Source organism: Tachyglossus aculeatus, chromosome 6 (genome assembly GCF_015852505.1).
Source record: "Tachyglossus aculeatus isolate mTacAcu1 chromosome 6, mTacAcu1.pri, whole genome shotgun sequence".
NCBI lineage: Eukaryota > Metazoa > Chordata > Mammalia > Monotremata > Tachyglossidae > Tachyglossus > Tachyglossus aculeatus.
The window spans coordinates 37,403,703-37,655,393 of record NC_052071.1 but is presented as its reverse complement, the minus strand read 5'-3'; the positions used below and the strand labels follow the sequence as shown (position 1 = coordinate 37,655,393).

At 45.3% G+C, this 251,691-nt stretch overlaps 6 protein-coding genes, 1 long non-coding RNA gene and 1 other non-coding gene across 14 annotated transcripts; 4 read left to right on the top strand and 4 right to left on the bottom strand.

The window, feature by feature from the left end:
- Positions 1-10,222: 10,222 nt before the first annotated feature.
- On the bottom strand, positions 10,223-10,295 carry TRNAF-GAA. Its single transcript has one exon. It is a non-coding gene; the product is annotated as a tRNA-Phe (tRNA).
- Positions 10,296-16,075: 5,780 nt separating this feature from the next.
- ALAS2 (5'-aminolevulinate synthase 2) lies at positions 16,076-41,529 on the top strand. The gene is made up of 11 exons (XM_038748297.1): positions 16,076-16,162; positions 23,394-23,585; positions 25,418-25,543; positions 25,718-25,837; positions 26,319-26,541; positions 29,232-29,416; positions 30,469-30,648; positions 32,280-32,444; positions 37,110-37,378; positions 38,281-38,443; positions 40,470-41,529. Exons 2-11 carry the CDS (start codon positions 23,411-23,413, stop codon positions 40,631-40,633), a joined length of 1,770 nt encoding a protein of 589 aa, XP_038604225.1. The 5' UTR covers positions 16,076-16,162; positions 23,394-23,410; the 3' UTR covers positions 40,634-41,529.
- An 8,699-nt stretch (positions 41,530-50,228) lies between these two features.
- APEX2 (apurinic/apyrimidinic endodeoxyribonuclease 2) lies at positions 50,229-61,318 on the bottom strand. The gene is made up of 6 exons (XM_038748299.1): positions 61,137-61,318; positions 57,350-57,433; positions 53,752-53,932; positions 52,953-53,099; positions 52,760-52,829; positions 50,229-51,629 (listed from the first exon to the last, which is right to left on the bottom strand). Exons 1-6 carry the CDS (start codon positions 61,249-61,251, stop codon positions 50,643-50,645), a joined length of 1,584 nt encoding a protein of 527 aa, XP_038604227.1. The 5' UTR covers positions 61,252-61,318; the 3' UTR covers positions 50,229-50,642.
- Positions 61,319-73,596: 12,278 nt separating this feature from the next.
- PFKFB1 (6-phosphofructo-2-kinase/fructose-2,6-biphosphatase 1) lies at positions 73,597-104,801 on the top strand. Of its 4 annotated transcripts, none has more exons than XR_005451585.1 (15): positions 73,597-73,665; positions 79,281-79,406; positions 81,923-82,019; positions 82,410-82,476; positions 84,973-85,047; positions 85,133-85,189; positions 86,715-86,836; positions 88,893-89,100; positions 91,743-91,889; positions 93,175-93,279; positions 95,828-95,957; positions 97,425-97,487; positions 100,092-100,156; positions 101,316-101,471; positions 103,426-103,507. XR_005451585.1 is itself a non-coding variant. In XM_038747965.1 (14 exons), the coding sequence occupies exons 1-14, from the start codon at positions 77,511-77,513 to the stop codon at positions 103,483-103,485; spliced, it is 1,413 nt and encodes a 470-aa protein (XP_038603893.1). In that variant the 5' UTR covers positions 77,446-77,510; the 3' UTR covers positions 103,486-103,946. The 4 variants fall into 4 exon arrangements, 1 of the variants encoding a protein (XP_038603893.1); XR_005451584.1 differs by lacking the exon at positions 73,597-73,665 and adding an exon at positions 77,201-77,601; XR_005451583.1 differs by lacking the exons at positions 73,597-73,665; positions 101,316-101,471 and adding exons at positions 77,446-77,601; positions 104,470-104,801 and having other exon boundaries at positions 103,426-103,571.
- Positions 104,802-108,123: 3,322 nt separating this feature from the next.
- On the bottom strand, positions 108,124-121,644 carry LOC119930095 (non-structural maintenance of chromosomes element 3 homolog). Of its 3 annotated transcripts, none has more exons than XM_038748555.1 (11): positions 121,479-121,644; positions 119,257-119,343; positions 117,176-117,283; positions 116,607-116,670; positions 113,353-113,432; positions 112,672-112,766; positions 111,572-111,651; positions 111,428-111,470; positions 110,926-110,988; positions 109,614-109,728; positions 108,124-108,651 (listed from the first exon to the last, which is right to left on the bottom strand). In XM_038748555.1, exons 2-11 carry the CDS (start codon positions 119,317-119,319, stop codon positions 108,562-108,564), a joined length of 801 nt encoding a protein of 266 aa, XP_038604483.1. In that variant the 5' UTR covers positions 119,320-119,343; positions 121,479-121,644; the 3' UTR covers positions 108,124-108,561. The 3 variants fall into 3 exon arrangements, with proteins under 3 accessions (XP_038604483.1, XP_038604485.1, XP_038604484.1); XM_038748557.1 differs by having other exon boundaries at positions 121,487-121,644; XM_038748556.1 differs by having other exon boundaries at positions 121,532-121,644.
- A 15,197-nt stretch (positions 121,645-136,841) lies between these two features.
- Positions 136,842-182,459, top strand: ITIH6 (inter-alpha-trypsin inhibitor heavy chain family member 6). Of its 2 annotated transcripts, XM_038748505.1 has the most exons (15): positions 136,843-137,026; positions 141,853-141,888; positions 148,066-148,220; positions 154,335-154,445; positions 156,070-156,317; positions 158,692-158,861; positions 162,707-162,823; positions 163,373-163,544; positions 164,637-165,998; positions 166,047-166,718; positions 169,273-169,296; positions 171,591-171,644; positions 171,738-171,851; positions 175,565-175,945; positions 181,356-182,459. In XM_038748505.1, exons 1-15 carry the CDS (start codon positions 136,934-136,936, stop codon positions 181,589-181,591), a joined length of 3,945 nt encoding a protein of 1,314 aa, XP_038604433.1. In that variant the 5' UTR covers positions 136,843-136,933; the 3' UTR covers positions 181,592-182,459. The 2 variants fall into 2 exon arrangements, with proteins under 2 accessions (XP_038604432.1, XP_038604433.1); XM_038748504.1 differs by having other exon boundaries at positions 136,842-137,026; positions 164,637-166,718.
- Positions 182,460-213,102: 30,643 nt separating this feature from the next.
- On the top strand, positions 213,103-243,059 carry LOC119929772. Its single transcript, XR_005451587.1, has 3 exons — positions 213,103-213,238; positions 214,981-215,096; positions 243,008-243,059. It is a non-coding gene; the product is annotated as an uncharacterized LOC119929772 (long non-coding RNA).
- GNL3L (G protein nucleolar 3 like) lies at positions 217,888-239,626 on the bottom strand. The gene is made up of 16 exons (XM_038748050.1): positions 239,593-239,626; positions 233,990-234,090; positions 233,860-233,897; positions 231,627-231,728; positions 229,123-229,239; positions 227,167-227,250; positions 226,114-226,249; positions 225,860-225,963; positions 225,006-225,150; positions 223,740-223,827; positions 223,403-223,580; positions 223,164-223,306; positions 221,205-221,341; positions 220,246-220,388; positions 219,567-219,738; positions 217,888-218,357 (listed from the first exon to the last, which is right to left on the bottom strand). Exons 2-16 carry the CDS (start codon positions 234,000-234,002, stop codon positions 218,290-218,292), a joined length of 1,668 nt encoding a protein of 555 aa, XP_038603978.1. The 5' UTR covers positions 234,003-234,090; positions 239,593-239,626; the 3' UTR covers positions 217,888-218,289.
- Positions 243,060-251,691: the final 8,632 nt, after the last annotated feature.

Sequence of the window (251,691 nt, the reverse complement as noted above, 5' to 3'; positions counted from 1 at the left end):
ATGCAATAATAATCAATCAATCAATCAATTGTATTTATTGAGCGCTTACTATGTGCAAAGCACTGTTCTAAGCGCTAGGGAGGTTACAAGGTGATCAGGTTGCCCCACAGGGGGCTCACAGTCTTAATCTCGATTTTACAGATGAAGTAACTGAGGCACAGAGAAGTTAAGTGACTTGCCCAGAGTCACACATCTGACAATTGGTGGAGCCGGGATTTGAACCCATGACCTCTGACTCCAAAGCCCATGCTCTTTCCATTGAGCCACGCTGCTTCTCTAATAACAATTACTAGTCATCGTCAGGCACTGGTCCCTGATTTTAGGGAAGTTAAAGAGAGGAAGGGGATTCCCTCCCTACGCTCGATTCCACTCCCACGGCGCTAAACTGGGTTGAGGCAGCCAGTTGGCCAAACAGGTGAAGGTAAAGCAGGATCTCATATTTTTGTTGGGAGCCTTCCGGGGCTCGATGGGGTGGGCTCGCGTCTGGACGTCAACGTGGGGCTCGTGTGGGCCGCTCGGCATGGGGGCCTAGAAGAAATCAGGCTGGGGGAAGATTGGAGTATTCACTGAAGTCGAAACTACGACCCCCGTCCTCGGCCAAATTCCGGTCCTGTTTCCTGTTAGGGTTCGGCCGTTCCCAGCCCTCGGGGCCGGAAAGGCCGGTTGGAATTTTGTAGGCTGGCGATGTCCTAATGCGGTCTGCAAGGATGGCCCATTTCTCTTTGGAGCTCCGCAGCCCCCTGCCCCACGACAACTGGTTCTCGTTTGCTTCCGGAAATACCGTCCTGCTCTAAGTGGGGTCCATTCAGCCGTCCTCTCTCCCATCCACCTCCCGTTCATTCATTCAATCGTATTTATTGAGCGCTGACTGTGTGCAGAGCACTGGACTGGACTGGACATTGGTTTTGTTCTCTGTCTCCCCCTTTTAGACTGTGAGCCCACTGTTGGGTAGGGACTGTCTCTAGATGTTGCCAATTTGTACTTCCCAAGCGCTTAGTACAGTGCTCTGCACATAGTAAGCGCTCAATAAATACGATTGATGATGATGATGATGGACTAAGCGCTTGGGAAGTCCAAGTTGGCAACATATAGAGACGGTCCCTACCCAACAGCGGGCTCACAGTCTAGAACCCATGTGGTCACGTATCCATCCAACTTGTACTTCCCCCTTCTAGACTGTGAGCCCACTGTTGGGTAGGGACTGTCTCTATATGTTGCCAGCTTGGACTTCCAATGCGCTTAGTACAGCGCTCTGCACACAGTAAGCGCTCAATAAATACGATTGATTGATTGATTGTACTTCCCAAGCGCTTAGTACAGCGCTCTGCACACAGTAAGTGCTCAATAAATACGATTGAATGAATGAATGAATGAGATCGGTGGGAGAGGAGAGTTTAGAAGGCCTCAGAAGCAGCGTGGCCCTGAGAGGCAGCATGGCCTAGTAGATAGAGCCAGGCCTGGGGGTCAGAAGGATCTGGGTTCTAATCCTGGCTCTACCATTCGTCTGCTGTGGGACCTTGGACAAGTCACTTCTCTGTGCTTCAGTTACCTCATTGGCAGAAAATCAGGATTAAGACTGTGAGCCCCATGTGGGACATGGACTGTGTCCAACCTGATTAGCCTGTATCTACCCCCAGTACTTAGTACAGTGCCTGGAACATAGTAAGTGCTTAACAAATACCATAAAATTTAAAAAAAAAAAAGAAGAAGCCTTCAAAGTCCCACTGCAGGAGCTGAGAAGTGTCTACCATTCTTGGAGAGCCAGAATTCCCCAACATGATTCAGAGCTATGGCAGTTACAATTCATACTAATAATAATAATAATAATGGCATTTATTAAGCGCTTACTGTGTGCAAATCAATCAATCAATCAGTCGTATTTATTGAGAGGAAAGGGCGGATCTTGGCAATGTTGCGAAGCTGAGACCGGCAGGTTTTGGTGATGGCTTGGATGTGAGAGGTGAATGAGTGAGTCGAGGATGACACCAAGGTTGCGGGCTTGTGAGACGGGAAGGATGGTAGTGCCGTCAACAGAGATGGGACAGTCAGGGAGAGGGCAGGGTTTGGGAGGGAATACAAGGAGTTCAGTCTTGGACATGTAAACAAAGCACTGTTCTAAGCACTGGGGAGGTTACAAGGCGATCAGGTTGTCCCAAGGGGGGCTCACAGTCTTAATTCCCATTTTACAGATGAGGGAACTGAGGCCCAGAGAAGTGAAGTGGCTTGCCCAAAGTCACACAGCTGACAAGTGGTGGAGCCGAGATTTGAACCCATGAGCTCTGACTCCAAAGCCCGGGCTCTTTCCATTGAGCCACGCTGCTTCTCTTCAACTCTTCCCCACAAAGTCTCCCTTCCCCTTGGATCTCCCTTTAGCCTCCCCAACAGGGCCAACTTGTACTTCCCAAGTGTTTAGTACAGTGCTCTGCACACAGTAAGCGCTCAATAAATATGATTGATTGATTGATTGATTGACTCCTAGACAACTCCAACCCCTGGGACAGTTGCGGTCCACGTATCCAATCACCTCATGCCCGACATCACATGCCTGTCCTTCAGCTTTCATAACATACATAGCCTAAGCCCATTCCCATGTTCACCTCAATGGGAAACGGAGGCTCACCTGGTACAATCTCTGCTTCAACACTTCAGAGTCTCGAAGACTCCTTCTAAGTCACCTGTCTTCAATCTTCTCCAGTATAGAGAATCTTAGATCCCCCTGTTTTTCTGACCCATTCATCCTTTGCTGATCTGAAAAGGAGGCTTCTGGGATTCCAAATATGCATGGATATGATTTAATGCTTAATTTATGCTAAGGCTCAGGCCCGGGGCTCCTGGCTACCAATCACTCTGCGCATCAGGCAGAAACTCCTCACCCTGGGCTTCAAGGCTGTCCTCCACCTCGCCCCCTCCTACCTCACCTCCCTTCTCTCCTTCTCCAGCCCAGCCCGCACCCTCCGCTCCTCTGCCGCTAATCTCCTCACCGTACCTCCTTCTCTCCTGTCCCGCTGTCGACCCCCGGCCCATGTCATCCCCCGGGCCTGGAATGCTGCCCATCCGCCAAGCTAGCTCTCTTCCTCCCTTCAGGGCCCTACTGAGAGCTCACCTCCTCCAGGAGGCCTTCCCAGACTGAGCCCCTTCCTTCCTCTCCCCCTCATCCCCCTCTCCAACCCCCCATCTTACCTCCTTCCCTTCCCCACAGCACCTGTATATATGTTTGTACATATTTATTACTCTATTTATTTTACTTGTACATATCTATTCCATTTATTTTATTTTGTTAGTATGTTTGGTTTTGTTCTCTGTCTCCCCCTTTTAGACTATGAGCCCACTGTTGGGTAGGGACTGTCTCTATATGTTGCCAACTTGTACTTCCCAAGCACTTAGTACAGCGCTCTGCACACAGTAAGCGCTCAATAAATACGATTGATGATGATGATGATGATGATAGGGTAAGTAGCAAGAAATTGCTGGCAGGGTCTGTAGTGGGCACGGGCGGTGCCAGAGATTTCAGTAAGGAGAGATGAGTAGAAGCAGGGCTGCTATTCCTCAACCAACCTTCTTTCATCTTCCTCCTCTCTCAAGCATTCCTGACTGAGGGGGAATTTTTTCAGCTGCCAGACCCCTCTCCCAGGACTACGATGTCTCACCCTCGCCTGGAAGCTTCCTATGGGCAGGAAACATGTCTCCCTACTCTGTTGTATTGCGCTTTCCTAAGTGAATAGTAAGTGTTCTGCACGCAGGAAGCTCTCGGTAATTATCACTGATTGAATTCATTCATTCAATCATTTATTGAGCGCTTACTGTGTGCAGAGCACCGGACTAAGCGCTTGGGAAGTACAAGTTGGCAACATAGAAAGACGGTCCTTACCCAACAACGGGCTCACAGTGAGAGTTCAGACACACATTTCCACTCTCTTTTTTTCTGTCTTACCATCTTTCATCCAAGGACCTCAAAGATCTTGTCAAAGAATCACAAACATCTCAGTTACCATCGTGAATCTTAGCTTCAACTCCCCATGGTACAACCAACCCAGTGATACCGCTTAAGTTACTGTACTTCGACGCCAACATTCAGGCCTAGGGCTACCAAAAAGTAAGCCCGCTTCCTCTCCTACTTTGTTTTATGGTATTTATTAAGTGCTTACTATGTGTCAACCACTATATTAAACGCTGGGGTAGATAAAGATACTTCAGTTGGACACAGTGGCTATCCCACATGGAGCTCATAGTCAAAGTAGGAGGGAGTAGGATTTAATCTCCAGTTTACAGATGAGAAAACCGAGGCCCAGAGAAGTGATTTATCGAAGGTCACACAGCAGGCAATTGGTGGAGTGGGATTCGAACCCAGGTTCTCTTGCTCGCAAGCCTATGCTCTTTCCACTAGGTCATTCATTCATTCATTCATTCATTGAGCGCTTACTGTGTGCACAGCACTATACTACGCGCTTGGGAGGTACAAGAAGGCAACATATAGAGACGGTCCCTACCCGACAACGGGCTTACAGTCTAGAAGGGGGAGACACACGACAAAACAAAGCAAGTAGACAGGTATCAATATCGTCAGAATAAATAGAATTATAGCTTTATACACATTAATCAGGCTGCTTCCTCCCTGACATTATGTAATGTACTTAATTAAGCACTGTCCTCCCTGACATTAATCCACAAATGAACTGATCTTGGGAGAACCTTACCCACAATTTGTATCGAGTTTCATGATGTTGAGGAGATCCCTAATGGATAACCAAAGATGTTGAACTGGAGAAGCAGCTTAATTTAGAAATGGAATGATATGGGTATATGGAGATAATTACATCTCATTCAGAGAAATCAATCAATCAATTGTATTGAGCACTTACTGTGTGCACAGCACTATACTAAGCGCTTGGGAGGTACAAGACGGCAACATATAGAGACGGTCCCTACCCAACAACGGGCTCACAGCCTAGAAGGGGGAGACAGACAACGAAACAAAACAAGTAGACAGGTATCAATATCGTCAGAATAAATAGAATTATAGCTATATACACATTAATCAGGCTGCTTCCTCCCTGACATTATGTAATGTGCTTAATTAAGCACTGTCCTCCCTGACATTAAGTAATCCACAGATGAATTGATCTTGGGAGAACCTTACCCACAATTTGTGTCGAGTTTCAGGACGTTGAGGAGATCCCTAACGGATAACCAAAGATGTTGAACTGGAGAGCAGCTTAATTTAGAAATGGAATGATATGGGTATATGGAGATAATTACATCTCATTCAGAGAATCAATCAATTGTATTTATTGAGCACTTACTGTGTGCACAGCACTATACTAAGCGCTTGGGAGGTACAAGACGGCAACATATAGAGACGGTCCCTACCCGACAACGGGCTCACAGTCTAGAAGGGGGAGACACACGACGAAACAAAACAAGTAGGCAGGTAACAATATCGTCAGAATAAATAGAATTATAGCTTTATACACTTTAATCAGGCTGCTTCCTCCCTGCCATTATGTAATGTACTTAATTAAGCACTGTCCTCCCTGACATTAATCCACAAATAAACTGATCTTGGGAGAACCTTACCCACAATTTGTGTCGAGTTTCATGATGTTGAGGAGATCCCTAATGGATAACCAAAGATGTTGAACTGGAGAAGCAGCTTAATTTAGAAATGGAATGATATGGGTATATGGAGATAATTACATCTCATTCAGAGAAATGGTCCAAAGAGGACCTCATCACACTTCAACAGTACAAGTGCATCACTGAAAGATATCAAATCAAATCAGAGAAGCAGCAAGGCCTAGTTAATGGGGCTTGGAAGACAGAAGCTGTGTGACTGTGTGGTTACTTGTCAGCTGTGTGACTTTGGGCAAGTCACTTAACTTTTCTGTGCCTCCATTACCTCATCTGTAAAATGGAGATTAAGACTGTGAGCCCTAAGTGGGACAATCTGATTACCTTGTATCCCCCCAATGCTTAGAACAGTGCTTTGCACATAGTAAGCGCTTAACAAATGCCATTATTATTATTATTAGAAGGACCTGGTTTCTAATCCCGGTTTTGCCATTTTTCTGCTGCGTGACCTTGGTTGAGTAACTTCACTTCTCTGTGCCTCAGTTACTTCATCTGTAAAACGGGGGTGAATACAGTGAGCCCCACGTGGGACAGGGACTGTGTCCAACCTGATTAGCTTGGATTTACCCCAGTGCTTTGTACAGGGCCTAGCATATAGTAAGCACTTAACAAATACCAGAAAAAAAAATCTTTTTTTAGACTGTGAGCCCACTGTTGGGTAGGGACTGTCTGTATATGTTGCCAACTTGTACTTCCCAAGCGCTTAGTACAGTGCTGTGCACACAGTAAGTGCTCAATAAATACGATTGATTGATTGATTGATAAATCAAATGCAAAAATGAAGTTTCTTCACCAGTTCCATGAAGGAAGACCGTCTTTATGGACAATGATCCTGCTATTTGGCCGAGTCCTCCAAGAATCATTCATAGGTTAACAATGATATCCATTTACAGCATAGCGTAAATGGATAGAGCATGGGCCTTTTAGACTGTGAGCCCACTGTTGGGTAGGGACTGTCTCTATATACTTCCCAAGCGCTTAGTACAGTGCTCTGCACATAGTAAGCGCTCAATAAATACGATTGATGATGATGATGGGCCTGGGACTCTTAGAACAGTGCTCAGTGCTTAGAACAGTGCTTTGTACATAGTAAGCGCTTAATAAATGCCATTATTATTATTATTATTATTATTATTATTATTATTATGAGTTCTAATCCCGGCTCTACCACTCATCTGCTATGTTACCTGGGGCAAACCACTTCACTTCTCTGAGCCTCAGTTGCCTCATCTGTACAATGGGGAGTGAGACTGTGAGCCCCACGTGGGACAGGGACTGTGTCCAACCCGATTTGCTTGTATCCACTCCAATGCTTAGTACAGTGCCGGGCACATAGTAAGCGCTTAACAAATACCATTATTATTATTATTATTATTATCATGTATCTGTTTGGAGAGAGTTTCCCTGCTACAAAGTGCTTTCGGAAGAAAAGAAGAAGGCTGCTGTTGAACCTAAGTTGAACAAATCTTCACTAAGATTGAAAAATCCCAGCTACCACGGTCAGCAGATCAAACCTCTATTTCAGTTGCCTCATACAAAAATTCATAATCATATTATGACTAATTTATGTACTATGATAAGCTTTGAATGATTTTAATAAAGATTAAATAACAACCATTATTATTACTGTGTTATAGAGTGTGTAAAGGAATTTCAGAAGGTCTGGAACAGATCTTAACTTCTTAAGAGCCTCCTTGAGGAGAACCTTCAGCATCAGATGACTTTGAAGCCACCGTGGATAAAGAAAAATGCATGTTTCGGTGATAAAGAAGAACTTAGTGATTGAAGCTGATATTTATTTTATACCTATTTTTGAAATTAAATGAGGCTGAAGCATGGACTTTTTATTGGAACTTAAAACTGCTACTGGAACTCACAACCTGCAGAACTGAACGGAAATATTTCGGTAACGTTAAAACCAAAGTAAAAACACTGTGTAAAAGAAAATTTTATTAAAGCAGTTTTGACTCATTCCGCAAACTACATTTATCTGTATTGAATGTGCACTGTATGCTGAGCACTTGTCACAGGCACTTGGAGAAAAAATTAGGATAGAAGACACAGACTTTGCCCTTGAGTTTACATTCTAAAAGCGTTCATTGAGCTGTAGAGTTCAGAAGAGCGCTGTTGCAATTGATTACGTTCGGGAAATAATAATAATAATAATAATAATGGCATTTATTAAGTGCTTACCATGTGCAAAGCACTGTTCTAAGCGCTGAACAAATATTACATAGAACTGTGATATAACTACATTATTTGGAAACATACATTTCTTGGTTCTTAAATGCAATATGTATTTCTAAGTGATTTTTTAAAAATAAGTATTGAAAACTATGTCTCTCCAAACTTTTAGTGTTGGAGTTACATTTAGGTTAAGTGGTCTTTACACTATTAAACCAAGTCGCCCTTCTTACTTAATTTTTATAGTCCATCAGTAAATGTGTTAAAAAAATACCCTTTAACCTATCTAGGTAGGTGAATTTCCTCAAAACTTTTCCGATTCTCATAAACCTTCCCTGTTCTTACCTCTGTCTCCAAACAGAATCCAAGGAAAGGTTTTTGTAAATACAACCATGCGATAAAATGAACAGTCTTTCATCATACTTATGACTGCATCTATAAAGTTTATATAAATTATTTATTCATATTAATATCTTCCTCCCCATCTAGACTATAAGCTCGTTGTGGGCAGAGAACCTACCAACTTTGATGTTCTCTCCCAAGTGCCCAATATAGTGCTCTGCACACAGCATTCAACTGATTGATTAATATATATTACATTAAGCTGATGGGAAAATGTACCCCAGGACATAACCATGCATGTTAAAACAACTTTTTCAAGGAAATAGTAATAATAATAATGGCATTTGTTAAGCGCTTACTATGTGCAAAGCACTGTTCTAAGCACTGGGGAGGTTACAAGGTGATCAGGTTGTCCCACGGGGGGCTCACAGTCTTTCTTAATCCCCATTTTACAGATGAGGGAACTGAGGCAAATGAGGTAAATGAAATAACTTGGTTGTATTGTGGGAGTCCTCTCCCCCTCGTCCCCCTCTCCATCCCCCCCATCTTACCTCCTTCCCTTCCCCACAGCACCTGGATATATGTATATATGTTTGTACATATTTATTGCTCTATTTATTTATTTTACTTGTACGTATCTATTCTATTTATTTTATTTTGTTAGTATGTTTGGTTTTGTTCTCTGTCTCCCCCCTTTTAGACTGTGAGCCCACTGTTGGGTAGGGACTGTCTCTATATGTTGCCAATTTGTACTTCCCAAGCACTTAGTACAGTGCTCTGCACATAGTAAGCGCTCAATAAATACGACTGATGATGATGATGATGATGATGATTTGCTTGTTTGCTCCTTCCTTATCTGGTAGGGAGTGGGGTTCTGCCTGACTTTACAGAGAAGCGGTGTGCCCTAGTGAATAGCGCATAGGACCTGGATTCTAATCCTGGCTCCGCTACGTGACTTCTCTGTGCCTCAGTTACCTCATAAGTAAAAATGGGGATTTAGAGCGTGAGCCCCATGTGGGACATGGACTGTGTCCAACCCGATTAGCTCGTATCTACCCCGGTGCTTAGGACAGTGCCTGGCACGGGACCGTCTCTGTATGTTGCCAACTTGTACTTCCCAAGCGCTTAGTCCAGTGCTCTGCACACAGTAAGCGCTCAATAAATACGATTGAGTGATTGATTGATATTAGGTCGACTATAAGAACTTTTTCAGGTTTGTGTTCTCCCATATTCAGCGCTCCTTCTAGAAGTGGGATATAGTCTACTATCAATCAGTGCCATCAGGCATAAACTTCCCTAAGTTTCCCCATCACCCCCTCACCACACTTTTCCTGTTACCTCATCTCATCTTTCTCCTGCTTCTCAGCTGCCTGCTAAAATATTTCTCACCTGCTCTATAAATCCACTTCTGATATTACTGTATTCATATTACTTGTACACTTCTAGACTGTGAGCCCACTGTTGGGTAGGGACCGTCTCTATATGTTGCCAACTTGGACTTCCCAAGCGCTTAGTACAGTGCTCTGCACACAGTAAGCGCTCAATAAATGCGATTGATTGATTGATTGATTAAAAAGGTGGGTGGGGTGGGCGCTTCAGAGCGGGGAGAGGAGGGAAGGGCTTGTGGGGATCATTTAACTCTGAATCCTGCAAGGAAGTGGTGCAAGGGAAGACTTTAAAGTCTTTTAACACTTCTCCAAAAGAATCATGATGGTATTCAAAAAGCATCATTCGATGTCAAATCTGAGGTCTAAATCTGAGAATTGTGACCATTCTCTTGGGAAAGGAGTGTTTGGAACTTCACATTTCCTCAAAGTCTTTAAAATGAGAGGAAAATTATAAAAGTATTTAGGAAACAGACCAGTCCTTTTCCCCACTATTAAGTGACGTGAGAGTTTTCAATCATCATCATCATCAATCGTATTTATTGAGCGCTTACTGTGTGCAGAGCACTGTACTAAGCGCTTGGGAAGTACAAATTGGCAACATAAAGAGACAGTCCCTACCCAATAGTGGGCTCACAGTCTAAAAGGGGGAGAGGATATGCTGAGAAGTATGATACAATACGTGCCGAAACCCGGGATCGAACCAGGGGCCTTTAGATCTTCAGTCTAACGCTCTCCCAACTGAGCTATTTCGGCGCCGAAATGAATGAAAAAATTCATTTTCAATGAAATTACAGCTTTCTTTCAAGGAATTCAAAACCCTTTATATTTTCTCCTTTTCCCCAATATTAAGTGACGTGAGAGTTTTCATTGAAATTACAGCTTGCTTTCAAGGAATTCAAAACCCTTTATATTTTCTCCTCAGTGCTCATAGGTCTCCCTCTATTCCCCTCACCTCTTCTCCTTTAGCCTCCTGGAGTTTCCAAATATCATCTCATTTTAGAAATGCGAAAACTCAAACCTTACTTGTGAGGCTGGCCGGCCCAATCCAGTGAAATTCCCTCATGGTGGGGACTGGCAATAAGATCCAGTGACTATCAAAGCAGCGTGGCTCAATGGAAAGAACACGGGCTTTGGAGTCCGAGGTCATGGGTTCAAATCCCGGCTCGTTCAACTGTCAGCTGTGTGACTTTGGTCAAGTCACTTAACTTCTCCGTGCCTCAGTTACCTCATCTGTAAAATGGGGATTAAGACTGTGAGCCCCCGGTGGGACAACCTGATCACCTTGTAACCTCCCCAGTGCTTAGAACAGTGCTTTGCACATAGCAAGTGCTTAATAAATGCTATCATCATCAAAGGCAAAACTATCATCCTTGGTCTATTTCTGGATGGCCTGGTGGATAGGGCATTCATTCATTCAATCAATCGTATTTATTGAGCGCTTACTGTGTGCAGAGCACTGTACTAAGCGCTTGGGAAGTCCAAGTTGGCAACATATAGAGACGGTCCCTACCCAACAGCGGGCTCACAGTCTAGAAGGGGGAGACAGACAACAAAATAAAACAAATAACGAAATAAAATAAATAGAATAAATATGTACAAGTAAAATAAATAAATAGAGTAATAAATCTGAACAAACATATATACAGGTGCTGTGGGGAGGGGAAGGAGGTAAGGCTGGGGGGATGGGGAGGGGGAGAAGGGGATGTCACTTGACTTCTCCGTGCCCCAGTTCCCTCATCTGTAAAATGGGGATTAAGGCTCCGAGCCCTCTGTGGGACAGGGACTGTGTCTCACCCAATTATCTTATATCTACCCCAGCACTTGGCATATAGTAAGCGTTTAAACAATACCACAATTAGTAACTGTTATTATTATTATTTCTGCTTGAGGACTCCTAGCTTCTGCTTCAGTTTCCTGCTTTTCTCATCCTGTTCCTTAGGTGCTTGTGCCCCGTTCCAAAGCCGAGGAGCGTTTCCTGCTTGTCAAGGATTCAAGTTATACGGCTTTATCATGATGCGGAAGACTTGTCATCATTGCCAGGGTGGCCCTCTCCTCGGCTCAGGGGAGGCCCCAGGGGAAATGAGGAAAGCCTCGTAGGGCTTCAAGAAGAATTGCTTACTCTGAGGAAGGGTTGCTCACTCTGAGGAAGGGTGTCAGCTCAGAAAACGGAAGAAAATGGCAGGGAAGCAGAACCTGTCTTCGGGAATGCTGTTCCTTCCCACGACTGAGGCTGAGTGGTAGAAGGTGGTCCTTTCTTTGGAATAGTTGGAGCCATGGAGCTACTTCAGTTATGCCGTGAGTGAGGCAAGAAGATCTTTTCTCACACAGTCTCAGGTGAGGTAACCTGGGACAGCACCTCTATATCCCCACAGCACCTGTATATATGTATATATGGTTGTACATATTTATTACTCTATTTATTTATTTATTTTACTTGTACATAACTATCCTATTTATTTTATTTTGTTAATATGTTTGGTTTTGTTCTCTGTCTCCCCCTTTTAGACTGTGAGCCCACTGTTGGGTAGGGACTGTCTCTATATGTTGCCAACTTGTACTTCCCAAGCACTTAGTACAGTGCTCTGCACATAGTAAGCGCTCAATAAATACGATTGATGATGATGATGATGATGATGGGACCTCCCAGGCCATGTCATACCTGGACCTTAATTAGCCCACTTTTTGGCAGGAAAGGTCAAGGATTAAGTGTCCCACGGGTCAGAACTTTTGCTTTATTAGAATCAGACATATTTACTGAGCATCTTCTCTGTATTAAGCAAAGTCTCCTCTCAGGAACAGTGGACGAGGCTGGGTGCTGACACTTCAGAACTGAGAACGTGCACGGAGACTGCGAGCGCACTGTTGGGTAGGGACCGTCTCTCTGTGTTGCCAACCTGGACTTCCCAAGCGCTTAGTCCAGTGCTCTGCACACAGTAAGCGCTCAGTAAATACGATTGAATGAATGAATGAACTGATTCTAGTGCCAGTGGCTTGCCCAGCAGCTCTAGCACTCTCTTGGCCCGGTCAGTCACATTCCCGCTGGGGTGCAGAGTGCACTGAATCTTCAGTAGGCAGCCAGGAGGGCAACTGGTTACACATGGTAACCAACTACGGGCAGAACTGAGGCTAGACCCCAGGTTTCCTGATTCCCAGAGCAATGCTTGTACCACTAAATCAATCAATCAATCAATCAATCGTATTTATTGAGCGCTTACTGTGTGCGGAGCACTGTACTAAGCGCTTGGGAAGTACAAGCTGGCAACATATAGAGAAAGTCCCTACCCAACAGTGGGCTCACAGTCTAGAAGGGGGAGACAGAGAACAAAACCAAACCTACTAACAAAATAAAATAAATAAAATAGATAGGTACAAGTAAAATAAATAAATGAATAAATAGGGTAATAAGTATGTACAAACATATATACATATATACAGGTGCTGTGGGGAAGGGAAGGAGGTAAGATGGGGGGGTGGAGAGGGGGACGAGGGGGAGAGGAAGGAAGGGGCTCAGTGTGGGAAGGCCTCCTGGAGGAGGTGAGCTCTCAGTAGGACCTTGAAGGGAGGAAGAGAGCTAGCTTGGCGGATGTGCGGAGGGAGGGCATTCCAGGCCCAGGAGAGGATGTGGGCCGGGGGTCGACGGCGGGACAGGCGAGAACGAGGCCTAACGGTGAGGAGATTAGCGGCAGAGGAGCAGAGGGTGCATGCTGGGCTGGAGAAGGAGAGAAGGGAGGGGAGGTAGGAGGGGGCGAGGTGATGGACAGCCTTGAAGCCAAGGGTAGGAGGGAATGTACAAAAAAATACCAATTAAAAATATGATAGGGATAGTGTTTGTTAAGCGCTTACTATGTGCCATGCACTGTTCTAAGCGCTGGGGTAAATATGGGGTAATCAGGTTATCCCATGTGGGGCTCACACTTTTAATCCCCATTTTACAGATAATGTAACTGAGGCCCAGAGATGTCAAGTGACTTGCCCAAATTCATTCATTCATTCATTCAATCGTATTTATTGAGCGCTTACTGTGTGCAGAGCACTGTACTAAGCACTTGGGAATTACAAGTTGGCAACATATAGAGACGGTCCCTACCCAACAGTGGGCTCACAGTCTAGAAGGGGGAGACAGGGAACAAAAGAAAACATATTAACAAAATAAAATAAATGGAATAAATATGTACAAGTAAAATAGCAGACAAGTGGCAGAGGCGGGATTAGAACTTGAGCGGGATTGAGCCCACTGTTGGGTAGGGACTGTCTCTATGTGTTGCCAATTTGTACTTCCCAAGCGCTTAGTACAGTGCTCTGCACATAGTAAGCGCTCAATAAATACGATTGATTGATTGATTGATTGATAGAACCCACATCCTCTGACTCCCAAGCCTGTGCTGTTTCCACTAAGCCATGCTGCTTCTCTATGATGCCTGCTCCTTGTGGGCAGGGATTGTATCTCCCAACTCTGTTGTATTGTACTCTCCCAAGCTCATGAAGCAGCGTGGCTCAGTGGAAAGAGCCCGGGCTTTGGAGTCAGAGGTCATGGGTTCAAATTCCGGCTCTGCCAATTGCCAGCTGTGTGACTTTGGACAAGTCACTTCACTTCTCTGTGCCTCAGCTACCTCATCTGTAAAATGGGGATTAAGACTGTGAACCCTACGAGGGACAACCTGATCACCTTGTATTCCCTCAGCGCTTAGAACAGTGCTTTGCACATAGTAAGTGCTTAATAAATACCATCATCATTATTATTATTACTATAGTACAGTCACTGTACACAGTAAGGACCCAGCAAATACCATTGATTTAGTGAGAGCTTTCAGTTCATTCATTCATTCATTCAATCGTATTTATTGAGCACTTACTGTGTGCAGAGCACTGTACTAAGCACTTGGGAAGGACAAGTTGGCAACATATAGAGATGGTCCCTACCCAACAGTGGGCTCACAGTCTAGAAGGGGGAGACAGAGAACAAAACAAAACATATTAACAAAATAAAATAAATAGAATAAATATGTACAGATAAAATAAATCAATAAATAGAGCAATAAATCCGTACAAACATATATACATATATACAGGTGCTGTGGGGAGGGGAAGGAGGTAAGGCAGGCGGGAGGGGGAGGAGGGGGAGAGGAAGGAGGGGATTAAGACTGTGAGCCCCACGAGGACAACCTGATCACCTTGTATCCCCCCAGTGCTTAGAACAGTGCTTTGCACATAGTAAGTGCTTAATAAATACCATCATCATTATTATTATTATTGTAGTACAGTCACTGTACACAGTAAAGACCCAATAAATACAATTGATTTAGTGAGAGCTTTCAATCTTTGGGGGAAGGCAGTAGCTATAAATGGCTGAACATGCTGTAGTTAATTATGGCACTTAAGTGCCAAGCACTGTTCTAAATGCTGGGGTAGATACAAATTAATCAGGTTGGACACAGTCCCTGACCCACATGGGGCTCACACTCTCAATCTCCATTTTACAGATGGGGTAACTGAGGCCCAGAGAAGTGAAGTGACTAGCCCAGGGTCACACAGCAGACACGTGGCAGAGTCAGGATTAGAAAACAGATCCTTCTGATTCTCAGGCCCTCGCTCTATCCACTAAGCCATGTAGTTAAGAATAAATACCGATGATTGATTGTAAACTCCTCATTCATTCAATCATTCATTCATTCAATCATATTTATTGGGTGCTTACTGTGTGTAGAGCACTGTACTAAGCACTTGGGAAAGTATGATACAACAATAAAACATTTCTAGCAACTCTGTTGTACTGTACCCTCCCAAGTGCTTAGGACTTCTAGACTGTGAGCCCACTGTTGGGCTATATATGTTGCCAACTTGTACTTCCCAAGCGCTTAGTACAGTGCTCTGCACACAGTAAGCGCTCAATAAATATGATTGAATAAATGAATGACAGTGTTAAGCACACAGTAAGGGCTTGGTGAATACCCGTTGTGGGCAGGGATTGTTGCTCTTTATTGCTGAATTATACTTTCCAAGCACTGAGTACAGTGCTCTGCACACAGCGCTCAATAAATATGAATGAATTAATTAATGCCATTGATCAATCAATCAATCAATCGTATTTATTGAGCGCTTACTGTATGCAGAGCACTGTACTAAGCGCTTGGGAAGTACAAGTTGGCAACATATAGAGACGGTCCCTACCCAACGATAATGATCATTGATAATGATGATGATTTTAATCTAAGGCGAGGCAATAGCTATAAAGGACTGAATATGCGGTAATTAAGAATGCACCCTAGGCTAGATCTCCAGAAACAGCCGCCCCAGTTGATTTCCCTAGAGGAGAAAACTTTATCCTTTGTAGGCTAATTGAAGGAACTGGAGTAAGCGCTCAATAAATACGATTGAATTGAAATGAATTGAGTCTTCTCCCCAGACTCTGGGGTCACTTGAAGCCAGCTATATCCCACATTTTGGTGGGCGGAGAAGAGGGGCGGGACACCCCAAGCTAACAAATGTTTTTGTTTTATCTCTCCTTCTGACATGCCAAACTTTCAGGGCCAATTGAAACCGACCAAGTGGGTGGAGCTGAAGGGGCTATATTAGCTTTTGGCGATTAGTAGTGAGCGTTCGTCCTCAGTGCAGGGCAACAGGTACGTACTTTATCGGATTTCACCGCCACCCGGAGAGGTGTGGGTTGGGAGGTTTTCTTGTTGCGGCCTTCTTGCGTGCCTGTCTGTTGCTCAGCTGCTCTTTTAAAGTTTTTCTTATGCCAATTAACTGCATATCTTTCTAACTTTCATTTATAAGCATCCTTTCCTAGGGTCCTAGGGAGGTCTGGAAGCTCTAGGGTGACTCGGTTTAATTTAATGTCAACCTGGCTGTTAGGGCGTCTGTCCGACAAATTGAACGCCTACCGTCCGTTTCCTTCCGTCAACTGCCCAAATGACAGGCTGACCGTTTTTGAACTGGAGGGTTGTCTGGAAACTCTCCGGCTTGAAGGGGTTTAAATGGGATGGCATGGGCTCTGAAAGTAAATTTGGGGTACAGAACTGCCCGGGTTCTTCTTAGATGGCTTGAGGTCAACATCCCAAACCGAAGCCAAAGGGATAGAGGGGGAAGGAGGTGAAACTTCATTGCAGAGAAGCAGTGACCACTTCCCCTTTAGCAGCTAACTGACTATTGCAAATAAGGGACAGCACACTTGGTTTAGGCAATGTGTGACATTTAAAGCATTTCTTAGCCCGTTGTATATTTGAGATACAGTGGTCTTTAAGTGGGGATATTTTGGTATATATCACTGTGTTTCCATTAGACCTTCTGGGGAGATTTAGGAGCCCCATGCAGAAAGGTTTTAGTAAGGTGACTCTCAATAGCATCAGTTTTCTTCTTTTCCGCAGAAATTCCAATATCATGGAGCTAAAGGTGCCCCAAGCCAGAAAAGACCTTTCCAAATTCAGTCTCCATCCAGAGAGAAACATTAATCGTTAAGTGATATTCATTAAGTCCCCTCATGCTCCTGGCACTTTTCCAGACTCTCCAGAGTTGTTTGTTATTAGTTTGTCATAAGAGGCAGTGTTAAAATTAAAAGAATACGAAGATGAGCTAGGAACTCTGCAGCAAGAAATAGTCTGTCCTGCTTTTTCCGCACTGTACTTCCCCTTGTTCTTCTCATGACCAAAATGAGACCGGGGAGAAGAAAAAAGAGAAGGAAATAGCTATTAAATAATATTCTGCAATGGGATGAATTGAATATGCGGGAAAATTCTCTGGATGGGGCTTGAAACCTAAATCGTTTAAACAGGATGTTGACTATAAGTTCGTTGTGGGCAGGGAGTGTGTTGGTTTATTGTTAAAGTATACTCTCCCAAGTGCTTAGTACAATGTTCTGTGCACAGTAAGCGCTCAATAAATGCGATTGATTGTGTTGCTCCTAAGTTCAAGGAGTTGGTGGTTGTCCAGATACAGGTCAGCGCACAGAAGGGTTGTACAGGTGGAGTAGGGGCGTAATGAGGTAGTGTGAAGGATCTAAAAATTGCTTTTTTCTCACCCAGGTAAACTTTACAGGTTCCAAAAATGCTCATTGCCCTCCGGTTGCCAGCACCGGACAGTTAAGTCATTCAGCTTCTTTTTTGAAATTTCAGCCATTTCCCGCAGTTTCTCCCTCTCTTCAGAATATAGTATTGGCACAGATCGAGTCCCAGTCAGCTGAGTAGCTGCCTCACCCAGCTTCCAGGGAATGCTTCACAGCTGTATTTCCAGGAAAGGGGGTCCCCTCCCCTTTACCAACCCCAACTCTATCCCATCGATCCAACTTGAAAATAGATCTTGGTGACTTCTGCACTAATCATCCCACAGACCACGAAAGGACCCAGATTCTGGTGGGTGTGTACAGAGAGAGATGATTCAGAAAGGGCTTATCTAGTGCAGACACACGGGCTCCCATGTCAGCTAGAGCCCCTGGAAATACCCCTGGGATATTGACGCCCCAGTTAGGGACTTCTTTTCAATCAATCAATCATATTTATTGAGCGCTTACTATGTGCAGAACACTGTACTAAGCGCTTCGCTTTTCAGCCATCATTCCAACCCTAGAGACCTTCCCTTCACTCAGAAAAAAATGTGCCAAGGGCTAGAGAGAAAGAAAAGAACTAGTTTCTCCCCTTCCAATCTGTCTTTCCCCTCCTCCTAACTCCTCTAACCACCCCCCGCCCCGGGCACAGTGTTGACTGTGGCTTTTGATGAGAGGAAAACTTTCTAGGGAACTTTTGGACTTAATAATTATAATAATAATGGTATTAAGCGCTTACCATGTGCAAAGCACTGTTCTAAGCACTGGGGAGATACAAGGTGATCAGGTTGTCCCGCGTGGGCCTCAGAGTCGTAATCCCCATTTTACAGGTGCGGGAACTGAGGCGCAGAGAAGTGAAGTGACTTGCCCAAAGTCACACAGCTGACAATTGGTGGAGTCGGGATTTGATATATGATACTTGATATTTGGTACCTGTATATATGTTTGTACATATTTATTACTCTATTTATTTTACTTGTACATATCTATTCTATTTATTTTATTTTGTTAGTATGTTTGGTTTTGTCCTCTGTCTCCCCCTTTTAGACTGCGAGCCCGCTGTTGGGTAGGGACTGTCTCTAGATGTTGCCAACTTGTACTTCCCAAGCGCTTAGTACAGTGCTCTGCACACAGTAAGTGCTCAATAAATACGATTGATCGATTGATTGATTTGAACCCATGACCTCTGACTCCAAAGCCCGGGCTCTTTCCACTGAGCCACGCTGCTTCTCTGACTTTGTCGGAATATCCAGGATGCACGAAATATGATATTTGCTTGTGGCGGGCAGAGAATGTGTCTACCAATTTCATATTGTACTCGCCTAACCACTTACTACAGTGCTCCGTATACAGTCAGGGCTCAATAAGTATGATTGATTTTTGTTCGTTGGTGACAACCTCCGATATAGGGAAAACCCAGACCTTGTTTCAGTTTTGAACTCAGGATTGCTAGAGAGCGAATAGGCATAATGGATTTAGCTCCGATTAGTTGAAACTGGACTGCAAGAGGACGGTAAAATTATCGCCCCACGACTTTCTGCTCTATGTGATCTAGACACACAGTCATAAAATGTCATCCAATCAATCAATCAATCAATCAATCAATCGTATTTATTGAGCGCTTACTATGTGCAGAGCACTGTACTAAGCGCTTGGGAAGTACAAATTGGCAACACATAGAGACAGTCCCTACCCAACAGTGGGCTCACAGTCTAAAAGGGGGAGACAGAGAACAGAACCAAACATACCAACAAAATAAAATAAATAGGATAGAAATGTACAAGTAAAATAAATAAATAAATAAATAAACAGAGTAATCCAGATGAGAGCCGAATCCCCAGCTGCTTTTCTGAGAGAATCACTACATTGTGGAGTCACACCTGGAGTCAGTAAAAGGTGGAAAAGATGCTGTTACCTTACAGGGAAAGACATCGCTTAGCAAAATCCCAAGCTTGTAGCTAGGAAGATTGGACAAAGATTTTTATTTTTGCATGGTATTTAAGTGCCTACTATGTGCCAGGCACTGTACTAAGTGCTGAGGTAATAATAATAATAATAATAATAGCATTTATTAAGCTCTTATTATGTGCAAGGACTGTTCTAAGCGCTAGGGAAGTTACAAGGTGATCAGTTTGTCCCACGGGGGGCTCACAGTCTTCATCCCCATTTTACAGATGAGGGAACTCAGGCCCAGAGAAGTGAAATGACTTGCCCAAAGTCACACAGCTGACAAGTGGTGGAGTCGGGACTTGAACCCATGACCTCTGACTCCAAAGCCCGTGCTCTTTCCACTGAGCCACGCTGCTTCTCCCAAGCTAACCAGGTTGGGGATTGTCCATGTCCCACATGGGGCTTACAGTCCATTTTACCCCATTTTACAGATGAGGTAACTGAGGGACAGAAAAGTTAAGTGACTTGCCCGAGGTCACACAGCAGACAAGTGGCAGAGCTGGGATTAGAATCCAGGTCTTTCTGACTCCCAGGCGTCCGCTCTACCCGCTAGACCACGCTGCTTCTCATCTGAATGAATCTGAGGGAACATCCGATCTGAGTGAATGTCCAGAAGAAACTTGATCATAGTGCGATCTCCCTGTAAGAGCTGTAAGGAAATAGGAAATTATGGTCACACTCTGAGCAGTGCCATTGTTGGGTCAGGCCAATTAACTGTTCGTCCTTGTATTCTGTTTCCTGTAATAATGATGTTATTTGTTAAGCGCTTACTATATGCCAAGCACTGTTCTAAGCGCTGGGGTAGATACAAGGTAATCAGGTTGCCCCACGTGGGGCTCACAGTCTTCATCCCCATTTTACAGATGAGGGAACTGAGGCACAGAGAAGTGAAGTGACTTGTCAAAAGTCACACAGCTGACAAATCCCGGCTCCGCCAATGGTCAGCTGTGTGACTTTGGGCAAGTCACTTCACTTCTCTGTGCTTCAGTTACTCCATCTGTAAAATAGGGATGAAGACTGTGAGCCCCCATGGGACAACCTGTTCACCTTGTAACCTGCCCAGCCCTTAGAACAGTGCTTTGCACATAGTAAGGGCTTAATAAATGTCATTATTATTATTAAATGGTGGAGCCAGGATTAGAACCCACGACCTCTGACTCCCAAGCCCGGGCTCTTTCCACTGAGCCACGCTGCTTCTCAATAGTAGCAAAAGGGTCTTTTGAGGAATCCTATGATGGTTGCTCTTCTTGACCGTATGTGTGAAGACGATCATCTCACCTCCTTCACTTTTCCCTATAGATTTCCCTTTCGGTAGTCCATTTATTTATCCAAACTCTTTCCTATTTTTAGCCCCCAAAGCTCCCTTTGGGAGTAAATTCTATAGGATGGCCACCTGCTGTCTCAGCCCTCAAAGTTTGTAAATCCTAATGGATCCGTTGATCAGCTGGGTCCATCCAAAGCAATGCAGTATTCTGGCAGTGGCAGCAAAGAATTTGGGGGAGAACAGTGTTATTAAACTGTTATTAAACTATTTGATTGGACTTGTGGGACGTAACCATACCAACTCACTGGGCTATTTGATCATTTTAGTTAAGTCCCATGAGCCTTGTGTCCAGGTTCAGCATGTTTCATCTCTTTTGCTTGTCTAAAGTGACCCAACTGCACAGTTAATAATGAATAATGTTAATAGAAAATGTTTAGGGACAATGCCCCTCCTAGGATCCTGTGTCCTGGGTTCCTGACTTCTAGAAGTCTATCAGTCCTTTTAAATCAGGGATGGGGATCCTTAAAGAGGGTGGGCTGAGTCCTGTTCTTCAGAAGATTGGCTGATTCCAACTGTATATATTGAACCAATTCGCGCTTGAGAAAATATAACTGAGGCATCATATAAGAGGGGATGGAGGAGAAATTATTATTATTATCATTGGAAAATGATATTTCATTGCAAGCAAATCTCAGAAACGCTGATGCTCAGGGAAGGTCAGGGAGTATTATCTGAGGACAGCTTCTTACTTACAAACTCTTGGGTAGCATTAATTTTAGAAAGATGATCCAGGCAGTATGGACTGGAGAAGGAAAAGAGACCAGAGGCAGGGAGACCAAAGAAGAGGTTGATGCAGTAATCTAGCCGGGATATGATAAGCACATGAACCGGGGTGATGGCTGTTTTAGACGGAGATGAAAAGATGGATCCAGTAAACATTGAGGATGGAAGACTGACAAGAATTAGCAACAATCTGAACAAGAAAGTTGAAAGAGGGAGAAGAGTCAAGGATAACGCAAAAAATTCAGGCTTTTGGGTTAGGTAGGCTCGTAGCATTGTCTACTGTTCTGAAAATGATGGAGGAGTGGATTGGGGAGGGAAGATGAGGAGTTCAGCTTTAGACATATTGAGTTTAAGGCGCCAGCAGGACATTCATGTTGAGGTTCCTTGGAGGCAAGATAGCAGGGGACCTGAGAGAGGGGAGCCAGCGAAATAGATAGTAGTGGTAGTTTTCTGCGTAGAGGTGATAGTTGAAGTTTTGGATTTTTTAATGATATTTCTTAAGTGCTTACTATGTGCCAGGCACTGTACTAAGCAATAGGATAGATACAAGCTAATCAGGTTGGACATAGCCAATGTTTTATGTGGGGCTCACAGTCTTAGTCCCCATTTTACAGAAGAAGTAACTTGGGCATGGAGAAATTGAGTAACTTGCCTAAGACCACACGGCATAGAAGTGGCAGAGTGGGATTTGAACCCAGGCCCTCTGACTCCCATGAGTCAGAAGTTCATGGGAGCAGATGAACTCTGAGAGGGAGTAAGTGTAAAGGAGAGTAGGGGACCCACAGTAAGGGAGTGAGAGGCATAAGATGACCCAGTGACAGAGGCTGAGAAAGAAGCCGGAGAGATAAGAGGAGAATCAGGAGTGAACTATGTCAGTGAAAAAAAGGTTTGGTGGTTATCATTATCTCTTCATTGACAATGCCCCTTTTGGACATGAAAGATCAAAACTACTGTGCTAAGCTGAGACTCCAACTTGATTTTATTTCCAGTAAGAATAGCAAAGGGAGCTGGGACATTGAGAAATTTCATTCATTCAAGTTTATGCTGCCCTATTTCTCCTCTCCCTTCCCCACCCTTACCCCGGCTCTTGATTTTTTTTTTTTAAGTGACCTTGGAGGAGCACCTCTCAATAGCTTTCTGCGTAAGAGCAGCCCAATCAGTCAGTCAGTTGTATTTATTGAGTGCTTACGGTGAGCAGAGCACTGAATAAAAATAACAGTGGAATTTATTAAGCACATACTATGTGCCGGGCACTGTACAGCACCGGTATCGATACAAACAAATTGGGTGGACACAGTCCCTGACCCACACGAGGCTCACAGTTTTAATCCCCATTTTACAGATGAGGTAACTGAGGCACAGAGAAGTGAAGGGCCTTGTCCAAGGTCACACAGCAGACAAGTGGCGGAGTCATGGACAGGGAATGTGTCTGTTGTTGTATTGTACTTTCCCAAGCCCTTAGAACAGCGCTTTCCGCCCAGTAAGCACTCAATAAGTACAGTTGAGTGAGTGAATGAATGGTTGGAGTCGGGATTAGAAGCACTGAACCGCTTGGGAGAGTGTCCCAAGGGAGTTGGGAGACCTGTTCCCTGCCCACACGGAGCTTAAAATTAAGATTCTTGTTCTAATTAACTTGCTTTTCTCATCTGAGAAGGTACAGGGAGTTAATTTCTGGGGCTTTGGGAAGGGCCAGTCTCCTCACCGACATCCCCGGTGTCTAGGATTGATTGGTTAATGACTCGTCTGGGAAGGTAGGAATCATCGCTAATGGCAATACCCTTACTTGGATTTTTCTCTTTTCTCCCTGCTCACCCAGGAGCCAAACTTGACGGCATGGCTACATTTCTTCAACGCTGCCCGGCAGTAGCCCGGGATCACCCAGCCTTCATGCATAAGGCCCGGGCCATACTGGTCAATAGTGCCCAGCGCTGTCCAGTCATGGTGGCCAGGAGCTTGTCTGGTTCTGATGTGGATCTCAAGGAGATGAAGGCGGCTTCCCAAAATCCTGGTGAGAAGAGAGGGGAAGGCCCGCATCCTACACCCCTCTTCATTGTTTCCCTATTTGCAGAGCTGTCTTTGAATGTTTTGCCATTGGGGAGGGAGGTGCAGACACAAAAGAGGCTGAGATGAATAATAGGTCATTGGTGACAGTGCTTGGCAAGAATGCTTGCTCAGTATTTAATAATAATAATGATGATGGTATTTGTTAAGCGCTTACTATGTGCAAAGCACTGTTCTAAGCGCTGGGGGATACAGGTTGTCCCACGTGGGGCTCACAGTCTTAATCCCCATTTTACAGATAAGGGAGGGAACTGAGGCCCAGAGAAGTGACTTGACTTGCCCCAAGTCACACAGCTGACAATTGGTGGAGCCGGGATTGGAACCCATGACCTCTGACTCCAAAGCCCGGGCTCTTTCCACTGAGCCACGCTGCTATTTGGAGAATGGCAATGAGGGGATGAGTTTCTTCAACCTTCCAAAGACACCTAGACACCTCAGGAGAGTGGGAAAAGAGTTACTGTCCCGGCCCTCAACCTTGAGGTGTTTGGTCCTGATCTATTCATTCATTCATTTTCATTCAGTTGTATTTATTGAGCACTTACTGTGTGCAGAGCACTGTACTAAGCTCTTGGGAAGTACAAATTGGCAACATATAGAGACGGTCCCTACCCAACAGCGGGCTCACAGTCTAGATGGGGGAGACAGACAACAAAATAAAACATATTAACAAAATAAAATAAATAGAATAGTAAATATGTACAAGTAAAATAGAGTAATAAATCTGTACAAAAATATATACAGGTGCTGTGGGGAGGGGAAGGAGGTAGGGTGGGGGGAATGGGAAGGGGGAGAGGAAGGAGGGGGCTCAGTCTGGGAAGGCCTCCAGACTGAGGAGGCCTTAACTGTACCCCAGTTAATCTGAATCTAGGATTCCAAGTGTGTAGGAGGTTGGACTCCCTTTCATATTGAGAATGTGCCTGACTTCAAAGCTGTCAGTCATTCTCTCCGCAATGCTGAATGGAACAGACTGAATCGAGGCAAATTTGGAGGATGGTAGAGCTGACCAGGGTCTAGACTAGACCAATTGCAGGTCAAGAGACTTTCAGGGCTATGGGTTCAAAACCTCTTGCCAAAACTAACATATTTTTAAAGCTTAATAGTAAGCAGCGTGGCTCAGTGGAAAGAGCACGGGCTTTGGAGTCAGAGGTCACGGGTTCAAATCCCGGCTCTGCCACTTGTCAGCTGTGTGACTTCGGGCAAGTCACTTAACTTCTCTGGACCTCAGTTCCCTCATCTGTAAAATGGGGACTAAGACTGGGAGCCCCCCCTCCGTGGGACAACCTCATCACCTTGTAACCTCCCCAGCGCTTAGAACAGTGCTTTGCACATAGTAAGTGCTTAATAAATGCTGTCATTATTATTATTATTATCCAAAAAGCCCAACTCAGTATTTTCCCATTTTTCCAGCCTGCCTGGGTTTCTGTCTTCTCGGTTACTTCCATTTATTCACTCTGAGAAAAGCCTAATGGAATTATCCAACACCAACAAAGGATGGCTTTACCTCTGTCTCAAATTGGAGGGGTATTACGGGGAAGAGGTTGACCAGTTGTTCTCCCTGTATTCATAATCAAATAATAGGAAATAAATTGAAAATAAAGCAGGAGAAATTTTGGTTGAATATAAGGAATGATTTCCTGACCCAAAGGTGATGAAAACCTGGACAGAGGTTGTGGAATCTTCACTTCTGGGTAACTTTTAAGAAAAGGAAAAAGCCACCATCTGCCCTGGATGCCCTGCAAAGGACAGATTCTATGATGTTGTAATGTTGCTCTGGTTTAGGGACTCCTTCCCAGGCCAAGGTAGGTCATTGCCCCTTCATGGAGTCGGAACTGCAGCATGGGAAGAGCAAGATAGTACAGAAGGCACGCCTGGAGGTTCAGGAGGATGTAAAGACGTTCAAATCAGGTATAAAGTAATTTAGTTCCTCTGTGTCTGTTTTTCTGTGTACGACATGAGAATAATACCTGTGGGTGGCTCCAGGTGATTGTGATTTATTTACTACCTTACTCTTCTCTCCACACCAAACGTCTCTACCAACCTCCGTCACCAATAAACACCCTTCTCTGTTCTGTACCTCAGATCCTCTCAGTTCCCTCCTGCTGGAAGTCCAGTCCAGCCTGAAGAAAAAGTTCCTTGGATCTGCCGTGTCAAAGGTCATGCCTGATCAGGTCACCCACCTGATCCAGGACAATATGCCAGGTGAGCTAGCTAGGTGTTCTCCACGTTGGGGAGAGGCAGGGGTAGAGAAGAGAGGTAGAGGAGAGGAAGGTCAGAATAGACCTAGGAGAAGAAGGCTACTTAGGCACATGGTATCTCTTGGATTTTCCCAGTCCCAGGTTCTAAGATGTTAGCTTCACATTCTGACGCTGATTATTTTAATTAATCCATATTTGGTATTTATGGAACACCTACTATAAGGAGCTATGTGCTAAGCATTTGGGGGCATACACGAGAAGCAGAAAGCATGGTCCCTGCCCTTTACGGAAGTACAGTCTAATGGTTGTTATTGAAATTGCTCGCATCTGCAGCAGTCAGGCCCAAGCAGTTGGATTTTTGCCCACTCTCAGGGCCTCAAGGGTCTTGGGGTCTTTGGCCTTTGGAATGGCAGCGATAGGGTTGATGGAAGACTGACCCAGTGGGAAGTGTCTCGCTTCATCCAACTCCTCTCTGCTATTCCCAGGAGGCAAAACTTTCAGTTATGATAAGTTCTTCGATGCTAAGATCATGGAGAAGAAGGATGATCACACGTACCGAGTGTTCAAGACCGTGAATCGCAAAGCTGATGCCTATCCCTTTGCCGAGGACTTCTCCGAATCTCTCGCAGACAAGAAAGAGGTGTCCGTCTGGTGCAGTAATGATTACCTGGGCATGAGCCGGCATCCCCGGGTTCTGGAAGCCACCTCGTGAGTATCTGGGGTCCGGTTCCTTGAACGGATCTGCCAGAACTGACCCCCTTTCCCCTCCCCTGTAGCCCCACCCCTGCCAAAGATCTCCTTCTGCCATCGACACGGGCATATGCCTTTGATTGTGGGTTAGAAAAGGTGCCGCAATTGATGGTTCAAATTTCACAAGGCAATGTGAGAGGCTTCTGTAGTCTAGGAAACGGTAGCGACCAAGTGAGATTATTGTAAAACAGATTTTCTGGTACATTTTGACCAAGAATGATTCCGATCGTGGAGAATATGAATAATCAGATGAAATTGGGTTTTGTTCTGGGTCCACTTTGGGAGCAGGGGTGTGGAGGGACTGTATTAGTTAGTTTAGTTAGTTGGATGGCAATATTACGTTCCCACCATTTTTCTAAAAGAAGAGTAAGCTGACTTTCCTCCCCCAGAATACAAAAAGGAAGGAGAGTAGTCAAGCACAAATTTAGAAACCTTTATTTATGTATCTCTATAGTATTTGTTAAGCACTTACTGTGTGCCAGGAGCTGTGCTGGAGTACATAATATAATGGCATTTATTAAGCGCTTACTATGTGCAAAGTACTGTTCTAAGTGCTGGGGAGGTTACAAGGTGATCAGGTTGTCCCACGGGGGGCTCACAGTCTTAATCCCCATTTTACAGATGAGGTAACTGAGGCCCAGAGAAGTTAAGTGACTTGCCCAAAGTCACACAGCTGACAATTGGCAGAGCCGGGATTTGAACCCATGACCTCTGACTCCAAAGCCCGTGCTCTTTCCCACTGAGCCACGCTGCTTCTCTATAATAATAATATAATAATAATATAATAATAGTGATGGCGTTCGTTAAGCGCTTATGATGTGCAGAGCACTGGTCATACGAGGCAGACAGGTTAGACACAGCCAGTGTCCCACTTGGGGCTCACATTCTCAGTCCCCATTCTACAGATGCACAGAAGTCAAGTGACTTGCCCAGGGCCACACAAGAGACAAGTGGTGGAGCCGGAATTAGAACCCAGGTCCTTCTGACTCCCAGCGCCGTGCTCTACCCACTAGGCAACACTGCTTCTGTCACTCCTTTAAACACTGCTGCCCTGGTCAGCCTCGACCTGAACTTCCCACTCCTTCCTGGGAACTTCTCTGGTATTAATAACTCTTCCATGCTGGGGCCTCCTTTTTTCTCCCTCTGGAGGGAGACGGACACATCCGCCCGTTTCAAGACCCACCCCTCTCATTCTGTGACTTTCCACTTGTCTCTTGTGTGACCTTGGGCAAGTCACTTGACTTCTGTGCATCTGCAGAATGGGGATTAAGAATGTGAGCCCCAAGTGGGACACTGGCTGTGCCTAACCTGTTTGCCTTGTATGAACAGTGCTTTGCACATTGTAAGCGCTTAACGAATGCCATCACTATTATTACATACTCCAGCACAGCTCCTGGCACATAGTAAGTGCTTAACAAATGCTGTGATAGTGGCACAGATGGCCACTATCCTCCAAGAACTTACTTTTCCATATCTTTCCCTAGCCAAACCCAGCACTTGCAGCCACCTGAGGCCAGGGTTAACTTCAGCTTCCCGGGAGAACAGTTGCCCCCTCCATCCCATCAGCCTCTTCAGATCCCATGTGTGTAAACTCTGGTTTTGCCGGTTTATTCAACTGGCTTTGTGTATTTGGAATTTTGTGTCCAGAGACTGGTTTTTACAGTGCTTCTCTTATCATTTCCCAAATGCCTAGGACAGAGCGCTCTCCACACACAGCAGCCATTTAGCAGATGCCGCTACTGCTGCTGATGTCGTTCATAGCTAACCTCTTCTTACTTCTTCCTTCTGAATCTTCCGTCATGCCCTTCCTACCTTTAGGAGAAACACACTCTGATATAAACGCTTAGTAAATATGATTAAGTGACTGACCAATGGTATTATCCTTTTCCTCTTAGCTAGTTGATACCTGGGTTCTCCTCTCAGCACCTCAGTAGCTTAATAATTGTGTGTAAGTGCTTGCTATGTACTAAATACTGTACTAAATTAGTACATTAGTAAAATTAGTACTACTGTACTAATACTGTACTAAGCTCTGTACTAAATACTGGGGTAGATACAAGATAATAAGGCTCCACATGGAGCTCAGAGTCTAAGTAGGAGGGAGAGCGGGTATTGAATCCCCATTTTACAGATGAAGGAACTGAGGCACAAGAAGTGACTTGCCCAAGGTCACACAGTAGAGCCAGGAGTAGAATCCAGGTCCTCTGACTGTCAGGCCCATGCACTTTCCACTAAGCTATAGTGCTTCTTCTTCTTTGTTCTTTATGTGGCACTTTCCTGCTTAAGGTAACCCATTTTCTAAAGTCCCCAGAAAAGTTCTAATGTTGTGTCTTTCCTTTAAAGATGCTCAAAATGTTTCTCAGGTGTAATCTTATTTACCCCTACACTATCTCTGGGAGACAGTGTAGGGGTAAATAAGATTATATATGAGAAACATCTCTGGGAGACAAATGGCCCAGAAGGGGAACTAAGGCACTAAAAAGTTGTGACGCCCTGGGCCAGTCGGTAAGTTGTCAGCTGCCTAAAACCCCCTGACCTCTGGACAATCCCTCTGCCCCTTAGACCAACATTGTCCCAAGATTAATCAGTGGAGGAGGGCTAGACGTGGGCATCTTAAAGCCTGAGAGAACACCTCTCACTTTCTCCAGGGAGACCCTACAGCAGCATGGGGCTGGAGCTGGCGGTACCCGGAACATCTCTGGTACCAGCAAGTTCCACGTGGACCTGGAGATTGAGCTGGCCGACCTGCACAAGAAGGACGCAGCCCTACTCTTCTCCTCCTGCTTCGTGGCCAATGATTCCACCCTCTTCACCCTCGCCAGGATGTTGCCAGGTAAACAGTCGCCCCTCCGGTGAGAGGATGGGTCTGCCCTGAACTACAAATCAAGGTTACTAGAAAGAGTACACACCCGGGTGGGTTAAACCAAATCAGACTGGATGTGGGAGGATTTTACCCTCTCCAAGTGGCTTGAAATAATGATGGGGTTGTTTCTCATGGCATGAACGCAATCCCTGTTGGCTCCACAGTTTCTCCCCTGCAGGATAGGGGGTGGGGTGCCTTATGCAGCCTTCCCCAAGAGCGCGAAACCCTCCATATCAGAACGTGGCATAATGCCAAGGATGACCAGAGAGAAAAGAAGTAACGAGAGTTATTAGATTGTGAACCCTGTGTAGGACAGGGACTGTATCCAACCTACTTAACTTGTACCTACCCCGGTGTTTATAAAAGTGTTTGACAAATAGTAAGCACTCAAGAAATGCCATGAAAAGAAAAAGGAAGCAGATGAGGTTCCCTGCTTCTGGCGTCTGGGAGCTCTTGCCATTCCTGAGCGGAGTGGGATGGGGGTGGGAAGTCTTCCTTTGGCTCTATCCAAGAAAGAAGGAAAAGCTGTCAGATTGTGTGCTTTGTCCAACCACTGCCTGTCCTATTCTGTGTGCCTGACCTGTGTATTTTACCTTGTGAATGTTAGGAAAGCTGCAGGCCTAGTGGAAGGAGCCCAGAGCTGGGCATTAGGAGATCTGGGTTCTAATCCCATCTCCACTACTTGCTTGCTGTGTGATTTAGGGGAAGCCACTTAACTTCTTTTTGGCTCAGTTTCCTCATCTGTAAAATGGGGATGAAATACCTGTTCTCCCTCCCATTTATACAATGAGCCCCAAGTGGGACAGGGGTTGTGTCCTACCTATCTTGTGTCTACCCCAATGCTTTGTACAGTGCTTCACCTACTGTAAGTGCTTTGCAAATATCATTATTATTATTATCACCTCTCTGTCCAGAGAAAGGGCAGTGGGAGAAGGCTAGTGTCAGTGCAGGACTCTGAAAAGCCAAGGTGGAGTTGGGAGGGCAATCTTAACCCAGGCTGGTTATCTGTTGCCTCTCTGCAGGGTGTGAGATTTACTCCGATTCCGGGAACCACGCGTCCATGATCCAGGGCATCCGCAACAGTGGCGTTCCCAAGTTTGTCTTCCGGCACAATGACCCAGCCCACCTGGAGGAACTGCTGAGGAACTCCAACCCTCAGACTCCCAAGATCGTGGCCTTTGAGACTGTCCACTCCATGGATGGTATGTGCGGGGCCCTGCAGGGTGCTTGGTATTACTCAGCCCCTTCCAGCCGTGCCACGTCTACCAGCTGTGGGCAAAGAGCCTGGTTTCTTCCAGCTTCATCGAGAGGGAAGCCAGAGAAGAGCGCGAGCCTCCTACCTAGAATCCCGGCATGCAATCTTCAATCCTTGGGGTCCTGAATAGGGAGGGTCCCCAACCTCAGAGAGAGGAGGGAGACCTAATGGGGATGGCAGTACTAGTAGTAGTAACAGTATATATTAAAGAACTCTCTGTGTGCAAAGCACTGTTGGGGAAAACTGCAAGCAGTGTTGGGGAAAAGTACACAGTCTTTGGCTTTTAAGGGGCTAAAATAATAATAGTAATAATTGTGGTATTTAATAATAAGCGCTTACTATGTGCAAAGCACTGTTCTAAGCGCTGGGGAGGATGCAAGGTGATCAGGTTGTCCCACGTGGGGCTCACAACATTAATCCCCATTTTACAGATGAGGTAACTGAGGCACAGAGAAGTGAAGGGACTTGTCCAAAGTCACGCAGCTGACAATTCGCAGAGCTGGGATTTGAACCCATGACCCCTGACTCCCAAACCCGTGCTCTTTCCACTGAGCCAGACTGCTTCTCAAGTGTTTCTTCTAAAGTGCTTCTTATAAGCACTGCTTACAAGCTTATTTGTTAATTGCATACTGTAGTAAGTGCTGGGGTGGTTACAAGAAAATTGGGTAGGATACAGTCCCCGTCCCACAGGGGGGCTCACGGTTTTAATCCCCATTTTACGGATGAAGTAACTGAGGTCCGGATAAGTGGTGACTTGCCCAAGGTCACACAGCAAATAAGTGGCAGAACCGGAATTAGAACCCAGGTCCTTCTGACTCCAAGGCCCGTGCTCTATCCACTGGGCCATGCTGCTCATGATCAAAGAATAAGTCAGGGAGGGTTGGTGATGGACACACAAAGAAAGATGAAGCAATAATAGAAAAACCACATCAAAAGACAAAGCCAAGAATAAATTCCATTAGCAGCAACAGAGCATTGTGGGTAAAGGGGAAGTTTCCTGTTCTTTCCTGCCCAGGCAGGGTTCTTCAGGGACCAAGAGTCCCAACAATCAATCAGTCAATCAGTCATATTTATTGAGTGCCAACAGCCATGACCACATCCACCCCAGCCCCAAGAGCACAGGCTTGGGAGCCAGAGGTCATGGGTTCTAATCCCGGCTCTGCCACTTATCAGCTGGGTGACCTTGGGCGAGCCACTTGACTTCTCTGCGCCTCAGTTACCTCATCTGGAAAATGGGGATTAGGTCTGTAAGCCCCTTGAGGGACTACCTGATGACCTCGTATCTACCCCAGCGCTTAGAACGGTGCTTGGCACATAGTAAGCGCTTACCAAATACCATCATCAGCGGTCCACAGGCTGTGCGCTGGTGCCTCGTCCTCAGGATGGGGGAACGGTGGCCGAGGTGAACTTCCGGGTGGCGGGTCTTTTGCTCCCTATGGGAGGAATGGCTGGGTCTTGCACTGCCGTTGTCCTCATCCCCTTATCCTGTCGCTCACCGGAGCTCTGAGGGTGGAGAGGAGCTCTCTTTGGAACAGCAGGTCGGCCGCCCTCCCTTTCTCTCCCACCTTGCCCCCTCAGGTGCCATCTGTCCCCTGGAGGAGATGTGCGACGTGGCCCACAAGTACGGTGCTCTCACCTTTGTGGATGAGGTCCATGCCGTCGGCCTCTACGGGGCACGGGGCGCCGGAGTCGGGGAGCGTGACGGCATCATGAACAAAATGGACATCATATCCGGAACGCTGGGTGAGTGGGACGATAGCCGGGATCTGTTTGGCTTGATTCTTCCTGACTCTGCTGGAAAATCAGGGGAGGTGCTAGTAAGCGTGTGACATGGGTCTCCTGGTCATTTTGGGGTGGGGGGCGTGGGCCCCTGATCAGAGGCGTGGGGCTAGGGGGCCACCAATTCTGTGGAGGTGAAGGGAGCCCCTCACCACAGCCTTTATGGCAGGGTGACCAACCCCTGAAGTCAGAATGGGCGATCAAATGCCAGTTCCTCTTTTTGCCCGTGGCTCCTCAGTCTGGCCGGGGAACTAGGCAAGATTTTTCTTGTCTTCGCTGGATTCTAGGCTCCTTCTCACCCCCATCCCATCCAGACAACCGGAGGCCACCCCTTGAGGCCGGTGATGCCCAGCCACTGAGCCTCTCCTAGGGCCTAAGGACTGTCCTCAGCCTCCAGAACCCAAGCAGCAGCGGCCTGAATTCAGCCAGCCTATCTGGGCTGGGCTCGGTTGCCGCTGCCATGTGGCTGGTAACAACAGAGGATTAACAGCATCATCATCATCATCATCAATCGTATTTATTGAGCGCTTACTATGTGCAGAGCACTGTACTAAGCACTTGGGAAGTACAAATTGGCAATATATAGAGACAGTCCCTACCCAACAGTGGGCTCACAGCAGTAAGAACGGTACTAATAATGATATTTAGTAAGCGCTTACTATCTACAAAGCACTGTGTGGTACCCTGGGGACGTTTCCAAATAAACTGAGTTCTTCAGATTAGGTCCTTCCCTCCTATGGCTCACCATTGCAATGGGGATAAGCAGAATGTAAGATAGCCGTGAAATACAAAACAACATAAATGATGAATTGTGCAGTCCATGATAAAAATGTCAAGTACTCTTTGGTTTTTCTTCTTGTTAGCGGCGGCCGAAGGGTGTTTGATGGGAGCGGCGGGATGGTAGAGGAAGGTTTTCTGATTCTCTGAGGATTCTGTCAATGTAATGCTGTCCCAGTTTCCCACAGCATGGGTAGTAGCCCTTGGGGACAACTCCAGGTGGAATTCCAAGTAAAGTCTCCCCCTCTCTCTCTCCTCTCCCCCTTCCCTTTTCCACTCTTTCTGCTATCTTCCCCTTTATTTCCCTTCCTTTCTGTCCTCTTTTCCTTCTTCTCCTCCTGTACTCCCCTCCCCGGCCCCCCACCTTCCCAGCTCCTCTTCCATTTTTCCCTTTCTTTTTTCTCCTTTCTCCCCACAGGGCATCCCCTTACCCTTTCATGACCTGGGTTCCCAAAGCCATTTAGGATTGAGGAATCTCTACTATCGGAAAGGCCTGATTCACAGCCAGGCCAGGTGAGGAAATGTCAGGGGAGCAAAGTTCCCTCCCAACGTATCACCCACCGAAGCTACTTCTGCCTTCAGCTGGTAGCTGGGGGATGGATGTCACAAGCCCCTGCTCTCTTGAGCTCCTCCTGCCCACCCCAGTCACCGAAAATTCAGAGGAGGGTGAGGACTGGGCCCTGAAGTATGGTTGTGTCATATGCACAAACAGGGTCAGACCCACCCCTGTCATTCCAACATCATCCATGTATACTGTTTTCCGTGGGGTAGTCCACCAGTGGAAATTGTCAGTGATGGTGGGAGGCAGAGTAGAAAACCTGGGTAATCCACACCTGGCCTCAAAACAACCATGACCCCTGGCAGATACGGGTCAGTGGACTAGAGAGAGCTTTGCATTGTGGCTGTTAATCAGCCAACTACATTCTGGAAAAGCAGTGTGGCCTATTGGAAAGAGCACGAGCCTGGGACTTGTCTGCTGGGTGACCTTGGACAAGTCATTTAACTTCTCTGTGCCTCTGTTTCCTCGTCTGTAAAATGAGGCTTCTACAGCTGTTCTCCCTCCTCCTATAAACCCCATTTGGTACAGGGATTTCATCCAACCTGATTAACTTGTAGCTACCCCAGAACTTTTAGAACATAAGCTCTGTAGAATATAGTAGGCCCTTAACAAATGCCATAGTCATCATCGTCATCATCAGTGATTTTTTTTTTTTTACTTTTGTTGTGGTATTTTCCACATAGGGGCTGGTCACACACACTCATACACACTCTCCCTGAGATACCACAAAGGAACTATCTGGGAGGGGGTGCTCCAGTGTTAATAATAATAATAATAATAATAATTTTGGTGTTTAAGCGCTTACTATGTGCCAAGAACTGTTCTAAGCACTAGGGAGGATACAAAGTAATCAGGTTGTCCCATGTGGGGCTCACAGTCTTAATCCCCATTTTACAGGTGAGGTAACTGAGGCACAGAGAAGTTAAGTGACTTAATAATAATGGCATTTATTAAGCGCTTACTTTGTGTATATATGTATATATGTTTGTACATATTTATTACTCTATTTTATTTGTGCATATCTATTCTATTTTATTTTGTTAGTATGTTTGGTTTTGTTCTCTGTCTCCCCCTTTTAGACTGTGAGCCCACTGTTGGGTAGGGACTGTCTCTATATGTTGCCAACTTGTACTTCCCAAGCGCTTAGTACAGCGCTCAGCACACAGTAAGCGCTCAATAAATACGACTGATTGATTGATTGATTGCAAAGCACTGTTCTAAGCACTGGGGAGTTTACAAAGTGATCAGGTTGTCCCACGTGGGGCTCACAGTCTTAATTCCCATTTTACAAATGAGGCACAGAGAAGTGAAGTGCCTTGCCCAAAGTCACACAGCTGACAAGTGGAGGAGCCGGGATTTGAACTGATGACCTCTGACTCCAAAGCCTGGGCTCTTTCCACTGAGCCACGCTGCTTCCCTGTGACTTGCCCAAAGTCCCACAGCTGACGAGCGGCGGAGCCGAGATTTGAACCCATGACCTCTGACTCCCAAGCCTGTGCTCTTTCCGCTGAGCCATGCTGCTTCTCTAAATGTTAGCATTTTGGTTGAGGTCTTCTAGACTGTGAGCCCACTGTTGGGTAGGGACCGTCTCTATATGTTGCCAACTTGTACTTGTAGAGAAGCAGCGTGGCTCAGTGGAAAGAGCCCGGGCTTTGGAATCAGTGGCCATGGGTTCAAATCCCGGCTCCAATTGTCAGCTGTGTGACTTTGGGCAAGTCACTTCACTTCTCTGGGCCCCAGTTACCTCATCTGGAAAATGGGGATTGACTGCGAGCCCCCCGTGGGAAAACGTGATCACCTTGTAACCTCCCCAGTGCTTAGAACAGTGCTTTGCACATAGTAAGCACTTAATAAATGCCATTATTATTATTATTATTATTGTACTTCCCAAGCACTTAATACAGTGCTCTGCACACAGTAAACACTCAATAAATACGATTGATTGATTGATTGGAAAGCCCCGCTGATAATAAGAGACATGGAAGAGAAAGGTGAACTATTAAACCAGCAGGTAAAATCAAAGTCCAGTCCTTGCCCCTTCCCAGAGCACCGACAGGGTGGTCAGAGCAGTACTTATTGTTCAGAGTCGAGGCATTAGTGACCCAAATTTGATTCCCAGCCTGCAGCCCGCTAGAGAGACACTAATGGAACACGTATATCTGAGCATTTGGCCAGAGCAATTGAAAGGGATCTGCTCCCGGCAGAGCGGCCTTCCTAACCCCCAAATCGTCATCCTCGTCTGGCCAGGCGGCGTTGTCTCAGAGACCCCACCCGGCCCCCTCCCTCCTATCTGGCCCTGCAGAGGCCAAACCTGGCAGGGGAGCTCTCTCCGAACTTCCTAATCTCGCGGAGCATCCGCTCTTCTCTGGGCTATGGTGTTATCAGCCTCGTCTGCCCAGCCTCCTTGTCACAGGAGGGTTTCAGAGTGTGAAGGAAAGAGTCACAAGCTTTCCCCAAATCCCTCTGTGGAGAACTCCCTGAGCATGCTCCGAGCAGCCGCGCCCAGCAGCAATCCAGGAGAGCGTTCCCCCCTTGGAGCAAGAGGGATAGGATTCTGGCATGGTTTCCTCCGGGCAGCCCTGCTATGAAAGACTCAGGCCACCCTCAATCAATCGATCGTATTTATTGAATACTTACTGTGCGCAGAGCACTGGACTAAATGCTTGGGAGAACACATTCCCTGCCCACCTTCCAAATGAAGACTCACTCCTCACGCTCCCAAGCAGAACCGGGTCTGTCCACCCTCAGTGTCCGGCTGGTGGTTCCCAACCTTGCCCTGTGGGGAGGGATCAGACAGCTTTTATTGAGTGGCTGTCAAGGAGGAAATGCAAGGACAAGATCCGGCTGTGCAGGGGCTAACCGTTGAATAGGAGAAGTGAGAAACACTCAGTCTCCGGGTTGGTTTTCGAAAGAATGCACTCTCTGGTCTGTTCTTCTATCAACCCTTTTCCTATCTTAAATAACCCCTGCTCTCCCAGGTCTGGAGAGGCCCGATTAGGTCATACCTAGTCCCAACCTCTCCCGCCCCAGAGAGCCTTAACCACCACCTGTGGCAGCCCCAAGTGCTTGCTCAAGAAACTAACCCTTAGTCACGGCCCAGCCAGTCTTTCCTGATTCTCCCCGAACTGCCAGAAACCGACTAGTTCTTTCATCTCAGCCCCCGCAAGTCCTCCGTGAGCATCGTGTCCCACTGGTTGGTGGTGTAAAAATGATCAACCTTGGGTTTTCGGGTTTGGAGACCCTCTCTCCCCTCCACACTAACCGCCCCCACCGTCCCCTTGTCTCCTGAACAGGCAAGGCCTTCGGCTGCGTGGGTGGCTATGTGGCCAGCACCCGGGATCTGATCGATATGGTGCGCTCCTACGCCGCCGGGTTCATCTTCACCACCTCCCTGCCCCCCATGGTGCTGGCGGGGGCTCTGGAGTCCGTGAAGATCCTGAAGAGCGAGGAGGGGCAGGCCTTGCGTCGGGCCCACCAACGCAACGTCAAGCACATGCGCCAGTTGCTGATGGATAAGGGGCTTCCCGTGGTCAGCTGCCCCAGCCACATCATCCCCATTCGGGTAAGAGCTCTGGCCCTCCTGAGGCTTCCCGGCTTCCCAGCGGGCTCTCCGGAGGGTCGGGCCTCTTAATAACTCACCCCGGCCAATTTCGGAGTTATGGGGTGAGGGTGATTAAAATCACACAGGGGGATTACTGGAAAGGCCAACGTGAACTCAGGGTGTTATTATGGTTTGTTACCAGAACAAGAGATCTCCAGGAAAATGCCTCTGAGCCTCGGACAGTTGTGGGGATGATTCAGGGGTGGAGACTTTTTTAAAACTCTGGGTCTGCAGAGTCAGTGCGGGACGCGTTCCGTAGGGATCACAAAGGCCCCACGGAAAGGAATTCTTGGTGCTTTTTAAGCACTTGTCTCCTGATCTCTAAAGTTCAGGGAACGAATCGCGATAGAGTCTTTTAGACTGTGAGCCCACTGTTGGGTAGGGACTGTCTCTATATGTTGCCAGTTTGGACTTCCCAAGCGCTTAGTACAGTGCTCTGCACATAGTAAGTGCTCAATAAATACGATTGATGATGATGATGATAGAGGTTGTAGGGGAAGCCTGCAGACCGTAAGCTCTTTATGAGCAGAGATCGCATCCACCAACTCGGTTACTTTCCCAAACTCTTAGTACAGCGTTCTGCACACAGCAAACGATCAATTAATAATGATCAGCTAAAACCACTGATTTATTGCCAGTCAATCAGTGGTATTCACTGAGTGCTTATTGTACACTAAGCACAATAGAGTAAGTAGACCGTATCCCTGCCCTGTTTAGAGGGCAGCCAGTGAGTATAAAGATAAGCACATGAGTGCTGTGGGGGTGGGAGGAAAGATGAGTACCTAAGTGCTTAGGGCGTGCAGGCATAAGTGCACAGGCGGAGTAGGGAGGGAAAAAGGATTGTCTTCCATTAAATATTTTAGGTGGGTGACGCCGAGCTGAACAGCAAGGTGTGCGACATCCTGCTCTCCAAGCACAACATCTACGTGCAGGCCATCAACTACCCAACCGTACCTCGAGGGGAGGAACTGCTGCGCCTCGCCCCTTCTCCGCACCACACCCCACCGATGATGGATTATTTTGTGGGTGAGCACTTCGCTTGTCCCCCTGTTCGGCAGTTGCCAGGGACTTAGTACGTGCCGGGTGGACAGGACTATTAAGTGAAGTGGTAACTTGGGCTTACTGGAGTTCAGCCCGGCCCCGCTCTGTATTTTTTTATGGTATTTGTTAAGCACGTACTATGTGCCAAGTGCTGTCCATTCATTCATTCACTCAATCGTATTTATTGAGCTCTTACTGTGTGCACAGCACTGTACTAAGCGCTTGGGAAGTACAAGTTGGCAACATCTAGAGACCCAACAGTGGGCTCACAGTCTAGAAGGAGGAGACAGAGAACAAACATATTAACAAAATAAATAGAATAAATATGTACAAATAAAATAAATAAATAGAGCAATGAATCTGTACAAACATATTCATTCATTCACTCAATCGTATTTATTGAGCGCTTACTGTGTGCAAAGCAGTATACTAAGCGCTTGGGAAGTACAAGTTGGCAACATCTAGAGACGGTCCCTACCCAACAGTGGGCCCACAGTTTAGAAGGGGGAGACAGACAACAAAACAAAACATATTAACAAAATAAAATAGAATCAATATGTACAAATAAAATAGGGCAATAAATACATACAAACATATATTCATTCATTCATTCAATCGTATTTATTGAGCGCTTACTGTGTGCAGAGCACTGTACTAAGCACTTGGGAAGTCCAAGTTGGCAACATCTAGAGATGGTCCCTACCCAACAGTGGGCTCACAGTCTAGAAGCGGGAGACAGACAACAAAAAAAAACATATTAACAAAATAAAATAAATAAGCAGTAGGGTTGAGGTAAGCTAGTCAAGTTGGACACAATCCATGTCCCACATGGGGCTCACAGTCTTAATCCCCATTGTACAGATGAGGTCACTGAGGCCCAGTGAAGTTAAGTGAGTTGCCCAAGGTCACATAGCAGACAAGTGGCAGAACTGGGATTAGAACCCAGGCCCTTTGATTCCCAGTCCCGTGCTGTAGCCACTACACTGTACTGCTTCTCTAAACAGTGCTTTGCACATAGTAAGCACTTAATAAATGCCATTATTATTATTATTATTCTCTAGTATTCATTCATTCAGTCAGTCATATTTATTGAGCGCTTACTGTGTGCAGAGCACTGGACTAAGCGCTTGGGAAGTACAAGTTGGCAACATATAGAGACAGTCCCTACCCAACAGTGGGCTCACAGTCTAGAAGGGGGAGGCAGAGAACAAAACAAAACATATTAACAAAATAAAATAAATAGAACATGTACAAATAAAATAAATAGAGTAATAAATACGTACAAACATATATACAAATATACAGGTGCTGTGGGGCGGGGAAGGAAGTAAGGCGGGCGGATGGGGAGGGGAAAAAGGGGAGAGGAAGGAGGGGGCTCAGTCTGGGAAGGCCTCCTGGAGGAGGTGAGCTCTCAGTAGGGCTTTGAAGGGAGGAAAACAGGCGGAAGCTAGGCAAAATTCGCAGGGAAGGAGCCCTGAGGACCCTGCTTAGTACAGTAAGTGCTCAATAAATACCATTGATTGATTGACCCCTCCATTAGCCCCCTCACTGTCTTTTCCTCCTTCTCTTTTCAGCAGATGTTTTTATGTGTTTGGGGGATGATGATGGGGGCGTGTGTGTCTGCCTGTCTGTCTGTCTCTCCTACCTGGATCTATTTCTCTGGTCACAGATCTCTCTCTGGGCCTGGCTTTCACTGTCTCTGTCTCGCTTTCCTGCCTTTTTCTCTCCCCGAATCCCAGATCCCCAGTCCCACTTGGAGTTCCCCCAAATACCATCATTTTATCCAACCAACACCCAGAGTATGTCACCCGGGTCTGTGTCTCCAAATCCTGGAGAAAAGGGTCAGGGTGAAGTCATCTCTCTAGGGAGACATCTAAAAGCGTGGGTCGATGGATCAGCTGAAGATGATTCAAATAGACTTGGTTGGCGGGAGGGGAGTTTAGGGGGAAGGTCAAGTCCGGAACATAGCCATACGTTCAATGATCCCTTCTCTGTCTCTGGCTTCCCCTAGAGAAACTCCTGGAGGCCTGGGAAGAAGTGGGGCTGCCCCTGAAAGAGCCTTCCTCTGCCGAGTGCAACTTCTGCCGCCGACCCGTGCATTTTGACCTCATGAGTGAATGGGAGCGCTCCTACTTCGGGAACATGGGGCCCCAATACGTCACCATGTATGCCTGAGACCAGATTCCTGCCTGGTCAAAACCCTCCCGCCGGTATCCTTCGTTCAATCGTATTTTTTGAGCGCCTACTGTGTGCACAGCACTGTACTAAGCGCTTAGTATCAATCAGTTGGTACCCAACCCACTGAGTCCTGTTTTCCTTGCAGCAGCCGAGTGTCCTGATATTTAACGAGTGCCTCCCTAGGGTTCTAAACTCTGAGGGATGATCTCACTGGGGTTTCTAAGAGTTTCCGATAATAAAGTGCATTGTCCTGGCCCAAGGCCTCTTGTTTTCCCAAAATGGATGATCAAAGGAAGATGGGGTTCTAGCATGGTCCCCACTACGATCAGACCCCCTAATTATCACTCTCCGGATAGTCTCTTGCCTACTGCGCTAGAGTACATTTATTTGCAGGTAAGGCAGGGGGTTAGTCACAGAAATTGAAAGGAAAGATTCAGCTATAAAATTCCATAAGCCACCTGACATACTTCCCGGAGCTCTTTCATTCCCAGAAGACTTATGTGCTAAATGAGAATTGCTTCTGGGTAGTTCTGCTCTCTGAATTTTTACTTCTTCGGCCATCGTTTACTGGTTCCTATGTTTCTTTCTTCCGCCCAGTCACCTCCGAGATTTTCCTCCCTCCATTATTCCTCTTCACATTTCACCAAGCCCTTGTTAGAAATCCTTGTCATGCAAATTTCTATATAGTTCCCATTAACATATCCCCTCCTCCACTACCTTCACTGGTAATCTGTATTTAAATTTTACATTTACCTTTTGATTTTAAAAGTAACCCAAAGAACTTTCTTTGATATAGTCTCCAGGTATATCCACTTCCTGTTTCCTTTGTCTGTTTGAATCAAATGTCCTAGAAGCACTGTTTCTGAAATAATCTGCAACTATTTCTGCAAGTAGAGCAGCATTTGGAGACTTTTTATCCCATCCAGAATGATCTTTCTAAAGTGCAGGGGTCTGTTCATTATGCCCATATGGGATTATATCAATTATTGATTGTATATTATAGATTGATTATATCAATATTGCAAAAGCCAAACCGTACCATAGGAAATTCTTCTCCTCAAATTATACCGCTTTCGAGAATCACTTACCTTGTGCTTTCTGACTTGCTTTAATAAAATATATGCTTGCATGAGTCATGTTATGCTGGGATGCGAAGCAAGATGGTCCAGTCGCCAATCAGTTTATCTCCCTCCTAGTGTAAAACAACCTAAATTAATTTCAATTTAATTTAATTGTCTCCTCTACCCTGAGTCATCAAACCCACAGCTCCCACTTCAGTCTGCTTTTTGCCAGGGGAATGGGTCGTACCCGGAAGGTACCGTTACACAAACAAAGCCTAAGGTGGTGAGGAGGGTTTGTGGGGGTACCAGTTTCTGGCCCCAGCACTGGGGATGTTTAGGAGGTCCAAAGTAATCCGGGGCCTGTGGCCTGTGGATCACACTATGCCACACGGTCAGTCCACCTTTGGGAAAATTGTGGTCCAAATTTGCATTTGAAGCCCCGTTATTTAAAGGTTTTGTACCCTCCGTTTCTTCCAGGCACCCTGCCTTCCTCACTTTGGGCAGGAGGGAGCACGTAAACCCGGGGTTTGTGAAGATCAGGAGAGGTGGCTTTGGAGGTAGTATATCAATCAATCGTATTTATTGAGCGCTTACTGTGTGCGCTTTAACAAACTGGGTTGGACAATCTCTGTCCCGCATGGGGCTCGTATCTTAATCCCCATTTTACAGATGAAGGAAGAGAGACCCAGAGAAGTGATTTGCCCAAGGTCAAACAGCAGACGAGCAGCGGAGCTGGGATTTGAACCCATGACCTTGTGAATCTCAGGCCCGTGCTCTATCCACTAAGCCATGCTGTTTCTTCAACAGTATATGAAGAATATAGTATATGAAGTTCTCTTTTATGCTTGAATGTGATGCTACGAATGGGGAGGTTATCTCTGACAGTGGAAGGCTGACATTTTCAACCAAACCACACCCATGTTAAGATCGTCCTCCGCTGGGCTATAGCATTTTGGCTGTTGGCAGCACTTGGTGCTGCTGTGTGTTGTTCTGTTTTTTCCTTTGGGGCCGGGTCAATTCAAGCCCTGCATTCCCAGGTTACCTTCCTTAAGCACGCATCACCTGCCAACAAAGCATGCCCTGAAACGGAGGGGGCAAGGCCTGATTTTTCAGAGATCAGTCTACTCCCCCGTGATGAATCTTTCCCCACATCTCCTTGGTTTGGGGGGAGCTTTTCATTATGTCCTCATGTGATAGCCTGTGATTTTCAGCTCCCTGTGAGGGAGGGACTGCCTGCCCAATGCACCTGGGGCTCTCCGGTCTTGTCAGAGCGTTCTCTCTCTAGCCAGGATCCAGGCCTAGCTTCTGGGACAACGGCTAGCTTTGCAGGGCAGTGTTCCCAGAGAGGTTAGGCAAGATGGTTGTTTTCTTGCTTTGGTTGTTACCTGAAATCCCCAAAACTAAATTTTGTTAGAAAATGTTGGTCAGAAAAAGAAAGTATGGAAAGTGAATCACTGATCATTCCAATTGTCTTGTTTTTCTAAATTCACGGTAGTGAACTGCACTTCTCCTTCCTTTCTTTCCATTAGTAATGATATTCAGTGAGAACTTCACTTCATAGGTAACTGTCTTATTGATATTTCTCCTGATATCCCAATTCCCACTTTTCCCCAAGGACCATCACGTTCACGAGGACTATAGTATTTAGACTCCTTCTGACCCCTAATCCTGCCTCACCCCACCTCCTTCTCTCCTACAACTCCTGCCCCTTTAAGCTGCTCTTAGAAGAAACATTTAAAAGTAATTGTCTCTATTCCAACTCATCATTCAGTAATTTTAGAGGGACTAACCATTACCTCCCCTTTCAGTGTCACACCTGGAGAGTTTCCCGACCTCTACCAATCTCGACTACGGGAGGGAGAGTCAAGCAGAGGCATTCCCATTCTTTTCCTAGCTTGGGCAGTGGCTAGCGAGTGGAAGGCAATCTGCTACAAGTCGAACCTCACCGGTGCTGGCCAGCAGCAGCGGGGGAGATAGTCGAGAGCGGAGACTTTAGTTGACTGCATGGAAGGAGGCAATGGTAAACACTTGTGTATTTTTACCAAGAAAACTCTATGGATCCACTACCAGAACGACCGCGGATGGAGGTGGGGCGTTCTGGGAGAGAGAGATGTGTCTATGGCGTCGCTATGAGTCAGAGATGACGGCATAAGACAAGACAAAAACCATTACCAGCATCTGAATGACTTCTTGTGGAACCCTGTAAGCTTTCATTGATATTTAATTTCACAACTTCTCCTCTTAATGTGATGTACGTAATCCAGACCGATCCCAGATGATGTGAGGAGCTGATTCATGGATAATGTAAAGAAGTTTTCTGGCAGCCTTGTTTTTCAATCCATCATTGCCAAGAACAGAGTTAGCCTAGCTAGAGTGGGTGTTCCTCTTGCTGTCATCAAATCCACGGGGAAATTCCCATCCCAGTTACTTCCAAAGGTACTTTCCCTCCTGAGTTTGTTCTGGTCTCTCCCTAGTTGCGATCTACGCCCCAGGGCCAATACTGGAACCAGTCAAGTCTCTGGGATAAGAAAAGCAGGGCTGCTCCCCTGGGCTTTTACCCCAGTGCATGCAATTCTTTGTCCATGAAATGTTTTCAGTGCTTAATAGGAAGTAATAATAATAATAATGACATTTGTTAAGCACTTACTATGTGCAAAGCACTGTTCTAAGCGCTGGGGGGATACAAGGTGATCAGGTTGTCCCAGGTGGGACTCACAGTCTTAATCCCCATTTTACAGATGAGGGAACTGAGGCTCAGAGAAGTTAAGTGACTTGCCCAAGGTCACACAGCAAACGTAGCGGAGCCGGAATTAGAATCCATGATCTCTGACTCCCAAGCCCAAGCTCTTTCCACTGAGCCACGCTGCTTAGTGTTGAACATCAAAGCCCTTTTTTAATGGTATTTGTTAAGTGTTTACTACGTGCCAGGCACTGTACTGAGTGCTGGGGTAGATACAAGCTAATCAGGTTGGGCACAGTCCATGTTCCACATTGGGCTCTTCATCCCCATTTTACAGATGAGGTAACTGAGGCACTGACTTGCCCAAGGTCACACAGCAGACGTGATAAAACTGGCATTAGAAGTCAGGTCCTCCAACTCCCTGGCCCATGCTCTTTTCATTCATTCAATTGTATTTATTGAGTGATTACTGCGTGCAGTGCACTGTACTAAGCAGTTGAGAGAGTAAAATACAAAAGTGAACAGTCACATTCCCTGCCCACAGTGAGGCTACAGTCTAGAGGGGAGACAGACATCACTACAAATAAATAAAAGTACAGATATGTAAGTAAGTGCTTTGGGGATGGGAAGGGGGAAGAGAAACGGGAGCAAGTCAGGTTGACGCAGAAGGGAGCAGATGAGGAAAAGTAGGGCTTAGTCTGGGAAGGCCTTCTGGAGGAGGTGTGCCCTCAATAAGACTTTGAAGTGGGGGACATAAATCGTCTTTTGGATCTGAAGAAGGAGGGCATTCAGGCCAGGATGTGGGCTAGGGGTCGGCGGCAAGACAGGTGAGATGGAGGCACAGCGAGAGGAGTGAAGTGTGTGGGCTGGGTTGTAGAAGGAGAGAAACAAAGTGAGGTAGGAGGGGGCGAGGTGGCGGAGTGCTTTAAAGTCACTGGTGAGGAGTTTTTGGTTTGATGTGGAGGTGGATGGGCAACCACTGGAGTTTTTTGAGGAGCAGGGTGATGTGCCCTGAACGTTTTTGTATGGACTGGAGTGGGGAGAGACAAGAGGCTGGAAGGTCAGCAAGGAGGCTGATGCAGTAATCCAGGTGGGATAGGATGAGCAAATATTAACATGGTAGTAGTTTGGGTGGAGAAGAAAGGGCGGATTTTAGCAATGTTGTGAAGGTGGGACTGACAGGATTTAGTGATGGACTGAATATGTGGGTTGAAGGAGAGAGAGGAGTCAAGGATAACACCAAGGTTTCAGACTTGTGAGATGGGAGGGATGGTGGTGCCATCTACAGTAATGGGAAAGTCAGGGGGAGGACAGGGTTTAGGTGGGAAGATAAGGAGTTCTGCTTTGGACATGTTAAGTTTGAGGTGATGGGAGGCCATCCAAGTAGAGATGTCTTGAAGGCAGGAGGAGGTGCAAGACTGGAAAAGAGGGGAGAGATCGGGGCTGGAGATGTAGATTTGGGTATCATCTGTGTAGAGGTGGTAGTTGAAGCCAAGGGAGCGAATGAGTTCTCCAAGGGAGTGGATGGAGATGGAGAATAGAAGGGGACCCAGAACTGAAGCTTGAGGGACACCCCCCACCCCCGCCCAGTTAGGGGGTGGGAGGCAGAGGAGGGGCCCGCTTAGGAGACTGAGAATGAACAGCCAGAGAGATAGGAGGAGAACCAGGAGAGGACAGAGTCAATGACGCCAAGGTTGGATAACCTTTCCAGGAGAAAGGGGTGGTTGACAGCCTCAAAGGCAGCTGAGAGGTCAATCAATCGTATTTATTGAGCGCTTACTGTGTGCAGAGCACTGTACTAAGCGCTTGGGAAGTACAAGTTGGCAACATATAGAGACGGTCCCTACCAACAGTGGGCTCACAGTCTAGAAGGGGGAGACAGAGAACAAAACCAAACATATTAACAAAATAAAATAAATAGAATAGATATGTACAAGTAAAATAAAGGTCGAGAGGAAGATTTGGATGGAGTAGACACCGTTGGATTTGGCAAGAAGGAGATCATTGGTGACCTTTGAGAGGGTTGTTTTTGTGGATTGAAGGGGACGGAAGCCAGACTGGAGGGGGTCAAGGAGAGAATTGGAGGAGAGGAATTTGAGGCATCGGATGTAGACAACTCACTCAAGGAGTTTGGAGAGGAATGGTAGGCCACAATGCTTCTCCTTTGAAATAGGTCTCTTGTTTCAGGCAGTGTCTGCCAGTTTCATAAAATAATCATTGCTACTAAATAACCATCATCTCCTGTCAAAATCAATGAGAAATATTTCAGTAGGATTCACAATAATCCTTCCTTGTATCGATAAACAGCCACATCATTAGGACCGCCTTTCTTCCCCTTACTAAAAGTAAAAATGAAGTATAGCCAAACCAATGTTAAAAGTAGGAAGTGTTTGGAAAGCTTTTACTGCCAGAGTGGGAGTCCTCACAATTCCCCAGATGCCGGGTCTCTGAGCAATTCTCAAGACAAGCCTTCAAACTTACTGTTAATATGGAAAGGCAGTCATGGAGCGAAACATCCAGACAATTCAGAAAAGGAAAAAAAAAATCCTTTAAGGGGTTTGATTCACTGGCCAGAACAACTGCCTTCTCCAGGACTGACTTAGGAACGATACTAATCAACATTGTCCCTTGGAGAGCACTGCTTTTCATACTCACCTGCCCATTACTTTTAAAAATGTACACCAAAATATGGTACAAGTCCAAATGATAATGGCAAATAGAAGAACAACAATTGGGACGTAACATTAGCTAAACCTTATCTGATGGGAGAGTTTCCCCCTTCAGGTTCTCCCACCAGGTATTTGCCATCTTCTCTCCAGACTCAATAAATTATCCTGGGTGACACCACGGACAACTTTCTGCAGGTTATTTTGAGGAACAGGCAGAAACGACCTAATTTACTTTCCTCCTTTCAGACTTAACAGTCTCAGTGAGTTCTATAAAAAATATGCTCATATATGAAAAGTTGTAAATATAAAAAGATCTTATCCCCAACCATATAGGCTTATCAGCATTAACGCACTTCTCTTCTGATCATTTCTTGTTCTGACAGTCCAGAATGGCAGTTTATCCTTGAGATGGACATTTGCGGAATTAGAAAAGGGAGGAATGGTCTGTGGGCTCTGGACTTTCTTAAACTATCACTTTGACTCCTTTTTCTATCTTCCATAAAGAAGTCTTTGAAATCACACAGTGACCATTTAACTTATGGACCCTAGTGAACCCAATCTAATGCTGTTGCCAACCGCTATCATCAGAGGCTCTCCCTTTATACAACTGCTGTCACAGAGATAGAGTGATCAATGGCTGTGGTACTCTGGATTTTCTAGGACTGCACATTCCTCCAGCCTGCCCTGAGATGTCCCAGCCATTACTTGTGACATATGTCACCCACAGCTTTAAGCACCCATCCTTGCAATACTTTGTGAATGGCTCAAAACCCCTTTCAAGGATACACTTCTTTCCCCAAGCATGGATTCTGCCCTTGAAGTGATTTGAAGATCTTGCCCATTAGGATATACCCAAGTCTTTCTCCTAATCACAGGCACCCCTTGGGAATTACTCAGATGCTTAAGACCTAAAGGACTCAGGTCCCCTTTTATGATCGAGTTTCCCGAATTGCCGTTTCCAGTTTCATGATTTACCAACTCCCAAGCCCTTTTTACAGTCTCTAGACTGTAAGCTCTCGGTGGGCAGGGAATGTGTCTACCAACTCTGTTTATTGTACTCTGCCAAGCACTTAGTACAGTGCTTGGCAACAGTAAGCGCTCAGTAAATACGATTGATGAAGACCAACTTTCAATACAACTAAGACCATTGTCTGGAGGATCCGAGTTTCATCTACCAGATGTACGTACCTTTAAATCACAGGGTTCCTGAATGGGTCATCAGTTACACAAAATGGGGCTCTAATGTATTGCCCACCTTTATATGATTTCCTTATTTTCAGGCTTTGTATTCTCTTAGGCAGGCCAGGCTCCTAGCTAAAAGACACTGAATGCGACAAACAGCCTCCATGAACCCCATTAGCTCCAATGTGACTAGAGGAGAAAGAGGAGTCCCTTGTTGGCAGAATTTTTTAAGTCCCAACATTTCATTTTTTTCCACTGAATGCGACAAACAGCCTCCATGAACCCCATTAGCTCCAATGTGACTAGAAGAGAATGAAGAGTCCCTTGTTGGCAGAATTTTTAAAAGTCCCAACATTTCATTTTTTTCCTCTTTCCATAAGTAGTTCATTCAATCGTTCAATTGTATTTATTGAGCACTGACCGTGTGCAAAGCCCTATACTAAGCACTTGAAAGCAGTTCTTTTGACTGCCTCATTGGGTCACTTTCTGATCAAACATAAATGCATCACAACCTGTATTTCAACTAAAGCGTCTTTGCCTTAAAAATAAGATTAGAACAGCCTAATGGAGTCTCACTTTCAACACACAGTATGTTCATTCAGAGAAGCAGCATGGCTCAGTGGAAAGAGCACAGGCGTTGAAGTCAGAGGTCATGGGTTCAAATCCCAGCTCTGCCAAAGCCAGCTGTGTGACTTTGGGCAAGTCACTTCTCTGGGCCTCAGTTATCTCATCTGTAAAATGGGGATTAAGACTGTGAGCCCCCGTGGGACAACCTGATCACCTTGTTAACCTCCCCAGCGCTTAGAACAGTGCTTTGCACATAGTAAGCGCTTAATAAATGCTACCATTTTTATTATTATTATTTGGCAAATTAGGCAGTTCTTCCCAGAGCCAGCTTCTCTGAATATCTCTAGGTTGACATATTTGAATCACTCAGAACTGCCCTCACAGGAGATGAGAGGTTGGTCTAGGCTACGAGAATCAATCAATCAATCAATCAATCGTATTTATTCAGCGCTTACTATGTGCAGAGCACTGTACTAAGCGCTTGGGAAGTACAAATTGGCAACATCTAGAGACAGTCCCTACCCAACAGTGGGCTCACAGTCTAAAAAGGGGGAGGCAGAGAACAAAACCAAACATACTAACATAAAATAAATAGAATAGATAGGTACAAGTAAAATAGAGTAATAAATCTGTACAAACATCTATACAGGTGCTGTGGGGAGGGGAAGGAGGTAAGATGGAGGGGGAGAGGGGGACGAGGGGGAGAGGAAGGAAGGGGCTCAATCAATCAATCAATCAATCGTATTTATTGAGCGCTTACCATGTGCGGAGCACTGTACTAAGCGCTTGGGAAGTACAAATTGGCAACACATAGAGAAGAAGTGTGGCTCAGTGGAAAGAGCATGGGCTCGGGAGTCAGAGGTCATGGGTTCTAATCCCGGCTCCACCACTTATCGGCTGTGACTTTGGGCAAGTCACTTAACTTCTCTGTGCCTCAGTTACCTCATCTGTAAAATGGGGATTAAGATTCTGAGCCCCCCGTGGGACAACCTGATCACCCTGTGTTCCCCCAGCGCTTAGAACAGTGCTTTGCACATAATAAGCGCTTAACATATTATTATTACATCGGGTGGGAGACTCAACCCAGGCCACTATTCTTTTGTACAGCACCAGTAGGGAATGCAGCTGCTTTCCCCCTCTAGACTGTAAGCTTGTTGTGGGCAGCCAACATGTCTACCAACCATTATATTATACTCTCCCAAGTGCTTAAGACAGTGCTCTGCACACAGTAAGCACTCAATAAATCAATCAGTAGTATCTGAGTGCTTATTCTGTTCAGAGCACTGTACCAAGTGCTTGGGAGAGTACAATAAATGACTTGACTGATTCTGAATGGGGATGGAATGTCCAAAGTTTTTATCTGGCTGCAGGGTGCTGGCTCTTCCCAGAGGGAAGGAAAAAAACCCCAAAAATACAGAGCTGAAAGGTTTTGATTTAAAAAAAAAAAACTATAGCTTTATTGATGTTCCTTGTAAAAAAATAAACAGGATTTAAGGGATAACATTCTTACCAGCAACCTCAAGAGTTCAGTCCAGGCCCTGGGCTAAAATGACAGTACTCACTGTAGTCTGAAAAACCACAGATGTACCTAAGGAAAGGGATCTATTTTCCTCCAGTTATTAGCCTGGGTTGAATAACACCACTCAGCCCCGGAGAAGCCTGTTCCGGGCAACATACTGGCCATTTCAAATCACCCTCAAGAAGCTCTTCTGTATAGCCATATTCTGTCCCCTGGAGGGAAAGGACCAGGTTTCTCTCGGATTGTTCGGAAGGGTTGGATTTCCCACGACTATGCAGCATGCAACCTACCGGTGGTTTGAGTTCCAACCCAGGCTACTCGCCCGTCATCACCGGGGAGCCGCCTGCTTCTTGGGGACCCAGAGAAAGAAGTCACAACGGGCGGCAGGGTTGGTGGCGTGGCCCACGGGCCGGGCACACACGTAGAACTGCCTGCCATAGTTGGGTCCGGCCTTCTTCACGGTCCGCATCACACAGGGCTCGCTGTGACCTTTGCAGTGTGGAGGCGGAGGGGGGCCCTTAAAAACGGACTTCCAAAATGCTGCCTGGCCCTCTTTGGGCTCAGCTGGTGCTGTCTCCACTTCGTGCTGAGCATGCTCCGGTGCCTGGGAGACACTAATCACAGCCTGTTGAGCTTGCACAGCTTGGTGTGGCCCCATCTTTTCGGACGGATTTACCTCTTCTTCTCCTCTATTATCACCCGGCTTGAAAAACCTCAGCAGGGTGCCCTGGCCTTTGCTAGAACTTGTTCTGTTCTTCTTTACCGCAACCTTGGGCTTCTCGGCACTGTTTCTTTTCTCCTGCCTACCGAGTGGTGCCGTATCCTCCGTCGCCTCCGCGGACCCCTGGGAATCCGGCAGAGAGCTGTGAGTCCCACCCCTGCGATCCAACTTCACCAAGAACTGGGACAGCTTCTGCTGTTTCCCTGCAAACTCGGGGAGATACTTGGTGCAAAACGGGGGGCACTTGGGGGCGGCCATTAAAGTGCTTTTCAGAACGGCTTCGACGGGACAATGGTCCGAGCCCTCCACCTCTGGTAACAGGAAAGAGTCCTCGAACTCCTTAGTCACCAGGATCCGGTCCCCAAAGATGTAGTCTATCCTGGTGCCGTAATTGGTGTGCCGAGCTCCTTGGGCGACAGACCAGCAGGTGAAGGCATTGGTTTGGGTTGGATGGAAGTAGCGGAAGCTGTCCACAAATGCCCCGCCATCTCCTCCAGAGGGAGGGTCTGCAACGTCTCCTTCGCCGGGGGCCTTGCCGGGTTGCCACAGGAACTCATTTAACCACTTGCGTCCTGGGTTCTCATCAAAGTGTTCCTGGGTAGAGGGATGGGGGAGAGACAGACGCAAAACAGCCGGTCATTCTTCATTCAATCGTATTCACTGAGCCCTGTGTGCAGAGCACTGTACTAAGCGCTTCAACCATAGAAGGCAGGTCTTTGCCCACACCTGATGGAAATAACCTCTTTCATGCTGAGGTAATCTCTCTCCCGGGCCCCTAGGTCATATTCCCAGCTGACTGTTGGCTGTACGTATACATGGGATGCATTCCATGGCTCTACGGAAGAAAATGCTCTGAGCCAAAAAAGACTGACAAATTGCTGAAGAGGCAGTGATTTGAGGCTGAACTACTGATCGCTCGGCACGCCACTTGGGCTCCTTAATAATAATAATGATGGCATTTATTAAGCGCTTATTATGTGCAAAGCACTGTTCTAAGCGCTGGGGGGGTTACAAGGTGATAATAATAATAATGATGGCATTTATTAAGGGCTTACTATGTGCAGAGCACTGTTCTAAGCGCTGGGGAGGTGACAAAGTGATCAGGTTGTCCCATGGGGGGCTCATAGTCTTCATCCCCATTTTACAGATGAGGTCACTGAGGCCCAGAGAAGTGAAGTAGACTTGCCCAAAGTCACACAGCTGACGATTGGCGGAGCCGGGATTTGAACCCATGACCTCCGACTCCAAAGCCCAGGCTCTTGCCACTGAGCCACGCTGCTTCTCCAAGGAAGCAGGTTGTCCCACGGGGGGCTCACAGTCTTAATCCCCATTTTACAGATGAGGCCCAGAGAAGGTAAGTGACTTGCCCAAAGTCACACAGCTGACAGTTGGCGGAGCCGGGATTTGAACCCATGACCTCTGACTCCAAAGCCCGGGCTCTCTCCACTGAGCCACGCTGACAGTCGCAGCCCTCTGGCTCTAAAGCAGGCACTGGTTTTATTACCTCCCTCTATCTTCCCAACCTATGCCGAACGCTCGCAAACCTCTATCTGTCATCCCTCCAGGAAACCACCGGCACACCTTGAAAAAGCAGGGGACTTGAGGACCAGAGGCTGCAGAGTGCAAGAAGACCCACTATTGATTCGGTGGCCCCACAGAAAAGATAGCGATTCTTCACTAAGATGATACAGAAATAGGCCCCGATGCGGCCACGTGATCCTCACCGGGTCGCAAGGGTCGCAGTGGTCTATAGGTCGATGCGACGTGTTCACATCACCCAAGATGATCACGTGGCTAGAAAACAGGAGAGTGCTTGCTGATTAGCACCCGAACCGTCAGGAACGGAGGAAGTGAAACGCAGTTTGGATGAAAGCCCAGGGCCGAGCAGGGAGGAAGCGTCCGCGGACCGACACGTACCTGCCGGCACGCAGGATGGCTTCGGCCCTCAGCTTCAAGAGATGATAGAAGCGCAGCTTAAAGGTTTTGCGTTCGGGCTTTTCGGGATCGGCGCGGGGGCAGTAAACGTTGATCACGGTCAGGGCCTTCTCCTGCTTATCCGATGTGCTACAGGGGAAGAAAACCATCAACATCTTTCCTCCAACATTAGGAACTAGCTTCCTACTCCTCAGAACCAGGGCCTCCTAGGACAGCCAGAGGAATCGATCAATGGTATCTACCGAGCTCTTACTGTGTGCACAGCACTGTACTAAGTGACTGGGAGAATACGCTACAGCAGAGTTGGTATTGTTGTCAGTTACCCACATACTACAAAGGCGTGTACTATGCGGTAACTGACCGAGCGGCTAACTGGGCTACCCAGAAGTTTCCGGTACTAGGTTTGAAAGGAGTAGGTGAACACCTTCTCCAAGAATTAATGAGGTGAGACGACCAATCTACATTATCTAAAGGCGTCCTCTCTAGCCAGCCTATAACTAGGGAAATGTACACCAATATACTCTCTAACCCAGAAAAGCACGGTCTCATTCATTCAGTCGTATTTATTGAGCGCTTACTGTGTGCAGGTCTCCTGCACAATCCAGATGTGTCTGCAGCTGGAACTGTCCACAATTCTTTCCTTGCCCACGGGACTTGTCTCTCCAACCAAAGCCCCTGAGTTAGAGAGCGGCTTTAAGTCCATTTCTCCCAATTTCTGATTGTCCCTAAGCACTGCTGCTTGTGGGATCCAGTGAAAGCATCTTACTGGCTGCTACTTTACCGTATCCTGTGCTGTGTGATGACTGCTCGGCCTTCACCGTCCAAGGCCCTCAATTCATCTTCTGTAAACTCTTGTGTGTTTCCGTAACAACCGATCGCTCCCTGGTTATTGGCCAGCAGACCCGAGAGGCCTTCTTCAGCAGCGACTGGAGTGGCACTGTCCTTACAGAAGGTTGCCACGCCTATGGGAAAAATTAATGCATCAGTGACGGCAAGGCTGGTAATAAGTATAAAATACAGATTAGCTCATCCCTGCCTCATTCCTTTCCCTACAGAATCCCAATCAGTCAACTGATCGGCGGTATTTACTGAGCACGGACAGTGTGCAGAGCACTGTACTAAGCGCTTGGGAAAGTACAATACAGCCCACAAGGAATTTAGTCTACAACTAGACCTACCTTTTGGAATAACTTGGAAATAACCAGGTTGTGCTCGGCAGGTCACCAGTGTCTTTTTCACTAACCAGACACTAATAATAGTAATATTTAAGCCAGCACTATGCTAAGCGGTGAGGTACAGTCATTCATTCATTTATTATATTTATTGAGCGTTTACTGTTCTAAGCACTTGGGAAGTACAAGTTGGCAATATATAGAGACGGTCCCTACCCAACAACGGGCTCACAGTCTAGAAGGGGGAGACAGACAACCAAACAAAACATGTGGACAGGTGTCAAGTCACCAGAATAAATAAACATAAAGCTAGATCATCAACATCATCATCATCAATCGTATTTATTGAGCGCTTACTGTGTGCAGAGCACTGTACTAAGCGCTTGGGAAGTACAAGTTGGTAACATATAGAGACAGTCCCTACCCAGCAGTGGGCTCACAGTCTAAAAGGGGGAGACAGAGAACAAAACCAAACATACTAACAAAATAAAATAAATAGAATAGATATGTACAAGTAAAATAAATAGAGTAATAAATATGTACAAATAGATACACATCATTAACAAAATAAATAGAATAGTAAATATGTACAAGTAAGATAAATAGAGTAATAAATCTGTACGAACATATATACAGGTGCTGTGGGGAGGGGAAGGAGGTAGGGCAGAGGGGATGGGGAGGAGGAAAGGAAAAAGGGGGCTCAGTCTGGGAAGGCCTCCTGGAGGAGGTGACCTCTCAGTAGGGTTTTGAAGGGAGGAAGAGAGCTAGCTTGGCGGATGGGCAGAGGGAGGGCATTCCAGGCCCGGGGGAGGACGTGGGCCGGGGGTCGATGGCGGGACAGGCGGGAGCGAGGCCCAGTGAGGAGGTGAGCGGCGGCAAAGGAGCGGAGGGGGCAGGCTGGGCTGTAGAAGGAGAGAAGGGAGGTGAGGTAGGAGGGGGCGAGGGGATGGACAGCCTTGAAGCCCAGGGTGAGGAGTTTTGGGATAAGACTGAGGTATAGACAGTAGGCTGGAATTGAAGGATGGAGTTTGTAGACTGGGTTGTAGTGGGAGTTCAGTGAGGTTACAGGCTTGTAAGACAGGTGAACTTTCATTAGGGCCCTAAACCTCTATTTCAATCACTCAATCAATAAAGGTATTTATGGAGCTTTTGCTGAGTGAAGACCACTGTTCTAAGCACTTAGGAGAGTACAATACCACAGAGTTGGTAGACATGTTTCCTGCCCACAGCGAGTTTACGGTCTAGGAAGGGAGACAGGCACTGGAATAGTAGCAGCAACCGCAGCACATGCTAAGAGATTAGTTTACACCTGACAAGGCAATGTCTGGGCAAAAAATACACGGCACTTAATAAATGTAACTGAGAGAGGATACTTGGCCACGAAAGGTGCTAATCAGAAAGTCAGTCTTTCCCTACTCTGGTTCAAATCAACTAGAAAAGAGTCTTGTTAGCATGTCTGCTAATAAGTGGCTGGGGAATTCATTTCCGTGATTGGGAGATTTAGCAAATTGCCCCAGGAAGTTGAGGTCCTTGTGGGTAGGGAACAGGCCCGCCAACTCTGTTACATTGTACTCTCCTAAGCACTTAATACAGTGCTCTGCACACGGTAAGCGCTCAATAAATATAATTGATTGGTTCATCCTTTAACATCCATGTCATTCTGATGGAGGGTCACACTCCCTCCCACTTAGACTGAGGAGGGCAGGAACCTGATCCAACCTGCTTATCTCACACCTACCCCAGCAACTGGCACACACTGAGGGCTTGAACAAACACTATTATTAGTATTACTACATTTCAGCGATAGGGCTTATTTTGTGGTTTAAAACCATTTTAGCCAAAAACTCCTGGATTTCAGAAGAAGGGCCTAGAGTGCTGCAGTGAAAACTGGAAAAAATACAAACTACATTTTGTTAAATGGAATTTGAGGTGAAAATTGACAGCACTTTCCCTCCCCCATGCCACCTCCACAGTCTTTTAGACTGTGAGCCCACTGCTGGGTAGGGACTATCTCCATATGTTGCCAACTTGTACTTCCCAAGCGTTTAGTACAGTGCTCTGCACACAGTAAGCGCTCAATAAATACGATTGATGATGATGATGGGGCGAACATTGGCAGACTTTTCTACCGTCTCCCATTTGCAAATCTTTGGGGGGGTCCACGGGGCCCCCAACCTAGAGGAAGCTTCAAGATACCACTGCCTCGGCTTGTTCCCCTGCTACCCATATAGATGCCAGAGAGAGATGGGCCACAGAGAAAGGGGTGAGAGGGAGAAAAACAGATCAAGCCACCCTGCCCAATTTCCTGCACAACTAGCTTTGGCTGCAGGTGCAGTGGGAACAGGGAACTTGAACCGATGCACAAGGAATGACTTTCAAAGGGAAGCAGCCTGGCCTAATGGATGAAGCACGGGCCCGGTTCTAATCCCAGCTCGGCCTGCTGTGTGCCCTGAGGCAACCCCTTAACCTCTCTGTGCCTCAGTTTCCTCAATCACAAAATGGGGATAAAAACCTGTTCTCCTTCCAACTTAGACTGTGAGTCCAATGTAGGACAGAGACTGTGCCCGACCTGATTAGCTTGTATTCATTCAATCGTATTTATTAAGTGCTTATTCGGTGCAGAGCACTTTACTAAGCGCTTGGGAAAGTACAATACAATAATAAGGAGCGACGTTCCCTGTCCACAACGAGCTTACATGCTAGAGAAGCAGCGTGGCTCAGTGGAAAGAGCATGGGCTTTGGAGTCGGAGGTCATGGGTTCAAATCCCGGCTCTGCCAACTGTCAGCTGTATGACTTTTGGCAAGTCACTTCACTTCTCTGTGCCTCAGTTCCCGCATCTGTAAAACGGGGATTAAGACTGTGAGCCCCCCGTGGGACAACGTGATCACCTTGTAACCCCCTCAGCGCTTAGAACAGTGCTTTGCACATAGTAAGCGCTTAATAAATGCTATCATTATTATTATTATTAGAGGGAGGGGGGAGACAGACATCATATCTATCCCAGCACTTCGAGAGTGCATGTATAATCTCTTGGGAGAGTACAACACAACGGCAAACACATATTCCGTTGGACACATAGTAAGCGTTTAACAAATACGGTAAAAAAAAAAAACTCCTATGTGGAACCTCACAAAGGTGGTAGCTCATTCATTCAATCATATTTATGGCAAAGTGATGGATGGGGCAGGTCAGGGCTAGTTCCTTACCTGAGTAGCCACTTCGGGAGCGGCTGAAGCTAAAGTAGGAATTGTAGCCCTCGACGATCGCAGTGGGTTCATCCAGCAGGTCTCCTGGGGGCAAACGAGGATATCTACCATTAAAACCGACTCGGAAGACACGCTGTTTAAGACCTCCATTGTGAAGAGAAGTGGCCCAGGGCTGCTACTTTTAGGGTTTGGTTAATACTGGAAAAGGAAAGGGAAGCAGCATGGCGGAGTGAATAGAGCACGGGACTGGGGATCAGAAGGTCATGGGTTCTAATCCCACTCTGTCACGTCTGCTGGGTGGCCTTGGGCAAGTCGCTTGACTTCTCTGTGCTTGTTACCTCATCTGTAAAATGAGGATTAAGACTGTGAGCCCTCTGCGGGACAGGGACTATGTCCAACCTGATTTGCTTGAATCATGCCAGAGCTCAGTACAGTGTCTGGCCCATAGGAAACGCTTAACAAATACCATTATTATCATTAAACTCGATAAGGGCAGGGAACGTTTTGGCTAATTCTGTTGTACTCCCCCAAGCGCTTAGTACAGTGCTCTGCACTTAATAACAATAATTGTGGTATTTGTTAAGCGCTTACTATGTGCCAGGCACTGCACTAAGTGCTAGGGTGGATACAAGCAAATTAGGTTGGACACAGTCCCACGTGGGGCTCACAATCTTAAGTCCCCATTTTAAAGATAATAATAATAATAATAGTGGCATTTATTACGCGCTTACTATGTGCAAAGCACTGTTCTAAGCGCTGGGGAGGTTACAAGGTGATCAGGTTGTCCCATGGGGGGCTCACAGTCTTAATCCCCATTTTACAGATGAGGGAACTGAGGCACAGAGAAGTAAAGTGACTTGCCCAAAGTCACAGAGCTTACAAGTGCCAGAGCCGGGACTTGAACCCATGACCTCTGACTCCAAAGCCCACGCTCTTTCCACTGAGCCACGCTGCTTCTCTAAGTAATAATAACAATAATGGCATTTATTAAGCGCTTCCTATGTGCAAAGCACTGTTCTAAGCACTGGGGAAGTTACAAGGTGATCAGGTTGTCCCACAGGGGGCTCACAGTCTTAGTCCCCATTTTACAGATGAGGTAACTGAGGCCCAGAGAAGTGACTTGCCCAAAGTCACACAGCTAACAATTGGTGGAACCGGGATTTGAACCCATGACCTGAGGCAGAGAGAAGTGAAATGACTTGCCCAAGGTCACCCAGCAGACATGTAGTGGCGCCGTGTGTGACCGAGAAGCAGCTGAAGATGTCTGGGGGAGGGGAGTGGGAGCTGGGGAGAGTGAGGGCCGGAGAAACAGCAAATGGAGGAAGGAGGCAGACCGAGAAGCAGCGTGGCTCAGTGGGAAGCGCACGAGTTTGGGAGTCAGAGGTCATGGGTTCTAATCCCGCCTCCACCGCTTATCGGCTGTGTGACTTTGGGCAAATCACTTAACTTCTCTGTGCCTCTGTTACCTCATCTGCAAAATGGGGATTAAGATTGTGAGCCCGAGGTGGGACAACCTGATCATTGGGCAAACCACTTAACTTCTCTGTGCCTCAGTTCCCTCATCTGTAAAATGGGGATTAAGATTGAGCCCCAGGTGGGACAACCTGATCATTGGGCAAATCACTTCTCTGTGCCTCAATTACCTCATCTGTAAAATGGGGATTAAGACTGTGAGCCCCAGGTGGGACAACCTGATCACCTTGTATCCCCCCCAAGCGCTTAGAACAGTGCTTTGCACATAGTGCTTAATACCATTATTACTGTTATTCATTCAGTTGTATTTATTGAGCGCTTACTGTGTACAGGGCACTGTACTAAGCGCTTGGGAAGTACAAATTTGCAACACATAGAGCCGGTCCCTACCCAACAGCGGGCTCAGAGTCTAGAAGGGGGAGACATTATTAGGGATTGTCTCTATCTGTTGCCGAATTGTATTCACTCATTCAATCGTATTTATTGAGCGCTTACTGTGTGCAGAGCACTGTACTATGCGCTTGGGAAGTTTAAGTTGGCAACATATAGAGACGGTCCCTACCCAACAGCGGGTTCACAGCCTAAAAGGGGGAGACATTATTAGGGATTGTCTCTATCTGTTGCCGAATTGTATTCATTCAACCGTATTTATTGAGCGCTTACTGTGTGCAGAGCACTGTACTAAGCGCTTGGGAAGTCTAAATTGGCAACATACAGAGCGGGTCCCTACCCAACAGCGGGCTCACAGTCTAGAAGGGGGAGGCATTATTAGGGATTGTCTCTATCTGTTGCCGAATTGTATTCATTCACTCAATCGTATTTATTGAGCGCTTACTCTGTGCAGAGCACTGTACTAAGCGCTTGGGAAGTCCAAGTTGGCAACATATAGAGCCGGTCCCTACCCAACAGCGGGCTCACAGTCTAGAAGGTGGAGACATTATTAGGGCCTGTCTCTATCTGTTGCCGAATTGTATTCATTTATTCAATCGTATTTACTGGGCGCTTACTGTGTGCAGAGCACTGTACTAAGCGCTTGGGAAGTACAAGTTGACAACATATAGAGCCGGTCCCTACCCAACAGTGGGCTCACAGTCTAGAAGGGGGAGACATTATTAGGGCCTGTCTCTATCTGTTGCCGAATTGTATTCATTTATTCGATTGTATTTACTGGGCGCTTACTGTGTGCAGAGCACTGTATTAAGCGCTTGGGAAGTCCAAGTTGACAACATATAGAGCCGGTCCCTACCCAACAGCGGGCTCACAGTCTAGAAGGGGGAGACATTATTAGGGCCTGTCTCTATCTGTTGCCGAATTGCATTCATTTATTCAATCGTATTTATTGGGCGCTTACTGTGTGCAGAGCACTGTACTAAGCGCTTGGGAAGTCCAAGTTGGCAACATATAGAGCCGGTCCCTACCCAACAGCGGGCTCACAGTCTAGAAGGGGGAGACATTATTAGGAATTGTCTCTGTTGCCGAATTGTATTCATTCATTCAAATTTATTGAGCGCTTACTGTGTGCAGAGGGACTGTCTCTATAGGTTGCCAATTTGTACTTCCCAAGCGCTTAGTACAGTGCTCTGCAGATAGTAAGTGCTCAATAAATACGATTGATGATGATGATGCAGAGCACTGTACTAAGCGCTTGGGAAGAACTAGTTGGCAACATATAGAGCCGGTCCCTACCCAACAGCGGGTTCACAGTCTAGAAGGGGGAGACATTATTAGGGATTGTCTCTATCTGCTGCCGAATTGTATTCAGTCAATCATACTTATTGAGCGCTAACTTTGCAGTGCACTATACTAAGCGCTTGGGAAGAACTAGTTGGCAACATATAGAGACGGTCCCTACCCAACTGCGGGCTCACAGCCTAAAAGGGGGAGACATTATTAGGGATTGTCTCTGTTGCCGAATTGTATTCATTCAAACGTATTTATTGAGCGCTAACTGTGTGCAGAGCACTGTACTAAGCGCTTGGGAAGAACTAGTTGGCAACATATAGAGCCGGTCCCTACCCAACAGCGGGCTCACAGTCTAGAAGGGGGAGACATTATTAGGAATTGTCTCTGTTGGCGAATTGTATTCATTCATTCAAATTTATTGAGCGCTTACTGTGGGCAGAGCACTGGACTAAGCGCTTGGGAAGAACTAGTTGGCAACATAGAGAGACGGTCCCTATCCAACAGCGGGCTCACAGTACTTTCCAAGCGCTCACTCCAGTGCTCTGCACACAGTGGGCGCTCAGTAAATACGACTGAAAGAGGGCAGGAGAGGTGGGAGCAGGGGTCAGAGGTCAGGGGGCGGGCCGCTCACGGGTGACTCTGGTCTCCTGCAGGCAGACCACATCGGCCCCGAGCGCCTCCAGGACGCGGCCCATGGCGGCTGCGGGGCTCCGGATGCCGTTGATGTTCCAGCTGACGACCCGCATGGCGGCGGGGCGGGGTCCGGGAGCCGGCCCGAAGCGTGGCCGGGGAGGATGGCGACGGATGGTGACGGATGGCGATGGCGAGGATGTCAGGGATGGCGGCGATGGCCGACCGGAAGTGACGTAACCCGAGCGAAGGGCGGGGAAGGAGAAGGCCTCCTCCCCTCCATTAGGCCCAAACATCATCATCATCAATCGTATTTATTGAGCCCTTACTATGTGCAGAGCACTGTACTAAGCGCTTGGGAAGTACAAATTGGCAACCTATAGAGACAGTCCCTAACCAACAGTGGGCTCACAGTCTAAAAGGGGGAGACAGAGAACAAAACCAAACATACTAACAAAATAACATCTTTGAGGATAGATTTCCTTCAGAGGAAGGAATAATAATAATAATAATGTTGGCATTGGTTAAGCGCTTACTATGTGCAAAGCACTGTTCTAAGCGCTGGGGGGGGCTACAAAGTGATCAGGTTGTCCCACGTGGGGCTCACAGTCTTAATCCCCATTTGACAGATGAGGGAACTGAGGCTCAGAGAAGTTAAGTGACTTGCCCAAGCTCACACAGCAGACATGTGGCGGAGCCAGGATTCGAACTCATGACCTCTGACTCCAAAGCCCGGGCTCTTTCCACTGAGCCACGCTGCTTGGCACGCAGTAAGTGCTTGTACATATTCTATTTATTTTGTTAATACGTTTTGTTTTGTTCTCTGTCTCCCCCTTCTAGACTGTGAGCCCACTTTTGGGTAGGGACCGTCTCTAGATGTTGCCAACTTGTACTTCCCAAGCGCTTAGTCCAGTGCTCTGCACACAGTAAGTGCTCAATAAATACGACTGAATGAATGAATGAATGAATACGGTTTGGAGAAGTTTCCTAGTCATGGCACCTTCCTGCCCCGTGTGGGCCCCAGTTCCCTCATCTGCAAAATGGGGATTAAGAGTGTGAGCCCCATGTGGGACAACCTGATTACCTTGTATAATAATAGTGGTGGCATTTATTAAGCGCTTACTATGTGCAAAGCAGTGTCCTAAGCACTGGGGAGGTTACAAGGTGATCAGGTTGTCCCACGGAGGGCTCACAGTCGTAATCCCCGTTTTACAGATGAGGTCACTGAGGCACAGAGAAGTTAAATGACTTACCCAAAGTCACACAGCTGACAATTGGCGGAGCTGGTATTTGAACCCATGACCCCGACTCCAAAGCCCGGGCTCCTTCCACTGAGTCACAGTGCTTCTCGGTAACCCCCAGCGCTTAGAACAGTGCTTGGCACATAGTAAGCGCTTAACAAATAACCATGATTATCATTATTATTATTCCCACTTCACCCGACTTCCTAGTCAGTCCTCTGTGTGGCTTACTAGTAAGAGCCCGGGTTTGGGAGTCAGAGGACGTGGGTTCTAATCCCAGCTCCACCACTTGTCAGCTGTGTGACCTTGGGCAAGCCACTTAACTTCTCGGTGCCTCAGTTACCTAATCTGTAAAATGGGGATTAAAAGTGTGCCCCATGTGGGACAACCTGATTACTCTGATCTACATATATATATATGTTGGTACATATTTATTACTCTATTTATTTATTTATTTTATTTGTACATATCTATTCTATTTATTTTATTTTGTTAATATGTTTGGTTTGTTTTCTGTCTCCCCCTTGTAGACTGTGAGCCCACTGTTGGGTAGGGACTGTCTGTATATGTTGCCAACTTGTACTTCCCAAGTGCTTAGTACAGTGCTCTGCACATAGTAAGCGCTCAATAAATACGATTGATGATGATGATGATGATCTACCCCAGCGGGTAGAACAGTGCTTGGCACATAGTAAGTGCTTAATAAATACCGTTATTATTATTATTATTTAAATGGTACTTGCTTTAATTAACAATAATAATAATAATAATAGCACTAATAATTATGGTGTTTGTCAATTGCCTATGTTCCAGGCATTGTACTAAACTCTGGGGTGGATTCAGAAGCAGCGTGGCTCTGAGGAAAGAGTACGGGCTTGGGAGTCAGAGGTCATGGGTTCAAATTCTGACTCCGCCACTTGTCAGCTGTGTGACTTTGGGCAAGTCACTTCACTTCTCTGTACCTCAGTTACCTCATCTGTAAAACGGGGACTAAGACTGTGAGCCCCACATGGGACAACCTGATCACCTTGTATCCTCCCCAGCACTTAGTACAGTGCTCTGCACATAGTAAGCGCTTAACAAATTCCATTATCATTATTGTTATACAGGCAGGACGAGTTGGACACAGTCCTTGACCCGTATGGGGGCTCACAGTCTCAATCCCCATTTTCCAGATGAGGAAACTGAGGTGCAGAGAAGTGAAGTGACTTGCCCAAAGCCACACAGCTGACAAGTGGCGGAGTCGGAATTTGAACCCATAACTCCCAGGCCTATTCTCTATCCAAAACACCATGCTGCTTCATGTGCCTGGCACTGTATTAAACCCAAGGGTAGATACAAGCCATTCAAGTCAGACCCAGTCCCTTTCCTGCAAAGGGCTCACAGCCTTAATCCCCCTTTTACAGATGAGGTAACTGAGGCACAGAGAAGTGACTCGCCCGAGGTCATCCTTGCAGGCAAGTGGCAGAGCTGGGGTTAGAACTCAGGTTTCCTGACTCCCAGCCCCTGCTCTTTCCATTAGGCCATGCTGCTTCTCGAGTTGTGTCACTTTGAGCTATAAATTCATCTTTAAAAAAGATTGCATCAGAAATGAAGCCTCCCAGTGGAGGGAGCTACAGCCCATTTGTTTCAACCAGAGAGAAATCAATTGGAAAGAAAAGCAAATCTACCTCTCTCTTTCTCTGCAGTCTCGCCTTTCCTCCTGTCTTTAGGACATCACTGTCCGGATGTCCGACCGACACCTCAAACTAAACATGTCCAAAACAGGTCATATTCCCAGCAAAACCCCCTCCTTTCCCTGTCTTTCCCATCACTGTAAGCAGCACCACTAACCTCCCTGTTTTACAAGCCCACAATCTTGGTATTATCCTCAAATCATCTCTCTTGGTCAACCCACGTATTCAATCTGTCACCAAATCCTGTTGGTTCTGCCTTCACACCACTGCTAAAATCCACCCTTTCCTCTCCCTCCCAGCTGTTACTAAGCAGTTCAAAGCGCTTATCCTATTGCACCTTGACTGTTGCATCAGCCTCCTCGCTGAGCTCCCTGCCTTCTGTGTCTCCCCACTCCAGTCCATATGTCAATCTGCTGCAGATCATTTTTCTGAAAAAACTTCAGCTCACATCTGAATCCTCATAAACCCCCAATGGTTGCCCATCCACCTCCTCATCAAACAGAAACTCCTTACTATTAGCTTTAAAGGACTCAGTCAGTTTTGTACCATCCTACCTCAGCTCCCTGATTTCGTACCACAACCCAGCCCTCTCACTTCTCTCCTCTTACACCAACCTAAGCACTGTACCTTGGCCTCATTTATTTCACTTCCAACCCCTTGCTCAAGTCCTCTCTAAATCCTAGTCCTTCTATATATAACAGATTGCCGCTCTTCCTTCAAAGCCTTATTCAAATCACAACTCCAAGAGGGCTTCCCCAACTAAGCCCTCATTTCCCTTACTTGCTCTCCCTTCTGCATCACCTCCGCACTTGAATCTTTGCCCTTTAAGCATTTGCTGTTTATCCCACCCTCAGCCCCACGGTACTTAGGTATAGATCCATAATTTATTTTAATGTCTGTCTCCCCCCTCTAGACAGACAGGGAACGTGTCCACCAGCTCTGTTGTTCTCTCCCAAGCACTTAGTACAGTGCTCTGCATGTAGTAAGTGCTCAAAAAATATGATTGATTGATTGAAAAGAGGGTTCTTACAGTCTCTGATCATTCAGGACAACTTTCTGTTCAGGGTGTCTCTGGTTAGGTTCAATATGCTCTTACTGGCAGAAAGGGCTGTGGTGAATAGGTTTTGTCCAACAACTTGTCCAACCCAATTTTTTTGTAATAATAATAGTAACTGTGGTATTTGTTACGTGCTACTATGTGCCAAGCACTGTTCTAAGGACTGGAGTAGATACAAGGTAATCAGGTTGTCCCACGTGGGGCTCACAGTCTTAATCTCCATTTTTATGATGGAACTGAGGCCCAGAGAAGTTAAGTGGCCTGCCCAAGGTCACACAGCAGACAAGTGGCAGAGCTGGGATTAGAACCCAGGTCTTCTGACTCCCAAGCCCATGCTCTGTCCATTAAGCCACGCTGCTTCTCTACTGTGGTATTTCATTCATTCATTCAATCGTATTTATTGAGCGCTTACTGTCTATAATCTTGGGTTATTGTTTTTTGGGAGGTTTGTCTGGTATTTGTTAAATGTTTACTCTGTATCAAGCACTGTTCTAAGTGCTGTGGTAGATCTATCTATCATATATATATATACTTTATATATCTATATATCTATATATGTATCTATATATCTATATATATATCTATTATAATATAATATATATTATATATATATTATATATATATATCATAGTCATATATATTGAGTGCTTACTCTGTGCAGCACACTGTACTAAGCTCTTGGAAACATGCAATACAACAGAATTAGTCCTCTAAGCTGTGAGCTCACTGTGGGCAGGGATCGTGTCTGTTATATTGTAATAATAATAATAATAATAATGGCATTTATTAAGCGCTTACTATGTGCAAAGCACTGTTCTAAGCACTGGGGGATGCAAGGTGATCTGGTTGTCCCACGTGGGGCTCACAGTCTTAATCCCATTTTACAAATGAGGTGACTGAGGCACAGAGAAGTTAAGTGGCTTGCCCAAGGCCCCACAGCTGACAAGTGGCGGAGCTGGCATTCGAACCCGTGACCTCTGACTCCAAAGCCCGTGCTCTTTCCACTGAGCCACGCTTTGTACTCTCCCAGGCACGTCGTACAGTGCTCTGCATACAGTAGGTGCTCACTAAATACGATTGATTGATTGATTAGCAGACACATTCCCCGAGCTTACAGTCTAGAGATACAAGTTTACCAGGTTGGGCACGGTCTGCGTCCTACTTGGGACTCACAGACTAAGCCGGAGGGAGGAGGATTTCATCCCCATTTTACAAACTGAGGCACAAAGAAGTGAAGCGACTTGCCCACGGTCACACAGCAAGCAAGTGGGAGAGCTGAGTGTTAGAACCCAGGTCTTCTGACTCTCAGGCGAATGCTTTCTCCTCTAGGCCATGGTCGGTTCTTTGAGTGGTATTCAGGGCCAGAGCCCCAAACTCCAGCTTGGCTAGATTATGTCAAAATTGCCTGCCAAAGTTAGTCGTAATAGTGTTCCCTCCACTGCTACTTCAGAAGGGGTAGTTGTACATGAGGCTGAGAAGATAGTGCCTTACCCACGACTCAGAAATAGCCCTCCTACGCACAGGCTGCAGAACCCTCCCCAATTCAGCCAGGCAGCTAGAAAGTGGGAAGGTTGGAACAGTGAGACCTCGTTAATTAACTCTGGTATTGCTGCCTATTTGGAAAGACCGTTTTTTTATCAGGATACAAAGCTGGAAAATGGGTACCCATCCCGAAAAAATTGATTTGTTCCTTTATTGTGTCCTGTCATCTTTCTTAGATTTGAGTTTTGGATAAATCATTTATCCTCCTAAGTGATATCATTTGGTTCCATTACCCCAAGCATCCTTTGGTGCCAGGAGGATGGGAGACAACAATGGACTGGGGTTCTAATCCCAGCCCTGCCACTTGTCTGCTGTGTGACCTTGGGCAAGGCAGTTCACTTCTCTGGGCCTCAATTACCTCAGCTGTAAAATGGGGATTGAGACTGTGAGCCCTTCAAGGGGCAAGGACTGTGTCCAACCGGATTTGCTTGTATCCAGTTTAGTACAGAGCCTAGAACATAGAAAGTGCTTAACAAATACCATAATTATTATTAATTACTCATAGTTATTACCATTGATCTGCACTCCTGTTTTCACCCCAGAGAATCAATCAATCAATCGTATTTATTGAGCGCTTACTGTGTGCAGAGCACTATACTAAGCGCTTGGGAAGTACCAGTTGAAAAAAAGAGAAAGAGTACAAGAGAGTACAAGAGTACACGAGTAAAAGAGAAAGAGTACAAGAGAAAAAAAGGAAGGGGTAGAAACATTTATAGTTGCATCTGTTGGCCAATTTCACAGAAACCTCAAGGACGGGAATTTGCAGATTGTTCTGTTTCTTGCTTGGAATTTTGGTGGGAGGGGTTGTTCGGCAGGTTTTTGCTTAGAATGGTTTGATGTAAAGAGTAATCATTGACTACAAAATGGTTTTTTTTCTGAATTATTAGGTTGAAAAGAATCTGCAATAACATTGGCTCGTAAAAGGTCAACGAAGTTCATTTGTGAAGTGATTATTTTTGTCATCTAGAACCTTGTTTACCTGTGCCTAAAATAGCGTTCTATTTCAAAACATCGCACTTCACTGCAGAAGCGTCTTCATAGACGATCAACCTTTTTTTAATCTTTCAGCAAATCATCTCTCCGCCGTGAAATCATTTTCGGTAGCACCACATCTATTTTGGGCTCTTAATGAGAAAGTGTAGCTTCGCCCTGCCTCACTTCCCTTCGGTGTTATTATAGAAATTCCGCAGAAATTCTCTTGTCCTCCTCAGCCCCAAAGGGCAGTGGTTTCAACCCAACCCTAGACGTACGAGAGTGGATAGGAGAAACCCGAGGACACGGCCCGGACTCCAGCCATCCCTAGAGCAGAGGATTTTCAGGAGGCTGAGTTGGTTCCAGGATTAATTGAGGGCTTCAATCTGCTCTAGGGTGAGCCCAGACCAAACAGGATTCCTTAGTCCGCTTGGAAATGGCCCTGAAATCCCATATGAGTCCCCAACCTGAGGCGGCCTCCCGGGGATGATGACTGGCATTGGGATCACTTGGAAGGACGCTGGGACAAGCCTCCTCGGGATAGTGCTGAACCAGGGCTCCCCGTGGATTATATTTATAACCCAGGAATGAGGCTGAGAGGCTAGAACCAGACTAATCTCAGGGGGTTTGGGGTGGGGGGTACCATAGTACCTCTTTAACAACTTTAAAGAGAACGTGTAAATTTGTGTACATGTACTGTATATGTAATAATAATAATAATGATGGCACTTGTTAAGCGCTTACTATGTGCAAAGCACTGTTCTAAGCGCTGGGGGGGGATACAAAGTGATCAGGTTGTCCCATGTGGGGTTCACAGTCAGTCCCCATTTTACAGATGAGGGAACTGAGGCTCAGAGAAGTTAAGTGACTTGCCCAAGGTCACACAGCAGACGTGGCGGAGTTGGGATTCGAACCCATGACCTCTGACTCCAAAGCCCGTGCTCTTTCCACTGAGCCACGCTGCATATATATAAATATATATATATATATATATATACATACATATATATATACACACACACATATATATATATATATACACACACACACGTATATATATACACACACATATACATACACACATACACACACACATATATACACACATACACACACATACACACACACACACACACACACACACACACACACACACACACACACACACACATATAAGAACTTGTAACTTGTAACTCATCCCTAATGCCCCACCACAGCGCTAGACGGTACTAAGCTTTTGGAAGTGGTATTAATCCGTGGCATTTATTGAACACTTACTACATGCAGACCACTGTACTAAGCGCTCTGGAGACTAAAGCAGAGTTGGTAGACACGTTCCCTGCCCGCAACAGAAGTGATATGGGGGGCTTAGCTTGAAATTTGTCCCTCTAGGTTCAATTTGAACCCAGAATCCCAAATGTATTTGGTAATTGAGAAGATCCTATCTAACAGAGGAAAATAAAAGCCAAATTCAGGTATTAATTCCATCTCACCTACTGGGTGTTTAAAGATCCCCAAGTACTTTGTGAATGGATGTGTAACTTGCTTAGAGAAGCAGCGTGGCTCAGTGGGAAAGAGCCCGGGCTTTGGAGGCAGAGGTTGTGGGTTCGAATCCTGGTTCCGCCACTTGTCAGCTGTGTGACTTTGGGCAAGTCACTTCACTTCTCTGGGCCTCACTTCCCTCATCTGGAAAACGGGGATGAAGACTGTGGGCCCCATGTGGAACAACCTCATCACTTTGTATTCCCCCCCAGTGCTTAGAACAGTGTTTTGCACATAGTAAGCGCTTAATAAATGCCATTCATTCATTCAATCGTACTTATTGAGCACTTACTGTGTGCAGAGCACTGTACTAAGCGCTTGGGAAGTACAAGTTGGCAATGTATAGAGACGGTCCTCATCATCATATGCATCTACTATGTATAGAATGCATACATGTGGTTATCTTTTTAGGCCCAAAGGAAGCATCACTGAGGTAAGCGCAGTTGTGACTGAGAAAAATCAATGAAAGGCCCTCAGTCCTGACCACACAATTTTCCCACAAAGACTGTCCTTGGTTGTGCTCTCGTGTTTGTCATTCGCAGTGCCGAAAGCTGTTTTTCCTTTTTCCATCCTTGTCTCAAAATTCATACTAAGCTGCTCAGAATGTGCAACCCTTTTCTTGATGGCAGCATGCCGTACTGCTCTGTCTGTGGAGACTGAGTTTTTAAGTGAAATTAATGGTCAGAAGCTTTGGGTTTTTTATATCCTTAAGTGTTCTTTCTGTTCTCCTTGCTTTCGATTCCCCGATTTCAGCTCATCGTGTAGCATTTGTTTGGGTATCCTGCTGCCATCTGTTCTTCTCCTAGGTCCCACTCTCTGCAGCTGTGTTGCAGCGAACAAAATTTCAGTGCTAGGAGACTGACCTCAGTGTAGGACTGTGTGGTCTTGTCTACGCCATGCAATCAATCAATCAATCAATCGTATTTATTGAGCGCTTCCTGTGTGCAGAGCACTGTACTAAGCGCTTGGGAAGTACAAGTTGGCAACATATAGAGACAGTCCCTACCCAACAGTGGGCTCACAGTCTAGAAGGGGGAGACAGAGAACAAAACCAAACATACTAACAAAATAAAATAAATAGAATAGATATGTACAGGTAAAATAAATAGAGTAATAAATATGTACAAACATATATACATATATACAGGTGCTGTGGGGAAGGGAAGGAGGTAAGATGGGGGGATGGAGGGGGGACGCAGGGGAGACGAAGGAAGGGGCTCAGTCTGGGAAGGCCTCCTGGAGGAGGTGAGCTCTCAGTAGGGCTCACCTACTGAGCATGCAGCATGGCTTAGTGGATAGAGCGCCTGCCTGGGAGTCAGAAGGTCATGGGTTCCAATCCCAGCTCCGGTACTTGTCTGCTGTGTGACCTTGGGCAAGTCATTTCACTTCTCTGGGTCTCAGTTACCTCATCTGTAAAATGGAGATTGAGACTGTGAGCCCCATGTGAGATAAGGACTGTGTCCAACCCAATTTTTTTGTAATAATAATAGTAACTGTGGTCTTTGTTACGTGCTACTATGTGCCAAGCACTGTTCTAAGCACTGGAGTAGATACAAGGTAATCAGGTTGTCCCACATGGGGCTCACAGTCTTAATCTCCATTTTTATGATGAAACTGAGGCCCAGAGAAGTTAAGTGGCCTGCCCAAGGTCACACAGCAGACAAGTGGCAGAGCTGGGATTAGAACCCAGGTCCTCTGACTTCCAAGCCCATGCTCAGTCCATTAAGCCACGCTTCTTCTCTACTGTAGTATTTCATTCATTCATTCATTCATTGTCGTATTTATTGAGCGCTTACTGTGTGCAGAGCACTGTACTAAGCGCTTGGGAAGTACAAGTTGGTAACATAGAGATGGTGCCTACCCAACAGTGGGCTCACAGTCTAGAAGGGGGAGACAGAGAACAAAACAAAACATATTAACAAAATAAATAGAATAAATATGTACAAATAAAATAAATAAATAAATAGAGTAATAAATACATACAAACATATATACATATATGCAGGTGCTGTGGGGAGGGGAAGGAGGGGGAGAGGAAGGAGGGGACTCAGTCTGGGAAGGCCTCCTGGAGGAGGTGTTTTGTTAAGTGCTTACTATGTACCTGACACTGTATTAAGTGCTGGGGTGGATACAAGCAAATCAGGTTGGACACTGTCCCTGTCTCACGTGGGGCTCACACTCTCAGTCCCCATTTTACAGATGAGATAACTGAGGCACAGAGAAGTGAAGTGACTTGCCCAAGGTCACCCTGAAGACAAGCGGTGGGGCCGGGATTAGAACCCATGATCCACTTAGTACAGTGCTTGACACACAATAAACACTCAGCAAATGCCATTAGAAAAAAAAAGAGCTATTTCCAGGTAGGTGATGCAGGAGTACTCCAGCTAGGATCTTGTCAAGAAAGGAGAGTCGAGTGATGATCACAATCTGGTCTTTCTCTGTATATATGTATATATGTTTGTACATATTCATTACTTTATTTATTTATTTATTTATTTATTTATTTATTTATTTATTTTGCTTGTACATATCTATTCTATGTATTTTATTTTGTTGGTATGTTTGGTTTTGTTCTCTGTCTCCCCCTTTTAGACTGTGAGCCCACCGTTGGGTAGGGACTGTCTCTATGTGTTGCCAATTTGTACTTCCCAAGCGCTTAGTGCAGTGCTCTGCACACGGTAAGCGCTCAATAAATACGATTGATTGATTGATTGATTGATTGATTGATTCTAGAAGATGAGGATGCTCATGTCTTCTTAGCTGCTCATGGCTTCTCCATATGTTGGAGAAGAGCTTTAGCAGATGACCCATCCATGCTTGGCGATCTCAATGAGTAAGGGCCATTGCGGCCCAGGTGCTTTGTCGTGCCTCTTGATTGCGACTCATGTGGTGACGTACTTAGTCATTGTTCCAAATTCCAAGTTTTGCCCGTTGAAAGGTTTTCTGTGTTTTAAGGGGCCTCATTGTCGATACTAGCAGGCGTGTTGCGGAGAATATTAAAATGTTGTTGCCATCGCTTTAGGGCTATCCTGAACTGCCCTCTTAGTTCTCTCCCTTTAGTAATAATAATAATTACTAATAATTATGGTACTTGTTAAGCACTTATTATATGCCCAGGACTGTTTTAATCGCTGGGATAGATACAAGTTAATCAGGTTGGACACATTCGCTGTCCCACATGGGGCTCACAGTCTTAATCCTGATTTTACAGATGAGGTAACTGAGGCCCGGAATAGTGAAATGACTTGCCCTCGGTGGTAACTGAGGCCCGGAATAGTGAAATGACTTGCCCTCGGTCTCACAGCAGACATGCGGTGGTCCTTCTGACTCCCAAGTCCCTGCTCTCTCCACTAAGCCACGCCGCTTCTCTAGTAATGGTATTTATGGAGCAAATCTCCAGTGGTTGGCTGTCAACCTACGAATCAAGCAAAAACTCCTCCCTTTCGGCTTCAAGGCTGTCCATCCCCTCGCCCCCTCCTACCTCACCTGCCTTCTCTCCTTCTCCAGCCCAGCCCGCAACCTCCGCTCCTCTGCCGCTAATCTCCTCACTGTGCCTCGTTCTCACCTGTCCCGCCGTCGACCCCCGGCCCACGTCCTCCCCCTGGCCCGGAACGCCCTCCCTCTGCACATCCGCCAAGCTAGCTCTCTTCCTCCCTTCAAAGCCCTACTGAGAGCTCACCTCCTCCAGGAGGCCTTCCCACACTGAGCCCCCTTTTTCCTCTCCTCCTCCCCATCCCCCCTCTGCCCTACCTCCTTCCCCTCCCTACAGCACTTGTATATATTTGTACAGATTTACTCCTCTATTTATTTTACTTGTACATATTTATTATTCTATTTATTTTGTTAATGATGTGCATATAGCTATAATTCTATTTGTTCTGATGACTTTGACACCTGTCTACATGTTTTGTTGTGTTGTCTGTCTCCCCCTTCTAGACTGTGAGCCCGTTGTTGGGTAGGGACCGTCTCTATCTGTTGCTGACTTCCCAAGCGCTTAGTACAGTGCTCTGCACACAGTAAGCGCTCAATATGTACGATTGAATGAATGAATAAATGCAGGGCACCATACTAAGAACCTGGAATGTACAACAGAAACAGAAGACACAATCTCGGCCCACCAGGAGCCTTACACTCTCATGGAGGAGTCACACTTAAAAATATTTACGTTAAATGTCTGATCCTAATTTACATGGGCAGAGAGAAGATTCCTGTGAATTTTTATATACGTCATTTGACAATACAAAGACATTCCTTTGAAATGACCTAGATCTGCCACTCCACAATATGTTTTATAGGAATATGTCTCTGGAGCGACCTCTGCTTCGATTTCTGGCATTCAAGCATTTGTTCCCACTGTGGCCGCTGCAACAAGAGTGAACTAAAAATTCTGTTGGGTCTGGCATGTCTCACTTGAATTTCAATTATCCTGTTGCAGAAATTGGGGCCATCAGTGGTGATTCGTGAAGCAGAAAGAGCCTTTTCGCAGTGTTCAAATGCCGGGTAAGAGCCCACTTGCTGACACTTTGAAACTTTGAAAAACCAGGAGCCCAAGAAACAGCGTGAATAAGAAAACCCCTGGTGATTCAGCATAGCATCGCAACAAGGAAAGGCAGAGAGTAAAGGGAGGGCCCTATATAGAGCCCCAGAAACTCATTCATCAGGACCTGGCTTCAAGCCTATTAATAACAGAGAGATGTTGGAAAATCCAGATCCAAGAACCTCAGTCCCAAATAAGCTTCTGGGAACGCCCGACATTGCATCTGGTTTTTTGTTTGTTTTTCCTTTCTTTCTTTCTTACTTCGTTGACATGTTTAATATTAGTTTTGACCTTTAGCGCAGAGCACATGGGTTGCTAGGAATGGTCCCTGGGATGGTTTTAGGAAGCAATTTAGCAATAGCGACAGCTGATCGCAGGCTGAGCACAGCCCCAATGGGAGCTTTCGCGTCCTTGCAGGAAACTCTACCAACTTCCTAACACCATCCACAGTCTGGCTTTTTGGTTGCTTTAAAAGCAGGAGAGAGGGATATTGGATAATTAGCAATGGACAAGAAAGCGTCTAAGATAGCAGGTAGGTGAGCTGGGAGGGAGAGAGTTATTTGGGGAAAGTGGGCATCCTTTCTTAGGGACGGTTGTAGTTTTCTTGAAGGGGTTTTTAGTTTGGGTATCATAACTCTGTAGAATTTGGAAACCTGGAAAAGCCCCATTTATGTGTATTCATTTCCTCCACCTAGTTCAACCTGCTTTAGGCCTTGGCATAGTTCCATGTGATGTTTTGATTACTCCTATGTGATGGCCGATCCAATCTGAAGCGACCTACTTTGCACCACCTGCCTCAGGGAAGCTAAATCCAAAGTCTAAAAAAAATCTCTCCATTGGGATAGTTCCTAATAACAGGGTTGACATTTTTCTGCTCTGGACATTTTCATCACATGATTCCTGGTTCTACCGCAGGCCCTGACTCCACTGAACTTCCTCCGTGGAGTTGAGCTGTTTTGATTATTTGTAGATTCGGGGTTTTGGATTTGATCATGGGTTTTCTGACGGGGGCCGGAGGGGTGTAGGAATCTGTGGTCGTAGCGAGCAGCTTTCTGGATTCATTCTGTGATTTGCACATGAATGTATTTATCTTTCCCTCTGGGGTGACTCTGCTCTTTCTTTCATCTCACTTACATTGCTTTGTGAATGAATCGTGTCAGAGTTGCCAGTTTCTAATTATGGGATTTTTTCAGTTCTTTGATTTCAGGACATAGTGTCCTCTGAGTATTCCTGTATCCTCTTGTTCTTCTTTTGGGAGGAAATCAGGGTTTTAATTAGTAGCGGTCAGACTGCCTCTTTGACATCCCACAGAGCTAAACTCACAGGACCTGATGTGGCCAGCTCTGTATGCTGAGCCCTGACTAGGATTTGTCTCAATGACCTTGAGCAAACCAGCTAGTCCCCTCGGTCTCAGGTTTCCCATTTGTAAATTGAACTACTAGCCTCTCCGGGACTTGGTTGGGAGCAAGTAATTAATATTTATCTGTCACAGATTCCTGGTAACATGCCAGGAAACTAGGGGTAAGAAGGCCTATTACAGTTGAATCCTTTCCAAAATCTAATTTTGAATATAAAAATCTCGATGTGTCTGATTAGGTTACCAAACCGTATTTGAATGATCCATTCTAGGGTTTATTTGAATTTTTTAGAGAGATTTGGTTCTTGCCAAAACGAAACCAAATTCAGTTCCTTATCAGTTTTGTTTCTAATTTGAGGAATCCCAGGATAGAGAAACTTGAGCTGATATGCAAATTTTACATATTCTGGGGTAGATTCTGGAAAAAACTACCTATGTGACGGTGTACAGGGTCTAATCTGATTACTTTGTACCTTCCCTGGGACTTAGCACATAGTAAGCACTTAAAAAATGCCATCGTTATTACCCTATAACAGCTTAAGAGCAGGTATTGAGAATTTGTGCTAAATAGAATCTGTATGGAGTTTAACTCAAGCCAAACTGTTTATTCACTTGTGGATAAGTGCCAGGGGATCTTTAAGCACCAAGTAGGTGAGATGGAATTAATACCTGAATTTGGCTTTTATTTTCCTCTGATAGTATCTTCTCAATTACCAAATACATTTGGGATTCTGGGTTCAAATTGAACCTAGAAGGACAGATTTCAAGCTAAGTCCCCCATATCACTTCTGTTGTGGGCAGGGAACGTGTCTACCAACTCTGCTTTACTCTCCGGAGCGCTTAGTACAGTGGTCTGCATGTAGTAAGTGCTCAATAAATACCACTGATTAATACCACTTCAGGAAGCTTAGTATCATCTAGTGCTGTGATGGGGCATTAGGGATGAGAGTGAAGCACTATGGTAGAGTTCCCTTTTCAAGTGGTAATACCACTTCCTCTCGGCCAGATTTCTCAGCCCAACTATCATCCCTAGACTCAAACATAGATTCAGGTCAGAGGGGCCTCTTATAAAGCATTTGAACACCTGAATCCTAGTCCCTGAGAATAGAGATATACACTTTTCAGCAGATCCAGAGAGAGAAAGGGAACCGGCGCTGAGCGTTGAAAAGGGAGCTGGATATTTTTAAATCCAAGAAAATGTATCATCACTATGGCAGAAGCAAAGGGAAGTTCTCACCAATTTTAGGCGATTTCCATTTATGGACCAGTCTGAAGGGAATTTCAAGTTTAAGGCAAGAACTGAATGTTTTGAGGCAAGATGCTGCCTGTGAAATGTACAGATGACTCTTTTAGTACTTAAAACATGCTCATGGGACTCTGGTGGCCTCTCTGGAAACGAGGGGCCAGCAGAGAGAGGGCACCAGACTCATGAACCTAGTTATCTGACTGTCCTTTCTACCGAACGGACTTCTGGCCTTCAGTCCAGGGTCTGTACAAAAGAAATGAAAGGGAGGTATACATCCTCTGCAGATGGGTTGAGATGAATAAACTTGGAGAGCTGTAGGGAACTGGATTGGTGCTTAGGCCCTCTGAGGCACTGATTGAAATCTGGATTTACTGTACTCTGCCACCACTTAGTCCAGTATTCTGCATACAGAAAGCGCTCATTAAATGCGATTGATTGATTGGATCAAGCCAAGTTGGGTCCTGATGGCCCTTCCCCACTAGCAGTTGGAAGCTCCTCCTTGTTGCCATCATCTCTCTAACTTGGGTCAGATTTCATTTTTACTTATCTAACTTTAGCGGGAAGGATATAAAATTGTCGAGATACATGCCTGCTCCCCATGGGGGCCTTTGGTAGATCGACTCGGGAGAGAGTCTGTGAGCTTACTGCAAGAAAAATGGAATCGAAAAACCATTTTGTCGATACAAATAGCTGTACGAATGCTTATTAATAAGAGTAAGAGGGATAGTAAAAGGCACCTCTCCCTCAGTTGTTTCGTGTGCCACAAAGCTCACTTTGGAACAGCCTTGAAGAAGAAGCCAAACAACATTTTCTCATTTATTTGCATATTCCACTAATCATCCCTTCATTGGGTGCCCCAGAGGAGGGAGGTGGCTAAAACTGAGCGCAGAGCTGCCCTGGCTGGCTCTGTACTGAGCTAAGTTATCTCATGTGTACACAGTCCTCCGAGTTCAGGGGCCCCCTGACCTCCGTTGAACCTCTTCTCTTTCTCCTTTTCTCTCTCTCTCTGTCCCCACGCCCCCAATTCATGTACCCAGAGGGAGGCGGGTGCTAGAGCAGAGAGCAAAGTGTCTGTGACCAGGTCAGTCAGTGAAGCCAGGACAGCTTGGGCACCCTTGGAGCTCCAGTTTTATCCATCAGTCCCAGCAGGAGCCAGGGAGCAGAGAGAGCGAGGGAGGGAGGAAGCGGCAGCTCGGAAGCACAAGATGTCCCGTGAGCTGGGAGAGCTCACCCAAACCCCACTGCAGAAGATCTGGATCCCACATACGAGTAATCGATTGCCGCAGCGGAGGGGCTGTAAGTTGGGTTTTGTTCTTTGGGTTCACGGGGAGGAGCGGGGCAGAGGAGTTGGAGGCATTCAGCCTGCGGTAAGTGTAAAGCGGTCATTGGACTAGCCAAGGGAAGACAAGAGGTCAGGTTTGAAAGAAGCTGGAAATGCGGAGGGTTTGAGGTGGGGGCGTTAGCTTCAGAGGGCAAAGCGAGATTCACCATTTTCTGTGGCCTCCTGAGATTCCTACTTGAATGTCCAGTGGCCACTGTATAAAGAGAGGTGATGAGTCTCGGGTCAGTCCCTTGAGGGCAGGTTTGTAGCACACAAAACTATCACCATCATCATCATCGTCATCAATCGTATTTATTGAGCGCTTACTGTGTGCAGAGCACTGTACTAAGCGCTTGGGAAGTACAAGTTGGCAGCATATAGAGACAGTCCCTACCCAACAGTGGGCTCACAGTCTATAAGGGGGAGACAGAGAACAAAACCAAACATACTAACAAAATAAAATAAATAGAATAGATATGTACAAGTAAAATAAATAAATAAAGAGTAATAAATATGTACAAACATATATACAGGTGCTGTGGGGAAGGGAAGGAGGTAAGATGGGGGGATGGAGAGGGGGACAAGGTGCTTGATTCTTTTTCTTGGCAGTGACTGCAGGGAAGCACACAATTAGCTGAGCTCGGGGGGCGGTGAGTGCCCTCTTTCTTGAAAGGGAGGGCACTTTGGCAAGGAGATATGTATGTGTGTATGCCTGTGAGCCCAATGTTGGGTAGGGACTGTCTCTATATGTTGCCAATTTGTACTTCCCAAGCGCTTAGTACAGTGCTCGGCACATAGTAAGCGCTCAATAAATACGATTGATGATGATGATGATGATGCCTGAATATGAATATGTGTATTTGCATGCAAGGTGCTGGGAGTGAACACTAGTATTGTCCAGGTAACGAATGCTTTGTGGATAGTGAGGAGACCCTGGTTCTTGGGCTGCCAGTCAAGGTAAACATCCCTGAAAAATTAAGAAAAGGAGAAAAAAAAAAGAACTCTCAATATTATTGACAAACTAGAAGGCAGTTTTCCCAAGATAAGGTAGAACTGATGGGGACGTGGTGTTTCTAGCCCCGAACTCATGGGTTGGCCCCACAAGGTAGGGTGAGATAAAGCAGCTTGGGACCAGGAACCGGCAAAGCTGTGGCTGGCGGGGACCCAGAAATCAAGCTGTGCAGGAGACCTACTTGCAGGCGGTTGCAGATTTGAGGCCGAAGAGTATTCGTGGGGAGAGAATGGGAGGCATCAACTCAGAGGTTCTGACACTTCATGACGGCCGTTAGAATGCAGGACAGGAGGGTGAGGAGATTCACCAGGGCAATCTGATCTGAGCTCTATCGGGAATCAGGCACCTGCCTTTTTCTTGGAACACTATCATCTCCTTTAATTTGGTAATTCCACCCTGGACCCTTTGGAAATACAGACTGGTTCAAGGAATGTTCTACAGGTGGATCTCAATCCTACTGAAAGCATTCCTCCAAGGGCTTCACCCGACGCCTCAAAAAGGTGCCAGAGGCCTAAACCTTGGTATTTTAGGTGCCTGTCTAACCCCGGAGCTGGGTGAAATGTTTTCAGCTGAAAGCAATGTCTCCCTTCCTAGAAACTGTTTAATTGGGTTAACAACCAGAACTGTTCTTTCTAATTGCAGCCTCCATCCCCCAGTTCACCAATTCCCCAACAGTGGTTATTATGGTGGGGTTGCCAGCCCGAGGCAAGACCTACATCTCCACAAAGCTAACTCGATATCTGAATTGGATTGGAACCCCCACAAAAGGTAAGAGCTGCTGGGTCAGGGTTCCCTTTCCCGCTAGGGACTCAATTTCCAGGACCCCAAAAGTACCCCAAGGTGCTGGGAGTTTCAAGGAATCAGTGAAGCATCCCGACTGGTCCCTCTTGAGTTAGCCCTGGGATGATTTTTCACTAGCAAAGGCAGGAGGCCCAGGATCCATAACAGTATTTATCGAGTACCTCCTTGGGCATACCACTGAACTAGGTGCTGAGGGGATATACAGCAGAAAGCTTAGACATGAACCCTACCTTCAAGGAGCTTTCAGTCTAATGGGGAAGACAAGGAGTTATAAATTGAAGATGATGGAGTAGTCAAAAGATCAGGGAAAGTAAATAATATATAGAAGGTAATAAGTTGAAAGCAGTTAGTAAACAGACTGGTTCATAGGAGTATTGAGAGAGCTAAGGGAATGACATGACCAGTACGGTTGGGGGAAAGGTCAAGGAATTCCTCTAGGAGGAGGTGGCCAATTAGAAAAGCACTGAAAGGGCCAGGGGGTTGGGTTTTAATATAGCTAAGGGCAGGGAAGATGTTCCAGGAGAGGGAGAATGGAATGCAAAAGGGATCGGAAGCAGGAGAGTTATGAGTTAGGGACAGGTAGAACATTTGCAGAGGAGCAAAAGAGTAGTAGTAGGAGAAAAGAGAAAGATAGAAAAGAGGGGAAGCCAGCTGATAGAGAAACTTAAAGATGATGGTCAAAAATTGTGCTCTATATGAAAAGAAATGGGAAATCACTGGAGATTTTTGAGGAGAGTAATGTTCTCTGATCCATATTTTGGGGAACCGTAAGTGGGTAAGGACTGTAAGTGTGGGAGACTGAGGAGAAAATGGGGGAATTCACTCCAAGGCTCTGATACTTCGTGGCCTTTAGGGTACAGGACAAGGAGGTGGAGGAGGGAGAGGACATCAAGACTGACCTGGGCTCCATCAGGAATCAGGAATCAATCACCTGCCTTCCTTTTTGAGACTGGCTACTTTAGTTGTTCAGTGCCACTCTAGCCCATGCTGGGGAAATGCTGAGTGGTTCAGGTGGATCTCATTTCTATTGAAAGTATCCTTCAAAAGCTTAACCTGGTGCCTCAAAAATGTGCCAGGGTTAGTAGTGGCAGGGTGGTCATTAGGCCAGCCAGGAACTGATGAAAGCATTCACCAAATTGATAGTCATAAGGGTAGAGAAGAAAGGGTGAATACGAGAAATCTTACTCAGGAAGACATGGCACAGCAAAGAATAAGATAGAAGGAGAATCATAGAGGAGTGTCCCAAGATGACACCAAGGTTACCAGCTTTTGGTTCTAGGAGGATTGCAATGGGCTGCTGGGATGGGAAAATTGGAATAAGGAGAATGTTGAGGAGGGAAGATGAGTTCAGTTCAGTGTTGATGGTGTTAAGTGGATTAAGTCGCTGGGGCTGGTCAGCCAGGGATTGATGCCCCAAAGGGAATCAAAGGACCTGGGTTCTAATTCCGGTTCCACCACTTGTCTGCTGTGTGACCTTGGGCTAGTCATTTAATTTCTCTGTACCTCAATTACCTCATCTGTAGAAAGGGGAGTAAGACTGTGAACCCTTTGCAGGACAGGGACTCTGTCCTACCCAATTGTCTTGTAACTGTCCCAGGGTTTAGTACAGTGCCTGGCACATAGTAAGTGCTTAACAAATACCGTAAAAAGTGAGGTAATAGTCAAAGCAGAATTTGTAACCGAAGTTGGAAGCAAGAGCCCTGATAAACTGTGGTTAAAATCTGAGCCACCAAGTGATTAGCAGAAGCAGCACTTCTACCCATGAAGGCTCCTATCTAGCTTTGAGCCTGCCAGAGATGCAGTTAGATCTCAGTGCTGTAGGCTATGTGGGCAGACTCCATGGCAGGCTGGAAGCCAGGTAGGAGCCGTAGAAGTTCAGGTGCTTATACATCTTTACATCTTCCCCCTCCTCCGTTCAGCTCTTCATCGTCAATCCTAACAGGGCCTACCTACTGGAGTTCGTGGCCCGTGACCAAAATAATTATCCACCCCGATCTAAGAGAAGAGGCTGGTCAACTCTCTTGAAAGCCGCAGAAAGATCAAGGAGCCAGAGGAGGCCATTCCATTTCCCTAGGAGAGTTTCACTGGAGACTTCTGTGAGCGTGATCACAGTAGGATAAAAAAGAGACAACTCCAGACTGGAGGGGGTTTGGAAGAGAGTTGGAAGGGAAGAAATGGAGATGATAGGTGAATAGTCCTTTTGAGGGTTTTAAAATTCCCAGCATAATTTAGGGGTTTTCCTGACCACTGTCATCTGCCCTCCTGGATGGCAATGAAAGGAATGGTTAAAGTCTGACTAGTGCTGTAGAGCCTGTTTGTTCCCTCTGGAGATTTGAGTGTATCAGTGGATTTCTGTAAATACTGCTATCAGTAGCTTGACCATTGCCGCTAACTGTCGTAATCCGCTGTCTAATGTCCAGTTGGCTGCAGATGTTTCACGATTTAGTTAACTGAACCTACTCACAGTGGTATGTTTTGGTCAGTGTTCAATTTAGGGCAGTATCGCCGAAAAGCTGTGCAGTCATATAAGAACTACGAATTCTTCCGCCCTGACAACAGAGAGGCTATGACGATAAGGAAGTGAGTATTTTCCCAGCCCTTTGACTCTCTGCCCTGCCTTTGAATAAATACCTTATAAAAGCTAGGATACTCAGGTCGGTCTTGCAATTAATTCACTCAATCAGTCATATTTATTGAGCGCTTACTGTGTGCAGAAAACTGTATAAGAGCTTGGGAGATTACAACAATAAACAGTCACATTCCCTGTCCACAACTAACTAAAAGTAGAAAAGTTGAAGTCAGAAACAAGTTAACGTAGTTAAGGAGCTCTTCCTTGGCTAAATCATTTCTTGTTAGTGATCAGGACTGTGCTGTGAGAATGGACCCAATCATGTCTTTCACAGGAAAAATTCAAGAGAAGAGGAGGGAAGGCCATACAGAAAGCTAAGTCCTCTGTCCTTCCCTTTGCAGGCAATGTGCACTGGCAGCTCTGAATGATGTCCATGAATATCTTAGTCATGAAGAAGGCCATGTAGCGGTAAAGAGTCCTACATCTTTATTTTCCCTACTGACTTTTGTGATGGCTTTGTGGATTTTTTTCCTTCAAAAAATGCAAACTGGGAGGGATGCAGTTAGTGACTTAGTGGATTGAGTCATAAATAAGAGCTTCCACTACTGTAGTGTCTCCCAGCAAGAATACTAGGATCTGGCATTTCTGCAGACCAACGTAATTGGAAGTGCGAGTCTGGGTTGGGGGGAGAAAAGGGACCCCAGCCATCATCCATTCTATCCCTTCTCCCTCCACCTCCACACTCGGCTGCCTCCTCCCACCCCCAAAGCAAATCCAAACTTAGCCCTGGAGTTGATCTGTCTTCTAGAGACATTAAAACAGACCAGGACAGGTTCAGGACGGGATCTTCCAGAGCTACAGAGTAGTTCCTCCCCGAGCCTGTCTTAGCTTGAACCCGCACTCCTAGGGTGAAACTGGTAGCCCCAGATCTGAAGATCTTGGGGATGCAGAGCAAAGGGAACACTAATTTCCAGTTTGCATAGACTACTGAAAATACTGGGAAGTAGTTTGCCCTTTTGGCCTGATTCCACTCTGTTCTGTTACCCTCCGCTCCATTACCCCCTGTGAGATATTGCAATATTATGCAGCGCTCTTACTGATGATAAAGGAATTGAAGTCCCTAGGGATGTAAGGTTTGCTGGAAATCTCTCCCTGAAAGCCACTTGGAGTGGAATTGATGGAAGGGAATACTTCTTTGGAATTTGCTTTATATAGTACCAAGGAGAGCATCATCAAAATGGCAAAAATCCATCAAGATGAGCAAGGACAATGGAGAAGCTTCTGAATGAGGATAAACTTAAGGCAAGGATGGAGTGAGAGTATGGCTGAAATTTCCAAAGTCGTGGAGGGGCAGGACAGGTTGAATCCGGAATTCTTGTTTACTAAATCCCATAACCAGCTTAGGGAGCAACCTTTGAATCAGTCAATCGATGGTATTTATTGACCATTTACTGTGTGCAGAGCACTTTACTCAGCGCTTGGGAAAGTACAGCACAACGGAGTTGGTAGGCGTGATGGTTGCTCACAAGGAGCTTGCAGTCCACTGGGTTAGACAGACATTAAAATAAATTAGAGAGAGAGGAAGCTTGAGGCTTGAAGGTGGTAGATTTAAAACCAACAAAAGGAAACACTTCCTCACGTATATGGAATTGGTTCACTCAGGAAGTTGCATAGACTAAATACATCAGTAGGTTCAAGAGGGGTTTGGATAAATTCATCGCCGAGAGGTCCAAAAAGGGCTACTAGGAAGTAAATTAGGGTCGTAGAGGTTAAAGTCAGGAAGGACATAAAGGCAGATAACAATTTGTTCCTCTAAGCACCCTGTTGCCACAATTGGAGACAGAATATGGGACCAGATTGTCTAAGCCAATACTGGCATTTCTAATGTTCTTATGTTATAGCAATCAAGTCCGATTCTTGAGCTGTAGCCGGCTGCTCCATAGACAAAATCATGTTATCAATAAAGATAGAAAAAACCAAGACTCGCACAGGGATGGGTAAATTGGAATGGAGCATGCCTTCACCTTCTGGAGAAATGTTGGAATAATTCTGTGGTAATCCTCCCCCTACATTCAGCTTTGGTCAGACCTTTGTTAGAACACATAAACAGCGCTTCTGTTCATATCCATAATTTATTTCAAAGCCTGTCTCCCCCTCTAGACGGTAAACTCCTGGTGGGCAGGGAGAGTGTCTGCCAACTCTGTTGTATTGTACTCTCCCATGTGCTTAGTATATGCTTTGAGCCTCACAGATGACAAATTAATGGAGAATTTAGGCCAAAAGATGAGCCCTTTTTTCACTCTGCCCACCCTCAAAAGGATTAATATAGAAACTAATTCCTGTGACGTAAGCTAGAAGTGGGTTTATCTAGCCTAGAGAAGAGAGTGCTATAGGAAGATTTAAATAATACTCTTCAACGTGATAGTGAGTAGCTGTTTTGTGATCTCACGAAGACTAGAGAAGAGAAAAGGGTACTAAATTGCAACCAAAGGGGTGTAGTTTAAACAATAGGAAGAACTTCTAGCTATAAAAGTTTGTAAACACTGGACTGTGGATTCCCTTCTGTAGTTTCAGAAGGGGAGGAAAGGTATGTTCCTGAAATGGTTTGCGAGCAGTTCAGCTTGAAGGCACAGGGCAGAGACTGTTATGTTACTGAGCACCTTGTGGGTTCATGGAGAAATGTTGGTGTTACAGCATGCCTTAACCTATCTGGACTGGACTCCATCAAAAGTCCATTAAACCATAAGGCTGAAACACCCTGAACAATGCCCAACTCTTGAAAAAGTAGACTTAAAACAATAAAATATAGCTCGGGGCAGAGAGTACGATGTTTGTGTTGGCTGAATACAAAGTAACTTGATTAACTTGTATGACTCCAGCCCTTAGAGCAGTGCTTGGCATACAATATGTGCTTAACAAACACAATAAATAAATAAATAACTTACACTCAATCCTTCATTCCAGGTTTTTGATGCCACCAACACTACCAGGGAACGACGGTCACTTATTCTTCAGTTTGCCAAGGATCATGGATACAAGGTAATAAGAAGCCCTGTTGCCTTTGATGAGGGCGCCTGCTTTACCATGGAAACTTGTGCCAAATATTTCTGTCCCCTCTCTGCAGGTCTTCTTCATTGAGTCCATTTGCAATGACCCCGATATCATTGAACAGAATATCACAGTAAGAAACAAGACATCTTTCTCTCTTCCACCCAAACACCAGCCTGGTACTGAGTGCCAAATGACAGTCCCTGGGAGTAAGAAAAGTCTAAATAGTTTGAGTCCCCACAGGCCAGTAGCTGAGTGAGGAGTAGTACCCCAAAGCCCTGACTCCCAGCACCTCTGCCATTCCTCATTTCACATTAGCCATGAGATTAGGGGAGGGACAATCATGCTCACAAGCTATTTGCGGTTTTTTGAAAGTCAGTATTGTCTCTCTGGCAGATCCTGGAGAACACAAAGTTTTGCTGAGATCGGCTCACCAACTGACATTCGTGGCTATTTTTTGCCCCTTCCCATGATCACAAATGGCTTTATGGACCCATTCCATTCCTATTCACCATTAATAAATTCCTGCACCTCCTTATTTGTTTGTAAACCTGCTGTCGATCCAGCACTGCTCTGGGAATGGGGAGACTGGGGTTTTGTTCCCGATTCTGCCTGTGGCTGGCTCAAGTTGGCAAAGACCATACATAATAATAATAATGATGGCATTTGTTAAGTGCCCCTACCCACTTACTCGCTCACTGCCCTTTGTGCCTCAATGGGGACACAACTGGCAGAGGCCCAGAGAATGCAAGTGCTGCCCTAGTAATAGTAATAACAATAATAATAATGGTATTTGTTAAGTGCTTACTATGTGCAAGGCACTGTATTAAGCCCTACAGACCACTACCACAAAAATCAATTCTTCTATGCAGTTTCTCATTCCTGAGGTAGCAGGACTGACGCTCATCTGTTGTTCCGGCTGGGAGATTCCATCCATTTGTATTTTGAAGTCCTTCCAGCTTTTCCCACTAAGCTCCTCTCTCTGACTCCTTTCATCAATCAATCAATCAATCAGTGATCTTTATTGAGCACTTACTGGGTGCAGAGCAGTAAATCGATCAATGGTATTTATTGAGTGCTTACTGTATGCAGAACAGAGAGGATAGAATTAAAGCAGGAGCAGATGAATTTGAGCACTATACTAAGTGGTTGGGAGACCACAGTACAATAGTTCCTATCCCCCATACTCCTCCCAACCTGTCACTTATGTTTAGGGCTTTTTTGAAGATAATTCCTTGCACCTCTGCACTAGACATTCTGCTCCTGATGTCCCAGTTATAGTTTTTTAAAACTAGAGATATTTTTAATATGGGTATATAAGCCATATTGAGCCTCCCCCAACCCCAGTTTTAAGAAGCAGAGATTTGGGATTGAGTTCAAAGGGCATCTCACTGTGAACCTGACCACCCAGGGCCCTGCAGAGAAAATAAGGCTATAGTAAACTAGCAGGAGGTCACAAGGAAGAATCTATCTTGGGCTGTCAATGATACATAATTGCCAACAGAGGTTCGCAAACTTTTGGGATATATCTGGGGGCGCGATCGTAAGTCCCTGAACACTGAGGAGTTCGGTGGAAGCAAGACTTTGCTCACAGGTTAGTTTTTTTCTGAAATGAACATAACTTGGTGATCTTGGGAATTACCTCTCTCCGAACACAGCAAGTGAAGCTGACCAGCCCCGATTATAAAGACTGCGATCGGGACAAAGTGGTGGAAGATTTCCTGAAGAGAATCGAGTGTTACCAGATCACTTACCAGCCCCTAGATGATGAGCTGGACAGGTAATAAACACTAATCGTGGACTATGTTTGTAAAGTAATAAATTTGCTTTTGTTTTTTTCACAAGAAGACAAACTAAGTTTCTGGAAATAGCCTTTTCTTGAACAGGTTGCCAGCGTGGCTCCTGCCCACCAAGAGCTAGGCTCATAAATAACCTTTTTTGTCCCAATTTCTGAGCTCTTTGGGAGAGAGGCAATGAAGAAATCCAAAAAGATGTTATTACCTACCTCTGGTGGAATTGGCCTTGAGCGTATCAGCCCATTAGAGGGAATTTTATGAACTTGAAATTACATTAATAGATCCATCAGTGGTATTTATTGAGTAGTTACTACGTACAAAGTACTGGGAGAACACAGTACAACAAAGATGGTAGACACATTCCCTGCCCACAGTGAGGTCACACTGATTATTAAATGATAATCCAAGGTGGTGATACTGTTGAAATACCGAGTTCCAGCCTTGTTTACAGTATGGGAGGGTCACACGGCCAAGTGTCCTCATGAAAATGGCTGAAACTCAACTGATCCAACCGTAAATACCGGTCAGTGATAGTCTGTGTATTTGCTCTAGGGAAGGTACCTGGATGCTTTCTTACTTTACCAGAATCTTTCTTCGATCCCTACTATCCTTTAGAGGTCTATTCCTATATGTCACATTTTTGACAGGCTTTGGAGAAAGTAGAGTTGGTTTCAGAATCCCCTCGGAAGCTTTGCTAGCACCTTGGACTGGTGGAAAGAGCATTCATTTAATCGTATTTAAAGAGCATAGATCTGAGTGTCAAATGACCTGGGTTCTAATCACAGGTCTGTCACTTGCCTGCTGCGTGAGTTTGGGTGAATCACTTCATTACTCTTTGCTCCAATTTCATATCTGTAAAATGGGGATTAAATCCTGTTCCCTCCTACCTAGATTGCAAACCCCATATGAGAGTCTGTGTCCAACTTGATGATCTGCAATTAGTACAGGGCTTGGTACATAGTAAGCACTTAATAAATACCATTATTATGATTATTTTGATAGGAAAAGTAACAGATGGTTTTGAGCTTCCTCAGTCATAACACCCCTGGCAAATTAAGGCACACATTTCATTTGAATAGAGCTATTGATGAAAATAACAGTAATGATACTTGGTACATTCTCAGCATCTTACAAGGGACTCAAAGAATTTTATACATTTTAACTCATTAAGTGTCACAACACTCTTGAGAAAGGTAATAATTAAACTTTATTTCACGGGTAGATAAATTAAGCATGTGAGAATGGGTTAAGGTCCATATTTCTGTGTGTTGGGAATGGGGTTTTTTTCTACATTTTTTCTGGTTCTGACACCCAGAAGTACCCTGTTGGTACTTCTTCCACTGGGTCATTTATATTAACTTCCTTTTATAATAATAATAATGATGGCATTTATTAAGCGCTTGCCATGTGCCAAGCACTGTTCTAAGCGCTGGGGAGGTTACAAGGTGATCAGGTTGTCCCACGGGGAGCTCACAGTCTTAATCCCCATTTTACAGATGAGGGAACTGAGGCCCAGAGAAGTTAAGTGGCTTGCCCAAAGTCACACAGCTGACAAGTGGCAGAGCCGGGATTTGAACCCACAACCTCTGACTCCAAAGCCCGTGCTCTTTCCACTGAGCCATGCTGCTTCTCTTTTATGATTTTGTGATACCTGTATATATGTATATATGTTTGTACATATTTATTACTCTATTTATTTATTTATTTATTTTACTTGTACATATCTATTCTATTTATTTTATTTTGTTAGTATGTTTGGTTTTGTTCTCTGTCTTCCCCTTTTAGACTGTGAGCCCACTGTTGGATAGGGACTGTCTCTATATGTTGCCAATTTGTACTTCCCAAGCGCTTAGTACAGTGCTCTGCACATAGTAAGCGCTCAATAAATATGATGATGATGATGATGATGATTCCCTGATACAAGGGTCCCCCCTGAATCTTATGCCAAGGACATTAATTAGCAGGACGTGGTCTTCTCCGGTCACGAGCGTATCTTCTGTTCAGTCTTCTGACCTTCCTTTCCTACCTGTCTCTCTCCAGCAATCTCTCTTACATTAAAATTTTCGACGTGGGCAACCGCTACCTTGTGAACCGGGTGCAGGATCACATCCAGAGCCGAACCGTGTATTACCTCATGAATATCCACATCACACCACGCTCCATCTATCTTTGCCGGCACGGAGAAAGTGAACTCAACCTAAAGGGCAGGATCGGGGGGGACTCCGGGCTCTCCTTTCGAGGCAAGCAGGTAGGTGAAATGGTGAGATGGTCAAGAGTGGGAGAAACTAAGACTCTTGCTCGGTGTAGCTCAAGGGGGAAATCGAGCCGCCTTTTAATCGCTAGAGTTCAAAAAACCTCAGTGGGAAAGACAAATGATTAAATCCATTGAGTTCTATTAGAAAGAATGTGAGAACAATTATATTCATGTGAGCATCAGGAATAGGGACTTAATAACTATTATGGTATTTGTTAATCAATCAACCAATCAATCAGTCGTATTTATTGAACGCTTACTGTGTGCAGAGCACTGTACTAAGCGCTTGGGAAATACAAGTTGGCAACATATAGAGACTGTCCCTACCCAACAGTGGGCTCACAGTCTAAAAGCGGGAGACAGAGAACAAAACCAAACATACTAACAAAATAAAATAAATAGAATAGATATGTACAAGTAAAATAAATAAATAAATAGAGTAATAAATATGTACAAACATATATACATATATATGTATTATATACATATACATATATAATACTGGTATTTGTTAAGCACTTAGTATGTGTCAAGCACTGTTCAAAGCACTTGGGTAGATACAAGTTAATCAGTTTGGACACAGTCCGTGTCCCATGTGAGGCTCACCGTCTCAATCCCCATTTTACAGGAGGTAACTGAGGCACAGAGAAGTGAAGTGACTTGCCCAAGGTCACCCAGCAGACAACTGGCAAGCGCTATGTGCCAAGCACCTAGTAGATACAAGCTAATCAGGTTGTCCCACATGGGGCTCACAGTCTTAATCCTCATTTTCCAGATGAGGGAGCTGAGGCACAGAGAAGTTAAGTGCCTTACCCAAGGTCACACAGCAGACAAGTGGCAGAGTCGGGATTAGAACCCATATCCTCTGACTCCCAAGTCCGTGCTCTTGTCCCTAAGCCACACTGCTCCCCAGTTGAAGCAGACTTGATTTTCAATTACAGATCTTCCCCTTTTGTAAACATTAAGACAATAATAACATCTGACTTCCCAATTGAGATGGTCCAGCTGGCCACAACCTGATCATCTTGTAACCTCCCCAGTGCTTAACTTCTCTGTGCCTCAGTGACCTCATCTGTAAAATGGGGATTAAGACCGTGAGCCCCCCGTGGGACAACCTGATCACCTTGTAACCTCCCTAGTACTTAGAACAGTGCCTTGCACATAGTAAGCGCTTAATAAATGCCATTATTATTATTATTATTATTATCCCCACACATAATGATAATTTTGGTATTAAGCGCTTACTATGTGCCAAGCACTGTTCTAAGCGCTGGGGTAGATACAAGGTATTCAGGTTGTCCCACGTGGGGCTCACACTCTTAATCCTCATTTTACAGATGAGGTAACTGAGGCACAGAGAAGTGAAGTGACTTGCCCAAAGTCACACAGCTGATAAGTGGCGGAGTCGGGATTAGAACCCATAACCTCTGACTCCCAAGCCCGGGCTCTTTCCACTGAGCCATGCTGCTTCTCTAAGGTGGAAAGGCTCAGAGGGGGAAAGGCCCAGAAGTTTCTAGAAAAGGGAATCTGCTCACTCCTCCACACCCCTCCCAGAGGGACAATTATTTTACATAGGGTCAGCTGTAGCATGGATTCTCTATCAGTACTTTGCGGTACCACTGCTGTTGAAATCTTTAACCAAGTAAATACTGCTTATCTTCTATTAACCAAACAGCGTGCTGGAGTGATATGTGCGTGTATGCGCACGCATGCGCAGGTAAACTATTATTTTAGAGACTCACTGTCACAGGGAGGAAGTGGGGCTTTTTGTGTTATCTCCAACCTTCAGCAGTCACCCGCTAGACTTCACTATTGACGAGTTGAACCTGAAAATTGCCCATTTCTTTGGAGGGTCCTAAATCTAAGAGTCATGAGATGGTGGCAGTGAAGCAGTATGACCTTGTGGATGGGAATTTTCGGGTGGTCAATTCTATTTATTTAAAAGCTGTAACTCTCACTCAGGGGCCTAAAGTTCAATCGAAAGCCCTCCCTCTGCCCATCCGCCAAGCTCTTCCTCCCTTCAAGGCCCTGCTGAGAGCTCACCTCCTCCAGGAGGCCTTCCCACACTGAGCCCCTTCTTTCCTCTCCCCCTCGTCCCCCCTCCATCCCCCCGTCTTACCTCCTTCCCTTCCCCACAGCACCTGTATATATGTATATATGGTTGTACATATTTATTACTCTATTTATTTATTTATTTATTTATTTTACTTGTACATTTCTATCCTACTTATTTTATTTTGTTGGTATGTTTGGTTCAGTTCTCTGTCTCCCCCTTTTAGACTGTGAGCCCACTGTTGGGTAGGGACTGTCTCTATGTGATGCCAATTTGTACTTCCCAAGCGCTTAGTACAGTGCTCTGCACATAGTAAGCGCTCAATAAATACAATTGATTGATTGATTGATTGAAAGCTCAACACTGTGTAAGTGAAGCACTTCCAATCACCAGAGAAGCAATATAGCCTAGTGGAAGCAGCCCGGGTCTGGGACTCCAAAAGACCTGGGTTCTAATCCCACCACTTGTCTGCTGTGTGACCTTGGGGAAGTCACTTCTCTGTGCCTCAGTTCCCTCATCCGTAATCAGTCCTCCTGTTTCTGAAGCCTCTCTTCATCTCCTCTCTCTTTCTGTTGTCTTTCAGTATGCGTATGCCTTGGCCAACTTCATCCAGTTCCAGAATATCGCTGCCCTGAAAGTTTGGACCAGTCACATGAAGAGGACTATCCAGACCGCAGAGGCCCTCCATGTCCCCTATGAACAGTGGAAGGCCTTAAATGAAATTGATGCCGTGAGTCACTCATTTGCTCAAAGTTGTCCCATGTGGGGCTCACACTCTTAATCCTCATTTTACAGATGAGGTAACTGAGGCACAGAGAGCAACTCTGAGCAACATTCCACTCTCAGGACTTCCACTTCAGTTCGGCGTTGTAGATAGGTGCCCACCGTTAGAAATTTTCCTTCCACCTCGTTGAAATTTGCCCCATCTGGGGAGGCAAGTGGTAGCGGTTGTCTGTGCTCTAAGGTGGTGTTACTGATGGGGTTCATTTCCTGGTCCACACTCTACAAGATTTAGTAAATTAAGGTTTGGGATGTTTAACCTTTGCCATCCAGTCGTTCGAGTTCACGCCTCTGTGGTCGAAGTGTCCGGGCTACCCAGCCATTGGTAAGATTTAGGGTGCAATCTGTGGGCACGAAAAATGGTCACTGAAAACAGTGGGCAGAAGGAATATTAGACTCTAAAATTGCTTTGAAAAACAGGGAGCGTGTCTGATCTTATTACCCCAGTGCTTAGGACAGAGCAAGGACTTAATAAATTCCATAATTATAATTAAATCCTCTTCCTCCAATCCCAGGTACAGAGAATTTAAGTGACTTGCCCAAAGTCACATAGCTGACAGTTGGCAGAGCCAGGATTTGAACTCATGACCTCTGACTCCAAAGCCCATGCTCTTTCCACTGACCTACGCTGCACATGTCAGCTGTGTGACCTTGGGGAAGTCACTTAACTTCTCCATGCCTCAGTTCCCTCATCTGTAAAATGGGGGTTAAGACTGTGAGCCCCACGTGGGACAACCTGATCACCTTGTATCTACCCCCGCGCTTAGAACAGTAATTGGCACATAGTAAGCACTTAACAAATACCATTATTATTATTATCATTATTATTGTTATCATTATTAAATTTAATGGGATTTATCCTGGTATCTTTTCGTAAACCTCCTCCCACCCTTGAGTACAAAGAACTCACAGGAATATTTTTATGGCATTTGTTAAGTGCTTACTATGCAACAAGCACTGTTCTAAGCACTAGGGTTGATACAAGATAATCAGGTTGGACGCGGTCCCTGTCCCACAAAGGGCTCACAGTCTAGATCAGAGTGAGGAGGATTGAATTTCTATTATACAGATGAGGAAACTGAGGCACAGGCAAGTTAAGTGACTTATCCAGAGTCACAGAGCGAGTCAAGTGGTGGAACTAGTATGAGCATCTAGACCTCTGATTCCCAAGCCCGTGGCTCTTTCCACTAGGCGACTCCGATTCTAGTTTGTGAAGTCTTCTGTGATGATTTCAGGGCGTCTGTGAAGAGATGACGTATGAGGAGATTCAAAAACATTATCCAGAGGAATTTGCACTACGAGATCAGGATAAATACCGTTATCGTTATCCCAAAGGAGAGGTAAGAGACAAACTGGGACTAGCTTTTAGTGCTCTGTACCGTGTCTGGCTCAGGGCCCTCAGTTAATATTCCCTGTTATTTGGATTCCTAGTCATTGTTTCGAATCACCCACTAAACTCGAAACTTCCTGGGCATACCTCATTCATTCATTCATTCAGTCGTATTTATTGAGCGCTTCCTGTGTGCAGAGCACTGTACTAAGAGCTTGGGAAGTACAAGTCGGCAACAGATAGCGACGGTCCCTACCCAACAACGGGCTCACAGTCTAGAAGGGGGAGACAAACAAAACAAAATAGTACCTATACAAAAGGTACCCCAGTGCTTTAGTACAGTGCTTGACACATAGTAAGCATGTAACAAATACCGCAATCATTATTAAGTAGTGGCTGCTAGGTTCTATGGCAGCCCAAGTGGCTCAATGTTGAGTTCCCTTTTGCTTAGCATCTTTGGACTCCCTAATTTTCAAAAGTGACGGCTCTTGAAATTTCCTGCACCCAGGACAATCAATCAGTCAGTGTCAGCCCACTGTTGGGTAGACTGTCTCTATATGTTGCCAACTTGTACTTTCCAAGCGCTTAGTACAGTGCTCTGCACACAGTAAGCGCTCAATAAATACGATTGATTGATTGATTGGTATTCATTGAGCGCTTACTATGCGCAGAACACCATGCTAAGCATTTGGGGGAACATTATTAGCAGACACGTTTCCTGCCAATAGTGAGCTTAATGAGCGTACAACTATGGGCTTTTCAGTGGGCTTCTAATTCTGAGCAGATTGGGTTTATGGGACCTGCTACAAGGCTCATCATCATTTATCTGTCTTTGGTGGATTTGGGGCTGAAAAGATTGAGGAAAAGAATGAGAAATTAATTTTTTTGTTTCCCCCACCTCACCTTAATGGACTTGCACCACGAAGCTTGTCGTGGACAGGGAATGTGTCTGTTATGTTGTTATACTGTAGTCTCCCAAGCCCTTAGTACAGTGTTCTGCACACAGTAAGTGCTCAATGAATAGGATTGACTGACTTAAAAGTCCAAACTGCATCCACATGTGAATAGCCTTATAGTGATTCTGTAAGGATAATACCCTGAGTAGACCTCCTAATACACTGGGTTTTTAGGGCCCCAGCTGATAGCCCAGGGCAAAGCCTCAGTCCCTTAGGCTATGAGAAATTTGGAGGCCAGTCTGACCAAGCCTCAGTTTGAAAACATTTATCTGGATGACAGGACTGAAGTATAAAGGAGGGGCTGCCCTCTCCAAAGGCCATTAAGTGCTAAGGCCATATGTTTTGACCAGTGAAGGTGCCCACTCAGATGGCCCCTGGGAGCAAAATCTAATAAATACAAGTTGAAATGTCTTCCATTTTTTTTGTTTCATCACCTGCTAAACTCAGGGAGAGGTGAAGCCAAATCTAAAAAGATATTTAAGTATCTTTAATAAGAATATTGAGGGTAAGGGTTAACATTTAAGGGTTAACATTGACTCCCCTTTCTCCTCCCGTTTGCTAAAGGACACTTGCAGCAGGAAAGGGATAGATCTCCAGGCCTCCAAGAACACTTTTGGGGGGGGGTTCCATGCCAGCTCAGCCCAGGTCTGAGGGTTGGAGGCTTCTGTAATGATAATAATTATAACAATAATAATACTATAATAATATATGTTAAGTGCTTACTATGTTACAGGTACTATACTAATCTCTGAGATAGATACAAGATATTCAGGTCCCACATGGAGCTCACAGTCTGAGTAGGAGGTAGAACGGGTATTGAATACCCATTTTGCAGATGAGGAAACTGAGGCCAGAGAAGTTAAGTGACTAGGCCGAGGTCACACAGCAGGTAAGTTACACAGCAGACGTGACCTATAGGCTCATGTGGCTGTTCTTGTTGTATTGTACTCTCCCAAGTGTTTAGTACATTCATTCATTCAATCGGATTTATTGAGCGCTTACTGTGTGCAGAGCACTGGACTAAGTGCTTGGGAAGTACAAGTTGGCAACATATAGAGATGGTCCCAACACGTAAGCGCTCAATCAATCAATCGTATTTATTGAGCGCTTACTGTGTGCAGAGCACTGTACTAAGCGCTTGGGAAGTACAAGTTGGCAACATATAGAGACAGTCCCCTAGCCAACAGTGGGCTCACAGTCTAGAAGGGGGAGACAGAGAACAAAACCAAACATACTAACAAAATAAAGTAAATAGAATAGATATGTACAAGTAAAATAAATAGAGTAATAAATATGTACAAACATTTATACATATATACAGGTGCTGTGGGGAAGGGAAGGAGGTAAGATGGGAGGGATGGAGAGGGGGATGAGGGGGAGAGGAAGGAAGGGGCTCAGTCTGGGAAGGCCTCCTGGAGGAGGTGAGCTCTCAGTAGGGCCTTGAAGGGAATATGATTTGAAATAAATATGATTTGAGTGACTGTTTTAGTAGAAGTCACTTTAGGTCCTAATGTTCCAAGCTGTTTAACTGAAATTCCCACTGAATTCATTTTTCCAGCTCTTCTGTCTGTAATTCATCTTGGTTTCTTGTTATCATTTTAGTCCTATGAGGATCTGGTGCAGCGACTTGAACCCGTGATTATGGAGCTGGAGCGGCAGGAGAATGTGTTGGTTATTTGCCATCAAGCTGTGATGAGATGCCTCTTGGCCTACTTCTTGGATAAGAGCGCAGGTATCAACAGCGTCTATGTTTAAGGGCTGGCAGCAGGACTGAATTCATATTGGGAGAGGTGCTGGGTCCCTGAAAAAAGCAGTGTCCTCAATATCGGGTCAGGCTTTTCTCGGCCAAGTGGGAGGGAACAGTGAGGGATTTGGAGAGGTGGAAGCATCTTTCTTCCAGGCCAAGAAGCCACCATTCCCTTACAGGTTGGCTTTCAGGCTCCTGCTGTATAATAATAATAATAATAATGACATTTATAATGTCATTATATGACATTATAAATGACATTATTATAAATTGCAAATTATAAATTTGCAAATTATAAATTATAAATTAATTTGCAAATTTGCAAGTTATAAATTATAAATTGCAAATTATAAATGACATTATTGTCATTATGTTATTATTTATAATGACAATAATAATGACATTAAGCGCTTACTTTGTGCAAAGCACTGTTCTAAGCGCTGGGGAGTTTACAAGGTGATCAGGCTGTCCCACGCGGGGCTCACAGTCTTAATCCCCATTTTACAGATGAGGGAACTGAGGCCCAGAGAAGTTAAGTGACTTGCCCAAAGTCACACAGCCGACAAGTGGCGGAGCCGGGATTTGGACCCATGACCTCTGACTCCAAAGCCCGGGCTCTTTCCACTGAGCCACGCTGCTTCATGGCTCTATCTCCCAACTTGTCCCCCATGGCCCCAGCCATCATCACTGGCAAGAGCCACCATGGCTGTGCCCAAAGAGGGTGCCTGTCTGTCACCAAATAATCCATGATGAGCGGCGATTGAAGAGTATCAAATTCAGGATCAAAGGAATACATCCCCGTCTCCTAAAGACATTAATGCTGAGGGTTATTCCATAGGAGTAGTGGCTGTTTCAGGATCCTTATTCATTCAGTCGTATTTATTGAGCGCTTACTGTGTGCAGAGCACTGTACTAAGCGCTTGGGAAGTACAAGTTGGCCACATATAGAGACGGTCCCTACCCAACAACGGGCTCACAGTCTAGAATACATTGAAAAGAGCTCTCCTAATAATTAATGATGGCATTTATTAAGCGCTTACTATGTGCAAAGCACCGTTCTAGGCACTGGGGAAGTTGCAAGGTGATCAGGTTGTCCCACAGGGGGCTCACAGTCTTAATCCCCATTTACCCGATGAGGGAACTGAGGCCCAGAGAAGTTAAGTGACTTGCCCAAAGTCACACAGCTGACAGTTGGCGGAGCTGGGATTAGAACCCATGACCTCTGACTCCCAAGCCCGGGCTCTTTCCACTGAGCCACGCTGCTTCTCTAATTCTCTAAGTAGAGAATTATATAATTCTGCATATATAATTATTCTATAATTCTGCATTTGATAAACAAGAAAAAATATTAACCAATATTTCCACGGTGGTCATGGCATTATTGGCTGCTGCTTTTTCTTTCTACCCCGCAGTGTGAAGTCTCTTCTGACGGAACTTTCTTTTCCCTTTCAGAGGAGCTGCCATACCTCAAGTGTCCCCTGCACACAGTGCTGAAACTCACCCCTGTGGCTTACGGTGAGTGATTCGCACCTGACCTCAATGGTTCCTTGAAGTTTAGAGTTAGCCTGGCACTGTCCTGATTTCCCGATAGCTCATCTTTCATTCATTCAGTCGTATTTATTGAGCGCTTTCTGTGTGCAGAGCACTGGACTAAGCGCTTGGGAAGTCCAAGTTGGCAACATAGAGAGACGGTCCCTACCCAACAGCGGGCTCACAGTCTAGAAGGGGGAGACGGACAACAAAACAAAACACGGAGACAGGTGATCTTCCCACCTTAAGATGTCTTTATCCCGAGAACACCACTTTGCCGTAATAAAAACAACAGGTATGATGAAAACTACCCGGAAGACCCTCTGCCCAAGACATACAAGTCAATCAATCAGTAGTATTAATTGAGCGCTTACTCTGTGCAGAGCACGTTATGCACTTGAGAGAGTCCAAAGAGATATAATCACAGTGATCGTTAAGCTCTTACTATTTGCCAAGCACGGTAACTAGGCACTGAAGTAGATAGAAGATTATCGGGTCAGATACAGTCTCGGTCCCACATGGGGCTCCCAGTCTAAGAAAGAGGGAGAATAATTATTGAACACTAGTTCTCTAATTCTGGGGTCTGTGCTCTTTCCACTATGCCACACTGTTTTTCTACAATCTATAGTCTAACTGGACGGGCCCTGATAATAATAATGATGATGGTATTTGTTAAGCGCTTAATATTTGCCAAGCACTCTTCTAAGCACTGAGGGGGATACGAGGTAATCAGGTTGTCCCTCATGGGACTCACATTCTTAATCTCCATTTTACAGATGAGGTAACTGAGGCACAGAGAAGTTAAGTGGCATGTCCAAAGTCACACAGCTGACAAGTGATGGAGCCGGGATTAGAACCCTTGACCTCAGACTCCCAAACCCGTGCTCTTTCCACTGAGCCACGCTGCTTCTCATGATGTACAGGAGGCTCTAAGGGGTAGTCAAAGGGGAAGGGAGAACAGGTATTTAATCCCCATTTTATACAGATGAAACAAAAAGGTTAAGTAACTTGCCCAAGGCCCAGAACAGGAGCGTGGCGGAGTATGTAGGCATAATCCCTGCCCTCAAGGAACTAATAGTCTATCGGGGGGAGACAAACAGTAAAAGGTAAGGGGAAGCAACAGAGTTTAAAAGTACATACATAAGTGCTGTGATGAGGGAGAGAATGGATGCCCAATGCTTAGAGAGTGAGGATTCAAGTGCATAGGTGACCTGAAAGTGTTGAAGTGGCAGGAGGGGGTGAAATAGGGTAGGAATATGAGAGCTCAAGGAAGAGGCCTCCTGGAGGAGTTGTGATTTCAGAAGGGCTTTGAACATGGGGACTCCATTAATCAATCACTGGGATTTATTGGACACTTTCTGTGTGTAGAGCACTGTACTAAGCACTTGGGCGAGTATTATACGAGTTGGTAGATATGTTCCCTGCCCACAGAGAGCTTACAGTCTAAAATCAGGAGACAGACGTTAAAATAAATTACAGATATAATGATAATGATGGCATTTGTTAAGTGCTTACTATGTGCGGAGCACTGTTCTAAGCGCTGGGGGGGATACAAGGTGATCAGGTTGTCCCACGTGGGGCGCACAGTCTTAATCCCCATTTTACAGATGAGGTCACTGAGGCTCAGAGAAGTGAAGTGACTTGCCCAAGGTCACACAGCAGACATGTGGCAGAGTCAGGATTCGAACCCATGACCCCTGACTCCAAATCCTGTGCTCTTTCCACTGAGCCATGCTGCTTCTCTCTATATATAAGATGTATCTATATCTATCTATCTATCTATATATATATATATATATGCTGTGGAGCAGAGGGTGGAGTGAATATTAAGTGCTTAGAGGGTACACATCCAAGTGCAAGGGCAACATAGAAGGGAAAGGGAGAAGGGAAAAGGTACTTCCCAAGCGTTTAGTACAGTGCTCTGCACACAGTAAGTGCTCAATAAATATGAATGAATGAATGAATAAGGGCTTAGGTAAGGCCTACTTGGAGATAATAACAATAATAATAATAATAATAATAATAATAGCATTTACTAAGTGCTTACTATGTGCAAAGCACTGTTCTAAGCACTGGGGGAGATACATGGTGATCAGGTTGTCCCACAGATGTGCTGTTAATAGGCCTTTGAAGTTGGGTAGAGTGGTGGTCTATCGGACATGAAGGGGGAGGGATTCCAGGCCAGAGGGAGCACGTGGGTGAGGGGTCAATGGTGAGATAAACGAGATATATGTCAAGTGAGTCAGTTGATGTTAGAAGAGCAAAGTAGTGGGCTGGGTTGTAGTGGAAGATGAGCAAGGTAAGTGAAAAATGTTGGTGACCTGTGGGATGTGAAGAGGGAGGGAGTTCCAGATTGAAGAGAGAGCGTGAATGAAAGGTCAGTAGAGAGAGGGAGTAGGTTGGCTTTAGAAGAGTGAAGTGTGCTCCTGGAGAGTCCAGCCGTCTTAGCAAACTATTTTCTGTCCGCCCCCATCACTTACTTTTTAGCTATCACTGTCACTTGGCTATTGTCTGGAGTTGAACCAAATGTAGTTTTTTTTACAAAAGCCTCAGCATTTGAGCAATAATTATATGGCATTTGCTTTTCAGGTTGCAAAGTAGAATCAATCTACTTAAACGTGGAAGCAGTAAACACCCATCGGGAGAAGCCAGAAGTAAGTGGCGCCCCACGTGCTACACGTACCCTGCTTTAGGAAGGGTTGGTGTCACGCCTGCAGCCAGTGCGTCTTCGTGGTCTGGAATCTCCCAAATTGGACATCCAGTGTTTTTGCAGCCAGTTTGACTAATCACCGTCTCAGGGCAGTAGGAGACAAGCTGGAGGACCCCAGACTTCCACAGCCAGAGCGAAATGGTTGAAACAAACAGGATCTAATCCAGTTTAGAATCCTTTCCTGGAAGAGCAAGGGCTGAGGTAACAGGCATCATCATCATCGTCATCATCAATGGTATTTATGGAGCACTTACTGTGTGGAGAGCATTGTACTAAGCGCTTGGGAGAGCACAGCACAACAGAGTTGGTAGACATGTTCCCAGCCCACACTACCTTATAATTCACAAAGATGGGAGGTTAAGGAATTCAAAAGGGAGAGAGGTGTTTAGGATATACCTAAGACAAGGCCTGGGGCTCACAGAAATTTCATTTAACAAGGATTTCTGAGAAAACAAAAATTTAAAGTTGGCTCTGCCTCTGCAACTCACCAACCACTTGGGCGGCCGTCAGAGCTCAGTCAATTGCGTAACCAAGGTTCAGTTGTTTTTGAACCTTTTGATTTGCACCCTCCACTAGCATGGGGAGAAGAAATCTTGATGATAAAATTTCTTCATTAAATCCCTAATTAAAACTTTGAGTTAGGAGGGAAAGGCCCAGAGTGAAAGGTCTGGAATGGAAGATTGATGGGTGAACTAAAAAGGAGGTCTGAGTACCTTAGAAATTTTGGGGTCTCCACAAATGAATGATGGAGAGGAAGGTGGCCTGGCCATGGAACTCTGGAAATCTAATATAATACTGAAAGCACCAAGACAATCAGTGAGCCTTTTTCACAGATCCCTCAAGAGTTCATCTAACGTGCATCCAGAGTTGCCCATATTCACAGGATTCCGCCCCCCACTATTTTTACCCCCGGGGTGTGGGGATGTGAATGCGTATTCCAGGTGCCAGCCAACCCATGGCCAGAATAAACCACAGCCTTTTCCTACATGTCAACCTTCCCTCTAAGGGATCACCGTGCTTTAAACATCTTACAGAAAGATAGAATAATTCTACAGCACTACTGGATTGTAATTTTCTCTCTTCCCTACCTCCCTGTTTTTTAGCACCTTGTCCACCAGGCTAGCCAGCTAGCCCGTGTATCGGCACTGCCACGCTGTGCCCCAGGCTAAACTCCCAACCAACCCAAAAGCCCTGCTTGGAAGACCTGGGTCTAGCCATTTCTTCCTGTGGCCCTTTCTGCTTGATCCCTTGGCCCTCAGGTAATTTGGTTTCTCCTTTTCCCTTCTTCCTGATGGCTTCTTTCACTTCCCCTCTCCTTCCCCCACTAATCTGTTTTGGATTATCTCACCCAGTTCCATTCTGATCAGTTCAACCTCTAACCACTCTCCTAAAACATCCCAGCATTGGAGACTAATAACTTACTCCCAGCATGATCTCAGGAAAGGAAATGCCCCTCAGATTTCAGGAGACGGCCAGTTGATCTTTGGGACAAGAAACTATTACACCTGTATCTGAACTAAAAATCTATATACTCCCCCTATTTTAACCTCCAACGGGCTGTGCTTTTTCTTCCTGAGAACATGGCTGGTCTGATGTCATTCCCCTCAATTTACCTGTAAATGTGGTAGAGGCTATTCTACTGAGAAGGCTTAACCCCTAATTAGAACCCTGGATTAAATCAAATCCATAAAGTGAAATGGCTCAAGAATATGAAGGGAAGCAAGGTCTGTGAGAAAGAAAGAAGAATGCTTTTCATACAGAAGAATCTACCACAGTTGGGACTCAAGGGTTTTGCCAGAGGCAAGTTAATTCAGATCTGTAGGCCTTCTCAGCCAACTGAGAACAAATTAGGGTCTTCCTCAGGAATGTTCATTGACCTGTAAAAATGGGAAACCTCACCCTTCCATCATACATCTTTACAAGTGGCTTTTTCCAATGCAGTTCTGCCTGAACATCTGGTTTCCAGTGTCCTGTGGAATGTCTCAAGTTAATATGCTGCCTACAAAAAATGAAGTAGATGACTGTGGTTTCAAACAGAGTGGTTGGGGGAATAAAAATGCGGGGCTGTAGTGTTGATTCCAGCATGTTGGGCATCATTGCTTTCAAGCCTCTGCTGTCATTAAGCAGGAACGGGCTCCTCCCTGAAAATGCCACCTCACTGTTTTCCTCATTCTGTGCTTCAAGAAAGGCAGAGAAAATGTTTTAAAAAGCTGCCTCAGATTGCCAACCTTCAAAGAGGTATTTTTTCATCTCTATCACAGAAAAAGGTATCACAGATAGAACCTCTCTGTTCCAAGATTTGGCTGGCCAGATAATCAGTGGGCTGTTTTAAAATACTGCCTAGAAAACAGCCACCTTTAATGGTTTTAACCTTTTCTAACTTTAACATTTTTTCAAGATGGCTTTTAACAGTTCAGTTTGGAAATTATTGGGGGAAGATAAGGTGCTTAGGTGCAATACCATTATTCAGGACAACTTGCAGGTGTCAGGAGGCTGAGTCTTGCTAATATCTACCTGGAAAATACAAGCGCTCACATAACTTTGGCTTTAAGAAAATACCAGGCAATACTTGCCCCCTTTTCCCTTTCCCAAGTCCTCTCATTTGGTAAGGCATTCGTTCATTCAATCGTATTTATTGAGTGCTTACTGTGTGCAAAACCCTGTACTAAGGAATGGCAGACTTGGTGGTCAACTTTTAGCTCTTTAGTGTGTGCAGTCCTCAGCCCCTTCTGCAAATGCCATTTTCCCCAAACTGCTTCTTTTCTGCTCCTTAATAGAAAAAAACCTTTCAGCCCTTTCTAATACGCCTGCCATTGTCGTCTTTGACAGAACAACATAGAGGGCATGTGGGCCTTGCACTGATAGCACTAGCTGAACAGTTCGGGCTAGCCTGAAGCCTCAGCAGAGAGCAAAAGAACGCAGTGATTTAAGTTCTAGGAAGTGATTGTGAATCCCGAGGCTTTTAACTGAGCTCATTTTGGGTCGGGCTACTCAGGAATAACCCCTAAACTAGAAACTGCTAGTTGTGTTTCACATACCTGTTTTATGCTGGAGCAGAAAGGTAACAACCCGTGCCTAGTCCCATCACGGAAAGCCCAAGCAACTCCCATGCTCATACAGGCCTGTGATAACTGGGAATAACTCTTTTTCTTTGGCTCACCACGTGAAATTAATCCCCTGTCCTGTCTGCTCTCTCCTGGTTTGTTTTGTTAGAATGTGGACATCACCCGAGAAACTGAAGAAGCCTTGGACACAGTTCCAGCCCATTATTAAGTATACCTGGACCAAGCTGCTCTGAAATTTCTCTTCTGCTTTTGGTTCCCCTTTTGATGAACCGATTACTCCCAAACATCACCTCAGTAAGTCTCGCTCATGGTTAATGAGTACTGAGAATCGTTTAGCCACCAGCAGTGTGGCTCAACTCTGCGGGAAGAAGAAACTAGGTTATCAATGCCAGAAATCCTTCTCTACTCAGGACAGTGTCCTCAGGGGAGGTAAAGGGATGACCCCCAGCAACACTGGAGAGGCTTCTGCAGGAAACAGCGGGAGTCTTTACGTATTCAGATACCCGGCATGGTTCAGATCGGTTCCTGGACCAGTGTTACCGTTATTAAGTTTCCTCCTTCTCAAAGATGACGACTGTAGTAAGAATGTAGTTTTTTCATAATATTTGTTAAGTGCTTACCATGTCCTAGGCACTGTATTACGTCCTGGGATAGATACAAGCTAAACAGCTGGGCAGTCCACATCCCAAGTGGGGCTCACAGTCATAACCCCCATTTTACAGTTAAGGTAACTGGGGCACAGAGGAGCTGTGACTTGCCCAAGGTCACTCAGCAGACAAATGGCGGAGTCAGGCTGCCAGGCCCATGTCCTGGCCATGAAACCACGTTGTTTCTCAGGTTTTTGAAACCCACCTCCTCCTACACTTCATGTATGAAACAGAAACGGTTGGTCCACTACGTGTAGAAGAAAATCAGATCATACCTCTCCTAAGCAATAAAGCTTCCTGTTCCATCAAGGCAGATTTTAAGACTGAAGGGAACCTTTGTGTACTGTTTTTCTTAAAAAGGGATTATGAGGAAACGATCAATACGGAGTTGGCCCTTTTGCCCCTGATCAGTTCACTGACTCTGCCACGGAAAAGACGGTAGTTTTCCGGATTTATTACACTAGTTTCACATTTGCAAGCAGGCCCCTTTTAATTAAGTGAAACGAGAATGCACACTATGCCTTTGTCATTTGAAATTTCTCCAGAAAGAAGAATGTAACCCATCTTTGGGCTGTTTCACCAGCACAAGAGGAGACATAACTCTTAGCTATAGCCAATTCATCAGGCATCAAGGGAGAGTCTGGCCTCATCTCACCCTAAATCCCCAAAACCCCTTGTGACAAGGACATCACATTGCCTCTGCACCACAATTTCAGGATAATCTGAGACACACTTGCCCAACTGTGACTGGCTTATATACTTGAACATCTTATGACAACTGACTGTTCCATTGTACGGATGCTGTTGCTGCCTGAAAGAAGGCAGCAAATGAGAGGGCAAAATCATTCAGATTTAAAAATAAAATACGCCTGCTGAACTCTCTCTCAATTTGGTCACGTCCTATTACCTCCTGAATCCACTACCCAGCAGCCCAGACCAGAATAGCGTTTCAAACCAATAATACCTTGTTTGGGATATAGCGCTTTGGTAAAACACTTTCATATCAGTTTTCACATTTTATCCTTACAATATCCCTGTGAGGGAGGGAGAGGCAGTTATTCCCCACTTTACAGATGAGGAAGCTGAGGTCCGATAGTTTAAGTGACTTGCCCAAGGTCACACAGCAGACCAGGGCAGAGGTAACATGGGAACTCAAGACTCTTGCCAAATCTCATGTCCTTCCCACTAGAACATGTTAGCTCCCCAACTAATGGCAGTTGTTCAGTAGCCCTTGGCCCAAGGAGTATAGTCAATCAATGTTATCAATCAAGTGTTACTGTGTGCAAGTTATAGTAACCACAGTTACTGTGTGCAAAGCACGATACTCGGCACTTTGGCAAGTCCAGTATGGGTTGATAGAAGTAACGTCTGCCCAAAGACAGCTTACAGTCTACAAGTGAAGAAACACTAAAATAAATTACAGAGAGGGGAAGTAGTAGAGTGTAAGGATATATATGCATAAATGCCATGGGGCTGGGGTATCAAAATGCTTAAAGGGGAGACAGCCAAGTGCACAGATGACACACAGAGTGAATAGGAGAAATGAGGCCTTATTCGGAGAAAGCCTCTTGGAGATGGGATTTTAGGAGGGTTTTGAAATGGGGCGAATGATAGACTGTCAGACTTGAAGGGGGATGAATTTCCAGGCCAGAGGGAGGATGAGGATGAGGGGCTGATGACACAATAGACGAGATAAGAGTAGATTAGCATTAAAGGAGGGAAGTCGAGGCAGTGAGTGTAAACAACTCCCGCAAGGAGTTTAGAAATGGTAGCAGGGAGATGGGGTCAAAGTGGGTGCTCAAATCTTCAGGGGAGGATTTTTTTTAGGACAGCGAATATATGGGAATGTTTAAAAGCAGTGGGGGAGGAGCCATTGGAAAGTGAGCAGTTGAAGACTGGTCAAGGAGGAAAGAAGGAAGCAATTGTTTTGATGAGGGAATGGGATTGGAGGTCCAGGTGGAGGGAATAGAAATTGAGGAGCCTGGAGATCCCTTCTTGACATAGTACTGGGAAGGCTGGGAGACTCAAAGGCAGGGCAGGAGGAAGGGACTGGAGAAGAGCAGGGAAATCTTAGGAAAGAAACCATGCTTAGTAGTTTCAATTTTATGATGTGGCAAGGTCATTAGGGACAAGAGGTGGTGGGGCGGGGATGAGTTTGAGGAGGGAGTTTCAAGTCAAACAGTTGTCACAGGCAACTACTGTTGCCAGGTGGAGGAGAGCAGGGTTAAAGCAGCAGCATGACTTAGTACCAAGATCATGGGCTTGGGAGTCAAAGGATGTAGGTTCTAATGCCAGCTCTGCCACTTGTCTGCTGTGTGACTTTGGGCAAACCACCCAACTTCTCTGTGCCTCAGTTACCTCATCTGGAAAGTGGGGATTAAAAGTGAGCCCCATGTGGGACAACCTGATTGCCCTGTATCTACCCAGGTGCTTAGAACACTGCTTGGCACATAGTAAGTGCTTAACAAATACCGTAATTATTATTATTACAGCAGATGAGGATGACTATCAGATGGATGAGATGGCCTGGTGTCTGGATTTACACCAGCAGCGCTTGGGAGCCAGAGGTCATGGGTTCTAATACCGGCTCCGCCACTTGTCAGCTGTGTGACTTTGGGCAAGTCACTTCACTTCTCTGAGCCTCAGTTCCCTCATCTGTAAAATGGGGATTAAGACTGTGAGCCCCACATGGGACAACCTGATCACCTTGTATCCTCCCCCCAGTGCTTAGAACAGTGCTTTGCACATAGTCAGTGATTAACAAATGCTATCATTATTATTATTATTAATATTATTACAGCTCATGCATAGGTCTAGGCACATTTCTCACTTGCCTTAGTAGCCTAAGGGATGGATCTAGGCTGAGTTACTTAAGAAGTTTCCACCTCACAGGCCAGTTCACCACAGCTTAGCAGGAGAGGGATGGCAGTCCCTAACACTAAATAAGTTGCGATCCTCCCTACCTATTTTCAGCCATGGCCTTAAAATATTGACAGGTGCCCCTTATTTATAAATCACCCATACATCCATCCATACATTAGTTATCTTCCCTTCTAGTAGGCTTGTAAGAGATGTAGGTTCTTCACAGGGAACGTTCTGAGTTTTTGCCTGCTAGCTGGAACTTTCTTTTCATCTTCACCCTTTGAAAGGAAATCCACAAGCAAAGCGGAGCTACAGCCACACCAGGCGGAGGCATAAAGGTTGGAAATCTTTATTAATTTTTTGTGAAAAAGACTACTGCTGGAATGAACTTAAGCAGTTGGATACTCATCCCAGCCCCACGGTACTTTGGTACTTATTCTTAAACTCTATTTCCCCCATCCCTAATTCATTCATTCATTCATTCAATCGTATTTATTGAGCGCTTACTGTGTGCAGAGCACTGTACTAAGCGCTTGAAAGGTACAAGTTGGCAACATATAGAGATGGTCCCTACCCAACAGTGGGCTCACAGTCTAGAAGGGGGAGACACAGGGGGAGATTAGAACCCATAACCTCTGACTCCCAAGCCCGGGCTCTTTCCACTGAGCCACGCTGCCTCTCCAATCAGAGAAGTGAAGTGACTTGCCCAAGGTAACACAGCTGACAATGGGTGGAGCTGGGATTTGAACCCATGACCTCTGACTCCCAAGCCCGGGCTCTTTCCACTGAGCCACACTGCTTCCAAGGAGATGAGGATGAAAGGACACGTCTGGCTTCCTGGGGAATCGCCGCCCGTCCCTTCATTTATTTTAATGTCTGTCTTCCCCTGTAGGCTACAAACTCTGTGGGCAGGGATCACGTCAACCAACTTCGTTGCGTTGTACTTTATTAAACGCTTAGAACAGTGCTCTGCACACAGTAAGTGCTCAATAAACACCACTGAGCGACTGACCGATTGAGCCTTCGCATCATCCATATAACTTGGATATAACACCAATATCTAACTGGCTTTCCCCTGCCCCACTGAGCACCATACCCACTTCTCAAGAGCCTTTTGACATAAAGTCTTCTAGACTGTGAGCCCACTGTTGGGTAGGGACGGTCTCTATATGTTGCCAACTTGTACTTCCCAAGCGCTTAATACAGTGCTCTGCACACAGTAGGCGCTCAATACGATTGAATGAACGAATGAATAAAACCAAACTACCCGAGGAGTTGAACCCGGTAAAGCTGGTGACGGACTGTTCAACTAGAAAAGATTTAAACGGCAAAAGCAGTTCTGTGGACAAAAATTCAATTTTAAAATGGCCCCACCTCCATTCCGTACGCACAATCGACCATTCTGTGACTTATCAGAGTCACCGAAAAGACGGTTCATCTTCCTTGATCTTGCGGCGTTGCACTTTAGTTGGCCCGAGATGCCCCAAAGAGCCCTGGGCAAACCACCGGAGGTCGGAAACTGAGCCGGTTCCTTTAGAGGAAGTTGGGGGCAACTGCCCCATTCCTCTTGCTCGCTCCGAATCAGAGAGGCCTCGATGTTTCTGGAACTGCATCAGCCTCAGTTCTACAGCTCACCTCATCACGATGAGTCCATGGGTTGGACCTTCCCTGCAGGTGGGCATCCCTCCAGGGGCTCCTGTTCACAGGGCATCACCAGTGGACGAAGCAATGGACACCCACCCCTTTTTCCCAAACTGGCCCAGACGGCAGCGTGGCTAATGCCTAACCGGCGCTCTGCTTGCCGAAGCCCCCTTTGCGGCTTCGCTATATTGCGACGCCCACGATTTGGGGTCCTTCTTCTGGATCTGAAACCAAAAAAACACTTCCGTTAGCAACACGTTGCGTTTCTAGTAGGTTCTTCTGATTGCAGAACGGTGGGCCACACACTAGTTTCATTCACTTTAATGTTTTGCTAGTAGTAGTACTGGTATTATTGAGCTCCCAATGGGTGCAATACAAAGAACTGATGTGCTTCCCTGACCACAAAAAGCTTACATTCTTATGGGGGGAACCATATATAAAGAGATTTATATCAGCGTGGCTCACTGGAAAGAGCCCAGGCTTGGGAGTCAGAGGTCATGGGTTCTAATCCCGGCTCTGCCGCTTGTCAGCTGTGTGACTTGGAGCAAGTCACTTACCTTCCCTGTGCCTCAGTTACCTCATCTGGAAAATGGGCATTAAGACTGTGAGCCCCATGTGGGACAACCTGATCACCTTGCATCCACCCCAGCGCTTACAACAGTGCTTCGCACAGAGTAAGCGCTTAACAAATGCCATCATCATTATTATTACTATTATTATATGTACAACTGCTAGTAAACAACTTGAGGGCTGAGGTCATATGTTAACCACCTGTGCACTCACCCAAGTGCTTAGTGCAGTGCTCTGCACACTGCAGGCGCTCAATAAATATTACTGATTAATTATGCCCTATTCTTCTGCTTATAGAGAAGCAGCATGGCTCAGTGGAAAGAGCTCGGGCTTTGGAGTCAGAGGTCAGGGGTTCAAGTCCCAGCTCCACCAATTGTCATCTGTGGGACTTTGGGCAAGTCACTTCATTTCTCTGTGCCTCAGTTCCCTCATCTGTCAAATGGGGATAAAGTCTGTGAGCCCCCCGGGGGACAACCTGATCACCTTGTAACCTCCCCAACACTTAGAACAGTGCTTTGCACATAGTAAGCGCTTAATAAATGCCATCATTATTATTATTACACAACCTTCTGAAAAGAGAGCAGCTGTTTAATGGGGAATGCTATTTTTTAATTACCTTGGCAACAAAATTCAGGACTTGCATTTTGGTAGTTTCTTTAGTAGCTCTGGCTCCCCACTGGAATTCAAATTCAACAGGGTCGGTGTGAGGGATCCGATTGTACTCCAAGTACCTAAGACGGAGAGAGCAAGCCCTAGTCCAGCCCTTGTCCAAACTTCCTTGGCCACTTCTAGGCTCTGAGTGGAAGCAAGCTAGTGTGTCCGAGCCCAATTCAACTAACAGGAGATTGAACCAAAAGGAAATACGCAGCCGGGCGACGGCAGGCTACTGTTTGCTTGTTATAGCCTTTCGCGCTCTTTTCAACTCTCTCTCTCTGTATTACCTGGGAGTCAGGCCTCTTGGCCACAAACACGATTGATGATTGATGATAGTGGCCATCAGGGCAAAAGTTCCCAAAGCCGCATGGGCTAAGAAGCCCAAAGATGGGTTCAGAGTCAGGAATCCTAATCCGAGCACTCACCACTGCATTTGACACATTGCTTGCTATATGTCAAAACAATATTCTAGGAGGTTTGAAGTCTGAAAATCTGGGAAAAAACCCCACAATAACTCATCCACCCGTCCTCAGGGGCCAGTGGGAATCTGAGCCATCGATCTTTGTGCTGCACTGATTCGCTCACTGCACTCCAGGCCCGCACGGGAACGTGACTGGCAGGGACAAGGAGAGGAGTGGCCCTTTGCAAAGCACTGGCATGCTCATCAGTTCTTCTGCGCAGGTCCTGGGTCCCAGACTCTCAAGACTGAGACTCTCCTCCGGTGTTCCTGACGAGAGACTTCGTTCATTAGCCAACCAGCCAATATTATACATCACTAAGGCAGTAGGTTCTGAAGATTTGGGCACCTAAGTTCCCACGGGCGCTTTCCACCAAAGCTCGGGGATCTAGTCGGTGCCCCGGGGCGACAGTGCCGGGTTCACGCAAATCCGGGAAAAGAGAAAGGCGAGAAGTTGTTCGGTGTCACTAGTAACAGACAGGCCAATTTTCCCAACCGTCTGTATGACTGGGACAACGCATTTCCTCTGTGGTGTGCTGTAAACAGCCCAGCAATGGTCTCCCTGAAGGGTGCTCTGATCACACCACGATTTGGGAAATGGTGGGGAGGAGGGACTTAAACCCACAGAGCAAAAAATAACTAAACGGTACGGAGGTCACACAGTCATCAGAGAATGCTACTCGAAGCAACTTCAGAAGATACTGCCGCACTTAGTGCTTGGCACATAGTAAGCGCTTAATAAATGCCATTATTACTTAAACAGCAAAATAGGAGATGTGATGTCAAGACTAAGCTTATTCAGCAGGTACCAACTTACTTCTGCCTGACAAACTCTTCCGTAACTAACTTCTTCACATCCCCAAAGATCTCGTGTCTCTCCCTGAAACAATAGAATAAAATGATATTACAACTGAAGGGCAGTTTCACCAATTCCTGGAACAAGAGGAGCCAACAGGAGGCAAGAGTAAAAACTAGTTTTGTTCACAGACTTCCCAAGTCACCATTACCAACTATTCCCCGCAATACAGCAGCAGCCAATATTCCTCTGAATCTTTTCTCCCCAGAAGCCACTTCTTCTAGCTCCCTATTTCTCAAGCCCTTAAATACGGTACCATTATTCCTCACGTCGAAAAGGAAGCCGATCCATAAAAGGACGGCTCGAAACCACAGGAAGATTCCTGTCGCTCTTGCAGATTGCCTTGGAGGGACTAGAAGCGATATTTTTCATCCTCAATGTTCCCAATGCAGAAACACAAAGAGCATTTAAGGAGACGCTGGCAGAAGAACAAAATTTAAAAATGAATAAAGCCACAGCATACCTAGTGTCGACTCGTAGCTTCCTCAAAGTCTCCCAGATGACAGCTGGACAGCAAAAATAAAGGAGAAAAAGAATGAATAGAGAGATTTTCATGACAAATTGAGTGGCAAGCCACTTGGGTGGCATATGCCCGGGGACTACTCACATTCATTGGTGGCACTGCCTTTCATGAAGATGAGGCTGAGGATCACCATCAGAAGCCCCATCTTGGCAGTATTATCATCCCTGTAATACATTCAGAAAAAAACATTCTTACCAATAACCATTGCAGGGGGATAAGTCACAGATATAACAGAGCCTAATGAATGAGTTCCCTTGAATCAGTTCTTTCCTTTCTTCTCTGAGCAGGGATAAACATTCCCTGCCTGGGAACTGTAGCTGATCCTTGTTATCTACTCCAGCGCTTAAGCACATAGTAAGGGCTTGGTAAATGCCACCATTATTATTGCCATTATCACCACCAACGGTGTGAAAAAGACATTCATTTTATAAAATGTCTGCAAGTGACTCCATTTTGAATGCTTTCCCCTGGTGCTTTCAAACTGGAATTTCAGAGGGCCACACGTGTGTGCGTGTTTGTGTGTGTGCATATACTTGAAGGTGCTGCTCCTGAGTTTAAGTAAAAGAAACCTCGAAGTCTAAAAGGGCTCCCAGTCCAAGATTTGGCTTATCCCAAACACCACAGAAAGGCCATTTAAGGTGATCAGGGAGAGACTGCTACCTTTTAAACATTCCTGAAAACTTTTAATTCCTCCCTTAATTGAAAACCCTACTGCCCAGGCCTCAGGGTGGATGTGGGATTGCAGTCTGCGTCCTATACAAAGCTATCTTGGGTCTGGATTTGCTCTAAAGCCAAAAAGTTCAAGCCCAAGGCAGAAAGCTTAGCTTGGAATTCCAGCCCCTTAAAATCCCGTTGTAACAAGGGGCAGGGTATGCTGGAAAGAAGATTCTGCACCCAAACGAAGTTACTGAGCAGCCTTTGAGCCCCTACGCTGTTATGAAAACATTATGGGACGATGCTTGAACAAAGCTATTTGGCCAAATCTAAACTGATGCTAAACTGTTTAGCTTTCATTTGCATTGCAAACTTTCCTTAAGCAAACTCTCCCGGCTCAAGTTTGGGTCTTGAACAAAAATGCAAGAGGTGAGAGGAGTTCAGAGTCAAACAGCATCTCCTTTAGAAAGAGAAATGCTCTTTTCTCTAATTCAATCCTATACTCAAAGCAGTCAGACCATCTCCCTTACACTCTCATATTATCCCCCTCCACTCGCTCCAGCGTATTGACAATTATGTAGACGTGGTTCTTTGGATCGATTTCCTTCAAATGGAGACCAAAGACCTGTTGGGTGAGAGAACATACACAATCAGAATTCAAAAAGCTTACCAATTTCAGACAGGAAAGAAAGATACAAAGCTAAACATCTTATAAAGACAGTGTCTCAGAAACAGGGAGTGGGAAACTGGAGAAACGGACACGTCTTCGATTCAAAATGGCTTTCTGTAATTACTTTAATTTCCCTGATGAGTCCCTCAAACCTTCTCAGTCATGGCACCTATGTTTTCATATCCATTTTCTCACCTTCAACCACTGTAGAGGCTTCAATTTATTACGATCTCCCCTATTAGACTGTAAAATGCTTGAAGGCACAGATCATGGTTTGGTTAAGTTCCCCAAGCACCTAGTAGACTGCTCTGCGCTCGATTCATACTGACACTGAACATACATCACGGATGCAAAATACCACCCGACATCTCAAATATACAGGTAGACTGTAAGTAGGGTCGTCACAAGCCTGTAAGCTCACTGTGGGCAGGGAACGTGCCCACCAATTCTGTGATATTGTACTCTCCCAGCACTTGGTACAGTGTACACAGCACCCAAAAAAATATCACTGATTGATAAAGATATATAGTTATATACCTACTTGTTCCAAAACTTGACCAGCTCTTTTCACGATCTCTGAAGACAACCCCTTGTAGTCTTTGATAACATTTCTCAGTATATCTACAGGGAAGCAATGGGACCGTCAGTTAAGAAGACTGCAAGCGACGGACCATGACCCCCACATCTACCAAGGGAAGCAAGCACTACTACTTAGAAGCAGAAAACAAGGGCTACTGCTCTGAGGAGGTATTCAAGCTGTTAGCTGAATTTTGAAAATTAAACAAGAGGACCATTCTTTTCCTTTTCCGCCACCTCCGAGAGAAGAAGGGTAGCTAGGCATCTGCAGGGGGGGGAAGGTCTACATTGCTTTTACAGGACTGAGATGAAATATTCTCAAGGAAGGTGCTGGCGACTGGTCTTTGGTGCCTCCAGTTAGAGAATGGGCATTAGGGAACACAGGGCTGCCAGCTCACCTCCTCCAGGAGGCCTTCCCAGACTGAGCCCCTTCCTTCCTCTCCCCCCTCTCCATCCCCCCCTTCTTACCTCCTTCCCTTCCCCACAGCACCTGTATATATGTTTGTACATATTTATTACTCTATTTATTTATTTTACTTGTACATATCTGTTCTATTCATTTTATTTGTTAGTATGTTTGGTTTTGTTCTCTGTCTTCCCCTTTTAGACTGTGAGCCCACTGTTGGGTAGGGACTGTCTCTATAAGTTGCCAATTTGTCCTTCCCAAGCGCTTAGTACAGTGCTCTGCACATAGTAAGCGCTCAAGAAATACGATTGATGATGATGGTGACTCTTCCATACTGGTGGCTCTTCTGGACAAGTTCATGAGAAGCAGCATGGCCTAATGGATAGAACACAGGCCTAGGAGTCGGAAGGTCCTGGGTTCTAGTCCCGGCTCGGCCACGTCCTGCTGTGTGACCTTGGGCAAATCACTGAACTTCTCTGTGCCTCAGTTTCCTCCTCTGTAAAATGGGAATGAAGACTGGGGAGCCCTCTGTGGGACTGTGGGACAACCTGATCACCTTGTAACTTCCCCAGCGCTTAGAACAGTGCTTTGCACAAAGTAAGGACTTAGTAAATGCCATCATCATTATTATTATTATTACTGCCAGAGTAGCCAAAAAGGAACTGTGACCAACCTGATTACCTTGTACCTATGCCAGCACTTAGAACAGTGTTTGACACACAGAGCTAAACAAATACCGTGAAAAAAAAAATTCATCCAGAACCCAGCCAGTGCGCTTATATATGCAACTCTGCGGCCCCAGTAACTAAAAGCCCGTTAGGAGAAGTGGTTTACTAGAGTCCCCTCTGCTTACCTCATCTGTAAAATGGGGATTAATCAATCAATCATATTTATTGAGCGCTTACTATGTGCAGAGCACTGTACTAAGCGCTTGGGAAGTACAAATTGGGAACATATAGAGACAGTCCCTACCCAACATTGGGCTCACAGTATAAAAGGGGGAGACAGAGAAAAAAAAAAACAAAAAAAACCAAACATACTAACAAAATAAAATAAATAGAATAGATATGTACAAGTAAAATAAATAAATAAATAAATAGAGTAATAAATGTGTACAAACATATATACATATATACAGGTGCTGTGGAGAAGGGAAGGAGGTAAGTCACATTAAGACTGTGAGCCCTATGAGGGACAACCTGATCACCTTGTATCCCCCCAGCGCTTAGAACAGTGCTTTGCACATAGTAAGCGCTTAACAAATACCATTATTAGTATTACTATTATTATTACTAACCCCCATAAGGATGTTAACTTGACTGCCCACTGTCACTCATCTATCTGCAGCGTGGCTCAGTGGAAAGAGAACGGGCTTTGGAGTCCTTTTAGACTGTGAGCCCACTGTTGGGTAGGGACTGTCTATCTATTCTATTTATTTTATTTTGTTAGTATGTTTGGTTTTGTTCTCCGTCTCCCCCTTTTAGACTGTGAGCCCACTTTTGGGTAGGGACTGTCTCTATATGATGCCAATTTGTACTTCCCAAGTGCTTAGTACAGTGCTCTGCACATAGTAAGCGCTCAATAAATACGATTGATGATGATGATCTATTCTACTTATTTTATTTATTTTATTTTGTTAGTATGTTTGGTTTTGTTCTCCGTCTCCCCGTTTTAGACTGTGAGCCCACTTTTGGGTAGGGACTGTCTCTATATGATGCCAATTTGTACTTCCCAAGCGCTTAGTACAGTGCTCTGCACATAGTAAGCGCTCAATAAATACGATTGATGATGATGATGATGATGAGTCAGAGGTCATGGGTGTGAATTCCGCTCTGCCAATTGTCAGCTGTGTGGCTTTGGGCAAGTCACTTAACTTCTCTGTGCCTCAGTTACCTCATCTGTAAAATGAGGATTGAGACTGTGAGCCCTCTGTGGGACAACCTGATCACCTTGTAGCCTCCCCAGCGCTTAGAACAGTGCTTTGCACATAGTAAGCGCTTAATAAATGCCATCATTATTATTATTATTATTACTGCCAGAGTAGCCAAAAAGGGACAATTAGAACTTGGAAAAAAGGGAGATGCCTGACTGCGTAATTAAAAAACAGACCATCTCCACTTCCGAGAAAATGTCCACTACCATATAAAGATCACCCAAGTCATTAAATAGGAAACATGAACAAGCCCGTGGCACTGTGGCAACGATGACCTTGATCTCTGATCTAATCAATCAAATTTATTGAGCGCTTACTGTGTGCAGAGCACTGTACTAAGTGCTTGGGAAGTACAAGTTGGCAACATATAGAGACAGTCCCTACCCAACAGTGGGCTCACAGTCTAAAAGGGGGAGACAGAGAACAAAACCAAACATACTAACAAAATAGAATAGATATGTACAAGTAAAATAAATAAAAAAAATACAAACATATATACATACATATGTATTATATATATGCATATATAATACTGGTATTTGTTAAGCACTTAGTATGTGTCAAGCACTGTTCAAAGCACTGGGGTAGATACAAGTTAATCAGGTTGGACACAGTCCGTGTCCCACGTGAGGCTCACTGTCTTAATCCCCATTTTACAGGAGGTAACTGAGGCACAGAGAAGCAAAGTGACTTGCCCAAGGCCACCCAGCAGACAAGTGGCGGAGCCGGAATTAGAACCCAGGTCCTTCTGACTCCCAGGCCGAAGCTCTCTCCACTGGGCCCCGTTTACGAAATTCCCTGTTAAGGAGAAAGGTTTGGGAAAGGGGGAGAGCAGATTGGACAAAAGAGGAAAACCGGGAAAAGTGATCTTTCATCATACCTGCCCGTTTGATGGGCAATTTCTTCTGATCCTTAACAAGCAGGTATTGCACCAGTTCATTCACCTAGGAGAAATACATGTGGTCAGACACTTAGAAGCTGCACCGCCAGCTGAAAGAACGGACAGTCAAGCACACAAATACCATTATTATTAGTAGTAATATTATATTAGTAATAATAATAATAATAATGGCATTTATTAAGCGCTTACTATGTGCCAAGCACTGTTCTAAGCACCGGGGGGGGGGGGGGGGGTACAAGGTGATCAGGTTGTCCCACGTGGGGCTCACAGTCTTCACCCCCATTTTACAGATGAGGTAACTGAGACACAGAGAAGTTAAGTGACTTGCCCAAAGTCACACAGCTGACAAGTGGCGGAGCTGGGATTTGAACCCATGACCTCTGACTCCAAAGCCAGGGCTCTTTCCACTGAGCCACGCTGCTTCTATAATAATAATAATAATAATAAATACGATGGAATGAATGACGTTTGGAGGGCCGGGTCGGAGTTGGGGCCCGCCAGGCACACAGAGGTGACAGAAGAGGAGGAGCGGGTTGCATAATTCACACCTTCTGATCCACCTGGGCCGTAGATGGTTTCTCCAGGTTTGGCCGCATCTGGCTTGCTGTCTGGGTTTGAGTCGGACAGTGGTCTTCTTCCACATCCACGTCTTCTCCCTGAGTAAGGGGGAAAAGAAGAAGCCCAGATGCAAAAGGTGATTTATTGGCAGACACAATTTACAATTCATCTGGAGTTGGGAAAAACTGCAAAACGGGAGGAGCTGGAGAACTCAGGACGAGCCAGAGGTACAACTCTGATGCTGTCCCACCTGGCTTCCACTGATGGTTTACCCGTGTCACGTCTCCTCCGCGTGAGCTTGAGATCAACTTGATTCGTCCTAGTTTCTAAAAAAAAAAGCCACTGTTTCGAACGCCGCCTGCTTTCCCACGTTTGAAATGGAAGACTTATTTGCTACCCTCCCTTGGAACCTGCCAGTAGTTTAAGACAGAACAATTTTTGTATTCAATTTAGTATTCAATTCAATTTAGTATTCAATTTAGTATTTTAGTACAGCACCTTCATAGTAAGGGGCTTGCACATGGGAATTTGGTGCCTGTGGCTGGAGTTCTGCGTGGGTCCTGATCCGCTTGTGGAACCCGCGTTTCCAAGGCCGGACCAGAACTGAAGTCTTGTCAAGTCCGGATGAGATTGGACAGGGACTCTCTTTTTGTGGTGTAAACCCGAAGAGGGGGATGGAGCAGGAAGGGAACTAATTATAGATTTAAATTGTAGTAACGGCAGTCACTGGCACCCATTAAGTGCAGTGCACTGAACTCTGTGCTTGCGAAAATAATAATAATAATAATAATAATGGCATTTATTAAGCGCTTACTATGTGCAAAGCACTTCTAAGCGCTGGGGAGGTTCAAGGTGATCAGGATACATACAGTTGATCACCTGGGATACATACAAACAGTTCATTTACAATCCCCGTCCTATAAGGTGCTCACAATCTAATAATAGTTCATAGCAATGCTTCTAAGAAAAACTTAAAGATCTACATTTTAAATCTACAATTAACATCTCCCAAACAGCTCAGCCTAAATAGGAACCACACAAGAGAAGAGGCCCAGCCCGAGCAACGTGAACAAAAAGCAGGCAATTAAAAGGAATGAATCTCCTTTAAAATGTCAACTCTAACATACACTCAAATTTAAAAATAAAAAGTACTGAGGGTTCAGGCAGATTGGACCACTGAATTTTTCCTTGCCAACCAGGCTCGCCCACTGTTGGGTAGGGACCGTCTCTATACGTTGCCAACTTGTACTTCCCAAGCGCTTAGCACACAGTAAGCGCTCAATAAATGCGATTGATTGATTGATTGAAGGGCCTGGGTCTCTTTGTGAGACGCAGCCTGGCTTAGTGGAAAGAGCCCGGGCTTGGGAGCCAGAGGCCATGGGTTCTAATCCCAGCTCTGCCCCTTGTCAGCTGGGTGACTCTGGGCAAGTCACTTCACTTCTCTGGGCCTCAGTTACCCCATCTGTAAAATGGGGATTAAGACTGTGAGCCCCACGTGGGACAACCTGATGACCTTGTATCTCCCCCAGCGCTTGGAACAGTGCTTGGCACATAGTAAGCGCTTAACAAATACCAACATTATTATTATTATTCTCTGGGCCTCAGTACCCTCATCTGTAAAATGGGGATGACGACTGTGAGCCCCAAATGGGACAACCTAATAACCTTGTATCTATCCCAGCGCTTTGACAGTGCTTGGCACATAGTAAGCGCTTAACAAACACCAACATTATTATTATTTAGGCTGGGCCCCCCAATCTTGCCGGGGTATCACCACTTGTATTATACTTAGAGCAGTGATTCACTGAACTGAATCACGGAAAACCACATTAATTCTGCACCGGGGCTCATTTTACCATTTTGTTGTTTCTTTCTGCAAGGAGACCAAGCCTGATTTAAAACCCCGACAACCTTTCCACCCTTATTTCTCCTTTATTGGTCTCTCTACCACACTGCCCCACTGTGTGCTCTGAGTTTTTCTGTTTACACAGTAAAATCCTTGACCTCCGGGAAGTCTCCTGAAAGCAGCACATTCCACTCCTGAAGCCACAGCAAATTATGTACAACCCACCTGGGTCCGGTGGAGTTCACTCGGTGTTCCGGGTCGCTTCTTACTTCTCCTTTTCTGAGACATCTTTCCGACTGACTTCAGGATTCACTATGGCAAAAGAATTCCGATAGGATGGGTATCAGAAGCAGCAACATTTTCTCCCTCTACACTATAAGCTTTCTGGGCAGGGAATAATAATAATAATTTTGGTATTTGTTAAGCGCTTACTATGTGCAAAGCACTGTTCTAAGAGCTGGGGAGGATGCAAGGTGATCAGGTTGTCCCATGTGGGGCTCACAATCTTAATCCCCATTTTACAGATGAGGTAACTGAGGCACAGAGAATATGTCTACCAACTCTTCAATCAGTTCATTCATTCATTCAATCGCATTTATTGAGCGCTTTTACTGTGTGCAGAGCACTGTACTAAGCGCTTGGGAGTACAAGTTGGCAACATATAGAGACAGTCTCTACCCAACAGTGGGCTCACAGTCTAAAAGGGGGAGACAGAGAACAATACCAAACATACTAACAAAATAAAATAAATAGAATAGATAGGTACAAGATAAATAGAGTAATAAATATGCACAAACATATATACAGGTGCTGTGGGGAAGGAAAGGAGGTAAGATGGGGGGGAGGGAGAGGGGGACGAGGGGGAGAGGAAGCAAGGGGCTCAGTGTGGGAAGGCCTCCTGGAGGAGGTGAGCTCTCAGTAGGGCCTTGAAGGGAGGAAGAGAGCTAGCTTGGCAGATGGGCAGAGGGATTGGGGGCATTCCAGGCCCGGGGGTCGATGGCAGGAAAGGCGAGAACGAACGAGGCCCGGTGAGGAGATTAGCGGCGGAGGAGCGGAGGGTGCGGGCTGGGCTGGAGAAGGACAGAAGGGAGGGGAGGTAGGAGGGGGCCAGGGGATGGAGAGCACTGGACTAAGTGCTTGGGAAGTACAAATCGGCAACATAATAATAATAATGCTGACGGCATTTGTTAAGTGCTTACTATGTGCAAGGCACTGTTCTAAGCGCTGGGGAGGATACCAGGTGATCAGCTTGTCCCACATGGGGCTTACAGTCTTAATCCCCATTCTACAGATGAGGTAACTGAGGCACAGAGAAGCTAAGTGACTTGCCCAAAGTCATATAGCAGACGAGCGGCGGAGTCGGGATTAGAACCCATGACCTCTGACTCCCAAGTCCGGGCTCTTTCCGCTGAGCCATGCTGCCACACATATAGAGACGGTGCCTACCCCACAACAGGCTCACAGTCTAGAAGGGGGAGACAGACAACAAAACAACACGTATTAGAGAAGCAGCGTGGCTCAGTGGAAAAAGCCCGGGCTTTGGAGTCAGAGGTCATGGGTTCAAATGCCGGTTCTGCCACTTGTCAGCTGTGTGACTTTGGGCAAGTCACTTGACTTCTCTGGGCCTCAGTTACCTCATCTGGAAAATAGGCCTTCCCAGACTGAGCCCCCTCTCCCCCTCCCCCTTACCTCCTTCCCCTCCCCACAGCACCTGTATATATGTTTGTACGGATTTATTACTCTATTGATTTATTTTATTTGTACATATTTATTCTATTTATTTTATTTTGTTAGTATGTTTGGTTTTGTTCTCTGTCTCCCCCTTCTAGACTGTGAGCCCACTGTTGGGTAGGCACTGTCTCTATGTTGCCAACTTGTACTTCCCAAGCGCTTAGTCCAGTGCTCTGCACACAGTAAGCGCTCAATAAATACGACTGACTGAATGAATGGGGATGAGGCCTGTGAGCCCCACGTGGAACAACCTTTGGAGTCAGAGGTCACGGGTTCGAATCCTGACTCCACCGATTGTCAGCTGTGTGACTTTGGGCAAGTCACTTAACTTCTCTGGGTCTCAGTTACCTCATCTGTAAAATGGGGATGAAGACTGTGAGCCCCACGTGGGACCACCTGATCACCTTGTAGCCTCCCCAGCGCTTAGAACAGTGCTTTGCACATAGTAAGCGCTTACTAAATGCCATTATTATTATTATTATTATCACCTTGTATCCCCCCAGTGCTTAGAACAGTGCTTTGCACACAGTAAGCGCTTAACAAATACCATCATTATAGTAACAAAATTCATTCATTCATTCATTCGTATTTAATGAGCGCTTACTGTGTGCAGAGCACTGGGCTAAGCGCTTGGGAAGGACAACTTGGCAAAATAAAATCAATAGAATAGTAAATAAGTACAAGTAAAATAAATGGAATAATAAATCTGTACAAACATATACACAGGTGCTGTGGGGAGGGATGTACAACGTCCCACGTCCAATCCTACCGCACTAGCTCCCCAGCTGGGCCCTCCTTTTCGCGCGAGAACGGACACGACGAGGAGTGGGAGCAAAGCGGCCAAGGCGGCTCTTCACCGAGATGCGAATCCAGATGTCCCTCCGCCCGCCGGTCCTGTTTGCGCGGGAACAACGGGTGACCCCACCTCGCGCGCATGCGCGAAGGCGCCCCGCCGGACCTTTTTCCGGGCCGGCGCCGCCCAGTGCGCGTGCGCCGCAACCGCTTCCCTGGGCCCCTGCCGCCTTCCGCGCATGCGCTGCATGCCCCCTTCCGTCTTCCGCGCATGCGCCGCTGTGCCCGCCCTCTGCCCGCCCCCTGACGAGGCAGTGGGCCTGGCCTGTGTGGTAATCATCATCATCATCATAATAATAATAATAATAACAATAGTAATAATAATAATAATAATAATATCATATATTAAGCGCTTACTATGTGCCAAGCACTGTTCTAAGCGCTGGGGAGGTTACAAGGTGATCAGGTTGTCCCACAGGGGGGCTCACAGTCTTCATCCCCATTTGACAGATGAGGTAACTGAGGCACAGAGAATAATAACGATGATGGTATTTGTTAGCGCTTGCTATGTGCAGGGCACTGTCCTAAGAGGGAGACAGGCGTCAATAGCAATTACTGGATGCAGTAATCCAACTGGGGTACGTTAAGTGACTATGCAGCGTTGCTTAGTGGAAAGAGCACAGAGAAGTGAAGTGACTTGACCCGGGTCACACAGCAGACAAGTGGCAAAGTCAGAATTAGAACCCAGGTCCTTTGACTCCGAGGCCCGTGCTTTGGGAACTCGGGTTGTTTCACCTCAGCGAGGTCGTGGTAATAATTGCGGTATATGTTACGTGCTTATGTGCTAAGCGTTGCATTTAGTGCTTGGGTAGAGACAAGATAATCAGGTTCCACATGGGGCTTACGGTCTAAGTACGAAGGAAAACCGGTATTGAATCCCCATTTTGCAGTTGAGAGAATAGGCTCAGAGAAGTTAGGTGACTTTCCCGAGGTCACACCGCAGACAAATGGTAGAGCCGGTGATGTCCCAGAAGTGGTGTAAATGTCTAGGTCCCTGCCTCAGTTACAAGTGAGGCACTGTGAGGAAAATAACAAATTTTGGACCAATTTGCTGTAGGGCGCCCGTGGCCTTTTTATTTTCGACTTTGTTCTCCACCTTTCCCCACCCCACTTTACAACTGGCTTCTTTCTCCTCTTCTTCCACACTTAAGACTCAGGCAGAAGCCCTCACTGTCAGATTCACATAGTTTCATCAGCTATCTGTCCTACACGGTTTACCTATTATCGTATTAATGCACAGGGAGAGGAGGAGGGCGGACCAAGTGAGATCTAGAGTCCATGACTGTCACATAATAAAAACAGTAGAATTTAAGCACATACTATGTCAAGCATTTTAGAAGATACAAGTTACAATCCGTGCCCAATACAGGGCTCACAATCCAAGTAGGGGAGAGAATCCCCATTTTGCAGATGAGGTAACAGACAAATAGAAATGAAGTGATATGGCCAAGGTCATGCAGCGACCATATGGTGGGCTGGGATTAGAACTCAGGTCCCGTGTCTCTCAGGCCAGTGCTCTTTCCACTAGACCACACTGCTCCTCATCCAACATTAGACACACATCTTCACAGTAGTGACAATCTCAGGCGGCAGTAAGGGCTGGGAGTAAGGGTTTGAAAAATGTATTTGTCAAAAATCATCTCAGCGATCCATCGCTGCCAATAAGTACAAGTTGGCAACATATAGAGACGGTCCCTACCCAACAACGGGCTCACAGTCTAGAAGGGGGAGACAGACAACAAAACAAAACGTGTGGACGGGTGTCGAGTCATCAGAATAAATAGAAGTAAAGCTAGATGCACATCCTTAACAAAATTATGTACAAGTAAAATAAATAGAGTAATAAATCTGTATAAACTATCTTGATGGAATTGAGGCCTTGGAGAATGCTGAGGTGGATACTAACGTCAAAGCAGTTGGTCACTACTTGGGGAAGAAGTTACTTTGGGAAGTAGTGTGCGATATAGAGGAGAAAATGAAGTAGGAATGGCAGGAGTTGGTTCAATCAATCATTGGTATTTATTGAGTGCTTACTGTGTGCAGAGTACTGTACTAAGTGCTTTGGAGAGTACAGCACAACGGAGTTGGTAGGGTACGTTCCCTGTCCACAAGGAGCTGACAGTAAAATAAATTCTAGATATGGGAAATGGAGAGTATTAGGATAGGTTCATAAGTGCTGTGGGGCTGGGGTGATTATCGTTCGTTCATTCACTCATTCAATTGTATTTATTGAGCACTGTACTAAGTGCAAGTTGGCAACATATAGAGACGGTCCCTACCCAACAATGGGCTCACAGTCTAGAAGGGGGAGACAGACAACAAAACAAAACATGTGGACGGGTGTCAAGTCATCAGAATAAATAGAAATAAAGCTAGATTGGCATCATTAACAAAATAAATAGAATAGTAAATATGTACAAGTAAAATAAATAGAGTAATAAATCTGTACAAACATATATACAGATGCTGTGGGGAGGGGGGGAGGAAAGAGGGGGCTCAGTCTGGGAAACCCACGTACATAGGCAATGCAGAAGCTGGAGCTATAAAAGTTTTCTTTTAGACTCTCTTAAAAACCATTTAACTATTCCTTACGCACAATGCCCTGCATTTTCACACTACATAACATAAACCCTGGGATTAACTGGGTCAACTGAACCTTCGCTTTGCTCCTTAATGAAAAAGGAAAAAAAATCAGGTATGTGTGGGAAGAGGGTGAGTGTGATTAATTTGTGTTGGATTAAAGTGAGGAAACTTGGCAAGCAAATAAAGAAGGACAATAGAGGTGACGAGGTGTCCATCTGGATTCATCAAAATATTTGTCTCAGGGTTTTAGAAGCAGGAGTCGTGATCTGGAAAAGGCTTTGGAAATGGCAAGAAAGGTCCAGAAAAGAGCTTTAGAGAAAGAAATAAGTAAATGAAAACAAAAGGTAGCAAAATGCCTAATTCTGAAGAGTAATGATCCACATTAACCAGTTATTCGACAGCCAACCCTAGCACTTATGAATCTATCCCCATCCTTAGTACTTATGTATATATGTATGTTCAATTTTACAACAATCAATTATTCTAATTCTGATATTTTATCCTGGCATATTCACTCAATCACTCAGTGTTATTAAGTTAGCTCTTTGTGTTTGTGGAGCACTGTACTAAGTGCTTGGGAAAGTTCACTACAATAGAGTTGGTAGACACGATTTTTGCCTGCAAGAGCTTAGAGTCTCTGGGGCGGACAGACATTAAAATCAATTATGGATGGGGAAATGTAGAGAATATGATCTTAGCTTTTCCTACTGCACCCCCTTAGTGTAAATAATTGTGTGTGTCTGTTTCCTCCATTAGGTTATAAGCTCTTTGATGTTAGAATCTGTGTGTTTTGGCTCCTGTCATACTTTCTTAGCTTTTAGTATAGTATGTGGCACTCAGTAGGTCCTCAGGAAATGTCACCACTACTACTACTAATAATAATAATGATGTTTGTTCAACGCTTAACTATGTGCCAGGCACTGTACTAAGCACTGGGGTTGATACCAGCAAATCGAGTTGGACACATTCCCTGTCCCTTGTGGGGCTCACAGTCTCAATCCCCATTTTACAGACAAGGTAACTGAGGCCTAGAGAAGTGAAGTGACTTGCCCCAGGTCACCCAGCAGACAAGTGGCTAAGCCAGGATTAGAACCCATGACCTTCAGGCTCCCAGGACCATGCTCTACTACGCCATTTTCGAGTAAATTATGGTAAGATCATGCAAATTCTGTGAAAATATAGGGTCTGATTCCACATTCAAGCTATTTTTAGGACTGGATTTAGGACTACTTCAGGCTGCCTCAGTGGTCATTGTGAGCAGGGAACGTGTCTACCAACTCTGTTGAATTATACTCTCCAAGCATATAGTACAGTGCTCTCGGCACAAAGTAAGCAGGTCAATAAATACCATTGATTGATGTAGTGTTGCTTAAATGAACTGATAATAATAATTGTTACTGCAGCTGTTAAGCGCTTACTCTGTCTCAAGCACTGTTCGAAGTGCTGTGGTAGCGTGTTAATCGGGATGGATGTCGTCCCGGTCCCACCTGGGGCTCACAGTCTAAGACGGAGGGACAAGAATTTAATCCCCATTTTACAGATGAGGTAACTGAGGCCCAGAGAAGTTAAGTGACTTGCCTAAGGTCACACAGCGGCCACGTGGTAGAGCGGGGATTAGAATCCAGGTCCTCGGACTTCGAGGCCCATCCTCTTTCCATTAGGCCACACTGCTTCTCTAGTTAATATAATAGTTAATGTCTTTTGGGCTGTCACTGGCTGTATGTGGCTTTTTTCCAGAAATCCAAAAGAATCAGAGAGAGAACAATGAAAGCTCTACCTCTTAAAAAGCACTAATATAAAATAAAATAAAATAAATGATGGCATTTGTTAAGCGCTTACTATGTGCAAAGCACTGTTCTAAGCGCTGGATATAGTCCCACCTTCCCTTTCATTCATTCACTCATCCATTCAATCATATTTATTGAGCACTTACTGTGTGCAGAGCACTGTACTAAGTGCTTGGGAAGTGCAAGTTGGCAACATACACACGACGGGCTCACAGTCTAGAAGGGGGAGACGGACAACAAAACAAACCATGTAGACAGGTGTCAAAACTGTCAGAATAAATAGAATTACAGCTATATGCATATCATTAATAAAATAGAGTAGTAAATATGTACAAGTAAAATAAATAGAGTAATAAATATGTACAAATATAGACAAGTGCTGTGGGGAGGGGAAGGAGGTAGGGCGGGGGGCGATGGGGAGGAGGAGAGGAAAAAGGGGGCTCAATCTGGGAAGGCCTCCTGGAGGAGGTGAGCTTTCAGTAGGGCTTTGAAGGGAGGAAGAGGGCTAGTTTGGCGGATGTGAGGAGGGAGGGCATTCCGGGCCAGGGGATGGACGTGGGCCGGGGGTTGACGACGGGACAGGTGAGAACGAGGTACGGTGGCATGGGAGTGGAGGGTGCGGGCTGGGATGGAGAGGGAGAGAAGGGAGGTGAGGTAGGAGGGGGCGAGGTGATGGACAGCCTTGAAGCCGAGGGTGAGGAGTTTTTGCTTGATTCGTAGGTTGACAGGCAACCACTGGAGATTTTTGAAGAGGGGAGTGACATGCCCAGAGCGTTTCTGTACAGAGATAATCCAGGGGCTGTGGGCAGTGAAAGCTCAAATCCATTTTAGCTCTCAAGACAGCGAAAGTGTCTCTTTTATTTAGCCCTAAAAGTGAAATTAGTTATGCACTGCTATCAGTTAGTTGTAGCCTAATAACAGGTGGGCAAGAAAGGTAGGAAAATGATTTTCGTTTCAGCACAAATAATAATAATCATAAAATTTTCAGGTAAACCCCTATTTTGTGGCTCATTTTTGCCCACCTCTTTTGTTTGCTAAGGCCAAACTCTTCATTGTCCCAGAGGATTCAGGGGCCCTTCCTACCAAGCTTTAGTCAGTTGCTCCAGAATCAGCTCAGCCCACTTCTTTGGAGCTAAAAAATAGCTGGCTTGCTGCCTCTCCTAGGTTCCTAGGTATTGGTCAAGACATTTTAAACCAGACTAGAAAAAAAATGTGTCCTCAGGATAGACCCAACCATGGGGAGAAGCTATTGAAAAAAAAAAAGCCAGCTTTCTTACCCCTCTTTTAAATGACTTTTTTTTTCTTTTTGCAGAACCACATAGGGATAATTTAGGGCTCTGCCAGACAATCTGAATATAGTCAATCTGAGGACCATCTGGAACACATATAAAAAATTGAATTACAAACAAAGGTTTGGAGGTTTTATTGGAAAGTGTACATATTGTCTCAGAAAAATAGCAGTAGGTTGTTCCAGAGATACACATAATTATATTTGGAAACTGATATGCTATTACTTAGTCTTTGCACAATACTAGCTTCATCTCGCTTCCTTAATAATGTTTTCATCTCCTCCAACAAAAGTAATTCACCATAATTGTAAACTTTGTTTAAACAGTCCCAAAGAACCTTGGCTGTTTTTGCCCTCATGTGTTTCCGATTGGGATTGAACCGTATTTTTTTAATCGAGTGACTTTAGCCAACAAACAGCCATGTGGGGCAATATAACTGACGGAAAATATCTGTTATTGTCAGGATCATTTTTAAAACCACACCAAGGGCGCCACGGACCCAGGCCCACCAGAGTGGGTTGATCTGTTATTTGGTCTTAGGGAGGAGGGATTTTTAGCCAGTCATTACACTTGGCACTTTGTCACGTGTTAATGGTAAAAGCAAGTGCTCCAAGGCCAAAGGAACTCAACAAACTGATGCAGTGCTAGCCAGAGCTAATAATATTAGCACTGCCACTCCCAGGCCACAACCCCAAGACCGTGAACCGTTCAGACAGTAAAGCTGCTTTAACAGGTAGTAGAGTTGGCTTTCAGTTTAGCTGCTAGGGACCGTCTCTCTGTGTTGCCGATTTGTACTTCCCAAGCACTTAGTACAGTGCTCTGCACACAGTAAGTGCTGAATAAATACGAGTGAATGAATGAATTTGAGAAGCAGTGTGGCCTCTCATCCTATCCCGTCTGGACTACTGCACCAGCCTTCTCTCTGATCTCCCATCCTCGTGTCTCTCTCCACTTCAATCCATACTTCATGCTGCTGCCCGGATTATCTTTGTCCAGAAACGCTCTGGGCATGTTACTCCCCTCCTCAAAAATCTCCAGTGGCTACCAATCAATCTGCGCATCAGGCAGAAACTCCTCACCCTGGGCTTCAAGGCTGTCCATCACCTCGCCCCCTCCTACCTCACCTCCCTTCTCTCCTTCTCCAGCCCAGCCCGCAACCTCCGCTCCTCCACCGCTAATCTCCTCACCGTACCTCGTTCTCACCTGTCCCGCTGTCGACCCCCAGCCCACGTCCTCCCTCGGGCCTGGAATGCCCTCCCTCTGCCCCTCCGCCAAGCTAGCTCTCTTCCTCCCTTCAAGGCCCTGCTGAGAGCTCACCTCCTCCAGGAGGCCTTCCCAGACTGAGCCCCTTCCTTCCTCTCCCCCTCGTCCCCCTCTCCATCCCCCCATCTTACCTCCTTCCCTTCCCCACAGCACCTGTATATATGTATATGTGGTTGTACATATTTATTACTCTATTTATTTATTTATTTATTTTACTTGTACATTTCTATCCTATTTATTTTATTTTGTTGGTATGTTTGGTTCTGTTCTCTATCTCCCCCTTTTAGACTGTGAGCCCACTGTTGGGTAGGGACTGTCTCTATGTGTTGCCAATTTGTACTTCCCAAGCACTTAGTACAGTGCTCTGCACATAGTAAGCGCTCAATAAATACGATTGATTGATTGATTGATTGATAGTAGAAAGAGCACGGGCCTGGAAACAGAGGACCTGAGTTCTGGTCACGGCTGTGCCACTTATCTTCTCTATGACCTTGGGCAGGTTACTTGACTTCTCTCTGCTTCAGTTACCTCCACTGTAAAATGAGGATGAAGACTGGGAGCCTTATGTGGGACAGGGGATTTGTGCTTCCCAAGCGCTTAGTACAGTGCTCTGCACATAGTAAGTGCTCAATAAATACGATTGATGATGATGATGATGACAGGGGCTGTGACCAACCTGATTTGTTGGTATCTATCCCAGTGCTTAGTACAGTTCCTGGCACAAAGTAGTGCTTAATACCATAAAAAAAGAAAAACACTAGTGGACACTCTGGGAAATTTGCCCCCCAATTTCCGAGGGCCCCACGGTTGGCATGGAAACCATTTTAATTGGCAGGGGTCTCCCACCCTAGCCAATCAAACAACACCCCAGGCTGCCCTACCTTAAACCCCACTTTAAACCTCGCCAATCTAAAAATAATCTTGGCTGAGCGAGAGTGGGGCCAAACTAGCTCTCTTCCTCCTTCCAAAGCCCTACTGAGAGCTCACCTCCTCCAGGAGGCCTTCCCCTTTTTCCTCTCCTCCTCCCCATCGCCCCCCGCCCTACCTCCTTCCCCTCCCCACAGCACTTGTATATATTTGTACATATTTATTACTCTATTTTACTTGTACATATTTACTATATTTTATTAATGATATGCATATAGCTGTACTTATATTTATTCTGACAGTTTTGACACCTGTCTACATGTTTTGTTTTGTATGAAGCTACAGATACCCATGCAGAGGAGGCGAACATTGGCGTAAGGGCCTTAAACTGGACTTCCACTTTGATTCGTATCAAATTATGGTCAGACTAGTCACACAACTGGGATATTTTGTAATTCCAGTTTGAAATTTAAGTGCATCATTGAGAATTCACAGTTGTACATATTTTGTACATATTTACTATTCTATTTATTTTGTTACTGTTATGCAAATAGCTTTAATTCTATTTGTTCTGATGATTTTGACACCTGTCTACATGGTTTGTTTTGTCGTCTGTCTCCCCCTTCTAGACTGTGAGCCCGTTGTTGGGGAGGGACCGTCTCTATATGTTGCCAACTTGTACTTCCCAAGCGCTTAGTACAGTGCTGTGCACACAGTAAGCACTCAATAAATACAAACAAATGAATGAATTCACAAGGGCTTTACTTGTGCCTTGGGGTCAATTATTTCTGTTGTATTCCAGCTGGATTTGGGAAGTGTTAGCAAGATGTCCACCGTTGAAGCTTTATAGCAGTATTGGAGTTCAGGAGGAAGAAGTTCTTATTTTTCTCCCAAGTGCTTAGTAGAGGGCTTTAGATAGAGTAAACACTTAATAAATACTATCGATTGCTTGATTGATTTCTCTATTAGTAGTACTGGAGGATCCTAGTTCTAGAAGTTGAGTTCTAATATTAATTATTATCATTTTTATTTTAGAAACATGGAGAGAAACTGGGTTAATGTTTTCTGTCCTATGACTTTCAGTAACTCATTCATCACTGAACTTGACATTTCTTCCTTTGGTTTTAATGGTAAAAATCAAGGTACTAGAACCCTCCTCTCTCACACCAAATCCTCAATCCTTTCCTCTGTTCTTCCTGAAAAAAGAGAATCTTAGATTTTGTGTGATCCCTCTCCTCCCAGAAATACTACTTTTATTTAATATTTGGAAGGACCACAGCCATTTTACTGAGTAGATCTTGACTTCTTTTGGGTTATCTAGGGGCCAGGGCACATTGGATGCTGTGAAAATTCAGAAGAAGAGTATTTTCCAGAAACTTTGCAATGAATAGTATTTATTTTTTACTCTGTCCTGCCTTTCTCAATTTTTGAAAGGCTCGCTGCTTATAGATACAACTTCCTCGATTTCTCCAGACAATTTATTTCTGTTAGTATCTTTCTGGTCACACCACGTCAGGTTTTTCCTAGCTGTTTAATGTTTTTTAGACTGTGAGCCCACTGCTGGGTAGGGACTGTCTCTATATGTTACCAACTTGTACTTCCCAAGCGCTTAGTACAGTGCTCTGCACACAGTAAGCGCTCAATAAGTACGATTGGTGATGATGATGGTCCTTTTCCAGTGAGAACCAGAGCAGAAGGAATTTTTCGGCATTCCCGTCTCGTTTGACATAAGCTTTTGATGCTTACAGGACTCTTCTGCATTATAAGAAGCCAGCGCAAATGTTTTTGCTCATATTTTTGCAGACCTACCCTTCTCTCATAAGCTCTTAACCAAAGTGTAAACGTTCCCTTTCAAGCTGCATTTTATCTACTGACAACCAGGGAAAGAATTTCTAAGAGCCACATAATGATGTCGCTGTAGCTGGTTTACAGAGGGGTCTTTGGCCTGGCAACGCCAAAGGAAATGCCTTCACACCAGTTCTCCCACTTCACACAGTTCCTTTACAGCTTATTGGATGCCCAACCCAGTGGTCAATTCTCCAAGAACAGTTGGACAGTCAGTGCCGGAATGGGTCCCTAATTAAATTGATACCAAGGGTATGTAAACACCAGTTCTCCAAGACTTCTTCTGTGGTATGTGTCAAGCTAACCTCTCTAAGCTGTTTCAGCAGGCACCTGTATCAACGAAGGTGTTTTGGATGCTTTGGCTTGGCCACGCCACCCTTCTCCCCTCCCCACCTTACAAATACAGGCGGCGAAGATCCAAGTGACTCTCAAACTGGCTGCCAGGGCTTTCTGCCATTTGGAGCAGTTAAGGGGGTAAGAACCCTGTAGCCATTTTCCTGGGGAACTTGAAATTCTGGAGGGCGGCTGTCCTCTCAGAGAGAAAAATCTCGCCAGAATTGTCAGAGCTAGAAAATAATAATAATAATAATAATGGCACTTATTAAGCGCTTACTATGTGCAAGGCACTGTTCCAAGCACTGGGGAGGTTACAGGGTGATCAGGTTGTCCCACGTGGGGCTCACAGTCTTAATCCCCATTTTACAGATGAGGTAACTGAGGCACAGAGAAGTCCCACAGCGGACAAGTGGCGAAGCCGGGATTTGAACCCATGACCTCCGACTCTGATATGTTGCCAACTTGTACTTCCCAAGCGCTTAGTACAGTGCTCTGCACACAGTGAGCCCACTGTTGGGTAGGGACTGTCTCTATATGTTGCCAACTTGTACTTCCCAAGCACTTAGTACAGTGCTCTGCACACAGTAAGCGCTCAATAAATACGATTGATTGATTGATTAAGTGCTCAATAAATACAATTGATTGATTGATCGGCTCCAAAGCCCTTATTCTTTCCACTGAGCCATGCTGCTTCTTTAGTCTGCCTTCAGTTTCTACTTTAACAAAGAATTGTTAAAGTATTAGAATTAGAATAGAGTTAGAATTGTCTGGATAATACTCCATAAATGCTTGGCATAAATATCCAATAACCTTTTCCAGAACATTGGAGTGTCATTTAGAAGATGGTCCTTTACAAATTATTATCAAAATCCTCATGAGTTAGGCGTAATCAATACCTACTGGGAACATTTATTTGGAATAACAGTCTTCTAGACTGTGAGCCCACTGTTGGGTACATATTTATTACTCTATTTATTTATTTTACTTGTTTATTTATTTATTTTATTTTTACTTTATTTATTTATTTTATTTTAGAATTCTATTCTATTTATTTTATTTTGTTTGTATGTTTGGTTTTGTTCTCTGTCTCCCGCTTTCAGACTGTGAGCCCACTGTTGGGTAGGGACTGTCTCTGTATGTTGCCAACTTGTACTTCCCAAGCGCTTAGTACAGTGCTCTGCACACAGTAAGCGCTCAATAAATACGATTGATTGATTGATTGATTGATTGACCATCTCTATATGTTGCCAACGTGTACTTTCCAAGCACTTAGTACAGTGCTCTGCACACAGTAAGTGCTCAATCAATGCGATTGATTGATTGATAACATTGACAGTGGCCATAATGATAATTCGCTTTCACATTATGTATTTTGTTTTATCCAAGGTTCTAAAGCCCTCCACAAAACTTAAACTGATGTATAAGAAATGGGTACGCTTTGTGTAAACTGCAGAGCTCCATCATGGGGGAGTAATGGAAAGAAAAAGGGAGCAATTGGGCCTGGGAGGGAGTTCTAATCCCTGCTCCACCATTTGTCTGCTGTGTGACCTTGGGTAAGTCTTTTTTCACCCCTACTCCCTCCCTCTGCTCTACCCCCTTCCCCGGCCCACAGCACTTGTGTATATTTGTACATATTATTCTATTTATTTTATTAATGATGTGTATATATCTATAATTCTATTTATTTTGATGCTATTGATGCCTGACTACTTGTTTCGTTGTCTCTCTCCCCATTCTAGGCTGCAAGCCCGTTGTTGGGTAGGGATTGTCTCTGTTGCTGAATTGTACTTTCCAAGCACTTAATACAGTGTTCTGCACACAGTAAGCGCTCAATCAATCAATCAATCGTATTTATCGAGCGCTTACTGTGTGCAGAGCACTGTACTAAGCGCTTGGGAAGTCCAAGATGGCAACATATAGAGACAGTCCCTACCCAATCACAGTCTAGAAGGGGGAGACAGAGAACAAAACCAAACATATTAACAAAATAAAATAAATAGAAGATATGTACAAGTAAAATAAATAAATAAATAGAGTAATAAATATGCACAAACATGTATACATATATACAGGTGCGGTGGGGAAGGGAAGGAGGTAAGACGGTGGGAATGGAGAGGGGGACGAGGGGGAGAGGAAGGAGGGGGTGAATGAGTGAATGAATGAATTCTCTGGGGCTCAGTTACCTCATCTGGGTGCAATTCAAATTCATTTTTGAGCTGAATTCTTTTTCGAAAACAAGTCTGTGTGAGAGCAAATGAGGTACCAGAGCTTTGTAATTAAGTGCAAATTGTTTATCAACCCCCTGCCTCTCCCCCTGGAGTGTTTGTTTGCTTGGTTTTTTTTACAATTCATAGGATATTTGTTACTCATTGATTAGGTAGAGGTTATCTGTCTACAAGACTTTCTCCAAACAATGAAATTCTCCAATGTCCTGCTATGGGGCAAGGAAGATTCAGATGCTGGTGGTAGCAGATATTTCTTTCTGCATCAGATATTTAAGGGACATCTATAAGACTGTGTTGAAAATACAATTGAGGCTTTTTCCTCTTGGCTGGGTCATCACAACACTATGTTAGGAAATATTTGGACAGTGTTAACAGCCATCGGAAAACGTTTAGTACATATTTACTCTTCTTTTTGTTTTGTTAATGATGTGCATATAGCTTTAATTCTGTTTGTTCTGACGATTTTAACACCTGTCTACATGTTTTGTTTTGTTGTCTGTCTCCCCCTTCTAGACTGTGAGCCTGTTGTTGGGTAGGAACCGTCTCTCTATGTTGCCGACTTGTACTTCCCAAGCGCTTAGTACAGTGCTCTGCACACAGTAAGCGCTCAATAAATCCGATTGAATGAATGAATGGATCTGTAAAATGGAGATTGAGACTGGGAGCCCCACATGGGACAGGGACTGTGCCCAACCTGATTTGCTTGTATCTACCCCGGCACTTAGTACAATGCCTGGCACATAGAAAGTGCTTAACAAATACTATTATTATTATTATTATTAATAAAGAAATGTCATTATTATTATTATTATTATTTAACAGGTGAGGAAACAGGCACCGCCAAGTGAAGTGACATGCACAAGGTCACCCAGCAGGCAAGTGGTGGAGTTAGGATTAGAACCTAAATCAACTGGCTCTCAGTCTTGTGCTATGGGAAGCAGCGTGGCTCCGTGGAAAGAGCCCAGGCTTTGGAGTCAGAGCTCATGGGTTCGAATCCCGGCTCCGCCAATTGTCAGCTGTGTGACTTTGGGCAAGTCACTTCACTTCTCTGGGCCTCAGTTACCTCATCTGTAAAATGGGGATTAAGATTGTGAGCCCCCCGTGGGACAACCTGATCACCTTGTAACCTCCCCAGTGCTTAGAACAGTGCTTTGCACAGAGTAAGCGCTTAATAAATGCCATTATTATTATTATTATTATTATTATTGTTATTCCCCTAGCCTCACATTCATTGTGGTTTTCAGGTCACAGCACATCATCTTTCCCCTAGACGTGCAATGCTTCTGGTCCCTTTCCAGTGAGCCCCTTGGCTCTTGTCGCACTTGCCCTGAGGCTAAGTTTCCAGAGCTAAAGGGAAAGGGATGGATGAGCAAATTGGACAGTGCCCATAACTAATCAATCAGTTAATCAACAATCAGTTGCATTTATTGAGTGCTTATTGGGTGCAGAGCACTGTACTAAGCTCTCGGGAGAGTACAATATAACAGAGTTGGTAATAATAATGTTGGTATTTGTTAAGCGCTTACTATGTGCAAAGCACTGTTCTAAGCGCTGGGGAGGTTACAAGGTGAGCAGGTTGTCTCATGGGATTCACAGTCAATCCCCATTTTTTTTTTACAGATGAGGGAACTGAGGCACAGAGAAGTTAAATGACTTGCCCAAAGTCACAGCTGACGAGTGGCAGGGCCAGGATTTGAACCCATGACCTCTAACTCCAAAGCCCGTGCTCTTTCCACTGAGCCACGCTGCTTTCCTGTCCACATGAGCTTATAGTCTAGAACCACTCCCCGTGATTTACCATTTTTATCATGAATTATCTGGTTGAGCTGGCTAAGTCACCCAAATAACTTGTTAGTGACAAGATTTCCACTTCATTACTATAGACTGAGATGTAGCAATCTGATATAGGGAACACGTATAACAACTCTGTTGTAGTGTACTCTCCCAGTTGCCTACTACAGTACATATGTTGCCAACTTGTATGTCCCAAGCGCTTAGTACAGTGCTCTGCACACAGTAAGCGCTCAATCAATACGATTGATTGATTGATTGATTGCTCTGTACACAGAAAGCACTCAGTAAGTGTCATTGATTGATTGATTAATTAATTCATCCCAAGAGAGTGTGGAACTTCTGTTGGAAGCCTCATTCCCTAAAAAATAGGAATTGCAACAATTCATTTACATAATTGTTTATCTTAGTTAAAATAAATAAACTGTGCCTTAGACCAACTTTGGAGGACTCTGATTTCTTCCACATCCTCTGAATCCTGCTCCATACCAGGTCAAAAGCTCCTTGTTTAATTGCTAATTGTTGTTATTCTTTTAGATTTAAAATATCTCTTGTACATGAAGCAATTGATTAGAACTAGGTACTGAGATGAAGCTTTCCTGTATGCTGGATTCTAATCCTCTGATACCAATTATATTTGACCATAATTTCATTTTTGAGATGTTTACCTTCAGATAATCTAAAACAGAGGAGGCTCAATCAGTAGTTAATACTGATAGAAAATAGCATCGAGTTCCATAAATTGCTGAGCTTTCTGCAGGAAATAGTTCTTCTTACCATGAAGGGAAAAAAAAAGCAGCAGGCTGAAGTAAGAGAATTTTTGCTGCTGTTGCTAACTGTCTGTTTGTTTTAATGAGTTCCCATTTTGGAAAAAAAACCCCAACAAACTATGGTTACTGTTGATATTATGGTGGCAAATTTTTCATGACCTTATTTTGTCCCTGGAAAGTAGGATCCCGTTTATATTTATCCAGCAGTGTCACTTTGGTTGTTTTCTTCCCTTTATAAAGAGCCCTCATCAGAAACTGAAAAGAGGACACGCTCTTTGGAATATTTCACTTTCATTCATCTTACGGTCGAGAGAGGAAAAAGAGAGACATTGGCTTTTCTCCAGGTAAGGCACACAGCTTCGGACTCCTAGACAATCAAGGCTTGTAGCAGCATGAATGCTACATTTATAGTCTTCCCCCACCCTTAATATTCCCTCCCACCCAAGAGGAAAAAAATCCTTACCATTTAAAAAGGAAAACGAAATCATTTTGGGGACTGGTTTTCATCTACTGAACTCCCTGGATGTGTTTAGGATACAGAGTGCAAACCCATCTTGTCAATCATGGGACAACTACTGTCATTTTGCTTTACTTTTATGATGCTAATATGTTTGACCTTCGAGGAACCCTTTAACAGTTACCCACCTTACTTAAAGGTAAGTCCCCTGAGAGGAAAACAAACTTCTGTGATTATGATAAGTTTAGAAAACAAAATCTTATTTCTCCTTTTAATTTTCTCCCTTTTCTTAGTCATGATTCAGTCTTTAACTAGCAAAAAAAAAAAATCAAGTCTGGAATTCTATTTAAAATTTTGACCATCTGACCAGTTCCAAGATTCCGGATCTGGGAAAGTAAAATACTCCGCTCTGTTATGATTAAATAGTCAGTATCAAGCCGAAGAAAAGTACAGCTACTAAATGTTTCCTTTTCCAACTGTGGGCAGTAGAAAAAAGCGTGCAATTATGAAAAACTTGAAATCCTCGATTAGAGCACTTAATTTTAAATTTTGCTGTATCCCGAGAACCAGTGTTTGTGAACAAGAAAGTGAAGCTAGAAGGAGAAACGGTACTGAAGTGTCACAGAAAGATCGAATGAGATGCACAGACCGAAACTCCTGGGTGAATTTTGTTCTGGTTTCTACTTGAGGTCTCTTTAGCCCCACTTCACCTGGCCTTTTTCAAGGGGAATTTGTAATTGCAAAACAATAAGCAGATAGGTGCATTTAAAAAAAATACAAGGATCTTATTTAGTTAAGTAGGTGGTTATAAACTCTCTTTATAGTATAAAAAACTCTATTCTCAAGGAGTCTTTGCAGTTAAAACTTTTGATTGAAAGCTTATGTAGAAATTTTAATGTATTTTTTGGTTGACATTTTAGAACTTAGTTCAACGTAGAATCAGACATTTCGTTTGCTGCACGTATGCCAACTTGGTTGGGGCAAAGCTCAGAAATGAGTATTGTCTCCTCATCTTTTAGCATTATAATTTAAGATGAGATAGAATTCATCCAATACCCTCGCCCATGATGGGCACGCCGGTAACAGATAAACACATTTCCAATGTGTGCATAACTGTAATATGATATTAGGCTGCTATGCAACTGCTGTTATTTGGGGCCAGTTTGGAGACAATTCCTTAATTTGAGACCTAGAATAATTCATTGTGTATCCAGAACCATTCTTAGTTATTCGGATTAAATTTTCAAAATTACTATATTTAGGCAGTTATAATGGTAGGCTACAATTCTGCTTTTCGATAGATGAAACAAAGCAATGGAATTTGTTGATATTGTTGTTTCCCTCAGAAATAATATAGGCACAGTAGATAAGTACGAGGTCTGGGTGGAATACAAATGGAGATTATCTCCGCACCTGAGCTCGTTCCCCAAGAGCTAAACATTGGGTGGAAACTAGGGATTCATCCTTCCCTATCGTCAGTTTAAGTCCTAACATGGTCCTTCCTGTATCCGTGGTATAATCTGGATATTTTGAGCCCAACAATTGGACATTACAAGCAGGCAGGGCGTGATATGAATTGGAAGAAGAACTGGGGTGCTGCAAACCAACAACCGTCACCTCTGAGGCTTGAGCATTGAGTGAAGGAGAGCAAAGCACTGTGAGAAGGTTGGATTGAGGAAGAACGAGTGTGAGCTGAGGTGTGGTGGGAGAAGAGAGTGGATAAATGAGAGTATTCACCATTGGAGAAGCCTACTGGAGGAGAAAGTGGGCACTCTTTTAGACTGTGAGCCCACTGTTGGGTAGGGACCGTCTCTAAATGTTGCCAACTTGTACTTCCCAAGCGCTTAGTCCAGTGCTCTGCACACAGTATCCGTTCAATAAATATGATTGATTACTCAAAGAACATTCAGCAATGGCAGCATCTAAAAGCTTGGGGCCCCCCAGGGAGATTCCCAAATCACCCGGGTGGGTCATGTCTTAAATCACTTGTGTTCCAGCTCTGTGTTTCTGTGCCGCTTTTTAAGGGGGAAGCGTTATTTTGCAACTATAACGGGAAGTCAAACTAGAACTCTGGGTTTGAATTCCACTACTGCCTCTTTAGGTCCCTGGATCTCAGTTTGTTCCTAAAGGAGAAGCAGCGTGGCTCAGTGGAATAGAGCCCGGGCTTTGGAGTCAGAGGTCATGGGTTCAAATCCCAGCTCCGCCACTTGTCAGCTGTGTGACTTTGGGCAAGTCACTTCTCTGCGCCTCAGTTACCTCATCTGGAAAATGGGGATGAAGACTTTGAGCCCCACTTGGGACAACCTGATCACCTTGTAACCTCCCCATTCATTCATTCATTCATTCAATCATATTTATTGAGTGCTTACTGTGTGCAGAGCACTGTACTAAGCACTTAGGAAGGACAAGTTGGCAACATATAGAGGCGGTCCCTACCCAACAGTGGGCTCACAGTCTAGAAGGGGGAGACAGAGAACAAAACCAAACATATTCCCCAGCACTTAGAACAGTGTTTTGCACATATAATATTGATGGTGTGCCATTATTATTATTATTATTATTAAAGTGAGTCTTGCAAGTAAGCTAGTGGCTTAGGATTCATTAGGTAGCAGTTGTTAAGTGCTTCTCCACTACACCCCAGCTCACACACTTCTCTCCTTTCAATCCAACCTACTCTTCAAGCCTTGTTCTTATCTTTCTTTCAGCCTGCCTCTTGCTCACACCTTCCCTCCTTTCTGGATCTCCCTCCTCCTTCGCCTCCAGCACTCCCCATCTTCAAAGCTCTTCCGCAATCACACCTCTTCTAGGAGGCCTTCCCTGATTAACCTTTCATCTCCCTAACATATTTTCTCCCTACTGCCACTTCCGTATTCCAGCATCACCTAAACACTTGGGTACTCATTCATTCATTGAATCGTATTTATTGAGCGCTTACTGTGTGCAGAGCACTGGACTAAGAGCTTGGGAAGTCCAAGTTGGCAACATCTAGAGACGGTCCCTACCCAACAGCGGGCTCACAGCCTAGAAGGGGGAGACAGACAACAAAACAAAACATATTAACAGAATAAAATAAATAGAATATGTAAATATGTACAAGTAAAATAGGGTAATAAATCTTCCCTTACCCACAACCCTCTCAGTAGCACTTAGGTACGTATCTTTAAACTCTGTTGCTTACCCTAGTTGTAATTTATGTTAGTGTCTGTATCCGCCACCGTCCTTGAGGACAGAGATTGTGCCTACCAATTCTCTTATACTCTCCCAAGCACTTAGTACAGTGCTCTGCCTAGAGTAAGTGCTCATAAAAATACCATCACCTGAGTGATTGCTAAACATATAAAGACTCTCAGAGACATAGAACTGTATTTTTATTATGCCTGCATCTGTGAAACAAGCAGTATTCAGCATATGCACAGTATGACCCTGAGCAAATGTGTATTCATGAGGACAAAGAATAAAATCATCCTCAATTTTTGGATCAAAACATCTTTATTTTTCACTTTCTGTACTACTTACCTTCCTGGTGGGCAATCATCATCATCATCATCATCAGTCGTATTTATTGAGCGCTTACTGTGTGCAGAGCACTGTACTAAGCGCTTGGGAAGTACAAGTTGGCAACATACAGAGACGGTCCCCACCCAACAACGGGCTCACAGTCTAGAAGGGGGAGACAGACCACAAAACAAAACGTATTAACAGCACGGCAAATCCTGCTACATTTTTAAGGGGCCATCCATGGTGATAATGGCCTTGTTGGGGAGGGGCATCCTGTAAATTTGCGTGAAAACCACTATTCACTCATTCAGTCATATTTACTGAGCGCTTACTGTGTGCAGAGTATATGTTGCCAACTTGTACTTCCCAAGCGGTTAGTACAGTGCTCTGCACCCAGTAACCGCTCAATAAATACGACTGATTGATTGATTGCTGTGCACTGTACTAAGCATTCAGGAGAGTACAATATAATGATAAACAGACACATTCCCTGTCCATCATGAGCTTACACTCTAGAGCTTACTACCTACTTAATAAGCTTACTCAACAAGCTTACTACCCTCGGTCTGATTGTCTCTCAGAGGAGAGAGACAATAGCTGTAACTTTCAACCTACCTCTTCCTTTGGGTAGAAGTGAGACAGGGAAATTGGGAAGGTTGTGGGAGTCCTCAGGGGAATCCCAGGTTGACAGAGTGTCACTGATCTGGGGCTACTGGGTGGCAGTGAGGGAAAGTTTTACGGGGGTTCAGGACGGATACTAGTACTTACCTGATATTCAATCAAGTCCATCTAGTTGGGAGAGATCTGGTACCCTAGGATTCAAAAGGTCACTGTTCTAGTTCGTGGTGATCTGGGATTCTGTGCAATCTACAATCCCACTGTCCCTCTGTTTCCTCATCTTTCGAGTGGAGATGATAATACTGACCCTGAAGGGAACGGGATATATGTAATCAGTCCAAATGACCGGTGACATCTATTCAGACTCACTCAGTTCTCAGGAAACATTCTTCCCTGTCCTTGGGCAGGGAATGTGCCTGTTTATTGTTGTATTATATAACTATATTCCAAGCGATTAGTACAGTGCTCTGCACACAGTAAGCACTCAATAAATACACTCGAATGAATGAACACCCCCATTAAGAAAATTTGCACACACCCTGACCGACCTCGCATGCATGTTCACTCCCATTTCATCCAACATCACTCTGGGTTCCATCCAGAGAGAAGTATGTTGTCTAAAAAATGGTCCTTAATGCCCTTTCATTCATTCAATCGTATTTATTGAGTGCTTACTATGTGCAGAGCACTTCAGGGCACTAATCAAAACACGTGGTTAAAAACATGTGTTATGGAAGAATCCAACCTTCTGGGGTGGGAGCGTTCCTCACGGTCCCCAGTGGGGTTTCCATAAATACCATTACTACTACTGAGTGTATAAAATGCTGTACAAATATGATTTTGTTCTTGTCGGTCTGAATCACCTAATTGATTTTTGTTTGTGTGTGTTTTTCCTGTTGGATAAATCAGAGAATCAAGCGTCAAAGTAGAGCACCCAAAACTGAGGTAAGTCACTAAACAATCTCAAGGACTTTCCATTTCCTCGTTTGCTCTGACATATGTGGAATGAATAATAAATTCCAAGCATGCTTGCTTTTAGTAGAAATGGAAACATTGCTTCCAGGCTTTGAAAAGAGGGCGGCAACAGAATACATTCACTATTCAGAACACATCGAGCGTTCAGGCATTTAATGGATTGCAGAGGAATCAGGTCAACTGACCTATTGAAAGGAATGTCATTCTCTTACCAAAACCTGATCAAAAATAATAACTATTATCCTGACTTACTTTTCATTCAGCTTGTTTTACACCATACTTAGTTGCAAACAATTCAGATTTTTTGAGTGGAAATCATATGAGTAAATTTATTATCAATTTTAATGGTCATGCCATATCAACAGATAACGTAGTAGCCGCTAGATGACTAATCATATCTAGGTGCTGCTTTTTTATGGTATGTATTAAGCGTTTTCTATGTGTCAGGCACTGTGCTAAGCCCTGGGTTAGAAACAGACTAATCAGGTTGTGCACATGTCCAACATGGGGCTCACAGTCTTAATCCCCATTTTACAGGTGAGGTCATTGAGGCACAGAGAAGTTAAGTGACTTCCCCAAGGTCACACGGCAGACAAGTGGCTGAGCCAAAATTAAAACCCAGGGCCTTCTAACTCCTAGGCCCATTCCCTGTTACAAAAAGGCAGATTGCATGAAACAATGGGGCATCGAAGTTGCATTTGAAAAACAAATCAGTGTAAACCAAACCTAGTTTAAATCGAAAACAAGAGGATAGGTTCTACACCTGTTAATCTCAGTCAAGTCCTCCTGATTCCTCTTGAGCCGCCACCCAAGAGCCTGTGTTTGTGCTCACCTTGCCGAGACACCCAGAATCCGGGCCAACCAATCAATCAATCAATCATCTGGGCTTTTGAGGGCTCAGTCAGGTTCGCAAGGACAGTCTCTTCAGCCCCTCTCCTTCAGAGTGGGGCTCTTAAGGGAGCTCACTTTGAGCCCACCTCAGTTTCCCCAGAGATGGAACTGAACAGACTGCCCATCTGCACCTATACCAAACCTGCTGAAGCCCAAGGAAAACATCATTTGGCTCAGCCTCAGTGGCAGGTAGTGGCTTTTAAGAAAGGCGTGCTCTAAGAACATCTTACAAACACCCTGCCGTCACCTGATTCTAACCGGGCCATTTGAACAGGAAGGGGCACTTTGACCCCCAGCTTCTACCAACACCCCACCCCTTCAAACCTCGGCTTAAGAGCAGAAGGCCAGAGTTTGGCATCCCCCTTCCTAACCAGGCGCCGTTTTGAGCACGGGACTGAAGTTGGGGCAAAATTTTGGAGAACCAAGGAGATGGGTAGGGGAGAAAAGTGGGGAAGGAGAAGAAGGAGGGAAGGAGGTACAGGGGAAAGGGGGAAGTAGTAAGGAAATGAAAGGAGATAGGAGAGAAAGGAATGAATGAATGAATGAGGACAGAAATAGGAGAAAAGGGAAAGAAGAGGAGGATGGAGAGGAAGGGAAAGCATGGCTCAGTGGAAAGAGCACAGGCTTGGGAGTCAGAGGTCATGGGTTCTAATCCCAGCTCCACCACTTATTGGCTGTGTGACTTTGGGCAAGTCACTTAACTTCTCTGTGCCTCAGTTACCTCATCTGTAAAATGGGGATTAAGATTGTGAGCCCCACGTGGGACATTCTGATCACCTTGTATCCCCCAGCGCTTAGAACAGTGCTTTGCACATAGCGCTTAACAAATACCATCATTATTATTACTTACCCATTGTGCCAAGATGTCTCTTCCACCATTTCCTTTCTTGTCCTCACCAAGCTCCAAGCTCTCGCTCCAAGGATCCCTTGGGACAAGTGGCCTGCCCACCTCACACCCAACCAGGTGTCCTGAGAGAGCCCCCTGAACCAGGTGGAAGTTGATGTGTAGGGTTCATCCCATAAGGACAGCCTGCCTCTGTGCCACTGATGAGCTATTGATACCTAGGGCATTAACTTTCTTCCTCTCGTAAAAACAAGATACCATTTAGCTGTCCAGTTAAATGAATGTTTAATTGCTCAGCAGCTTCAGAGAAAGAAAAAAATGGATTTAAGAGTTAGCATCAATGTGAAACTCAGGGAAGGCAAAGTAGATTTCCTCTCCCTCAAAGATGCAAATGGAAATATGAGGTTGGGTGCCAAGCAGGGAACCTAGACTTAGCTGACACTGATTTTGGAAACCAGGGTCAGTGGCGCAGAAACCAGGCGAGGAGGTGGGCTTCCAAGTCGAGCCACTGTTCAATCCTACCCAAACCCAATGAATTCAGGATTGGGCCTGAGAGCCCAGTCTCAGACCAATAATCTCAGGATCTGGACTAGTATCCTTGACCTCAAAACCATAGAGAGGCCAGGTCAGTGTTTTGGGCATCTGGGAATTGCACCAAGATCTTGGATTAAACTGAACCTTCAAAACTGTGAACCAACCTAAGCCTTCAGCAGAGCCTTCCCACTCTGTTACACCCCATTGCTGTCCTACCACAGTCATGTTGTTTGTCGCTAAGTGTCTAAAATGGCCCACCTACTCCAGTATTTATGCAGAGCTCAGAATAACAGGTATTATCCTTCTCATGGATGCCTTAGGTTAAATTCCTTACCAGCTATTGAGCTAAACCAATCAGAAACTTTTCTTTCTCTGAGGCGACCAGAGATCTGGTCACCTAATGTGGGTTGTTGGGTCACTGTACCCTAGTTGGTCTAATCCTTTAAGGAATTTGATCGACATAATACTGTGACTCAGTGTCATAGAGCGAAGCAGAGGAATGGGGCAGATGCTCCCGATGCAGCCCGGAAGGGATCATGGATAGGGACGTACAGCTCCTCTACCCAACTATTTTTGTTTTGATTGTGAGAGTGCGGGGGCAGTTTGTGTACCTTGCTCCAGTTTTGCCACTGCCCTCAGTGCCGCAGAAGAGAAATTATTTTCTAGTTATATTTACAGTGCCTGGCTTCTGTTCCAAATTTATGAATCTTATTCAGAATTGCCATAGCAACGGTAATACTTTGGCCCAGCGTTTGCAACTTTGCAAAATTGAGGATAATGGCTCCACTTAAAACAATGAAGCAGACTCAAGTGATGTCAATAGCACAGAGTTTTTTTACATAATTGCATAAAAGGAAAGGAAATTTACGCACAACATTGGAGGCTATTTCTTGGTGACATTGGATCGGATCCCAATTTTGAGATGGAAGCACTGCGTGATATCCAACCCCCTCTGCGTGTGCCTCCCACACTGTCTGCCCATGTACCTTTCTCAAAACTATTTTTGATAAACTGGCAAGTTAAAGTACGTCTGGTCTTCATGAAGATCTGTGGGGGTACCTAAGGCCCAGAAATGGGCCCCTAATTCAGCTGCATCTGGTCCCTCTAAAAGGAGTGGAAAGCCTAGTGGAAAGAGCACAGGCCTGGGAATCAGAGGCCCGGATTCTAATCCCAGCTCTGCGTTATGCCTGTTGTATGATTTGGGCTAGTCACCCAAGTTCTCTGTGCCTCAGTTTCCTTTATGTAAAATGGGGATTTAATCTTACTCCCTCTAGGCTCAGAGCCCTATACGAAACTGGGACTGTGTCCAACATGAATGTACCCCAGTATGTGCAATATGTGCCCCAGTTCTTAGAACAGTGCATGGCACATAGTAAGCACTTAACACATAACCCAATTCATTAATAACTGGGCTTCAGAACAATTGAACTAGTCGATTAGATGGGATTCTGACTAGGGATGACAAACGTCAGTCAATTCACTGACAATCCATAAAAATGAGGTAAAATCAGTCAGGTATGTAAAGCCCTTAAAAAAATATTTTGCTAACCATAACTGTTGCCGTAAACTTCAGCGTGTCACTTCTGTAGCCCTTTTGGTGGTAGTTGTGGGTGGGTACAGTTGTGTGATTTTATGGATGGATGAAGCAGAATGGTGTAGTGGAAGGAATATGGGCCTTAAGCTCCAGTCCTGGCTCAGTCATTTGCCTGCTGTGTGAACTGGGGCAAGTCACTGAGTCACTGAACTTCTCTGTTCCTCAGTCTCGTCATCTTTAAAATGGAAATTAAATTCCTGTTCTCTCCCCTTAGATATGAGCCCCATTAGGGACCAGGCCTGTGTCCAACCTGATTATCCTGTGTCTTCCCCAGCCCTTAGTATAGTACTTTGTACATTCATTCATTCATTCATTCAATCATATTTATTGAGTGTTTACTGTGTGCAGAGCACTGTACTAAGCGCTTGGGAAGTACAAGTTGGCAACATATAGAGACGGTCCCTACCCAACAGTGGGCTCACAGTCTAGAAGACTGTGTACATAGTAAATGCATACCAAATGCCACAGTTATTCATTCATTCCATCGTATTTATCGAGTGCTACTGTAAGCGGAGCACTGTACTAAGTGCTTGGGAAGTACAATTCGGCAACAAATGAGGCAATCCCTACCCAACACTGGGCTCACAGTCTAGAAATAATAATGGTTTTTGTTAAGCACTTGCTATGTGCCATGTACTGTCCTAAGCACTGGGATAGATACAAGGCAATTGAGTTGCCCCACGTGGGGCTCACAGTCTTTATCCCCATTTTACAGATGAGCTAACAGGCACAGAGAAGTTAAGTAGCTTGCCCAAGGCCACACAACAGACACGTGGTGGAGCCAGATTGGAACCCTCATCCTCCGACTCCCAAGCCTGTGCTCTTTCCACTAAGCCCTAGTTATCATTATTACCATTATTATCGTCATCATCATTATTATTAATAGTAATAACAATAATAGCAACAATCCTGATTACGACCCTGGGGCCGATTTCCCCATCTGTGAAAGAGGGATAAAATGCCTCTTCTCTTTCCCTCTTGGAAAGTTGGAATTTGCCGGTGGTTACAGAGACGGCCTTTCAATTTGGTGACTCAGAAATGCAGATTTTAGTGGACCCACTAAAGCCCTTTGTGGAAAAGTGATGGTATCCAGTCAGATAGTCTTGAACCTGTCTATCTATCCCAGTACTTAGCACATAGTAAGGACTAGTAAACTCATGCCTACTCTCATCCTCATCCACTCCCGCCAAGACTTTAAATCTATTTTGCCTCTGTCATGCTTTAATCTTTCATCAATCTCTCCTCCCCACTTATACGTTTAGACGGTGAGCCCATGAGCGACAGGAACCGTGTTTAATTCCCACTTGCGTATTTTCTCCGAGCGCTTAATACAGCGCTTTGCACTCAATAAGTGCTTAATAAACACTCTTACGACTAATAAAACACCATTATGAATACCACTTTTTAAAATTTTCAAGGTGATAATTATGTGAGCCCCTCCTCCTTGTTCCCACTCTTTTTTGAAGCTTTTGTTCCTTCAGGTTTTTAGACTAATTTGGTTTACCCGTATCCAGAATGCCCGGCCAGGGGAACGGATGATCCATTCCCTAGGAGTGTGCAGGGAGAGTCAATTTCCCTGTATAAAAGACAGCCCAGTAAAAAGGGCATTTAGAGCCCTTCTCATCGAGGCTACTTTCACCTAGAAGGTCTGTAACCGGGGAGGCTTTGCAATGAAGAATTAAGAACCTGAACCTCTGCAGATCAGACCAGGATGCGTCTGCTGTTTCATACCATTTTATGACATGGTAATTGACATCACCTGTCTAACTACCACAGCTGTAGAGACCCTTTCTGCCTCACCAGATAGTTGCTAATTGTTTCTGCGCCTCTCCGTGGGAATAAAGAGAATGAAAAAGGCATGTATGTTGGAGTTAGAAATCCTCATAAAGGTATTTAACACGAAGCCTTTCAAATACCATTTTGAGACAAAGAAAAAGTCTGAAAAGGACACTTCGGCATATAGAAAGACTATTCACTCCCTAAAATGGAGTTATTTGATTAACAATAGCTTCCTCCCACACACTCAGAAAAGTGTACAGAGACTTTAATTTCTCTGCATTTTGAAGCTGGAATTTGCAGGTGGTTACAGAGACGACCTTTCAATTTGGTGACTCAGAAATACAGATTTTAGTGGACCCAGTGTGCCATTTATCTAGCTTTTAAGAGTTAGTGAAATGCATTGTACTAAATCTGTTTCTTTGGCAACAGGCCCAATTAAGAGGGCCCTGTGCTGGTGATGAAAGCCAATTAAGTGGCATCTGCTGTGTTCTGTTTTTTTCCTTAGCTAACGGTGACGAGTTTCTCCATTCAATCCACCATTGTGTCACGCTATGCCTCTACCAGGGTGCAAACGACCATGACCAACCCTCACTCAGAAGCCAAGGAGGCTATCTTTGATCTTGACCTGCCCACTTTGGCCTTCATCTCCAATTTTACCATGTGAGTCGTCCTAAAGATTGCCCTTGCCGTTTTTTTATGTCTAGTTTAATATTTTCCAGAAAAGGCCCCCTGTTTTCTTTCTTGCATTTCTTGTGGGTAATGCATCTACCCACTCTGTTACATTGTGCTCTCCCAAGAGCTTCGTACAGTGTACTGCACCCAGTAAACGCTCAGTAAATACGATTAGTCGATTGGAGGAAAATTTGCTCCTTTCAAGGTTGCCAAGTTTAGTTGGACAGATCCACGTCACTATAAAAGGGATTCGCAAAGCTAGTTTGTTGTGAATGGAAGCAGGCTCACCTCCTGCCTCCTGAAAAACTGGGGGATTCAGGATGTTCGAGGTAATCTGAAAAGAAAGTTCAAAGTTCTCCCTGAAACTTCAAATAGTTGGGGTTTTTTTGCAGATTAGTGAGTAAACTGTCATGTGGCAGAAGAGCGGTATTTGTGTTCAAGCAGATAAAGAAAGAACAAAGCATTTTTCAAGTAATTTTTGCTTAAAGGTACAGTGTTGGGGGTGAAATCCATAGTCTTGAGTTATACATGTGGTATAGCATTTAAGTAACTGTCTTTACCTTAGATAAATAGGTTTCCTCAATTACGCCTGAAAAGTCAAGCAATTTATCAATCCAGACTGGATCCTTTGGAGAGTGAGGATGGGCAAACAGTTAAGGCCCTCCCAGTCAACAATTTCCTACTGAGGTAATGTGGAGGATCAGAAGCAATCCAACTGCCCATTCCTACAACCCAGTAACCTGAAATTTTATCAGAGTTGTGGGCAAATCTTTGTGTGTCCGTTCATAGCTAAAATATCATTATGTAAATGGATATTCATATGGATTAGGTGAAATTATTCTAACAGTTATGAAAATGCTTGGATAATTAGAGTAGATCAGAAAACAGGCTTCGGTGATCGGGTATGTTACTCTTTTTCATGTCAATATTTGCTTAGCAGCTCCTCTGGTAGTTGTAAGATCCTTCAATCACCACTCTGACTAAGCAAACCATAGACAAATATGACAACCAGAGGTGACGGATGGTTGGTAGACTGCATAAATGCTTGAGTAGCTATCTCAGTGTTATACCTGCACAAGCCCATCTTTTCCTTTAGTAATTAGAACGAAAACAAACAAATAAAACCTTCCTTTTTGAAGTGAGGAAGGAAAATAAGCCTCTGTTGAATGTTCTAGGGAAGTCATTGTGGAAACGCTCGGGGCCGAAGGAAGCTCCAAGCTCACAGACTCAGCTTGTGTGACAAGGCCAGGGTTTGTCCCTCAGGCCAAGGAAAACTTGGCTGGTGCTCAAAGAGGCAGATTTGTGCTGGCCTGGGGACTCTGTGCAGTCATTCACCAGTCCCTCCCACTCAGAAGGCCTGGAACAGAGCGGGGGCTATTCCAAATGCCCGGGAAATGTTTATTAAAGTTTATTTTTACGAAACAGGGAGGCAAACAACAATGATTATTTACCAAAAGAGATGGTTGGCTTTTTGAATCTCTCCTAAAAATAGTCAGGAAAAGACTACAAAGGAACATTGTTCCTCCCGAGGGAGCCCCAGTCAGAGACAGAACGCAAGGCTGGGAAAGCTGTTGGCTTGAGCCTACACGGCATGCCTGAATTCATTTGACATTTAAATCCCATCATCAAGAGACGTTTATTTCAAAGTTGATGGCCCAAGCCTGCTTCCTAAGCTGAAACAAAGATGACTGGTTTTTTCTGGATTTCTGGGAAACAAGGCGGCTGGATTGAATAAAAAAAAAATGATATTCTCTATGGAGAGAGACAGAAACAGACTAAAAACATTTGTAACAACAGTACAAAACATTCATCACTTCTTTTGCTTCCTAATTCTCTGAATTGTTTTAAATCCATCAGACCTAAGCACCACCGGCTACACTTTCTTCTTCTGGGCAGAAGGGGAGCTGGTTTGATGCAAACTCTTTTCATTTAACTCCGTGATGAGTTTGTGAGACAAGGAGGCAAATAGGAAAAGAGTTACAAGCAACAACACGGCCACGCAACAGGGGATAGTATTTGTTTTGCCGAGTGGGATTGAAACTGTAGCTCCCACATCAGCCTATTCAGTCACACACTCCACCCTTAGGTGAATTTCACCCTAAGTGGCGTCTTCCTCAAGCATGAAGGACAAGACTGTGAGCCCACTGTTGGGTAGGGACCGTCTCTATATGTTGCCAACTTGTACTTCCCAAGCGCTTAGTACAGTGCTCTGCACACAGTAAGCGCTCAATAAATACGATTGAATAAATGAATGAACTGTCTCTGTAGATATATCAATAGCTATGTATTTTATAGAGCAAATTTTTCTTCTTAAGTCATCCATTCCAACCAAGCCATCATCAAATAATACTTATAGTAATTATTGTTATGGTACTTGTTAAACGCTTACTATGCATCATGCACTGTACTAAGCACTGGGGTGGATAATAATAATAATAATGATGGCATTTGTTCATTCATTCATTCAATCGTATTTATTGAGCACTTACTGTGTGCAGAGCACTGTACTAAGCGCTTGGGAAGTACAAGTTGGCAAGGTATAGATGGTCCCTACCCACCAACGGGCTCACAGTCTAGAAGGGGGAGACAGACAACAAAGCAAAACATGTGGACAGGTGTCATGTCATCAGAATAAATAGAGGTAAAGCTAGATGCACATCATTAACACAATAAATAGAATAGTAAATATGTACAAGTAAAATAAATAGAGTAATAAATCTGTACAAACATATATACAAGTGCTGTGGGAAGGGGAAGGAGGTAGGGCGGGGGGATGGGGAGGAGGAGGGGAAAGGGGGACTCAGTCTGGGATTAATTCATTCAATCGTATTTATGAGCGCTTACCATGTGCCGAGCACTGCACTAAGCGCTTGGAAAGTACAATTCATCAATAGAGACAATCCCTGCCCACACGGGGCTTACAGTCTAGAAGGGGGGAGACAGACATCAGAACAAGTAAACAGGCATCAATATAAATAGAATTATAGATATGTACACATCAAAATTAGTAAACAGGCATCAATATAAATAAATAGAATTATAGATATATACATATATACTGAAGTGCTATATGGAGGGGGTAGAGCAAAGAGAGGGAGTCGAGATGACGCGGCGGTGATGGGGAGCTGAGGGGGGCTTAGTCTGGGAAGGCTTCTTGGAGGAGGTGTGCCTTCAGTAGGGCTTTGAAGGCGCTTACGATGTGCCAAGCACCATTCTAAGCGCTGGATGCAAGATAATCAGGGTGAACACAGGTCCTGTGCCTAAAGGGGCTCACAGTCTAAGAGGGAGTAAGATTTAATTTAAGATTTTTTTAAATTTAAATTAATTCAATTTAAATCTTAAATTGAATTAATTTAAGATTTAAGATTTGAAGCAGCGTGGGTCAGTGGAAAGAGCCCGGGCTTGGGAGTCAGAGGTCATGGGTTCTAATCCCAGCTCCGCCACCTGTCAGCTGTGTGACTTTGGGCAAGTCACTTCATTCATTCAATCATTCAGTCGTATTTATTGAGCGCTTACTGTGTGCAGAGCACTGTACTAAGCGCTTGTTCACTCCTCTGGGCCTCAGTTCCCTCATCTGGAAAATGGGGATTAAGACCGTGAGCCCCACGTGGGCCAACCTGATTACCTTGTATCTACCCCAGCGCTTAGAACAGTGCTCGGCACATAGTAAGCGCTTAACAAATACCATCATTATTATTATTATTATTCAATCCCCATTTTACATATGAGGAAACTGAGAGACAGAGAAGTTAAGTGATTTGCCCAAGGCCACACAGCAGTCAAATGGTGGAGCTAGGATTAGAACCCAGCTCCTCTGATTGTCCACTGAATGCGTGAACCTGAACTTTATAGAATATAGAGAAGAGGTGACTTCTCTTTGATTTAGGAGAGACATTAGCAAGATGATAATAACTGAAAGCTTCTTCCCTCCTGAATTTGGCCTCACTAATAGATCTCTTGATGTCTTGGGAAGCAACGTGGCCTAGTGGAAAAAGCATAGGCCTGAGAACCAAGAGGACCTGGGTTCTAATTTGAGGTTTGCCATTTGCCTGCTCTGTGACCTTGGGCCAGTCACTTCACTTCTCTCTGTTGAGATCTTACTGTACCAAATGCTTGAGGTACAGAGAAAAGAAGTAAAAAATGCTTACCATTTAATGGGGTAGATGAGTTGATTTATCTACTTATTTTAATGATAATTTTAATTATTTTAACATTTTATTTATTTTATTATTTAATATTTTAATATTTTAATAAATGATCTGTTTATTTTATTTTGTTAGTATGTTTGGTTTTGTTCTCTGTCTCGCCCTTTTAGACTGTGAGCCCACTGTTGGGTAGGGACTGTCTCTATACGTTGCCAATTTGTACTTCCCAAGCGCTTAGTACAGTGCTCTGCACAGAGTAAGCGCTCAATAAATACGATTGATGATGATGATGATGATGATGATAAATAGACAAATCGCAATTCGGGCAAGTGTTCAGGCTTTCAACAGTTGGTTCCTGAAAAACCGCGTCTTAAGTCAAAACGCTATGAGCCCGTTGTTGGGTAGGGACCATCTCTATATGTTAATAATAATAATGATAATAATGGCATTTATTAAGAGCTTACTATGTGCAGAGCACTGTTCTAAGCGCTGGGGAATTTACAAGGTGATCAGGTTGTCCCACGTGGGGCTCACAGTCTTCATCCCCATTTTACAGATGAGGGAACTGAGGCCCAGAGAAGTTAAGTGACTTGCCCAAAGTCACACAGTTGACAAGTGGTGGAGGTGGAATTTGAACCCATGACCTCTGACTCCAAAGCCCGTGCTTTTTCCACTGAGCCACGCTGCTTCTATGTTGCCAACTTGTACTTCCCAAGCGCTTAGTACCGTGCTCTGCACACAGTAAGCGCTCAATAAATACAATTGATTGATTGATTGAATTGAATTGAATATAATATGCTATAGAGAAGCAGCATGGCTCAATGGAAAGAGCACGGGTTTGGGAGTCAGAGGTCATGGGTTCTAATCCGGGCTCTGCCACTTGTCAGCTGTGTGACTTTGGGCATGTCACTTAATTTCTCTGGGCCTCAGTTCCCTCATCTGTAAAACGGGGATTAAGACTGTGAGCCCCACGCGGGAAACCTGATCACCTTGTATCCTCCCCAGCGCTTTGAACAGTGCTTTGCACATAGTAAGCGCTTAACAAATACCATCATCATTATTATTATTATAAACCAGAACCAGTTTTTGCATAGTGATGATGCTGTAAATAGGGAATTTGATACTGAATCAAGGTTGGATAGGCAATTTTTACCAAAAGTACTTGTAAGTATGTACTGTCAACTGTTGCAGTGTACTCTTCCAAGCACTTAGTACAGTGCCCTGCACAAAATAAGCACTTAATAAATATGATTGGCTGAGTAATATGGCTACATTAAATTTTTTATATTGAGTCAGAGAGGCTGCACTGTAGAGTTGCTGACTTTTATTTCAGTATAAATAAAACAGAAATAAAATGGAGTCTGGGGTGATTCCACCTGCCAATTAAGTAACCAAACCCCTGATCTCTCCTGCTCTGTCCCCATCCAGCACCCACATCTCCTGAGCTTATGCCATAAGTGAAGTTATATTTGTAAAGGTGAAACCAGTGTATAAGAAACACGCCCAAGTGCCACTTGCTATAACTCAAAATGTCTTAAATTGAGGACTGCCTGTAGTTCAAAAGAATGAGAGAAAAGATAAAAATAATAAACACAAGTGAGCAAATCAGTCAGTAGATAAATATGTAAGAGGGCTGAATGAATGAATCTTATGACTGGGAATCTGAGCGGATTTATGAAGGAGAAGGCCTCACGGAGAAGGTCATTTTTCAGAAATGTTCTATGAATGTGAGCCTGGCATGGAACAGGAACTGTGTCTGATTCGATTATCGATTATCCCAACACTTAGCACAGGGCTTGGCCAAAAGTATGCACTTAATATATCCATATAATGTATTATTTTATTATGATTCGTTACTCTTTGAACTCATATTTCAAAATTGTAATCTTCCAGGCTATTTAGGGGGTTTTTAGGCCAAGCTCCAAAATTCTTTTACCCCTCTCTTCTCCCTTCTCAGGACCATCAACAATAAAGTTTATGTCGCTGAGGTTAAAGAAAAACACCAGGCTAAGAAAATGTATGATGAAGCCCGGCGGCAGGGGAAAACGGCTGCTCACGTTGGCATCAAGTAAGGCACTTTCCACATCAGTCGGACTGATTCTTGCCAAGGAACAAAAGTTACCTTCCTACAGGCATCCTTCTGATTTGTCAGCTCAGCTAGCATTCTAAGCACAATGGAATCATGAGTCTGGACCTTTCTTTAAGTAGCACGCCATCTTTATTGAGTGTCTTTTTCAGATGTAGGTGTCACTTCTTGAGGAGGAATATATGTTGCATATGGTTACTGAAAAAGCATTGAGGTAACGTTTACGGACTTGATCCTCAGCGCTTATCGCTACTATACATTTTCCCCCATTTACTATAGTCCTAGTCTGAATGCTTAGACATTCCTCTACGTCTTACCTCCTTCCCTTCCCCACAGCACCTGTATATATGTATATATGTGTGTACATACTTATTACTCTATTTATTTATTTTACTTGTACATACCTATTCTATTTATTTTATTTTGTTAATATGTTTGGTTTTGTTCTCTGTCTCCCCCTTCTAGACTGTGAGCCCACTGTTGGGTAGGGACTGTCTCTATATGTTGCCAACTTGTACTTCCCAAGCGCTTAGTACAGTGCTCTGCACACCGTAAGCGCTCAATAAATATGATTGATTGATTCTTTTCTTCCCAAATATCGAATCTATTGTTGCCCCAGTATCAAATCAATCACTCAGTCCATGGTATTTATTGAGCTTTTACTGTGTGCAGAACACTGTATTAAGCACTTGAGAATGTACAATGCAATAGAGTTCGTAGATATGTTCTGTACCCACACATCTGGACTTTAAGCTCATTATGGGCAGGGAACGTATCTGCTAATTCTATTGTATTGTACTCTCCCAAGTGCTTAATACAGTGCTCTGCACATAGTAAGTGCTCAGTAAGTATCATTGTTTAACTGATGGAGCTTACAGTCTAGAGGGAGAGGTAGATGTGAAAATAAATCATAGAGAAGGTAAATAGTAGAGTATAAAGGATATGGGCAAGTGCTTAAAGATCCAAATACAAAGAGATTCAGAGTAGCCTAATGGAAAGAACACGGGCCTAGTAGAGGATTTGGGTTCTAAACTCAACTCTGACACTTTTCTTCTGTGCGATTTTGGGCAAGTCACTTCTCTGTGCCTCAGATACCTCATCTGTAAAGTGGGGATTGAAACTGTGAGCCCCAGGTGGGACATGGACTTTATCCAATCTGGTTACTCTAACTGCCCCGGCGCATATTAAAGTGCCTGGCACACAGTAAGTGCTGAAGAGATACCTTTAAAAAAAAGTGAATAGACAATGCAGAAAGGAGAGCAAATATAAGAAATGAGGGATTAGTCAAGGATGGCCTATTGGAGGAGATGTAATTGTAGTAGTGCTCTGAAAGTTGGGAGAGTGGTGGCCTGTCAGCTATAAAGGGGGAGGGCATCCCTGGCCGGAGGGAGAATGTCGGCAATGGGGTCAGTGGAAAAGATAGCCAAGATTGAGGTACAGTGAGTAGTTTGGGGTCAGAGGAGTGAAGTGTGTGAGCTGGGTTGTAGTTGGAAATCAGCAAAGTACACATAGTACTAGGGGAGAAGGTTCTTAGGAAATTAAACGGGGAGAGGTGGTATCCAATTCTGTTTCTACTGCTCCCTGTATATTTTGCCTCTGTTCCCAGAGACCGTGAGACAGAGAAGTTCCGTGTTTCAACCAGCGTAGAAGCTGGAGGGACCGTAACTTTCATGTTGTCCTACGAGGAGCTCCTCCAGCGGCATCTGGGAAAGTACCAGCATGCAGTCAGCGTTCGCCCTCAGCAGGTGGTGACGAACCTCAGCGTGGAGGTGACAATCTCAGAAAGAACTGGCATTGATTACATTCATGTCCTGCCTCTCCGCACCAGCCGGCTGCTAACCAACACGCTCAGAGGTAGGTATGAGGCACCGTCGCAGGAGCTGGCCAAGGCTTTAGAACTGTACGAAGAAATGACAGCAGTTCAAATTCCTTATTTTAAAGCTTCCACAAGAGTGTCTTGGTCATTCTCTGCACAATGAGCAGCTCCAAAACGTTGGTTCACCTTCTAGCAGCTTCACTAGTGTGACCCTCGTTGGTAGTGAGTCCCTAATACCCACAAAAACCTTTCCCCTGAATGTCTTCAATGCTAGATCAGCTAGTGCTTTGATGATTTCCTGTGTTTCTTCCCAGCCTTCGTTCATCGGTCACCTTCTGCTGTGCCACTCAGTTCCAGTTACCAGAGTCCAAATGACTATGTCTTCCTTAATTCCACCTGCAGTGATAGAAGCTTTAGACTAATGTTTAAAACTTTAGTGTTCAATCAATCAATCAATCGTATTTATTGAGCGCTTACTATGTGCAGAGCACTGTACTAAGCGCTTGGGAAGTACAAATTGGCAACACATACAGACAGTCCCTACCCAACAGTGGGCTCACAGTCTAAAACATACAATACTGGTAAGAATGTATGGTTAGAGGAATGAAAACAAGAAAAATTCAGAGAAAAAATAAAAAGAATTCATTCTTGTGGAGTTCTATTTTATGTCATGATTTTTCACTCTGTTGAGAAATTGGACTCAGCATTCCAGAGTAGATACACAAATGGTGGCTTCTGAAAGGTAAGGGGAGGGATATCGGATGAAGTGTAGGCTAGCTCTGAGACGGTTTTTTTTTAACATTTTTGTTATTCTCAAACCAGTCCTCCAACGAAAGCAAAGAAGTATGGCATAATTTTCAAGGTTTGCATCAGCTGTTGCAGAAATGAATCAATCAATCAATCAATCGTATTTATTGAGCACTTGCTGTGTGCAGAGCACTGTACTAAGCGCTTGGGAAGTACAAGTTGGCAACAGATAGAGACAGTCCCCACCCAACAGTGGGCTCACAGTCTAGAAGGGGGAGACAGAGAACAAAACCAAACATATTAACAAAATAAAATAAATAGAATAGACATGTACAAGTAAAATAAATAGAGTAAATCCAAGTGCAAGGGATTATGCCACCCTTCTACAAGAGACTCTGGGTCCAGAGGAGGGTCATCTCTCGTGTGAGGGGTACAAATCCGTGAAAAGAATCTGATACATTCATTCATTCATTCAATCGTATTTATTGAGCACTTACTGTGTTCAGAGCACTGTACTTACCCCTTGGGAGAGTACAATAAACAGACATTTCCTGCCTCTGGTGAGCTTGCAGTTTAGAGGATGGGAAAAACACATTAATATAACCCAGAGTCTGCCACAGCACAAATGAAGCCATTACCTCTGTGTACCCAGGCCACGTTCAAATCCCGGCTCCGCCAATTGTCAGCTGTGTGACTTTGGGCAAGTCACTTAACTTTGTGCCTCAGTTACCTCATCTGGAAAATGGGGATTAAGACTGTGAGCCCCCCGTGGGGCAACCTGATCACCAATCAGTGTTTCAATAATGACCAGGAGAGGAATTTTTAAGGGTGGAAAGGGCACACAGTGAGGGCAAGAATGGAGAGCTCAAAATGGCAAGGAGGAGAGAAAGAGAATTTGACAGTGTTGTTGAAAGTTCCAGTGAGGAAGTTGTGCAGATAAACTGAACACAGCTCCGTAACTCCAGTCTAGAGTCCAGAATTACCACAGAATGCCCTGCATCCCCTCATGTACTAGAAAAACTAAACAGCCTGTGGAGTAAGAAGCAGGACAATAGGCAAAACAGGATAAAAGCTGGGAGAGAATAGGTCACTTTTCTGATTTGATATAATAATAATAATTATGGTATTTGTTAAGCACTTACTATGTGACAAGCACTGGGGTAGATACAAGGTAAGCTGGTTGTCCCATGTGGGGCTCACAGTCTTAATCCCCATTTTAAAGATGAGGGAACTGAGGCACAGAGAAGCTAAGTGACTTGCCCAAAGTCACCCAGCAGACAAGTGGCGGAGCCGGTACTAGAACCCACGACCTCTGACTGCCAAGCCCGGGCTCTTTCCACTAAGCCACGCTGCTTGATATGACTCTTGAACCAGGCAGTCATGCTAGATGATACCTCATGCATTGTAAATGCCTCAGGGTTATTCATTTCAGCTTGAGATGAAGAATGATTTGTAAGATCAGGCCCAGTAAAGGCAGAATAATATCTAAAGAAGTAGTTTCCTCTAAACGCTATTCCTAATGGTCCAACAATACTTGCTTTCTCCTTCAGCTCTTCAGTTGCAAAGGAGTGACAGAGGTGGACACAGATTTTGTTTTCTTCATTGTGTCTCTTGGCCACTCAGCATTGTAACTCCAGGTCTTCTTGTGATCAATACCTTTCACAGGTGAAGCTGACATGCCTCCATCCACCAAAGTTGAGAAAGGAGAAAATTGTGCCAGGATCATCTTCACTCCAACGCCGCAAGAACAAGCTGCTTATTCCAGCTCAGGCATCATGGGTGACTTTGTGGTCCAGTATGATGTGTCGATGAAGGATATTATTGGAGATGTACAGGTGAGGAAGCCAAGGTTGGACCAAATTCAGAAGAAAATTGGCAAAGTGGAGATAGGTAAGGGGTTACTGTGACTGGAAAGGGAATAGAAAATTTCTTCTAGGGGTTAGTGGGAAAGGACTTCAGAATAAAAATGAAAAGGCAGTAAACTGATTTTTGCAGCTAATTCATTCATTCAGTTGTATTTATTGAGTGCTTACTGTGTGCGGAGCACTGTACTAGCGCTTGGGAAATACATAGAGACGGTCCCTACCCAACAACGGGCTCGATATAGCCCAAAACGATGCTGCAAAATCAGTTAAGGGGGCTCTGAGCCCAGATCATACCATCCTACATAGGTGACTTGGGATAAGGTACAGACATATCAGATTGGGGGTTGGAAGCCAAGCTGCAACGGCAGAAGTAGTGAAGGATTGTCTAAATAAGATGCATTAATATACACAGATCTGAAGTCTAGTCCTTCATCTGTTCTGGGAGAGGTACTGGAAAGTTGAAAACTGGCAACTGAGTGGTCTTTTTCCGGCCAGAACTCTTGAAAGACGCAACTCTGGGTTCCTTAGTGTCTGGTGGTTTTATCCCTGAATATCTCCCTCGGGCCACTGAAGCCAGTCAGCTCTCAGCCCACTTCCCGCCCGGGCTCAGTCAGGGCCCAATATTCTGCTCACCAGTCCCAGGGCTGAAATCCAGCCACAGGCACAAATTAAGCCCTGCTAAAGGTTAGACAACTGACACCCTAGCACACTGAAGTGATTCGTTAAAATCTTAAAGGCCATTATCATCATCAATCGTATTTATTGAGCGCTTACTGTGTGCAGAGCACTGTACTAAGCGCTTGGGAAGTACAAGTTGGCAACATACAGAGACAGTCCCTACCCAACAGTGGGCTCACAGTCTAAAAGGGGGAGACAGAGAACAAAACCAAACATAGTAACAAAATAAAATAAATAAATAAATAAATAAATTAATTAAATAAGCACTATCTGGGAACCCAAAGACTGGAAAAAAGCCAGTGTGTTGTCTGTATTAAAGAAAAAGAACTTACCTTCAATTCCTAGAAAAATACCTGGAAAAAAACAGCCCCACATCAATTTATAAACACCATTTAGAACAGAGGGCCAGCGTGGCTCAGTGGAAAGAGCATGCGCTTTGGAGTCAGAGGTCATAGGTTCAAATCCCCGCTCCGCCAATTGTCCGCTGTGTGACTGTGGGCAAGTCACTTCACTTCTCTGGGCCTCAGTTACCTCATCTGTAAAATGGGGATTAAGACTGTAAACCCCCCGTGGGACAACCTGATCACCTTGTATCCTCCCCAGCACGTAGAACAGTGCACATAGTAAGCACTTAACAAATGCCATCGTTGTTAATATTATTATTATTATGACTACAGACAGAACAACTCCTGTCAGCCTAAATCTGATCTTTTCCTGTAGGCTGTGAGGGAAAGACAGTTTATATTCCAGTGAATGAAAGCGATGGAAATATAGTCTAGGGCAGGGGTACCATCTCCACGAAGGCAAAAGGGAACCATTACCCTTATGGGATTGACACAAAAAAGATGAAGTTTATGACTTTGCGCCTATGCTTTTTGGGTAGCTCAGGCAGCGATAGCTAACCTGCCCTATCCATTGGAGCCAGAAAGGATCAACAAGTGGAGCAGTGGAGTGGCTTCAAAACATTTTTCTTCTCAAAACATTTTGTAAAAGAATCATCAAATTAAGCCATGCATTTTATCTCTTTCATGCAAAAGAGATCATTTATAGACCCGAGCAGGTTAAATACAGGTTAAAAGAAGCCTTGCTTCATTAAGAATTTTCTGCTCCATAAGTCTTCTTACTTTAACTAAGAATCTGTCCTTTAAAAAAAAAAATGGCCTCAGTCCATTTCATTAATCTCCTCCAGCCAGCATAAGGAAATTTTAAAATGATGTTCCCGTACACATCTTTTTCCTCTCCCAATTCATCTCCACCTGATGACCTATTTAGTTCCCCCCCGCCACTTAGCTCCCCCCCTTCCTTCCCCTTCCTTCCTCTCCCCCTCATCCCCCTCTCCATCCCCCCCATCTTACCTCCTTCCCTTCCCCACAGCACCTGTATATATGTTGGTATATATTTATTACTCTATTTATTTTACTTGTACATATCTATTCTATTTATTTTATTTTGTTAGTATGTTTGGTTTTGTTCTCTGTCTCCCCCTTTTAGACTGTGAGCCCACTGTTGGGTAGGGACTGTCTCTATATGTTGCCAACTTGTACTTCCCAAGCGCTTAGTACAGTGCTCTGCACAAAGTAAGCGCTCAGTAAATACGATTGATTGATTGATTGATTGATTGGCCTGGCCTGAGCTTGTGAGAATCCCAGTGTCCTCGCTGGGCTCCGGGTTGGGCCAGAGGCTCCTCTTGCCACCAGCTTTGGAGCTCATTTTGCCCATTTCCTCCGTTTTGCCCTCAGCCACTGGGGCCTGCTCCAGCGATGAGGGAGGTCTCAGGGCTCTGGAGGCTGTGTAGACCCTCTGTTTAAAGCTGTCCAGCCACTACAGCGGGCCACAGCTGCTACAACCGCACAGAAGTGGTAGCAGCTCTGACTCAGCTGGCTGCTCCTGGATTTGTGCCTTACCTACTACCACTGGGCTGGTAGTAGTAGGGGCAGCTGCAGTGGTGACAGTGGTGGAGGAGAAGACGACTGTGGGGCCCTCACAGAACCAATTCACTCTTCAATCCTCTCAAGCCAACCTAACTGTACCCCGACTCTCCCCTCCTTTGTTCTCTCGCTCAGGCAGTTCCTCCAACTTGGAACACCCTCCTTCCCTAAATTCATTCATTCATTCATTCAATCGTATTTATTAATAATAATATTAATAACGATGGCATTTGTTAAGTGCTTACTATGTGCAGAGCACTGTTCTAAGTGCTGGGGAGGATACAAGGTGATCAGGTTGTCCCACGGGGGGTTCACAGTCTTAATCCCCATTTTCCAGATGAGGGAACTGAGGCCCAGAGAAGTTAAGTGACTTGCCCAAAGTCACGCAGTTGACAATTGGCAGAGCAGGGATTTGAACCCATGATCTCTGACTCCAAAGCCCGTGCTCTTTCCACTGAGTCATGCTGCTTCTCTGAGTGCTTACTGAGCGCTTTATTGAGCGCTCACTGTGTGCAGAGCACTGTACTAAGCGCTTGGGGAGTACAAGTTGGCAACATATAGAGACGGTCCCTACCCAACAACGGGAAATCTGTCAGAAAACAGCTCTCCTCACATTTAAAACCCCTCTAAACTCCCACCTCCTCTAACGAGCCTTAATAATGGTATTTGTTAAGCGCTTACTATGTTAGTTCCCAGCACTTATATCCTATGATTCCATCATCCATCTCTACCAGGTATTAACTAATTTTTAGTCATCCTCTGAACTTTTGCATATATGCTCACTTAATCGTACATTCAATTTTATTTTTATGAGTCTATTCTTAAATATTTTTGTCTACTCCCCTGTTAGAGTGTAAAGCTCCTTGGTGGAAGGATACATGTCCCTCTTTGCTTTGTACTTCTCAAGCGTTTAATACAATGCATTACACCGAGTGGGGGCCCTGAATAAATACTATTACTAATACTACTATCACAACTGTTGGGACAATGACTCTCAAAGTAGTTCAGCCCACTTTTTTCCCCCGTTAGATTGTAAACTCCTTGAATGAGCGGGTCAGGGAATCTCTGACCTAAATTCCTAAATTACCTTCAATTCTATTAAAAGGGGTCCATGAACAGGATGGGGAGAAGGAGGTGCAAATTATGAAGGTGTCCAGTTAACATTGCAGTGTTGTCCAGGTTTGTCTGATGGTTTTCTCTTTGCCCCAGATCTACAACGGCTATTTTGTTCATTACTTTGCTCCCAGAGGTCTCCCACCTGTGCAGAAAAATGTTGTCTTCGTCATTGATGTTAGTGGCTCAATGTTTGGTACAAAGATGAAACAGGTAATTTTACCTTATCTGTATTTCTGTGCATTGTTATCTGTCTTGCAGCTCTTTTCAGGAAACTTCTGTAAACAGTTAAAAAAAAAAGCTAATCAAAATAGCATAATGTACTTGATATATTATTATCATCACCAGCTTTGGAGTCAGGTCATGGGTTCGAATCCTGGCTCTGCCAACTGTCAGCTGTGTGACTTTGAGCAAGTCACTTCACTTCTCTGTGCCTCAGTTACTTCATCTGTAAAAAGGGGATGAAGACTGTGAGCTCCCTGTGGGACAACCTGATCACCTTGTAACCGTGCATTGCACATAGTAAGCGCTTAATAAATACCATCATTAATTAGAAGGGCTAGGAGCAGGGAAATTGCTTTCCCTAGTTAAAATATAGGAAAACATCCCTTAGGCTCATGAACAGAAGTGAGAGATAAATGCTCAGCAATTGAAACTAAACTGCCGCAAATGAGAACAACTACAACTATATAACAAAACCGTATCTTGACCAAAGCTCTGCGCTGACCTCCTTTTTTTTTTTACTCTTTATTTAACCTCCAGACCAAGAAGGCTATGCATGTCATCCTCAGTGACCTTCACCACGATGACTATTTCAATATCGTGACATTCTCGGATGTCGTTAATGTCTGGAAAGCCAGCGGGTCCATTCAAGCCACACCTCCGAATATCAAGAGTGCCAAAGATTATGTTAACAAAATGGAAGCCGATGGATGTTAGTGTATCGTATAAGATTTTTCAGAGCTATTAGCAGTGTCGTTGTTGAATTTTTAATTGTGCGACATTGGCGGCAAGTCCACTTAAAAGACATTCCAATACAGCTGTGTCCAACCTGATTGTCTTGTATCTACCCCTAGCGCTTAGTACAGTGCCTGGCACATAGTAAGCACACATCCAAACACACACCCATACCCTCCAACACCACCCTGGAATTCCCAAACCTACATTGACCATTACTCCGGACCAGTGGTTCTGATTTAGTTCCCACTGCTCCTTATGAGAGTGTCCGAGGAGTTGGGATGTCTGCCCCCGGTATGCTTTCCCAAGGGCGTTTCCCCCTTCCAATGTCCGATCTCCAGGATTGGAATTCTGCAGCAAGCTGTTGGATCACATCCCCAGTTGTCCAATCCCATGAATGAATACGTTTACAAGACTGTGTGTTTTCTAAAGCCTCTTTCACTCCCTTTCCCATACTAGAAGCAAGCAGGAGGCAGAATAGTCTATTTTATGGTATCTGTTAAGCGTACCTAGCTCTGGGTGGATAACAAGCTAATCAGCGTGGACATAGTCCGTGTCCCACATAGGGTTCAATCCCCATTTTCCAGATGGGGTAACTGAGGCCCAGAGAAGTTAAGTGACTTGCCCAGGGCCGCCCAGCAGAGAAGTAGCAGAGCTGGGATTAGAACCCCAAGTCTTTCTGACTCCAGGCCCATGCTCTCTCCACTAGCCCACACTGCTTCCCAAGCACAGTCTAGTGGAAAGAGCATGGGACTTGGTTCTAAACCCAGCTTTGTTACTGGCCTACTGTGTGACGTACGGCATGCCACTTAACCTCTCTGTGCTTCACTTTCCTCCTCTGCAAAATGGAGATAATGTACTTGTCTCCTTCCCTTCTTGCTGTAAACTCCATGTGGGACAGGGACTGTGTCTGATCTGCTTATCTCGTAGACAGAGGACATAACTATTAACTCTGTGGTATTCTCCCAAGTGCTTAGCACAGCGCTCTGCACACCATAAGCGCTCAATAAATACTATTGATTCACTGCCAGGTTACAGATGATGGATATGTATTTTTTTTCCTCTCCAGGGACAGATATTAACGCAGCCTTACTGGTAGCTGCTTCGGTGTTTAACCAGAGCACCAGCGAGATGGGCCGAGGCAAAGGTCTGAAGAAAATTCCCCTGATCATCTTCCTGACAGACGGGGAGGCCACAACCGGGGTGATGGTAGCCAGTCGGATCCTCTCCAACGCCAAGCAGTCCTTAAAGGGCAACATCTCCCTCTTCGGCCTGGCATTTGGGGACGATGCCGACTACCATCTGATGCGCCGCCTGTCCCTGGAGAACCGGGGGGTGGCCCGGAGGATCTACGAGGACGCCGACGCCACCCTGCAGCTGAAAGGCTTCTATGATGAGATCGCCAGCCCCCTGCTCTATGACATTGAGCTGACCTATCTGGATAACTCCGTTCAAGATGTGACCCAGAACCTCTTTCCCAACTATTTCAGTGGCTCAGAGCTGGTTGTTGCCGGCAAGGTGAAACCGGGGGTCCAGGATCTGCGCGTTCAAATGACGGCCCAGAACTACAAGGAGCAGGTCGTCGCCGGGAACGACATCGCCACCAACTCCACAGAAGCGTCTTTCGGCTGCGTGGAGGACCTAAGCCAAATCGAGCATTTTGTCCAACGCCTCTGGGCGTATTTCACCATCCAGGACCTGCTGCAAGCCCGTTTCAAAGCCAACGACACAGCCACTCGTCGGCTCCTGACTGAGAAGGCCACCAATCTGTCCCTCAAGTATAACTTTGTGACCCCTGTGACTTCACTCATTGTGGTGAGGCCAGAGGAAGAAGAGGAAAAACCCCAAGCGACAGCTGCTTCAGGAGGAACTACATCACTTCCTGTAACGGGGACAGTGCCCAGGGATCAGGCGGTCTCCAAATCCAGCCCAGCCACCTCGGCCACAGTACCAACGACCAAGCCAAACTCTTCCCCAAAGTTCACCAAACCAGCTCTCAAGGGAACCAAGATAAATCCTTCATCAACTGATCTCTCCTCTGTAACCAAAGCAGCAAACCCCAAAGGGAATGCCCCATCACGCAAACATCCTCGAACACCGGCTCCCCACAGTCCTGGGGCTTCTCTATGGAACAATACTCGACCCTCTGCTCAGCACAATCCTCGGACCCCAAGTCGCCATAATCCTGGAGTCTCTCTACTCAACAGTACTCAAGCCACAGCTCCCCCCAGGCCTGGACCCTCTGTCCTCAACAATCCTCGCACTCCAGCTCCGCACAATCCTGTAGCTTCTGTCCTGAACACTACGCGAACCCCTGCTCACCACAATCTTCCTACCCCAAGCCACCATAATCCTGGAGTCTCTACATTCAATGGTAGTCGAACTCCAGTGCCCCACAGTTCTGGGGTCTCAGTACTCAATAATACCCAAGCCCCAGTTGATCTCAATCCCCCAACTCCTGCTCTACTCCATCCTGGAACCCCTGCTCTCCACAGTTTTGGAACCCCAACTCATCACAACCCTGAGACACCAACACACCATCTCCCTGGGTCAGTGGGCCACCACAATCCCAGGACAACAGCAGCACACCAAACTCCTAGCCCAAGAGTAAATACAGCAAATAACCCAGTGATTCCTGGCCTGGTGACTTCCTTAAACCTGGGAAAACCCACTCACATGCTCAACAACCCAACAATAGCATCTCCATCTATGGCAACTAGAGCTGAGCCCCGGCATCACTTGCCTTCACAATCCACTGCAAACCATCCCTCGGTCACGGTCCTACCTGTTGGTGATGCTCAGATTGAGCCATCATCCTTCTCTCCAAGCACTGTCCCCTCCTCGATCGCTTCTGGAAGCTCTCTGACCCATCCTAATATAGTAGCTCATCCTGAAGTTAATCTCCGCAATAGCTCAGGGCCTCCCACCCTGGCACCCAATTCAACCAGCCACGCAACAACGGAATCAGACAACACCCCCGAGGGTCTGAGCCTTGTAGGTTCCCCTGCACCTTCTGGGGCTGCTGGTGCCATCAGCCTCGTAATTCTTCCCAAAGAGTCGGAACTACTGTCTGCCACAGATGTGGAGGCCAGGTTTGTGGAGTCCTTGAACACTCCAGCGGTTTATAGTTTTTTGACAACAGACGGTGATGGTAAGTTCACTCATTCATTCAACCGTATTTATTGAGCACTTACTGAGTGCAGAGCACTGTACTAAGCGCTTGGGAAGTCCAAGTTGGCAACATATAGAGACGGTCCCTACCCAACAACGGGCTCACAGTCTAGAAGGGGGGAGACAGACAACAAAACAAAACATGTGGACAGGTGTCACGTCATCAGAATAAATCGAAGTAAAGCTAGATGCACATCATTAACAAAATAAATAGAATAGTAAATATGTACAAGTAAAATAAATAGAGTAATAAATCTGTACAAACATATATACAAGTGCTGTGGGAAGGGGAAGGAGGTAGGGCTGGGGGGGTGGGGAGGAGGAGAGGAAAAAGGGGGCTCAGTCTGGGAAGGCCTCTTGGAGGAGGTGAGCTCTCAGTAGGGCTTTGAAGGGAGGAAGAGAGCTAGCTTGGCGGATGTGCGGAGGGAGGGCATTCCAGGCCAGGGGGAGGATGTGGGCTGTGGGTTGACGGTGGGACAGGCGAGAACGAGGTACAGTAAGTTGCCTGTAGTTGTGGGTGAGAAAAATAAAGGCACGTTTGTAATTCCTGGAATGACCAGACAGAGAAAGAACCATCACAGACAAGTAAATAGATACTGACACAAGTACCTTAGGGAGTAGCAGGGGCTAGCCCGGGGCAGAGAGTGTCAGAACAAAGAACCAGTTGTGGGTTCTTTTGGCTCTAGGTCCCTTCCAAGGGGCCTTCCTTGATTAAGTTTATCAGTCATATTTATTGAGCGCTTACTAAGTGCACAGCACTGTGCTAAGTGCTTAGGAGAGTGCAGTACAACAGGATTAGCAGAGACATTCCCTGCCCATAACGAGCTTATAGTCTAGAGGGGACACAGACATTAATATGATTAAGCCCTTTCTCCAATAATAATAATAATGATGGCATTTATTAAGCGCTTACTATGTGCAAAGCACTGTTCTAAGCGCTGGGGGTATGCAAGGTCATGAGGTTGTCCAACGAGGGGCTCACAGTCTTCATCCCCATTTTACAGATGAGGGAACTGAGGCCCAGAGATGTGAAGGGACTTACCCAAAGTCACACAGCTGACAAGTGGTGGAGCCAGGATTTAAACCCATGACCTCTGACTCCAAAGCCCGTTCTCTTTTCCACTGAGCCACGCTGCTTCTCCAACTCCCTTTCCCTTCTGTGTCATTTGTGCGCTTGGATCCATACCCTCTGGGCACTTAGTATTCACCTCACCCTCAGCCCTACAGCGTTTACTTTGCATAATTTGTTTACTTATCCTAATGTCTGTCTTCCCCTCTAATAATAATAATAATAATGGAATTTATTAAGCGCTTACTATGTGCAAAGCACTGTTCTAAGCGCTGGGGAGGTTACAAGGTGATGAGGTTGTCCCTTGGGGGGCTCACAGTCTTAATCCCCATTTTACAGATGAGGTAACTGAGGCCCAGAGAAGTTAAGTGACTTGCCCAAAGTCACACAGCTAACAATTGGCAGAGCCGGGGTTTGAACCCATGACCTCTGACTCCAAAGCCCGGGCTCTTTCCACTGAGCCACGCTGCTTCTCAACTAGACTGTGAGGTCACTGTGGTGAGAGAGCATGTCTCCCAATTCTGTTGTACTGTACTTTCCCAAGCGCTTAGTACACTGAGCTTTAAATATCGATTGACTAATAGGTAGAGCACTGGAAATATGCCATTTGGATGCTTCTCCTTATTTCCAGTCTTGTGGCTTCAACTTGCTGGTCATAAGCCAAGTGCATCTCTTTCCCCAGTGAGTCTCTCCAGTGAGACTTGGGAAGTTGAAAGCCTCCTAGTAAACTTGAGGGAGGATGCTTAGAACAGTGCTTTACACACAGTAAGCGCTCAATAAATACTACCGAATGATTGAATGCCACATGCCAAGAGAACACAATCTCATGATCCCTCCTCACAGATATGTTGGGAGGATAAAATGAAATTAATTCAAGTGAAAGTGCTTTGGAGAAATAAGAAACATATTATTATGTTGCTATTCTGGTGACCTCTTGGATTTATTCAGCACCTTTCCTCCTGTGAGCTCAAAGATGACCAACGATACCAAGATGTGGTATTGTCTAAAATCTCTCAGTATCCGTAAGAGGTTCTGATGCAAGCCAGGGAAGTGTTTTAAGGAGCAAAGACCCAGGAGGGATTGAGTGTCCTTCCTGCACTTGCTCCCCGGGGGTTTCCCTAATCTCCAGCCTGCACACCCCACCTAATCTACCTCCTGCTTTATCAAACTCTGGTCTGGCCTGGTTGTCAAGATAAGCGAAAAGCAGGCAAGTGAATATGAGTATAAAGTCTGAGCAATAGAAGGAGAGAGGGGAAAGCACCGAAAAGGAATTTCTCCAGGATGACGTGATTAATCAAGGAGGAGCTAATTAAAGAGCGGTCAAATGAGAAACGCAGTAGCAGAAAGAGAAAAAAATAGGAACTGTGGGACGCCGGACCCAGCTGAGATGAAAAGTTGATATAAAATGTCTCTGTGAAAGGCTGCTTGAAAATTCATGGATTTCACCATTCTTTTGTTTCTGCAGAAATTCAGGATTATGACTACTCAGGTAAGCATCCCCTCTCCTACTATTAGACGTGATGTTACTATGATTCCCACACCTCATCCTTACTAGTGGTTTTAAGGGTCAGTGACTGCTCTTCTGCCCCCTTCACAACCAAGTACAGTAACATTCAGGACCACAACGGCCCCCCAATATACTACGAAAATCCCAGTGGGGTAGTGCCTCCATGGGCCAATCTGGGCTGTATCCACGGGGTCAAGGAAAGAGCTGCCAACCACCAGAGCTCTGGACAAGTCAAGAGCCCCTCACTGCCAGTAAGTGGTGTTTAAAAGTAAAGGACCTTCCGCTCCTCAAACTTTGAGCCCCACCCTCTCCCCCGACCTCTAACTCCGGATCCTGTGGGAATAGGAGGGAGCAGTGGAGCACATTAGATCCTGAAGCGAGCCATGGGGCGCTTTCTGCTGCCTGGGCCTGGCCTTGTTATGACTCTGAGACTGGCCCAAAGTGTTTAAATGGGGCAAATCCATTGGTTTTCCGGTAATGCTTGCCCTGATAGCCGGGACTGTTTACAGGTAGCACCTTGCTCTTCGCCACATCCTCATGGATAGCATCCTAGAAAAGTGGGGGAGAGGCTCCGGAGAGTAAAGTTTTGTTCAAGATGAAACAGGGAGTGTCCTAAGCCTTGTTCTTGGAACCTCACCAGGACCCAGGGGTTCCCAGATCCCATCAGCAGCCTGGTGGTTCAGACTAAGCTCGGGCCCCAGGGACATCAGTCAATCAGTTGTATTTATTGAGCGCTTACTATGTGCAGAGCATTGTACTAAGCACTCGGGAGAGTACAGTACAACAGAATTAATGGACGCGTTCCCTGCCCGTAACGGTCTTATGGTCTAGAGACTATAAGTCGACAGTCTAAGGACAAAGCTCCCCCTTTTAGACTGTGAGCCCACTGTTGGGTAGGGACTGTCTCTATATGTTACTAACTTGTACTTCCCAAGCGCTTAGTACAGTGCTCTGCACACAGTAAGCGCTCAATAAATATGATTGATGATGATGATTATGATTAAAGCTCAAGTCTACAGTCTACATTCTAAGCTCAAATCCCTCCTGGGTTGGCCTCTTCGGGACCAACATCAGGGTTTCTGGGATTTGGGGACTGGTGCATATATGTGGTGGTAACTTTATGTATATGTAAAATCCTTTGATGACCAGACTACCTCTCTGTAGGACCCCGTGCTTATTCTTTACCTCTCTTTTTGACCCTTGACTCTCCTCTGTGACTCCTGAAGAGGCAGGATGGAACTCCACTGGCCATCATTGAATGAGTAGTTGTTGAAAGCATCCAGGCCCTCCCTTCCCTCTTCACAGGATTGTGAATGTTAGGGATCTCCAGCACTGTCAGTGCTTCCCAACTGGAGTCAGAGGGGCACCTCAAGATGCCCTCTGAGGCAAAGAATAATCAGGGAAATGGAGGAATTTACCTCTGGAGACGGAGTTCTAATAGTGCTGAAAAGCTTGAGAGAGTAACAGAAATCTCCCTCTTTATGGTCCCTGACTCTGCTCTCTTTTAGATTTCCGTGATATCATCATCATCATCATCATCATCAGTGGTATTTATTGAGCACTGACCATGTGCAGAGCACTGTATCCAGTACCTTGGGAGAGTACAATACAACAGTCTTCTAGATTGTGAGCCGGTTGTGCATAGGGATTGTCTTTCTTTGTTGCTGAATTGTACTCTCCAAACGCTTAATACAGTGCTCTGCACACAGTAAGCACTCAATAAATACGATTGAATGAATGAACAGAGTCGGTAGACATGATCGCTGCCCGCATATCTGTAATATTTTAATGTCTGCCTCCCCTAATAGACGGTAAGGTCTTTCTGACAGGAAACGTGTCTACCAACCCTATTGTACCTTCCCAAATAGTCAGTATAGTGTTCTTCACTCAGTAAGTGCTCATTAAAAACCAATGATTGATTGATTTATACATTTCACAGTGGTTACCTCTTCACAGTGAAGTTCCTGATGGCGTGCAGGTTGAAATCCCTTAGCGATAACCATTCCAGGAATATGTGGATGGTAATAATAAAAATTTTAAATGATAGTGTCGTGTAATAAGTAGCATCTGCAAGAGGTATTATTTGATTTATCGCCGCCAAACTCCTATAGTGAGGGGACAGGTATTTTCTCCGTATTACAGATAGGAAAATGGAGCCGTCGTATAGCTGTGTGGAAACACACAAGGGTTCCCCTTCTGTTCTCATTGCCCCTCCGTGATCCAACCAGACGGGAACACCCGCTGGTTCTAAACATTTCTCTTCTTATCGATTTTAGATTTCCTTGGGACTTCCTACAAGTCTCCGAATATTTTCACCTTTTCCTCTTCTGGTAAGGTAGAAAGATGCTTCCTTACCTTCAGCTGCACATTTTAAATCCAGACAAACGTACCATCCCTAAAGCTGTTGTTTTCTTGCCTGCCAGTGGATGGGGACCCCCATTTTGTAGTCAAGCTCCCTCACTCCCAGGAGAGCTTCTGCTTCACTCTGGACGGGCGCCCAGGTGACATCCTTCGGCTCATAGGTGACGCCACGACTGGTAAGAAACCGGAATGGAGGAGTGAGGCAGGAATTGCCCTCCAACAGCAGGGCTTCAGGAAAAATTGGATTGGGAATGGGGCTTAACTTTCATCTGTGAAACACTGTGGCCCTAGTGGATAAAGCCCAGGCCTGGGAGTGAGAAGGACCTAGGTTCTAATCCCAGCTCCACTTCTTGTCTTCTGTGTGACCTTGGGCAAGTTATGTAACTTCTCTATAATAATAATAATAATGGTAATTGCTAAGCACTTACTATGTGCAAGGCACTGTTCTAAGTGCTGGGGAGGTTACAGGGTGATCAGGTTGTCCCACGGGGGGCTCACAGCCTTCATCCCCATTTTACAGATGAGATAACTGAGGCCCAGAGAAGTGAAGTGACTTGCCCACTGTGTGTTGCCAATTTGTACTTCCCAAGCGCTTAGTACAGTGCTCTGCACATAGTAAGCGCTCAATAAATACGATTGATTGATTGATTGATTGCCCAAAGTCACACAGCTGACAAGTGGCAGAGCCAGAATTTGAACCCACGACCTCTGACTCCAAAACCCAGGGTCTTTCCACTGAACCACGCTGCTTCTCTAATACTACTCCTCCTCCTCCTCCTCCTCCTACTACTACTAATAATAATAATAATGGTATTTGTTAAGCACTTACTATGTGCAAAGCACTGTTCTAAGCGCTGGGGAGGTTACAGAGTGATCAGGTTGTCCCATGGGGGGCTCACAGATTTAATCCCCGTTTTACAGATGAGGTAACTGAGGCCCAGAGAAGTGAAGTGACTTGCCCAAAGTCACACAGCTGACAATTGGTCGAGCCGGGATTTGAACCCATGACCACTGACTCCAAAGCCCGGCTCTTTCCACTGAGCCACGTTGCTTCTCAGCTACCTCATCTATGACATAGAGATTAAGATTGTGGGACATGGAATGTGACCAACCTGGTTTGCCTGTATCAACTCCAGCGCTTAGTACAGTGCCTGGCACATACTAAACACTGAACAGATACCTTTTTAAAAAAACAACTGTGGGAAGAGCAGTTCCACTTTGGAACCAGCCCTCCCTGAGAAGGTTCTGCCATAACTCTAGGCTCTAAAAACATCATCCAGACCATGAAAATAAATATGCTTAGGAGGAACGGGGCGTTGGCATAGTGGAATCAAGATGGCTTGGGAATTTGTTAATAATGACAATATTTATTAAGCATTTACTCTGTACCAAAAACTGAGCTTGATACAAGATAATCAGATCGATCACAGTCCCCGAGCCGCACAGAGCTCACAGTCTTAGAGGGAGGGAGGCTTCCCAGACTGAGCCCCTTCCTTCCTCTCCCCCTTGTCCCCCTCTCCATCCCCCCCATCTTAACTCCTTCCCTTCCCCACAGCACCTGTATATATGTATATATGTTTGTACATATTTATTGCTCTATTTATTTATTTATTTATTTTATTTGTACATATCTATTCTATTTATTTTATTTTGTTAGTACGTTTGGTTTTGTTCTCTGTCTCCCCCTTTTAGACTGTGAGCCCACTGTTGGGTAGGGACTGTATCTATATGTTGCCAATTTGTACTTCCCAAGCGCTTAGTACAGTGCTCTGCACAGAGTAAGTGCTCAATAAATACGATTGATGATGATGATGATGAGGGAGAGAGAGAGAGAGCGGGTATTTTATCCCCAGTTAAAGATGAGGAAACTGAGGGCCTGGGAGATTAAGTGATTTGCCCAAGGTCACACACCAGACAAGTGGCAAAACCGGGACTAGAACCTGACTCCAGATCGTGTCCTCGGTCCAATATGCCACCCTGTTTTCTCTCAACTCGGGGAGCAACTGCATGGAGAGAGACAGGGCGGTGAAAGTAGCCGCTGGGCAAAGGAGAGGATGCCAGGACTGTGGCTGTCTCCATTGAATTGCGTTAATCAATCAATCAATCAATCGTATTTATTGAGCACTTAACTGTGTGCAGAGCACTGTACTAAGCTCTTGGGAAGTACAAGTTGGCAACATATAGAGACGGTCCCTACCCAACAGTGGGCTCAAGTGGTGAAGTGACAGAGTGAAAAATCATGACATAAAATAGAACTCCACAAGAATGAATTCTTTTTATTTTTTCTCTGAATTTTTCTTGTTTTCATTCCTCTGACCATACATTCTTACCAGTATTGTATGTCTTCGACTGTGAGCCCACTGTTGGGTAGGGACTGTCTCTATATGTTGCCAATTTGTACTTCCCAAGCGCTTAGTACAGTGCTCTGCACACAGTAAGCGCTCAATAAATACGATTGATGATGATGATGTTCAGAGGAATGAAAACAAGAAAAATGCCGAACAGACCTTTTAGTACGGCTGAGAAAATAACCCTGTGATAAAAACAGAGCCGGTTTAATGGAAATCAGGCAGTAATAATTTTAATAGTCATGGTATTTGTTAAGTGCTTACTTTGCACCAAGCACTGTACTGAATGCTGGGATAATACAGGACGGTCAGGTCAGACACGGTCCCTGCCCAATTGGGGGTTCACAGTCTAAGTAGAAGGAAGAGCAGGCATTGAATTATCATTTTAGAGATGAGGAAACTGAGGCACAGGGAAGTTAAATAACGTGCCCAAAATCAGACAGCAGGCAGGTAGCGAAAACTGAGATTATAACCCAGGTATTCTGACTCTTAGACCTGTGTTCTTTCCATTAGGCCATGCTGTTTCTGGTTTCTAATCCTGGCTTTGCCATTTGCTTGCTGTGTGACTTTGGGCAAGTCACTTAACTGCTCTATGCCTCAGTTTCCTCAACTGTAAAATGGGGATCAAATACCTGTTCCTCCTCCTACTTAGAATGTGAGCCCCATGTGGAACAGGGCTATGTCCAACCTGGTTAATTTGTATCTACCCCAGCACATACAACAGTGCTTGATGCATAGGAAGAGCTTAACAAATATAATAATTATTACTATGATAATAAACTGAGTTTTTTTAATGGTATTGGCTAAGTACTTACTATGTTCCAGGCACTATAACAATAATAATGATAATAATGATGACATTTATTAAGCACTTACTATGTGCAAAGCACTGGTCTAAGCGCTGGGGGGGTTACAAGGTGATCAGGTTGTCCCATGGGGGACTCACAGTCTTAATCCCCATTTTACAGATGAGGTAACCGAGGCACAGAGAAATTAAGTGATTTGCCCCAGGTCACACAGCAGGCAAGTGGCGGAGCCGGGATTTCCCTAGGCTGGTTCAGTAGAGATGCTGCTAGCGTTAGTGGGTTCCTTTCACAGAACTCCCTGACTCTCCACCCCTCAGGAGGCTTTTTTAGGCTCTATAAGATAATCGAGACTTAAACAGGATTTTCATCTAGGCAAAAAAAGGATTACTCGTTGTAGACCCAGTTTAAGAGTTTGCTGTAAGCGCATGCCTGTATTCTTTTAGGCTCAAGGCATGTAGAAGGAATTGAAAAAGGCTAATATTTAGTAGGGGGCAAGACTGGTAAAGGTGAACAGAGTCCGTACAAACTTTTCAGCATTCAGGCGGAATGCTGGTTAGGAATTAAAGTTTGCAATTTGCCAAATTTGAATGCAATTTAATTGCATTCAGGTTAGCAATTAAAATTACTGCTTCAACATTCCTCATAGCTGCACTTCCCTTGGTCACTGCCATATTTTATCGGTAGAAGTTGTTGGAATTTCTTCCCCACCAGATGATTACTTCTCTTCTGATGTAGGACTGCGAGTCAATGGGCACCTAGTGGGGGCCCCTCCCAAGGTGGGCCACGAAGACAGACCCCGCACCTACTTCGACATGATCTCCATCGTCATCGACTACCCCCGGGTGAGCTACGGCATCAACGTCACCCGAGACTCAATCAGCCTGAAGGGAGAGGGCTCGCTGGTGGTCTCCTGGAGCCGCCCGGCTTTCATCCAGAAGCCACAGCTGGCCCTGAAAGTGTCACCGTCAGCCAACATCACCCTCTGGATCGGCACAGACGTTGAATTCTTGATTCTGCTCCATCGCTACAGCCACCCGACCTACCTGCAGCTCACCCATCTAGGCTTCTACGTTGTGAATGGCAAAGGCCTGTCTTCTTCAGCTGAAGGCCTCTTGGGTGAGAGATGCTAATTCCACGTGCTGGATCCTAGGGAGGGAGATTCCCCGCGGGAAAATACATCCTCGAATAGGTCCCATCGGGTCGGGATAATATTTGTTAAGTGCTTACTTTGTGCCATCATCATCATCATCGATCGTATTTATTGAGCGCTTACTGTGTGCAGAGCACTGTACTAAGCGCTTGGGAAGTCCAAGTTGGCAACATATAGAGACAGTCCCTACCCAACAGTGGGCTCACAGTCTAGAAGGGGGAGACAGACAACAAAGCAAAGCAAGTAGACAGGTGTCAATACCATCAGAATAGAGTTATAGCTATATACACATCATTAATAAAATAAATACAATAAATATGTACAAATAAAATAGAGAAATATGTACAGATGTATACAAGTGCTGTGGGGAGGGGAAGGGAGTAGGGCAGGGAGGCGATGGTGTCACCCGTCATCCGGGGACGGGTTCGTTCAGTGATCGGCGAGGCGAGAGAGAGCGAGAGGCCGGGGACGGAAAGCCTAAGTTTTATATGAAATTTATTCCGCGAGGTGAATTGAATTTATGTATTTGTTTAGGCGATATGGACTGAGCTTCCCTTTTGGGAGGAATATAATCAATTAGCAATATTAGAGCTTCCCTACACGGGAGGAGCACAATCATCCGTTAATCGCACGTGGGTGAGTTGGCTAACTCTCACCCATGTGCACTTCCCACTCGGGAAGAATCCACTTACTTTCCCACAGGGGAAGAATTCATTCCATTACCCGCGCACGTGGTGGGCGGCTAGCCCTCACAATGTGCTCTCCCTACATGGGAGGAATCCACTCATAATTCCCATCAGCAGCGGGATACCTGGGTCCCACCCATGAGACTCTCACCCATGCCAGTCACTGTTCTAAGCACTGAGGTAGATACGGGGTAATCAGGTTGTCCCACGTGGGCTCACAGGCTTAATCCCCTTTGTACAGATGAGGTAACCGAGGCACAGAGAAGCTAAGTGGCTTGCCCAAGGGCACACAGCAGACAATAATAATAATAATGGTATTTGTTAAGCGCTTACTATGTGCCAAGCACGGTTCTAAGCCGCTGGACAAGTGGTGAAGCCCCCCCGCATCTTACCTCCTTCCCTTCCCCACAGCACCTGTTTATATCTATATATGTTTGTACATATTTGTTACTCTATTTATTTTACTTGTACATATCTATTCTATTTATTTTATTTTGTTAGTATGTTTGGTTTTGTTCTCTGTCTCCCCCTTTTAGACTGTGAGCCCACTATTGGGTAGGGACCGTCTCTATATGTTGCCAACTTGTACTTCCCAAGCGCTTAGTACAGTGCTCTGCACACAGTAAGCACTCAATAAATACGATTGATGATGATGATGATGATTAGAAGCCACATCCTCTGACTTCCAAGCCAAGACTCCCAAGACTCCTTCCACTAAGCCACGCTGTTTCTCTACAGGACCAGTGGTTCTATCCAACAGAGGTTCCTGGCACTGACCGCAGCACTTCCCTACAGCTAGAGGTGCACAAATGATAGCAATTATAATAATATTAATAACTGTGGTATTTTCGAAGTGTTTCCTGTTGCCATGCACTGTTCTAAGCATTGGGGTAGATCTAAGATAATCAGGCTGGGCACAGTCCCTGTTGTATACTGAACTAGAAGCCAGTACTGGAATTTATATGTGCAAATAAAATTAATATTTATTATTTATTAATTTTATGTGCACATATTTATTCTATTTATTTTATTTTGTTAATTTGTTTTGTTGTCTGTCTCCCCCTTCTAGGCTGTGAGCCTGCTGTTGGGTAGGGACTGTCTCTATATGTTGCTGACTTGTACTTCCCAAATGCTTAGTACAGTGCCCTGCACACAGTAAGCGCTCAATAAATACGATTAAATGAATGAATGAATGAAATTTAATCCCCGTTTTAGTGATGAGAAAACTGTGGCACAGAAGTTAAGCAACTTGCCCAAGGTCACACAACAGGCAAGTGATAGAACTGGAGTTTGAATCCATGTCTTCAGCTGTCAAGCCTACTAGGTCAGGCTACTTCATAGTAATAATAATAATGATGGCATTTGTTTAGCGCTTACTATGTGCAAAGCACTGTTCTAAGCGCTGGAGAGGATACAGGGTGATCAGGTTGTCCCACGTGGGGCTCACAGTCTTAATCCCCATTTTACAGATAATAATAATAATAATAATGGTATTTGTTAAGCGCTTACTATGTGCAAAGCACTGTTCTAAGCGCTAGGGAGGATACAAGGTGATCAGGTTGTCCCACGTGGGGCTCACAATCTTAATCCCCATTTTACAGATGAGGGAACTGAGGCCCAGAGAAGTGAAGTGACTTGCCCAAAGTCACCCAGCTGACAAGTGGCGAAGCTGGGATTAGAACCCATGACCTCTGACTCCCAAGCCCGGGCTGTTACCACTGAGCTACACTGCTTCGATGTTCACTCAGTAATCACATTAGGAAGCATAAGATTTTATTTAATCTTGTATTAGAAACCCAGCCAACGTATTGTCAGAATTCATCATGAACTGAATGATGGAGGTGATGTATAAAAATGATAATAATAATGATTATGATATTTGTTAAGCCCTTACTATATGCAAGACACTGTACTCAGCGCTGGGATGAATACAAGCAAATCAGGTTGGACATGGTCCCTGTCCCACATGGGGCTCAGGGTCTTAATCCCCATTTTACTAAGGAGGTAACTGAGGAATAGACAAGTGAATTATTAATAATAATAATAATAATGGCATTTATTAAGCACTTACTATGTGCAAAGCACTGTTCTAAGCGCAGGGGAGGTTACAAGGTGATCAGGTTGTCCCACGGGGAGCTCACAGTCTTCATCCCCATTTTACAGATGAGGTAACAGGCTCAGAGAATCAATCAACTCAATCAGTCATGTGCAGAGCACTGTACTAAGCACTTGGGGAGTACAAGTTGGCAACATACCGAGACGGTCCCTACCCAACAACGGGCTCACAGTCAAGAAGGGGGAGACAGACGACAGAACAAAATATGTGGACAGGTGTCAGGTCATCAGAATAAATAAAAATAAAGCCACATGCACATGATTAAAAAAATAAATAGAATAGTAAATATGTACAAGTAAAATAAATAGAGTAATAAATCTGTACAAACATATATACAGGTGCTGTGGGGAGGGGAGGGAGGTAGGGCGGGGGGATGGGGAGGAGGAGAGGAGAAATGGGGGCTCAGTCTGGGAAGGCCTCTTGGAGGAGGTGAGCTCTCAGGAGGGCTTTGAAGGGAGGAAGAGAGCTCCCTTAGTAGTGTTGGAAAATAGTAAATAGTAATAGTAAATAGTTGGTAAATAAATAGTAGTGTTGGTGAGCAACAAGGGATCTAAATAAGAGGTACAGATTTGAGGGACATCTTCACAGGTGTAACCACTGGCTTTAGGGCAATCTCCCACCAAGTTAGCCTTGCTTCTTTCCTTCTACACCCCAAGTGAAGTGACTTGCCCAAAGTCACACAGCTGACAGTTGGCAGAGCCGGGATTTGAACCCATGACCTCTGACTCCAAAGCCCGGGCGCTTTCCACTGAGCCACGTTGCCCAAGGACACACAGCAGATGAGGCATCAGCAGTCCCTAGCATGTGCACAAGAATGTGTCCCACCAAGCCATTGTGGTCAGCTCATTAACCCTTGGCCTCCCCACAGTCACCAAACCCATTTGTGAGTTGAAAAATCTGAACCTCCGCCACGCACTCAAGCAACAGCGAATGCCAGGAGAACACATGCTATCAGTGGAACCACAGCTCTGGAAATGGCAGCAGTTGTAGCTGCATGGCTAGACTGTGAGCCCACTGTTGGGTAGGGACCGTCTCTATATGTTGCCAACTTGTACTTCCCAAGCGCTCAGTACAGTGCTCTGCACACAGTAAGCTCTCAATAAATACGATTGAATGAATGGCTGGGGATTTCCCTGAGAGCTCTGAACCTGCTTAGTCCTCTCCTCTTGGGCAACTCAGTGGTTTAGTGTAGCACCCGTTTTGGTTGGGAATATTAATCTAGGCCTTAAGATTCAGTCATGGTACCCAAAACAGTGACCCCTTAAGTCTTGAGCCCTGCTTCCTTCCCCTGTAATTGTATTCATTTATTATGAATAAATGTGCATTTCCCCAAGATGCTGACCAAAAGTATTACCCTTGGTTTTTCCTTGAGAGAGTACTGCTGGCCCTGGCCTTCCTCTCAGTGACTGTGTGACCCAATTAGGCTTAGAGCAGTAAGCAGTACGGGCCTCGGAGTCAGAAGGCTCAGCCATTTGTCTGCTGTGAGACCTTGGGCAAGTCACTTCACTTCTCCGTGCCTCAGTTACCTCATCTGTAAAATAGGGATTAAGATTGCGAGCCCTATGTGGGACATGAACTGTGCCCAACCTGATCCTTCCTCTCCCCCTCGTCCCCCTCTCCATCCCCCTCATCTTACCTCCTTCCCTTCCCCACAGCACCTGTATATATGTATATATGTTTGTACATATTTATTACTCTATTTATTTTACTTGTACATATCTATTCTATTTTGTTTTGTTAGTATGTTTGGTTTTGTTCTCTGTCTCCCCCTTTTAGACTGTGAGCCCACTGTTGGGTAGGGACTGTCTCTATATGTTGCCAACTTGTACTTCCCAAGCGCTTAGTACAGTGCTCTGCACACAGTAAGCGCTCAATAAATACAATTGATTGATTGATCTATTCCAGTGCTCAGCACTTAGAACAGTGCTTTACACATAGTAAGCGCTTAACAAATGCTATTATTAGTAGTAGTAGTAGTATTTGTATTATTAAAACAGTGCCTGGCATGTAGTAAGCACTCAACAAATACCATTTTTTAAAAAGCATGTATTGAGCCCTGAAAACCTCCTGGTACTTGATTAGACACTGTAATTCTAGTTTTAACAGTAGCAGTCCTTGACTTAACTCTCCAAAGTTCCACTGTAAGAGAAAGCTTGGGCTTCTCCATCCTTCCCCGTTCCCTTACCTCCACCAGAGGAGATTATTATCCCAACATCAGAAAAATGTTAATGTGGTTTTTTTTTTCATCAAGTTCAATATGGGACAAGTTGCCTTCCCCAAGTCTGTTACTCTAATTTTGCTCCTCTACACAAACCTCCACATAGATCCCGTTGTAAGCGAAGTGGAAAGGCAAGACCACTTGCATTATTATAAATCGGGGCATTCATCTAATTCCGAGAAAGTCAGGGATACCCCTTCCCACAAGAAGGACTAGTGGAAAGGGGTAAAAGTGGCATTTATCTGCTTTCTGTTCTGCCGTCACATCTCAGGCCATTTCAGTCCCCCGGCGGTGAGCCTTTTGGGAATATATGAACGGGCCCGGGATTAACGCTAAACTAATTGGATTTCCTACAGGAGAGTTCCAGCACGCCGACATCCAGGTCAACCGCGAGCAAGGCACCAGAGCTCAGACGGGAGTCCTGAGGAGCAAGGCCGCGACTGTGCCGGTGGTCTGGGTGGAGAAGCTCTTAAAGGACTCCTCTTCGCAACCCCACAAGGCTCACTGCTGGCTGGTGAAACGCAGGGATGCCGAGGCCCTGCTAGAAGGAGGATACAGCTCCTACCTCGTCTCCCGACTGGTGGGCATGTGAATGAAGCGCCCAGGAATCACGCCGGGCGATCTAGCCACTCGCTTCAGTTTGTGATGCCTTGCTGAGAACTCTCACTCCGATGAACCTGGGCCAGAAAGTAACCTAAACTGCCTCTCTCATAGCATCTCCCCACCCGAGCAAGAGGAACAAGTCTCTCCCTGCACTCCGCAGAGCATCGTGGTCTCGAGGGACTTTGGTCGTCATTCCCAAGCTACTAGAGAAGGCCTGAATCACTTCTTTGGAATGAGATTCTCCTCTCCCCCCAGCCACCCACCCCCAATCTGCAGTCAACAGTATTTATCGTTTGCAGAGCAACGCACTCAGCACTATAGCAAAGTATAAAAAGGAAGACCAAGAAACCTGGCCCTCAGAGAGAATTTACTGTCTAAGGGGGGAGAATGAACAAAATACTAATAGAAAACACAAACACAAATGACCGCAGTTAAGTAATCCATACAAAAATATCCAAACAGTGGAAGCGCTTGAACATAATAGAGATCAGTACCATAAGGTTATTGGAATTTCAAGGAGACGGTGAGTTTCGAGAGGAGTTTTGAAAGAGGTAAGGGACGTGATTTGGCAGAGGAGAGAAAGGTTATGCTAGGTGGTTGGGGGGCATTAGTTTGTGTTCAAAGGCTTGGACGAAGGAGAGCGACATTTGCTTTCTGAGCTGGAGTTGTGTAAATTCTGTATCTAGAATCTAACGTACCCCTAATTTGTAAAAAAAAAAAAAAAGTGAATCCTCTAACATTCATATGTAAAAGGCCTCTTTAGAGGTCACTAGGAATTGCCTAGCCAAGAGATTCAAAGCATTTTTTATGGTATTTGTTAAGCGATCACTATGGGCCAGCCACTGTTCTGGAGTAGTTACGAGCTAATCAGGTTGGGCACGGTCCATATCCCACATGGGCCTCACAGTGTTAATTCCCATTTTACAGATGAGGCCCAGAGAAGTGACTTGCCCAAGGTCACACAGCAGAAAAGTGGTGGAATCAGGATTAGAACTCAGATCCTTCTGACTCCCAAGCCTGTGCTCTGTCCACTATGCCACACGCTGATGGAAAGCAGATATTTCCCATGCAGATCACCTACCATCCCTGGATGGTAGATCCATCTCTGGTATTATGGAGGCAGGGCTCAAAATCTAGTGTAAAGGTTATCTGACAATTTTAGAAATTATCCATGGAGACCAAGGTTTCATCTCCCGAGTTCCCTCCTCCACCTACTCCCCCTCATACTTACAGAGTCCATATGTGTTCCCTCTGGCTCTAGAGCTTAGGGAACAAGGCATCACTTGCAATAATCAATCAATCACTGGTATTGACTGCACATTTACAATTTGCAGAGCACTGTGCTTGGGAGAGTATAGTAGAGTATAGTATACTCTATATATACATAAATATATAGAGAGAGTAGAGTATACTCTCTATATATATACATAAATATAGAGAGAGAGAGTAGAGTTGAGTATAGTATACTCTACTCTCTCTATATATGTGTATATACATAGAGAGAGAGAGAGAGAGTAGAGTTGGTAGATGTGATTCCTGCCCATGAGGAGTTTAATGTCTAATGGAGGAAACAGGAATTAAAATGAATCACAGATCAAGGAAATGACAGAGTGTAAGGATAAGTACATAAGGCTGAGGGTGAGGTGAATATCAAGTGCTTAAGGGGCACAGACCCAAGTGCATAGGTGACACAGAGGGAAGGGAAATAGGATAAGTGCGAATTTAAATCAGGGAAGGCCTCTGGGAGGAGATATGATTTTGTAGGGCTTTGCAGGTGAGAAGAGCGATTGTCGGATTTGAAGGGAGAGGGGGCAAGCCAGAAGCAGGATGGGGGCAAACGGTCGGCAGCTACACAGACAAGATTGAGGTACCGTGAGTAGGTTGACGTCAGAGGAGTTGAGCGGGCTGGATTGTAGTAAGAGATCAGTAAAGTAAGGTAGGAGGGGGCGAGCTGAGTGAGTGTCTTCAAGCCAGTGATAAGGGTTTCAAACTCAAGCTCCTTGTTGGCAGGGAATACATCTACCAACTCTGCTGTATTGTACTCACCCGAGAGCTTAGTACAGTGCTCTGCACACAGTAAGTGCTCATTAAATACTCTTGAATGACTGATGGGCAACAATTGGAGGTTTTTTTAAGAACAAAGAGATGTGGACTGAACAGTTTTGTTTTTTTTTTAGAAAAATAACCTGGGGAGCAGAGTGAAATTTGAACTGGAGAGGGGAGAGGAGGGCAGGAGGGCAGCAAAGAGGCTGATTCAGTAGTCAAGGCGGGATAGCAGAGTGAGTGACAAGATGAATTATTCTTGCTGCTGCTGCTACCATCACTGATTCCCATAACTCTGTGATACTGTACCCTCCCAAGCGCTTAATTCAGTGCTTTGCACACAGTAAGTGTTCAATAAATGCGATTGATTGATTGATTGATTGATCACTGACTCCCCACAGTTTGCGCTTCCACAAGTGTGGGAACCCTGATCATTGTGCTCCCTGCAGAGGTGTGAGTTTCCTATAATTCACACCTCCTCAGGAGGTGCAGCAAGAAGCAAGAATGCTACTTGAAGAACTCCCAGAGCTATATGGAACCCCCCTAGAAAAACCCTCTGACCTAGAGGGGTTTTCCAGGGTCGTATCATCCAGGTTTTGTACTTTTTGAGGAGAAAGAGGGATGAGAGAGAAAAGAGTACTGCAGCATCCTGGGCCTGTCCTCTAGTAATATCCCATGATATTGCCGATATCATTCGATCAATCAGTGGTACTTATTGAGCGTTTACTGTGTGCAGAGTACTGTCCTAAGCTCTTGGGAAAATGCACACAGTGGAGTCGATAGACATTTTCTCTGGCCATGAGGAGTTTACAATCTACAGGGATTGTAATAATCTTACAATCTAATAATCTAGAAACCTTTCCCCGAAAGCTCAGTCCACTGGTTTAGCATCTGAGGAATTTGTCCAACTAGCTGGGAGGAGGAGGGATTTCCTCAGTGGACCTTATCTAAGGTGGTATGGGAGGCACGTTGATTGGATTGTTGGAAATAAATTGATTTAGATGATTCAGTTCTGCTGTTAATACTAGCTTCTCGTAAGAGATGGTCATCCTCGAGTAATAATAATCTGTTTAAATGCTTACTCTGTGTCGAGCACTGTGCTAAAAGCTGGGGTAGATAAGAAAATAATTAGGTCAGATGCAGTCCAAAGAGTGAGTTTAAGATTCATGAATATTTAAAGTATTGTTTTGGGGGATTGGAACCAAGTTCGCGGGGGGTTTCTTTCCTATCCATCAATCATATTTATTGAGTGCTTACTATGTGCAGAGCTCCATATTAAGCACTTGGAAGAGTATAACGCAAAAAAATAACACATTCCCTGCCCACAATGAGCTTACAGTCTCCTGATGGCCTGGGCAAGCAGGGCCATTCGCTACAAGGTTTGTGTATCATGTTGGTGAAGCCTAAGTTGGATAATAATAATAATAATAATAGCAACCTATTGCCAAATTAGACTTGATGTTTATGGCTGCCATTTCTTCCTGTCTTCCACCGTCCATTTTTAGGTTTCCAGGTTCTTTCTGTCTGCTTATTTTTCCTACCACCGGGAGTTGCTCGGAGTCCGGTAAACCCCATAGACACCGACAACCAGTATGTTCAGCCCTCCTGCAACATAGGAGTTGCATTCTTGAGAAAGCTCAGGTTAAGGAGAAATGGTGTTGCCGTATTTATGTTTTGACTGATGCCACATAATAATAATAATAATAATAGCATTTATTAAGCACTTACTATGTGCGAAGTACTGTTCTAAGCGCTGGGGAGGTTACAAGGTGATCAGGTTATCCCACGGGGGGCTCACAGTCTTAATCCCCATTTTACGGATGAGGCACAGAGAAGTTAAGTGACTTGATCAAAGTCACACAGCGGACAATTGGCGGAGCTGGGATTTGAACGCATGACCTCTGACTCCAAAGCCCGGGCTGTTTCCACTGAGCCACGCTGCACATGCCTGCACCCAAACATTACTCCCAACATTGCATCATTCATACAGAGCCAGAGGTGCTCTGTTGGAAGAATGTTTCCTGAGTCCTCAAAGGTGTTCTAGAAATAGTTGATTAGCATTTGTTCGTACTTATTGAGTCCTTACTGTGTGCAGAGCACTGCACTAAGCCCTGGAAAAGAGTATACAAGTGGGACTGAGGCAAGTACCTCGTCCTTTGGGGAGGTCACAATCTATCGAAAACATGTAGCGAAAACACTCATTATGGCAGAACTGTTTATCTCCAAGTCACATTCTCCTTGAGGCAAGTTGACCACGCCTGTCAAATCTCCGGAACCAGTTGAGGTTACCAGAAGCCACCCTCTACCAGGGGACATTCACCATCGCCACTTACCCGTGCTGTAGCCCATGCCCTTCAATCTGATTCCCCCCTTGTTTTTCCGTGCTTATTAGAGAGCAGAAGCTGCTAAGGAGAAAGAGGAAGTAGTAGATGTGTTCTAAAACCAATCATCCCTTCCATCTTCCAAAATGTCATGTAAGTACACTGAACAATACAGATAAGAAAACTGGAGGATGCTTAAAGGAGAAAAACAGGCCCCGGGGCTCCAGTATCTGAATTTCAGAGCTGAGGGGTAATAATAATAATAAATTATGGTATTCATTAAGGGCTTATTATGTGCCAAGCACTGTGCTAAGTGCTGGGGTAGATACAATCAATCACTCAATCATATTTATTGAGCACTTACTGTGTGCAGAGCACTGTACTAAGCGCTTGGGAAGTACAAGTTGGCAACATATAGAGACAATCCCTACCCAACAGTGGGTAGATACAAGGTAGATATAACTGAGTTGGACACAGTCTCTGTCCCACACAGGACTCACAGTCTTCATCCCCATTTTACAGATGAGGTAACTGAGGGACAGAGCAATTAAGCCACTTGCCCAAGGTCACACAGCAGACACGCGGTGGAGCTGGGGCTTGAACCTGTGACCTTCTGACTCTCAGGCCCCTGTGTAGCATGGCCTAGTGGAAACAGCCCGGGCTTGGGAGTCAGAGGTCATGGGTTCTAATCCCGGCTCCGCCGCTTGTCGGCTGTGTGACCTTGGGCAAATCACTTAACTTCTCTGTGCCTCAGTTCCCTCATCTGTAAAATGGGGATGAAGACTGGGAGCCCCACGTGGGACAACCTGATTGCCTTGCATCTACCCCAGGGCTTAGAACAGTGTTAGGCACAAAGTAAGTGCTTAACAAATACCAACATTATTATTATTATTACTTAGACTGGGAGCCCCATATGGGACCTGATTGCCCTTTACCCAGTGCTTAGGACAGTGCTTGGCATATAACAAGCACTTAGCAATTATTATTATCATTATTAAAACCTGAGTAAAAGAAGATGAAAGGGCCTTGGGGTTCCTGTTGGCCCTGCCAAGTGGATGCCCTAGATTCCGCGGCCTGGCAGACCACAGTTCTCACTCCCTGAGCTAAGGGCAGTGTGAGCCCCTGGGGACAACCCTAGGCAGGGCCTGATTCCCCACGTCTCACAGCGGCAACACACAATGTGTGACAGTTTGTGACAGTGTTGAGAAAGAGACTCCTTGCCCTTTGCTGCCACCATTCAGACTAGCTGCTTCCCTAGTGCCATAGGGGCCTCTCAGTTGGATGCCTGAAATGTCTAGTTTTCTACCCCCAGTGTTAATGATGTTCATCAGGAACCCTCAAGAGAAGATGAAATTGTCATAAAATGAATTTATGTCGTCAAGCTGCCTGGAACCGATAAACCACTGAGGCTGCATGCGTATGATGGAGCTGGAAGGGGGGTTGTGCTATGAGGAGCGGGAATGAACTCTGACCCCGGTTAAAATAATAAACATAAAGGAGCGCTTCATTGTCCACATATATATTTGTCTGGGAATGTTGTGAGGTAGACAAAGTGGCTTCCTCTTTTCCCAGGCCAGGCTCCTTGCCAACAGACTGGCCCATATTTTAGAGGATTTTGTTTTTTCAGATGCTGTACTTTTTTTTTTTTTAACTTAGGTGAGCCAGAGCGTCAACATTACTGAGTCCGGCAGTTTGGGTCCCTCCATGTATTACTGTTGCATTATTAGTAAACGGCTTAATAGTTATTAAGTGGCAATGCGCTCTGCTCAAATCAGATCGCAAATAACGACTTGCTGGGGGATCTTTGAAGCTGTTCTATGAATAAATTGAATCCATCATTCCCAATTATGCACTTCCAAAACCTGAGTTCCATTACTACTAGGGGAGCAGTGTGGAATACAACTTATCATATTCTTATGCTTATGGAAGCAGCGTGGCTTAGTGGAAAGAGCACGGGCTTGGGAATCAGAGGTCATGGGTTCCAATTCCAGCTCCACCACTTGCCAGCTGTTTGACTTTGGGCAAGTGACTTAACTTCTCTGTGCCTCAGTTACCTCATTTGTAAAATGAGGATTAAGACTGTGAGCCCCACGTGGGACAACCTCATCACCTTGTATGTACCACCAGCACTTAGAACAGTGCTTGGCACATAGTAAGTGCCTAACAAATACCATCATTATTATTATTATTATCAGGCTCATGAGTGGGGTCATGTTATAACCCTGAGGGGAAGCCCTGAGCAAAGAACTTCCCCTGTTGGTAGGTTCCAGTTGAAAAATCCTCTCAAAAAATGTGCTTTTCTCTGTGCCAGTTCAGCCATTAATTGGGTAGTACCTATGAAGTCCAGTCACTTTATTGTCTTTACTTTTCTACCAGAAAAAGGGACTTCCTCTAAGTCACACAAAAATTGGAGGAGGTAGGGTGGGAACCCTGATTTCCCGCAGTGACTGGAGCTGCCCTTTCATTCAGACCTTCCTGAGACATGAAAGTGGGCCGACGGAGAGGAAGTAATGGCTGATCTAGCTGGAAGGCAGCCTTAACTGGCAAAATCATTAATTCCCCCTTTTTGGCTATCTGAGTAACGGGTCGGGGCAAGAGTCAGAGAAATCAATAGGGCACGCTCCTAGGAGAGAGAGTGGAGATCTAGGGGGAAGAACTTGTAGTTTGGGAGCCATGAGATCTGAGTTCCTGGTGTAGCCCCTTGGGCAATTCACCTCTGTGGAAAATGGGAATGTCATGAGAATAAAGTGAGATCACGTATGTGAAAGGGCTTTGGAAAATTAAAAGCACTATATAAGAAAATAAGGGTTTAGTAGGTTTTACAATCACAGCTTCTACATGCTGTTCTTCACATGCAGGATGCCTGATGTTTTGAGGACCTCTTGCTGTCTCCTGGGCACTTTGTCTCTCTAATCCTTGAGGAAAGCTAATAATAATAATAATAATAATAATAATAATAACAATGGTATGTGTTAAGCGCTTACTAAGTGCCAGGCACTGTATTACGCGCTTGGGTGGACACAAGCAAATCAAGTTGGACACAGTCCCTGCCCCACATGGGGCGCACAGTCTCAATCCCCATTTTACAGATGAGGTAACTGAGGAACAGAGAAGTGAAGTAGCTTGCCAAGATCACACAGCAAACAAGTGGCAGAGCGGGGATTAGAACTCATGACCTTCTGACTCCCAGTCCTGTGCTCTATCCACTAAGCCATAATTCATTTCCTCATCTAGCTCTTTTCCCAGCCCGGAGATGGGAAACCTGATTTCCCTTGGCAGTCAATCACTACATTATCTGGTGGCACAAATCCCCTCTTTGTGGCTCCAAACTGCTCTTTTAAACCAAATCCTCATCTCTAATACAGAGTTCTGTGATAGCTTTTCCTTCAGTTCCCATCAACCTGTGCTTCTGACTATAAAACCATGAATTTCCAGCTGGACTTATATTTAGCCAAAGCCTAACAACGCTGTGTTTGCTCTCCTCTGTGGCTTGCCACGCCAAGGATCCAGGCAGTAATAAAACACCTGTTTTTCTTGGAGGGCACCTGGGCATTGAAGTTGAGAATGCCAATCCATACCCGCTTCTGCCCATCACCCCAAGGCCTATTCACTCTAAAGGGATGAAATATGTCCAAGGGAAGCGGAATCTGCAAAGTGGCCCGGCACTATACTAAACACTTGAGAGAGTGTAACAGAGACTGAAGACCTGATTTCTCACCTCAAGGAGCTTACAATATAATCATCAGCATCAAGGGCATTTATTGAGCGCTTACTGTGTGCAGAGCACTGTAGTAAGTACTTGGGAGAGTACAATGCAACAGAATTGGTAGCCGCATTCCCTGCCCACAATTGGTAGTAACAGGCCAAAAAAAAATATCTACAGATAGCAGAAGCGGGAAGGAGAACAAGAAAGATGAGCTGTCAATCTAAATAATTTATTATACCAAAGGGTTCATTCATTCATTCAATCGTATTTATTGAGCGCTTACTGTGTGCAGAGCACTGTACGAAGTGCTTGGGAAGGACAAGTTGGCAACATATAGAGACGGTCCCTACCCAACAACGGGCTCACAGTCTAGAAGGGGGAGACAGAGAACAAAACAAAACATATTAACAAAATAAAATAAATAGAATAGTAAAATAGTACAAAGTAAATAGTAAAATAGTAAATATTCATTCATTCAATCGTATTTATTGAGCACTTACTGTGTGCAGAGCACTGTACTAAGCGCTTGGGAAGTACAAGTTGGCAACATATAGAGACGGCCCCTACCCAACAACAGGCTCATAGTCTAGAAGGGGGAGGCAGACCACAAAACAAAACATATTAACAAAATAAAATAAATAGAATAGTAAAATAGTACAAGGTAAAATAGTAAAATAGTAAATATTCATTCATTCATTCAATCGTATTTATTGAGCGCTTACTGTGTGCAGAGCACTTGGGAAGTACAAGTTGGCAACATATAGAGACGGTCCCTACCCAACAGTGGGCTCACAGTCTAGAAGGGGAAGACAGACAACAAAACAAAACATATTAACAAAATAAAATAAACGGAATAGTAAAATAGTACAAGGTAAATAGTAAAATAGTAAATATTCATTCATTCATTCAATCATATTTATTGAGCGCTTACTGTGTGCAGAGCACTGGACTAAGTGCTTGGGAAGTACAAGTTGGCAACATCTAGAGATGGTCCCTACCCAACAGCAGGCTCACAGTCTAGAAGATGTACAAGAGTTGAAGATGGGTGTTAAGACTGAAGTTCTGTGGGTGACTTTCAGGTTCATATGACTTGAGATGTTGGGAATTAATCTGGGAAGATTTTCTAGAGGAGGTGGATTTTGAGGGGAGGGAATTGAAAACCAGGACAACAGCCTGATTGAGCAAGTGGTTGGGCTTAAGGTTTGAGCCAAGAGTGTAGGAGTTAGGTGGTCTTGAGAAGCGCAAAGAGTAGAGGCTGGGGAGTGTACACAGTAACCAATAAATACCACTGACTAAGCGATCGATTGCGTGGTGGGTGATGAGAGCCGGTATATAAAATGGGGAAAGCTAGTGAAGTCTCTGGTAGGAAGTTTCTGCTTGATGCGGAAGGGGTTGGGGAGCCATTAGAGGTCTTAGAGAAGCAGCATGGCTCAGTGGAAAGAGCCCGGGCTTTGGAGTCAGAGGTCATGGGTTCAAATCCCGGCTCCACCGCTTATCAGCTGTGTGACTTTGGGCAAGTCACTTCACTTCTCTGTGCCTCAGTTCCCCCATCTGTAAAATAGGGATTAAGACTGTGAGCCCCATGTGGGACAACCTGATCACCTTGTATCCCCCCAGTGCTTAGAACAGTGCTTTGCGCATAGTAAGTGCTTAACAAATGTCATCATTATTATTATTATTTGAGGAGTGAAGCAGTGGATCCAATGCTCTGGGGAGACGATCGGTGTAGCAGTGTGGAATTCAGACCGACAGGAAGAAGTGTCGGAGGCAGAGAGGCCAGTGAGGAGGCTGATACAGAAGTCAAACTGGGATATGACGAGAACTTTAGTTAGACTGGTGGCTCTCTGGGTGGAGAGGAAAGGTGGCTCAGGGAATGAGAGTAAGAATAATAATAGAAGCAGTGGGGCTCAGTGGAAAGAGCACGGGCTTTGGAGTCAGAGGTCGTGGGTTCCAATCCCGGCTCCGCCAACTGTCAGCTGTGTGACTTTGGGCAAGTCATTAACTTCTCTGTGCCTCAGTTACCTCATCTGTAAAATGGGGATTAAAAGCTGTGAGCCCTCTGTGGGACAATCTGATCGTTTTGTAACCTCCCCAGTGCTTAAAACAGTGCTTTGCACATCAATCAATCAATCAATCAATCGTATTTATTGAGCGCTTGCTGTGTGCAGAGCACTGTACTAAGCACTTGGGAAGTACAAGTTGGCACATAGAAAGTGCTTAACAAATACCATTATTATTATTAATAATAATAATAATGATAACTGTGGTCTCAATAAATACTTGCTTTGTGACAAACACTGTGCTAAGTGCAGGGACACATACAAGATCATCAGACAATCCCTGTCCCACACGGAGCTCACAGTAGGGAGACTTGGGAATATATCTCTATTTTACAGATGATTAAACTGAGGCCCAGAGAAGTTAAGATCACTTATCCCTCATCCCCCTCTCCATCCCCACCCCCTGTCTTACCTCCTTCCCTTCCCCACAGCACCTGTATATGTGTATATATGTTTGTACATATTTATTACTCTATTTATTTTACTTGTACATATCTATTCTATTTATTTTATTTTGTTAGTATGTTTGGTTTTGTTCTCTGTCTCCCCCTTTTAGACTGTGAGCCCACTGTTGGGTAGAGACTGTCGCTAGATATTGCCAACTTGTACTTCCCAAGCGCTTAGTACAGTGCTCTGTACACAGTAAGCGCTCAATAAATACGATTGATTGATTGATTAAGTGATTGGACCTAAGGTCACACGGCAAACCAGTGGTAGAGCTGTGGTTAGAGTCTAAGCCTCCTTACCCAAAGTCCCAAGCTCTTTCCACTAGTCCATGCTACCTCCTTTGTCTTGGGAGGAAGAATTGGCCTTTGTTTCCGTGAGCAGCAGCGTATCACTCCAGATCATCATCATCATCATCAATCGTATTTATTGAGTGCTTACTATGTGCAGAGCACTGTACTAAGCGCTTGGGAAGTACAAATTGGCAACATATAGAGACAGTCCCTACCCAACAGTGGGCTCACAGATATGGAGAAGGAATTGGCCAGCCCAGAGAGGCTGGGACTGGATCTGGGGTCAGGGTTGAAGCTGGGCCCCACCAGAGCCGGGTGCACATTAAATACTGCCCAAAGCACTCTGCCTAGCAAAGGGGAGGTCTGATGTGTTTTCCCTCTGCTTGTTCTGTTTACCCAGAGTTAGATTCACTTATCACAAGTGAAAATAACTCAGTACGTGGTCCTTGGCAACTTGGGGCCGGGGTCTAGGCGGCCGCTATTTAGAATGGGTGAAGTCTAATGGTTTTTCCTGTTCTATTCCCATGCCAGGACAGAGCCTTACAATCCACCCTGCTCCCACGGCCCCAAACCTGGCAGCTCTGCCGTCTCTCTCTGCCCTCCTGCCAGAAAGCTAGTGTGCCAGACCCCAGCTGCAGGAGCTAGGAGATGCAATCAAAACACCTCGAAAAGCAACCAGCCTAGGAAAAATACAGCCTTTATTCCCCACTTTTGCCATCATCATCATCATCAATCGTATTTATTGAGCACTCACTATGTGCAGAGCACTATGCTAAGTGCTTGGGAAGTACAAATTGGCAACATATAGAGACAGTCCCTACCCAACAGTGGGCTCACAGTCTAAAAGGGGGAGACAGATCGACAGATCTCCAGATCGATCCATCTCCCCCGTCCTCCCCACCCTCCCCCAGTTGCTTCCCTGGTGCCGTCCGTCCGTATTAGAAAGCATGTGTGTGGCTTTGGAGGGTGGAGAGAGAGTGTGCGATGGAGAATGTTTTAAAAAAAGTATTATCTGAGGTCCTTGGCTATTGAGCCCCCAGCAGACCTCCCCACTCTTCTTTTAGTCCCAGGTGCTGCCGGGAACGGCCTTCACTAGCTGTTTCTTTTCCAAGTTTGGCTGAGCTTCCCTTCCCCGGCTCCTTGGTTTCTTACTCCAGCCAAGAAGGAACAGTGCAAGGTCTGGGACCTCGGCCTTGGGTCCCGGAGTTTCCTCTCCTCCTCAATCCTTCTTCCTCACTCCCTCTCCCCAGCAGTCGCATTCACCAGGCGGATGTCAGAGCGGGGTTTCAGGAAGGCTTATTTCCCATTTAGGGAGCTCGTAGTTAGGAAAAAAAAGCAGGTGATGGGGAGAATGAGTCTGAGCCAAATCACACTCAGAATCCAGACTTCCAAGCTCCAGGAAAATTGGGGGTAAATGGGCTGCCTCCGGGGAGGCAGCCCTGCAGGACAAGGGGCAATCAATCAATCAATCATATTTATTGAGTGCTTACTGTGTGCAGAACACTGTACTAAGCACTTGGGAAGTACAAGTTGGCAACATATAGAGACGGTACCTACCCAACAGTGGGCTCACAGTCTAAAAGGGGGCAGAATCCTGCCCTTCCCGCCTCCCTCTCTGCCCTTCTCCCTCTTCACTGAGCGTGGCTCAGTGGAAAGAGCCCAGATTTGGGAGTCAGAGGTCATGGGTTCTCATCCCAACTCCACCACTTGTCAGCTGTGTGACCTTGGGCAAAGTCACTTCACTTCTCTGTTCCTCAGTTACCTCATCTGTAAAATGGGCATCAAGACCGTGAGCCCTACGTGGGACGACCTTGTATCTTCCCCAGCGCTTAGAACAGTGTTTGGCACACAGTAAGCGCTCAATACCATCATTATTATTCACTGGGAATGCCAAAATCAAGACTGGGTAGTGTTGAGAAAAGGAACGGTCACTTTGTGAAGTCTCCTCTTAAATGCTCAGGTCTTGGGGAATTTGCAGAATGTGAAGGTCTTCATCCAGAAAGTCAGATTAGCTTCGTGGTACCCACTGCCGAGGCAGAGATGACCGAATCATCAGCTCCATGACGCTCAACTTTTGGCAGGGAGCGGGGGGTGGGAAGGGGTGGGGAGGAGAGTTTCACCAGGGGTTAACTGGGCTTTCCTAGGTGTAAGAGTTCAGTTTCACGGTCTTCACGGGGTCATCCGAAGCGCTTAGTCCAGTGCTCTGCACACAGTAAGCGCTCAATAAATACGATTGATTGATTGCTTGGAAGGCCAGCATGGAGCTCCACTCTCAGAAAGGAAGAGCTGTTTTTGAGCAGGTACTTGAAGGGGATTGGGAGAGGAAGAAATAGAAATTTGAAGCAGTGACAGGCACGACAAACCACAAACGCCTCATCAGTTCAAAGGACAATCATCGGGCAGGCAAGTATATTTGTAATAATAATGATGGCATTTCTTAAGCGCTTACTATGTGCCAAACACTGTTCTAAGCGCTGGATTTGTACATATTTGTATTTGTACGTACTTATTACTCCATTTACATTAATAATGATGTGACTATAGCTCTAATTCTATTTATTCCGATGGTCTTGACACCTGTCTACTTGTTTGGTTTTGTGGTCTGTCTTCCCCTTCTAGACTGTGAGCCCATTGTTGGGTGGGGACCGTGTCTCTATATGTTGCCGATTTGTACTTCCCAAGCGCTTAGTACAGTGCTCTGCAACACAGTAAGCGCTCAATAAGTACGATTGAATGAATGAATGAATGAATGCGTGCACCTTTCCTCTCCTTCTCTCCCTCTCCCCCATCTTCCTCTCTCCATCTTCCTTTCTTCCCTCTTCCCTCTCTATCCCTCTCCCTTTCTTCCCTTCTCCCCCTCTTCCTCCCTCTCTTTCCCTTCCCTTCTCCCTTTCTCCCTCCCTCTCTTCCTTTCCCCCTCTTCCTCTCTTCCCAGCGTGGCTCAGTGGAAAGAGCCCAGGCTTGGGAGTCTGAGGTCATGGGTTCGAATCCTGACTCCATCACTTGTCTGCTGTGTGACTTTGGGCAAGTCACTTAACTTCTCCGGGCCTCAGTTACCTCATCTGGAAAATGGGGGTGAAGACTGTGAGCCCCCCGTGGGACAACCTGATCACCTTGTATCCCCTCCAGAGCTTAGAACAGTGCTTTGGCTCAGTGGAAAGAGCCCGGGCTTGGGAGTCAGAGGTTATGGGTTCGAATTCCGGCTCTGCCACATTTCTGCTGTGTGGCCTTGGGCAAGTCACAACTTCTCTGAGCCTCAGTGACCTCATCTGTAAAATGGGGATTAAGACGGTGAGCCCCACGTGGGACAACCTGATCATCTTGTACCCCCCCTCAGCGTTTAGAACTGTGCTTTGCACATAGTAAGCGCTTAATAAATGCCATCATTATTATTATTATTCTGTGCCTCAGTTACCTCATGTGTAAAATGGGGATGAAGACTGTGAGCCCCACGTGGGACGACCTGACCACCTTGTATCCCCCCAGCGCTTAGAACAGTGCTTTGCACATAGTAAGTGCTTAACAAATGCTAATCATAACAAATACTGAGCCCCCTCCTTCCTCTCCCCCTCCTCCCCATCCCCCCCCCCCCGCCTTACCTCCTTCCCCTCCCCACAGCACCCGTATATATGTATATATGTTTGTACGGATTTATTACTCTATTTATTTTACTTGTACATATTTATTCTATTTATTTTATTTTGTTAATATGTTTTGTTTTGTAGTCTGTCTCCCCCTTCTAGACTGTGAGCCCGCTGTTCATTCATTCATTCATTCAATCGTATTTATTGAGCGCTTACTGTGTGCAGAGCACTGTACTAAGCGCTTTGGAAGTACAAGCTGTCAACATATAAAGACGGTCCGTACCCAATAGTGGGCTCACAGTCTAGTGAAGGTCTTTCATTCATTCGTTCCATCGTATTTATTGAGCGCTTACTGTGTGCAGAGCACTGTAATAAGCGCTTGGGAAGTACAAGCTGGCAACATCTAGAGAAGGTCCCTACCCAACAGCGGGCTCACAGTCTAGAAGGGGGAGGACAGACAACAAAACAAAACATATTCACAAAAATAAAATAAATAGAATAAATATGTACAAGGAAAATAGAGTAATAAATATGTACAAACATAGGGACCGTCTCTAGATGTTGCCAACTTGGACTTCCCAAGCGCTTATAATAATAATAATAATAATAATAATAATAATAATAATAATAATATTGGTATTTGTTAAGCGCTTACTATGTGCCAAGCACTGTTCTAAGCGCTGGGGGGGATACAAGGTCATCGAGGTTGTCCCACGGGGGCTCATGGTCTTCATCCCCATTTTCCAGATGAGGGAACTGAGGCCCAGAGAAGCTTAGTCCAGTGCTCTGCACACAGTAGACTGTGAGCCCCACATGGGACAACATGATCACCTTGTATCCTCCCCAGCGCTTAGAACAGCGCTTCGCATATAGTAAGCGCTTAACAAATGCCATCATCGTCATAATCATCAATCAATCAATCAATCAATCAATCATATTTATTGAGCGCTTACTGTGTGCAGAGCACTGTACTAAGCACTTGGGAAGTACAAGTTGGCAACATATAGAGACGGTCCCTACCCAACAGTGGGCTCACAGTCTAGAAGGGGGAGACAGACAACAAAACAAAACATATTAACAAAATAAAATAAATAGAATAAATATGTACAAGTAAAATAAATAGAGTAATAAATCTGTACAAACATATATACGTCTATAGAGGTGCTGTGGGGAGGGGAAGGAGGCAGGGAGGGGGGGATGGGGAGGAGGAGAGGAAAAAGGGGGCCAAGTCAGGATACAGTGGGCTCACAGTCTAAAAGGGGGAGACAGAGAACAAAACCAAACATACTAACAAAATAAAATAAATAAATAATAAATAAATAAATAAAATCATCATCACAGTAAGCGCTCAATAAATACGATTGAATGAATGAATGACAATAATAATCGTTATTATTATTCCTCCCCCGTGGGACGTCATCTTCCACCCGAGCGGTATCTTTTGTGGCCACTGGAGGGCGCCACGCCCCCCGCGCTGTTCCCGGCCGCGTTTCTTTTAGTGGCCACTGGAGGGCGCCGCAACCCCCGCGCCGTTCTCCGAGGCCGGCCGGCCGGCCGGCCGCGATTCTTTTAGTGGCCACTGGAGGGCGCCGCGCCCCCGCGCCGTGTGAGCCCACTGTTGAGTAGGGACTGTTTCAATATGTTGCCAACTTGTACTTCCCAAGCGCCTAGTACAGTGCTCTGCACACAGTAAGCGCTCAATAAATAAGATTGATGATGATGATGATTATTCCTTGCGGGACGTCATCTTCATCATCATCATCAATCGTATTTATTGAGCGCTTACTGTGTGCAGAGCACTGGACTAGGCGCTTGGGAAGTACAAATTGGCAACATATAAGAGACAGTCCCTACCCAACAGTGGGCTCACAGTCTAAAAGGGGGAGACGGAGAACAAAACCAAACATACTAACAAAATAAAATAAATAGAATAGATATGTACAAGTAAAATAAATTAATAAATAAATAGAGTAATAAATATGTACAAACATATATACATATATACAGGTGATGTGGGGAAGGGAAGGAGGTAAGATGGGGGGATGGAGAGGGGGACGAGGGGGAGAGGAAGGAAGGGGCTCAGTCTGGGAAGGCCTCCTGGAGGAGGTGAGCACTCAGTAGGGCCTTGAAGGGAGGAAGAGAGCTAGCTTGGCGGATGGGTAGAGGGAGTGGTATCTTTTGTGGCCACTGGAGGGCGCCGCGCCCCCGCGCCGTTCCCCGAGGCCGGCCTGCCGGCCGCGTTTCTTCTGTGGCCACTGGAGGGCGCCGCGCCCCCCGCGCCGTTCCCCGAGGCCGGCCGGCCGGCCGCGTTTCTTTTAGTGGCCACTGGAGGGCGCCGCAACCCCCGCGCCGTTCCCCGAGGGCGGCCGGCCGGCCGGCCGCGTTTCTTTTAGTGGCCACTGGAGGGCGCCGCAACCCCCGCGCCGTTCCCCGAGGCCGGCCGGCCGCGTTTCTTTTAGTGGCCACTGGAGGGCGCCGTTCCCCGAGACCGGCCGGCCGGCCGCGTTTCCCCGGGGATTGGCGCATCTCCCCGCAGCGCCGCCAGATGGCGCTCCCTCCCGGCCCTAGGCGGCGCCCGTTGGCCCGGCCCGTCCACGTGGCGCCCCCTGGCGTCAGGACGGCGCGGCCCCCGCGCGCAGCCCTGACGTCCGGCCCCACGCTCAGAGGGGGCCAACACTTGTCAAAGCGCTCACTAGGCGCCAAGCACTGCTCAAAGCGCTGCGGTAGATACAAGGTAAGTAAGCAGGTTGTCCCACGTGGGAGACCCCCCAGCCCCCCCTCCAGCCCCAGAAGGACTTCCCAGCTTTCCCCTCCCCTGCAAAACAGAGCAGAGAACAGCCTCCGGTTGTCATCCTTCTCACTTGGGAGGACGCTCAACATAATTATAATAATGGCATTTATTAAGCGCTTACTATGTGCAAAACGCTGTTCTAAGCGCTGGGGAGGTTACAAGGTGATCAGGTTATCCCACGTGGGGCTCACGGTCTTCATCCCCGTTTTACAGATGAGGGAACTGAGGCCCAGAGAACCTTAGTCCAGTGTTCTGCACACAGTAGACTGTGGGCTCCACAAGGGACAACATGATCACCTTGTATCCTCCCCAGCGCTTAGCACAGTGCTTCGCATATAGTAAGCGCTTAACAAATGCCATCATCATCATAGTAAGCGCCCAATAAATACGATTGAATGAATGACAGTAATAATCGTTATTATTATTCCTCCCCCGTGGGACGTCATCTTCCACCCGAGCGGTATCTTTTGTGGCCACTGGAGGGCGCCGCGCCCCCCGCGCTGTTCCCCGAGGCCGGCCGGCTGGCCGCGTTTCTTTTAGTGGCCACTGGAGGGCGCCGCGCCCCCGCGTTTCCCCGGAGATTGGCGCATCTCCCCGCAGCGCCGCCAGATGGCGCTCCCTCCCTGCCCTAGGCGCGCCCGTTGGCCCGGCCCGTCCACGTGGCGCCCCCTGGCGTCAGGACGGCGCGGCCCCCGCGCGCAGCCCTGGCGTCCGGCCCCAGGCTCAGAGGGGGCCAACACTTGTCAAAGCGCTCACTAGGTGCCAAGCACTGCTCTAAGCGCTGCGGTAGATCCAAGGTAAGTAAGCAGGTTGTCCCACGTGGGAGACCCCCCCAGCCCCCCCTCCAGCCCCAGAAGGGCTTCCCAGCTTTCCCCTCCCCTGCAAAACAGAGCAGAGAACAGCCTCCGGTTGTCATCCTTCTCACTTGGGAGGACGCTCAACATAATAATAATAATAATGGCATTTATTAAGCGCTTACTATGTGCAAAGCGCTGTTCTAAGCGCTGGGGGGGTTACAAGGTGATCAGGTTGTCCCACGGGGGGCTCACGGTCTTCATCCCCATTTTGCAGATGAGGGAACTGAGGCCCAGAGAATAATAATAATGGCATTTATTAAGCGCTTAGTATGTGCAAAGCGCTGTTCTAAGCGCGGGGGGGGGGGGTTTACAAGGTGATCAGGTTGTCCCACGGCGGGCTCACGGTCTTCATCCCCACTTAACAGATGAGGGAACTGAGGCCCAGAGAATAATAATAATAATAATGGCATTTATTAAGCGCTTAGTATGTGCAAAGCGCTGTTCTAAGCACTGGGGGTTTACAAGGTGATCAGGTTGTTCCACGGGGGGCTCACGGTCTTAATCCCCACTTTACAGATGAGGGAACTGAGGCCCAGAGAATAATAATAATAATAATAATAATAATAGCATTTACTAAGCGCTTACTATGTGCAAAGCCCGGGCTCTTTCCACTGAGCCACACTGCTTCTCTAGTTCCTTGTCGCTCCCCCTTTTGCCCATCCCCCAGTCCCCTCCTCATTCACCCTTCCCTTTGCCCATCCTCCTGAGAGCTCACCTCCTCCACGAGGCCTTCCCAGACTGAGCCCCCTCCTTCCTCCCCCCACACCTCCTTCCCCTCCCCACAGCACCTGTATATATGTTTGTACAGATTTATTACTCTATTTATTTTACTTGTACATATTTACTATTTTGTTTTATTTTATTAATATGTTTTGTTTTATTGGCTGTCTCCCCCTTCTAGACTGTGAGCCCGTTGTTGGGTAGGGGCCGTCTCTGTTGCCGACTTGTACTTCCCAAGCGTTTAGTACAGTGCTCTGCACACAGTAAGCGCTCAATAAATGCGATTGAATGAATGAATTATCTTGTCTGCCGTGTGACTTTGGGTAAGTCACTTAACTTCTCTGGGCCTCAGTTCCCTCATCTGTAAAATGGGGGTTAAGACTGTGTGCCCCACAGGGGACAATCTGCTTGTCTTGTATCCATCTTCCCTTCGGGGGAAGCAGGGTGGCGTAGTGGAAGGAGCCCGGGCTTGAGAGTCAGAGGTCGTGGGTTGTAATACAGGCTCCGCTTCACTTCTCTGGGCCTCAATGACCTCATCTATAAAATGGGGATTAAGACTGTGAGCCCCACGTGGGACAACCTGATTACCTTTTATCTACCCCAGTGCTTAGAACAGCACCCTTAGAACAGGCCCTGCTGAGAGCTCACCTCCTCCAGGAGGCCTTCCCAGACTGAGCCCCTTCCTTCCTCTCCCCCTCATCCCCCTCTCCATCCCCCCATCTTACCTCCTTCCCTTCCCCACAGCACATGTATAAATGTATATATGTTTGTACATATTTATTACTCTATTTATTTATTTTACCTGTACATATCTATTCTATTTATTTTGTTAGTATGTTTGGTTTTGTTCTGTCTCCCCCTTTTAGACTGTGAGCCCACTGTTGGGTAGGGACTATCTCTATATGTTGCCAACTTGTACTTCCCAAGCGCTTAGTACAGTGCTCTGCACACAATAAGCGCTCAATAAATACGATTGATTGATTGATTGCTTCGCACATAGTAAATGCTTAACAAATACCGTAATTGTTATTATTATTATCCGGCTCCCCCCCAAAGCCCGCCCTCGCCTTTGCCCACACCCCCCTCCTTGTCCAGTCCATCCCCCACCCCCCTCAACCAGCCCACCCCATCGCTCGTCCTGCACCCCCTCTTCATGCATATTAACGTTTGTCTCCCCAGCTAGACTGTAATTTCCTTGTGGGCAGGGAAGGTGTCTGTTTATTGACGTATTTTACTCTCCCAAGCATTTAGTACCGGCCCCTCACCCCCAGAGGAGTTTCCCCCACCCACACATCTGCCCCGAAGAGAAAGGAGAAGGACCACTAGAGTGAACCCCTCCATCAGTCCAAATTAGCCTGACATTTTAGACTTTCTCCAAGATTGTTGATAAATAAGTCACTTTGTTCAGGCACCAGAGCCAACTAGTTTTAGCCCAAAGGGAAGAGCCTCGGGAACAAGCTTTTGGCCCTTGTTCTGACTAGATTTGGCCTAATCTGGTTTGATATGATGGTTTAAGTTTTAGCTGGCCTATTCCCTGACCAGTACTGAAAGGAAACCAAATGCTTTTATGTCCAGTTTTAAAATTTAAGCACCAACTTTCTACCTGTGCCCTTGGATTCTGAAGTCTTAAACTCTTGATTTTCACCCCACCCCCAGCCCTACAAGCTCTTCTGCTCACATCCTTATACCTTTCCATTTCCCCCCTCTGTAATTTATTTTCATATCTGTCTCCCCCTCTAGACTCTTAGCTCCTTGTGGGCATCAAATCTATCGTTTACCACAACTATTGTATTCTTATTCATATTCATTGAATATGTGTGCAAAGCACTGTACTAAGCATTTGGGAGAATACACTATAATTGTCCATTCCCAAACACTTACTACAGTGCTCTGCACATAGTAAACCCTCAATAAATACCATAGATTGATTCCAGTGCTGTTCCTTTTGCCAAATTAAAGGGCTCTGACACAGGGCTTGACTTCATGCAGCTGTGGAAGGGAAACGCGGTGACTCTGGTGGGAACCGGGGCGATTTGACTTAGAAAGTAATTCCTTTAAAAAGTTTATCAAGTCTTATTTCGGAAAGGCTGTTTCTTGCCTGTTAGGGAAAGTGGGACTACTGAGGGAGGAAGGTGTAGCGGAGGGGAGAGTGGCCAAGTTAGGAAGAACAACTGGGTTTCTTGCTTCTCTCACTATTGGGTCCCTCCCCCCTTCCAACTTCTTGTGTCTCCTTTCTCCACTACTGATTCAGAGGGTTAAATATTTTCGCCAAGAAAATCCTTGACATTGAAATCATGGCTTGAACTCAGATCCACACTTTGCTTGGCTCTTTGAGGCGAGCAAACCCAGTTTGCTGTTTCAAGCGAGAGGTCCTGGGAATAAAGGGGCTTCCTTGCTTACGGAATCTCAGACCCCTTCCCGCAGAATGAGACCAGGATCAGTCAGGTCCTCTTTTCATTCTGCCCTGCCCAGTTGTATTTCCAGTTGTCCGGTCTAGACAGGAGACACTTTTCTTTCTGCTCAGAAAACAGCTTCATCTATTACTCTATTTGTTAATTTAGTTTATTTGTACGTGTTTATTCTATTTATTTTATTTTGTTAATATGTTTCGTTTTGTTGTCTGTCTCCCCCTTCTAGAGTGTGAACCCACTGTTGGGTGGGGACCGTCCCTAAATGTTGCCGACTTGTACTTCCCAAGCGCTTAGTCCAGTGCTCTGCACACAGTAAGTGCTCAATAAATACGATTGAATGAATGAATGAACTCCGGGGTGGCTCCCAAGGAGATCGGGTTGGACGCAGGCCTTGTCCCCCAGCGGGCTCTTACCATGTGTATTACTCTATTTATTTATTTATTTTATATTACTCTTTATTTACTTATTTTATTTGTACATGTTTATTCTATTTATTTTATTTTGTTAATATGTTTTGTTGTCTGTCTCCCCCTTCTAGACTGTGAACCTGCTGTCGGTTAGGGACTGTCTCTATATGTTGCCGACTTGTACTTCCCAAGCGCTTAGTGCAGTGCTCTGCATACAGTAAGCGCTCAGTAAATACGATTGAATGAATGAATCTGTGAGTGAACTCAGCAATCAATTAGTGGTATCCATTGAGCGCTTACCGTGTGCAGAGCACTTTACTAAGCATTTGGGAGAGAACAGTACACATGAAAATTATAGTGTATACCTTTTGTGCTTTAATGTCACTCTTGTTTTTCCCTTTTCAGGATGGAACAGGCTTTTCAGGAAATTCAGCAATCAGCCAGTGAGCAGCAGCTGGTCTTGCTGAGATCTTCACCTGGGTGATTTATCTCACCAGCATGCGGAAGGTAAGTCCGATAAATTTACTCCTTCCCCTATCTCCTATCCACTTTTTTAAAATGGTAGTTAAGTGCTTACTATTTGCCAGGCATTGCACTATTAGACTGTGAGCCCACTGTTGGGTAGGGACTGTCTCTATACGTTGCCAACTTATACTTCCCAAGCGCTTAGTACAGTGCTCTGCACACAGTAAGCGCTCAATAAATACGATTGATGATGATGATAAACCCTGGGGTAGATCCAAGACAATCAGTTTGGACCCAGTACGTGTCCCACGTGGGGCTCACAGTCTTAATCCCTTTTTCACAGGTAAGGCAACAGAGGCACAGAGAAGTGAAGTAACATACCCAAGATCACACAGCAAGCAAGTGGCCGAGCTGGGATTAGAACCCAGATCCTCTGACTCTCGGGCCTGTGCTCTTTCCACTAGACCGTACTATTTCTCATCCACGCTTCTGACATCCATGCTGTGCGTACAGCGGAGTCCCACAAATATGTAGAAAACATAAACTATTCCAAATCTTTCATCAGTCTTTCATCCTCACCCCTGGTTTCTTGTTGTTTTGGAGGATGTACCTTTTGAGATGAACAAATCAGGGGATAGCAGACCATGAGTCCGAAGCAAAACCGAACTTGATATATTTTAATATTCTTATCAATCCATCAGTGGTATTAATTGAGTGTTTACTATGTGCAGAACACCATACGAAGCGCGTGAGAGAGGAGACTGTGAGCCCACTGTTGGGTAGGGACCGTCTCTATACGTTGCCAACTTGTACTTCCCAAGCGCTTAGTACAGTGCTCTGCACACAGTAAGCGCTCAATAAATACGATTGATTGATTGATTGAGAACACAACAGAGTTGGTCGACACATTCCCTTCTCCCAACTAGTTTACAGTCAATCCAGATTATCCATTTCAAGTAGTTTTCTGTGAATGCCATTTGATTTCTAAGGACGAAATCCGCCAAGAGTTCTAAAATTAGGGCTGTGACATTCTTCAGCACAAGTTAAATTACGAATGTTTTCTGTCTGATCTCGCACACTACATTTAAATCTTTGCACTATCTCACAATCTTAGGGAAACAATCAGAAACTTCTGTTTTATCTCTTTTCAGACTCTGCTAGATTAAAGCTATTAAACAAAGGGGAAAGCGCTCGATAAATAGGATTGATTGATGATTCTGCCCCGGCCTTATTTAAGGATTCTGGGATCTTTTTTCAGATTTAATCCACTTGCTCTCAAGAACTGGAATTGTTTCCAGTCCCGTGCAGTTGGTTGTAAATCATGAGGTGGTGTTTTTAGCCGTTGCATGTCTAACCAGGAATTTTCCTTCCTCCACACTCCACAGTCAGTGTTCAGTCTCCCCAGATGCTTTGTTTGGCCACAACTAGCTTTATGAAATGAATTTCTTATTTATTGAAAAGATTGAACTATTTAAAAGGGCTTCTCCCATGTTAATTTACTGTAGCGCTTACTGTAGATAATTTGTATATTAGATTACTGTAGAATGTAAGCTCTTTATGGACAGGGATCATCAATCAGTGGAATTTATTGAATGCTTACTATGTGCAAAGCAAGATACTAAGCACTTGGGAGAGTACAGTGCAACAGAGTTAGCAGACACCTGTATATATGTATATATGTTTGTACATATTTGTTACTCTACTTATTTATTTATTTTACTTGTACATATCTATTCTATTTATTTTATTTTGTTAGTATGTTTGGTTTTGTTCTCTGTCTCCCCCTTTTAGACTGTGAGCCCACTGTTGGGTAGGGACTCTCTCTATATGTTGCCAACTTGTACTTCCCAAGCGCTTAGTACAGTGCTCTGCACACAGTAAGCGCTCAATAAATACGATTGATGATGATGATGATGACACATCCCCTACCCACAATGAGCTTACAGTCTAGTGGGGAGGCAGGCATTAATATAAAGATTATTTCCAACTTTGTTGCATTGTACTTTCCCAAGTGCTTAGTACAGCGTTCTGCATATAGCAGTGCTCAAGAAGTGCCACTGACTGTTGACTAATTGTTAAACTCTGTTGTGTTTCTTCTGACTCTGCTCTGCAATGTTTATACTTCTTTATTTCTCCAAGAACACTCCTAGAGATATTATACGGATGTTTCTCAGGTCTCCTACTTGGTTGTTCTTCTCCTACTGTGTGAAAATAGAACAGTGCTTTGCACATAGTAAGTGCTTAATAAATGCCATTTATATATATATATATATATACATATATATATATATATATATATATAAATATATATATATATATGTATACATTTCTGACAGATAAAATCCTGGAGTGGAAAGGACCTTCTGAGGCCATCTAACACATCCCCAGGTCTCAAGGCAGAGCTGAACCTGAACCACATTAGTAGTAGGAATAGTAATAGTTTCATCGCAAAGCATTGTAGTAAGGCTGGAGAAACCCAGGGGAGAGAGGTAGTTGTGGTCCTTTGCCCTTCAGAACCAAAGTATAAGGACACATAATAATAATAATGGTGGCATTTGTTAAGCGCTTACTATGTGCGAAGCGCCGAGGTGGATACAAGGTGATCTGGTTGTCCCACTTGGGGCTCACAGTCTTAATCCCCATTTTACAGCTGAGGGAACCGAGGCACAGAGAAGTGAAGTGACTTGCCCAAAGTCCCCCAGCTGATAAGTGGCGGAGCCGGGATTAGAACCCACGACCTCCAACTCCCAAGCCCGGGCTCTTTCCACTGAGCCACACTGCTTCATAGTAATAGATGCTCTAATTAATTGAATTCGATGACAGTCACATAAGGAGCATGGCTCAGTGGAAAGAGCCCGGGCTTCGGAGTCAGAGCTCCTGGGTTCAAATCCAGGCTCCGTCAATTGCCAGTTGTGTGACTTTGGGCAAGTCACTTCACTTCTCTGTGCCTCAGTTCCCTCATCTGGAAAATGGGGATTAAGGCTGTGAGCCCCCCGTGGGACAACCCAATCACCTTGTAACCTCCCCAGCGGTTAGAACAGCGCTTGGCACATAGTAAACGCTTAATAAATGCTATTGTTATTATAAGGAAAGATGAAAAACAACAGAAGCCCATGAACAACATAAAAGACAAAGCGCAGAATCCCCCAGGTCCAGCAGCCCAGGGGCCCGGTGGGGGCCCAGCCCCAGCCGAAGCCTTCCCAAATTTAGAAATATATAGAGGCTGCTCACTGCCCCAGCCGGAGTCTCACACAGTCCCGCAGACATGGGGTCCAGAGCCGTGCCCCCGTTCCTTGTGGGCAGGGAATTTGTCTGTTTATTGTTGTTCTCTTCCAAGTGCTTAATACAGTGTTCTGCACACAGTAAACGCTCAATAAATTCAACTGAATGAATGAACAGGGCTCCCCGGTCATTTTGCTCAGCGGTCAGCCCACAGGGATGAAAGACTGAAGGGTTCACAGCGCAGCCTGAGTCCCCTACCAGTCCTCGGACAGACAATGTCAGTGTGGGAACATCCTCCACTGGGACCTTGGCCCTCCCCTCGGCATTTTGTTTCTTCTTAATCTCCTCCAAGTTCATCCCCTCGTCCCCCTCTCCATCCCCCCCATCTTACCTCCTTCCCTTCCCCACAGCACCTGTATATATGGATATATGTTTGTACATATTTATTACTCTATTTATTTATTTTACTTGTACATATCTATTCTATTTATTTAATTTTGTTAGTATGTTTGGTTTTGTTCTCTGTCTCCCCCTTTTAGACTGTGAGCCCGCTGTTGGGTAGGGACTGTCTCTATATGTTGCCAATTTGTACTTCCCAAGCGCTTAGTACAGTGCTCTACACATACTAAGCACTCAATAAACACGATTGATGATGATGATGATGATGATGATCCCCACTCAACTTTCCTTCCCTCATGCTGAAGTGCTTTTTTTTCTTGAAATATATTTTCCTTCTTTCCTTCTTTTGCATTTTTCCTAGCAACAGTTCTCCTCCCTTTTCTAAATTCCCCCCTGAAAACTCACTTCTTCAATGAGGGCTTCTAAGTGACTATCCTCAGAATGAGGGAACAGGACCAAAGAGCTTCTGGGTCTAGGACTTCAACATTTTCTCACCACCATAGTTTACTGTCTCTGGAGGGTGTAACCTTTGTGACAGACTAGGAAACTAAACTAGGAAACCGCTTGTGCCAATCAGTGACTTCACTCAGCAAGCGATAAGCACTAGGCAGGTGGAAAACGTGGCCCTGTTTCTCTTTATGCTTCCCCTAGGCCAATTACGTGTTTTTCTCTGCTTTCTATGGCTATTTTTAATGCTCCTTTTATTACCCGTTCTAATATATCATGGTGAACTCTGAGGGGAGGCAGGCAGGACATAACTGGAGTACTATGTCCCATTCTTTTGTGCAATTTTCCCTTCAATATTCCCCTTTTTTCAACTGTCACTCCTTCTTCCCAAGTTGGGAGCGGGGACATCGGGCCCAAGAATTTTCTGCTCCGTGAAATTTGCCACCCCAAACCTGGGCTTGATTTGGCCTTCTGTTCTGGAGAACACCTTGGAGTGTTGCTTATTTATGAGGTGTAATCGATCTGTTAAAAATGTGAATAAAGATCGAGGTTATGATTTTTGTCCAAACGCCGGCAGAGAGGCCTAGTGGAAAGCGCAGAGGATTGGAGGCAGGAGATCTAGATTCTAATCCCAGCTCTGCCACTGGCCTACTATGTGATGTTTGGCAAGTCACCTAACCTCTTGGGGCCTTAGTTTCCTCCTCTGTAAAATGGGGACAAGGTAGATTGTGGGTTCTGGGTGGGCCAGGGACCGTAACTGATCTCATAACCTTGTATCTATACCAGCGCTTAGCATCTAAGAGAAGCAGCATGGCTCAGTGGAAAGAGCAAGGGCTTTGGAGTCAGAGGTCTTGGGTTCGAGTTATGGCTCCACCACAAGTCTGCTGTGTGACCTTGGGCAAGTCACTTAACTTCTCTGAGCCTCAGTTACCTCATCTGTAAGAATGGGGATTAAGACTGTGAGCCCCACGTGGGACAACTTGATCACATTGTATCCCCCCCAGCGCTTAGAACAGTGCTTTGCACATAGTAAGCGCTTAACAAATGCCATCATCATTATTATTATTATTTTCTAGTAAGTGCTTAAATACTATTATTATTGTTATTATTATTATTTGTTTTGTGTTGATGAAAAGGCCCAATTCTAGTTTTCAGGGTGAAAATTAGGCCTTTTTTCAGGTAAGAAGACTTTCTGTATACTCTTCCAGTCAAATAGTTAAAAACCAATCCTTGGATAATGTGAGTATGGGAAGTCAAAGTCTCAGGATTGGCAGTGGACTGGGTTAATTTTTCTCATTTCACCCTCATTCTTCCTCCTCTCCAGCTGATTTTATTGGGGCTCGTGACTGCTAGCAGATATTCAGAGATTCCTCCATTCCTTTGTCGTGAACTCCATCAAATTTGGCTATGATTGGAACCCTGTCTCCCCACTAACTAAATGCACTGTGGAATTCTAGTTCCCAAGAAGGGTTGCAGATTCCAGAGGGAGTACAAGCAACTCAAAGCCACTAGAACTGATTGATTGATTGACTGGGCATTTTTCCTCTGGAAAATAGTCATGAAAAGATAAAACAGAAAACCAACTCTTCCCAAAGAGGAAAGGATAAACTGTACTCTCAGAGAAGGTATTTGTGAAAGTAGTTTGAAATTCCTAAAACCTATCCTTCTTATATGCTTCAGAATGGCCCCAAACTCTGGAGAAGGATTTTAGTGAGCATTCAGAAAGCTGGTATTTTTAATGGCATTTGTTAAGGGCTACTATGTGCCAGACACTAGCCTAGTCAAGTTGGACGCAGACTATTCATTCATTCAGTCGTATTTATTGAGCACTGACTGTGTGCAGAGCACTGGACTAAGCGCTTGGGAAGTCCAAGTTGGCAACATCTAGAGACGGTCCCTACCCAACAGCGGGCTCACAGTCTAGAAGGGGGAGACAGACAACAAAACAAAACATATTAAAAAAATACAATAAATAGAATAGTAAATATGTACAAGTAAAATAGAGTAATAAATCTTTACAAACATATATACAGGTGCTGTGAGGAGGGGAAGGAGGTAGGGAGGGGGAGAGGAAGGAGGGGGCTCAGTGTGGGAAGGCCTGGAGGAGATGAGCTCTCAGTAGGGCTTTTAAGGGAGGAAGAGAGCTAGCTCCCACGTTGGGCTAATAAGTCTTATCCCCATTTTACAGATGAGGTAACTGAGGCACCAAGAGATGAAGTGACTTCATCAATCGTACACAAGTGGCAGAGCTGAGATTAGAACCCAGGTCCTTCTGACTCCCATCCCCATGCTGTATCCACTAGGATACCCTGCTTCTCCAGGTATTTCACCTGCCACTCATTCATCTGGGAACAAACACGAGTTAATAGTGGTATACCCATGAAATTTTTTACCCAAGAAGTTGGGCCAGCAGAAAACGCCAATTGATTCTCGAAAGATTTGGTAAATTTGTAGACTAGAGTTCCGTGATGTGTTGTTGTCAAGGCTGGATGTAAATGAGGGCCAGCACCACACTTTCCCCCTAAATCTTTTGTCACCATTGTCGGATAGAATCCTGGGCAGGGTGGACCATGGGCCTGGAACATTCTGACATTTCTTACCTTCTTCATTGCAAACTTTCCTCTCCATCCAAACCGCTATCCTGCTCATTCAAGCTCTCATCCTATCCCATCTGGACTACTGCACCAGCCTTCTCTCTGATCTCCCATCCTCGTGTCTCTCTCCACTTCAATCCATACTTCATGCTGCTGCCCGGATTATCTTTGTCCAGAAACGCTCTGGGCATATTACTCCCCTCCTCAAAAATCTCCAGTGGCTACCAATCAATCTGCGCATCAGGCAGAAACTCCTCACCCTGGGCTTCCAGGCTGTCCATCACCTCACCCCCTCCTACCTCACCTCCCTTCTCTCCTTCTACTGCCCAGCCCGCAACCTCCGCTCCTCCACCGCTAATCTCCTCACTGTACCTCGTTCTCGCCTGTCCCGCCGTCAACTCCTGGCCCACGTCCTCCCCCGGGCCCGGAATGCCCTCCCTCTGCCCCTCCGCCAAGCTAGCTCTCTTCCTCCCTTCAAGGCCCTGCTGAGAGCTCACCTCCTCCAGGAGGCCTTCCCAGACTGAGCCCCTTCCTTCCTCTCCCCCTCGTCCCCCTCTCCATCCCCCCATCTTACCTCCTTCCCTTCCCCACAGCACCTGTATATATGTATATATGGTTGTACATATTTATTACTCTATTTATTTATTTATTTACTTATTTTACTTGTACATTTCTATCCTATTTATTTTATTTTGTTGGTATGTTTGGTTCTGTTCTCTGTCTCCCCCTTTTAGACTGTGAGCCCACTGTTGGGTAGGGACTGTCTCTATGTGTTGCCAATTTGTACTTCCCAAGCGCTTAGTACAGTGCTCTGCACATAGTAAGCGCTCAATAAATACGATTGATTGATTGATTGATTGATTGCCTTGTTTGTTTTTTTTTAATGGTATTTGTTAAGCACTCATTGTGTGTCTAACACTGTTCTAAGTGCTGGGGTAGGTACAAATTAATCAGGTCTGACACAGTCCCCATCCCGCCTAGAGTTCCCAGTCTAACAATTTACAGTTGAGCAAACTGAGGCACAGAGAAGTGAAATGATTTGCCCAAGGTTATACAGCAGGCAAATGTCAGAGTCTGGATTAGAACCCAGGTCTTCTGACTCCCAAGCCTGTGTTCTTTCCACTGGGCCATGCTGCTTACTAGCAGAACCCCAAATCCTCCACCCACGAGAGAAGCAGCGTGGTTCAGTGGAAAGAGCCCGGGCTTGGGAGTCAGAGGCCATGGGTTCGAATGCTGGCTCTGCCACATGTCCGCTGTGTGATCTTGGGCAAGTCACTTCACTTCTCTAAGCCTCAGTTACCTCATCTGTAAAATGGGGATTAAGATTGTGAGCCCCACGTGGAACAACTTGATCACCTTGTATCCCCCCCAGCGCTTAGAACAGTGCTTTGCACATAGTAAGCGCTTAACAAATGCCATTATTATTATTTAGTTGTCCTTTAAGAGTGTTCTCCCTTTGTTCTTGAATACCTTCCCTCTATTTTGATTCCCCTCCAATCAACTCCCCTGTCTCCTTTTCGGCCTTTGTCTCTCTCCCCTCTCTCACACTCCAAACTAGTCTTAGGAAATCGTAGCATCCTGGCTTGGACTAGTCCAGAAAGCTTCTGCTACAATAATAGTAATGATGACATTTATAAAGCACTTACTGTGTGCAAAGCACTGTTCTAAGCACTGGGGAGGTTACAAGGTGATCAGGTTGTCCCACAGTGGGCTCACAGTCTTAATCCCCATTTTACAGATGAGGTCACTGAGGCACAGAGAAGTTGAGTGACTTGCCCAAAGTCACCCAGGTGACAACTGGTGGAGCCGGGATTTGAACCCCTGACCTCTGACTCCAAAGCCCGGACTCCTTCCACTGAGCCACGCTGGTTCTCAGGGGGTTGGCTGTCCTGTTGTTCCAAAGCCCAGGCTTTGGAGTCAGAGGTCGTGGGTTCAAATCCCGGCTCCACCACTTGTCAGCTGTGTGACTTGGGGCAAGTCACTTCACTTCTCTGGGCCTCAGTTACCTCATCTGTAAAACGGGGATTAAGACTGTGAGCCCCCCGTGGGACAACCTGATCACCTTGTAACCTTCCCAACGCTTAGAACCGTGCTTTGCACATAGTGAGCGCTTAATAAATGCCATCATCTAATAGTAGGCTATTCTGCTTACCAGACTAACAAACAACCTGAAGATAATGAAGGAACTCTGAAAAACCTAGCTGGAAGTGCAGCAGCTCCTACAGCGGGCAGCTATGGGGAGCAGGGAATCAGATCATTCATCCAGAGGCTGACAGAAATTATTCCTCTTATGATAATCAAGAGCTGTTCTACCCATTTGGGCCTGGCTGAACAGCGAACAAAGCGAAGATGTTTCATCCCGAATGGGGACAGACAAACCTAAACTTCCCAGGAATTTTATGGGGATTGATGGTTTGTTTTAATGGAAAGATTCTAAGCTTTGTGAAGCCTTCCATATTCTATTCAAAGCTTTAAACTGTGGACAGATAAAGGGCCTGTGCTTTGAACACAGCCCCTTGAACAGTTCCAGCTACCTGGCACCACCTGCGTATGCTCTGGCTTTTTTTTGTTTCGTTTGGTTTTCCAGAAGCTAAAACTGCCCTGTGGTTTCTTTGGTTACTGACTTCAAAGACTGTGTACCCCTGAAGGTCCATATATAAACCTGACTGCTTGACAAGCTGATTGAGAACTGCATTACAGGTCTCATTTTGTTTAATCCGGACAGGCTGCTGACTCAGCCGGGCCTGTTCGTGGCCTTGGCCCCACGAACGAGACCGTCCAGCTGGCAGATTCAAGTTTCCGAGGCTCTTCATTTCAGCTAGTTTCCCAAGCCCAGGATCTTTTCTCTTACTGGAGGCTACTTCTCAAAGAGGTAAGTGCCCCTCTGACAATAATAATGATAATAATGGCAAGAGATGGTTAACAGGACAAAGGCTTTGACTGTGACTGAATTCGGAGAAGAAATGAGCTGCTTGGTGCAGTAAGACTTTCTCAAAAACCAAAAAAAGGAGAAAACTCCACTTGGTCTAATGACAATTCCTTATTTGACTCGAGGCATTTAAATGTTAGCGGATGACGTTTCCCCGCTCCACTTGAGGAGATGTTTCAAATGTCTGTCAGTCGTATTTATTGAGCACTTACTGTGTGAAGAGCACTGTACTAAGCACTCAGGAGAATACAACAATATAACAAACACATTTCCTGCCCACAATGAGCTTACAGGCTATGGAGAGGTAGACGGACATTAATATAAATACATAAAATTACAGATATGTACATAGGTGTTGTGGGGTTTGGCGGGGGTGAACAGAGACAGCAAATCAGGATGGTACAGAAGGAAGTAGGAGAAGAGGAAAGGAGGGCTTAGGGAATAATAATGATGGTATTTGTTAAGTGTTTACTATGTGCAAAGCACTGTTTTAAGCACTGGGGGGATGCAAGGCAATCAGGTTGTCCCACTTGAGGCTCACAATCTTAATCCCCATTTTACAGATGAGGTAACTAAGGCATAGATAACTGACTCGCCCAAAGTCACACAGCCGATAAGTGATGGAGGCAGGATTAGAACCCATGACCTCTGACTCTCAAGCCCGTGCTCTTTCCACTGAGCCACTCCGCTTCTCTAGCAGGGAAGGCCTTTTGGTGGTGGGGAGAGTAATTGTCTGTCAGATACGAAGAAGGAGAGCGTGCCAGGACCAAGGCAGGATGTGGGTGAGAGGTCTCAAATTGTGTTAGAGAAGAAATGATTCCTGAAATTCACTCTCAAAGGCCCAGTAGAAACCCATGATGCTGAACAAATTAACACAGTAAGAATGCCTAGGGCCCGGCCGTCCGGCTCCCAGCAGAATCTTGTGGCCATGTTTTGGGTATCTTTCCCAGCTTCTGCTTGCAATTAGGAAACAGGGACCTTGGGCAAATCATTTAACTTCTCTGTGCCTCAGTTACAGCATCTGTAAAATGATCAAGACTGTGAGCCCCATGTGGGACAGGGATTGGGTCCAACCTTGTAAACTACCCCAGCACTTAGTAGAGTGCCTGACACATTGTAAGCACTTAACAAATGCCTTTAAAGAATTGGAATGAAATACAAATCCAAAAGAGAAGCAGCATGGCCTAGTGGAAAGACTATGGGGCTGGGAGTAAGAGAACCTGGGTTCTAATCCTGGCACCACCACATACCTGCTGTGTGACTTTGGGGCAAGTCAGTCAATCAATCAATCAATCGTATTTATTGAGCACTTACTGTGTGCAGAGCACTGTACTAAGCGCTTGGGAAGTACAAGTTAACTTCTCTTGATCTTAGTCTCCTCATCTGTAAAATCAATCAATTGATCGGTAGTAAGCACTTGGGATAATAAAATATAACAGCCGCATTCCCTGCCCAGTGAATTTATGGTCTAGAGGACGAGCTTACAGACTAGAGAATCAAATCCCATTCCCTCCTACTTTGATTGTGAGCCCCATGTGGGACAGGGACCTTGTCCAATCTGATTATCTTTTATCTACCCCACACTAAGTATAGTGCTTGGTACATAATAAGTGCTTAATACTACTTTTAAAATACTGGTTTTGGTCTCTGTGTGTGTGTATGTCTTTCCTTCCCAATCCCCATAGCAGAGCACAGAACCGGCAGCCCAAGAACCAGCCACCTCTTTTTATCCAAGCATGGCCACAGGAGGAATCCCAGCAGCCAGAAGCCAGCATGGCTGAGCATTTTGACTAAATATGGGGTAAGTTGGTTCCAGATGCTTGCCCTGATGTCAGCTCTAGGGCATCCTGACTTCACTTGAGTTTACTGCCATTTGGAGTCAATGTTAAATGCAGCCACGCACTACTTTAATGATGACTAAGTAAAAAGGGAAAGAGCAGTTTTCTCCTACAAAATGGAATTTGGGGGGAGGATACCTGGATTAGAAAGTTAAAGGAGCTCATTGTGGGAGCTGTCAGAAACTAAGTGGAAGGAGAGGGTTCATTTTAAGATGGGAAGGTATCTAGTAGGAGTCATAGTAATAGTAGTTTTTGAATACCATTGGGTGCCATGCACTGTACTATAAACATTTGGGAAAATCCCATCAGAGAGGTAATACATTTCCTGCCCTCAAGGAGCTTAACACTCTAATGGAGGAGACAGATATAAAATATTTACAAGAACAATTAAGGAAACATATGCTCAGATGATGTGTGTAAATCAAATTTATAGTGCTAGAAATGGTTGGTGGGAGTGTATAGTTCAAGGGTTGGAGATGAAGGGGGGAAGCCTTGTTGGAGATGAACATGGGGAGGAAGAGAGTTCCAGGCTGGGGAAAAGAATGAGTGAGGGGACATGAGAGAGTGAGGTACGGGGAACAGTTTGACCTGGGAGGAACAAACAGCAAGCTGGAGAGTAGCAGATATGTAGGATGGGATGAGCTGATGGAGATCCTTGAAGCCGGTCATGAAGGATGATTGATGCAGCAGATGGGAAGCCAACATACGGTTTTGGGGAGTGGCAGTGCTTTGACAGGATGGCCTTTGCCACAATGTGAAGTATAAACTGGACAGGGGAGAAGTTTGGAGACCAGCGAGGAAGCCGATACAATAGTCTTGCCTTCAAAGGGTGAGAGCTTTGACTAGAGGGGTAACCTTCTGAGTGGAGAGGAAGGTGCTGGACTGAATCTTCCATGGGGATTCATTTTGATGGGTATGTTGTTGAAATAAGGAGGATTTAAGCTTTGGAAAGAAATGTCTGAACATTTACTGGAGGTGTGCCTGAGACAGCATGGTAGTAATCCCTGAAGTCAAAAACTAAGTGGTTAGGGTGGGTTCCTGAAAGCTCTAGTCTCTTAATCACTCATGGCATTTGTCTATAGGCATTTGTCCTATGTGCACTGAAATACTAAAACCCACTAAAATGGGCATAGCTCTTTGTTACCCGTACTCATCAACAGACATTCCTTCAGAATGAGGTGTTGTCCAGAGCTGACACAGGTGCACACTCCAGATTGATGAATGAAAACAGCTGCATTACCGCGAGACCAGTACAGACTCAGTGGGTACAACTGTGCAGATGGGGTCCCCTTCTCCATTGAGAGAACAAGTTACCACTGGATGACAAAATGTATTCTAGTATTTCCCTGGATGAGGTCGATACACAGGCTCTTTTCTAAACCCTTGACGAAACATCCTTCCAAACAAGTCCATGGTTTTGCAGAGTTTGTGGGTAGCATAAGGAGATAGGTTTCGACCCCACTGAAGCTGTGCATAGGTAAACGAATTTGACCGAGCAAGGCCTGAGGACCCTGCGGAGCAAAGGAAGAAACTGGAAATAACATGAAAAGTCTGTACTTGGTCAAATATTTCTTCAGAGTTTCAGAATTTTATTTTTATCCGTGCTTTCCTTTGAAGGTTAAATCTCAACATGAGATTTTTCCATTGACTTACTACGTGCTTGGGAAAGTACAATATAATAGAGTTTGGTAGAGGTGCTCCCTTCCCACAAGAAGCTACAAGCGGAGATGGATATTAAAATAAATTAGAGATCGGAGAAACAGAAGAGTAGAAGAATATTCATATAAGTAGTGTGCAGCTGGGGCAAATATCAAAGGGCAAAGGGGTACAGAAGGGAAGGGTGGATCTCAGATCTGTGATTTCTCCCCCTTGCCCACCAATATCTTCTGGCTATTTGGCAACAAGGCAGTTTGCCACTTTCTGCTACAGATGGCCCAAGGCTATACCTTAGAACCATCCATGGCAGTGGAAGATATACAAAGATTGGGATATATATTTCTTTTTCTTCTCAGGACACATTTGCAATTTATAGAGCTGAAAACCCTTCTGAAGTTTTCGGTCTTTTGAGCAAATATTAGGTATTATCAGCCCCACACAGGTGGCAGTAAGTGGGTCAAAACAAAGCACTCAGACTCTTAGGTAGACGAACCACTCCCTTAGAGGGATTCTCCTGACACCCCACTTCCCACCCTGCAATTTTCTTTCGGAGCCCTTTAATTGTCAAATGCCTATAGAGGATTTCTACCCTTAGTATGGTTTTACTGCCACCTCAGTGGGCTGTTAACGGAGGAAAGGCAATGGAAAGTCATCCGCTACAAGAAATCATTCTAAAAGACAGTTTGGAGGGGCTGAGGGAATTTTGGTATGGATCATAAAACACTGAACGGGAAAGTGCAACATCTGGCATTCAGAGGAGGGTAAGCAGTGAAACAATGATTACAGACTATGAAGGCGGATGTCATTTTCCAACAATAGAATGATTTCAAGCACCTATGATGGGGGTGATATGTCTTTTGTGACTCATGTATTGCAAGAGAATGAAGGCCATGTGTTTTCAAACAAGATTAATAGGAAAGGGATTTTCCAGACGTAATTAAAACACAAGTCAGCTACTCCTCACTCAGAAGCAGGTGACCCCTCTACTGCTGCTGTCACCGAATGTCCTGTTCTACACTGAACAGGGAACAAACCTGAACTCACTGTTTTCTTCCTCAGTACCCTGTTAGAACTCCTGAGCAGCAACATAGTTTCTTGTTCAAATCATCCCATACTCATTTTATTTAAAATGAGGAATAAAGGATTTGGTTGTCAGTACACAAGACTCTCACTTCTCCTTGTGCAAGAGGCTGACAACATCCGATTTAAATCTCACAGCCTGCTGTCAATTGAGGAGTTGCCAAAGTCTTGCCTGAAATGTCCTTGCTCTGCCCTTTCTATTCCTCTGCCAGTCTCCAAGGGGTTGTGAAGCAGCACAGGTCACGCTTCTGGTTTTCCTAGCTGGGACTTTTGCAGGGCTTCAGCCTGGCATTCTTTTTCCCTCCTCCAGCAGAGGAGAAAACCAAATTTTAGTCACTCACTGCCTTCCCAGCAAAGTGCCCGTTTTGGGAATGATGCAATCCTGAGGCTTTGGCTGCTGTTCCATCCAATCTCTGCATATCAATCATCTGCGAATGTAAAGTCCATGGCAGCTACCAGAGTATCAGACAGCTTTGTTGCAATTTTATCTAAGAAAGGGGAAAAACAAATTATGAGCAACCACTTCATTCCTCCTGGATCGAGAGGTGTTGTCCCAAGCTAACTGAACTGTAACTCATTCTCGGCATTGCCATCTCTGGCCCCTTGCCTGGAACTCCCTTCCCCTTCAATCCCAAATGACCCCCTCCCTCCCCACCTCATTCAGGGGGCACTGCCCAACTAAGTACCACTTGTCCTGGTCATGTCGTCCCCAAGGCCACAATCAGCACTTGTGAATATCAAGTTATTTTCCATACTTGTGCTGCTACTAATGGCATCGAAGCTTTCCTCCTGTTCCAAATTGTGTCTGATCCTCATACCTGACTTCCTATTGGACTGTACGCTCTGAGGTCAGGGATTTTTTTTTTTTTTTTACATTTACTGTACACCCTTCTAAGCACCAAGTACTCTGCACAAAGTCAGCACTCAACAAATATGAATGAATTTATAAATGGTACTCAGGGAGTCAAATGCTACCTAACTGTGTAAAACGTATTCACATCCACTTTGTTCCCTAATCTCTTAATCATCTTCATTGGCCCTGCAAAATTTACAATGTGCAAAAACACCTGAAAAAAGGTGCCATCCTGGCCAAGTAGACTCCTTGCTGAAACTAGACAAAAAACACCACATTCTATTTTCCCTGGTGTTCTTGCAAATGTAGGTAAATTTCACTAAATGCATGGTTTGGGACTAAGCCTGATCTTTTTGAACTAATTTTCTGGAAAGGGAGAATTCCACTTAAACTCAGTTCTGGCCTAGTTAGGGGGCCCTTTTCTTTGAGCCAAAAAGCTCCATCTTCCCCCAGCTGGCTGAACCCATATACATGGCTCAGGAGCCTTCTGAGAAACTAAAACACAGCTTCTTCAGCTCTGGGCAAGGGCTGAACAACCACAGACACTATTTTTCTGAAGAGAATGAGATTTTTCTGATTCCTGCAATGCAATGAAGAAAAATTATTCAGCTGATGTGCCACCCTGTCCCCAATCCTGTAAATCTGCAACAGCCCCAATGAAGTAAAGGAGTGAACAATTCCCTGGTTTACCCGCCCCAGATATACTTTGATGCTGGGTTATTTTTTGGCCTAAATGGGACAGATTCCCCAAACAATTGCTCCATCTTTCACTTCACTTGGGCCGTGTCAACCGAGCCACTGATCGTAGCCCACCCAGCTCTGTTTTTACTTGCATCCCACCAACCTGCTCTCTTCTGCAACTTCTTCCTCTTCTTGCTTGCCGCCAGAAGACCCTGACCCTGGAGAAGGGGATCCAATGCCTGGATGTCCTGCAGATTTGGTGCTCGGGGAACCACCCGCGTTACCTCTGCTTTTTGGCTTTTGTTGCTCTTTATTTCCACAGTGATGTCCCCCAACTGCCAATGAAGAAGAGGGAAACAGCTGAATGATCAACTGGCAAACACCTGCCGATTACTCTGAAATCAAATGCAGAGTAGGCAGTTACTCCTGACTTTTTCTCAAGAGCATTTCAACAGCCATTTCCAATTTGCGGCTCTGTGAGCCACCAGGCTAGAAGCCAAAAATCCTTCTGCTGCCCTGGTCACTGACTGGCTGGATGGCCTTTGGGAACACCACTTCCCTTTGTGGGCCTAAATCTGTCCATTCGTTAAATTAGGAAAATTAGCTAACTGAACCATTAGGCTAGGTAACAGCTGAGGCATAAAACTTAAGCGTAAAATGTAAATATACAATATTTTCAGAGGGTGGAGCAGAGATAAACCAATTATTGATCTGTGAAAAATACCCAGGACATTGTCCACTGGTAGTACTGAACCGATCTGGAATCTGTACGGTGGGGAAGGGGTAAATCCTACTGAGATTATCACTAACATTACATAGTCAGTGAAGAAGGTATTTTGTACCTCTGGATCTCTGTCATCAGCCATGGCTTCTTCCTCCTCTCCACTTCCTTCTTCACTGAGCTCTTCCTCCTCCATTGCCTCTTCAATTCCACTGGTGAAGCCTAATGTCTGCATGCCAATGCCACTTGGCCCAGAAGGCATTACTTAAGACACAAAACAAGTTCTTTAGAGCCCCGTGCATTACAACTTTCCCAGAAGCTTTCTCATTACTCCCTCTCCTCTTACTGAACCCCTTCCTCTGAGAATACAAAAAAAGATAGGAACGGGGGGAGTGGAAATGAAGTTTTAACTTGACGGCTTTCATTTCAGCTTCAGTGAGAAATCCCTGAAATATAGTCAGGCCAACTAATCTTATCCAGTTCAGAAGTTGGCTCCTATTCCAGGTCACAATTAAGGGTCCGAAGCATCTTGACCCAGAGACTACACTGGTCAAGGGTGGCCTGTCTGCCCATTTTAGGCCTCCAACCAGGGAGATTCATTCAATCATATTTATTGAGCACTTACTATGTGCAGAGCACTGTACTAAGCGCTTGGGAAGTACAATTCAGCAACAAATAAAAACTATCCCTGCCCACAACGGGTTCATGGGGGTGAGCAGCTGGGGAGAGGGTGCAGAACTGGGGTTAGCAGGCTGAACTAAATTTAGCATAACAGCCTGCGGGCAGAGCACTCCCTTGGGAGGTTCTGTGTTCCCCTGTGGATACCAGCAGTGGCCAGTGTTACCTATTAGAAAAAGGAGGAGAGATGAGTAAAATTTAAATATTAGAAATATTGCTCTGGGCCATAATGAACCTTTATTGGCTGTGCAAAAAAAATAATGACTGCTAAATATACCTACCCTCAATACTGAACTGATTACCAGACAGAACATAATTGAGCCCTGCTATTTTTAACTTGGGGCTTCCAAACAGACAAGGGGTTTAGAATTCCAGAGCCGGCAGCCCTGTGTCACCACCTACTTGCTAAGGCTTCCACGTTTCCCTGCTCGAGGGCCTCAAAATCGAAAGCTTTCCCCATTTCGGTGACAATCTCTGCACTGATGTGGGTGGGCAACGTGTGGGTCTCTGGTGGGTGCGTGAAGTAACTGATTTTCCCACTAAAAAAGAAAACAGAAATAGGGTTTTGAGCACGGAGCAGAATTCCTGTTGTTCCTCTCCTAATGGGAAGCGAAGGGCATCCCCCACCACACTCGACCTTAACAATATACTCTACTTTTGACTGAGCTCTGACTCAGATCAGATAATTTGGGCTGTCCAATTCATTCATTCAGTTGTATTTACTGAGCACTTACTATGTGCAAAGCACTATACCAAGCACTTGGGAGAGAACAATATAATGACGAACAGATCTGCCCACAACGAGCTCACAGAGTAGAGGAGGAGACAACAGAAATAGATAAATAAATAAATTACAGATACATACATATGTGCTGTGGGGATGGGAGTGAGGATGAATAAAGGAGCAAGTTAGAGTGGTGCAGAAGTGGGTGGGAGAATAGAAGAGCTTAGTCAGGGAAGGCTTCTTAGAGGAGACTGGGGCAGAGAAAAACAAGGTACAATCCTATACAGTGGTATTTTTTAAGCACTTACTGTGTATCAAGCACTGTACTAAATGGTTGGATAGAAATAATCAGGTTGGATACAGTCCCTGTCCCTCATAATAATAAGAATAATGGTATTTGTTAAGTGCTTACCATGTGCCAAGCACTGTTCTAAGCACTGGGATAGATACAAGGTTATCAGGTTGTCCCGCGTCGGGCTCACAGTCTTCATCCCCATTTTCCAGATGAGGTAACTGAGGCCCAGAGAATATAAGAGACTTGCCCAAGGTCACACAGCTGACAAGTGGCGGAGCCAGGATTAGAACCCACGACCTCTGACTCCCAAGCCCGGGCTCTTTCCACTAAGCCATGCTCCTTGGGGCTCTTAGTCTAAGTACTCAGTACTAGGTACTTACTACTACTTAGTACCCTAAGTAGAATGGGTATTTAATCCCCCATTTTACATATGAGGAAAGTGAGACCAGAGAAATTAGTTGACTGCCCAAGGTAACACAGCAAGCAAGGGGCAGAGCCAGGATCAGAACCCAGGTCCTCTGATTTCCCCTGTGTTCTTTCCACTAGGCCATGCTACTCTTCTGTCGTGTGGCCAGAGGATTGGTCATACTGACTCCATTTTTAGTGTCTCTCTTTCTCTCTCTCCCTCTCCTCTCTTCTTCTCTCTCTCTCTCTCTCTCTCACTTTGCTGACAGTTTCCTAGTGGATCAGCACTGTACTAGATGCTCTGTTCTTCAGCCAATTAGGAATATCAACTAGTCCCTGAATCAGAGAGAGAGGCCCTTAGTTATCAGTGAGAGCTTACTATGTGCAGGGCACTGTACTTAACACTTGGGAAAGTATAATCAAAGAGTCGGTAGGAGCGATCCCTACAAACTGTAAAAGCTCCAGCTTCTCGCTCCTCTCAGCTGCACCCTCCTTGCCTTGTAACCTTCGGCAGTCCATCCACTCCCCTGAATAAATCAGTTATTAGCTCTACTCCACTGGCTCTGAGTTTCTTCCCTTTCGACATCAGAACCTTCTGACGTCTCAGCCCAGACCTAGGAATTATTTCCCGCACTCAGAGCCTCTTGGATTTAGGAAATGAGTTGGTTTTGCTCAGGGAGGAGCTACAAAACAACAGGGCGAAAGCTACGGAGGTGATCACAGTCTAAGTTTTTAGACTGTGAGCCCACTGTTGGGTAGGGACTGTCTCTATGTGTTGCCAACTTGTACTTCCCAAGCACTTAGTACAGTGCTCTGCACACAGTAAGCGCTCAATACGATTGATAGATTGATTGATCATTGGCTTGCTGGGGCTCTCCCATCCACCTAGAGTTGCCTCGGAGCTCCGCAAAGCAGCAGGAACTCCGACCTTTCTCACCTCATCCAGTCCGTCAGTACAGATTTGGCTGCTTTCTCATGATCAGGAGTCCCTCCTTTCTTCAGCTTCCCTAAACGCCGGGCCAACAGGGCCAGGAATTCTGTGGTGCTTTTGAAATCAGAAATGCGATAATGTTGGATGATCTGATGGGGTAAGAGGGCAAAAGAAATGTGGGTCAGCTTCCTCTTGACATCCAGCCAATCTTTCCAGCTGTCCCTTTTCCCCAGAGAGCCAAGTACCTGCTCCTTGTTGCAGCGTCTGAGGATGGCTTCCACCGGCCCAACCGGGTCCGCCAGCTGTTCAATCTTCATGCAGTTGCGCAGGATCATGGCTGCATCAGAAGCAGAGGTGGCCATGACTATGCCAGGACAGTCCAAGAGTTTGATGTGTTTGTCCAGGTGAACTTCTTGTAGGCACCTAGCGAGGGAGGACATAGTTCAGGGCACATTCGGGCATGGGCTTGGGCCCCTAAGACCACAGCATGGGAAATGGGGCAGCAGGCTGAGGCTAAGTTGTAAACATCAGGTAGGGCCTCAGTTTGACAGCTGTGCGCAAAGTTAGATATTTTTTTCTTACTTGGTGACTCCGGGGGTCGCTCCAACGCTGCAGGCCCGGGCCCGCTTCAGGCTGTTGATTAAACTGCTTTTTCCGACATTGGGGAAACCTGCAAGAAGACGTCATCCATAAACCTCTAAAATGTATACCTTGTTTTGCTACTTTAAGCTGATATAATAACAGTAATAATTATGGCACTTATTAAGCACTGTCCTAACCCCTGGAGTAGATACAACTTAATCAGGTTGGACACAAGTCCCTCTCCCACATGTGGTTCACACTCTTAATCCCCATTTTACAGGTAACTGAGGCTCAGAGAAGTGAAGTGACTTGCCCAAGGTCCCACAGCAGGCATGATATATGGAAAGTAGGCAAGCTGCTATCATTGAGCCTTGCTGCATCTCCGTTTCTACATCCTGAACCAGAAAAGATCCCTAAGGCTGTCGCTTTGACTGACCCTTCTAGGTTCAAGAGAATAGTTTGTTCCTCATATGAAGTACTTTGTCCAGTTTAAGGGGTGAAGGGTCTTTCCAAAGGCTAACAGACTCCATTAGCTTACCCTATAATCAATTTCTCTCCACTTGTAAATTTGACCAGCACTTGCTCTGCAAGGTTTGTCCACTGAGTTCCGGGGACTTTATTTTCATACGCCAGATGTAGCCCCTGATTTGTAAAATGGGGATCTCTAGAGTTCTGGCTGTGAAACTGACCCTGGCACTATGGAAAAGAGGAACCTCTCTGTTCACTGACTATTGGCTGCACGAGCCCACTTATCACTGCCAGCCTAGAACTGTAGCACCACGAGGAACTTTAGTTTTGCAACCTACAATCCACTGTACCTCTGTGCAAAAGACTAATGAGCCTTCAGAGCCAAAATCTGGTCGACAAAGCTTTCCATGCAGGCAGTACGGACCTCCTGAATCATGACAGTGGCTTAGCCTACTCCCAAGAACATGACGGTGAGAGTCAGAAGACCCAGGTTCCATTAACCTGCTGGGTGACCTTGGCCAAGCCACTTAACTTCTCTGGGCCTCGGTTTTATCATCTGTAAAATGGGGTTAAGATGGCTGCTCTGCCCACCTGTTGGACTGTGAGCACTGTGGGGAACAGGGATTGCGTCCGGTCTGAAAATCTCTTTATCTGTCCCAGCACGTAGCACAGTATTTGGCGCATAGGAGCGTTTACTAAAGACAAGAACGGCCAATGACACCTCTGGTCAAGCCATCCTCCAGACAATACGCTCAAGGTCCGGGTCAGATGGGAATCAAACAAAAGCTGCCTTCTCACCGACCACGCCTACACTGATGGCAGTCTTGATGTCCTGGTTCCGGCAATAGTTCCCTAGGACTTTCATCAGGCAGTCGGCCCCAATGCAGGCACCGCTACTCAGAAGTTCGGCAGAGGCCTGCTTCACCGGGACTTTACTTCGTTGCTGAGGAGGAAGCGAGAGGGTGATTAAAAGTAAATCTCAAAGACACAACTGAGTGAAGGAGAGGTGTCTAACCACCTCAGATGCTTCGTGGAATTCAGCGGTTGTAGACTGCTGCCTCTTTCCCATCACAGGCCAGGTATTTGGACTCTAGCAGGAATAATACTTCATATGTGTCAGGTGCCCCAGAAAGCATGTGGCTTTATGTTTGCTGGTCTAACCGTATTCACTCTGACCCCACCATGATGATTTAACCAGAGTCACGGCCTTTATGCTGCAAGCGCCTTGTGGGCAGGGAACATATCATCATCAATCATATTTATTGAGCGCTTACTGTGTGCAGAGTACTGTACTAAGCGCTTGGGAAGTACAAGTTGGCAACATATAGAGACAGTCCCTACCCAACAGTGGGCTCACAGTCTAAAAGGGAACATATCTACCAACTCTGTTACACTGTACTCTTCCAAGCGCTTACTAAGAGCCCTGCACGCAGTAAGTGCTCAATAAATACCAGTGATTAACTGACCGACTAGCCATGAGGATGCAGAATATCTGAGCCCATAATTCAGCTATTTTGCCCTTATGCTGACCATTGTCTGAAAAAAAAAAAAAAAAAAAACCCCAAAACAGAACACTGGTCTCAGACTGGCCCTAGTGCTTTTCTCTCGGCTCTGCTTCTGGATTCCCATTTTGCTGGTGCCTAGATCCTTACCAAGTTCTTATTCTGCTGTTGGGTAGAAGCTTTGAAAGCGACTGTCGGAAACTCATTTCTTAGGTATTTCAGCCACTTCTCCACAATTGCTTTAGAAACCAGATCTGGAAAGGAAAGCAAGAAAAACGGTGGGCTGGTGAGAAAAATGTCTTCATTTTCTACCAAGTCCCACTACACTCCAAGTTGCTCAGAACTGCCACTCCCACCCTGGCTTGACATGAAAACTGACCCAGTGGCCTTCCCATCTTTGGTACCTATCTTGTTCAGGACCAGAACAAGTTTCTTATTTGTTCCCGCCTGCACCACCGCCTGCTCCACTTGAGGACATCGGCACCCCTGAGGGTCTCTGACATCCAAGACTTCAAGGATCACATCTGCCGCTTCAACCACCTGAAAAAAGGATGGCCAACCATAAGGAATAAGACAGATTTTATGACTTTGCATCTTGTTATCAGGAAAGAGGGGTGGACTAGAACCTTCCAAAGAGGAAAGATAGAATCTGATTAGGATAAAAACTGCATTATTGACACCAGGATTCTGATTAGGATAAAAACTGCATTACTAGGATTTGGGTTTTTCAGACAGAGAGCATTCAGCATTTGTGTCAGCGTCATCTGGGAGTATTTTTTAACACCCCCACTCGCGCTCCTGGCTATTTCATGCGATAGCAGAGAGGGAAGGAAGGAAAATCTGAATGGTGGGTGGGCTACAGGGTGCTCCAAGGGGGGGGCTTCTGGGAACTAGTCTCTGGCTGGAAGGAGTGGCTAATAATAATAATAATGGCATTTGTTAAGCGCTTACTATGTACAAAGCACTGTTCTAAGCACTGGGGAGGATACAAGGTGATCAGGTTGTCCCACATGGGGCTCACAGTCTTCATCCCCATTTTACAGATGAGCTGAGGCACAGAGAAGTTAAGTGACTTGCCCAAAGTCACACAGCTGACAACTGGCGGAGCCGGGATTAGAACCCATGACCTCTGACTCCCAAGCCCGGGTTCTTTCCACTGAGCGAGTTACCTGAGTCAGAGGAGAGTCAAGAACTGCTCAGCACAATTTGCCACCCTGGATCTAAGCCAAAATGCATCAACAAACCTTGCAGATCGGACAGTAACACCTCCTACGTCATTAGCTAACTATGCACTTACAGCTCACTACTCGGAGAACTATGGCTGTGCGCCCTCCAGCCGCTACGTTTTATTTCCAACAGGAAGATCAGAAAGGCACAAAAGTCCTTGCTTCACGATGGAGGAGTGAAGTCTTATGAAGACCCCTAAATAACATTCACAGCCTAGGCTACGTACGTACCTTTTTAAACTCCCGGTAGTAGGCTTTTCGGGAGTTCTCATTTTCCAGCTGGACAACCTTCTCCAAGTTTTTCAAGTCCATCTCCTACAGCAAAACACAATGTGGAGAGTTGTTCTGCTTTTGTTTTTAAGAGGGAGGGGGAGACAGGGAAGGAAGCCAAGGGGATTCTGGCACCAAACCTTTCTCTTCACATCAGCGCTTAGAACAGTGCTTTAAACATAGTAAGCGCTTAACAAATGCCATCATCATTATTATTATTATCCCAAAGCCCCATTTTCGAGTTGACTGTTTGGTGGGGGGGTGGTTAAAACCTTGAATATGAAAGTAATTCTGAAGCCAAGTTCCAAAAGAGCAGCTGGCTGAGTCTCTAACAGTCTCCCAGGATGAAAGGCAGTGGAATATCAACGGGGCACTCATTTTAACAAATTTATGCTCACCCCTCCAGAGACCTCAATCCCAACGGACACGAAAGGTGTAACTCATTTACCCCTTCCCGCACCACACGGACAGAAAGAGAGCCGACAAAGCGGAAGGTGGCACGTTCAAGTAGCACACCGACACTTCCTTTTTAGACATGGGGGTCACAAAAAAAAAAATGAGCAAATTCATTTGCCTGCACAATCCTCATTCTCAAGGCTCACGACATGTGATCGGTGGATGACCAGTATTGGCTGCTGCCTCCTACCTATCTCTTGAGAAAACACTTGTAAAGTGCCTAAGGCCGGTGGGAGGAAAAGTCTTATGTACAATAGTGGAAACATTTCAATCACCTGCAGCCAGAGCTCCCAAACTGTTCTTCAGGTGGTGCTGTTGTCTGGGCAGAGGGAGCAAATTTTCCTTTTTTCTTCCAACTATCAGGCCTGACTTTGGCAATTGTCAAACGGCCAGTTACTGAAGAACCAGGGGCAATGGCCAGACCCGCCCACGCCAACAGACTACAGCTCCCACCACGTTGAAAGCCCTCCCAAAATCCCACCTCCTCCAGCAACGCTTCCTCCATTATTTCCCATTTCCCGAGTCACATCAACTCAGCAGCCACTTGCATTTGGTTTCTTTGTCTCTATTCTTGCATTTTATATATATGCAGTCAATTACTTTTGATCTGTAACTTGTCAATAATTGTAGGTCTGTCTCCCCATTAGAATGTAAGCTGCATGTGGGGAGAGACCATGCCTTAAGTTTCTCTTGGGAGGCATTGTGGTCCAATGGATAGAGCAGGGGGATAGAGTCAAATCTCAAGGGGAGAGGCTGGCATAGTGGGTACAGCGTGGGGCTGGGAGTCGGAAGGTCATGGGTTCCAATCCAGGCTTTGCCACTTGTCTGCTGTGTGACCTTGGGCAAATCACTTCACTTCTCTGGGTCTCAGTTACCTCATTTGTAAAATGGGGATTGAGACTGTGAGCCCCCCGTGGGACAACCTGATCACCTTGTATCCCCCAAGTGCTTAGAACAGTGCTTTGCACATAGTAAGCACTTAACAAATGCCATCATTATTATATGGGACAGGGACTGTGTCCACCCCAATTTGCTTGTGTCCACCCCAATGCTTACTACAGTGCCTGGCACAAAGTAAGTCCTTAACAAATACTGCAATTTTGGTTGTTATTATTATCATTTCAAGGCTGAGGATATGTGAGTTCACAAAGACTTCTCTGAGCAGTAAATTCCAGAACAGACTTTCTACTCAAGGTACCCTAGACCTGGTTTTAGGGTAATTCCATAAATGGAGGGTTCGTTGAACCATATCTCTATTTCCCTTTCACATACCACTTTCCACTAGACACATTTATGCTCTTGAGAGAAATCAGGTCTGAAGTTGAGTAAAGTTAGAACAGGTTAGAGGTCTTAAAACTCTTGAGTAGGGAAGGAAGTTTAACTAATTCCCTCTTTCCCTGTCCTTTCTTGCGAAACTCAGACATTCCCAGAAAAACCGTCACTGTTAACTGCGCTCTTTACCTTCTGTTCAAACTGCCTCTGTCTCTTCAGGGCATCTTGCTGGAAGCTCTCCAGGCTTCTCCGTTTATTCTTTTCCTTTTCCCTGGCAACTCGCTGCTTCTCTCTCATCTCCTCCACCTATCGGCAGAGAAAACATCACCGACATTAACCCGCAAGGTGTGTCTCCTTCTCTGGAAGTGCATTAGGTCTTTATTCCGAAAGAGTCACCAGGCATACTGGCATTACAAGAGGAGGTGAAGTGGAACAGCTGTTAGGATTGCCTAAAAGGTATTGACCTAGGAATTAGAATACAGCGCAAATATCTGAACATGAAATGGCCATTTCAGCAACTAGAGCTGATCCTTTCAGGTCAGATCCAGTTCTTCTTCCCCACCCCAGGAAAGCTATATTTTTCCTAGTGCTACCTTACCCTGTTCCCCAAAACGATATCCAGTTTGGCTTTAAATGCCTCTAGCAGTGTATCTAGTGGGTTTAAACAATGCAGAATTTCCATCTCATCTTCAGGTGTCTCACTGGCTTCACCATTACTGGGTGTAGTATACTTATCCTTTGCCAGTCTTCTTTGAATCATATACTAAATGTAAATTACACATCTTCTTACTATATAGCTAATTAAAATAATTTATCTGCATGTGAAACTGGCCAGGCACCACCCAGAGTGAGTTAAATAGGCAAGGCCCCCCCCCCCCCTCCCCTTTTAGGAGTTTCCCATCTAAGAAAGACAACATAACATCAGTGAAAATATCAATGCTACATTTGGATACGGCCCAGAAACACAGAGGTGAAATGAGGAGAATGGGAGGAAGAGAGGAAGGATATAGAGCTACACAGACATTTAGCAAGTGTATTAAACAAATCAGGATTCCTGGGGGACCGTCTTATGAACAACCTCCCAATTCTTTCATTGAAAGGTTTGCTTCATTGGTAAAATTGGTGGGCTAGAGGGGTGCTCTAAAAATAAGCTAACTCAGCTGCATTTCTTTAATGGACAGGATCCCCAGACTTTATAGCGCCTTTGGGAGGGCTGGGCCAGCTCTGTTGCTGGAGTAACCTGTTTGGGCTACTTTGCTGGGGGTATGTAAGGGCATTTTTGGGGAGCTGATGGAAGTCAGAAGCAGCCGTGCCTCCCTGTCCCGAGGGCCGATTGGAGTCCAAGCCAAGCAGGGGTCCTGAGCAGATTTCTACCCAGTGCCCAGGCAGGAACCATTTCTCTCCTCCATTCAAACCTACAAGGGTTTACAAACCCCAATTCTCCCAACGGTCCAGGAATAATGCACCAGTGACTTTCAGATTCTTCAGATATCTTTTGTTTCATCCCTTCTCCACATCTAGGAGTGCACAGACTTGCCCTTTGGACACTCAGGTCTCCCATAATGCCCATTTTCATGACAAATGTTGTTAAAATGCTTTTGGCGAATTAAGAAACAGTCTTCCAACAATAGTCATCTATCTGGAATTCAGGGTCAGAAGAAATGGTTTTGTCTCTGTGTGCAGTGTCACATTCTGACATTCTCCTCAAATGACAGGCCTGTCATTTTGATTTAATTTCATCTTAAGTCTTCTCTCAGCACTCGTATTTCCAACATGCTCCAAAGTTATGCCTATTGTAATGTGAAGCCACATTGCAATTCCAGGAGTAGGTGGTCGGTGATATTCTTGAATAGCCAGACCAGGAGGACTTTGGCATGGTTTTTGGCAGCAGTGAAGAACAGGTCGATGCCATAATGCTGCTGCAGCTTGACTTTTCACTTTACTTCTAAAAAAAATGGTGATAATGGGGCATCTTACTAGAGGCTGTAGCATCTTTTTAATGTTCCATGTGTTTAAGCGGAGCATCTCCTCCGTACTTACCCATCTCAAAAAGTACAACATCGAGTAATAGCAGTGTGGTTTAGTGGAAAAAGCATGGGGCTGGAAGTTAGAGGACCTGGTGGCTCTGCCACTAGCTTGCTGTGTGACCCTGGGCGAGTCACTTACTTTTCTGTGCCTCAATTTCCTCAAATGTAAAATGAGGGTTCATTACCTGTTCTCCCTCCTACTTAGACTCTGAACCCTACGGGATTCTAACTGGCCTGATGAACTTCTTCCCCAGCACTTAGAACAGTGCAAGATGCATAGTAAGCTCTTTACCAAATGCCATAAATTGTGTGGCTTTTTTTAAATCCAAGTGCTTTGCACTTTTTATGTCTGAGTGCAATGGTGACTTTCTGAGTAGTTGGGATAATAGCTTGTGTTCATACGTTGGTAGGTTTTCAATATCTGTTTTGAAAATTTTCAGAGGTTCTTTAAATCATTTTCTGGCATCAATAACAATGTTCTGGTACAGGTGGAATAAATGCAAAAAAGCGGGAGTCTTTTAGGGTGGAGAGATGTGAAGAGCAGGCTTCAACACATTTTTTATTCAAATTTGATCTATTTCCAAGATTTTTCAAGGATCACCCCCATCTGATAGACCTCCCTTTCCCAAATCGGCCTGAGCCCTGCCCCTAGGTTAAAATTCCTACCCTTTTCTTCTTCATCTCTGCTGCCTTCTTGGCATGTTCTTTGAAATGGAAAATCTGAGGCACTCCTGGGTCCTTCTTCCCTTGTTGTTTGGCTTCTGGATTCTAATTAACATGAGGAGAGAGCACACATATCAAAAATCACTACCGTCAGTTGTTCTGTAACGCGTGTTTCCATGACCTGATTTTGCTAGAAGGCTTTTGAAGAATTAAGGAGCGTTCTATCGCTGCAACACGGATCCACAAATCGACACGAGTAAATCTAAGAAAAAACTTGCGCACAAGGTGTTAGTCCAGATGCAGGTTAACTCAGTTCTGCCGTGCCATTTGTTTTCCTTGCCAACCGGAGAATTAGGGAATGTTCTTTCACCACAGCACTGGGGCCAGGTGCACAGCAGCAGACCAGGGGTTTTTACAGACTGAATTTTCCTTAACACAGGGGTTCGGGATGGACTCAACCCCTTTCTCCAGTTCCAGGAGAACCCCGTGTGGGCTGCTCCATTCCTTCCTTATCCCAAACTTGAGTTTGGGTACCTGGTGATCGTCATTAAGCTACCTTAATGATCACTATGTGACCTGCAGAAGTAGATGCCAGGAGCAGTAGCTGGTACTTATTCGTTGCTGGGGAACTGTGAGGAGGAGACTTCCTCTCCCGCTCCACCCACAACAGCTTCCTAAGTGCCGCCACTGCCAACTGCACTGCTAAGGCCAGAAGACAACCAAGATCATTTCCTCTGGAAAAGTTCTCCCACACCCTGCCCGCCGAGGGTACGGCCAAAAGAAAAATGTCATCTGTCATCTCAGCATTCTGTCCCTCTCATAGATCAGACTAAGCCGAGGCAGTCAGGCAAGCATGGGGCCCCTGTCACAGCAGAAAGGAAAGAAATTCTCTTTAAGTAACGTTTACCTTGAAGGAGACCGAGAAAGAGTTAATAAGGAAATCATTAATTTTTAGGCAATAGGAGGGTTCATCTTAATAATAAAAGGGGACATGTGAAGGAGGAGCTGTGAGACCTAGTGGAAAGAGCCTGGGCCTGGGATCTAATCCTCTGCCAGACACCTGCTGTGTGACCTTGGGAAAGTAGCTTAACTTCTCTGTGCCTCAGTTACCACATCCATAAAATGGAGATTCAATACCTGTTCTCCTACTTAGATTGTGAGCACTGTGTGGGACAGGAACTGTGTCTGACCTGATTATATTGTATCTTCCCCAGGGTTTGGAACAGGATTTGACACATAGCCAGTGCTTAACAAATACCATAATTACAATTATGACTATCGAATGGATTTTTTTTTTCTTTTTAACGTTCCGGGATACTTACGATTCCACCTCTAGAGCTATAAAAAGCATAATGCACTGCTCAGGGATCACATGGCCTCGTGCAGTGATTCCCCATCTTTTCTGGCTAACGCCACACAACTTTCTCTGAGTTTCCCCAAACAGTGAGACTCCTGAACTGTGGCGGAGGAAAAAGACAAGAGGTTCAAGTAGTAAGGAATCTGCTCAGGGCACTCTAAGGTGGCCTCGGCTAGAGCTAAAAGCTGCTGCTAAATTCCGGAGCTTCCAACTCCAGCTGGAACAGCCACAGGCCCGTAAAACAGAGAGGCAGAGATCCTGGACCGGTATTAATCCCACATGAGCCAACAGAAAATGTGAGTTGTTTTTTTCTCTTAAATGGTATGTGTTAAGTGCTTACCATGCGTGAAGCACTGCTCTAAGCACTGAGGTAGATAAAACTTTATCAGGTTGGACACAGTCCCTGTCCCAAAAGGGGCTCACAGTCTAAACTGGACGAAGGACAATTTAATCCCCATTTTACAGATGAGGTAGCTGAGGCACAGAGAAGTGAAGTGACTTGCCCAAGGTCACACAGTAAGCAACTGGCAGAGCCTGGATTAGAATCCAGGCCCTCTGAATCCTAGGCCTTTGCCTTTCCACTAGGCCACGCTGCTTCTGAGGTGGTAATGGGACAGGACTCAATGTGAATAAATTCTATGTCCTGCCCCAGTCACTCTTTGGGCTTCAGATGCTTTCATAAAATGGAAATAAGAATGCTACCTTCCTCACACAGATACTTGGGGTACATTTGCAAAGTATTTAGGGTTTATTAGGGTTCACACATACATGTAAAATGCAGGGCACTGCGAAGGGTAACAAAAACCAATACAATGTAAGCCCACCAGAAGAACAAATCTGATCTCCAAAGCCAGGGATTTGGGATTTGATGGAACTCACCCTGTTGCGTCCGGGTCCTTTTCTCGGATTTTTCAATTCTGTGTAACAGAAAGGCACAGGAGAAAAAATGAGGTCTTTTTCCGTTTACAATCTTTTTCTGATAAGACTCTACTGATAAAAGGAGACTCACTGCGCTTGGTCATGATTTTCTGGATGCAGTAAATCTCAGCAGAAGAATGCAGTGAGTTCTTTTGGTGGAAACAAAGACCACAGCCCCTTTGACTGCTTTCTCTAAAGAGGTTAAGAAAACAAAAGCTGAAATCTGCATTTGGCCAAAAGAGATGACAGTTGTGCTTTGTAGTGGGCAATTCCTGGTTTAACCGGGTCACACCTGTTCAGAATGCTGGAGCCCGCTGGCATGCTGTGCTGTGTTTTTAGAGCTGTATCTCTGACATTTAAAGTGAAGGAGAATGTGCTCTTTGGCAACAGGGCCTAGTGGAAGGAACTAGCCAGAAAACCCAGTTTCAAGTGCCAGCTCCACCACAGGCCCAGGTATGTGACCATAGGCAAGTCACTAAACTTCCAAGGCCTCAAGTTTCCTCATCTCCCCCTCATCCCCCTCTCCATCCCCCCATCTTACCTCCTTCCCTTCCCCACAGCGCCTGTATATATGTATATATGTTTGTACATATTTATTACTCTATTTATTTATTTTACTTGTACATATCTATTCTATTTATTTTATTTTGTTAGTATGTTTGGTTTTCTTTTTTTTTTCTCTGTCTCCCCCTTTTAGACTGTGAGCCCAATGTTGGGTAGGGACTGTCTCTATATGTTGCCAATTTGTACTTCCCAAGCGCTTAGTACAGTGCTCTGCACATAGTAAGTGCTCAATAAATATGATTGATTGATTGATTGATCTATAAAATGGGGTGACAGACTACAAGCCTTGTGTGAGACAGGGACTGTGTACAACCTCATAACTCTCTATCTACCCCAGCAAAACTCCCTATCTACCCCAGCAACTGGCATTCAACAATGCCATTATTATTATTATTACCACAAAGCACCAAGGAGAAATCTTGTACCCAGATATAGTGCTACTTTACAAATGAGGTGGAGGGAAGTCTTCCTAGCCAAAAGAAGCATGGCAAAGAAGCAGACCAACAACTGTATTTGGTTTCACCAGTGTTAAATTCAGTGCGAAGGAAAATATGCCTGGGCCTGAAAGTTTCCATTTGGTGCTGGAAAGACCCAAATTTCTGGCTCTCCAGCCTACTACCTCTTGGAAGCCTGTTTCCTCCCAGTCCTAAATCCTCTCTAAAATGCCTACTCCCTTTTCACCCCGGCGCTCAAAAGAAAAACTTGACATCTCCGGTGCTCAGCCATCAAGCCCAGGAATCCCGGGTAGAGGAATTCATTATCTAGAGTAGAGGCTTACACAGCAGGATTCACACTCTCTAGCCCTTGCCAGTCGTATTTCCCCTAGGACACGGAGTGCAATGTATCATCAGTGCTCTGCACATAGTAAGCACTTAATAAATGCCATTATTATTATTATTATCAGTAGTGGGGCAGAACATGGCAAAATGTTTGTGTAGCCTTCACCCCCCTTAAGCAGCATGGCTTAGTGGAGAAGGTCATGGGCTCTAATCCCAACTCTGCCACTGGTCTGCTGTATGACCTTGGACAAGTCACTTCTCTGGGCCTCGGCGACCTCATCTGTAAAACGGGGATTAAGAGTGTGAGCCCCATGTGGGACAGGGTCTGTGTCCAACCCGATTAACTTGTATCTACCCCAGTGCTTAGAACAGTGCTTGGCACATAGTAAGTGCTTAACAAGTATCATGATTATTATTTAACCAGTTACAGACCAAACCGGGCCCAGAACTCAAGTCTCCTGGTCCTCGGAACAGTGCTCTATCCACTGACCAATAGCCGAAGGGTTGCACAGAAGACTAACAAGAACAAACACTTCTCCTAGAGGCAGCTGTGCAAAAAGGGATTCAATAAATGTACGGAGGAGAGGTCCGAAATGGGTTATTGGTGGAGATAAGGTAGGAATTTGGGCAAGTACATCCACATACGTCCAAAGACAACCACCATAATGTTCCTCCAAACTCAGCCTCAAGACGAGCTCACAGTACAGGACTCCAGATGCAACCCAACTATACTCACACACCCAAACTGGAATGGATAATAATAATAAAAGTATTAAAATAATAAAAAGTACCCTTGAGCCCCTCCTTCCTCTCCCCCTTGCCCCCCTCTCCATTCCCCCGTCTTACCTCCTTCCCTTCCCCACAGCACCTGTATATATGTATATATGTTTGTACATATTTCTTACTCTATTTTACTTGTACATATCTATTGTATTTATTTTATTTTGTTAATATGTTTGGTTTTGTTCTCTGTCTCCCCCTTCTAGACTGTGAGCCCACTGTTGAGTAGGGACTGTCTCTATGTTGCCAACTTGTACTTCCCAAGCGCCTAGTCCAGTGCTCTGCACACAATAAGCGCTCAATAAATACGATTGATTGATTGATTGGCTAAATGCTTACTATGTGCCAGGCGCTCTTCTAAGCACTGGGGTAGACACAAGCTAATCAATTTGGACACAGTCCATGTCCCTCATGGGCCTCGCCATCTTAATCCCCATTTTACAGATGAGGTAACAGGCAGAGAAATGAAGTGACTTCACACAGCAGACAAGCGGCGATGCTGGGTTTAGAACCCAGGCCCGTGCGCTACCCACTAGGCGACACTGCTTCCCAAGTGCCAAGAATTAATAATTACAGCATTTGTTAAGCGCATAGTGTGTGCCAGGCACCGCACACTGGGGTAGGCTGTGAACTCCATGTGGGATCTGATTATCTTGTATCTGCCCTAGTGCTCAGTACAGTGCTCGGCATGTAGTAAGAGTTTAACAAACACCACAATTATTTATTATAGAAAGCAATCTGAACTCTCTCTGTTTCACCTGGAGCTCATAGTTTAAGAGGGAGGGAAAAGAGGTTTTTGATCCCCATTTTACAGTTGAGGAAACAAAGGCAAAGAGGGAAAGCACTTCCCTGTCTGACTCCCCTTCTGGACTGGGAAATCCTTGAGGGCAGGGAATGTATTTATCATCATCATCAATCGTATTTATTGAGCGCTTCCTGTGTGCAGAGCACTGTACTAAGCGCTTGGGAAGTACAAGTTGGCAACATAAAGAGACAGTCCCTACCCAACAGTGGGCTCACAGTCTAAAAAATTTATCAACTCTTCCATACTGTTCTGTCCCAAGTGCCCAGACCAGTGCTTCTCACACAGGAAGCGCTCCATACACTGATTGATTGATTATAGTAAAGGAGCATGGCTCAGTGGAAAGAGCCCAGGAAGTGGAAAGTAGCCCCCTTTTAGACTGTGAGCCCACTGTTGGGTAGGGACTGTCTCTATATGTAAGCCCCACATGGGACAACCTGATCACCTTGTATCCTCCCCAGCACTTACATATATACCTGTATATATGTATATATGTTTGTACATATTTATTACTGTATTTATTTATTTATTTATTTTACTTGTACCTATCTATTCTATTTATTTTATTTTGTTAGTATGTTTGGTTTTGTTCTCTGTCTCCCCCTTCTAGACTGTGAGCCCACTGTTGGGTAGGGACTGTCTCTACATGTTGCCAACTTGGACTTCCCAAGCGCTCACACAGTAAGCGCTCAATATGATTGATTGATTAGAACAGTGCTTTGCACATAGTAAGCGCTTAACACATGCCAATTATTATTATTACTGCACACAGTAAGCGCTCATTATGATTGATTGATTAGAACAGTGCTTTGCACATAGTAAGCGTTTAACAAATGCCAATTATTATTATTATTCCTATGGGATTATTGGCATTAGTGTCCCGACCCATTAGGGTGGCTGACAGCATTTGTTCTTTTTGCCCGTGTCAGCAGAAAGGTGTGGTGGGGAAATGGGTGAGCCAGAGGCTGGTGCTTCCTCTGCTCTGGGAACAGCGGGAGTTGGGGATTTATCCTCAGGAAGCCTGCACGGCCCTCCCTTCCCTTGGCCTTTCTCACTTCTCCTTGGAGAGCCAGCCGGCTGGCCCGCTGCCACCCCGGGCTGGCTCACATCCCTTGCTCCCTCTCCACATCAACCTGGATCAATCAATCAATCGTACTTATTGAGCGCTTACTGTGTGCAGAGCAAGGATGTGGCCCCCCCATTCCCGGCAGGAGGGCCCTGACCATCCTAATATAATAACAGCGGTATTAAAACATTTACTGGTGCCAGAGATGGGCACACGATTCATCCGGTCGGCCACAGCCCCTACCCCACAAGGGGCTCACAATCTAAGTTCATTCAACCGTATTTATTGAGCGCTTACTGCATGCAGAGCACTGGACTAAGCCCTTGGGAAGTCCAAGTTGGTAACATCTAGAGACAGTCCCTACCTAACAGCGGGCTCACAGTCTAGAAGGGGGAGGCAGACAACCAAGCAAAGGTGTGTAGGTTTAAAAAAAAAAAAGTAGTTAATCCCCACTTTACAGATGAGGAAAGCGAGGCACAGAGCAGCTAAGCGATTTGCAAGCCAGAGAAGCAGCGTGGGTCAGTGGAAAGGGCACGGGCTTTGGAGGCAGAGGTCGTGGGTTCTAATTAGTAATAATGATGGCATTTGTTAAGCGCTTACTATGTGCAAAGCACTGTTCTAAGTTGTCAGCTGTGTGACTTTGGGCAAGTCACAACTTCTCTGAGCCTCAATTCCCTCATCTGTAAAATGGGGATTAAGACTGTGAGCCCCACGTGGGACAACCTGATGACCTTGTATCCTCCCCAGCGCTTAGAACAGTACTTTGCACATAGTAAGCGCTTAACAAATGCCATAATTATTATTATTATTATTATTATTAAAATGGGGGTAAAGACTGTGAGCCCCCCGTGGGACAACCTGATCACCCTGTAACCTCCCCAGCGCTTAGAACAGTGCTTTGCACATAGTAAGCACTTAACAAATGCTATCATTATTATTAAAAGTGCTTTGCACATGCTAAGCACTTAATAAATGCCAGCATTATTATTACGGCAAGGGCCAGCAGCAAGCAAGGAGCAGAGGTGGCATGAGGTTGGACTCCCTAGGCGCTTCGTCCAGTGCTCTGCACACAGTAAGCGCTCAATAAATACGATTGAATGAATGAATGATGGCATTTCTTAAGCGCTTACGATGTGCAAAGCACTGTTCCAAGCGCTGGGGACACAGTAAGCGCTCAATAAATAGGATTGATTGACTGATTAACAAATACCAACATTATTATTACTAAGCGCTTGGGAAGTCCAAGTTGGCTCCCGGGCCGTGGCCAAGCGGCTTTCCCTGGGAAGGCGATGGGGAGACCCTCCCTCTTTCTTTCTTTCTTTTTTCTTTCTTTAGCTCTCTTCCTCCCTTCCAGGCCCTACTGAGAGCTCACCTCCTCCAGGAGGCCTTCCCACACTGAGCCCCCTCCTTCCCTTCCCCACAGCACCCGTACAGATGCTTGTACGGATTTATTACTCCATTTATTGATTTATTTTACTTGTACATATCTGTTCTATTTATTTTATTTTGTTACTATGTCTGGTTTTGCTGTCTGTCTCCCCCTTCTAGACTGTGAGCCCACTGTTGGGTAGGGACCGTCTCTAGATGTTGCCAACTTGGACTTCCCAGGCGCTTAGTACAGTGCTCTGCACACAGGAAGCGCTCAATAAATACGATTGATTGATTGATTGATTGATTGATTTCCCCCCCGCGCGGCCGCTCACCTCGTGTCCCCTTCCAGGCCCGCGGCGGCGCGCCCGGCGAAGACCACGTGGTCGCCCGCTCGGGGGCGCGCACGCACGCGACGTGCCGAGTCACCGCGGGGGGGCGTGCGTACGTGCGTGCGTGCGCGCGGCCGCCGCGCTGCGTCAGGGCCAGGCCCCGCCTGAGGCGAGGACCTCGAGTGGCCTTTGCGCCCCACAAAGCAGGCCTCTTTACCTATAATAATGATGGCATTTGTTAAGCGCTTACTATGTGCCAATCAATCAATCAATCAATCGTATTTATTGAGCGCTTACTGTGTGCAGAGCACTGGACTAAGCGCTTGGGAAGTCCAAGGTGGCAACCTATAGAGACAGCCCCTACCCAACAGTGGGCTCACAGTCTAAAAGAGTGGGCTCACAATCAATCAATCGTATTTATTGAGTACTTACTGTGTGCAGAGCACTGTACTAAGCGCTTGGGAAGTCCAAGTTGGCGACATATAGAGACAGTCCCTACCCAACAGTGGGCTCACAGTCTAAAAGAGTGGGCTCACAATCAATCATATTTATTGAGCGCTTACTGTGTGCAGAGCACTGTACTAAGCGCTTGGGAAGTCCAAGGTGGCAACCTATAGAGACAGTCCCTACCCAACAGTGGGCTCACAGTCTAAAAGAGTGGGCTCACAATCAATCGCTTTTATTGAGCGCTTACTGTGTGCAGAGCACTGTACTAAGCGCTTGGGAAGTACAAGATGGCAACATATAGAGACAGTCCCTACCCAACAGTGGGCTCACAGTCTAGAAGAGTGGGCTCACAATCAATCAATCGTATTTATTGAGCGCTTACTGTGTGCAGAGCACTGGACTAAGCGCTTGGGAAGTACAAGGTGGCAACATATAGAGACAGTCCCTACCCAACAGTGGGCTCACAGTCTAAAAGACCGTTCTAAGCGCCGGGGGGGATAATAATAATAATAATCAAACATATTTATTGAGCGCTTACTGTGTGCAGAGCACTGTACTAAGCGCTTGGGATGTACAAGATGGCAACATATTGAGACGGACCCTACCCAACAGTGGGCTCACAGTGTAAAAGAGTGGGCTCACAGTCTAAAAGATCGTTCTAAGCGCCGGGGGCGGGGGGGGATAATGACATAATAATCATCAGTCAATCGTATTTATTGAGCGCTTTCTGTGTGCAGAGCACTGTACTAAGCGCTTGGGAATAATAATAATAATAATAATAATGGCATTTATTAAGCACTTACTGTTATCGACAAGTAGGGTGCAAAATAGGTTAACTCGGTGTAAATCGGCCGCAGGGTTCTTGTACCCAGGGTGGTGACGCCGATAGGAAAAATGATTCGGAGACATGAGTTCAGATAGAGCAGTAAAGAAGGAAAGTGGCTACCTGCCCGTTCACCTCCCGGGAGAGGGACGAGTGACAAGCAGCCCCAATCCCAATATCACTGTGCCTTTCATTGAGTTACAGCAACATGGGAATGGGGCATTTGGAAATTTCAGGAATTCAGTTGGGACCAGCAGGGTGTTATGAATTCTCTTTGTTCTCCGTTCCTACGGCCTTGTGCAAGATGTTGTTATTTGCCCTATGGCCTTGCGTAGATAGGTCTGTAAATTCTCGTTAATAGGGAGGTAAATTCTCGTTATCTTCGGTTGCGTGTTCCTTGGTGGAGGCGTCTGTTGCAGACTTGTTCTCTCAGCCTGCACAAATAGAGGGTTACTGTCAGCATACACAAAATGGAGTCAGTCATGTCAAGTCCGCTAGTGGACAACACTTACTATGTGCAAAGCACTGTTCTAAGCGCTGGGGAGGTTACAAGGTGATCAGGTTGTCCCACATGGGGCTCACAGTCTTCATCCCCATTTTACAGATGAGGGAACTGAGGCACAGAGGTCAGTGGAAAAGAGCCCGGGCTTTGGAGTCAGAGGTCATGGGTTCAAATCCTGCCTCTGCCAATTGTCAGCTGGGTGACTTTGGGCAAGTCACTTAACTTCTCTGGGCCTCAGTTCCCTCATCTGGAAAATGGGGGATTAAGACTGTGAGCCCCCCGCGGGCCTACCTGATCACCTTGTAACCTCCTCAGCGCTTAGAACAGTGCTTTGCACATAGTAAGCGCTTAATAAATGCCATCATCATTATTATTATTATTAAGTGCCTTGCCCAACGTCACCCAGCTGACAAATGGCGGAGCCGGGATTAGAACCCAAGACCTCTGACTCCCAAGCCCCTGATCTTTCCACTGAGCCACGCTGCTTCTCTGCTCCCCCCTTCTAGACAGTGAGCCTGTTGTGGGCAGGGATTTTCTCTATTTGTTGCTGAATTGTACTTTCCAAGCACTTAGTATAGTGATCTGCACATAGTAAGCGCTCCATAAATATGATTGAATGAATGAATGAATGGGAAGTGAGCCAGGCCCCCCGGCTCCTAATCACATAGTGCTTTGCACATGGTAAGCGCTTAACAAATGCCATCATTATTAATATTTTTTTTATTATTCGCACCCTCTTGCATCTGGCGCTGGGCTATGTGCTCTACTAAAGTAATTAACCCTAAGTGAGCGGATATTCCGCAGCCCCTGCTTCTTGCCCTCTCCAATCCGCACTGTATTCTGCTACTTGGGTCATTGTTTGTAAAGCATCATCTCCCCTCAAAAATCCTCACGGGTTGCCCATTCATTCAATCAATCATATTTATTGAGCACTTACTGTGTGCAGAGCACTGTACTAAGCGCTTGGGAAGTTCAAGTCGGTAATATATAGAGATGGTCCCTACCCAACAACAGGCTCACAGTCTAGAAGGGGGAGACAGACAACAAAACAAAACATGTTAACAGGTGTCAAAATCGTCAGAATAAATATAATTATAGCTCTATGCACAACATTAACAAAATAGAGTAGTAAGTATGCACAAGTGAAATAGAGTAATAAATCTGTACAAATATATACAAGTGCTGTGGGGACGGGAAGCAGAGGAGGAGAGGAAAAAGGGGGCTCAGTCTGGGAAGGCCTCCTGGAGGAGGTGAGCTCTCAGTAGGGGAAGGACATGCCCGGCCCTCTCCTCCAACAGAAATTCCTGACCATGAGCTTCCAGGGACTCTTAAATCAGCTCTTAGTTAAGGTTTTCATTAACACATTTTCATTTGCTCAATTGCTTGTTATGGGCGTGGAACGTGTCGGCTAGTCCTGTTGAGTTTTACTCACCCAAGCGCTCAGTACAGTGCTCTGCGCATAGTAAGCACTCAATAAATACCACGGATCGACTGATTTGCTCAACAGTGGTTTTAAAAAGATGACGAATTGGATTGTACGGGAAAGAGTACTCATTTAAAAATGCTGCTCTGCTGTTGCATTTTGAGCTGGAAGATGTTTTCTTTAACTGGTTGAAACAGACTTCATTTTCTCCACTCATCTACAGATATGAAAATGAAATGAGATCGCCATCTCCCTGGGCTCCCATCTATGCCAAGATCATGCGTCAGCGTGGACTGGACTTGGAAGGAAACCCCAGGAGAAATGTAAGTGATCTGAATGTTAAAAAGCACGTAGTACAATGCTCTGCACACAGTAAGAACTCGTTATTATCGGTTGATTGATTAATAAGTGATGTGCCACCATCACCGAGATTCTCTGCCATGGCTTGCAAGATTGTTAAGACCCTATTAAGGGTAGGAAGGCCCGGTGATAGGGCCCGAGTGGGTAAAAATGGTTGCAAGCAGCCAAATTAATTGTTTTTGACATCCTTCTGCCAAGTTGGAAACAGCTGCAGCTATCTTGGGGGGACAGCAAAGCCCAATCAATCCATCAGTGGTATTTATTGAATGTCAGCTGAGCACCGAGCGCTGTACTAAGCACTTGGATAGCAGAGTGAAGTATGGACTGAGGGAGGCAGGGAGGTCAGCAAGGAGGCTGATGCAGTCATCCAGAGGGATGGCACAAGGGCTTGGATTAATGTCAGCTGTGTGACCTTGGACAAGCTACTTAACTTCTCTATGCCTCAGTTACCTCATCTGTAAAATGGGGATTAAGACTGTGAGCCCCAAGAGGGACAACCTTGTGGGAAGCAGTGTGGCTCAGTGAAAAGAGCATGGGCTTTGGAGTCACAGGTCATGGTTCAAATCCCACTCCACCACTTGTCAGCTGTGTGACTTTGGGCAAGTCACTTCACTTCTCTGGGCCTCAGTTCCCCCATCTATAAAATGGGGATGAAGACTGTGAGCCCCATGTGGGACAACCTGATTACCTTGTATCTACCCCAGCACTTAGAACAGTGCTTGGCACGTAGTAAGTGCATAACAAATACCAACATTGTTATTATTATTAGAGAAGCAGCGTGGCTCAGTGGAAAGAGCCCGGGCTTTGGAGTCAGAGGTCATGGGTTTGAATCCTGCTCCGCCACATGTCTGCTGTGTGACCTTGGGCAAGTCACTTAACTTCTCTGAGCCTCAGTTCCCTCATCTGTAAAATGGGAATTGAGACTGTGAGCCCCACGTGGGACAACCTGATCACCTTGTATCCCCCCCAGCGCTTAGAACAGTGCTCTGCACATAGTAAGCGCTTAAGAAATGCCATTATTATTATTATTATTATTACAACCTGATCACCCTGTGTCCCCCCCCAGCGCTTAGAACAGTGCTTTGCACATAGTAAGTGCTTAACAAATACCACCATTATTATTATTAATGTGGAATCTGGATAGAAAGTAGTGGGTTTTAGCAATGCTGTGAGGGTTGAACTGACAGAATTTGGTGACAGAGTCCATGTGTGAGTTGAAAAATGGGTGGAGAATAATGCCAAGTTTACAGGCTTGTGAGACACGGAAGATGGTGGTGATGGGAAAGTCAGGGGAAGGACGGTTTGGGTGGGTGGGAAGATGAGGAGCTCTGTTTTGGACATATTGAGTTAGAGGTGTTGCCGGGACATCCAGTAAAGATGTCCTGAGGGCAGAAAAAAAATAGGAGGCTGCAGAGAAGGAGAGAAATCAGGACTGGAGATGTTGATTTGGTAGTGGAAGCCATGGACACGAATGAGTTCTCCAAAGAAGTGGGTGTAGATGGAGAAAAGAAGGGGATCCAGAACTGAGCTTTGAGGGGCTCCCACAGTTAGGGGAGAAGAGGAGGAAGCAAAGGAGAAGAAGAGGAGAAGCCCACGAAGGAGACTGAGAATGAGTGACCAGAGATAGGAGGAAGACCAGGACAGGACATTGTCAGTGAAGTGAAACTTGGATAATGTTTCCAGAAGGGGAGGGTCCACAGTATTGAGGGTATAATAATAATAATTTTGACTGTGAGCCCACTGTTGGGTAGGGACTGTCTCTATACGTTGCCATTGCACTTCCCAAGTGCTTAGTACAGTGCTCTGCACACAGTAAGCGCTCAATAAATACAATTGATTGATTGATTAAGCACTTGCTATGTGCCAAGCACTGTTCTAAGTACTGGGGGAGATACAAGATAATCAGGTTACATGGGGCTCACAGTCTTAATCCCCACTTTCCAGATGAGGTAACTGAGGCACAGAGAAGGTAAGTGACTTGCCCAAAGCCACCCAGCTGATAAGGGGTGGAGCCAGGATTAGAACCCACGACCTCTGACTCCCAAGCCCACGCTCTTTCCACTGAGCCAAGCTGCTTCTCTGAGGGCATCTGAGAGGTCGAGGAGGATTAGGATGGAGTAGAGACCATTGGATTTGGCAAGAAGATCGTTGGGTACCTGTAGGAGGGAAGTTTTGGTGGAATGAAGGGGGCGGAAGCCAGATTGGAGGGGGTCAGGGAGGGAATTGGAGGAGAGGAAGTGGAGACAGCAGGTGTAGAAAACTCACTCGAGGAGTTTGGAGAGGAATGGTAGAAGGGAGATGGGGCAATGGGGTCAAGGGTGGGTTTTTTTTTTAGGACAGGGGAGACATGAGCAGGTGGGGTAAAAACTCCCCTCCTCTGTCCCTTTACGGAGCAATCCGTTTCCTTACATATTAAGTACACAAAGCATGCCTAGCATGCTCAGGAGCTGAGCTGGGAGTCCATGCTAATTTGGGTGACAGTTTGAAGAATCAAATGTGAGAAAAGTAACTGCTATTCTGCAGAGTTGCAAATGAGTCCAATCAGGTGACCCAGTGATCCGCTTCTGCCATTCTTTAAAGGGGCAGCCACAAGGCAGCAATCATTTGCACAGCAGCACACTGCAGTGCAGATGTAACGAATGTCCTATAGAATAAAGAGCATAAAGACCCAGAAGACAGGAGATCTGGATTCGGATATTAGCACTCACACTGGCTCATCTCTGAAACTTGGGGCCAGAGCCACTTCTGGTTGTCCCGCCAGCAGTCCCCTCCCTCACTTCTGCCGCTCAGCTGCTCTGGGCTAAAAATAACTGAGTCTTTGTTGATGGGGAGGGAGTGGGGGTGCAGGATTATGGGTGGTTCCACACTGAGTGGGAACGAGTGAATTTTGGGCTGGATTTTCCCCTGGGCTTCCACTGCCCCGGGCCCTTCTGAGCCTTCATCTGGCACTGCCCAGGGCAAGGTATTTCCTCTCTCTTTGTCTCGGGGGATAGTAATTAATCCCAGTCCCCTTGGCCTGGGGGATAATAATTCCAGCTCCTTTCTACCTTGTAGAGCTGCCATGAGGAGGAATGAGATCATGTCTGTGACTGCGAGCACCTCGAAAGAAAGATGGTGCTATTATTGTCTAGCTCTTTGAGCCAGGAGTCGCTAACCGTAGTAAAAAGCGTATTACTGACCTTGATGAGAGCCCCACAAACCGTGAAGGATACAGCAGCCTTTCTCTATCTCCTTTCCAATACAATGAAGTAGTCCCTTAAGATGACTCAGGAGCATTCGTGGCCTAGTGGAAAGAGCACAGTCCTGGGAGTAAAAGGCACTGGATTCTAATCTTGACTCTGCCACTTACCTGCTGGGTGACCTTCGGCAATCAATCAATCAATCGTATTTATTGAGCGCTTACAGTGTCGGCAAGTCACTTAACTTCTCTGTGTCTCAGTTCCCTCATCTGCAAAGTGGGGATACAGGTCCTGTATCCCTCCTACTGAGACAATGAGCCTTATCTTGTATCTACTAGTGCTTAGTACGGTGCTTGGCATAAAGTAAGCACTTAACAAATACCACCATTTTCATTAAGTAAGGCTTAGACACCTGAGGTGGCCTGGAGACTTGCTGGTCTAGTCAGAAAATCAATCGATTGATGGTATTTATCGAACACACAGTAAGCGCTCAATAAATGTGATTGATTGATTTATCGAAAGCTTACTATGTGCAGAGCATTGGCCTAAGTGCTTGGGAAAGTACAGCAGAGATGTACAATTGAAAAGGGCGTAGACCGAAGTGCTGAACATGGGTATAAGTAAGTACATAAGCGTTAGAGTTGGCTGATGGGTTTATACGTCTTGAAATACTGGGGCAATCAGCAGGCAGAAGAGGAAGCTTCAGGGCCACTGCCATGCCAGGGGAGAACTGTTGGGGAACCACTAATGCTTTACACTCTCCATTCCAATCAAGATTGGAATCATTTGATTCCAATCAAATACGATTGATTGATTTACACTCTCCATTCCATCCTATCTGCCCCTATCTCCACCCCTAAGGAGGCTGGGCAGCGGGTAGTCCCCCTGGGAGTCATGTCATTTAGGAACAGCATCTCCCCCAATTATAAGTTAAAAAGGTGTTCTTCCTAGGTCCCCCTCCATTTAATCAGTCAATCAATGGTATTTATTGAGAGTTTACTGTGGACAACGCACCGTACTAAGCACTTGGGAAAGGAATAATAATAATAATGATATTTATTAAGCACTTACTATGTGCCAAGCACTGTTCTAAGCACTGGGCACTGTTCCAAGCATGGCATTTTTTAAGCACTTACTATATGCCCAGCACTGTTCTAAGCACTGGGGTAGATACAAGTTAATCAGGTTAGACACAACTCCTGCCCCACATAGGGCTCACGGTCTAAATAGGAGGGAGGGCAGGTATTGAATTCCCATTTTGTAGATGAGGAAACTGAGGCACAGAGAAGTTAAGCGACTTGCCCAGGGTCACACAGCAGATGATTGGCAGATCTGGGATTAGAATCCGAGTCCTCTGATTCCCCGGCCCCTGCTCTTTCCACTAGACCACACTGCTTCTTGATAAAATACTGCCACATTTTCTTAAGAACTACAGAGTTGGTAGGCTCCATCCATGTCCACAAGGACTTCTCCTTCTTCTCGTAAACTCTGAGGACTACCCTCCAGTGCCTGTGCTCTCCCAATGCCCGAGAGATTGGGTTCCTCATGAAGTCTATTCAACAGGATATTCCATCCAGTGCTAAAAGGGAGTATTTTGGAGAGGGTTTCCTGGGTTTAGTGCTACCTGAGACCTCTATTGCCATCCTCCTCCTCCTCATCATCAGTATGTGTTCAGCATTGTCAGTTTGGAGGGTACCGTCCTAGACTTTTAAGAAAATAAAAGAGAGGTAAAAGAGTCTGAGGAGTGATGAGGGTCTAATGGGAAAACATGACCGGGGAAATGGGCATTAAAGGGGAATGACTCTTGAACAAGTTGACTTTATAGGAGAGCTTTGAAGGCGGGGATGGAAGGGAGGAGGAAGTTCTATGAAGAGGGAAAAATATAAGCAAAGGGGAATCAAGAGCAAAGTAGAGTCAATCAACCACTCAATAGTATTTACTGAGCACCTACTATTTGCAGCACACTGTACTAAATAATACCAATAATAATAATGATGGTACTTGTTAAGTGCTTACTATGTGCAAAGCACTGTTCTAAGTGCTGGGGTAGTTACAAGTTAATCAGGTGGGACACAGCCCCTGTCCCACGTGGGGCTCATAGAGGAGCAGCGTTGTTTAGTGGAAAGAGCATAGGCTTGGGAGTCAGAGGTCGTGGGTTCTAATCCCAGCTCTGCCATTTATCAGATCTGTGACTTGGGGCAAGTCACTTTACCTCTCTGTGCCTCAGTTACCTCATCTGTAAAATGGGGATTAAGACTGTGAGCCCCATGTAGAGAAGCAGCATGGCTCAGTGGAAAGAGCACGGGCTTTGGAGTCAGAGGTCATGGGTTCAAATCCCGGCTCTGCCAATTGTCAGCTGTGTGACTTTGGGCAAGTCACTTAACTTCTCTGTGCCTCAGTTACCTCATCTGCAAACTGGGGATTAAGACTGTGAGCCCCCTGTGGGACAACCTGATCACCTTGTACCTCCCCAGTGCTTAGAACAGTGCTGTGCACATAGTAAGCGCTTAATAAATGCCATTATTATTATTATTATTATTATGTGGGACAACCCGATTACCTTGTATCTACCCCAGTGCTTAGAACAGTGCTTGGCACATAGTAAGCACTTAACAATTACCATCATCATCATCATCATCATCATCATTAAGACCCATTTTACAGATGAGGTAACTGAGGCCCAGAGAAGTTAAGTGACTTGCCCAAGGTCACACAGCAGGCATGTGGGAGAGCTGGGATTAGAACCCAGGTCCTGTGCTTGGAAAATTACAAAACAACTAGAAGACATGATCCCTGCCCTCAGGAAGCTTACATTTTAATGGAAGAGACAGGATGCAAAATAATTCACAGGTAGAAGAAAGGAGAGGAGAAATGGCTATGGAGATGACTAAGTGCTTCATTGGCAGGATAAATCAATAGATGCCGAAGGGTAACAGGTGGGTCAGAGTGCATAAATGCATGGTTTGGCACCAAGTGCTGAGGTGGGAGTTGAGGGGAAATAACCCAAGGGAAAGAAAAAATAATCGGGGAAGGCCTCCTGGAGGAGATGTGATTTCAGAAAGACTTTGAAGATGGGGAGCGTTGTCATCCTGTGAATTTGGAGAGGATGGGAATTACAAGCAGGAAGGAGACTGTGAGCAAGAGGTCAGCAAAGGGAGAGACAATAAAGCCCAGTGAGTATGTGAGTTTGAGTCACAAAGAATGCAAGTTGGGGTAGAGAAACAGCGTGGCTCAGTGGAAAGAGCCCGGGCTTTGGAGTCAGAGGTCATGGGTTCAAATTCCCGCTCTGCCAATTGTCAGCTGTGTGACTTTAGGCAACTCACTTAACTTCTCTGTGCCTCAGTTACCTCATCTGTAAAATGGGGATTAAGACTGTGAACCCCCCGTGGGACAACCTGATCACCTTGTAACCTCCCCAGCGCTTAGAACAGTGCTTTGCACACAGTAAGCGCTTAATAAATACCATTATTATTATTATTATTAAGAGAATGGAAAAGAGGGAGAAAGCAGCTGATGGAGGGTCTTAAAGCCAGTGAGAAGTAGATGAGCCAGGGTTGAGTGGGAAAAGGTGGCAATCAGGTTAGAAGCAGACAGTGGGTGGAGCATCTTGAATCCTACGTTTCGAAGGGTGTTTTTTGTTTGTTATTTTTAATGTGGAGAAAATGGGTAGATTTTGGGGGTGTTTGAGAAAGGGAGTGGTGTGTTCTGAATGAGGTTTTGGGAAGATGACCTGAATTCTACCATTTCTTATCTTTCCCTAACACTGGCAGCTCTTGCCAGAGACCTGGATTCTTTCTCAGCCACTACCAGCTCCTCGTCATGTAGTCTCAAAAAAATTCACTGTCTGGGCCTCAGTTTCTCCCCCTCATTCTCCTCCTCACCCCTCTTCCTCACAACTCCCCTCTTACTACTCCCCAACTTCCCCTCCTGGGCTCATTCCCTCCTAGAGATGCTGTAAGGATAAATCAGGCAATGCCTTTAAAGAATTTTGAGCTCCCAAGAGAAAAAAAGTAAGCTCTAAGTACAATTGATTTCATTACTCTTGGTATTACATTTGGCAAGAGCATGCCAAATATGCCAAGACCCGTTGTTAACTGAGAACGATTACTGCTGATTAAGTGTCCCACTGGGGTAGCATTAGAGTTCTGCATAACATAGAGAAGATGTCTTTAGTGAAAATATTAGAGCACAGGCTAATGCCACGTGATTTTCTTGGGACACAGGGTGCCATCCTAAACATTTTACCAATTCATCCAGACATTCACCCATAGGTAGGTAAATGTCACCATCAGTGCTGTCTTCTTTCGGTGCAAAGGACAAGTTTGCAGTGAAAGGAAGGAATTGCAAGGATGGCATTGCAAGGAAATGCCATAATTATTATTATTATTGTGTGTATGTGCGCTCTATCTCTCTATCTCTCTCTCTCTATCTCATTAGAAGTACAGATTATTTGCCAAAGATGCGAGTGATAGCGGCCCCATGCAAACCCACATTTTGCCAGAGCTGGGAGGATAGAGGGCAGGGCATCCAGAAATTGGAAGATAAACTGCCCACTTTCCTGATTAAGCCTGTGAAGCATTAGCTGTAGGGTGCAACATCACCTTGGGCCTGGTGCCGCGGAGGGGTGATTTCAAAGCAGAACTACTAGAGGAGCAAATAGTTTCATTCTTCAAATGCACCCCCAGCCCACACTGATCTGGACAATTAGCTGCTAATTCAATCAGAACATTTTCTCACTCTGGGGAGGTTGTGGGGGCGAGGGAGTGAATAAGGGGTTTAAAACCGCCTCCGAATGTGAGAGGTTAGCACTAATTTGGCAGCCTTTTGTGACCACCCCTTAAACCAAGCTGCTCCCAAACTCATGGAGATGCAGCTGCCTCTGGGGACCCGGCTGTTGTGTAACAGCCACACAGCAACTCTAAATACAAGTTAGGACAGGAAATGAGGGAGGACTTGGAGAGAAAGGAAGCAAAATGATCTCCCCTGGATTTGGGCCAGTACTCTGTGGTTAGCTTCCGGACACTTGCAAAAAATGGTTTTGCAGCAACCCCAAGGAGCCTGATGATTGTATTAGTTTTCCCTCTCATCAAATGGGCAGACCCTTTTGTGGTTCCCCAAATTCCTCCTACTTCCAAACAGCACGTAAACTCGTTATGGGCGGGGAACGTGTCTGCTAATTCTGTTGTGTTGTATCAATCAATCAATCAATCATATTTATTGAGCGCTTACTGTGTGCAGAGCACTGTACTAAGCGCTTGGGAAGTACAAGTTGGCAACATATAGAGACAGTCCCTACCCAACAGTGGGCTCACAGTCCCACTGTGTACTCTCCCAAGTGCTTGGTACAGTGTTCTGCACATAGTAAACT

Bases quoted from the DNA above. Each gene is read 5' to 3' on its own strand.
- PFKFB1 (XM_038747965.1), top strand. From the start codon at position 77,511: ATGTCCCGTGAGCTGGGAGAGCTCACCCAAACCCCACTGCAGAAGATC. The intron at 85,190-86,714 runs GTAAGAAACAAG...CTCCGAACACAG, and splicing joins TCATTGAACAGAATATCACA to CAAGTGAAGCTGACCAGCCC. The intron at 97,488-100,091 runs GTGAGTGATTCG...TTTGCTTTTCAG, and splicing joins ACTCACCCCTGTGGCTTACG to GTTGCAAAGTAGAATCAATC.
- LOC119930095 (XM_038748555.1), bottom strand. From the start codon at position 119,319: ATGTCTCAGAAAAGGAGAAGTAAGAAGCGACCCGGAACACCGAGTGAA. The intron at 112,767-113,352 runs GTAGGTATATAA...CTCACCCAACAG, and splicing joins CTGGTCAAGTTTTGGAACAA to GTCTTTGGTCTCCATTTGAA. The intron at 111,652-112,671 runs GTAAGGGAGATG...AATGTATTACAG, and splicing joins GAGGGGGATAATATGAGAGT to GGATGATAATACTGCCAAGA.
- APEX2 (XM_038748299.1), bottom strand. From the start codon at position 61,251: ATGCGGGTCGTCAGCTGGAACATCAACGGCATCCGGAGCCCCGCAGCC. The intron at 57,434-61,136 runs GTGAGCGGCCCG...GTTTGCCCCCAG, and splicing joins GCAGGAGACCAGAGTCACCC to GAGACCTGCTGGATGAACCC. The intron at 51,630-52,759 runs GTGAGGATCACG...CCCTCTACCCAG, and splicing joins ACTGCGACCCTTGCGACCCG to GAACACTTTGATGAGAACCC.
- ITIH6 (XM_038748504.1), top strand. From the start codon at position 136,934: ATGGGACAACTACTGTCATTTTGCTTTACTTTTATGATGCTAATATGT. The intron at 162,824-163,372 runs GTAATTTTACCT...TTTAACCTCCAG, and splicing joins TTGGTACAAAGATGAAACAG to ACCAAGAAGGCTATGCATGT. The intron at 163,545-164,636 runs GTTAGTGTATCG...TTTCCTCTCCAG, and splicing joins CAAAATGGAAGCCGATGGAT to GGACAGATATTAACGCAGCC.
- GNL3L (XM_038748050.1), bottom strand. The intron at 226,250-227,166 runs GTACGTACGTAG...TCCTTTTTTCAG, and splicing joins ACTACCGGGAGTTTAAAAAG to GTGGTTGAAGCGGCAGATGT. The intron at 223,828-225,005 runs GTGAGAAGGCAG...GTCTTCTTGCAG, and splicing joins CATCAGTGTAGGCGTGGTCG to GTTTCCCCAATGTCGGAAAA.
- ALAS2 (XM_038748297.1), top strand. From the start codon at position 23,411: ATGGCTACATTTCTTCAACGCTGCCCGGCAGTAGCCCGGGATCACCCA. The intron at 23,586-25,417 runs GTGAGAAGAGAG...GCTCTGGTTTAG, and splicing joins GGCGGCTTCCCAAAATCCTG to GGACTCCTTCCCAGGCCAAG. The intron at 29,417-30,468 runs GTAAACAGTCGC...GCCTCTCTGCAG, and splicing joins CCTCGCCAGGATGTTGCCAG to GGTGTGAGATTTACTCCGAT.